This window comes from Tachyglossus aculeatus, chromosome 2 (genome assembly GCF_015852505.1).
Source record: "Tachyglossus aculeatus isolate mTacAcu1 chromosome 2, mTacAcu1.pri, whole genome shotgun sequence".
Taxonomy (NCBI): Eukaryota; Metazoa; Chordata; class Mammalia; order Monotremata; family Tachyglossidae; genus Tachyglossus; species Tachyglossus aculeatus.
The window spans coordinates 26,613,355-26,876,403 of record NC_052067.1 but is presented as its reverse complement, the minus strand read 5'-3'; the positions used below and the strand labels follow the sequence as shown (position 1 = coordinate 26,876,403).

Below are 263,049 nucleotides of genomic sequence, written 5' to 3'. Positions count from 1 at the left end.
GCCCTCCTTCCTCTTCTCTCATTCCCTTCTGCATTGCCCTGACTTGCTCCCTTTATTCACAGCACTTATGTACATATCCAAAATTTATTTATTTATATTGTCTGTCTTCCCCTCTAGATTGTAAGCTCTTTATGGGCAGGGAATGTAACTGGTCATTGTTATATTGTACTCTCCCAAGCATTTAGTACAGTGTTCTACAAACAGTAAGTGCTCAATAAATGATTGAACGAATGAATGTAGTTTTATCTCTATGGAAACAAAGGGAGGGGGCTTTCCCAGAACCCCAGCCAAAGCACATCCTTTCATTCCACAGCCCTCCCTGCTGACATCCTGGGGGTGCAGTCGCCACAGGATAGGCAGGTTGGGAGTGGGATGAGAGAATTAGGGAAGAACCAACAGGTAGCAACTGTTAATTGCGTGGCTCAGTGGAAAGAGCCCGGGTTTTGGAGTCAGAGATCATGGGTTTGAATCCCAGCTCCACTACATGTCTGCTGTGTGATCTTGGGCAAGTCACTTAACTTCTCTGAGCCTCAGTTACCTCGTCTGTAAATGGGGATTGACTGTGAGCCCCATGTGGGACAACCTGATCATGTTATATCCCCCCAGCACTTAGAACAGTGCTTTGCACATAGTTAGTGCTTAACAAATGCCATTATTATTATTATTATTATTATTATTAATTGGCTAGGGTCCCAGCCAATTAGGAGCCTACACAAGGATGCCATCTTTCAGGAGAAAGGGCCATCAACCCACTCTCAACTAGGGTTAAATTGAGGCAAAAAGTATCAAGCCATCAAGACCCTGGTAGCTAGTAAATAAAGCAGCTCATGCTTGAATGGCTACGTGGCTCAGTGGAAAGTGCCCGGGCTTTGGAGTCAGAGGCCATGGGTTCAAATCCCGGCTCTGCCACTTGTCAGCTGTGTGACTTTGGGCAAGTCACTTAACTTCTCTGTGCCTCGGTTACCTCATCTGTAAAATGGGGATTGACTGAGAGCCCCCTGTGGGACAACCTGATCGCCTTGTAACCTCCCCAGCACATAGAACAGTGCTTTGCACGTAGTAAGTGCTTAATAAATGTCATCATTATTATTATTATTACAAATCCTCACAAGATTTGATTTTTATATTGTTCAAACCGACATATAGTTTGTCTTGCGTAGTCACATTCCAACTGTCTGGATAACATCAGGAACTCATTATGGGAGTTGCAGGCCAGAATTCCCCCTTTTTGCTCACGGTTCATTTTATTTGAATGAAAACAAAATGTTTCAACCTTTGAGGGTATTAAGTAATTACATTTTTTTTTAAAACCGGATTTGAACCAGATTTTACGCTAATGTTGTACACTAATCAGACTCCATCATCAGATGCTATTTATAAAGCATTCAAACACCCATTAAGTGTGGTATTTGTTAGGCACTTACTATGTGTCAAGCACTATAGTAAACCCTTAGGTAAATAACAAGATAATCAGGGTGGACACAGTCCCTGCCTTATATGGGGTTTACAGCCAAAGTAGAAAGGTGTACAGATATTTAATCCCTATTTTATAAGTGAGAACACTGAGGCACAGCAAAGTTAACTGACTTGCCCAATGTCACATGACAGTCAAATGGCAAAGCAGGATTAGAACGCGGATCCTCTGACTCCCACGCCTGTGTTCTTCCAAGTGGGCCACTCTGCCTCCCTTGCTGTTATATACATTTCTGGAAAATTGGACCCCATTCAAGCAGTTGTTCACTTCCATTTATTCCCAACCCACTAGATGTCTTTTCTTCTCATTTTAAGCTAAAGCCACTGCTGGAGGAGAGGCAGCATTCTCTGACATCCTGGAATCGAGCTTGGCCTGGTCTGGCCCGAGATAAATCCCAGTACCATGGTCCATGAACCTGAGAAAACCCCATCTCAGTCTGGACGGGGAAGGGAGCCCATATGAGACTTGTAGCTTGTGAGCATGATTGTCAATCAATCAATCGTATTTATTGAGCGCTTACTGTGTACAGAGCACTGTACTAAGCGCTTGGGAAGTACAAGTTGGCAACATATAGAGACAGTCCCTACCCAACAGTGGGTTCACAGTCTAAAAAGGGGAGACAGAGAACAAAACCAAACATACTAACAAAATAAAATAGAATAGATATGTACAAGTAAAATAAATAGAGTAATAAATATGTACAAACATATATACAGGTGCTGTGGGGAAGGGAAGGAGGTAAGATGAGGGGGATGGAGAGGGGGGCGAGGGGGAGAGGGAAGGGGGAAGGAATTGTCCCTTTGATCTGCTGAACAGGCATGGTGGCATCAGAGCTACAGAGGGCTGGCTGCTAGCTTGGAGTTGTGATCTGAGACATCTTAAAACCTTGGGAGTCAAACTCTTCCTTGAAAATCCACCATATGCTACTATCACAATTCTCTCATTTTTCTCTGAGACCAGATGAAGAAAGACAGCATGCTTTTGTGTCCTCAGGTATACAATAGATCAGCACAGTCCATTTTCCTTTGCAGGAAAACATGGGGTAAATATAAAATCTATTTAAAAATTAAGTGAAAGATAATACTTCTGTTCTAATATGTATATATTGTAAAATCATAATATATTATGACCTCTGGGACTGAATCTGGCAGAATGGAAGTACTGTTTCAAATAAATTGAGGGACAGTGTGGTCCAGTGGAAAAAACACAGGTCCGGGGCTCTAATCCTGGCCCCGCCACTTGTCTGCTGTGTGACCCTGGGCAAGACACTTAACTTCTCTGAACTTCAGTTACCTCATCTGTAAGACAGGAATTAAAATCTGAGCCCCAAATGGGACATTGTGTTCAAACTGATTATCCTGTATTTACCCCAGTGCTTAGAACAGTGCCTGGGATATAGTAAGTTCTTAACAAATACCATTTAAAAAAGTTAGAGATTCCTACTTCAACATGTGGCTGTTGGAAAATTATGAACCACCGCTCAAACTTTATAAAATGCTTTCAGACATTTGTATAAATGATTTTTGCAACTCATGCATGACCTACCTTTTCCCAAACTGTCTTTGTATTTCACATTTTTTGGCAAATCAAGTTGTAGAGATGCTGAATGTACATATCTGTGATAATGTTTTTCCTCTTTTCAAATAATGAATAGATAGAATTCTGCTTCCATCTACAGTTATTTGGCAGTTGTTATTAACTGACTTTACCAGGCTTTGTCTATAATTGTGTGCGTGTGTTGTGTTTGTGTGTATATATATATATATATATATATATATATATGTGTATATATATATATATATATAAAACTATGACCATAAAATGAATATATATAATTTCCATAAATACTGTGACACTAGATAAGACTAAAAAATCTATAGTTGAGAATATATTCATTTTTTATTCCCTCTATTCCTGTCATGTAGGTCAAAATAAATTTATACTTCCATCAGTCTTCCTATAGCAACAAAATAACAAATCCATTCCATTCTCCACTTGCAAGTTTTTTGGTTGCTTTTTTTTTTTTCACTAGCATTTTCCTTCTCCTCTCAAGAGAAGTAATGTAAGTGAAGTTGCTGAAATTGTGTTCTCAATTCACTGGGAATAAATTTTCCCTTGACTTCCTTAGGCAAGTCTAAATACATTTTCATAGACTGTAATACAATTTGCACTAGATTGTAAAATTGTTGTGGGCAGGGAACGTGTCAACCAACTTTATTGTATTATACTCCCCCAAACGCTTAATACAGTGCTGTGCACACAGTAAGTGCTCAATAAATATCATAGATTGCTTAATTGAAGCACCAATCCAGATTATAATCTATAGTTGAAAAGGCAAATTTTGGTGGTTTTCCCTGCAGCAGTGAGGGGTAAAAACACCTGAAACTCAACATTACAAAAATAAATTACAGTCTGGAGTGATGGTACAGTCTGCTTATCTGCACTTGGCATTCGTGTGATCTAATTTTATTTATTTTGTTCCCATTCTATTTCCCTTTCATGTCTCCTAAAACCAGCATTTTCAGGTTCACTCTCATTTCTTGATGTAAAGTACTCATATTACAGCTTTAGCCTGAATAGACTGCAAAAGTAGTTAAAATAGTAGGTACTTGAATTTCCCCATCCCCACTGACAGCAGTGGCCTGTATTTACATGTTTGGGGAGGTGCAACAGAAGAGACACAAGACATGTTCCCTGCCCACAAGGAGTTTACATTTTAACAGGGAAGATTGACATTAAAAGGTTTACAATGCTAAGCAAATTTAATGTTCAATGAATTACATATTTATACAGTCACAAGAGGTGAGGGTAGGTATGACAATATTTAAGTGCTACAGGTGCTTAGGTTGATAGCTTTAGTTTTGGTAAATTTGTTGGGGAAGGTTTGTTTAGCAAGGTAGGATTTCAGACTTGAGGCCTGATGGATTTGTGGATAAAGGGAGTGTTGTTTGTCTTATTCTTCACCTAAAATGAGACATACATACCATGTACTAATTCCTGAAATGAGTACCCCATCAAGCTCTAAAGGAAATTAGACAGCATTTAGGAGGAGGAGGAGACTGCATGACGTAGTGGAAAAAGTCCAGGTTTGAAAACTGAAGATGAAAACAGAATGTTATCTATTCATTTTTTAAAGGTAGGAAAACTGTTATCAAGTCGTTTAACCTCTCTGGGCCCCACTTTCCTTTGGTCATCTATGAAGTAAGGACAAGATACCAGCTTCCCCTACCTCTTAGATTTGGGACAAGGACTGTTTTACAGATACCACTGTTAAGTAGATCCAGTGCAATTGAACAAAGCTGGGGCTTATTTCTGTTAGTTTCTTAAGGAGAAACATTTGTAGGAAAACTTTATGAATTTCTTAGCAAATAAGAAAGGATAGCTAGGAGGGGAGGAGGCAGCATTGATAAGCATTGATGTAGATTGATATAGCTGGCAAGCTGTTGTATACTTTTGCGGATTAAAGGGGATTTTGAACCCATCTTAAGGGCCCAACAATATGGACCTATGTGAAAGCCTAGGACATCCTGGTTTGCTAATGTACTTTTCAACCTATCACAATGGTTTTTGAATAAAATCTGGTGCTTAGTTATTTAAGGGCCAGATTTCTATTGTCTCCTGGTCAAATAAGCCTCCCTATTCTCTCAGCAGGAGGTAAATTATGGTCTCCAGCCCCTGATCTGTGTCCACCATTTAGCCCCTTATACAGTCTAATCCTTGGCTGGAGTGGAAGCCTGTAACTAGGGGTGCAGGGGCTATTTCATCTTCTGATTGCAGGCATTCCTTGGCAGCAGGCGGTCACATACACAGAGTTGAGATAGACTGTCCTTTTATCAGAGTATAATTTATTTTTATGAAGAACAAGTGACGGGACTCATTATAGACAGCTGGGGGTAAGAAAGGTGCAGTGAGTTCAACTCTTACTATTTCCTGCTGACTCAAAGAACCAAGGGGAATAAAGCATTTTTTTCCTCAAGAGAGCCCACAGCTTCTCATTAGGCCTCGACTTCAATGGTGCCTCTAAATGATAATCCTGTTAAGATCATTTGTAAAGAGGATGTAGGGAGTGCATGCTTTAACCTTTGAACAGAAATAGGTTTGGGGAGAAAGAATCAATGGCAAACATGCCTCGAGTAAAGTATGTCACAGTTCTGTCAAAATTAAAATATTTGTTTTAGTGCCTAGGGCTCTCTACTCGAACAGAATAAGGTGGCCATGCTTCACCTAGCTTGATAGAGTAACATTACTGATTTAGATAGGCTACATGCACTGATTTCCACCAAAACTGCACAGTGAGAAATCAAACAATGGTATTTCTTGAACACTTACTGTACAGAGCATTGTACCAAGCACTTTGGAGAGTACGATATAACAGAATTGGTAGACGTGTTCCTTGCCTTCAACAAGCTTACAGGCTAGAGGAAACATCACAATGTTAAAAATGATGGGAGAACTTGGGGACAGAGGAAGTGTACTTGAGTACTAGTAGGAACTGTTTTTCATATAGTGTAGGCTAGGATGACGAAACTGACATTTTCACCAGTACTCATAAAGGTGATTACTTCCCTTATGCCTAACCAATAAAGTTAGGAAAAATTTCCACTATATTTCATTTTGACATTCCAGTTATTAAAAGCATCCTGGTAAGAAGGAAGCTCCGATCTGCCAAGTGAAAGACATGTAATTGTTTCTCATTTACAGCCTAATGCATGCAGTTATATGATTTATAGTTATATTTTTGTCCAGGGCATTTCACTGAAATGTAGCAGGAAAAGCTAGAGGAATCATATTTGTTTAGCCCAGTAAAGAGAGGCCAAAGATTTGAAAATAGACTTCAAATATAGTCGATGTAATGGTAGTAGTATGCACAGCTCTTGTTAGGTGTTTGCATTTTGACTTTATTTTTACTTGGAAACTAGAACCATAGCCTATAAATAAGAAATGTTTCCAGCACACTATTGCCTGGAATGCTAATCCAGGTAAGCAGCAGGACTCTGTGGAAAGACAAGAGGAAAAAAGTTTCAAGGGATTTAGGCTAGCTGCCCAGCCATTACACCAACAGGACTTTGCTTCAGCTCCTGCTCAGTCTCAGGAAAGGTGAAGAGACATCAGCAACAGGGTGAGGCCTTCTCAACTCTTTCAGTGTCAGAAAGACTGCGGTTGGGGTTTCAGCTGTGACTGTTGCGGGTTTTTTTTTATTGTATTTGTTAAGCGCTATGTGTCAGGCCCTGTTTTAAGCACTGGGGTCGATAAAAATTAATTAGGTTGGACGCAGTCCCTGTTCCACATGGGAATCACAGTCTAAATCCCTATTGTACAGATGAGGGAACGGAGGCATAGAGAAATGAAATGACTTGCCCAAGGTCATGCAGCAGACAGGTGGCAGAATCGGGATTAGAACCCAATCCTTCTGACTCCCCAGGCCCATGCTAGGCTACATTGCTTCTCTTGGATTCTGGCTGAAAAGAGCCTGAACAGACCCTGTAGACATAAAGCCCTCTTGCTGCTAATATATTTGTCATGGTCCCTGTTTTTTATGTTGTTTTGGTTTTTTAATTGTTTTATCCTTCCTACATGTCTGTAGCTAGCACCCCTCTCCCCACTCACCCCTTCTCTTAGATTATGAGCCTCTTGAGAGCCAGGGCCTAATTATCAACTGTGGGTTTTTTCTATCAAAGACTTTTAAAAATCACATCTCCAAGAAGCCTTTCCTAACTAAGCCCTCATTTTCCCTACTCCCTCTTCCTTCTGTGTCACCTGTGCACTTGGATCAGCATCCTTTAAGCCCTTAATATTCACCCCACCCTCAGCTCCACAGCACTTACATACCTATCCTTAATTTAATGTCTGTTTTCCCCTCTAGACTATAAACTCCTTGTGGGGGGGGACATGTCTCCCAACTCTGTTCTGTCATACTCTCCCAAGCATTCGGTGCAGTGCTTTGCACACACAGTAAACCCTCAATAAATATAATTGATTAATTAGTACTTAGTACAATACTTTGCACACAGTCAGAGCATAATAAATAAGAAGCACCGTGGCTCAGTGGAAAGAGCATGGGCTTTGGAGTCAGAGGTCATGGGTTCGAATCCTGACTCCGCCACGTCTGCTGTGTGACCTTGGGCAAGTCACTTAACTTCTCTGAGCCTGTTACCTCATCTGTAAAATGGGGATTAAGACTGTGAGCCCCACGTGGGACAACCTGATCACTTTGTATCCCACCAGCGCTTAGAACAGTGCTTTGCACATAGTAAGCGCTTAACAAATGCCAACATTATTATTATTATTATTATTACTAGAACTTAGGAAGGAACCTTATATTTAGAAAGTCCAAAGGAATTTCCTTCAGGAGCATTTTAATAAAATGGATAAGCAGCTAACTTTAGGGACATTTTTTAGTACAGACATGACCAGAGACAGGGGCTTGGCTTAGATGAGCTGTTTATGTCCTTGTGCCGTCCTATGATTTTATGATTCCATAAATTATCCTAAAAAAACCCAAAATCCCCTGTGATGATTTTCTTAGGAAGCAAGGGAGATAAATTTTTAGATTATTAATCTTGATATGAATGGATGCCTTGTGTTGGAATTTGTGCACTGAGGGAATAGAGTGGAAAGATATTCACTGCAAGTGTCCAGCAAGGGCATTATTTCCAATGCCCTGTATTTATATTCTAATCATACAAGTGGAGGAAGATGTTACATCTGAGGGATAATTTGGTATTAACATAATGGGGGTGTGCAGGTTGTTCTTGCTCAGGGGTTTTATTTGCTTTGAGCCATCCAGTTGCTCCCAGAAACTCCTGATTAGCATAACCCCACACCGCAACTAGGGCTTCTGGATTAGAAATCACATTTTATGGTATTTATTAAGCGTTTACTATGTGCCAGGCACCGTACTAAGTGCTGGGGTAGATGCAACATAAGATCCCAGTCTTAATCCCCATTTTACAGATGAGTTGACTGAGGCACAAGGAAGTTGTGAGTTGTCCAAGGTCACACAGCAGACAAGTGGTGGAGCAGGATTGAAATTGAAATCCTTTGACTCCTTAGGACCATGCTCTTTCCACTAGGCCATGCTGCTTCTCTAACTTGGTTATTTTGGGATGATCAAATGAAGCCAAGGTGAGTCATCTTCCCCAAAGTATTATTTCAGTAGCAGGGTCTGAATGGGGAGACGGAGTGGCATAGCAGTGGTTAAAGATCAAAGCAGCGTGGCTTAGTGGAAGGAGCACAGGCTTGGGTGTCAGAGGTCATGGGTTCTAATCCTGGCTCTGCCACTCATCAGCTGTGTGACTTTGGGCAAGTCACTTAACTTCTCTGTGCCTGTTACCTCATCTGTAAAATGGGGATTAAGTCTGTGAGCCCCACATGGGACAACCTTGATTACCTTGTATCTACCCCAGTGCTTAGGACAGTGTTTGGCACATAGTAAGCACTTAACAAATACCATCATCATCATCATGAATCTACTAGAAGCAGCATACCCAGTGGAAAGAGCAAAGTCTGCGAGTCAGCCTCCCTGGGTTCTAATCCTGGCTCTGCCAACTGTGTGCTGTGTGACCTTGGGCAAATCACTTAACTTCTCTGTACCTCAGTTGCCTCATTTCCCTGCTGGGAACACCTGTTCTCCCTGCTATTTAAACTGAGCCCTGTGTGTGTCCTGATAACCTCATATCTTCCCCAGCATTTAGTGCTTGACATATAATAAGCACTTTAACAAATACCAATATTATTATTATTAATAGAGGTGGTTAGAAGGGGCACACTGGAAAGGCAGAAGAAGAGACAGCAGTGTGGCTCAGTGGAAACAGCATGGGCTTGGGAGCCAGAGGTCATGGGTTCTAATCCCGGATTTGCCACTTGTCAGCTGTGTGACTTTGGGCAAGTCACTTAACTTCTCTGAGCCTCTGTTACCTCATCTGTAAAATGGGGATTAAGACTGTGAGCCCCACCTGATCACATTGTATTCCCCCCCGACCCATCACTTAGAACAGTGCTTTGCACATAGTAAGTGCTTAACAGGTGCCATCATTATTGTTTTTCTCCCCCTTCTAGACTGTGAGCCCATTGTTGGGTAGGGACCATCTCTATATGTTGCTGACTTGTACTTCCCAAGCGCTTAGTACAGTGCTCCGCACACAGTAAGCTCTCAATAAATATGATTGAATGAATGAATGAATGGACTCATTGAGGCTGACTGAGACCTCCAAAAGAGCGATGGAATCCAGCTCAGTGGAGGAGCAGTATGGCTTAATGGAAAGAACATGAGCCTGGGAGTTAGAGGACCTGAGTTTTAATCCTGACTCTGCCACATGTCTCCTGTGTGACCTTGGGCAAGTCACTTCATTTTTCTGCAGCTCAGTGACCTCATCTGTAAAATGGGGATTCAGACCGTGAGCACCATGTAAGACATGGACTGTGTCTCATATCTACCCCAGGGCTTAGAAGAGTGTCTGGCACATAGTAAGGACTTAACAAATAACATCGGAAAATAAATGACCCGTGGGCAGCCCTGGCCCTTAGGGAACACAAGAATCATCACTACTAAATGGGAGGTCTACTTCTACTGCAGATTCAGGATCAAGCTCACCTGTGGGATGGGAACTATCTCTGTACCAACAGACAACTGATCCAGAATCTGTTACCTGCAGGAAGCTCTGTGGTACTTTGGCAATCAGTATCTGGAGCTTATAGAACTGTCAGCAGGAAATAGTTGACTACTCATTGAAGGAAACCCTTATAGAATCACTCAAAAGTCCTTTGAAGAATTGATTAAAGCTACTTTCTTTGGATTGAATGTGGTCTTTGATGAGAGCGTTGATCATGATGAGGCAAGGAGAGATTCATGGGGAATGAATCTTGGTGAATAAGGCTAGGTCAGTCAACAGTTATCAGCAGCAGTCAACAGATCCATGGTAGCTTAAGTCAAATGTATTTATTCATAAAGGGCTATTTGGAAAGAAACAGAAACCATTTTTTCTGCTGGTTGTAACTTAATTACTGAGGTTGCTATGTGAACAATCTCAGAAGGAAATCAGGCCATTTCCCACTTCTGTAGTGACCTTGCAAAGAACAGGTCCAAAGAACAGATTTGCTAACCTGTTTAAGCAGGTTATAAGAAACCTTGAAAGTCTCCCTTCTTCCCACTACCCCTGACCCCTCTGGATCAGTTAAATGTACAGTCTCCAAGAAGCCTGAGCTGTCTATGGAAAATTAGAGCTCTCTGCAACTTGGGGAAAATGACAAAATCCAGTCAGAATTGCAATGCAAATTTGGCTTCAATCACTCTACAGTGTAGGGTGATAGTCCTCCCATTTGGTGACTGTGCCATGATTCTTCAGGGCTTGGCTCAGAGTCTTTGCTCTGATTTGCAGAACTTCACTAGCTGTAAGCTCATTGTAAGCAGGGAATGTGTCAGTTTTATTGATATACTGTATTTTCCCAAGCACTTAGAACAAAGTTCTGCACATAGTAAGTGCTCTGTAAATACAATTGATTGATTGACTAGCCACTGGGCAGAGAAGAATCTCCTGAGAATCGCATAGCCTAAATAAATCTGAGGGAGCACCATAGGTACTTTCTTTTTTATCCTCATTTTACAGAAATATAGTGATTTGCAGTGTCCACGAGACTCCTGGATAGAGCAAAGGCCTGGGAGACAGAAGGACTTGGGTTCTAATCCCAGCTCTGCCAATTATCTGCTGTGTGACTTTGGGCAAGTCACTTCTCTGGGCCTCAGTTATCTCACCTGCAAAATAAAGACTATTACTGTGAGTCTCACGAGGAACATGGACTATGTCCCATAGGATTGGTTCCTATTTACCCCAGTGTCTAGTACAGTGCCTAGCACAGAGTAAGCGCTTAACAAATACCATAAGGAAAAAAGAGAGAGAGAGAGAATTTTTTAAAAGAGAATATCTGGTCACCCCATTCAATCCATAAAAATTTTAGGTTAAAATTGAAACAGTAATTCCTTTAGAATGTAAGCTCCTTCTGGGAAGGGTCCATGCCTTCCAACTCTATTGTATTATACCCTCCCAAATGCTTAGGACAGTGCTTGACACACAGTAAGTGCTCAAAAAATATGATTTTTCAACTAATCATGGGGTTCATTCATTGTCATATTTATTTAGCCCTTACTATGTGCAGGGCACCATACTAAACACTTGCGAGAGTACAATACTACAATAAACAGACATATTCCCTGCCCACAAGGTAACCATAAAGCTCAGAATGTTACCAGTTAATGAATGTCTCCTAGTGAGAAATAATGAACTTTGTTTTTGGGAGAGTACATTTTTCTCCTACAAGGGACTTGCAAATCTTTCATACCTACCTCCCAAATTAGATTCCCAACTCTGCTGTATTCTCCCAAGTGCTTAGTACAATGCTCTGTACACGATCAGCACTCAATAAATATCACTGATTGATGTACTGATTTACAAAGAATGGGAATAGGAAGAAAAACAAAGACTTAACTGGAAGTCCTATAGCTATACCATGGTGAAATAGATGGATTAAATTATTGAATGAACAAATAATATACATAAATGCTGAAGACAAATATGTCACACATAAATACATAAGTGCTAAGGATAGCTGTCACGTTGACATGACTAGGTGGTTGTGAATTAATCAGCGAAGGTTAGATTGTAGTCCACTAATTAGTAGATTCCTGGAAGGCAGGGTTCATTCTGCTAACTCTATTCTCCCAAGCCCATAGTGTTCTATACTCAGCAGGTCCATAATAAATACCATTGACTAATTTCTGAAGGAGTTAGATAGGATTTCAGGAAGCCTTCAGATCCACCGCTTAGTACAGTGCTTGGCACTTAATAAGTACTTAACAAATACCATCGTTATTATGTGGGGAAAGATGTGGCCTGGCAGATTTTTCATGATGGAGGAAGTTTCTGTTGTGGGCAAGGAATACATCTGTTTATAGTTATATTGTACTTTCCTAACCGTTTTTATACAGTGCTCTGCCCACAGTATGAGCTCAGTAAATACGATTGAAACAAATATGATTGAATGAAGAGTTAGAGAGCAAGGGAGGAGATTTGAGAGGTGGTTGAGTCTGGTGTAAAGAGAGCAGCTAGGTGTGGGAATAGCAAAAATTGCACTTTTTTCCTAAGTTTCAAGGGGCATGATAAACAAAGAGTGGTGAGCCCTTCTTGGCAGTGATTTACTAGGTTCAGAACAAGGTAGAGGTATTGTTGTAGTGGAAGGGCCTTAGGTGAATGGCATTGATGTCTTTGGGTTTTCTGGAAGAGCTTGGAGATTGCTTTGCAATTATGGGTGGGTTTTGCAGGCTGACAATCCCTGGAACCTGTGGACTAAGCCACCAGGTTTATTCTCCTTTCCTCCAGAACAAAAAACACATATATGAATCTCTATAGTGGTAGCACTTGTGTCTGTGCTTACTGGTTGCTTTCAATGCAGTTTTCAATTCCTTTTGTTTTAGAAAGTACAAAACTTCCTTTTCCTATTTCTTAATGGAGGCTAAAAAATAGATGCTATGTAAGACCTGCCCATAATGCCACAGGACCTTGGATTCTATAGCATCATGGGACATCGGACTTATTTCAAAGTGTTCCTCTTGGTGAGGAACTTGTGCATTTTCAACGCTTAATAAAGCAGAGCATTCTTGCAAAGCCTCTAAACCATCTAATAACCTTCTTCCTGAAGCAGAATATCTTAGCATAATTCATTCAAGAAAGACATCCAAGAAAAGACATACTATACCAGCCTGCCAGCATTTTTTTCTCGTGATCCCTTTCCTTCTATCCAGGGAAATCAAATGACTGAAGGTGCCATCATTCCCAGGAAGAAATTTCACTTGGGGAATCAAGCAAATGGCATTTTAAAGCACTTTTGATACCATAATATCACACTGGAACAGGAAAAACTATTTATGCATCAATTTCCATGTTGCTTAATTATTCTGGAATTTCAATGAGCCTAACAGTTTTCCTGGTTCCATCTAGCATTACTACACTCAGGTGTCCTCTCTCATGTGTTCACTCTGAGGAATGCTGGGGACGCATATCCCTCATTTTAAAATAGGGTACTTGCTCTCATCTGCGGACACCTAGGTCTGTTTTTGGGCGGCAGCCAGTCTACCTGTTCTCCTCAGGGACAACTTCCAACTACCTCAAGTTCACCCAAAGTGAGTGACAAGCATGTGAAAGAAAACACATCCCTCCCTCCAGGCTCGCATCTCCTCCTGCCTTCAGAACATCTCCATCTGGATGTCTGCCCACCACCTAAAACTCAACATGTCCAAGACTGAACTCCTTGTCTTCCCTACCAAACCCTGCCCTCTCTCTGACTTTCCACATCACTGTTGACGGTACTACCAACCTTCCCGTCTCACAAGCCCGCAACCTTGGTGTCATCCTCGACTCCGCTCTCTTGTTCACCCCTCACATCCAAGCCGTCACCAAAACCTGTCGGTCTCACCTCCGCAACATTGCCAAGATCCGCCCTTTCCTCTCCATCCAAACCGCTACCCTGCTCATTCAAGCTCTCATCCTATCCTGTTTGGATTACTGTATCAGCCTCCTCTCCGATCTCCCATCCTCCTGTCTCTCCCCCTTCAATCCATACTTCACGCCGCTGCCTGAATTGTCTTTGTCCAGAAACGCTCTGGGCATGTTACTCCCCTCCTCAAAAATCTCCAGGGGCTACCAACCAACCTACGCATCAGGCAGAAACTTCTCACCCTCGGATTCAAGGCCCTCCATCACCTCGCCCCCTCCTACCTCACCTCCCTTCTCTCCTTCTCCAGCCCAGCCCGCACCCTCCGCTCCTCCGCCGCTAATCTCCTCACCGTTAGGCCTCGTTCTTGCCTGTCCCGCCATCGACCCCCCGGCCCACGTCATCCCCCTGGCCTGGAATGCCCTCCCTCTCCACATCCACCAAGTTAGCTCTCCTCCTCCCTTCAAGGCCCTACTGAGAGCTCACCTCAATCAATCAATCGATCAATCAATTGTATTTATTGAGTGCTTACTGTGTGCAGAGCACTGTACTAATCGCTTGGGAAGTACAAGTTGGCAACATATAGAGATGGTCCCTACCCAACAGTGGGCTCACAGTCTAGAAGGGGGAGACAGAGAACAAAACAAAACATATTAACAGAATAAAATAAATAGAATAGATATGTACAAGTAAAATAAATAAATAAATAGAGTAATAAATATGTACAAACATGTATACATATATACAGGTGCTGTGGGGAAGGCCTCCTGAAGGAGGCCTTCCCAGACTGAGCCCTCTCCACCTCCCCCGCCTTACCTCCTTCCCTTCCCCACACCACCTGTATATATGTATATATGTTTGTACATATTTATTACTCTATTTATTTTACTTGTACATATTTATTCCACTTATTTTATTTTGTTAATATGTTTTGTTCTCTGTCTCCCCCTTCTAGACTGTGAGCCCACTGTTGGGTAGGGACCGTCTCTATATGTTGCCAACTTGTACTTCCCAAACATTTAGTACAGTACTCTGCACACAGTAAGCGCTCAATAAATACAATTGAATGAATGAATGAATGAATGAATGAAATTTGTACAGGCAGAAAAAGTCATGAGAAGCAACATGGCCTAGTAGAAGGAGCATGGGCCTGGGTACCAGAGGACCTGGGTTCTAATCCCAGCCCTGCTCTATGTGACCTTGGGCAAGTCACTTATCTTCTCGGTGCCTCAGTTTCCTCATCCTTAAAATGGGGTTTCAATACCAGTTCTCTCTCCTACTAAGACTGTGAGTGTCATGTGGGACAGGGACTGTCCAACATGAAAAACTTGCATCTACCCCAGTGTTAGAACAGGGCTTGATGCATAGTAAGTGCTTAACAAATTCAATTTTTAAAAATGGGCTCAAATGATTTTGGATAAAATCGTGGATAACCAACCCATAATGGGCTCCAGGGGAGCAAGTCCATGGGTTCCAGTTTCCTAAAGAGAACACATCCCAGAGACCGGGCCCCTGTAGGAGACACAAAAGCTAAAATGAAAACTGGGTGACTTCTCTTGATTATCTCTAAGGAGGTGTAATAAACATGTACCAACATGCTAGAAACATTGAAAAGTCTGTGAGGATTTCAGGGGTTGTTTGGAATTTCTCAGTCTCCCATTTCCTTCCTTATACTAGTCCTCACTGCCATCTCTCTGCCTCCTTCCCTTCTATATTCCCCCCTTCTCTGGCACCTCTTCTTGTGGTTGCTCTGAGAATAATAATAATAATAATAATAATGGCATTTATTAAGCGCTTACTATGTGCTAAGCACTGTTCTAAGCGCTGGGGAGGTTACGAGGTGATCAGGTTGTCCCACTGGGGGCTCACAGTCTTCATCCCCATTTTACAGATGAGGGAACTGAGGCCCAGAGAAGTGAAGTGACTTGCCCAAAGTCACACAGCTGACAATTGGCAGAGCTGGGGTTTGAACCCATGACCCCTGACTCCAAAGCCCGGGCTCTTTTCCACTGAGCCACGCTGCTTCTCTGAGAAATGTTCCATCCGTATGGAAATTCTGATGACCATTTTAGAATCATCTCCAGTCTTTCATATCATCAAGAGCATCCTCTACATGTTTTCAGGGAGGAAAGAAAGTATAAATAACCCTTGTAGTTGCTTAGTGCCTAAAACGTCTGAATGGAAATGAGCGTTGGATGAAATATCTGCCAGAGAGAGAGAGAGATCCTCAGGTGATGTTTGGATCTCTGTCTTCAATGCCATTAGAATAGAAAGTATAAAAGAAAAGTATAAAAGATCTAAGATGTGTGGCTGTTTGACTGGGTTGGTAGACTGTTGAGTGCAATCTATAGCCTTTACAAGGTGGCCCCATTAGGCAAGGAACTACCAGCCTTTCCCCTCTGACACCTGCCCAGAGTTTAACTTAGAATTAAGTTAAAAGTGAAGTGATCGTAGATATTTCAGTTGATAGAAAATCCTGAATGAACACTTGACTGCCAAGGTCCCCACACAAATTGAGCATAATATGATTGACTTTAAAGTTTCTTTCTCTGCTTTTAGAGTACCAAACCTGACTAGCAAGGTGGTAGGTTGCAGACTTCTGTTAATCATTCGGCTAGAGTACTGCTGCGTGAATGCACAATATGATACTTTGTGGTGTTCTGGGGTGGGGCATGGGAAGTAACTGAGATGTTCCATAATTGGCTCATTCAGAAAATACGTTTTTCAAAAAAAGCACAATTGTTAAGACAGCATTAGATCAAGGAATGTTCCAGAAGTGCTTCCAGTCAATACTTCCCTGAGTAAAAACTTTGGAGGAATATTTCACAATTTTTTTTTTGTCAGCTAAGCAAACAAACAATCCCATCAAGTTTCTCAGGAGCATCTGACCTTTAAGCACAAATCAAATAGTCCTTCTGTTATGGGCAGAGATGAAATAAAAAATTGAGTCTTAAAAACAATCCAGTGTTATTTAAATAAAATCACTGAGATAGGCTGTTTAGCTGCATTTGACCTTTCTGAAACTATGATGAATTGAGTTCAAGCATACTCTTCATTTCTTTTAGGAAGCTTGGTTAGGATTTTTTTTATTTGGTTTATTTTTTGACATAACATCTTAAGAGTTTTCTGAAGTCATTAGTCCTGGAAATTATTTTTAGTTGATAAAATTTGCATTGTTACTGTCCATTGCATTTATCCCAAACTACTGTCTTCTACTTTTATTCATCCTCATTTGTTTTACCTGCTCTTCCCTTTCTAGACTGTAAGCTCATTATGGGCAGGGAACATGTCTTCTAACTCTGTTGCATTGCACTCTCCAAATGCTTAGTAGAGTGCTCTGTACATAGTAAGTGCTCAATAAATATCATTCATTTATTCAATCATATTTATTGTGTGCTTACTGTGTGCGGAGCACTGTACTAAGTGCTTGGGAAGTACGAGTTGGCAACATATAGAGATGGTCCCAACCCAACAACGGGCCCACAGTCTAGAATTGATTGATATCCCAAAGCTAAGGCAAATGGTATCCTGCTTCATTGGGCGGGAGTAGATGATCTCTGAGTTCTTTCCCCTCTATTTTTCCTCATTTTCCCCAGTTTACCTTGTTAAACCACATCCTTAGATACTGTGTTAAAATCCCACCTCCTGAGTGAAGTCTTCCTTGAATAATCACCTGCCAATCTGGACACACCATCCTCTATAAACATTTAACACTTAAGCTCCTTGAGCATAGAAAACAAATCTTATATTTTTGTTGTATTTTCCCAAGAGTACATTTTAGTGTATTTTAGTTGTAACGATAACTAGCAGTCCTATGACTTTCTACTGATTCTTTGTATGTACTCTATGTTATGTGCGCTTGCTTTTCTCCATTAGCTTCTGGACTTCTCAAAAGAGAAGACTTGTCTCATTCATGGGGGAGTAGCGAGGTGTATGGGGAAGCAGGATGGTGTAGTAGATAAAGCGTGGGCCCCAGAGTCAGGTCGTGGGTTCTAACCCTGGCTCTGCCACTTGTCTGCTGTGTGGCCTTGGGCAAGTCACTTAACTTCTCTGTGCCTAAGTTACCTCACCTGTAAAATGGGGACTTACACTGTGAGCCCCATGCAGGACAGGGATTGTGTCCAACCCTATTTGTTCGTATCCACCCCAGTGCTTAGTACAGTGTGTGGCATATAGTAAGCACTTAACAAATACCACAATTATTGTGACTATTGTTATTATTCATCCTGTGTCATTTCCCCTCTGTGCTATACAAAGTAGGTATTCAGCAAAGACTGGCCTCACTCTTATGTGGTTGGGAACAAACTGGAATTTAGTAATAATAATAATAATCATGGTATTTGTTAAGCGCATACTATGTGCCAGACACTGTACTAACTGCTGGAGTGGATACATGCAAGTATGGTTGGACACAGTCCCTTCTCATTTGGGCCTCAAAGTCTCAATTCCCAATTTAAAGATGAGGTAACTGAGGCACAGAGAAGTGAAGGGACTTGCCCAAGGCCACATAGCAGACAAGGGGCAGATGTGGCATTAGAATCCATGACCTTCTGAATCCCAGGGACATGCTCTATCCACTATGCCTTGCTGTACTGTCCTGTATTTCACTGAATTTCACTGCCCTGGAGGAGTACTAGACTCATGCTGTAAGACCCTTGTAGACAGGATCTGTGTCTACCAACTACAGTGGTATGGTACTTTCCCATACACTTAGTACAGTGTTCTGTGCACAGAACACATCATCTCACATCATCAATGTATTCAAATATGTTCTTGAATCTTTAAAAATAGGTGATGAACAGTGTATTCATGGTTATCAAACTATGTGGTAATCAATGGTATTTGCTGAGTGTTTACTGTGTGCAGAGCACTAGAGTAAGTTCTTGGAAGAAAACAATATAACAACATTGGTAGACATGTTACCTGCCGTTTTCTTAAATTCCCTAAATTTCTTTGTTTCCTCCCAAGTTTTGCCTTTCAGATCTTCTTTCCTGTCTCTGAGGATTGCCAAGACACTGTTTTAGAATCTGGCATAACTATATAATAACAGCTGTATAATAATGGTGATGATAATAATAATCATTGTATTTGGTATTATATTAAGTACAGGGGTGATTCAAGATAATGGTGTCAGACAATGTCTCTGTCCCACATGGGACTCCCAGTCTAAGTAGAAGGGAAAACAAGTTTTGAGTCCCCATTTTACAGTTGGGGAAACCAGGACACAGGACAATTAAGTGGCTTGCCCAAGGTCCCCAGCAGGCAGGTGGCCTACTGGTCTTTTCAGTCTACTGACCCCATTCCCTCTCATCTCGTGAAATCTCTCGCTCCATCCTTTCTCCCCTCCTTAACTTCCATCTTCAACCACTCACTCTCCACTGGTTCCTTCCCCTCTGCCTTCAAACATGCCCATGTCTCTCCCATCCTAAAAAAACCCTCTCTTGACCCCACCTCACCTTCTAGTTATCGTCCCATATCCCTCCTACCATTCCTTTCCAAACTCCTTGAATGAGTTGTCTACACGCGCTGCCTAGAATTCCTCAACAACAACTCTCTCCTCGACCCCCTCCAGTCTGGCTTCCGTCCCCTTCATTCCACGGAAACTGCCCTCTCAAAGGTCACCAATGACCTCCTGCTTGCCAAATCCAACGGCTCATATTCTGTCCTAATCCTCCTCGACCTCTCAGCTGTCTTTGACACTGTGGACCACCCCCTTCTCCTCAACACGCTATCTGACCTTGGCTTCACAGACTCCGTCCTCTCCTGGTTCTCCTCTTATCTCTCCGGTCGTTCTTTCTCAGTCTCTTTTGCAGGCTCCTCCTCCCCCTCCCATCCTCTTACTGTGGGGGTTCCCCAAGGTTCAGTGCTTGGTCCCCTTCTGTTCTCAATCTACACTCACTCCCTTGGTGACCTCATTCGCTCCCACGGCTTCAACTATCATCTCTACGCTGATGACACCCAGATCTACATCTCTGCCCCTGCTCTCTCCCCCTCCCTCCAGGCTCGCATCTCCTCCTGCCTTCAGGACAGCTCCATCTGGATGTCCACCCGCCACCTAAAGCTCAACATGTCGAAGACTGAGCTCCTTGTCTTCCCTCCCAAACCTTGTCCTCTCCCTGACTTTCCCATCTCTGTTGACAGCACTACCATCCTTCCTGTCTCACAAGCCCGCAACCTTGGTGTCATCCTCGACTCCGCTCTCATTCACCCCTCACATCCAAGCCGTCACCAAAACCTGCCGGTCTCAGCTCCGCAACATTGCCAAGATCCGCCCTTTCCTCTCCATCCAAACTGCTACCCTGCTCATTCAAGCTCTCATCCTATCCCGTCTGGACTACTGCACTAGCCTTCTCTCTGATCTCCCATCCTCGTGTCTCTCTCCACTTCAATCCATACTTCATGCTGCTGCCCGGATTATCTTTGTCCAGAAACGCTCTGGGCATATTACTCCCCTCCTCAAAAATCTCCAGTGGCTACCAATCAATCTGCGCATCAGGCAGAAACTCCTCACCCTGGGCTTCAAGGCTCTCCATCACCTCGCCCCCTCCTACCTCACCTCCCTTCTCTCCTTCTACTGCCCAGCCCGCAACCTCCGCTCCTCTACCGCTAATCTCCTCACTGTACCTCGTTCTCGCCTGTCCCGCCGTCGACCCCCGGCCCACGTCATCCCCCAGGCCTGGAATGCCCTCCCTCTGCCCCTCCGCCAAGCTAGCTCTCTTCCTCCCTTCAAGGCCCTGCTGAGAGCTCACCTCCTCCAGGAGGCCTTCCCAGACTGAGCCCCTTCCTTCCTCTCCCCCTCGTCCCCCTCTCCATCCCCCCATCTTACCTCCTTCCCTTCCCCACAGCACCTGTATATATGTATATATGGTTGTACATATTTATTACTCTATTTATTTATTTATTTATTTATTTTACCTGTACATTTCTATCCTATTTATTTTATTTTGTTGGTATGTTTGGTTCTGTTCTCTGTCTCCCCCTTTTAGACTGTGAGCCCACTGTTGGGTAGGGACTGTCTCTATGTGTTGCCAATTTGTACTTCCCAAGCGCTTAGTACAGTGCTCTGCACATAGTAAGCGCTCAATAAATACGATTGATTGATTGATTTTCATACCTGTTTTCCATATTGGTATGAATTCTCATTCCCGGAATTCTCCGCATGCCCGCAATTTCTTTATTTAGGCCACAGTCTCATTGAACAGTAGAACATTGGGTACTAGACTACTTTAGCTGCAAAAAAGATTCTGCCTTTCAGGCCAGTGACACTCTGACCAGTATATTGTAGAACAATTATTGAGTTTGCCCTTTGCTCTCATGATTCATTTACATCAACTAAAGCAGACTAAACTCACATACACAGTGCTTATTAACCCCTATCCTTTTTAGTAATTCCAGACCTAATGGATTGTCTCTGCTCATCTGCAAGATATTTATGAAGGCTGTCTCAGTTGCTCTGACTCTATGACTAATGCACAAAGTATGGATAGGGAAGCACATTGAAGACCCCAATTTGCCCTCCTTAGCTCTGTCTGGCTTCCGGGGCCTTGTAGAGGACACAGAGGAAATGCCAGCTCCTAATCCCAAGCTTCCCTCCTCTTTTCTTCCTTTTTGGCAACAGTGAAGATGAGGAGGGAAGAGGAAGGAGAGGGAGTGTGTGTTTGAGGGAGGAAGGGGAATGTGTCTGTTTATTATAAGGTACTCTCTCAAATGCTTAGTACAGTGCTCTGTGCACAGTAAACTCACAATAAATGCAATTGAATGAATGAGTGGAAGACAAGGAAAGAGGAAAATGAAAGGGTTTAAAATCTCCAAGCATTCTGGAATGTCATCATCATCAATGCAATTTATTGAGTGCTTACTGTGGGCAGAGCACTGCACTGTTTGGGAGAGTTCAATACAACAAAATTGGTAGATGTGTTCCCTGCCCCCAGTGACCTTACAGTCTAGAGGGGGGGAAATATATCCCAGAAAAGAATGAGATAAGAATAACGGTGTTAAGTGCCTACACGTGCTGAGCACTGTACTAATCTCTGGGATAGGTGCAAGATAGGTCCCACATGGGGCTCACAGTCTCAGGAGGGAGAACAGGAATCTAGACCAAGGAGACTGAACTGGCTCCAACTCAGATTTGGTAGTTGATTCCTATACAGAAGGTCTGAGCACCTGCTCACCGATTTATCCAGGGCAATCCTAAATCTGGGACGTTGGTGTTGGCAAACCCTGGATGTGAAACTATTCACGCTCCATAAGGAGCAGAAATCTAAGTAGAAAGAAGCTTATTTCTATAATTTTAACCTGGGAGTATTTTCTAGAATTGTGAAAGTGAAAACTCCTGGAAGGAGGCAAGCTCAGCTGTAGTTTATCTAATTGGGGATCAGCTGTACCTCATCTAGTCAACAATCTAAGCAGAGGTTATAAATTCAGACTGATGGGATCTTCTGTTCTCTTTCTTCCTCCCTGGCTGATGTGAGTAAGGCTTCCTCCATACAGTGGATGGTGAGTACAGGCCAAACACATGTGCCTGGGTGCTTATTGAAGTTAATGTCATGATTGAAGAGCTTGTATAATTTATGAAGCATAACAATTTAGTTTTATTTTCATTTCTCATGTGTCTCCATCTTTGACAGTGGAATTTAGGCTTAATGCAAACCATGTCTGGGTGGTTTGAGCTACCACAATGTTTTCCCCGGGTTCTTCTGCCACTAGGCTTAACTGACCAACTTGGACCAAATGCCCCATGAATTATACTTTCAGTGCTATGTGGTATGGATTCTCAAGCTGAAAAGGTCCAAGCCTAACCCTCTCTAGACTGTAAGATCATTGTGAACAGGGAACGTGTTTACCAGCTCTGTTGTAGTGTACTCTCTCAAGTGCTTAGTACAGTGTTCTGCACATACAATCAATAAATAGAATTGACTGATGGATTGATAATCATTTATATGCTTTTCTGTAATTGTCCAGGACAGGTTCCAAAGTTCTGGGTTACCCCTGAATAAAGTAGCACATGTGATCAGGCTAACTGTAAATTAGCCTGTCTGAATGCTTTGTTCTGTTGTCTGTCTCCCCCTTCTAGACTGTGAGCCTGTTGTTGGGTAGTTACCATCTCTATATGTTGCCGACTTGTACTTCCCAAGCGCTTAGTACAGTGCTCTGCACACAGTAAGCGCTCAATAAATACGACTGAATGAATGAAGGGAACCGGGGGATGGGGAGAGACTGCTACTACTGCTCCTTTGAAATTCAATGTCTCCCCATAGAACAAGCATGAGGAGCAGTGAAGCCTAGTGGAAAGAGCCTGTATCTGGGAGCCAGAGGAACTGGGTTTTAATCCTGGTCCTGCCACTTGTCTGCTGGTTGACCTTGGGCAAGTCACTGTGCTTCAGTTTTCTCATCTGTGAAATGAGGATTCAATGCCTACTCTCCCTTCCCACTTAGACTGTGAGCCCCAGGAGGGACAGGAACTCTGTCTGACCTGATTAACTTGTATCCACCCCAGTGCTTAGAATGGTGCTGACACACAGTGCTTAATAAATGCCAGAATAACAATAATGATAATAGTAAAACAGCAAGCAATGCCTCTTTCCTATAAATGGTATTTTGGAAGTAGATTCCAGGAAGCCCTCTTTGACATGCGGGGCAGGTTGAGGGGAGATAGTCCCAGGATTAACGGAGTTAGAGCCTCAAACAAGGGAGAGGAAGTGAAGTGGGAGAACTCTGGAGTTTCAAGAATACTCACTCATGTCTGCAACCACAGCTCCTGTCCATTCAGTAGTAGCCGCATTTATTAAGTGCCTGCCATGTGTGCAGAGCACTGTAATGTGGATTTGGGGAGCATTCGAAGGAAGAACAGGACAAAGTCCCTGCCTTAGAGGAAATGACAATGTGGCCCAGGGACTATGTCTGATTCTCACTTGTCTAGTGTCCCCTAGCATTTAGTGCAGTGTTATGAACACAGTAAGTGCTAAATAAATTATATTGCTAGCATTACTACTCGAATCTCAGGGGAGGACAGTAGGCATAAATTGACAGATGCACCCAGGTTAACAATGAGAAAATTAATACATAAAAAATGTCTGGTTCTGAAAGTTTCCAGGAATTTAGGGTTGGGAAATGGCTCATTCTTGGATGGAGGTGGCCAAAATGAGTCCTTTAATTGATGTTGCTGGAGGTGACACTTGATGACTGGTAACGGTCGCAAGAGTGAAAGGGTAGATTGAGAGAATAGTTCAGGAGGTGCCAGAGCAGGTCAGTGGAGAAAATAAAAAAATCGATGAGCTTTTCCCAACAGCTGAACCAAAAAAAGTGCCTGCATTTCATCTTAGAGAGGAAATGGTTTTGCAGAGAGGAAATTAGAGAAGTCTCTCCTCTTTTTAATTTGCTAACTGTGGCTTCCATTTTCCATGATGCATTAGTTGCTGGAGTATATCAAGTGGGCTAGTTGGGTCCTATCTGGTGTAAATTAGATTGAATTTGTTTTCCTTCATTGAAATTATTTGGCCAATAGGATACCTATTCAGGTTGTATTTAAACTGAATAGTCCAATCTATCTTTTTAATACTGTGGTAACTCTTCTCGGACACATTTTTATGAGCTCAAGAGAAAGTGACGGAGTTTGATAAAGCTGCTGCTGGAGAGGGGCTTGGGGGCGGTGGGGTGGGTGTGGATGGGGATGAGTGAAGATTGGAGCCTGATTAGAGAAGAATGAAGTTTTTTTTTTATACAATGAAGTCAAGGTAATTCTAACAGTGACCCACTTAAGACACTGCTGCAGTGATTTCACTAAGCATGCCAGAGGGTCAAAGATCATAAATAAGCAAGCATTTTCACAAATTGCTCCTTTATGAGGAGCCAAAGGGCTGATGATGCAAAGCCTGTGAGCTGGGTTTAGCAATACAGGAACTTGAAGACCTGGAGTAACTTGAAATCAAGCCTTTTTCATTCGCTAAAGAAAATGTGATGGAAAGTGTTGGATGGCTAGAGGACCTGAAATAACATGAACTTGGGAACCACAGGACCTGTGCTCTAATCCTAGTTCTGCCACTGGCCTGTTGTATAACCTTGGGTGAGTCATTTTACTTCTCCGGGCCTCAGTTTCCTTATCTGCAAAATGGGGTTTCAACATCTGTTTCCTCTTACTACTTGGACTGTAATATAAAGGATAGACTTTGTCCCACATGATTATATCTGCCACAGCACTTACGATGTTGCTTGGCACATGGTAAATGCTTAATAAATACCACCATTAAGTCACTCAGGCACTCAGTTCCCCAATTAGTGTAACTGGGACAGAAACACTTGTTTTCCCTCACTTCGTGCGATTCCTGAGGCAATCTTCCTGAAAGCACTTGAAATTCTTGCAGTGACCCAGATGTTAACATCACTCTTCCTACCCCATTCTCTGTTTTTTGTAATCTTTTTTGCATTCAAACACAAATGCCAAGTGAGAGCCCAGGGGCAATACAGTTCATGGATACTCAATTTCAGTGCCTCTGTGAAATAGGCAGTGATGGAAAATGGCTGGAAAAAATGCAATAAAAAGACGGAAGGAACCCAGACCAGTTTCAACATCATTCCTGGGAACATGCAGTGTGAGTGAAGCCAGGGAAGGGGTTGGAGAGCCACAGTGGAGGTAAGGAGTTCCTCCTCATCAAACCATCTCTGAGGAAGCTTCTCACTGGCTTCACAGTCTGAGCAATGTGACCCCCTTGGACAGCGGCCCATTGTGATTTTCCCAGCATCCCAGTGGGCCAGTCCAGCTCTAGAAACATCTTCTCCCCAAACTCAAAATCAGATGAGAGAGCAGTAGGGGTAGAGGTCCCTAGTGGCCCATTCCAACCTAAAGGTATTGGTATGGGGATCCTCAGAACAGTCAAAGGCCAAATGTTCTAGGTACAGGTGGCTAATTATTAGTGATTGTCGTATTTGAGTGCTTACTATGTGCCAAGCACTGTATGAAGCGGTGCAGCTGCTGCTATTGCCACTGGTCATTTCTGCCATCTGCACCAGGGGCCAGCAGTGGAAGTGCCTGGAATTGGCCCTTTTGGGCATTTGGTGGGAATTTTCTGTAAAGTCAGATGGCATGATCCATTCAAGTGGCCTCTAAGAAGGACCAGTTTATCCGTGGTGGTGATGGCTCCAGCAGGAGCCCCATTGACTTTTGACATGCTGAAGAAGGGGTGGATGACTTCCTACTCCCCCTGCCCTTCATCTCGTCCCCCTTCATCTCCCCCTCTCCCTCCTCCTCCCCCACCTCTCCCCCTTCTCCTGCACTTCCCTTCCCCTTCCTCTCTTCCCCCTCCTCTCTTCCCCCTCCTTCCTCACTTCCCCTTCTTCCTCTCTTTCCCCCCTTCTCTCCCCTTTTTTCCCTCCCCTCCTTTCTCCTCCTTCCCTCTTCTCCCTCACTTCTTTCCTTTCTCCTTCTTTCCTCTCCCTTCCCTCCTTCCTCTAGCCTCCTCTCACTTCTCTCCCCTCTTCCTGCTCCCCCTTCCACCCCTCCCCATCTCCCTTTCCACCCTTCCTCTTTTCTATTCTTCCTCTCCTTCCTTCCTCCCCTCCTCCACCCCCATACTCTTTAATTCAAAAGGCTAGTCTATGGGTTTGAGAGGCAACCTGACCCAGCGGCTAGCATGCACAAATAGCATTCAGAAGACCTGCTTTCTATTCCATTTTGGTTTGGTTTATTCCAGCAATCACTGCCTGGGGGAGTTTGAAATGTATTTGCTGCAGGCAGATGCTTGATTTCTCCCCACTGCTCCCCGAGATAAGCAGGAGAAAGTGGCAAAGGCTAGGATGGGGCCTGGGATAAAGGTGGGCAGGACTCCTGGTGAATGTTTAATCTATTAGCCATTGCTGTTTGAAAAACACTTGAAAAGCTCCCTGCAGCATTTGTGAAGGTGGTGTAAGCTGTCCCTCCAAGCATCTGGTGAAGGCCTGGTTTATGTGGGAAGGGCATCTGTTCCTTCTTTGCCAGATCCAACCTGAGCTCATCGTGATTGTTGTTTTCTGTCAGACGGAAACCCTCCACTGCTGCTTTGTTGCAAGGGACAAGAGGGAGGGGAGGCAGAGAAGGGAGTGAAGTTGACGGAGCGAAGATCATCCCGTCCCTTCCCCCAACCTCTTTCCCCCTGGAATTGAGGATGCCACCATCCTGCTTGATTCCGCCAAGCAGCGACATCATTCTAGAAGAACAATAACAACAGTAAAAATAATGGTATTTGTTAAGAGCTTGTTATGTTCCAGCCACTGTACTATAAGCGCTGGGGTGAATGCAAGCTAATCAGGTTGGAAACAGTCCATGTCCCATGTGGGGCTCACAGTCTCAATCCCCATTTTACATATGATGTAACTGAGACACAGAGAAGTGAAGTGACTTGCCCAAGGTCACACAACAGATAAGTGGTGGTGCAGGAATTAGAACCCATGATCTTCTGATTCCCGGGCCCATACTCTATCCACTAGGCCATGGTGTTTCTCCTAAAACAAGGAACAGACCACCCAGGAGAGCAAGCCTAAAGCGATGTACAAGGCCCTCTTTTTTTAATGATACTTGTTAAGTGCTTCTATGTGCCAGACACTGTCCTAAGCACTGGGGTGGACACAAACTAATTAGGTTGGACACAGTCCATATCCCACATGGGGCTCAAAGCCTTAATCCCCATTTTACAGATGCGATAACTGAGCCACAGACAAGTGAAGTTACTTGCCTAAGGTCACACAGCACAGACAAGTGGTGGAGGCAGGATTAGAACCCAGGTCCTCTGACTTCCAGGCATGTGCTCTTTCCGCTAGGCCTCGCTGCTTCTCCGACTTGAGTTACTCTCCCTTCTCAGTGTCTGAGCAGGAGAGAGATGAGAAATCGGGCCTGGCTATGGGAACGGAATCTAGCAGTGTGGGACTAATGGCAACTGTTGTGCTGCTACTACCATAGCAGCAGCAGGGTAAGACCCAGAAGTAGCAGCAGCCCAGGCAGTATCACCCAGTTACCAGGTGTGTTGAGATTATGACAAGACTTTGTGATTTCACTGCCTTGCTAGGCTTCTCTTCTCACAATCTCTACCTCCCACCTTCCCATGCCTTTCCCTGACTTGAGGAACCATAGGAAACTGGCGACTGAAGTCTGAACCCTGCCTCTACTGTCCCAGAACTGGTGATCCCTTGGGTCCAAGGCAAAGGCCCTAACCCTGTCTTTCAATCGTAGCCTGAAGGGCTTCGGGCTGGCTTCAAGAATCGCTTGGCTAATGCACTTGCATGAGAGAGCTGAGGTTGCTCAATATTTAGTGAGAAATTTAGAAGACCAATTAGCATCCCAGGCAAAATGAATCAACATGATCTGAACAGGGCATTCCCTTTGCAATCATTTACTGGCTCTCCTGCCCTTGCTGGTGCTGTTCCCTCCATAATGAACCTCATTTGGGTTCTGTTTTCTGTACTTAGGCAACCATTTTTATCTGATGCTATTCATCTTTCAGGTGAGTCAGAATCTAATTTTGTGTTTCTGGTCTCAGCACACTGGGCTAAATATGGTTCTCAATTATCCTTGTGTGATGCCAGTGTTCAATTGGCAGTGGCCATACCCACTTGTTCATGTGCACATGAGTGTGCACACGTGCACGCACACACACACACACACACTCACACACACACACACACACACACACAGAGTCATCAATGGAAGACCCATCTATGAATACAAAGACAGAATTTGCCTTGAAGCAAACATACCAGTAATCACAGAACTGGGTCTGCTCTTTTTGTCCACTGGCTACTCAGAAAGTTCCCAAGTAGGAACCCATGGCCATCCATGCTCTTTGGAGGCTGGTGGAGAGACATAAAGAGATTGAGGAACTGTATTGTGATGAGCCTTAGAGAGGAATTGGTCCTGACCTAAAAAGAGTAAGGGGAGCTGCTCCAGCCAAGGACTGCTGTCCAGCTGGAGGGGCTGGGGAGAGCCCGAACATTCTCCTCTGATGATGTGAAAGAGGCCCATGAGATGAGCCTTTCTTCATTTCTTCCCCCCATTCCTCTCTCTTCCTCCTCTCTCTCCCCCCTCCTCTCTCTCCCTCCTCCCTTTTTCTCCCTCTCTCTCCCTTATTCTATTTCTCTCTCCCTCTTTCTCACTCTCTCTCCTTGCTTCATTATCTTTCAAACTTTGGAAGCCCTCAGTAGAGGGGAAGTATTTTATTAGATCATTAATAAGTCATTTAAAGACTTCAGTAGACTAATTGATGCTAGAGATTCTGATCAAAAGGCAGATTAAAAGGTGATGTAAAATGGTACCTAATTAACATCTTCAGGTTACTTTTAAGAATGCAAAGGCATTTGCAAATTCAGAAAGCTTTTCCCTGCACCTCCTCTGTTTCTTGAAGCTTGCTTTGTACTGCCTTCTGGTCTCATCACATCCAGGTCCCCCTCTTCTACAATCCAGCACTCTCCTTGCTCATGAGAGCAATTTATTCAGACATTTAATCGTATTAAGCACTTACTGCATGCAGAGCATTGTACTAAGCGCTTGGGAATGTACAGTACAACAATAAAGAGACACATTCCCTGCCCACAAGAAGCTCACAGTCGGTTGCGGGGGCAGACATCAACACAAATAAATTACAGATATGTACATAAGTGCAATAGGGCTGGGAGGGGGGAAGAACAAAGGGAACACATTGGGGCAACCCAGAAGGGAGTGGGAGAAGAGGAAAGGGGGAGCTTAGTCTGGGAAGGCCTCTGGGAGGAGATGTGCCTTCAATATGGTTTTGAAGTGGGGGAGAGTAATTGGCAGATCAGAGGAGGGAGGGCATGGCAGGACATGGGCCAGAGACTGGTGATGAGACAGGCCAGAACGAGGAACAGTGAGAAGGTTAGCATTAGAGGAGCAAAGTGTGCAGGTTGGGTTGCAGAAACAGAGTAGCGAGGTGAGGTAAGAAGAGGCAAGTTGGTGGAGTGCTTTAAAGCCAATTGTGAGGAGTTTTTGTTTGATGAGGAGGTGGATGGGTGACCACTGGAGTTTTCTGAAGAGTGGGGTGACATGTCTTGAACATTTTTGTAGAAAAATGATCCAGGGAGCAGTGGGAAGTATAGACTGGAGTGGGTAGAGACAAGAAGCTGGGAGGTCAGCAAGGAGGATGATGTTTACTGGAACTTAGGAAGGGAGCAATGAAATATTCAAATTGGTGAGGTTCACTTCCCCTTTGCTGCAAACATGGCAGGGTATTCCTATTAAAATGCAGCAGTAGAGGTTTCTGGCTGCAGGATGCTATTTTCGTGGCCTGGTGAGCCAGTGTGCCAACTAGTGACTAGCTTGATTTACCTGCTCAGGGAGGTACCTGGAAGTTGTTGTTGTTAATCATGCTTTTTAAGCACTTACTATGTGCCAGGCACAGTACTAAACATTGGAGTGGATTCAGAATAATCAGGTTGGACACAGCCCGTGTCCCATGTGGGGCTCAAAATCTTGTTCCCCATTTTACAGATGAGGTAACAGAGGCACAGAATAGTTAAATGATTTCTCCAGTTTCACACAGCAGATAAATGGCACAGCTGGGATTAGAACTCAGGTCCTTCTGACTTCGAGGCCTAAGTCAAAATGTTCCTAGAGTTCCCAACTCTAGCCAGTGCTGTGCCTCTTGTCTAGGGTCATTAAACTCACTGTCCACAGCTCACTCTATTCTTAAGGAATCAATCAACGGTATTTATTAAGCACTTATTGTGTGCAGTGCTCTGTGTTCTGAGCTCTTGGGGGAGTGCACTATAGCAGAGTTACGTGGATTGATGGAAATGGATGTCTGGCATATTGTGGTGCATCTTCCCAGGTAAACGCTGCTGAATAAGTTCTTGCAGCTGTGCTTTCCACACCAATGGGGTTGTCAGATGGGGTGGAAACAAAAGCCATACTTGCAGTATAGAGAGCTTTCATCTCTTGCTCCTCCCTTGTCTATGTGGCCTACATCAAACAAGATTAAATGACAGCCACATTTGTCCCTTCATAAAGTGACATTGGTCCGGAGATGGACAGAGTTTCCTTTTGTGTTTGAACGCTGTGCTGTGTTAACTTTAACTGAAACAGTTGTGAGCAGCAAAGTTGTCTGTTTATTGTTGTTCTCTCCCAAGTGCTTAGTACAGTGCTCTGCACACAGTAAGTACTCAACAAACATAATAATAATAACGGCATTTATTAAGCGCTTAGTATGTGCAAAGCACTGTTCTAAGCGCTGGGAAGGTTACAAGGTGATCAGGTTGTCCCACGGGGGGGATCACAGTCTTAATCTCCATTTTACAGATGAGGTAACAGGCACAGAGAAGTTAAGTGACTTGCCCAAAGTCACACAGCTGACAAGTGGCGGAGCTGGGATTTGAGCCTATGACCTCTGACTCCAAAGCCCGTGCTCTTTCCATTGAGCCACACTGCTTCTCTACTTTTGAATGTTTGATCCAGTTCTATTGTAGTTTGTGGGAGTTAATGCAGCTTCCAAAGGTACCTCACAGCCAGGCCACGTTTCCTCCCTCAGATGAAACCAGGGAAGGCAGTGGGGAGATTTATTGGAGCAATAACATGGGAAATCCCCTGTGACAGCAGGATACATTGGTCCGTGTCTGAATTTTGCCTACTGAGCCCAGTGTGAAATGACCGTCATCTGTAACCACATAGCGATCATTTGATTCCTCTGTCCCCTGACATGCTTTTCATCAAGAAGCAGAAAGTGATAGCTCTACCATGCTACCGGATGCTGGATCCTTCCTTGGCTTCTCCTCAAATAACTATTGTTGGGAAAGTGGGATGAAGGGTTTAGCCAGGAAGATCAATAATTCTAGGAAATAACTAAGTATCCAATGTACAGGGTGCTTGAGTGTTAAGCTCCAGGAAACTTTGATTTAACCTGTTTTTGTTGTTGTTCCGCCACACGGCTGACCAGCGCTGTATGACTACAGTAGAAGCCAATTATTCAAACTAACTGGGACTGAAGCTAGTTCAAATAGGGGATTGACTATGCACCATGGAGAGTAGATGGTCTTTTCTGTTTATTTACCCAAATGTCTTCACAAGTGTTCTAACTGGTTTTAGTTTAGCTGAGTGGATAATTCAGTTTAGAAAGCAGCCATTCGGAGAAATGCACTTTCTTCTTTCCATTCAACCGTATTTATTGAGTGCTTACTGTGTGCAGAGCACTGTATTAAGAACTTGGGAGAGTACGGGCCACGTTCCCTGCCCACAGGGAGCTTACAGTCCCAGAGGGCCGAACTCTCTCAAGATGGGATCTCTTCCCAAGACAGGTAGTTCAGAGTCTCTGGTCCGGACTTTTTCCCCCTGATCTGTGACTGGCAGAGGAGTGAAAGACTTCATTAAAATGCATTTTGGAGGTCATATACACCTAGATGGCTGAGTTATTTTGCTTTAGGAAGGATTTCAGATTAAATGATTAGGAACCTGTATTCACAGACCAAATGTCACAAAGAGCACTTTTCTATAGAATGCTAGATTGTCTCCTTTAGCTGATTTCTTCTTGGCTTCTCAATTACCATCCATAACTGAATGGCTATTGTTGGTGTCAGGAACGCAGGGCAGCAGAGAGAAATGCCTTTGTGAGAGCTAGCTCCTCATAGGGTGACAATTCTCTGGGTCCTTATTAAGAAAAGCACTTGAGACCTCTAATTGCTCCAGTTAGAGAGCGAGATAAAAATAGCCATTCTTTTCATTCAAAATGTCCAGCCTCTTACACTGTGAGGAAGCTTTCTGGGAAAAGAAACTGTTCATATGATCAGGTAGATTTTAGGTTTTTATCATCCAAAAGATATCAATTCATCTGTTCAGGTGGTTCTCATTTCTCTTGAGTATTTCATTCTGGAAAAAGACCAAAGTCCTTATCAGACCAGAATTTCAACTACTTTGGGTGCATGGGGAGGTCAGGGAGAGGGGAGAACATTGTTCTTTTAAAGTCCTTTATCCAGGTTGTGAAATTGCATCATCACCCTCATTTGCATTTCAATGAGAGTTGGCCCTGAAGCCAGTATATGGATGCTATTCCAGAGGGAATGAATCCACCCTCTCAATCCTGTGATGCAGCAGCAGCAGCATTCCAGCACAAATGGACCATGGTGAATGATGATGATGGTATTTGTTAAGTGCTTACAATGTGCCAGACACTGTTTTAAGCGCTGGGATAGATACAAGCTAATCAGGTTGGACAGAGTCCCTATCCCACATGAGGTTCACAATCTTAATCCCCATTTCACAGATGAGGTAACTGGGAGTAACCAGAGAAGTGAAGTGACTTGCCCGAGGTGTCACAGCAGACAAGTGGCGGAGTAGGAATTAGAACTCAAGTCCTTCTGACTCCCGGGCCTGTGCTCTACCCACCAGGACATCCTGCTTTCTGGAGAGATGAGCCCCATGATTTACGGGTTAGAGCATTCATTTGTTTGTTCAATTTTATTAAGCACTTACTGTGTACAGAGCACTGTACTAAATGCTTGAGAAAGTACAGTACAACAATAAGCAGTGAACAATAAACAGTCCACAATGAGTTCACAGTCTAGAGGCAGGGAGAGAGACAGTATTACTAATAAATAAAATTACAGTTATACACAAAAGTGCTGTGGGGCTGGAGGGGGCAGGAAGAGCAAAGGGAGCAAATCAGGGTGATGCAGAAGGGAGTGGGAGATGAGGAAAAGTGGGGCTTAGTCTGAGAAGACCTCTTGAAGGAGATATGCCTCCAATAAGGCTTTGAAGGTAGGGAGAGTAATTGCTGGATTTGGGGAGGGAGGGCATTCCAGGACAGAGGCAGGATGTGAGCCCGTTGTTGGGTAGGGACCGTCTCTATATGTTGCCAACTTGTACTTCCCAATCAATCAATTGTTCGTATTTATTGAGCGCTTACTGTGTGCAGAGCACTGTACTAAGCGCTTGGGAAGTACAAGTTGGCAATATATAGAGACAGTCCCTACCCAACAGTGGGCTCACAGGCACTTAGTACAGTGCTCTGCACACAGTAAGCGCTCAAATACGATTGATTGAATGAATGATGTGGGCCTGGGGTCAGGTGAGATTGAGGCACAGTGACAAGGTTAGCACTAGAGGAGTGAAGTATGTGGCCTGAGTTGTAGGAAAGACAATACAATGGAATTGGTTGACATGGTCCCTGCCTATAAGGAGCTTACAGTCTAGTGGGGAAGCAGCATGGCTCAGTGGAAAGAGCATGGGCTTTGGAGTCAGAGGTCATGGGTTCAATTCCCAGCTCCACCACTTTTGTCAGCTGTGTGACTTTGGGCAAGTCACTTAACTTCTCTGTGCCTGTTACCTCATCTGTAAAATGGGGATTAAGACTGTGAGCCCCACGTGGGATAACCTGATCACCTTGTAACATCCCCAGCACTTAGAACAGTGCTTTGCACATAGTGCTTAATCAATGCCATTATAATTAGTAGTATTATTTGTGCTGTTCCGTTGGCCTAGCCTGGGTTTTCCAGGTGGAATTTCATACTAAGATTCCAGAGTTCAGTCCATTTTGGAGGGTATTAGTTCCCATCAAGGCTTAATTTCAGTGCTGGTTGGAGAGTTGTATTCAGAGGTCAAGCTCAGTAGTCACTTGCCTGCCTCTGGTTAAAAGTCATCTGATTTGGCTTGTGGTTTGTATGCGATCCCTGCCCAAAAGCAGTTTACGGTCTATGGGGGGCAGGCAGACATTAAAATAAATTTCAGATAGGGGAAATAGTAGAGTATAAGTATAGTTACATAACTGCTGCAGGGCTGAAATGATTATCAAAGTGCTAAAGGGGTACACAGCCAAGGGTGTAGCTGACACGGTTGGGCTTTGGTGGGCAGGGAATATTGTCATATTGTACTCTCCCAAGTGCTTAATACAGTGCTCTGCCCTCAGTAAGCACTCATTAAATTCTATTGATTGATTGAGTTGTGATTTTAGGAAGGTTTTGAATGTGGGAGAGTGATGGACCGTCAGATATGAAGGGGGAGAGAGTTCCAGGTCCGAAGAAGAATGTGGGCAATGATGGCATTTATTGAGTACTTACTTTGGACCAAGCACTGTGCTACATACTGGGGTGGCTACAAGATAATCATCTCAGGTGCAGAATCTGTCCCACACAGGACTCAGTCTAAGAAGGAGGGAGAATGAGAAATGGAGGCCCAGAGAACTTAAGTGACTTGCTCAAGATGCTCTGCAAACAGTAAGTGCTCAATAAATATCGCTGATGGATTGATTAATTGATCAGCCCACGGGCAAGTGTCAGATCCAGGACTAGAACCTTAGTCTCCTGACTCTAAGTCCTTGTCCTAGAGTTCTGCTGGGGCCCTGCTGCTTCACATGGAAACTTTACCTGCTGGATGCATGGTCTGTGGGTTTGAGTTCAGCGACCTGGCTGTGGTGCAGGATTCTTCAATACTGATTGACAGGGGGTCAAAGTACTCTGATGCTGCATGAGTCCTCCTAGTCACTCACACCAGCCCCAAAGTCCTTACCTATCAATCAATCAGTGGCATTTATTGAGATATAATAATAATAGCATTTGTTAAGTGCTTACTATGTGCAAAGCACTGTTCTAAGCACTGGGGAGGTTACAAGGTGCTCAGGTTGTCCCACGGGGGGCTCACAGTCTTAATCCCCATTTTGCAGACGAGGTAACTGAGGCACAGAGAAGATGACTTGCCCAAAGTCACACAGCTGGCAATTGGCAGAGCGGAATTTGAACCCATGACCTCTGACTCCAAAGCCTGTGCTCTTTCCACTGAGCCACTTTGCTTCTCTATTGTATTTGTATGCAAAGCACTGTACTAAGAACTTGGGAGACTACAACAAAGTTGGTAGACGCGGTCGTCATGTCCACAATGAGTTTACAGTCTAGAGGTTGCCTAGGGGCTAATTTTACAGACCCATTCTTATACTCTACAATTTCCCCTATTTGTAGTTTAATATCTGTCTCCCTTTTGGACTGTAAGCTCCTTGTTGGCAGTTTTCACATCTACCAGTTCTCTCTCCCAAGCAGTTAGTACAGTGTTTGGCACAAAGTAAGCTCTCAATGAGCCCGGGTTCTAATCCTGGCTCCACCACTTGTCTGCTATGTGACCTTGGGCAAGTCACTTAAGTTTTCTGGGACTCAGTTATATCATTTGCAAAATGAGGATCAATACTGTGAGCCTCATGTAGGACATGGACTGTGTCTAACCTGAATAACTTGTATCTACTCCCCTGTTTAATACAGTACCTGGCACACAGTAAGTCCTTAACAAATACCATTAAAAAAATGCCATTAATTGATAGTGAAATTCCATCAGGCAATCTCTCCGTTCAAAGAAAGCGTGCCAGGGTGAACCTGCCAAACAGACCTTTAGATACACTAGTGGTTTTCAAGTCCAGGTTGAGGTAATTGTTGCCAAATCAGAGTCTCCACTGAAATTCATTGTCTCCGTTCAGTCAATGCTATTTGAGCACTTACTATGTGCAGAGCTCTGTACTAAGCTCTTGGGAGATTACAGCATAACAGAGCAGGTAGACACATTCCCTGTCCACAGTGAGCCTACAGTCTAGAGGGGAACCATTTGTCTATTACAATTTCAGAGTATTTTAATTCTCATGAATTTCATCAGTAGTCAAGCATTTTCCAGACTAGTGTTTACTGTTTTTTGAATTGTAGGTGTTTGGGGGGCTTTGCTTGAGAGGACCCCTGGGCTACCTACCCTAGACATTTGAAACCTATCCCCTGTCACAGCTAAGCAATAGGAGGTGAAAATCAAAGCAGGCACCACAAGATATGTATGATGTTGGGATTGTTAAATTATAAAATCCTGGTTCTTAACTTGAATTGAGGAAAAATCTATTATCTGTCTTCACACCAAAAAGAGCTTCACCCTTTGATACTCACCCCAGCCCCACAGCCCTTGTATACATATTGTTATACTCTACTATTTCCCCTATCTGAAATTTATATTAATGCCTTTTTCCCCTCTATAGACTGAAAGCTCCTCATGGGCAGGGATCATGTCTCTATTATACTGTACTCTTCCAAGTGCTTAGTACAGTGCTCTGCACACCGCATCTTCTCAAATACCATCGATTGGATGATCCTACTGTAACAGCAACCACATTTTGTTATTATTAAACACTGGTAGGGAGAAATGAATGACAAATGCTGCTCCTCTGGAACTCTGAGGGGCACTGGTGAGATGCCACCCCGTCTCCCCATCACCTCTTGCAGAAACTGCCGTTCTGTCCAACAGTGGCAGTTTACCTGACAACACTTCTAGACTGTGAGCCTGTTGTTGGGTAGGGGCCGTCTCTATATCTTGCCGACTTGTACTTCCCAAGTGCTTAGTACAGTGCTCTGCACACAGTAAGTGCTCAATAAATATGACTGACTGAATGAATGAACACTAAAACAAAGGGAAGCTTTCGCCCACTGGACTCAAGACTGGCCCGCTGGAATGGCCAGGAGCTTGTAAAATGCCCCTTTAAGCTATTGCGTACAACAGCTCTTAATAGCTTTCATTGTTGGTCCTTGTTTCCTAATATTTTATTTAATTCTTCCATTCTCGCATGCCCTTTTTGTGCCCGTTGTCATACCCCTTCCTTGCTCTTCTTAGTTTGAGGTCCAGTGCTAACCAGGGGCTGTATCTAATTTACTATTCAATCAATCATATTTGAACACGTACTTTGTGCAGAGCACTATACTAAGCGCTTGGAAGAATATAATTCAACAATAAACATTCACCTTCCCTGCCCACAGAGAGCTTACAGTCTCTGAAGTACTCTTACCTGGCACCCAGGACAGTGTCCTATCGAGTGAATGATGCACAAAACTTGTATTCCAGTTGTCCTTCAGCGATTTGGCATTACTGGACCCAAGTCTACAAAGCTAAAATGAAATAGGGGATTGTGGCAATTACCCAGTGACTTTGGGTCAAACATCAAGAACTTAATGGGCCCAGATCCAAGTGCATAGGTGACGAAGAAGGGAGAGGGATTAGGGGGAAAGAGGGATTAATCAGGGAAGGCCTCTTGGAGGAGGTGGGATTTTAATAAGACTTTGAAGGTGGGGAGAGTGGTGGTCTCTCTCCACTCTTTCAATAGCAATTGAAAATTGTCAATTCTAAAGAAGTTCTCTGGAGTAATAACATTCTGCTTTTTCACATATTGAAAAGTGCTCTCGACATCAGTTTGCACACAGTTGAGAAAACCTATCTCAACATTATCAAATGAAAAGGGTGGTTGTCTCGTGACCAGCGATTTGTGCAAACTAAGGTGACGGCCTAGTCTAAAACTTTTTCTAACCTCATTTTAAGTGCCTCTTCCCCTGAATCATGAATCACTAGATGGAAAATTGATGGAAACATTGAAGAACTATAGAAGTTATGCACAGATGAATTCCAGATGTAGGAAAAAGAAATGATAGGCACGTTTCAAGTACCCTTGAGAATTAATAAGCACTTTTGTAGAGTTCAGGAAATCATCTTCAGTGAATTATTGGAGTCTCTTTTAGGGTAAAACAATGCAGGCTAGCCGTGTGAAAACAATTTCCTGAAGTCTTGTGATTAAGTAGAGCGGGCCCTCAGCAAATTGATCTGGAGGACAAGTGAACAGCTTAGAGGTGTTAAATAATGGCTGAGTAGTTCACAGCCAAATCTCACTCGTGACTTAAAATACAGGAAAATATGTTTCTGATTTTTCTTTGCAAATACCGTAATTATTTGCATAAGTCCCCACTTCCCCATGTTATTTCAAAATGTCACCATTCCTTGATTAGTGAGACTGAGCTCTCAGCTGGAGTGAACTGGAGGGTGGAGGCCGTGGCCTGGGTAATTCTGGTAAAAATCAGGATGGTTGACGGGCTTCCGTAATCGGACTGGCATAGTACTAGCTGAAGCCAGTTGTCCACCAGCTTTAGGCGGTGGCAATCATCTTACCTCAGCTGAGAATTATTTGAATTTTATAACCTGTTATTGGTGTTGGAGCATCCCACCTTCATTATTGCCCTAAGAAATGCCCAATAACAAGCCAGGTCTTTGCAGACAAAGTCTAGTAGAGGACTGAGGCACTTCTGATGATTCAGACAGAAATCACCTAATATTTAAGGCTCACTTACCTGGACTCTGCTCATTTCCATGCTTTGCTTTGGCCCTGGAGGATTGCCACAGAAGAATGTGACCGAAAGGGATAAGGAAAAATCGAGAATTAAACCATGGGGCAGGGACCATCTCTATATGTTGCCAACCTGTACTTCCCAAGGGCTTAGTACAGTGCTCTGCACACAGTAAGTGCTCAATAAATATGATTGAATGAATGAATTCCAGTGGATTTTGGAAAATTATATAACCCTTCATTTTCTGTTGGTTGTGTGTCACCTAGCTCATTTAGTAAAGTGATTAGACTGAACAAACCATTCATTCATTCAATTGTATTTATTGAGCGCTTACTGTGTGAAGACTCAATTCTACATCATAATAATAATGGCATTTAATAATGGCATTTATTAAGCGCTTACTATGTGCAAAGCACTATTCTAAGCGCTGTGTAGATCCAAGTTCTGGACCCCAGACATTAGTTAAATAGTTTTTGCATCCCAGTTTCTTGATTTGTTGGTAAATGCAAATTTTGCTTTGAGGGTAAGCTGTCAGTTGATATTAAAATAGTTTTCTTTATTGTTCCACATATATTGAAGAATGGCCTGTGGAGGTTTCTAAGTTCAAATTAGCTCTGGCTTCTTCAGGTTTCTTCAGAAATGCCACCGGGTCCAGGTGCTTTGCCAGTTCACATGGCAAAGAGCACCAGTATAATATTCACTTATAGCATCTATGTAATGCTATTCATTCTCAGACCTTGTATAAATTCAAATAGTTATTATATTTCATCCTGGCATTGATGGCAGAACCAGTTTTAGCCTTGTTCTTCTTCCTGCTCCCACTATTAGTACTTTTTATCAGTCTCCCCTCATTAGAATATAAAGTAGTGCCTGAAACCTGTGTTTTGCTGCTATTGAATTCTTCCAAGAACTTTATGAAGTGGTCTGCATTCAATAGGTGGAAATAAATGCCATTGATTGATTGTTTTTTGGCAATATGAAACCTAATATTGCCACCAAAGTCTCCTACATATCCAAAAGACAAAGAAATAGGAAATGCACTCAAGAAGGCCAGCATGTCCTTTGGAAAATTGGCAGTTTTATGAGAATTGGACATTGTTTCATCCAACTGTCTAGTCCATGTTTGTTCACAAATAGCTAGGTTTTTGATGCGCCGAGGTGATTACTACATGCTTTTGTAGTTTGCCTTTTTGTGCCATGATCTTCGCAAAGCCTTAGCTCAAGGAGAGCAACTCCTCTCCTGATTGCCTCCTGCCTGTTAAATTGCCATCTGTTCTGGTGACCTTCCCAAAGTTCATTATTTAAATCGACTGCCGACAATGTATTTTACTTTGCCTTGAAGATGTTTATTCTTCCCTATCTGCTTTTGTCTCCTCCAGTCTAAGCCTCCCTCTAACGGAGATCCCTCCTTCTGTTTTAAAACATGGAATGGGGACAATCACGTTTTAGCCATCTCAATTTAAATGACCATATCAAACAGATGAATGGATTATTGGATTCACCACAGCGCATCATTATGCTAATCAGTATGTCTCATTTGCATAGCTCTGGTCTTCTCACAAGGTTCCTCTGCCCCTAGTCCATTTTCTGTATTGCAGTTTCATTTGTGAATCCAGGCAGGGAACATTAATAGTTTCTTTAAAAATTTAGCTTTTTCTGAACTATGAAATATCCCTGGATTAATTAAAATATTTTGACAAGTTTGTTCCATAATATGACTCATTGAAGGGCAAGATTTCATAAATGTTAAAATCCCTAAGAAAATGTAGCCTAGTGTGCTATTCAAAATATTTTAATGGGCCTTATTAGAAAAGGAATAACTAATAAAGATGTATAACACTTGACAAATGTCAAAAGCTCTAAGGTGAAATCTTGTTAAAAAATTTCTGGATCTATGTATATAGATGTTATAGTAGGTTCTCACATTAAAGTCCTAGTCATTGGCCCATAAAATGATATTTCTTACAAATTTATTCTGGTCCATTAGGGAAGGTTTCCAGATAATTGTTTCTGTCTCTAGAATTTTTTACTGAATAGTATCCATTCTGCGTACACTAGGGCTTGATTTTTTTCAGTACTTCAGTGGCTCCCTGGTAGCACTTAAACTACGGTTTCCATATTTCAGTTTGGAGCACTCCTTCAGAACGGTGGGATTTGTGTTACTCAAACACAGTGCAGTTGTGCATACTCTTCCAACCTGCCATTTTGTGCAAACAAGACAAGGCAATTTACCAAAGGGCAATTCCAGATTCCAAACACATCAGCCAGTTCCATTAAGTGCTTTACACTCAGCTAGTGTCAGACTAATTTCTAGCTTCTTTGTGCAGAATTCAATATTTGTATTTGCCTCAGGCCACATTGGTTGACTGGTATTTGGGGTTTTGGAGAATGTCAAGTCCTGGAACGCACTGCAGATTGCTGCCATCTTGTATCCCAGAATGTCCTGCGATGCCAGCTATATGTCAGAGACAATTTAATGGACCCAATCATGTTGTAAAATGGTTAGACCTACCTCAGGGAAATACTTTCAAATTTAGGGGTTTGAATGGTCAGGCCCTAAACTTTATAGCTCTCCCTGGACCAAGGTAGACTTCATGATTCCACCTGAGCTTTAATAGTAACTTAAAACACAGGCATAGATTTTTCTTCTTTCAAAGAAAGTTAACCAATATGTCAGTTTTCCACAAAACACAATTTAAAGCCAATAGACAGATCTGAAAAATCCATTCCCCAACTGAGACTTTGTTACCCCTACTCCCTACCTCTTCTGTGTTGTTCTTACACTTGGATTTGTGCCCTTTATTCATCCCACCCTCAACCCCACAGAGCTTATAAAATACCTGTAATTTATTTTAATGTCTGTCTCCCCCTCTAGACTGTAAGCACCTTGTGGGCTTGGAACCTGTTGTACTGAACTCTCAAGCACTTAGTACAATTCTCAGCTCATGGTAAGCACATAGTAAATACAATTGATTGGTATTTATTGAGAGTCTCCTAAATATAATGCACCACACTAAATGCATGATAGTAATTTTTTCCTGGCAAGTTATCAATCAATCAATCGTATTTATTGAGCGTTTACTGAGTGCAGAGCACTGTACTAAGCACTTGGGAAGTACAAGTTGGCAACATATAGAGACAGTCCCTACCCAACAGTGGGCTCACAGTCTAAAAGGGGGAAGTTATAAATTCTTGATATTAGAGGGTAGGAGAGGGACAGTGTCATTATGACAGCACTTGGGGCTAGCCAACAATATTTTAAGTGGCTACCATTTTGTTATCTGAATTTCCCAAATAATTCCCTTGGGTTTTGGCCTTCGTTGTTCCTGCATGGGGACCAGATCGAGGCTTGCTTTGGAGCTTTTGATCATGTAGTCAAAATTCTTTCACAACATCTCAGTGTTTTTTAGTATTGCATAATACATTTTGATCATTATTGTGGCTGAATTTTTGTTCTTCTGTCATTCCATACTAAGCAATTCTACAGTAAAATAATAGTTAGTAACAGTTGAGCAGAATTGTTGGGGAACAAGAGCCACTCTCATTTAGGACAGCTATAATTACTCATCACCATGGCGACCATAGATGAATCTGTACTCTCCCCTCTCCTCTCCCTTCTCCTTTTGTCTCTCATCTTTTTCTCTCTCTTTGAATGCTAAATATTTTTTTAAAAAATTACCATTACAACTGCTGTTCCCTCGAAATAGAAGGAATAATATTACACTATTAAATAAGCAAAGCTCTCGTTTAGCACCTTTGACTTGATGCCTAAATGAAGAAATGGAGAAGCAGTGTGGCTCAATGGAAAGAGCACGGGCTCGAGAGTCAGAAGTCATGGGATCAAATCCCAGCTCTGCCACTTGTCATTTGTGTGACCTTGGGCAAGTCACTTAACTTCTCTGAGCCTGTTACCTCATCTGTAAAATGGGGATTAAGACTGTGAGCCCCACGTGGGACAACATGATCACCTTGTATCCCCCCAGTGCTTAGAACAGTGCTTTGCACATAATAAGCACTAAAATATTATAATTATTATAAATGAAATTGGTACTGAATGTTAGGGTTATTCCATGAAAATTTGGATCAGAAACAGATTTTTCTGGTTCTTCTAAAAGTGAAATCTCTTGTACGCCGACTGTGCCAAAGAGAGGTTGTGACTGTCTTCATGGGGCAACTTTTTTTAAGAGAATTTTCTGTAGAAAAATTAATTTTGGACAGAATCTGCACAACCCAGGGATTTCACAACCCAAGCAAGATTGCTGGAGCCCTGTGGTAGCCTGCATGCTGGACTACCAGAATCTTGGGGTCTTTCTTACAGGAAGAGGAGGATTTCAGGCCAGAATCAAGAGTCCAGATAGGTTATCCACAAGGTGAGACAGGGAATCCCAAGGTTAATCAGAATCACCTGGTGCCAGATGTCAATCATGTGGCCACTCAGGTCAGTTGGAATTCATTCATTCATTAAATCATATGTGTGTAGAGCACTGTACTAAGCGCTTGGAAAATACAAATTGGCAACATATAGAGACGGTCCCTACCCAACAACAGGCTCACAGTCTAGAAGGGGGAGACAGACAACAAAACAAAACAAGTGGACTTCTGTCAATACCAACAGAATAGATAAATAGAATTATATGCACATCATTAATAAAATAGAGTAATAAATATGTACAAATATACACAAGACAATTCAAGTGTGAGTATGCAAGGTTTTCCACCTCTTTGCTAGATACTAAAAAAAATAATGATTATAGTACTTCTTAAGTGCTTACTATCTACCAAGCACACTTCTAAGTGCTGGGGTAAATACAAGTTAAGCAGGTTGTACACAGTCCCTATCCCACATTCATTCATTCAATTGTACTTGAGTGCTTACTGTGTGCAGAGCACTGTACTAAGTGCTTGGGAAGTACAAATCGGCAACATATAGAGACGGTCCCTACCCAACAACAGGCTCACAGTCTAGAATGGGGAGACAGACAACAAAACAAAACAAGTAGACAGGTGTCAATACCATCAGAATAAATAGAATTATAGCTATATACATACCATTAATAAAATCAATAGAATAATAAATATGTACAAATATGGGGCTCACACTCTTGAGCCCCATTTTATATATGAGGTAACCGAGGTCCAGAGAAGCTAAGTGATTGGCCCCAGGTCACACAGCAGATGTGAGGCAGAGCTGGGATTAGAACCCAGGTCCTTCTGACTCTCAGGCTTGTGCTGTACCCACTGAGCTGTGCTGCTTCGTGCCACTGGTGGACCGGGCTCCCAATATTGACTAGGGCTACATTGGATTCTGTTAGCCCCATGGCCGCATAAGTTAAATCTGTAAAAATTTTCTCAACCTGCTGTTAGATTTGCCATGTACTGACATGGCAGTGAGTCAGTGGATGCAGGATGAGAAAAAGCCCACCGCACTCTTTGAGGCATGTGCCTACCCCTGAAGCACATTGGGAATAACAGCACAGACCATCTCTTTGCTTTGGCTAGAGACATGGCTTCAGCATGCCAAGGCACTGCTGAGCTAGAAAGGCTCAGTAGATAAATGACTAATCCTTTTTTAACTCCAAGCTATTTGCCTAAATGATACCCAAAGGCTCCCAGGTTAATTATACATTGCCCCAGAAAAAAAAAATACTTCCGTCTACTGCATTATTGATCAGTTGCCTTTTAAAGGAAAATTATATTTGATCTAATTACAAAGGAGGGCAAGATGGCAATAATTTCAAAAATTAGGTTATCCATAAAGGAATGGAATGATGAACTATCTATAAAGGGGAGCAGCCATATAGCGAGTCTGCTGCTTTAGTTTGGAGCTTGGAAATATTGGGTAGTTTGTGGATTTTATTGCAGCAAGAAGAGCAGGAGGAGCTGTTTTAACGTTTTGGGGTGAGTTGTCAGCACACAGTTAAGTGAAGATTAGGCTAGCATCTGGATAATTTGGGTAAAATTCACCCTTTTAATTCAATTATATAGGTTATTCAGAAAAAAGGCATTCAATTATATGGATATGTCATTGTGATTGTGGCCATTTAGACCTAGTCTTTCTAGATGCTCAATTTGGTGTAGTAAAAAGTGGCAGTGGAACAGACATTCTGGTGCTTCAATTAGAGAGAGAGAGAGCTCCTTCTGAAACATCCAGACCTGGTCTGATGTCAGCAGGTTCCCCTTCGGACAGGTTTGGTTGAAATGAATCACAGAACTTGTTGCCTGGAAGCGTCTATCGATGTCGTTTCTAGCTAAGTGGGTTAACAAAGCCAGGAGAGACCCTGGTGTGTTCCAGAATGTGCAGGGAAGAGCATAAGGCCTCTGGCCTGAGCTTTCCCTGACCTGTTGGGAGGACTTCCAGATGTTTCACAAAGTCTGAAGGTAATATTAGCTTTCCCCCTGGGCTTCACAGCAGGCAGTGGAAGGATTTTTCTGTTGCTGCAGCCAAGGAGATGTCCTGCCTCCAGGACATCCCTACATGGGGATCAGCCATCTCAAACTCAATATGTCCCAAGCTGAAGTCCTCATCTTCTCAAATTCTCTTCATCTATGTTTCCCACCCTAGTTGACAACATGGCATTTCCTCCATCTCTGTCAACCCTCCCCCCTTCCATATCTGTTATCAAATCTTGTCCTTTCCTACCACTTGGCTACTGTGGCCTTGGTAAAGCCATTTAACATCTCTGTGCCTTTGGGAGAAGATGTTATTTGATGCAGAGGGGCATGGGAAGCCAGTTGAGGAATGGAGGGTGTGCAGCAGCAGACAGTACAGATTGATTGAGGGAAGAGGCTGTGAGCAAGGAGCAACAAAGGAAGCTGATATAATAATTTAACTTCCTTCATCATCATCGATATTGAACACTTGCTTCCAGAGTGGTAGCTGTTCGGTGGAGAGGAAGGGGCAGATTCAGGAAATGTTGTGTTGGAAGACACGACAGGATTTGACAGATTGAATTGGAGAGTTGAAAGACTGTGAGGAGTTGAGGAAGTCACCATGGTTGTAGGCTTCTAGAACAAGGAAGCTAATGGGGAAGGACAAGCAAGCATAAGACACAAAATAGATTCAATAACTTTGAAACATATACATTAGCCTTGTGGAAGTGATATTTGATGGTTTGACTAAAGGTAGCAGGGGCTTAGGGAATATGCTAGACTAAACTGTGTGAACAGGGAACCTGTCTTCTAACTCTTTGGTACTTTCCCAAACACTTAGTCCAGTGTTCCGCTCAGTAAATACCATTGATTGATGCTATCCATCTGTCCCACACTCTTCCTCCTCCCCCCATTATGCCCATCCTACCTCCATGGAGGAAGGAGAAGATAGGGAAAACATTTGGGAAAGTAGAGAAGTTGTGGTGGGTGTGGAACATTAGTGTCAGTGTACTCTAAGCTCATTGTGGGCAGGGAATGTGTTTGTTTATTGTTATATTATACTCTCCCAAACCTTAGTACAATGTCCTGCACACAGTAAGTGCTCTATAAAGATAATTGAAGGAATGAATGAATGACAGGGATGCTGGGCCCCAGAAAGCAGGAAAGCAGCTTTGTAGCATGGGATGTGGTGGCATTTAGTGGAAGGAACACAGACTTGGGAGTCAGAGGACCTAGGTTCTAATTTCCACAAGACTGAAAGCCTATTACAGAGTGAATATGTCCACTAACTCGATTATATTGCACCCTCCCAAGCACTTAGTACAGAGCCCTGCACACAGAGCTCAGTAAATATCATGAATGATGATGTTGATGATGATTAGTAGCATAAGAACTATTTTCACAAAAACCTGTTCCCTGGGCACATACTACTTTTACAAAGTAACAATGCCAGATAAGTGAAAAATTAGAAGTGTTTTAGATAAATCTGTTTCATTTTTCCCTATCTATAATCACTGGTCAAAATTGGGCAACATAAAGAAGGCCCAGTAAGAAGGGTGATTCCAGGATCACCAACATGCCAATCTTTAGACAGCCTCCAAACAAATATTCATCATTCCCAGAAACATTCATTCCCATTCCTGACAGTTACCTTTGTGTTGAAGCATGCTACTGTCCACAGCCTTCTAGATTAGTCAGTCCTCTCAAAACACTGGTCCGCATTGTCTCACAATTTCTTTGCAGCTTAGTTCCTTTTTTAGCAACAGAGAGCCAGATGTCCACATCCCTTCTTATTTGTAGCTGTCCCCTAGCCTCCCTCTAGTATTGAAGCAAAACCGCATCTCGGTAGGATTAGACCAGCTCACAGAACTAAGTAGTAGATCCCAATGCTTACTGAAAGAAGGGTAACTTTTAAGAAAACGTTTTAAGCCCTTCTAGTAGTGTTAAGGGGAGATTTTAAGGCTGCCTGAACAAGCTGTTGAAAACAAAGCTCTCTAATGTGAAGGGCCGCTCCCCACATGAACCACTCACATGGAGTGGACCGTTAGTACTTCTGGCTAAGAACCCTTTGCTCAGCTCTTTTCTTGCTGATCTATCACCTGGGAAACCAATTCACTCCGCACTTCAGTCCAGAGACATTAATGGCTGCAAGGCTCCTATTTTTTTCCCAGATGATTGAACCAGAGTCAGTGGATGTGTGTTCACAAGTGTTCAGGAAGGAATTTCAACACTGCAGTCCAGAGGATAAGACTGAGCTGAGTGAATATTTCACCCCCTCTTCCCTTCTCCATTCCTCAGTATGGACATATGTAAAATGGCTCAAGACTTGCTGCTCCCGGTTGTTTTAGTGGGAAATTAAGGTTCTGGAAGAAATCTATGAGTAGAAATAATTTGTCCTCTTCAAAAATAAGTGATTTCATACACAGAATAGAATTTTTAGGTGGTTTATCACCTAGAGATACAATGGTAAAATGACTTCTGTTAGGAGATGAATGTAGTAATTGTTTTGTTATTTTTTAATATTCAGGTTTGAGCTTTCATTCATTCAATTATACTTATTTGAGCACTTACTGAGTGCAGAGCACTGTACTAAGTGCTTGAAAAGTACTCTGTGCCTCAGTTACCTTATCTGTAAAATGGGGATTAAGATTGTGAGCCCCACATGAGACAACCCGATCACCTTGTATCCACCCCAGCACTTAGAACAGTGCTTTGTACAGAGTAAGTGCTTAACAAACACCATCATTATTATTATTACAATTCAGCAATAGATAGAGACAATCCCTACCCAACAACGAGCTCACAGTCTAAAAGTGGGGAGACAGACAACAAAATGAAACAAGTAGACAGGCATCAATAGCACCAAAATAAATTAATAGAATTATACATATATATACATCATTAATAAAATAAATAGAATAATAAATATGTACAAATATACACAAGTGCTGTAGGGCGGGGAAGGGAGAAGAGCAGAGGGAGGGAGTAGGGACAATGAGGAGGGGAGGAGTAGCAGAGGAAAAGGGGGGCTCAGTCAGGGAAGGCCTCCTGGAGGAGGTGAGCTTTCAGTAGGGTTTGAAGGGGGGCAATGAGCTAGTTTGGCGGATGTGAGGAGGGAGGACATTCCAGACCAAAGGTAGGACGTGGGCCAGGGGTCAACGGTGGGAAAGGCGAGAACAAGGCCCAGTGAGGAGGCTAGCAGCGGAGGAGCAGAGTATGTGGGCTGGCCAGTAGAAGGAGAGAAGGGAGTTGAGGTAGGAAGGGGCAAGGTGACGGAGAGCTTTGAAGCCAATAGTGAGGAGTTTTTGCTTCGTATGAAGGTTGATAGGCAACCACTGGAGATTTTTGAGGGGAGGGATGACATGTCCAGAGCATTTCTGTAGAAAGATAATCCAGGTAGCAGAGTAAAGAGCTTGTTAAGCATTGAAATGCTCTAAGGAAAGTACATCAGGAATCAGGGCAATTTCCTTAAAATCCAGGTGCTCATTATTCTCTTTACTTGAAATTTTCTCTCCTGTTTCTGGACCTAAATTGCTGTTAATTATTACTGATCCACCAGGAACAGCAGACAGGTAAATGGAAAGCTGGGTATTCCTCTGGGCCACATTAGCTATGGGAGAAGGCACCATCATCATGTAAAAAATACTTGGAATCAAAAAGCCACCCAACCTACTGGGTTATTCTAGCAGGTCCAGAGGAGAGTTGGTGTAAATCTCTCCCTCTCCCCCTCCCCCCCTTCCCCCCCCCCTTCCTATTCCTCCCATCTTAATGAAGCACAGGACATTTCATTCCCCAGAGGCCACTGCTTATTTGAAATAACTCAACAGAACTCCCTTGTCCAGCTCTCTCCAGACAGCCTAAGGGATGTGAAAAGCTAAAAGAACATGGGGGATTTCTAGTGTGTTTTGCTTACTTGTCTGAAGCGGTGGTGGAAAATCCTTCACCTTTCCTGATTTCTTCTCTTCTTTAACATCTTCTGGTAGCATCATTTTCATCCCCACCTCCTTCTTTGTCTCAGTTAAGGGCCTTTCTCAGGGAGGGTTCAGGGCCCGGGGTAATTAGCTCGGATTAGGGCCCCTCCAATTAAACATTGGGGTTTAGAAAGTTAGAATTCCACCCTGAATCTTCCAAGTCTGATGTTTTGGAAGCTGTTACTGCCTCCCTTAGCCCTTTTCTAAGTTTCGAGCTCCTTCCCTCAGGGGGTTAAGGGTCTCTAGGCAAGCGGAGCTTCGGAGAACTGCCACCATGTAGAGGGGTGGGAGCAGATGGGGCGGTCAAGGGGACAATCTCTCAGCTCCTCTTTTCCTTTGCCCCTTTTTCCCTTCTACCCCCACAACATGCAATGACAATGGGCTGGGAATGTGTCTGCTATATTGCTGTATTGTACTCTCCCAAGTGCTTAGTATAGTGCTCTGCATGCAGTAAGTGATCAGTAAATGTGATTGACTGAATGACTGACTCTCTGAAGTCCTCCAAGGGAGCAGTCTGGAGGTGTGTGGTGTCCCTTGGGGTGTAGAGCCTGGGGCAGCTGCCCCAGTTGGCCAGACCCTTGGTAAGTAATGATGTGGTTCCCCAGAATCTGAGTATAGAATCCACCCACAATTCTTTCGCCACTGGTTGGTACACTGACAGTGTTCTTCCTTCCCTACTCTCTTCCTCCTCGTCTCCATCCTCTTCCTCCTCTTATCTGTAAAGTGCATCTGTGATAATCAGAGGTATTGAGTGTTTTATTATGTGCAAAGTTGGTAGACATGTTCCCTGTGCACAAGAGCTTTACAGCCTTGATGAGACAGACATGAAAATTAGTTAGGAATATGTACATTAAGTGTTATGGGGCTGGGATTGGGGTGAATATCGAGTGCTTAAGCAACATGTGAAGCAGTGTGGCCTGGTGGAAAGAGCCCGAGTCTGAAAATCAGAGGACCTGAGTTCTAATCCCAGCTAAGGCATTTGTCAGCTATTTGTCTTAGGGCACATCTCTTAACTTCTCTGAGCCTCAATTTCCTCATTTGTAAAGTGGTGATTAAATCCTACTCCCTTGTACTGAGACTGTGAACCCGATGTGGGATGGGGACTGTGTCCAACCTGATAACTGTGTACCTACTACAGTGCTTAGAACAGTTCTTGGTACATAGAAAGCATTTAACTAATACCATTATTAGTATTATTATTACAAATCCAAGTGCGCAGGTTATGCAGAAGGGAGAGGGAGTAGGGGAAATAATGACTTGGGAAAGGCCTCTTGGAGAAGATGTGATTTTAATAAGGCCTTGAAGGTGCAGAGAATGGACTTCTGTCAGATATGATGAGCAAGGGAGTCCAGAGGCAGGATGTAGGTGACGGGTTAGCGGTGAGATAGATGAGTAATAATAATAATAATAATAATGATGGTATTTAAGTGCTTACTATGTGCAAAGCACTGTTCTAAGCCCTGGGGGGGACACAGGGTGATCAGGTTGTTCCACGTGGGGCTCACGATCTTAATCCCCATTTTGCAGAGGAGGTAACTGAGGCACAGAGAAGTTAAGTGACTTGCACACTCACACAGCCGATAAGCGGCAGAGCTGGGATTAGAACCCATGACCTCTGACTCCCAAGCCCGTGCTCTTTCCACTAAACCAGCGTAGGTTGGAATTAAAGGAGCAAGGTGTGTGGCTGGGTAGTAGTGGGAAAGCAGTGAGGTTAGGTAGGAGGAGGCAAAGTAATTGAGTGTTTTAAGTCTGATAAGAAGGAATTTTTTTTTTAATGTGGAGGTGAGTAGGCAACCAGTGGAGGTTTTTGAGGAGTGGAGAAACATGGGCTGAATTTATTTTTTTAATTTTTTAAATGATGAGGTAGCAGAGTGAAGTGTAGACTCTAGTGGGGAGAGACAGAAAACAGAGAGGTCAGTAAGGAGGCTGAGGCATTAGTCAAGGTGGGGCAAAGTAAGTGTTTGTGTCGAGGTAGTAGTAATTTGAATGGAAAGGAAAGGGTGGATTTTAGTGGTGTTGTGAGGGTAGAGCCAATACAATTTGGAGACAGTCTGAAATGTGGGTGGAATGAGAGAGATGAGTCTAGTATAATACCAAAGTTATGTTTGTGTGACAGGGCAGGTGGTGGTACTGTCTACAGTGATGAGAAAGCCAGGGGGACTAAGTGTTTGGGTGCGCTAACAAGGAGTTCTGTTTTGGACCTATTAAGTAAGAAGTGTCCATAGGACATCCAAGTACAGACGTCCTGAAGACAGGAGGAAATGTGTGACTGCGGAGGAGGAGCAAGGTCAAGACTGGAGAAGTAGATTTGGACTAGAGTTTGTAGCCTTGGAAGCGAATGCGTTCTCCAAGGGAGTGTGTGGAGATGGAGAATAGAAGGGGACCCAGAACTGAGCCTTCAGGAATAGTGTCTCAAAAGAGATGGAGTAGGAGTGGCCAGAGTGATAGGAGGAGAACCAGAAGAGAACAGTGTGAGTGAAGTCATAGTTAGATAATGTTTCAAAGAGAAGGGGGTCAATTGTCAGAGAATTGTCAGAGGCAACTGAGAGGTCAAGGAAGATTAGGATGAAATAGGAGCCATTGGATTTGTCCCAGAAGGAGCTCATTGGTGACCTTTGAAAGAGCAGTCTCCATGGAGTGAAGGGGTGCAGAAGCCAGAATGGAAGGTGTCAAGGATAGAATTGGAGGAGATGAATTGGAGGCAATGGATGTAAACAACTCAAGGATTATGGAGAGGAATGGTAGAAGGGAGATGGGGAGATAACTGGAGAGAGCCTTGGGGTCATGGGAGGGTTTTTCTAGGCTTGGGGATACAATAGTATATTTGAAAGCAGTGGGGAAGAAGCCATTGGAAAGTGAGTGGTTGAAGATGTGGGTTAGGGAGGGAATTAAGGAGGGAGCCGGTGTTTTTATATGGTGTGAAAGGATGGGGTCGGAGGTGCAGGTGGGAGGGGTGAGTGGCGATAAGCCCATAAATAAGGAGCGGGATGGAATATGAAGATCTGATAGCCCTGAAAGCATTCCTTTCCCCTAAGTATTGGAAGCACATGGGAAACTGAATTTACCAACTAAACTTCATGTTCAGGAGAACTCTCACTGTAATACCAGTCCATTCCAACTCCACAGGCAGAAGCACAAGATGTGTCTTCTGATAATGCTGCCTGCTGAACCCAAACAGCCTCGCTGTTGTTGAAAGGAGGATCATTCATTCATTCAATCGTATTTGAGCACTCACTGTGTGCAGCTCACTGTACTAAGCGCTTGGGAAGAACAAGTTGGCAACATATAAAGACGGTCCCTACCCAACAACGGGCTCACAGTCTAGAAGGGGGAGACAGACAATAAAACAAAACATGTTGACAGGTGTCAAGTCTTCAGAACAAATAGAATTAAAGCTAGATGCACATCATTAACAAAATAAATAGAATAGTAAATATGTACAAGTAAAATAGAGTAATAAATCTATATTAACATATATACAGGTGCTTTGGGGAGGGGAAGAAGGTACGGAGGAGGAGAGGAAAAAGAGGGCTTAGTCTGGGAAGGCCTCTTGGAGGAGGTGAGCTCTCAGTAGGGCTTTGAAGGGAGGAAGAGAGTTAGCTTGGCGGATGTGTGGAGGGAGGGCGTTCCAGGCCAGGGGAAGGACGTGGGCCGGGGATCGATGGCGGGACAGGCGAGAACGATCATTGACTCCTTATTAGCAATCTAGCCAAAATGCTTATGGCAGAACTGAATGTCCTCTGACTATGGGTCCTAATCAAAACATCAGCAGAAAGCTCTACTGAGGTCCCGTACCCGAAAAAAGCCCTTGGAATCCCTCCAAAGTGCTGACTGTGGATTGCAGGCAACTGCCACTGGAGGGTAGTGTAGGTGCTGTCTTTCTGGGGGACGGTTCTCGGGGAAATGTAGCCTCTACCACTGAAAAACACTGTGTACGTTTGATGGTCTGAGGCTGTCAGTGAGGAAGGGAGAATAGGAAAAACAAGAACCGGTAATGGATCTGAAGAGATTCATACCTTCTTTCATTTTTACTACTTCTCTTGTTGAAAATAAGTGTGCGGGAGACCAATCTGGTATGTGTTCTTAAAGACCCGAGTGGCCTATGAAAGACCCTGAGTCTTAATGGCCATTTGAAGGTAAGGGCTTCAAGCTAGCAAAATAAATGACTGAGAAAAACTGTTTGGGGCCCTGAGGTAAGGGAAGGTTTCTAATCCAGCCCTCGCTAAATTCCTCAGCGTTATGAAGCCAAAACTGGTGTCAAGAAGGCCCCTCTGAGAGATGTGGTGTGGCCACTAAATGCCCACCGTGTCTTCTTGTAGCAGCTGTGGGCCCTGTCTGTCCTCCATCCTTCCTGGTGAGCCTGCATTCGGCTGTTCTTGTTCTAACTTAAGGCACAGCTGACTCCCAGGGTAATTCTCTCAGGTTTCATTCATTCATTGTCGTATTTATTGAGAGATTACTGGGTGCAGAGCACTGTACTACGCACATGGGAAAGTACAATGCAACAATAAACAGACACATTCCCTGTCCATAACAATTTCTTAGCTTACAGTTTCCTGCAAAGACCTGCCTTTTCAGAGAAAGAAAGAGACCCACCGTTTGGCTGCAGGCTACGCCTCCCTGCTGAACCAACCTCATATCAAGAACACACACCCATTTCCTGTCCCCCAGGCAGCTTTTCCTGTGCTGCATGTCATATCCGATGTTTTCACGTAAATGCTTTGTCTCAGACACCTCCAAATACGCTGGAGACCTCCGGAGTTGTCTTTGGCAGGTGACAGCAAGCTGATGTTACTCCTTCGTTTCCATGGCAGCTCCTGTAGAACGGCCCAAGTGAGCTACTTTGTCTAGCTGACTTTCCTGGAGACTAGCTCAGCAGGGCCCGGCAGTTAGCCCTCAGCTGGTCCATGTGGAGCCCCCCGAATGTGTCTGTAACAGTCATTATTACCACTGAGCCCACATCTGCTGTTGATTATACAGAACAAAACAAGGAGCCAGATAACGTTTTGCCTGAAGGATTTGTAGAAATGGTAGGAAAATCTCACCAGGGTAAATCCTCCTCTTGTGGCCCTTGGACCAGTGGAATAATTTTCGGGTCTCCCAACATTTCTTAAGGAAAAGAACTGTAGATATTTCAAGGCAGGGGGCATTGAGGGAACACGTACCCATTTGTCCTATACAAGAGAATTGCCTTCTTGCAATGGCCCAAGTGAGGGAAAGTGTGATCTAGTGGCTACAGCCTGCGCCTAGGAGCCACAGGTCCTGGGTTCTAGTCCTGGCTCCAGCACTTGCCTCCTGTGTGACCTTGGGGAATTCACTTTTCTGTGCCTCAGTTTCCTCAATTGCAAAATGGGGATTCAATACCTGTTCTCCCTTCTTCTACAACCCATCTCTCACACTTTGCTCCTCTAGTGCTAACCTTATCACTGTGCCTCAACCTCGCCTATCTTGCCATCAGCCCCTATCTCATGTCCTCCCTCTGGCCTGGAATGCCCTCCCTCCTCAAATCCAACAGATAATCAATCTCCCCCCTTCAAAACCTTATTGAAGGCACATCTCCAAGAGGCTTCCCAGACTAAGCTCCACCTTTCCTCATCTCCCACTCTCTTCTGCATCACCCTTTGCTCTTCCCACCTCCCAGCCCCACAACACTTATGCACATAGCTGTAATTTTATTTATTTGTATTGATTTCTGTCTCCCCCCATCTAGACCGTAAGCTCATTGTGAGCAGGGAATATGTCTGTTTATTGTTGTATTTGTACTCTCCCAAGCGCTTAGTACAGTGCTGTTCACACAGTAAGCACTCAATAAATGCATGAATGAATGAATACTTAGACTATGAGCCCCATGTGGAACAGGGACTGTGTCTGACTTGATTAACTTGTATGCCCCTCAGTGCTTAGGACAGTGCTTGTTACTTAACAAATGCTTAACAAATACCATAAAAAACCCAAACCCACCCCAATGCTGCATGTATGCATGTTCATGAGTGGCATAAGCTGCTGCTTCTGTTTCCATGACACATGGTATCCATATGAGCTCATGCGGTTTGATGAGCATTCCTTAATTCCCTAACATTGTTCTGGCCAAAATTCAGAGTAAAAACTTGCATTCTAGAGGAGCTGAGTAAAGTTGGTCATGCTTCATTACCCAACCTCGGGGATTATCAAATGGGCCTTCCTGCTACCCTGTGTCTAGCATCCTGGTCCCCAACAGGGTGAGCTGGCTAGAAAGCCGACAAAGAATGGAGCCTTGAGGAACCCCCACTGTCAGAGGGTGGGGGCAGCTAGAAAGCTGACAGACCAACACTAGCTTTGTTGAACATCTGCTGCTGCATCTGTCAGAGATATTGACTGACTGCTGTAGGCCCAGGCTTTGAGTTTGGTTTTGCCTGTTCCTCCTTTCCCTCCCTATCATTTCTTTCTTCCCATCCTGTTTGCCCCTTCCCAATTTTCTCTCTTTGGAATTCCCTCCCTTTAGACTGTGAGCTCATTGTGAGCACTGTCAATGTTTATTGTTGTACTCTCCCAAGCATTTAGTACAGTGCTCTGCACACAGAAAGTGCATAATAAATACACTTGAATGAATGAATTATGTAGATATTTCCATTTGGAAGTTCTCTCTCTAGTTCCCTGAGCTTGTTGTGGGGAAGGTTAATAGGTAGAATGAACACATCATGGCCTTCATGTTTCCCAGGGTGGTGGATAATGGAGTCTCCCATCAAGAATGAGTGATAATGATAATAATAATAATAATAATGACATTTGTTAAGCACTTATTATGTGCAAAGCTGGGGGTGATACATGGTGATTAGGTTGTTCCATGTGGGGCTCACAGTTTTAATCCCCATTTTGCAGATGAGGTAACTGAGGCTCAGAGAAGTTAAGTGACTTGCCCAAGGACACACAGCAGACAGGTGGCAAGAGTTGAGATTCAAACTCATGACCTCTGACTCCCAAGCCTGGGCTCTTTCCACTGAGCTTAGTGATGAGCCTTAGTCCTGAGACGTCAGGCCTGAGAGCCTATGTGGAGGGAGTGATTATGGTGATCCTGATTTACGTCGTGTCACTTGTGCACTCTCTTGTCCTCACCAGTCGCATTTCCCCTTGGGCACTGGGTGATGAGGTGGGTAATAATAATAACAATGGCATTTGTTAAGCACTTACTATGTGCAAAGCATTGTTATAAGCGCTGGGGAGGATACAAAGTGATCAGGTTGTCCCACGGGGGGGCTCACAGTCCTAATCCCCATTTTACAGATGAGGTAACTGAGGCACAGGGATGTTAAGTGACTTGCCCAAGGTCACACAGCTGACAATTGGAGGAACCAGGATTTGAACCCATGACCAGGGTAGGGGCACAGCCCATTGCCAAGTGCCCATAAGGGCTCTGGCAAACAGGACTAATTGATTGCCAAGTGAGTGTGGCCTAGTGCAGCTGCTGTGCCAAAATTCCGTGCCCCAGCTTGCCACTCTCTTGGTAATCACCTCACAGAATGCCTGAGGCGATTCTTTAGCTCAAACCTTCCCCTTCTGATGCCACAGCCCAAGCAGCCATTCCCCAACTTGCCAAGTCAGAATTAGAACTTGGGTCTTCTGAGTTTCAGGGCTGTGCTCCTTCCACAGGGCCTTTGAGCAGCATGGCTGAGAGAGATGAAGCAGTGGTGTCTGAGTAGATGCCTCTGGGCTCTCTGTGGCAGGACCTGTGGAGGTGGAATGTGCTAATGTGTACCCAGGCATTATGAACCTTTTTCCATCCTGCCCTATGGGGGAGGTATATTTCTTGAGCTTTAGTGGTTAAAGGTCTTTCAGTGGAGTTTCAGGTACAAGCCAAGATACAAATTTCAGTGAATAAAACATAGATTATTGTCACAAACATCATCAATCATCATGATAAATGAAAAGGATCATGGTTAAAAACAACCAAATATCACAGCAATGTCAGGTGTCAATTTCTGGCATAAATTGGGCCATTGTCTGGGTTTCTGTCTCGAAGTAGTCTCTGTCTGAAAAGCCATTCTGCTCATAAAGCCAAAATTCTGTTACTGTGCTTTTAAGAGTGTTTTTTGGTGGGTTTTTTTTTCATATAGTATTTAAGTTCTTATTCTGTGCTAGGCACTGTACTGAGCCCTGGGGTAGATATGAGTTAATCAGGTTGGACGCAGTCCCTGTCCCACATAGGACTCACAGTCTTAATACCCATTTCACAGATGAGGTAACTGAGGCGCAGAGAAGTTGTGACTTGTCCAAGATCACATAGCAAACAAGTGGCAGAGTCAGAATTAGAACCCAGGTTCTTCTGACGCCTAGCCTCATGCTTTAACCAACTAATCATTATGATAGGTCTTTAAAGTTTTAATATGGTGATGAAGGTGGTGGTTATCAGCATAGCTCAGTGGAAAGAGCACAGGCTTGGGAGTCAGAGGTCATGGGTTCTAATCCCTGCTCGCCACTTGTCAATTGTGTGACTTTGGGCAAGTCACTTAACTTCTCTGTGCCTCAGCTACTTCATCTGTAAAATGGGGATTAAAAGTGTGAGCCCCATGTGGGACAACCTGATTACCTTGTACTCCCCCCCATCCCCCAGCACTTAGAACAGTGCTTGGCCAATAGTAAGCACTTAACAAATGCCATCAGTATTACTATTATTATTATTTTGTAAATGGTACAAACAGTGGCACAAATTAATCAATAATATTTATTGAATCCTAACCGTGTGCAGAGTACTATACTAAGTGCTTGGGAACGTACAACACGATAGAGTTGGTTGATGCAGTCCTACATATAAGGAGCTCACAGTGTTCGAGGGGAGACAGACTTTAAAATAAATTACAGATGGGGAAGTAGAGTTATAATGATATGTAGATAAGTGCTGTGGGGCTGGGGTGAGTATCAAAGTGCTTAAATGGTACACAGCCAAGTGCACAGTTGGTGGTGAGAGGAGGGAAAATAGGGGAAGTGAGGGTTTAGTCAGGGAAGACCTTTTGGAAGGAAATGTGACTTTAGTAAGGTTATGAAGATGGGGAGGGTGATGGTCTGCTGGATGTGGCAGGCCTGAGGGAGGATATGGACAAGAGGCCAGTGGTGGGTTAGATTAGATTGAGGTACAGAGGGTAGATTGGCTTAAGAAGAATGGAGCATGCAGATTGAGTTGTAATAGGAGTTCAGTGAGGTAAGATATAATGGGGCAAGGTGTGATAAGGTGTGGTGCAGCCGGAGGGATGCTGGTCAGCAAGGAGACTGTTGCAGTAGTATAATCAGGATATAATGATAATAATAATAGTGGTATTTGTTAGGTGCTTACTATGTGCCAGGCAAGATAAGATACAAGCTGATCAGATTGGACACAGTCCCTGCCCCACATAGGGTTCATAATCTCAATGCTCATTTTTCAGATGAGGGAACTGAGTCACAGAGAAGTGATTTACCCAAGTTCACACAGCAGGCACGTGGCAGAGCTGGGATTAGAACCCAGGTTCTTCTGATTCCCAGGTCCGTGATCTATCTGCTTGCTGTATGATCTTGGACAAGTCACTTCTCTGTGACTCAGTTATCTCATCTGTATAATGGGGATTAGGACTGTGAGCCCCATGGGGGACAGAGACTGAGTCCAACCTTCGAACAATGGTTGATACATTATACGTGCTTAATATCATCATCATTAGTGCTCTTCCCACTGAGCCATGCTGCTTCTCTAAGAACCCAGAAGTCATGGGTTCAAATTCCGGCTCCGCCAGTTGTCAGCTGTGTGACAGTGGAGGTTTTTGCACATAGTAAGGTTACGGGGTTCAGAAATGGGGAGGATGCTAGTATTGTCACACATGATGACAAAGTTATGTGGAGTAAACAATTTGTGAGGGAAGGTGAGGAGACTATTTTGCACCTACTCAGGACCAATGGGACATCTATGAAGAAATTTCCTGAAAGCAGGAGAAAATGCAATATTGCAGAGAAGGATAGAGGATGGGGCTGGATATTTAGGTTTGAGAGTCATTCCTGAAGAGATTCATTCAATCAGTTGTATTTATTGAGTACTTACTGTGTGCAAAGCACTGTACTAATCATTTGGGATGGGAGTTGGGAACAAATTCATTCATTCAATCATATTTATTGAGCACTTACTGTGTGCAGAGCACTGTACTAAGTGCTTGGGAAGTACAAGTTGGCAACATATAGAGATGGTCCCTACCTAACAATGGGCTCACGATCTAGAAGGGGGAGACAGAATGATGAGCTTTCCAAGGAAGTGAGACTCGAATGAGAATAGAATGGGACCCAGACATCAGCCTTGAAGGACACCACAGTTTGGGACTGGGCCTGGGAAGTGGAAAAACCTAGAATGTGAGCCTCAACTGGGATTGTGTTCAACCTGATAACCTTGAATCTACCCCGGTGCTTAGAAAAGTGCTTGGCACCAATATTATCACTTATATTTGTGATAACATAAAGAGACAAAAAGAGACAAAGAGATAGGCCAGAAAGGTAGAAGGAGAACCAAGAGAGAATGATATCAGAAAAACCAAGGGCAAATTGTGTTTCCAGGAATAGCGGGTGGGCCACAGTGTCAAAGTAGCTGAATGGTTGAGAAGGATAAGGCTGTTAGACTGGTGGCCTTGGAGAGAGAGGGGTCTTAGTGTGTAGTAAAAGGATCAGAGGTTGAGGGTCAAAGAAAGAGTTGGAGGAGGGCAAGTAAGGGCAGTGGGTACAAACAATGCTAATGAGGACTTTTATGTAGGCTATAATCCTTCCACAACTAGGATAGCAATGAGGGGAAGAAAGAAAGGGAAGGACACTACAGGGGCTGGAAAATACTTCTGGAAAATTAGGTGAAACTGGGTTAAAGGACCTAAGTCTCTTTTGAGTAGGGCAGCCCCTTAGTAATTTTGGAACTCTGAAGTGCTACTGCTTATAGACTGAATAATTGTGGCCATGCACAGCCAGAGAAGAAATAAGGCTAAGATGTGACTGATAAAATTTGCATGCATTACAAGAGAGATATAGCCTTTAAGGCACTGTTTGCATAGAAGGTTCACTCAAGCTAAATTAGTAATCGGTCTATTATTTGTGGACTTCGTGTTTTAAATTTGAACAAAATGATACATCTTGGCAGAACAAAATAATATTGACATCCTTGTAATAATCTCTAGGTTTTATTATTAGTCAGCTCTGGAGAGATCATTTCAAATCATCTTGCCAGTCATTGGATCAGTATACTGAAAAATATTTTAAAGTGTGAAACCACTATGTTGAAAAACACAATATGGCTCAAATTCAGAGGGCTCTAGCTGTCTTCATATGTTTTCTATTACATCCCCCAAATGTATTTTGACCGCTGTACTCTCAATTTATCTTTTCAAAATCACACCTGCAAATGAAGACTACTCTCATCATTCACAAAATGATCATTACCTCTAACACAGTTATATGAAAAAAGAATCTTCTCTTTATTGGATGCTTATCTTAGTTATTTTTATTTTGTATTTTGGCAATGTTTATATTTATATAGTAACTGTATTCATGAAAATAGATATCTATCAAACTTGGAAAGGAGTGATAGTTTCCCTTCTTGTTTTAACTGAAAAAAAATTGCTTAACAGGTGGTGAGTGATAAATGTTCAAAACACAGAAAAGTAGATTTGGTGGTGGGCAAGTCTGGAAAATTTCTGCCACAAAAGATAATTTTTCAAAAAGCTATGAGAAAGTAAACACAGGAGATTAAAAATGGGAGTCTAGATTACAGTGCCTGTTACCGTAACCAACTGCTGAAACCTGTAATGAAACTGTGTTTCTGATATATTTTTCATTGTCAAAGAACATTGTAAAAATTAACTAATGAATCATATAGTGCTCAGAGAAGCAGCGTGGCTTAATGGAAAGAGCACGGGCTTGGGAGTAAGAGGACATGGGTTCTAATCCCGGCTCTGCTACTTCTCAGCTGTGTGACCTGGGGCAAGCCATTTAACTTCTCTGTGCCTGTTACCTCATCTGTAAAATGGGGATTAAGCCCCACATGGGACAACATGACTTCCCTGTATCTACCCCAACGCTTAGAACAGTGCTTGGCACATAGTAAGCTCTTAGCAAATACCATCATTATTATTATTATTGTTATTATCCTGAGATATACATGGGCAAGTCTGTATCCCCATGCAACTTCCACCAAATTTTAAATGGCTTCGTATATGAAACCAGGGGAAACAACAGTTTTAGTTTTCAGATGGAGGTCTAGGTTAACTACATTACATTATGTGGCATTAAATGATGTACTCGACCCTCTGGATTCTTTCTAGGCCAAGATCAGAGGGAGGGATGAGGCAGGTTGGAGAGGGTGATTTCAAACCTGCAACAAACATAGAACTCAGTTTCCAGCCGCTGAACCTATGCTTGAACCAGAGACCACAACCTTCCCTAAAATGCCTGAGAAATACACTTCATTTTCATTTTATCTAATCCTAATGAGATGTGAAAGTTGAAGCCAAAATGAAGCAAATGGTTTGCCTGAAGAAACATTCAGCCTCCCCTTCTGGGAATTTGAGGTGATTTGAAAGGCTAGATGGTCTTCTTTCTTCTTAATGAAACATGAGAGGAAAGAGAAGAATGAGGTGTTTCCTGTGAAAGGACCATATTGCCCCTTTGAAATTGTGCCAAGTTTGAAAACAAGAAACTTTTCTAGTAGTGTGCCCTCTGCCCTTACTCAGTTTTGCTCTGATGCCACTCAAGTTTCAATGTTGAAGAATAGCAGGATAATCAAACTAGATTTTGTGGTTTGGCCAGGGAGTAATTAAACTGATGTCATAGCAGATGAGGAAACTGAGGCTCAGGGAGGTGGAGTGACTTACCCAAGGTCACACAGCTGACAGGTGGTGAAGCTGGGATTCGAACCCAGCTCTGATGTGTATATAGCTATAATTCTATTCCGATGGTTTTGACACCTGTCTACATGTTCTGTTTCATTGTCTGACACCCCCTTCTAGACTGTGAACCCATTGTTGGGTAGGGACCGTTCTCTATATGTTGCCGACTTGTGCTTCCCAAGTGCTTAGTACAGTGCTCAGCACACAGTACGTACTCAATAAATACAGTTGAATTAATGGCAACTCTGAACCTTAAACAGTGGTGACTATATTTACAGCTTTGATCTTTTCAACTCTACTTGTGTAGCTTCAGCTAAACACATTTGCTATGGCTATAGAGGTGATGGTCACTGGTACCTAAAGGTCTTTAATAAAGTGCTTAGGCCTATCTCTTTATTTTTTAAAATTCCCCTGATGAATTATTCACATAATTGCCTTTTATCTGTTTCCCAGATTGGCATATAATTTTTCTCGCGGGTGTATTGGGTAATGGCACTACCAGAGTAGGGGTTTTTCACATTCAATCACTCAATCATATGTACTTAATGAGCCTGTACCCTGTGCAGAACACTGTCTAAACTCTTGGGAGAGTGTATCAGAGGTGAAAAATCATGGTCCCTACCAGAATGAGGAAGAGCTAATAGTTTGCATCCTGAAACCAAAATGCACAACATCCCAACATTTTCAACCAAGTCTCTGCGCTCCTCCTAACACTAATTAATTTATGGAATATACAATCCTAACCTGAAATCAAAATTTGTAGAGCAAAATCCAAGACATAACATACAGTGGGAAATTGCCAAACACTTGGCAAAAATTCAAAAGCCTTCATCATTCCATAGTAGCATTAATAATTATTAATATTTATTTTAATATGTATTTATTAATAATTTATTCATATTAATAAATACAATATTTTGAGCAGCCAGTGGGTGCTATGCACAGTACTAAGATCTTGAGGAGTTCAAAGCAAAGAAGTGACACGTTCCCTGCCCACAAGGAACTTACACTCTAACTGAAAAGTTGAGCATAAAAACATATGAATAGAGGCACCAAAATAAGTAATTGACTATATGATTGAATAAGCACATGAGCAAAAATTCTTAGGATGGGTATAAGTAAGCATATACGTGCTAGAGAGAGCTGATGGGTTTATTCAACTTGGTATGCTGGGGATTGATTGGGGTGAAGCTTGTTAGATGAGGTGGGGTTTCATGAGACCACTGTCTCATATTCAAAACCCTCCGTGACTAATAATCTCTTAAACTCCCCATCCCATTTTCCCTCCCTTCTGTATCGCATCACTAAACACTTAGATAGTCTCCTTTCTTGCCAGAAATGTATTTTAATGTTGATCTCCCTGGATTGTAAAATCTTTGGGGGCAGAGATTATGTCTACTTTATGGTGCTTAGTACACTAAAGGGTGTAGTGAAGTGCACAGTCAGTGCTCAATAAACACCATAGATTGATGGATTGAATATGGGGAAGATTGTTGTATGCTGGATTTGGAGGGAGGGAGTGTCAACAGGGGGTGAACAGTGTGAATGAGGAGCCAGAGCCAAGGGAGATGAGTGAGGTGCAGTTGGATTAGTTTAGGTGGGATGAAGAGAGCAAGTTTGGGAGTAACAGGTGAAGACCACAGATATAAAGTGAGGTGAGTTGGAGATCTGCGAGGCAGACTGTGAGGAGTTTATGCTTGAAGTGTAGGGATGCAGGAAGTGAGTGGAGGGTTCTGAGGAGGGGCATGACGTTAGCTGAGCAATGGTTCAAGAAGACGATCCAGGCAGCAGCATGGTGTAGTGGAAAAAGCAGGGGCCTAGGAGTTAGAGGACTGGGGTTCTAATCCCAGTTCTGCCACTTGTCTGCTTTGTGAACTTGGACAATTTACTCTTCTGTAAAGTGGCGATTAAATACCCATTATGAAGGACAGGGACTCTCTCCAACCTGATTAACTTGTATCTACCCTAGTACTTAGCACACAGTAAGCACTGAAAAAACAAATGCCTAAATTATTATTATCAGTTCTTAATATGGGTTAGAGTGGGGAGAGGCTGTTGTGGAGGCTAGTGAGGAGGCTGATGCAATAGCTCAGCTCCACTATGACCAGAGCTTGTACCAGACAGAAGCTGTTAGGAGGAAGAAGAAGGTGAAGATCTGGAATTTGCTGAGCAGGAAGAACCAGTCATGTTTGGCAGGAGATTGAATGTGAGAGCTAAAAGAAAGTGAGGAGTTGGTTTCCATATCGAGGTTACAGGCTTCTGGGACAAGAATGACGGTAGGAAAATTAGGGGGAAAGATCAGTAGCTTTGCTTTAACACATATTGTTTGACGTCCCCCTGGGACATCCCCCCCTGGGACATCCAAGTGGAGAGATCCTGGTTGCAAAAGGAGTTGTGGAATTGCAGGGTAGATAATGGATCAGAACTGAGAGAGAGATTTGGGAGTCATTCATTGCCCAGAGCTGTTTACTAAAGTCAGGTGAACAAATGAGCTTCCTGAGACTGTGTGTGCAGAGCTGGAAGAGAAAGGGGCCCAGAACAGAGGCATATAGGACTCCTACAGGGAGGGGATGAGACAGGAGGGGATCCAGCTAAAGAAAATGAGAAGAAGGGGGGGTTGGTGGCCAGAGAGTATTTCAAGAAAGAGGAAGCCATCCATAGTGTCCGAATCTGCTGAGGGGTCAGGGAGAAACAAGATGGAATATAATCCTTTAGAGTTGGAGATAAGTAGGTCATTGGTGACTTAAAAGTTCAGTTTCTGTGGAATGAAGGCTGTGGTAGATCTAGTAAGCTTTTTGAAGGCAGGAAATGTATATACTAACTCTTCTGTCTCTTTCAAGTGCTTACAGTGCCCTGCATGCAGTAAACACTGAGTCAATACTGCTGACTGTTTTAAAAAAGGTCAATCCACAGGATTCTACTTCACATATGGCTGCCATGCTGCCTCCCATTTTTTGACAGCCCAGGGGTATAATCAGAGCCTATGTGCCATGTTTGTCTTCCTTTAATGTTTTATCACCTTGCTTTGTGCTTCCATCTAGAAAATAGAACTTGTCCTGCCATGCAAATGTATCTCTTTATTCATTAGTCTGTCAAAGTGTCTATAAATATTAGATTGTACTGAGGAGCAAATGCCCAATTTGGAGAATGAAAATGTTTTTCATCAGCTTCTTGCCACATGAACTGTGATAAATGCAATTATGTTCCAGGGATATGTTAAAAACAACCAGTTACTGCTACTTATCTGGCTGATGATTGAAAGAGTGTCACACAAATTGCCCAGCTGGATGGAATCAGAGCCAGAGTGGAAATTCCTATTATTATCATCCCTAAAAAATAAACCTACAAAGGCCATATGACTATAAGAAGCAGTGATGGCTGTCTGCTCCCTGACTCCAGAATAGAAGAGCTGGAACCCTAAATCTTAAATGATTTGACGACTTCATTTGTCACCAGAAATTTTCCCTTGGCTCAACCATAGAGCATATGTGCATGGGTATATGTGTGCATACATAAGGGTGTTTGTGTGCACAAATAATATATGTCCACATTTGCATCTGAATTTTGAAGTGTGGTTTATCCTGAAAACTGCACATTTCTCAAATATTCTGCTAAAGAACTGTCATATTCTGACATGGATAAACTGGGATTACTGAAGGAAACAAACCTGATGGAAAAATTAATTCCTATGAGAAGAGATCAGCAGAATCACCTCTGACAGAAGCCCCAAAGAAAACGTTCATTTCATAGTGAAGATGTCAATCAGACCCTCACCAAATCTAGCTGCTGCAGATGGAAGATTCTTCCCTAGGATAAATACATAGTAGTGATTCAACTTTTGGGGTGGTTAACCTCCGAAATGAAACCTTTAATCAGACTTTCAAAAAAGACCCTGAAAGGCTATTTTAAGGACAAAATAGATATACTTTCTCTGCAGGGGTCTTTCTGCCTTGATTTTTGTCTCATCTTTCTAGGCTAATGCCATCTGCTAGGCACTGGTATTGGCTGGTGATTTGTGCTGACTGTGATATCTTCTTTTATTGAGAAGATCTGTCCCCAGGGATTTCTGTCCATAGGCTGAGCTAAAATCCCCTTTAAAATTCCACTCTAGCAAGAAGGAAGATTTTTCTCTGAGAAGTATACATTAATTTTTGAATTTTGTACTAAGAATGTGTCTAAAAATGACAACCCTCTGGGTTCAGACAGGAAAGTCTTTGGTGTTATCAGCATGAATTACCACTGCATAATCAAGAAAAACAGGAAGGCAGATTTTTCCCTAAAACTAAAACACCCTTAAAAAAGAGGCACCAAACAGTCTGGCCTAAATCCTCATCTGTTGATTTATTTGTATATTCGACCACCTGTGGTCTAGTGAATGGTTTTTGTCTCTCCAAGAAGTGGCTTATTTCACGATTCCTGTAATTTCCATCTCATTATCAATCTTCTGCTTCAGCAACATTGTGTAATCAACTGCTTTTGCATATTCCACACTAATATAGCATAACCAGGCCTTCTGAAATAGTCACAATATTTGAGGTTACCTCCATCCCCTACTCAAAAAGTGTAAGGTGGTATCCAAGAGGAGGTTCCCCTGGACCCACAGTCATTGTGACAGAAGGGAGGAGGAGAATACCCTGCTGTCACCACTTCTTTGGCCGAAGCAATGGCCACTGCTGCCACTGCCGCCATCTCTTCCGCAGCCATATGGCCCCATTCTGGGGCCAGGCACGATAGGAATTTCTCATGCGGTTGACCACCTGTTTCTGGATTTCTGGGTATGCTGGAAATTCTCAAATGGACCACAGTAGCTGCAGTGAGAGTCAGAGTGACTTGCAAGCTCCTTGAGAAGCTTCAGCTTCTATCGTGCTGATCAAAAACTCAATCGTTTATTGAGCACCCACTGTGTGCAGAGCACTATACTATGGCTTGGGAGAATACAATATAAGGAAGACACGTTCCCTGCCAACAACAAGCTGGTATTTAAGCGCTTACATGCTAAGCTCCACACTAAGCACTGAGGTAGATACAAGATAATCAGGTCCCACTTGGGGCTCACAGTCAATGTAGAAGGGAGAAAAGGTATTAAATCCCCATTTTGCAGGTGGAGGAACTGAGGCACAGAGAAGCTACTTGACCAAAGTCACCCTGAGGACTTGTGGCAGAGTTGGAATTAGAACCCAGGTCTTCTGTCTCCCAGGCCCATGCTCTTTCCAGTAGACATGCTACCTTCCCCAGGTCCTTAGTAGCAGTGTGGCTCAGTGGAAAGAGCCTGGCCTTTGGAGTCAGAGGTCGTGGTTCAAATCTCAGCTCCGTCACTTATCAGCTGTGTGACTTTGGGCCAGTCACTTCACTTCTCTGAGCCTGTTACCTCATCTGAAAAATGGGGATGAAGACTGTGAGCCCCACGTAGGACAACCTGATCACCTTGTAACCTCCCCAATGCTTAGAACAGTGCTTTGCACATAGTAAAAACTTAATAAATGCCAGTAGTAGTAGTACAGTGATCTGCAAGCAGTAAGTGATTAATGAATGCCACTGATTAACTGGCAGGGCTCCTGCCACTTTTACCTAGGTAGTGGGGTATCAGAACCACTGGGGGTTCAGGTTTAACTGGCCCATCCTGGTCTGAGATGCCAGGAGTGTGTGTCACCACTGCCGTACTCAGAAGCAGCATGGAGTAGTGGAAAGAGCAGGGGCATGAGAGGCAGAGGAACTGGGTTCTAATCCAGCTCTGCCACTTGCTTGCTGTGTGATCTTGGGCAAGTTGCTATACTTATCTGTACCTCAGTTCCCTCATGTGCAAAAATAAGGATTCAATACCTAATCTCCCTCCTACTTAGGCAGAGAGCCACATGTGGAACTTGATTATCTTTTATCTATCCCAGCACTTAGTACAGTGTTAGGTACATAGTAAGTACTTAACAAATGCTACAGTTCTTACGTGTTCAGAAATTCAGGAATATTTAATAATACATATTCCAAATATTCCTAAATGGCTTTACTGGGGTCACAATGTTCCTACAGGAAAGAAAATTTGAGTGCCAACCAGACAATCTGAGTAAAACTCTTATCTCTTAGTACAGCATGTTATTTGTTGGAAAGCACTCTATTTACACAGAAGGGAATTTTCACCAGAACCCACTTATGACAAAGTTCTCAAAGCTGAAGGGCTCCAAAATGAAAATTTAGCAGTCTTGAAATATGGCCCAGTACCACAAACATTTGAGCTTCTACTCGAGGTTCTTAACATTTATTAAAGCTCAGAAAATCCTCTATGTTTATTCCCGATATCTCGGTCCAGTGACAGAAATGAACCCAAGCTGTGGGCTTATGCTGGACAGCCCCTTAGAAATAGGGAAATTGATTTAGCTGAAAAATGTCATAGCAGGGTTGGAAGTGAAATGGAAAGCCTCCACCTTACCTACTCTTTGGCAAGCTTTAGCACCGAAAGAACAAACACTTCCATGAGTTCAGGATGGCCGTGGTGTTGCCAAATTCCCTGGGCTAGGCAGAGTATCTGCCCCCATCCTCCCGCCTCCTACCCCCCCACCCGATATTGTAGCCTTGTTGATTCTCTGCCCTCCATATCTGGGTTTGTTCCTGTTGAGCCATCTTCATTTCTAAACTTTGAAAGTTCATCCTGGCCCTGTGTAACATTTTTCTGACTCCCTTCCCTTCTCAAAGGATTTGACTGTGTAACAGATACTAGTGAATGAGTAATCAAGGGCATCATATTACCCATGTGAATGGTTAGCCATCTTGAGATCTTGCCCAGATAGAGTCATAGGGTATCTGTTTAATGTTGGCCTGATTCAATTTTGGGCCCTTTTAATGAGCCAGAGGCTTTCAAGAGGTTTCTTTGGAATGGAATGGAAGGAAGAAATTGATAGTAAACTTGCACTTTTCTTCATAGGAGACTGTCCATGCCTGATAAATGAGGTATTACACACACACTAAGCCTTCTTTTCTCTCCTCGGAAAGAGTGGCAGGGCGGCAGGTTGGCTGGTCAGAAGCTTTTGGCACATAGGCAGGATTTTTAATAGTCCTCTAAATGTCCTTGCTGCATTAATACAGTAGGTAGCAGCCTGTGGCCCAATTTACAAAACCTCAGGGAATGAGTCTAATTCTGACCCCTTATCTTTTTTCACAGCCCTTAGTACAGTGCTTTTGCACACAGAAAGCACTTAATAAATACTATTACTACTGCTTCTGTCAGTGGTCCTCCATGCAGCCCCTTAGAGTTTCCCCTTGGGTAGGGAAACCAAGAGGTAGGGAAACCAAGTCATTCTGTGTCTGAGGAAGGGCTGAGTTGGTCTGTCAGGAGCTTCCCCATCTCAACCTTTCCCTCCTGTGCCCTGTGTTTATTTTAGCCACTCCCCCACCCATCTCCTCAACCCCACAAGGCCAGAGGCCCCCTGGACAACCAGCCTGTGGTAATCTTCAACTCGAATAGTCCCCCCACCCACACTTCCTCCAGGCCCTCCTTTGCTGTTTTTACCACCTTCATCTGTTTTTCACCCCAATTTTTTGGGTTAATTTTTTTTGAAGTCTTAAAGTTCTCTGTAGAGCACCACATATAGATTGAGGAGAGGGTGCAACTTGATAAATCCACTTCTGCCATGTACAGATAGAGGGGACAGAGTGTTTAGAAGCTGTGGGCCCCAGGTGGCAGCTAACTTGTTCACGGACCTAGCCCATTTCTTAACCAGACTTCATTCTACGCATCTTGTTGCCTTGCCCTGTCCTTCTTAGCAAGGTGATCACATGATCTCCTGGCTCAATCTCTATTTCTTGGGCCTGGACTCCATAACCAGCCCCAACAGCACCTAACTCCAGTCAGGAGCTGAGAGAGACAGTTTGAAGAGCTAATGATTCAAGACTCCAGTGCCTACTCTTGAAAGAAGCAAAGATCCACTGAATCTGACAACAGGCACCAAAGCAACTAGAAATGACAAGTATGGGACAGTTTAATGGGAGTTGATAATTAACCATCTGTAGCTACTGTAATCTAGTCAGAATTAAGTCCCAAATAAGAAATGCAGAGTGGAACATGGTAGTGGAGACCATTGGTGTAATTAACCTACTCAGTCTGAGGTGGGAAGTGGTGGAGGCAGGGAAAGTGTTCAATGCAAAGGATTCAGGGCCCCAGTGGGTTTTGAACCCTCTCCAGTGGGGTAGAGAGATCCAGCCCATGACCTAACCCTGGGTAAACTGTCAAGGCTGCTTTAGGAAGGTTTGCTAATCCTGCACAAGGTTTGAGGGAGTGCTCAGATTATGCAGAGAAGAGGGCCGCCACTAACCTTTGACGATTATGAATGTTGTCCTGTTATCAAATGCAAGCTGGCTTTATGCACACATGCTACTTTATTACTCTGCTTTTGATTTGGGTTTTGTGGTGGGGAGTCATAAACCAAGCTTTAAAGAGAAAGCTGCTGTCATTTTTGGATGCAATTAATTGGAATAACATTTGCTTTCAAGTGTTCAATATTCTGTACAGTGATCAGTTGTAAAGGTTCTGTTATATTTTCAGATAAGCCAGTCACCAGAGATTTCTGTAGCTTCCCTAGACTGATTCTGGCTAAATATAGGAAGGCTGGCAAAAGAGGGATAATTGTCTTGAATTTTAAATCCCCTCATCATAATGATTAAGTCCATTTTGGCCTCTTTGTGGGATAATTTTGGGACTAGCTACCCATGTCTGCTGGAGCACTCCTCAAAGCCTGAGTATTCTGTAAGAATAATTGATCATCTGAACTACTACAAGAAACTGAATCAGGTTACAGATCGCAAGCCATGAGCCTGGTTGACTGGAATTGTTGCCCAAGTGGAGCAAGGTTGTTTGGTTTAAGTACCTGACTAACGTGCAGTGGCTGGGTGCTGATGTCCTGCACTTTCCTACCTGGGTAGTTCTGGTGAGGAAACAGAATGTTGCTTTGCCCGGCAAAACACGGGACAGAGGTTTTGTCCTTATGAGCCTTTTTTAATTTTATAGTATCTTTTTAACACCTACTATGTTGCAGGCACTGTTCTAAGTCCCAAGGTAAATATAAGCTAATCAGGTTGGACACAGTTGGTGTCCCACATGGGGCTCTTAGTCTAAATCCCCATTTTACAGATGAGGTAACTAAGGTTCAGAGAAAGTTACACAGAAGATGATGCAGAGCTGGGATTAGAACCTAGGTCCTCCAAATCCCGGGCCCATGCTCCTTCCATGAGGCCTCATTGCTTCCCATAGACCTCTAAATGCGTCTTCTCTAGAATCAACCAAAGGAACCCGTGGGTCTCTGAACCACTTGAAATGAAATCAGCTTTTTCCTTTAGGAAATCAATGCTCAAATCCTCTTACTGAGGGTTTGCTGATAAGGCCTTGGAGGAAGGCAATCCAGCATTGAGCCAGTAAGAGGCCCCACAAGATGGATGTCCACCCAGCCCTGTGTCATCATTCAAGTGGAGACAGTTCAGCCTGGAAGACTGGATTTTGGGGTGTTTTTTTTTCTTTCCAAGAAGGAAGCACTGTGCATGTTACTGGGTATCTCCCTCCCTACTTTCCCTAGGATCACTGAACAGGTTTTGAGTGTGCATTTGGCTCATTCCCTGGAGGCTTTGTCTAATAAATGTGTCCAGCTGTAGTGTGTAGTAGCCAGTCTCTGATCAGTCTTGGATTGGCTCTCCCTTCCATAGACGATACCATTTACAAAAGAGGGGCAGGAGAGGAAAACCTAGTGGGAAATGGGATTTTCACTTTAACCAAGGAGATGTGGTCATAGGTCATTTTAGCAGCATTCAATATAATGGTACTTATTAGCCTTTCCACCTTGAAGAGGCAATAAATAGCCCCTTTGTGGGCCTGACCTTTAAATCATTCATTAAATTTAATGAGTCTTGATTGTAAACAGGAGAAAAATCACCAAGGCATATTTGTTAAGAGTCTCATTTAAAGAAAACACTTATTGAGATGAAGACATGCATTGACAAATATTAGGAGGGTATGCAGAATCTTTCTGAAAGTAGCGACCTCCTACCGACAAAATCTGTTTAATCAAAAAGTACATAAAAGACAAAGGCTCCTTCCTACCAGGTAAACATGATTTAATAAGCTGTAGATTTACATTAGGGGAGGCCCAGGGGAAATGGGTACTTGTGTGAATAATCGAATAAACCAGGGGATGGTGAAGATGTTGTGTTTTGAAGACCTAGCAGGGATCCAGTCCTGTACAAAACATAAGGGTGCTTAGTTTTCTCTGAGTTGGGTTTAAAATAACGACTTTGTTCCTGTCAATGTATCTGCATCATTAGTAATGAGAAGGATGTGTAGATGATTTGTGGGAAACAGTGTTGACTTGGTGGAAAGAACACAGGTCTGGGAATCAAGATTTGGTTTCTAATCCAGATTCTGCCTCTTACCTGCTGTGTGGCCTTGGGTAAATCATTTAACTTACTCCATGCTTATGTCCTCAGCCCTTCTATTTAGAATATGAGTTCCATGTGAGACAAACACCATGTCTGACCGTATTCTCTTGTATATCTACCCCAACACTTAATAGAGTTCTTGGCACCTAGCACTTAATAAACACCACAATTCTACTTATTATTATGGTCTTGAAAAATTTGCTGTTAGCTGGCATGAGGAGGAAGGATACCATCCTCATTGGTGTGTTTCTATTCAGTCAATTCGTTTTCAGTGCACTGGTCTTTTTTACATGGTTTTCTGGTGGCATCTTCTCTATCATGGATGGGCAATGGATGACTGCAATAGCAGAACGAGGGAACCTGTCTCTTCCAAAATAGAGCACGATGCAGTTTCAGAAGAAATAGGCTGAAGGTCCCTTCCACAATAGGCACTTATAAGGATTGTTATTTGCTGTGCCATTTGCCAGCGGCAACACATAATTCTTCTTTGGATTCTTTCTATCCAACTCAAAGTCCAGCTGCGCTTGTGGTGGGCAGACTTTTTTTTATACTGTGAGCCCACTGTTGGGTAGGGACTGTCTCTATATGTTGCCAATTTGTACTTCCCAAGCGCTTAGTACAGTGCTCTGCACATAGTAAGCGCTCAATAAATAAGATTGATGATGATGATGATGATGATGGTGGGCAGGCAGTCCGTTCTTTATTTCTGCAATCCTTGCTAGATTTTTAAGACCTGATTCTACCTCTATCTGTCTGTATCAAGGAGCAAGAGTTACTTGGCCAAACTTCATCCTGTTTTGTCATTCCTTGTGAATAATCATACTCTCTTCTGATCAAACGGTGGTAGTTATTGGGTACCTACTGCATGCTATGCACTGTAATAAACACTTAGCAGTGTCCAGTGGAGTAAAAGACAGGGTCCCCATCCACCAGGATTTTATAATCCAGTGGAGGAGACTGACAGACACAAGTTATTTTCAAATAGTGAGAGCAGGAGGTAAAAAAAAAAATGCTCCATGTCTGATATACAAGGATAAATAAAGTTGAAAACATGTAGACGTATTAAGGGTAGGAGGAGAACTCCCTGAGTTGATTGAGGCCTTCTACATCATTCATCTGGTATTCGGTCTCTGTGGATGAATAATTCTGAAATTGGGAATGGATGGGAGAGAAGGAAAACTCAAAAATAACTAACAGCCACTAGGGCTTCTCTTGTCCCCCCTGCATGAAGCATCATTCCCTAAGGGAAACAAGGTAGTGTAAAGTGGCCTTGATTACAATCCTGCAACTTCCTATTTTTCTTTTAAAGCCTATGTCTTTGTAGTTGAAAGATAGAATATGGGACAAAGGGAGAACAAAAGAGATCAGGGGGGAGCCAACATTCAGTAGATCTCTTCCTGCCCTTTGGAGTTAACAAGGGAACTTCAAAGCCACCATTCACTCTTTAGTCATGGACTTTTCCACTCAAAAGCAATTTATTTGCCAGTGGGGTTTGTCTTGTAGAAATAAATGGAGATGTGAGGCTGACCAGAGCCCCAGAAACCAAAACTCCACCCTGCTTCTCTGGAGAAGCAAACAAAAGTGGTACGGCCCTAGGCCTCAGTAGTTTTTTTTTCTCCTGTACCATGTGGGAGAGTAGTGCAGTCTCACTTCTAATTCAGTCTTTGCTTCCAGCTGAAGTGACTACTCCTCCTCTGAGGGTGATTATAGGGTTATGGTTGTTGCTCATCCACATCTGTAGGAAACAAAAACTCCTCACCATTGACTTTAAAAAACTCCATCACCTTGTGCTCTCATTCATTCATTCATTCATTCATTCATTCATTCATTCATTCCATCATTCATTCAATTGTCTTTATTGAGTGCTTACAGTGCAGTGCAGAGCACTGTACTAAATTCTTGGAAAATACAATTCAGCAATAAGGAGAGACAATCCCTGCCTACAATGGGCTTACAGTCTAGAGGATTTGTTGTGGTACTTGTTAAGCACTTATTATGTGCCAAGCACTGTTCTAAGCACTGGAATAGAGCCAAGTTAATCAGGTTGGACACAGTCCCTGTCCCACACGGGGCTCACAGTCTCAATTCCCATTTTACAGATGAGGTAACTGAGGCACAGAGAAGTGAAGTGACTTGCCCAATGTCGCAGAGCAGACAAGTGGCAGAGCTAACCTCACCTCACTTCTCTTCTTCTGCAACCCAGCCCGCACACTTCTTTCCTCTCATGTTAACCTCACTTTGCATCGATCTTGCCTGACCTGCCACTGATTCCTAGCCCACGTCCTACCTCTGGCCTGGAATGGCCTCCATCCACAAATCCAGCAGACAATTACTCTCCCTGGCTTCAAAGCCTTATTGAAGGCACATCTCCTCCAAGAAGCCTTCCCAGAATAAGCCCCCCCTTCCTCATATCCCACTCCCTTCTGCTTCACTCTGACCTGCTCCCTTTGCTCTCCTCTCCCAGCCCCACAGCACTTATATACATATTTGTAATTTTATTTATTTCTTTTGATGTCTGTCTTCCCCCAATTCTAGACTGTAAGCTCATTGTGGGCAGGGAATGTCACCGTTTTTTGTTGGGTTGTACTTTCTCAAGCACTTAGTACAGTGCTTTGTACACAGTAAGCACTCAATTAATACAATTAAATGGTTGAATGAATATGATAATGGATATCAGGGAGCCTCCCACCTCAGAACTGCCTCAGCCCAGAAGAGACAGCCTGTGCTTCACAAGGCTCACATTCTAAAAGGCAGGGAAAGCAAGAGCTCTTCTCCCCATTTTACAGATGAGGAAACTAAGGTACAGGCTTGCCCAAGGTCATCTACTAGGCCCATGAGAGTGCTGGGATTAGAAGCCAGGTCTCCTATCTTCCAGATCCATGCTGTACCATGCTTCTGAGATTCAATAAACACTGGTTTTTGCCTCATTTTCTTATCTGTAAAATGGAGGCAACAGCTTCTGTTCCTCCAAGCCCCACTGAGTTGTGGTGAGGATTTCTCTCCTTTTTCCTGTCCTCCTCCCCCACCCCCCACCCTGCCTCCTTCCCCTCCCCACAGCACCTGTATATATGTTTGCACAGATTTATCACTCTATTTTACTCGTACATATTTACTATTCTATTTATTTTGTTAATGATGTGCATTTAGCTTTAATTCTATTTGTTCTGATGACTTGACACCTGCCTATATGTTTTGTTTTGTTGTCTGTCTCCCCCTTCTAGACTGTGAGCCCATTGTTGGGTAGGGACCGTCTCTATATATTGTCAACCTGTACTTCCCAAGTGCTTAGTACAGTGCTCTGCACACAGTAAGCAATAAATGTGATTCAATGAATGAATGAATAAAAGGAGAGGAAATTTGCAAGCACGTTCAGGTGGCACTATATGAAGTTAAGATTGGGAGATCTTTGCAGGGGAAAACAAGCTATTAACAGTGATTTGAGTTATTCTCTTTCAGTAGGAAGTAAATTAGGATCCTGGGGAATAAAAGAGCCAGACAGCTGGTAGTCCATTTTGGGGTGAAGTGTAAAACCATGATCCTGACAACACCTTTCGAATGCTTTAACAAGCTTCTAAGACATGAGCATCTGCCTTAGGCTTTGGCCAGATTCCACCCAAGCTAATTATAACCGAGTCCATCTCAAAACCCCAGGAGCATTTATTTAGATAGAGTTCTTTGCCCGTTGTAACAAACTGGTCCACAGTTATACTGATACAATTGCTGTAGCAGCCATGATGACCCCTGAGCTGACTGCAGTGAAGCAGTTACTGACATGATCTCCTTGGAGGGCAGAAAGGATGGTCATTTGCATTTCTGCGGGGAACTCTGAAGTTTGCAAAAATCCTTCTGTAAATCTGTAGCTGACACCATCATAGTCAATAGTTCTGAACTCTCTTCCTGTTGGCTTTTCCCCTCACAAATTCTAGAAATTATGTATAGTTAAAGTCAATTGTGATCTTTTCTACAAAAGCACACATATGCTTCCTCTTCGTTTTAGTGATTTTAATCTGTCTTTAGCTCTAGCTTCAACCTCATATTCCAGTCCTTTTTTTGATAAGAATCCAAAGTGTATGTGCTATTTCAAATGCAGTATTTTTATATAGCTCTAAAATCATTTTCTTTGATTTGCATTCAATGATTCTATTTAAGCACACTTAGTATTTCACTTTAATTTTATACCCAATTAATGTTGAGTAAGAGTTTTTTAAAAACTAGCTGATTTTGTCCTTTTGTTGTAATACAGAATGGGATTCATGAAACTATGTGCCTCTTGCCTATTTTCTCTCTAATCTCATAATCTATTCATGGACTCAGTTACATAAACTACTTATCTGCACTATTTTACTAGCTGCCAGGATCTTTCTGAATCGTATTGCTCTCTGCCTTCCCATTTCACATCCTTCCCTATTTCCCTGCCTCCATTTCTCATCTCTTTGATTTGTGTCATCAGTAAATACCATCATCTTTTGCAAGTATTTTCTCTGGGTTGTCATGGTTCCTGACTAGCGTGGAAGGTTTTAAATCCAAGAGTGGACTACTTGGAGAGCCCTTGGGGAGAAAAATGAGAGGATAGGCAAATAGAGGAATAAATAATCTGTCTACTTATTTACAGATTCTTGCAAGTCACAGTGAATGGGGTTTTCAATGGAGATGGTATATATATATATATTTTTTTCCAAATTTACAATGCAGGTGTTACGTTCACAAATAGAATAGATTTACATGATAGTTCAGGTTTTTGAAATGATTGGTTCATTTGGGGAGTTGAACTTATTTATGGTCACTGCCCATTCAGAGGGGTTTCCAATTCAACTGGTTGTTGCAAAATGACTCCATAGTGAAGGATGGGGTCCACGAAGTGAGAAAAAGCAAGGTTTCTGCTGTGTAGAAAATGAATCTTCCAAGAGAGGCATCTCTGACACGAGTGTTATGTAAATTGGAGTAGAATTGAATGGTTAGGAAGACTGCTGAAATGCAACAGATGCAGATTGCCATCAGCCTAAGAGGGGATGTCTCTACCACAGTAAGTGGGGCCATGAAAAATTAATCCCAAAAGCCACCAAGGTTAGCAGGTATTGCAAATTAATGTAATGCAAAGTCCTTGAACAACAGCCCTAGCACTACACAATTGACCCGGCTTCCTGGCCATAACATAGTTCCTTTGGATTTCCCCTTCTCTTGCTAGCTTTTTTATGGTATTTGTTAAGCACTTATTATATGCCAGACTCTGTATTGAGCACTGGGGTAGATACAAGCTAATCAGGTTGGACACAGTTCAGGTCCCACATGGGGCTCACAGCCTTAATCTTCATTTTACAGAAGTTAAGTGGCTTCCCCAAGGTCACGCTGCAAACAAGTGGCAGAACTGGGTTTAGAACCCAGGTCCTTCTGACTCTCAGGCCTGTGCTTTATCCATTAGGCCATGGAACTCCCTCTCATCTCTTGCTCTGGGATCTTTCCCCTGAGCTCCAAACGTCTTTCAGAAACATTAAATCAAGGATTAGTTGCTAGAGGTGGTTAGAAGTGAATCAGGGAGAAAATTGTATCTTTACTTCGTTTAATGTTGAAGGTCACGTTGCACCTTTACTATTACCGATAATGCCCTAGTCAAAAAGGGTATTCCCTCTATCCAGCTATGATACCATGTTTCACTTTATCTTTCACATATTTACTTTAACCTCCTTGAGTGCACATACCCAGTTCAAATTACCATATAGAAGTTATCTCCTCACTCATCTCCCTGTCTCCGGTTTCTTTGTACTCCAGTCCATACTCTACTGCCCAGATCATTTTCTACAGAACCGTCCAGGCCAGATCTACCCTTTTAGATTGGTTCCCTATTCAACAGTGACCTCATTCTCACTGATGGGAATAATAATAATGATGGCATTTATTAAGCGCTTACTATGTGCAAAGCACTGTTCTAAGCGCTGGGGAGGTTACAAGGTGATCAGGTTGTCCCACGAGGGGCTCACAGTCTTCATCCTCATTTTACAGATGAGGGAACTGAGGCACAGAGTGTTCTCATTGATCATTAAAGTGGTATTGCATGCTCACAGGATTGTCTCCCTGACAGGAAAAACGATAAAGCCAACTGCCATCTTCAGTTGTGTTAGATGAGTGTCTAAGGAGTTTCTTTGGTGACAGGTAAAAGTTTGTTGGTGATGTCCCACTTAGCCTGGGATTTTATCAGTCTTGGTCTGGCATCCCACTTTTGGTCATGTATGTTTCTTTGTTTGCTCACTATATCACATGGCAGACTCTGTGGGCCTCTCCTTGTCACAATTAGGAAAGCTTCAAGATGCTGATCAGTCAATCAATGATATTTATTGAGTGCTTTTCATGTGCAGAGAACTGTGCTAAGCACTTGGGAGAGTACAACAGAGTTTGCAGTCATGTTCCCTGCCCACAGTGAGCTCACAGTCTAGAGTGGAGGTCATGGTTGATTTTTTAAAAAAATTGTTTTACTGCAGTTAGTTTCACCTAGGAATAATTTTCACTGGACCAGTATTGGAACAAAAACTGCTATCCTGCCATTCCAGCAGTGCACATTCTATGCAGAATCTTGCTGCTTTTATTCTTCAAGTAGTCATCATCTATTTTTTTTAATTATTCAGACAACCCATTCTGGCACCTAATCTATGCTGTCCTGACAGTGCCTCGAAGCAGATCCATAATTCTATCTCACTGTGAATCATTAAGTTTGCATGAAAAATTCAAACCACTGGGCCCTAAAACTTATGGTCTCAATATCTGAGGCAACAGATTATTATTTACCAGAATACAATATTGCTCTGTAGCATAAGCTTTTAATTGACTCTACAGAGCAGTCTATGAGAGTCTATCACTTGTGTTATCTACTTTGTGACCAGGTCTCAAATACAGAGGGCTTTGTAGTGAGTGCCTCAGGCAGCAATTTTGGGGGTTTTGCCTTCCTAGTCTATCATTTCTATCACCTAAGTGGATAGGAGAAAATTGGGAGGGAACCTATGCAACTTAATGAACAGGTTTGGAAGTAAGTCACCTGACTATAGTGGCTTTTTCCACTTACTTGATGAAAAGCTGTCTCTACCTATTGGTTGTGTAGGGTGAGTAGGGTCTGGGTGAGATGGATCATTGGGGAAGGAAGGATGAAGGATTTTGGAGATCATTTTCTTCTCTTACAGGCAGGGAGAAAACAAATGAAAAGGAGACACTTTTCTCATGCTCCTGAAAGTCTGAGTTGAAAGCAGAAATGAAGAGAAAACTGTTGTTATTAGCACATTCTTGCTTCAGGCTCCATCTCCTCTTCCAGCTCTGCAGGGCTCTGCAGAAGCAGAGGGTGAAGGAAGGCAGTGGTCTCTAGGACCCTCCCCATACTGGGCAAACCTCAGGGGCCTGGTTTCCTCAGGCTGGTAGCAGTCTGAAGACATGCAAGCTCATCCAGTCTGATTCCCAGCCCCAGAGTTTACTGCTACCCGCAAAGACTCGAGGCAAAATAGAAATTTTATTCTGAAAAATCCCTTTCAAGGAATATGCCTGTTCTAGGTTAATGGGGAACAGAATCTGCCTGGCACTGTTTACAGTGCAGTCCATTACAGTTCTCTTCTTCCAACGGAGCAGCTGCATTGATCATACCTTGACTATGTCTTAGAATGACTCGGCCTGCTCCCTTGGGACTTTCTAAAAACACTGGGGTCCGTCCATCTTTGCCTCGTGTTCATCTTTGAGTGTGAAAGGAAGGGATCCATGAAGATTAAGTAAAGATACTGAGATTTGAATAGAAGGAACTCAGCAGTTGAGATGGCTGAAGGGAGGGGATGTTTGTCAATGAAATGATTCACTATATGTAAGAAAAAGATGATGAGGAGTTCAATTTTTTTATGGTTTTTGTTAAGCACTTGCTATGAGCCAGGCACTGTACTAAACGCTGGGGTAGATAGAAGTTAATCAGTTTGAACACAGTCCCTGCCTCACACAGGCCTCACAGTATTAATCCCCATTTTACAGATGAGGTAACTGAGGCACAGAGAAGTTAAGTAACTGTCCAAGGTCACACAGCTGACAAATGGCAGGGCCAGGATTATAACCTTGGTCCTTCTGACTCCCAGCCCCCAGTACTATCCACTAGGTCATATGCTTCTCATTCCCTTGTTCAATGTATACTTGACAAGAGACAATGAAAGACTTTAAGAACTTAGAGAACATAATGGGAAATCAAAAAATTTTGAATTGACATAAAGCCAAGGCAGAGGGAAACCATCTGAAATGAGGAAATGGAAAGAGATCTATGGGGTGATGTTTCCAGATGTAGTCTGTGAAGTACTTTCATGCATAGGGAAGTTTTAGGAGGAGGCAACTACAACAAGAAAGTTAAATGGAAAGACTTCCAGGAATGGTGATCTGGGAGTTTAGGATCCCCAAAGGACATTTAGCATAATGTCAAAAAGTGAAAGACTACGTAAATATGCTCACTGGCCCCAGCAGGAGCACGGATGGCAGACTGAGAGTGGGACTATGGCAGCCACTAGCACTAGAATCAATTCCTTTGTGCAAATTCTGTGTCCAGAAGTCTGCGGACAGAGATTCCTCCCTCCACATGAGCTCTTAACTGAAAGATATAAAATAGTCTTTTTATTTTATGTGGATACAGAAGCTGTCTTTATTATGGTTACTAATCAAAACAGTATCTGATCCCTGAGAGCTAGTCCTTGTTCCAAGTGATTCAAGTTTATACAAACAGAAATTTAGTTATGATTCAAACAGAAAATATGCAAGGGAAACAGATGCAGTTCCAAGAACAACTGAACCTTGTGAATTTTTTTTCCCCCTGATATTTACAGACATTTCATTTGGGTGGTTTCCCAAGAGTATGCCTTCAGAGGGATGTTGCATGAATGAACTTTCTCTCTGGAGCCAGCTAGGGCTTACAGGTGGGCAGGCTTTGGAAGCAGCATTGCTGCAGAATGACAGCTCTGCAGTGTGGGATTGATGAGGAGAATTGGCAGCAGCAGGGTACCCAAGCAGCTGTTCCATGATGATTTGAAAGAGGCACGCAAGTGCATGTACACAGACACCCAGAGGTGGATTAAACAATTTAAAGACAAATGAAACTCAGCTTCAAACTCTGCAACATAGCAGTACACTGCAGGAAGGCAACACACAGATCAGTCTGATAGGCAGTCACCAGGAGAGGGGTTGGTTACCCTCTTGAGGAAAGGCTTTGGAAGTATCCAGAAATCCCAAGAGGCCAACTTGGAAATGGAACTCAAGCCCGTACTGCCCAAATGCATTAGCACAGCCTGGAAGTCTTTGAGCTAACAAGGCAGAAAGAGTGTCTCCCTCAGTAGAGTGCTATTTAAAAATGAAGAATAGCTACATACATAAGTAAAACATAGATATACTCAGAGAATGAACAAATTAGTCTAATATTTAAAAAACTTTATGCAGTAGATCAGGAATTCACAATCTTTGGAGCCATTTAGTCATTCGTATTTATTGAGAACATACTGTGTACAGAGCACAGTACTAAGCTATTGGGAGCTGGTAGATATTTTCTCTGCCCTCATAGAATTTACAGCCTAGTGGGGGAGACAGACACTAAAATAAAGTACTGAAAAGCCTATCCTCTCCAGCTGAAGAAATGTAATCAGAATTACAAAAATATCGGTTTGGTTATAATTTTTGAGTATGGGAGGTTCTACAGCATCCTGGATTGTGGAAAACTTGTGCGGTAATGTACTTCCACCTTGTACTTCCCAAGCACTTAATACAGTGTTCAGCACACAGTAACACTCAATAAATATGATTGAATGAATGAATAATAGTACAATTATTCAATAGGAGTTAATGAGTTAGGGGAATAAATGGTTTGAAGATATCACCATGACTTGACATTTTTCGATACAAATTCTTGCATTTTTGTTATGCCCATCTCTAGCAGAATGTTTAACTCCCTCGCCCTTCATTATTTTACTGTACTAAATATAAAGTGGCAAAACCACAGAGAAACATGAAGTAGTATATAGCACAGTACAGAAAGGCAGAAGCTTTGAAGTTTAAATACATGGCATCTACGCTGACACCTTACATAGGTATACAATTGCTTCTTCCAACACAAAGCATCACACACCAATTGTGAATCACATTATACCCCAAACGAGCTTGCCTGATGGAAAGTAAGTTCCACAATTGTTCCAAATTTAGTGATGGCTTGAATATGTGGGTTGAATGAGAGAGAGGAGTCAAGGATAACCCCAAAGTTATAGGCTTGGGTGACAGAAAGGTTGTCAAAGTTATGCAATCCAACAGCCACCACTAGCACTTGTTCATTTATACCCACCTTCAGGTGTATAGGCATGTGTATTCAATTGTATATTCAATTTTTTTTCTGTTTCTTCTATTTGTTAGTTTTATGTCTAACTTTAGAGTGTAAGTTCCTTGTAGGCAGGGATCAAGTCTTGTGCCTTTGTTGTGCTTTCTCAAGCCCTTATTGCAATGCACTGCACTCTGTGGGCACTCAATAAATGCCATTACTACTACTACTACCACTATTATTCAATGAAAACATTTTCCAAATTGGGGAAAAATAGGAGGCTGGGACGCTATGAGGAGGTGGGCATCTGCCCAATAATATGAGAGTGCTTATATAAAACGCGTGATGGGGTCAGAAGAAATGGTTGTGTGCATGTTTGTGGCCTCAGATATGTTGAGTACTCCAACCAACTTTTCCTTAACTTGGGGTTTTGCAAGAACACAACTTCCACATTAAATAAGAGCTTGATATACCCCGGTGATTCAAAGCAATGACAACACTGTCTCTTCTGTCAGGTAGATTAATAAACCACACCAATGAACAGTAAGTTCCTTTTGAGTAAATTTGCTAGCTTGGGGATTTAAGAATCAATTGATAGTATTTATTGAGTGCTTTCTGTGCTCAGAGCACAGTTTTGGTCATTTAAGAGTATACAATATATAAGAGTTGGTAGAAATGTTTACTGCCCATGAGGAGCTTGCAGTCTAGAGATGGAAACAGACTTTAAATTACAGATATATACATGAGGGCTAAGAGGCTGAGGGTTGGGTTAATAAAGGCTAAAAATCAAAGTGTAAGAGCAATACACAAGGGAGGGAAAGTTGGGGAAAGAACAACTTCGCCATCTGGATTCTGAAACACTGGATCTAATGACTGTAGAATTTACTACCATGAACAGTGGGGCAACTCTGTATTATATGGCTTAAATTCACATCAGCCTAAGGGCAAAGAGATAGCTTTAATGATCTACTCCAGGTTTGCACATGTTTGAGATATAGTACTTCGATGAGTCCCTGGAATTATCACTGTAAAACTACATTGATCGTCTTCCTCTCAGAATATCATCCCCATCATGGATGGAGAAATATTTCCAGTGTTTCATAAATAGTTCCACAGCCCACCATCTCGTTAGTCATACGATTAAAGGAAAAAAAAATCCACTGAAATAGTGTGATGTTGACAATTTGCACTTAAGGCAGAGTAAGCAAGTAAAACAGCAATGTCTTCATATTCATTGTTATAATTTGAAAACGGGACTCTGTGGGCAATGTGTACGAAGCAACTTAAACATTTTAGCTTGCTCTGCTTGTTCCGAGGATAAAGAATGCCAAAGAGCACATCCTGAGCCAGCTATAACATCAGTGTCTACCAGATGGTATGTGGATGGTGCTACAATTAGCACAGCACTCTAGCACTCTGAGTTCATCATATTCGTACGCTGGTCATTAAAAGACTCTTTATGTCTCCCAAATTCTGCTTCCTCTCCAATTCCCACGGGTGCAGCTGTTGTCATAACTTGCAGCCCAGTCTGAAGAATGCGAAGTTTGATATTCAAATAATTATGAAAATAGTAATAATGGCATTTAAGGGCTTATTACTTGCCAACCACTGGACTAAGCACTGGGACACTACCCTCTCATAGAGAAATCAAAGAGCTAGATTATCCCACAACCCACAGAGTGTGGGAAAAGCTATCCAAAGTGTTGGGCTGGAAGTGTGACTTAGGTTTTGCCATGTTTTCTGTATCAATAAGTCAGTCGATCAATCAATGGTGTTTATTGAGCACGTCCTGCGTGCAGAGCACTGAACTAAATCCTTGGGAAAGTGCTATACAACAGAGTTGGTAGGTGTGATCCCTACCCATTAGGAGCTTATTGTTGCAGCCCTTCTCTAAATAAAAGGACCACTAAAAAACATAGATGTACAATTGCTTGGATTCATGTATTCTTACCTTTCCCCCTGCCATTGAAGGACCCAAAGAATATTTTCTTTGTAGCAATCACAGAGCTTTAGATAAAGAAAAGGTTTGATCCTTGAAGCCCTCAACACTCAGCATTCATGAATCTAGCTGAGTTAACTTTGCACAAAGCAGGACATGATAACTAGCCATGTCCTATTGTACCAAGAAGCATGGATTAGTGAAAGCAGTATGGCTTAATGGATAGAGCACAGGCCTGAGAGTCAGAAGGACCTGGGTTCTAATCCCAGCTCTGCCACGTGTCTGCTGTGTGATCTTGGGCAAGTCACTTAATTTCTGAGGGCCTCACACACCTCATCTGTAAAATGGGGATTGAGTGTGAGCCCCATATGGGACAGGGACTGTGTCTAACCTGATTAACTTGTATCTACCCCAGTGCTTGGCATGTAGTGAGTGCTTAACAAGTACCATAACAATAATAATAATAATAATAACTATTATTATTATTAAGCTGACAGCTGTGCTGCACTAGGATGGGATCCTTGCTCTCCCCCTAACCTCGCCAGATGATCCTGCAACTTCAGGTCTGCATTTGAAAGGGAAGTCTTACGTCTGATGGCATTGGACTTGGAAAGTAAACAATCAATCTCCCTCCTTTGAATTGGGATGTCAATCTCGATTGACATTGTCTTATGGAGCAATATTAGAATTTCACAGAATGATAGGTTGGATCCTGGCTCATTGTTGATTATGACAAAGAAGCATTTTTTTCCAGTCTTCAATTATATAAGTAGAAATGATGAAACAACCAGGCCCAATGATCCCTGACATTGAAAATCAGTAGACAGATAGGGCTGTGTATTTCTTAGGTGCCTATCACTGAACACTTTTAGAGGATATACCACTGTCTTTATTTCCTCATGGTCTCTACTGAGTTTGCTAAGTCAGCTGTTTGCCATTCATAAAAGCCCTTGTTTTACAAGTCAATTAACATTTCCTATCCATTTTTTAGTTGATTAAAGAGCTCTAAGTAACTATAAACTTAATGAGAGCCATTAATTACTCCAATAAGATAGGTTAATGATCTTTCACCCTGGGTTAATACCTGAAATTTCAGGGTTTCAGAATCACAATACGCATTTTTAACCAGATATAATAATCCCTTTTTGTTTCTTTTCACTTAATGCAGGATTATCTTATTCTAACTATTGTGTGAGCCAATGATATCGATTCATGGCTACTTCAAAGATGGTGCACTCCACAGTAGAGACACTGAAAGAACTCAAGGCATTCTTTTCTCTTCATTAAAACTGGTTTATCAAACTGGTTTCCCAGCAGAATCTGCAGTGATGTTAAAGGTAGAATCACCTGGACTGAGGCCATTATAGCCATAGGTGAAGTATTTATAACTGACAAGTTAGCATATTATGCCTGACAGACACCAGCAATTTGATTCTTCACCTGTGCTCAGTGGTCTTTGGAGAATAACATTCACTGTCCTGAAAAATGTTTGCTAAATTCGCCACTTAGCCTGAGAAATGTGCCTCTTTGCAAACCTCACCGCTATCTAAATTGTTGAAAGCCAGGGGCTGCATTTTATCTAGGAGTACAAACTTAGATTTTAATTTTGAAGGCTTCTCCCCTCCTCATAGTAATGATCCAGAGTGCAGGCCGAGGCAGGAGCAGCCACATCTTGAGGTTGTTATGTCATTCCTACTGCTGACTCCAGAATTTAGAATAATTTATATGGGAAAGCATGGAGGGAGTAGGACATGTTTTACTTTAACAGCTCAGATGGTAATTCTGTTCAGTGAAGAGATTATAAATGTGGTCCTTTTAGGACTAGTAGTGTGGTGCCTATAGATATTAACAACTGACTCCAGCCCTTCTTGCTTTTAGCTCTGGTTTAATAAATATCCCTGGGATAGAGGTGCCTAGACATTTAAAGTGATATCACTACATCACACATGGCGTTTTGTTTTGTTGTCGAGGTAAAACACCCCTGCGTCTCCCAGTGTGATGATTAGATAAGCATGCCTTCCCACCTCTCCTTTCCTCCAATCCTCTCCTGCCAAAGAAATCCACAGAATCACAAGGCTAGAAGGTAATTATAAAAGGGTGGCCTTCTGCTAAAAGCAGCTCTGCACCTGAGCCATTTCAGAAAATGGTTGCTTATCCTGTTCCTAAATCTCTCTAAAGAAGAGAATATGAGTAAGCTGTGATTGAATCCTACCCGTGATGTGTTCTTGGGTCATGCCGATGGGTTTGTGCTTTTACTAGTGCCCTCCATTCCAGGAGTAATTCAAGGGCCTGACAGTCACCTGTGGTGGGTTGTGTCAGGTCAGGAGAGCATTTCTGGTATCTCATTAGCTGGCTATGACTGAGAAGCAATCCTGATTCTGGATCCAGTAGTCTGACAGAAAATCTTCAACGGGGGAAGAAAAACCATTGGAGTTTTTAAGGTTGCAGAAGGAAACTTCATCTTTCTGCTGCATCACAGCATCATTAATTTTTTTTTGCCACTCTTCTATCCCTGTACAGGATTTGTCATTTGGGAATCTTCAGGCTCCGGGAGAATAAGCCTCATGAACAAACCAAAGCCTCAGTACTGCTGAGAGCTGCAGATTAAAAAAAAAAAAAAAAATTAAATGGCATTTGTTCAGCACTATATGCCAGGCATTGTACTAAGTGCTGAGGTAGACACAAGCTAATCAGGTTGGACACAGCCCATGTCCCATATGGGGCTTACAGTATTAATCCCCATTTTATAGTTGAGGTAACTGAGGCTCAGAGGAGTTAAGTGACTTGCCCAAGGTCATATAGCAAACAAGTGGCAGAGCTGAGATTTAGAAATCATGTCCTCCTGACTCTCAGGCCTGTGCTCTATGCACTAGGCTACACTGCTTCTCACTAGGCTTTGCTGCTTCTCAGAACCCAAATACCCAAAATAGCCATCAGGCACTCTGGGGTCAGAGGGAGGATGGAGAACAGTTGCTCCCCAGGGTGGGGGGAGGGAGTGGTTGAGAGCAACAGTTAATAATAATAATAATAATAACAATGATGGCATTTATTAAGTGCTTACCATGTGCAAAGCACTGTTCTAAGCACTGGGGAGGTTACAAGTTGATCAGGTTATCTCACGGAGGGCTCACAGTCTTCATCCCCCTTTTATTCATTCATTCATTCAATCATATTTATTGAGCACTTACTGTGTGCAGAGCACTGTACTAAGCGCTTGGGAAACACAAGTTGGCGACATATAGAGATGGTCCCTACCCAAGGAACTGAGGCATAGAGAAGTAAAGTGACTTGCCCAAAGTCACACAGCTGACAGTTGGCAGAGCTGGGATTCAAACCCATGACCCTCGACTCCAAAGCCCGTGCTCTTTCCACTGAGCCACACTGCTTCTCCGGTTGATAGGAAAGGACAAAGCTGGGGGTGGGATTGGGTTCTGGGGCTGGACTGGGGGTGTGGTTGGGCTCATGGCTGGGGGTAGGACCAGGTGGTGCCACACTGCCTCTGAAAGGGCAGGAGCAATGGCATACTGCATCTTTTTACCTCTGTCACAGCAAGCTAGCGATAACACACGTCACCACTAGCCTCACCACAAATGAAGGAAAGCCCTCATGAGGCTCAGGAGCTGCGGTTTAGCCACCCCTGGCAATTGTTCCTCTTCCCATTATTCCTCACATTTGTCAAGTGCTTACTTTGTTCAGAGCACTGCGGAATGATGCAGGGATTTGGGGTCTGAAAAAATGTCTGGCCCCCATAGGCCTCACAGTCTAAAAGGTGGTGCAGAAGACAGTTTGCAAAGTGACCTATTTATCCAAGTGGCCTCTAACCCACCAAAACAACTGAACACTCCCAAGGAGCTCTGCAGCACCATCAAAACAGCTGGTCTGTGTATCCCTGCTCCTCCCAGTTGCTGAAACCCTTTGGTTGCTTTTAAAATCTTCTGCTCTGCCTTTTCTAGTTCATCATGCAACTCTGTTCATTGGCCTTTCAATGCCTGAATAGCTTTTTCTTTGTCCTCCAGATGGATATTCAGAAGTGTTTTGTTTTTAATGGTATTTATTGAGCATTTACTATGTGCAGAGCACTGAGCACTGTATTAAGCACTTGGGAGACTACAGTACAACAGAGCTGGCAGACGTGTTCCCTGCCCACTATGAGCTTAGAGTCTAGAGGGTGAGCTTCCTGTCTAGGATTCACAAACTTTCCCTTTAACCTGATCTTTTTCTCCTTCCTTTTTCACCTTCCTCCATTTTCTTGATTAAAGTAGCTTGAAAATGAACCCTGAGGTATCTTTTTTCCCCATATACATTTCTTTTGAACCTGGATTTACCAGTGTAGGGGGACTGTCCTGGGATGTCATTGACTTCAAAGCTTTCTGATGGATGTTAGTTTTAGTGGCTCAAATTTGGCATCAGTTTGATCAAAAGCCATTTCCTGCTCTTGTTCCTATTGGTTCTGACAGGCTAGTGTTACACTGTCTTCCATTTTAACAACTCATTTTGGGGAAGCCTAAGGTTATCTTCAGCTCATTGTAGCAATGGTTATGGTGCATAGCCACCTCCCTGGTCAAATGTCTGGTACTAGATCTCTCCAGAGATCTGAGTGGGCAGAGGTCCTGTGGACCAGCAATAGAGGATTGGGGAAGACCACAACACCAACAGGGAAAAACAAAAACAGCATCCGGCACTGTGGATGGTAAGTGCAAAAGCGAGGAAAGGGGAAACCTTTACATCCAAGTGTTTAGTACAGTGCTGTGTGTGCAATAAGTGCTCAATAAATGATTGCATATATGGCAGAAGAGATTCTCAGGAACCCATTCTTCTCATCAGCCACACCTGGAAATAATGAAAAAATACTCATTAAAAGTAGCATCATCTTTGAACCCACATCTATAATACATCTCTCTTTCTCCCCCCCCATATGTATTTATATACATATTTAAATTATATATAATGCATTATATAATGAAGGGTTAAAAAAATCTCAAGGATATGATTTTTCTTTGGCATAGCAATGGCTCTCCATTCAAATTTTCAGTACTATAACATTCAGATCCTGATTGCTGAAAAAGCATACAAATGTGTCTCGAAGTGAAGGTACTGAGAATTTCAATAGAAAATCACCAACTGAATCCCCTAGAGATGTAAAGGGCATGCATATTTCTGAAGAAGAATTGTTACAGTATGTATCTTGAAAAATGTGCCATTTTCCTTGTTAAGATGGATCAGTTTGAGTCATAACTGTTCGAATAACTAAAGGCAGTACCATCCGTGCCACCTCCTTGGTATATAAAGATGGTTTGGTAAACCTTTCGGCTGTTTCCAACTCTAATTGCTAGGAGGAAGAAGTTTCCCAAAATCAGCAATATGGAAAATGTGGGACTGGGAACCCCATTTATCAAAGCATAATAAGCAGGTCTCTCAGTCTAATGTTTTCCATGTTTCCATTTTACAAGCCTAGCACACACTGGTAAAAAAGCTTGTCTAAGTATTTAATAGACATTTAGGCACCATGGACAAAAGCAGTTCTATAAATATAAAGTGACTTGAAAAAGCTACAAGGAGGATATAAACAAATTGGAAAGTAAATTAAGTTGAGCAGTATTAGTGATTCAGGAAAGACATTTTCAGAGTTTTAATGGTGCTTTGCAAAAGCTCCACAAACACCCAGAGTTTTTCCTCTCTCTAGTTTGATGATTTACTTTGCTACCTCTTCTCCCTGACCTGGTCCCCTCCCTAAAGATATTTGACAATCTTGAGTTCAACTTGGTCTCCCTGATTTTAGCCTTTAAAGGTTTCCTACACTATAAGCTTGTTTTGGGCAGGGAATGTGTCTCTTTATTGTGGTATTGTACTTTCTCAAGTGTTTAGTAAAGTGCTTTGCACACAGTAAGCACTCCATATATAAGATTGAATGGCTAATATGCATCAGGCCTGTGAACCCTGAAATCCTTCATCTTTTCAGTGCTTTTTTTTGCGGGGGGGAAAATAATGATTTTGAACTCTGGGAAACCCTGAAGCCCAAGCTCTTTAAAAATTTGAATTCAAATCAGTGCTTTAGCCTTTTTAGAAATGGTTTTTGTTTACTCCAATGCTCACCTAAGTTAATCAATCATAGCCCACAGAAGATAAATAGTTCAGTCCAAATGGAAAGGTTCCACAGTTCAACACACTCATAATCCCACCTGAATACAAGGTTTATGAGTAACCTGACATACAAGCATCTTATCAATACTGAACTGAACAAAAGGCCTTTCCCCAGGTGTATAAAGATTCTTTCGACTTGAACCATGCAGAAGGTACCTCCCTCTTGATCATCAATGATGGTGCTAGCTCTTACCTCCCCTGCCAAATCTCTTCTTTATTCAGCAAGTGTTTGTTGTTTTTTCAATGATATTGGTTAACCATTCACTAAGTGCCAGGCACTGAACTAAGCACTGTGATAGATGCAAGCTGATCAGGTTAGACACAGTCCATGTCCCAAGTGGGGCTCACAGTGTTAATCCCTATTTTACAGATGAGGTAACTAAGGTACAGAGAAGTTAAATGACTTGCCCAAGCTCACACAGCAGACAAATGGTGGAGTCGGGATTAGAACCCAGGTCCTCTGACTCGCAGACCTGTGTTCTTTCTGCTAGGCCAGAGGCTTCTCAAAGTGTTTCATAGTGGGGGCCGGAGGATCCATTCACGCAAACATGTGATTGTGTGTGAATGTTTTATCCAGTGCTCTAAAGTGACGGTAATGATTCTTCCATGTGTTTACTCAAGCTCAGGTATTAAAAGGTGTCCTGTATTTCCTGAAAGGATGGAGTTTTGACACATGATGTCCAGGAATCACTGCCAGAATTAAAGATACATTAGATAAAAGGAGTAACCAAAGATCTAGTAACAGCGCTTCATAGGGGTACTAAAATGTAGTGTTAACTATAGTAAGATATATTGAGCTCCCACTTGGTTTGGTGCACTATACTACACACTTAGAAAGTACAATATAGCAAAATGACACTTCACAAAAGCAGTGTGGCCTAGTGGCGAGAACATGGACTTAGGAGTCTGAAGGATCTGGGTTCTAATCCTAGCTCTGCCACTTGTCTGCTGTGTGACCTTGGGCAAGTCACTTAACTTCTCTGCACCTCAGTTCCCTCATCTAAAATGGGGATTAAGACTATGAGCCCCATGCAGGACATGGACTGTGTCCAATCTGTTTAGCTTGTCTTTACACCTGTGCTTAGTACAGAGCCTGGCACATAGTAAGTGCTTACCAAAAAAAATACAAAACCCAAAGCAAACAAACAAAAAGCCATCCTTGCCCACTCTGACAGGTGAAGCAAACTTTAAGGGTATTAAAAATTAGAGTAGTCAAAATCAACCAACTGATATAAATATACATATATATGTATTATATATATACATGAGTCTACGAAGGGTGAAAATAAGGTCTTAGTGCTCAAGTTGGCGGAAGGGGATGATATGGCTCCGGGTGCTGAGAAATAAACTGGGGAAAGTTTGTTGTAGGAAAGGGGTTTTAGGATGGATTTCCAAGGTGGAGGAGCAGCATGAGTAAGGAGACTAAAGTGGGAGAGTCAAGAGCAAGTTTCAGCCAGAAGAGTGGCCTGGGAGGAGCAGAAGCAATGAGTTGGGGAATATAACTGGTGAAGAGAGCCGGTTGTATGGGGGAGGCCAGATTGTGGATAGCTTAAGCTGACTGTATTGAATTTAAAGGAGCAGTTTGCTTTATTTTGGCTTAACTGAAGGAGCAATGAAGCATTTGCAGTATTTAAAATGCTAATGAGGAAATGAAGAGGAATAGTTAGACTATTAATGGACTGTGCTTAAAAATTAGAGAAAAGGAGTGAGTCTCCATTCCCTAACTATATTTTGTATATTCAGCCAAATGTGAGACATGTTTTGCCTGGGTCAGGCCAAAAGTTAATGCAGTTTAGTGTCCTGCCTCTAACAGGATACTTCGAAATTCATTTATTCTTTCAGTCATATTTATTGAGCATTTACTGTGTACAGAGTACTGTACTAAGCGCTTGAGAAGTACAAGTTGGCAACATATAGAGACGGTCCCTACCCAACAACGGACTCACAGTCTAGAAGGGGGAGACAGACAACAAAACAAAACATGTGGACAGGTGTCAAGACGTCAGAACAAATAGAATTAAAGTAAATGCGCATCATTAACAAAGTAAATAGAATAGTAAATATGTACAAGTAAAATAGAGTAATAAAACTGTACAAACATACATACAGGTACTGTGGGAAGGGGAAGGAGGAGAGGATCGATAAGGTGATGGTTACCCTTCTCTTAGTACAGTGCTCTGCACACAGTAAGTGCTCCATAAATACAATTGAATGAATGAACAAATCATCATTATGGGTAGTGACAGGCCAGCTGTTATTCCTTAGTTTGTTCTTTTACCTACACTCTCAAGCTTCATTGGGTGACTGACCCCTATCATCACCCCCACCCAGAGGTGGTATAATGTCTGTGTGTTGAAGGGACGATGCTCCCACACCCCCAGAGGGAGTGAAGTAGGCCGGGACAGTCATTCATAAGCAGTTGAGTCTGACTCTCACTGGCACTTTGATGCCCACCGTGGCCAGAACCAAGCCTAGGCTGAGCAGGGACTAAGAACATCTGATCACAGGGCTGTGCCTGGTTACCTTGGGCACAAACATTCAGCTTTTAAAAAGTTGATTCCCAGAGCAACCAGACTTCATCAACTGGTAGGAAGTCATCCTTGTCCTTTGAACATGATAATGCCTCCAATTTATCTAGAGCCTCTAGTATTTTTTTTCCAAAGTACGTTCTCATTACTTTTCTCATTTAGACCTCCCGGAGGAAGAGATGGCATAATTGTCCCCATTTTACAGTTTTCAATCAATTATATTTATTGAGCACTTACTCTGTGCAGAGCACTGTACTAAGCGCTTGGGAGAGTATAATATAGCAATATAACAGAGATGGTAGACATGTTCCTTGCCCACAGTGAGTTTACAATCTAGAGGAAGACCTTACAGTTGAGGAAACTGAAGCCCAGAGATATCGCAACAGGCTAATTCAAAGCTGGAATTAGAACTCAGATCCTCTGATACCAGACCTTGGCCCTTTTCACTTTAGTCCCCTGCTAAAGCAATGCTTATGTAACTGTGAACTGGGGTTGAGCTCTCTCGAAAGAGCCCATTTCACTCCAGCCAGGCTGAAATTACTGATTACTTGTCACTCTTCCCTGAGAGCCCCAAAATAAAGTGGTCAGAGCTGGAAAGCTTTGGGGGTGGGCTTCATCTTCTGTATGAAGGGAAGTGTAATAAGAAACTGCATGAGTATTTCTTGGAGGAGATATTGAAGACTATTGTACAAGATTGATGATTTCGTTAGTGTTTTTTGACTTTTAGTTTCCAGATTGCTATTTAGGTGTAAAAGAAAGTCACACATGCCAATCATCTAGCAGAGAAAGAATAAATTAGAACATGAACAAAAGGTTTGGGTGTGCTTCGAGTTTTCTTGTGCCACAGAGCAACCAAGAGTCAGTTTTCTCCCTTTCCTGTGCCCTCTTTACAACATGCACAATTTGAAAGACTCACATGTTTTGCAGTAGCTCTTGGAGGACTGTTTCAGGAAGTTTTGAAGATGCTTTGTAGTCTTTTTGACTTGGAAGGGTTTCCCAGTAGATCAAAACTACATTCCAAAGCCAGGCTCCTTGTTGCTTCCTCTGTATGTTGAAACAGACTAGACTGAAGAAGATTGGACCTTCCATACAGCCCACACATTCCTGTTAGTGATGGAGGAACTCGACTCCGCTCCCACTACACTCCAGCTCAAATACTTAGTTCCTCTCAAGCCAATCTAACTCACTGTTCCTCCATTTTCACCTCTGTCACTGCCAGCCTCTGCTCACACCCTCCCTACCTGCCTGGAAACTCCAGCAGAGGTCTGCTGTCTTCATAATAATAATCTTCAAGGCCCTTTTGAAATCCCATTTCTCCAGATGGCCTTCCTTAATCGCTCTCATCTTCCACACGATTTTATCCTCTATTGCCTCTTCAGCACTTTCACATCATCTAAGCACCCTGCCTCTACAGCATTCATGTACCAATCAATCTTGAGTTATTACTGTGTGAGGAACACTTTATTAAGCATTTGGGAGATGCAGTAGAGTAGGAGCTTACAATCTAGCAGAGGAGATGGAAATTAAAGCACAGGTAGGGGAAGCCACAGGGTAAAAGGGTATGAATGCAAGTGCTGAAAAAGGCATAAGATGTAAAAAAAAAAAAAAAAAAAAAAAAAAAAAAAAAGTAGATGTGTGTGTGTGTATGTGAACCTAAATTTAGTAACCTTCCCCACACCCAAAGATGGTCATTAGAACATAAAATTAAGAAGGACAACATGCTATCTGGTTCTCTAGCAGGCAGAGTGTGGCTCCAACATGGTTGCAGTCCAAAGTGAATATCCAACCTTCTCTTTGGCTGGGAGATCTGGACCTAACAAAGATTTCACACCAGCCTTTTCAACTTAGTTTCACCTACAAATCAGAGGGGACAACTTTTCATATGGAATTTAGGGGCAAATAGGGCAAGGGCTTCTAGGGGACAAATTAACAAAGGCAGGAAAGAGATGCAAAAAGAGACTGATAGGGCAGCTCCCAGAGACAGTCTGGATGGGAAGCCAGAGAGACAGGACCATATCGATTCATTCAGTAGTTTCCTCCTCTTTCTAGAATTACTTTATCCATGGGAAAGGATGTGGAGAAGCATGAGCACGTGACAGTGTATTTGCCCATCACATATTCTTTTGATTTTCACTTGACGGGAGGACCTCATTCACAAGCAGAATAAACCTGGAGCTACTGGGAACAAAATTGCATCGGAGTACAGGTCACTGAACGCTGCAGTTGACAGATGCCATTCATGTGTCAGCGATCAGCTTAAAGACATTACCGTTGCTTTCCCCGCCAAGCCTAGTGTGATTATTCAGCAATCCTCTGTGTTCTTCAAACTGGTTGTGACAATTAAATCTTTCTGAATGCAGAATCCAGGTTGCTCGTAGGCCCCACTAGTAATCCTTTGCAACTTTCCCTCCCCACGTGGTCAAGTCAAAGAACCAACATGGTCTGGCACATCATGGGCCAAATGCTTAGCATAATGCTCTCCACACAGTAAGCACTTAATGGGATTGAATGAAATGTACCGTTTATTTTTCTATGAAAATCCTGGTTAGGACTCTTGCTTTTCTACTCTTCCGGAGCCTCTAAATTGGGAATCTGCACAGTGCTTTGCCTCAGCTACCTCCCTTCAGCTGGGTTCAATCAACACACTACTGAATTTCTGCTGCCAATCCCCTCTCTCCCCTTTGGAAGCACACTAGAAAAAAAGATCAGAGATTTGATTTCTTTGGGGTGTTCAGCTTCGACTAATATGGGATTGTTGGATTGAATACTAGTATATCAGATGATTAGAATACTCACTTTTCCAGTGTTGTGAGCCATCAAAATCATTCAGGATCATTTATAAACACTGATCAAAGCTGCAGCATATTTAACACCATTATTATCTTAAGCAGCATCTAGCTTTATTTCTATTTATTCTGATGACTTGACACTTGTCCACATGTTTTGTTTCATTATCTGTCTCCCCCTTTTAGACTGTGAGCCTGTTGTTGGGTAGGGACCGTCTTATGTTGCCAATTTGTACTTCCCAAATCCTTAGTACAGTGCTCTGCACACAGTAAGCGCTCAATAAATACGAATGAATGAATGAATGCCAACAGCCAAAAAGTGCCACCAATCAGGATTCTAGAGTCAGCCTTTACTAACTGTCATGGAATGGCCAATAGTTACGAAATGGTCACAGGTAATGGCTTTTAAGATGCCTACATAGCAATTAGTAGTCTGCCCAAGTGAACCCCTAGGGAAAGCAGAAAGTACCAAGAATTGACTGAATTTCGAACGTAATTTTGTCTTTTTGTGACCTAGTGGAAAAAACATGGGCCCAAGAGTCAGAGGACTGGGTTCTAATGATGGCTCTGTCACTTGTCTGTTGTTACACCTTGGGCACATCACCTAACTTCTCTGTGACCTAGTTGCCTCGTCTGTAAAATAAGAATTGAATCATATTCCCTTCTTTCTAGACTGTGAGCTCCTTGTGGGACAGGGACTGTGTCCAACCTGATAACTTTGTATCTGCCCCAGTGCTTAGAACATTGTTTGGCCCATAGTAAGCACTTAACAAATGCTATTATTATTATTAAGCCAATACCACCATGAGATTCATTAGAATTGAAAAAGATAGACTGATGTGTTAATCTGAATGTTCAAGAGGAGGTTCCAGAATGCTTTGCTATAATCTACAGTGTCAGAAACATGAGGTCTTTCAAAGATAGAAATAAGTAGGCATAGTTCACGAAGGCTTGAGAAAAATAGACTCTTCAAACAGAAGACTGGCCATCTTTTCCCCCAGGGGTTTGACAGAATAGAAATTTTCTCACTGTACCCTGGAACCAAATGGGGAAATGTAAAATACATTTATTTATACCAAAACATCTAGACATCACTCTGTTGCCTGTCAATTTCTTTTCAAGCCCTCCTGGTGCTTCCTGGAAGACTTCTGTTAGGAGGCAATTCTACTGCTAATTAGATAAGATATATTGTCTGGGTGTTTTGCTTCTTTCCTCACTTTTTACTATGTAGGAGGTTTGCATGGAAACAGGATCTTTAATGCTCACAAGCTTTTCTCCCTTCTGTTGCTTACTCCCCTTGTTGCTAGCTAGTCCTCTATAGAGCGATCTCCCCTTTTTTTTAACGGCATTTGGTTAAGCTTACTATGTGTGGGGCAATGAATTAAATGTTGTGGTAGATAAAAGATAATCAGATTGTGCACAGTAAATGCCCCTCTTGGGGCTCACAGCTTTGATCCCTGCAAAGCTCACAGCTTTACAGATAAAGAAACTTAGGCAAAGAGAAGTTAAGGGACTTGTCCAGGGTCACACTGCATGCAGGTGGAGGAGGCAGGATTAGAACCCACGTCCTCTGACTATATAAGGCTATGTTGCTTCCTCTACGTGTGATGTCCTAAAACAAGGGACAAGGGGCACTGTTATGGGAGCAAACCCCTTGAGAACAGGCATAGTTCCCCCAAGGGCTCAGTTGAGTGTTCTGTCTACAGAACACAGACACATTCTGTCTATTGAACGAGTCATCTACACCTGCTGCCTCGACTTCCTCAACGCCAACTCTCTCCTCGACCCCCTCCAATCTGGCTTCTGTCCCCTACATTCCACCGAAACCACCCTCTCAAAGATCACCAATGAGCTCCTGCTTGGCAAATCCAATGGCTCCTACTCTATCCTAATCCTCCTCGAGCTGCCTTCGACATTGTGGACCACCCCCTTCTCCTCAACACGCTATCCAACCTTGGCTTCACAGACTCTGTCCTCTCCTGGTTCTCCTCTTATCTCTCCAGCCGTTCATTCTCAGTCTTTTCTGCAGGCTCTTCTTCCCCCTCCCATCCCCTTACTGTAGGGGTTCCTCAAGGGTCAGTTCTTGGTCCCCTTCTGTTTTCTATCTACACTCACTCCCATGGTGAACTCATTCGCTCCCACAGCTTCAACTATCATCTCTACGCTGATGACACCCAAATCTACATCTCTGCCCCTGCTCTCTCTCCTCCCTCCAGGCTCGCGTCTCCTCCTGCCTTCAGGACATCTCCATCTGGATGTCTGCCCGCCACCTAAAACTCAATATGTCCAAGACTGAACTCTTTATCTTCCCTCCCAAACCCTGCCCTCTCCCTGACTTTCCCATCACTGTTGACACTACCATCCTTCCTGTCTCACAAGCCTGCAACCTTGGTGTCATCCTCGACTCCGCTCTTGTTCACCCCTCACATCTAATCTGTCACCAAAAACCGTCGGTCTCACCTCTGCAACATCGCCAAGATCTACCCTTTCTTCTCCATTCAAACCACTACCTTGCTGGTTCAATCTCTCATCCTATCCCAACTGGATTACTGCATCAGCCTCCTCTCTGATCTCCCATCCTCCTGTCTCTCCCCACTTCAATCTATACTTCATACTGCTGCCTGGATCATCTCTGTGCTGAAACGCTCTGGGCATGTTACTCCCCTCCTCAAAAATCTCCGGTTGCTACCAATCAGCCTACGCATCAGGCAAAAACTCCTCACTCTTGGCTTCAAGGCTCTCCATCACCTCGCCCCCTCTTACCTCACCTTGCTTCTTTCCTTCTACAGCCCAGCCCGCACCCTCCGCTCCTCTGCTGATAACCTCCTCACTGTGCCTCTTTCTCACCTGTCACACCGTCGACCCCCAGCCCACGTCCTCCCCCTGGCCTGGAATGCCCTCCCTGTGCACATCCGCCAAGCTAGCTCTCTTCCTCCTTTCAAAGCCCTACTGAGAGCTCACCTCCTTCAGGAGGCCTTCCCAGACTGAGCCCCCTCCTTCCTCTCCCCCATCCCCTCCGCCCTACCTCCTTCCCCTCCCCACAGCACCTGTATATACGTTTGTACAGATTTATTACTCTATTTTACTTGTATATATTTACTATTCCATTTTATTTTGTTACTGTGTTTTGTTTTGTTGTCTGTCTCCCCTTTCTAGACTGTGAGCCCACTGTTGGGTAGGGACCATCTCTGTGTGTTGCCAACTTGTACTTCCCAAGTGCTTAGTACAGTGCTCTGCACACAGTAAGCGCTCAATAAATACGATTGAATGAATGAATGAATGAATACTGCTGACACTCAAGTTCTATTGTTATTGATTCACCCAAGGACAGAGTGATGGGTGTCAAAGGGTTAGAGCCATAGGGAGAGTGGTGGGGAAGGGAAAGACAGACTTGGGGGTGAATCCAGAGAAAGGCGGTTCAAATTGAAAAAATAGCAACTTGCATTTGAAGTTGTACAAAAATCTGCCTTTCATCTATGAAAAGGGCATAAAGGGAAAGCTACTAAAATTAAAATTAAAACATGCCAATTTCTAAAACAGAATATCATCTGCCTGGCCCAACTCATGCTACTGCTCCTCTTCTCCCTTACCATCTCGTTGAACATTGCTTCTTTCCCATTCCTCAGTCTGGCTCACCTCAGTCTGCTGATTTCTCTCTCTTTCAAGCTTTTCTCCATTAACCCTACCATCAACCTCCCCCTACAAAGGGCAACTTTAGTTTCCTCCTGGCTGCCAAGCCCCCGCCACAAATGACAATGAGGAGGAGGTGGTAAGTGGGATTTGAAAGGACTCTGACCCTCACTATTTGTTCCACCTTATTACTTTATTCATTCATTCATTCACTTGTATTTACTGAGTGCTTACTGTGTGCAGAGCACTGTACTAAATGCATAGGAGAGTGTACTGCAACAATAAACAGATACATTCCCTGCTCATAACAAGCTTACAGTTTGGTGGGGGTGGGGGGGAGACAAGCGTTAATAGAAATAAGTAAATTACATATATACATAAATGCTAGGGACCTGGAAGGGGAGAAAAGAAAGGGAGCAAATCAGGGCAATGCAGAAGGGAGTGGGAGAAGTGGAAATAAGGACTTAGGGTAGGCCTCTTGGAGGAGATGTGCCTTCAATAAGGCTTTGAAGTGCGGGAGAGTAATTGTCTTTTTTTCTATGCAGACAGTGCTGGCCCTTAAGACTGAGTAATAAGAGCAATGTTTTGCTGAGGGTCAGTTTAGTATGCTGAGGACTGGCTCTTCCAGATGGAACATTCCTCCCCTGTTATGTGACCTATTCTGCACTGGTTCCATTATACCCAAAGCTCAACATCCCAGCATAGGCCACTTGTCCTTTGATCCAGTTCTAATCTTTCTTCTTTATTTCACCTCCCCATTTTAACCCAGTCCCTTACAGCTCAACACTTCCATTACTAAGCTTGACAGTAAGTAATGAAGCTTACACTTTCACCGACAGTGACAAGAAATTAAGGCATCTCTTAGTCTTTCAGGGCTCCCTACAGTTCTTAATGATCTATTTCTCTTCCAGTAGTTTAATTATTAGGAGTCATTGTAACTTTTGTCTTACTTACTCTGGAAAATTTATATAGTCTCCCTCCCACCGTACCTACGTTACTTAAATGAAGGCATAGTTTTTCCTCATTCTCAGTCCTGCATTAGCCACAAAGCATAGTAGCAGACTATTTCTCATTAGTTTCATTGCAGATGAAACGTACAATTAGAAAGTATTTTTTCAATATCTTGAGGAATGTGTAGAATCAACTCCGCAATTTCATGGACAACAGGTATTGTAAACTTACAGATATTACTATTGTTCAGTTCAGTGCTCTGTACAAAGGAAGGACTCAATAAATACCACTGATTGACTGATTCATCTCTAAGGTGATCTAGATGATATTTCTGCCTCAGACCTCCATCAATGAACCAAGATGCTTTTCAAAATATAATTGAACCCAACTGTTCCTTCATCAAAGTCTTTAAATTTCACAGCGAAGCTGCCATATTAAAATGATCTAAATTTGAAAATGAAAATACTGATTTGCATGTCTGGGGCAGACTCAAATTTTAAAAATAGGTTTGGAGGAACTTTAGAGGCGACGTTCCTATTTCTTGTCCATAAAGCTGAGAATTTTCAGTTCACTGAGTAAAGAATCTGGTCGGGGATGGAATTGAAGTTTTTAAGTTCTGAAGAAAAGGCAATTAGAGGCAATTTTCCCAAATCCCCAACAGCCCCGTGACCCATTAATGTGGCCTTTTATATGTTCAGTACTGTGAAGGCTAGCTAATGTTTGGGGCATTGAATTAGAGAGAGATGAAAATGTAAATTGGTGCTTAAAATGTCAACAATCCACAGGAGAGCAAGCAGGTTAGGGAATAGTGAAAGAGAAAGGTTTTAAAAAAAGTTAAGGCCACTCTACATTGGCCAGCCCTTAGCAACTGTTCAGAATCAGCCAGCTCCAGGCCCCTAGGCATCCCGGCTGTGTGGCTTTGGGCAAGTCACTTAACTTCTCTGGGCCTCAGTTACCTTATCTGTAAAATGGGGATTAAGACTGTGAGCCCCATGTGGGACAACCTGATGACCTTGTATCTACCCCTGTGCATAGAACAGTACCTGGCACATAGTAAGTGCTTAACAAATACCAAAATTATTATTATTACCAGAATTCACTAAATTATAAGGTCCTTGAGGCCAGGTATCTATTTTTTTTTTCCTAAAGGATATTTGTTAAAAACTTACTGTGTACCAGGCACTGTACTAAGAACTGGGGTAGGTACAAGCTAATCAGATTGGACACAGTGCTCTGCACACAGTAAGCACTCAATAAATACGATTGAATGAATGACTCACAGTCTTAATCCCCATTCTACACATGAAGTAAAGTTAAGGGACTTGCTCAGGGTCACACATCAGACAAGTGGTGGAACCTGGATTAAAACTCAGGTCCTTGTGACTCCCAGGCCTGTGCTCTCTTCACTAAAAAATTCTCTTTTATTGTACTCTCCCAAGCACTTAGTACAGTCCGCTGCAACATGATCAATAAGTACCACTGATTGCCCTACTGTTTGTGCAAAGAAATATCATTAGAATAATGTGATTCAGTCAATAACCTTAAAGAAAATAGCTAGTGGGCCCTACATGCTGAATAAATTATCTCTCTCTTTCCTAGATCTATATTAGAGTTATGACAATCCATCTGCAGCTGGAATCACATTCTAATTTTCTATTTATCAATTTGAAATTTCTACACTCATAATCAGGGTAATATTAATTACTCCTCTGGACTGTAAGCTTGTTGTGGGCAGGGAATGTATTTAGCAACTCTGTTGGATTATGCTCTCCCAGGTGCTCAGTACAGTGCTCTGCACACAGTAAGTGCTCTAATACCATTGACTGATTGATTGATCGGTCTGCAAGAGAACACCTCCTCCTGTTGGATTGTATTCTCCCGAGTGCTTGGCACAGTGCTCTGCACATTGTAGAGATGAGGAAACTGGGGCTCATAGAGGTTGAGTGACTGACCAAGGTCATACAGCAGACAAGTGGTAGATCTGAGGCTAAAACTAAGGTCTCCATGAGCTTTCCACTATTGCCTCTCCATAGTCACCTTTATCATTTTCTTATGTATTTAATTCTGCAAAATACCTTCTCATTTCTTGGAATCAATCATTACCATAAGAAATGATTCCTTGTTCAAGGAACAAATACTAAAATGTATCATTTGTTTGAAAGCCCGCTGAATTCTCAACCATTCTTGGATTGTGTTGCTGCATTAGGTTACTGATCGAGTACCTTCCAGGTCTCTTTATACAATAAGTATCAGTAAATGTCTCTTTTTTTAAGAGGCCGCTTGTATGTCTTTCTACAAATGCAAAAGCTGTCAGAATTTCCATCACAATCACCTTTACTGCTATTGAGTGACTATCATTTTCCTGGAAAGACTGGCTAAGAGGACACAGAGAATGCCACGTGGAAACGGTGCCAGATAATGGCATGCCTCAGCTCTGCAGGAGCCGGCATCTAAAAACCATCACTGCTTTCTCATCCTTTTAGGATTCCGAAAACACCTAGTGGCACTCCATACTGCCGCAGCATGAACTGCTGCTATTTAACGGAAAGATAATGTGCTCGGATTCCTCAGCTGAAAGGTTAAAGCGAATCATTCTAGTGCGGTGGTCTTGTCATAATTGAGAGTTAGCATGAGGTGCAGGTGAGCCACCACGTTTTACCTGTCTCCTCCTCAGCAACCAGGATGCCCCCTAAAAAATACTCTCACAATGAAGTAGCCACTGACTTAGATAACTGCTTCTGAACAAGGAAGGCAGACTATACGGGACAATAAGTGGTCTGTTTCATAGAAAGCCCCGCCAAAAGATACCATTGAATTTCCCCTAGTTGTCAGGTGGGTGGGCAAGAGGGGAGAGAACTTGAGAGTTAGGAGGATGGGGGATTGTCTCCTTAATTTAAAGTTTGTTTTTATTTCATTTTTGTTTCTATTTAATTGTTGGGATCAACAAGAGGTGGCAGTTCCTGAAAGGTTTATCTAGCTTGAACTCTGCAATGCCAGCCAATGTTAGGCGGTGTGTAGGGTTAAGCTGGCACCTTCACCTCCAACCAGAATTTTCTGATAAATATGATCTGTCAGAAACTTCTTACACTACACACATCCCACAAAAATCTCTACTTCTTTCTTCATCTCAGTTAGAAGACTCTTTGTGAATTATTCCTAGGTAAATATGACAGCATAACAACTGACAATCTTAGTGCAAGCACAGTGCAGTTGGACCTGTGGTCCCAAATTGGCCATATATATGTTTGTGTGTGTATGTGTGTGTGTGGATATATGTGTGTACATACACACACACATTTATATGCATACTGATCTAGACAGTTTACATAAACATATTGAGACTTGTTCCATTATGTAACCATCCTTCAAGTCAGGAATATATGTCCAATTCATATTCTTCTGGATATAGTTTGAAATTATTTCCTCTTGTTCTTTCTTCAGCGGGTAGCCTTCCTTCCTTTCTTTTAATGAGAGGAAACAGTATATGTCTGATTCCCTTCTTAAAATCTCTGAATTTTAATCAAATGATCACACTTCATTGAGTAATAAATGGTGGAGAAAAGGGTGATACATTGCAAGTGGATATGGCATGAATTTGGCAGCTAATTAGAGCGAAGAATACTGAGACTTTAACATTAACAGCAACAACAATAGCTGGTCTCCGCTCCTCTGCTGCTAATCTCCTCACTCTGCCTCATTCTCACCTGTCCCACCATCGACCGCTGGCCCACGTCCTCCCCCTGGCCTGGAATGCCCTCCCTCCCAACATCCGCCAAGCTAGCTCTCTTCCTCCCTTCAAGGCCCTACTGAGAGCTCACCTCCTCCAGGAGGCCTTCCCAGATTGAGCCCCCTCCTTCCTCTCCCCCTCCTCCCCCTCTCCATCCCCCCTGCCTTACCTCCTTCCCTTCCCCACAGCACCTGTATATATGTATATATGTTTGTACATATTTCTTACTCTATTTTACTTGTACATATCTGTTCTATTTATTTTATTTTGTTAATATGTTAATATGTTTTTGTTCTCTGTCTCCCTCTTCTAGACTGTGAGCCCACTGTTGGGTAGGGACCGTCTCTATATGTTGCCAACTTGTACTTCCCAAGTGCTTAGTACAGTGCTCTGCACACAGTAAGCGCTCAATAAATACGATTTGATTGATTGATTGGTCTCAATTATACCCTTGAAATACCAGGATAATATCAAGGCCTTATTCTTGTGCAGTCCATTCCCAAAGCACTGTTGAGGAAATTAGTGTGAATTCCAGGGAGAAATTAAGTTGATTATGGCATAGGCTCATACAGTACAGTAACCATGAGAGCCAAAATGTTAGCTCACATCCGTGATCCATCTGAAACATGTTTTCCGACATGTCTTCCTGATGCTAGCAGAGACATAGTGTCAGTGACTTGCTCTTCCCAGTTCTTTTACAGGGACTCACAATATTCAGAAATACAGTTGTCACAGCTGGGAATTAATCATTTTTCTTTGGGAGTAGCACATTCTAATGCCATATTAAAAATAATATGAGACATCTGACACCAAAAATGACCACAAAGCAGAGTGGTCTGAGAAGCAGCATGGCCTAGTGGAAAGAGCACGGGTTTGGGAATCAAAGCACCTGGGGTCTAATCCCAGCTCTGCCAGTTGCTTACTGTGTGACCTTGAGCGAGTCATTTAACTTATCTGTGCCTCAGTTTCCTCAACTGTAAAATGGGGGTTCCGTGCCTATTCCCCCTCCTACTTAAATTGTGAATCCCCTGTGGTACAGAGAGGGACTGTGTCAACCTGATTAATGTATCTCAATCCCAGTGATTAGAACGGGGCTTAACAAATACCATAATAAAATATGTAGGTTGGACTGTTTAACCATGAGATGAGTAGTAGCCTTTGCCCAGTTGAGTCTTACAAAGTCATTGCCTGATCTTTGCTTGATCACGCTACAACCCCACCTGACTTGGTTGTATCCCATTCTATGTGGATTGACTTCATAAAAGGCTTCTCACTCTTAGTGGTTTGAAAATTGATTCCACCAGCTGCTGGGAATAGTTTCCAAGGCTTAGACCGAAAAGCTGTATGTAAACTGGAAAAAAATGGTGTGTCATTAGCAAATTTAATTCCTCAAAGGTAAGTTTGCATTCCTTTTCCTTTTGTTCTTCTGATTCAGGCACCGATTCGAGGAGAGGTCTGTCTCTTTAACTGCATCTCCCAGAGAGGGTCCAATCTCTGTCCCGTTGCCGCAATTGCTTCATCAGGAAGAGAGCATGCTACAGTCCTCAAGTTGCTTGGCAGGTCAGTTTACCAATTAACATTTTGCAGATATGTATTTATGACCCAGAATCCCGGGCGCTCCCGCTCTGCTCTAAAAGGATGAAGGGAGAGACACGCTCCAGGGCACAATGAGAGCACCATCCCCATGGCAACCGAATCACAGGGACAGTTGCCGCCGGTGAAAAGCAAGATCCTTTTCCAGGCAACACAAAATATCGCTTCAGCAATCTAATGGTGTGAGGGGTTGAGGTGCCTCCCCCTCTGCCAATCTGTCCCCTTATCCCTGCTCCATAAGAAGGAATGTTGAGTGCCAGCGCAGAGCCATATGATGGCTGGAGCGGCCATCCAGCTTTCAGAGCCTTCGCACCCGCTGTCCTGAGCCAGGCTGACCCTGGCCCAGTACAAACTCTACAGTGATCACAGAGCAAAGAGGAAGGCTCTGAATGACTGAGTTTTGATCACCGCCTTCATCAGTGTAGCATTGGCCCCTCCAATTCTGCGTCTCCTAGTGACTTCCTCCAGATAATTCTTCCTGTGTTCTAAACGAGCAAGCCAACAAAGATGGGAAGTCAAACACTAACGTGAACCTTGATCATTTCACCGGTATAAGCAGTTGTTGGCCCTCCAGAAGGGAGAGGGGTCTTCTAGCGGTATTTTCATCTGTCGTACAGCCCTAGGGAGGAGCCGAACTTTGATCTTGGCTTTCACTTTGAGGTGGAGTGGCTTGGAGTCATAACAAAGTCCTGCTGTCTTAACTGGAGCTGTGAAATGCAGTGAAAGATAAGAAAAAAGAAATGTTCCATGTTGAATGTGTGGCAGACTGGGGCTAGTGGGTATGCAAGAAGAGGGGAAATGTCTAGAGAGTCATTTGGTTTAGGTGTGGCTGTCTGTACTGGGGTGGTGGTGGGGGGGGCGAGAGCTTTGAACCCAGAGCTTTGAACCTTGAGTAGACATGGATTCTATCAAATGGGTAATGATACTCCCATCCCTCCCCACCCCTCTGCAGCCTCTGATTCCTGAAGGCCAGGTTAGTCTCTCTTTGGCTACCATTTCCCATCATCCAACTTTATCCGGCACCTAGCCGGCCTCCAAAGCAGCAGCCTTTGTGCCTAAATATGCAGCAGTAGTAACCAAAGAGGCTGAAATAGGAAGTAAAGTAAAGGGAGTGGTCCTAACCCGGGGGAGGAGGGAGAATGGAGGAAAATAAGGAGAAAAATAAAGAAGCTTGGTACACTTAATGCATTTGGTCAGCTCATAATAGACTAAAAAAATGTATCCAGCATTTTCAGTATTCTATTAAGTGGAAAGTGCAGCAATTGTGATAGATCTTACTTCATTCCTTCCTTTAATTTTTATTCTTGCATCTTGCACCTTGGAGTCTCTTAAATGGGCTCAGAGAGTGGACTGGCCACCCATTCCTCTGCCAGCCCTTGCTTTAACTCTGCCAGTCAGCCACTGTGAGCATTAGAGAAGCAGCGTGGGTCAGTGGAAAGAGTCCGGGCTTTTGAGTGAGAGGTCATGGGTTCTAATCCCGGTTCCGCCGCTTGTCAGCTGTGTGACTTTGGGCAAGTCACTTAACTTCTCTGAGCCGCAGTTAACTCATCTGTAAAACGGGGATTAAAACTGTTGTCCTCATGTGGGACAACCTGATCACCTTGTATCTCCCCCAGCGCTTAGAACAGTGCTTTGCACGTAGTAAGCGCTTAACAAATACCATCATTATTATTGTTAGAGAATGCTAGAGGGTGTGATCTTTGGGTTGGCCTTGTTGGGCATCATGGCCAAAGCAGAGCTTTCTCCTGAATAACAAAGAAAAGGAAATATGATCACCTACTGGAACCCCAGAGTCTAATTTGTACTTTGTCTTTGATCCATCCAACTCATGAGCTGGTATTCTTACAGTTGTAAATGCCCTCCACCTGCTGACAAAAGACACAAGCAAAGAAAAAAATAAGGAGAAAGGGCTGTTAGCAGCCCAGTCTCTGTTTACCTATAAGTCCAGGTTAAGAAAAGCATAACTAAAGTGTCCCTTTAAAAAAAATTTGAGCTATATCCTTCGTTAACACATTTAAATTAACTATACAGAGAAGCAATATCTGAAAGCAATTACCTGGGAGTTTATTTTGAAAGCATCCTAGTTAAACCCTAATTAGTAGTCGGCTGACTGATAGTAGATTGACAATTAATTATTTTTCTTAAAGAATGTGCAACATAATTACAATTTCACATTGAGAAATTGGGTCTGAATCTTCAGTAGTTTACTCACAAAGTCATTCTAAAACATCACACCAAAACTGGAATACTGGGTGTATTCTAACCCTGGGATTTTTTGCAAGGCCCTAGAATGAAATAACCTTTAGCCTTTAAATTAAATTAACTATTGATCCAAATTATACTTTTCAACAAAGACCTTCATGTGCAGATGTTAAGAGCTGAAATACTTCAGTCCAGCATATTTAGCATAACACAACTCAGAAATTGTAGTTTGTTATTTGGAAATGGATTTTCTGAAATCTGGATAGCATGACCAACTTTTCTGTAAATAGTTTCAATGTAAATGGATATGTGGAGGTTTTTAAAGAATCTGAACATTTCCCTTTAGGGAGTTATCTCGACTGTGACTCTATGACACTCTTGCCTGCAGAACATAGAAAAGGGGGTTTTGTTCCAAGTTAGTAAAATTGCAAAACTCAGTAGATGAAATGAATAATGAAATAACTAAAATTATACTTAAAACTTATTTCAGTAGTCATGATCTGCGCTATAGTTTTAGTAATAACGATGGATGAGACACTTCTCTCTAAAATATTTTTGTGTTTTTAGTAGTCTCAAAACCGCAGAATGATGTATTCTGGCCACGTGGTATTAAAGCAGTAAAAATTCATTAGGATATACAAAGGCAAAGTGGAGTGAAGAATTGAACAAATGTCTAGATACTGTGAGCAAAAACTTTTAAAGTTGAATTTTCAAGGTTGCTTTGTTGTGGGCAGAGATGTGTCTGTCTGTTATTTTGTGTTCTCCCAAGCATTTAATACAGTGCTTTGCACACAGTAAGTGTTCAATCAATATGATTGAGTGAATGAATGAATGAATGCTTTGGCCAAACTACTTCTCTTTGAGGAAACTCAATCTAAGTTTTGCTTTCCAGTGGTTTATTTGTCTAGGGGCCAACCCACAGCCAAAGAGGATTTCTCCACACCTCCACTGGGAGTTGGGAGAGGTAGAAGTCAGGAAAGAGCCCAGGTCAGGGCAGACCAAGTCTGATTCCAACATTAAATCATCAATCGTATTTATTGAGTGCTTACTGTGTGCAGAGCACTGTACTAAGCGCTAGGGAAGTACAAGTTGGCAACATATAGAGGCAGTCCCTACCCAACAGTGGGCTCACAGTCTAAAACGGGGAGACAGAGAACAAAACCAAACATACTAACAAAATAAAATAAATAAATAAATAAATAAATTAAAGTCTCCCCTGCACTGGGTGTCAGGCTGTCAGCCAGTCCCTACCACGATCCTTTGCTTCCCAGACTCTCAACTCTGCTCCCCACCCCTTTAGCCCACTGAGCATATTTCTCTTGGCCTTCCGGGCCCAGGATCACCAGACCTTAGAGAAGCAGCATGGCTTAGTGGATAGAACATGGGCCTGGGAATCAGAAGGTCATGGGTTCTAATCCCGGCACTGCCACTTGTCAGCTGTGTGATCTTTGACAAGTCACTTCACTTCCCCTGTGCCTCAGTTCAACTGTGTTCAACTCGATTTGCTTGTATCCACCCCAGAGCTTAGTACAGTGCCTGGCATTATTATTATTATATCCTTAGGCTTCATGGTCTAGCAGGCCCAGGACTGGGAAAATGGGATCAAGAAAGGTTGAGGATAATAATAGTAATAATGGTATTTGTTAAATGTTTACTCTATGTTCTAAGAGCTGGGGTAGATACAAGGTAATCAGTTTGTCCCCCGTGGAGCTCACAGTCTTAATCCCCATTTTACAGATGAAGTAACTGATTCAGAGAGAAGTTAACTGACTTGCCCAGAGTCACACAGCTGATAGGTGGTGGAGCTGGGATTAGAACCCATGACCTCTGACTCCCAAGCCCGTGCTCTTTCCACTAAGCCATGCTGCTTAGTGGAAGGGGAGGACATCTGAACCAGTTCTTTATTAACAGCCCAGTCCCCCACCTTGAGTGTATGAGGATCAGCTGAATCAGGGCTGGAGGGGAAGAAGAACCCCCAACAGTGGCAGGTTGAGGGGGGAGTTCTGGTTGGGTGCAGTGAAAGTTTGGGAGGTCAGGAATCCTTCCCTGACCCCTGTGGGCCATCCTTGACCCAATGGCCTCTTCTAGATCTCTGCTTCTTCCTCTGAGTTGAGGATTCCCTGGATTGGAAGGAGGAATAGGTCATGGTTGGTGAAGGAAATGGGACAGGAGGTCCTCGGCTTTCGGTCCCTGTCCCCATCCACATTCTGTGGTTTCCACTGCCTGCTGTCCACCTCTCCAGCTGTCCAGAGCAGAAATAGAGGGAGAGTGCTGAGGAGGCAGGAGCTGGGAGCCAGGTGCAGAACAAGGGGATGGGGAGAGGAGCAGAGGAGTGGGGCCTTTGCCTATTGATTGCCCCCAGACCCAAGGCCACTAAACTAACTTCAGCTTACTTTTGCCCAAGAGACACACAGACAGAGCTTGTCAGAGAGCAGCTCAGGGTCCCCACTGGGCTGGCAACTCAATGGGATGATCAAATTGTCCTGCTTCCTTTGGCAAGAACCCAGAGAGTCCAAGGGCATAGGGTTAAAAAGAATGGAGTCTAGGTTGGGACATGGCAGAAGGTGGGGTGGCAAAAATATCCATCTTATTTTGGCTTCTGGTACAGAATCACAATAAAGCTTTGATGTCCGTTTCTCCATCTGTAGAGGACTGCTGCAACAGTGAATCCCACTCTTCTTATTTGGTGGAGTTGGGGCAGGGGGCATAGACCCAGTAATCTGAAGTGAGGAGTGAGAACCTTTGCTCTTAAGGAGACTGTTCTGGGGCCTGGGTCTGGGGAGGGGATCGTGCATAGGGTAAACTGGGTCACAACCAGAACAAGCCACTGTAACTGCCTCCCCATCCACCACTCTGCTGCAGGTACCTCCTCTGGAAGGGAGTAATTACCACTGCATCTTCCCTCGCTATTGTATCTTCTTGTAGCACTCTTTCATGGGAAGTGTTGGATTTACTTGAATGAACAGTGCGCTCTCTCTCTCTCTCTCTCTTTCTCTCTCTCTCTCTCTGTCTCTCTCTCTCTCTCTCTGTCTCTCTCTCCCTCACTTCAGGATGATCCCAAAAAAGTTTATTTGGATTCAAACACCTCCCTCCCTGCCCTCTTAATCCTTTGCAGTATTTTGACACATTTGATTGGAATGATTAAAGTCTTTCTTTCCCAATTTAGCATTAGATAATGGAAGATCTACTTACCCTAGATAGTGACAGATCTCTAGTTCGTTAGCATAAACCACTTTCACGCGGTGTGAAGGAGAACACTGCGTAAATGAAATATTTACATTTTCTATCCAAAAAATCTAATTCAAAATATTCTATTAGTGACACAGGTTTACATTGCGGTTGATATGGCTGTTGATTCTTATCACCGTCCTAAAATCCAGTCATATTATTGCCTTCTGTGGTTTGGATTTCTGGAACTCACGAATGCACCTTCATTATTTCCTAAGAGAAGATACATTTCTGGCCTCTTTGAGTCCTTGGAATTTCCCCCTTTTTGCTTCCCGGCCTTTCTTCCCCTTTTCCCAAGGAATCTCGCCCACTTTTGATGGCACAAGGCTTCATTATTCCAGAAATGTTACCAGGTTTACCTTTATCGCCCCCTGCTGGTCAGCTGATGAAGCATCGCCTGGCTGACGCGCATCCAAATGGGCCCAAAGAGAAGAAACAAAACTTTCCTTAATATATAAGCTGCCCCCTATATCACGGGGGGCATGGGACAACTGATGAGGTAATGTCAGACTAGCCTTTGCACTCCTTGGAAAGAGCTACTTAGAAAATATATTTTATGATCCTGCAGGAGTCCAACTTAGGTGGTGATATAAATGATCTGCCACAGTTGTACAGCAGCTTGGAGTTGATGTTTTGCCATCTCAATGCAGTCTTTATGTTCAATCTCGCTCCTTGGCTCTAGCTTGGTGATTTATATGTGCAATTAGGAATGAATTATGTATGTGATTAAGAAAGCCATCCAGGACCGAGACACTGAGGATGAGATCTCCCGGCATTTCACTGTTTACCTGGTCACTATGGGGAAAGCTGGTGGGGAGGCTGCCTGAATCCATCAGGGAGGGGGGCAGACCACAGCTGAGGAGGATCCGTTGGCACATTTCGCCACCATGAATATTCTCCATCAATTATGCAGAGGAGGATATAATAATTCACACCACTGCAGGATCAATCTTTCCCTATTGGCCTGGTATTTTTAGGGACTGGTTTTAAAAATTATGTCAGGCCAGCAAGGTGCTAAACTACTGCTATGCTAAAGAAATTACACAGGATATAGGTCTCTTAATGGTGCTAAAAATATTTGAGGGGTTAGCCAACTCATTTGAGGGTATTTGCTACTTGTTTTTTTTGTCAATGCGGAATGAAGGGACTGGAAGAGTTTAGGGTTTGTAGAGAAGCTATTTTTTTTCCGTGAGATTGAGTGTATGCAGGAGGACAAAAAATGCTGTGTACAGATTAGGATAATGTTGAATGATGACAAAGTTGCCATAACTGCCTCCACCACAAGCTCACCCCAACCCCTTTCCCCCTGATTTTTGAGGAGGAAATAAAAGATCACTTTTATAAACAGTGATATCAGCGAATGCTGGGATAGGAAGAAAAGAACTGTTGGAAAGAGACAGTCACAGATACATGAAACATGAACACATTCATTCATTCAATCGTATTTATTGAGAGCTTACTGTGTGCAGAGCACTATACTAAGTACTTGGGAAGTACAAGTTGGCAACATACAGAGACGGTCCCTACCCAACAGCGGGCTCACAGTCTAGAAGGGGGAGACAGAGAACAAAACAAAGCATATTGAGAAAATAAAATAAATAGAATAAATATGTACAAGTAAAATGAATAGAGTAATAAATATGTACAAACATATATCCATATATACAGGTGCTGTGGGGAGGGAAAGGAGGTAAGGCGGGGGGATGGAGAGGGGGAGGAGGAGGAGAGGAAGGAGGAGGCTCAGTCCGGGAAGGCCTCCTGGAGGAGATGAGCTCTCAGTAGGGCTTTGAAGGGAGGAAGAGAGCTAGCTTGGTGGATGTGCAGAGGGAGGGCATTCCAGGCTAGGGGGAGGATGTGGGCTGGGGGTTGATGGAGGGACAGGCGAGAACGAGGCACAGTGAGGAGGTTAGTGGCAGAGGAGTGGAGGGTGCAGGCTGGGCTGTAGAAGGAAAGAAGCAAGGTGAGGTAAGAGGGGCGAGGTGATGGAGAGCCTTGAAGCCGAGAGTGAGGAGTTTTTGCCTGATGCGTAGGTTGATTGGTAGCCACTGGAGATTTTTGAGAAGGGGAGTAACGTGCTCAGAGCGTTTCTGCACAAAGACGATCCAGGCAGCGGCATGAAGTATAGATAGAAGTGGGGAGAGACAGGAGGATGGGAGATCAGAGAGGAGGCTGATGCAGTAATCCAGTCGGGATAGGATGAGAGATTGAACAAGCAGGATAGCGGTCTGGATGGAGGGGAAAGGGCGGATCTTGGCGATGTTGTGGAGGTGAGACATGGAGAAGCTGTGTGGCCTAGAGGAAACAGCACAGGCCTGGGAGGAAGAGGACCTGGGTTCTAATCCAGGATCTGCCCATTGCTTGCTGTGTGGCCTTGGGCAAGTTGCTTAACTTCTCTGTGCCTCAGTTCCCTCCACTGTAAAATGAGGATTAAATACCTGTTCTTTCTCCTGCTTAGACTGAGGGCCCCATGCAGGACGGGGACTGTGTGCAACCTAATTAACTTGTACCTATCCCAGCTCTTAGAAAAGTGTTTAACACATATTAAGTGCTTAGCAGATACCATTTAAAAAGCGCAAGTGGCAGGACAGGAAGAGAAGAAGAGTCAGAATGGAAAAAGCCACAAATAAAGACTTGTGGGTGGGAGGGGTTGTGTGTCCTCTTCTAGAAAGGTATAGGGGAAACTGGTGGGGAGAAGTTAAGAGGGGAGGGTACAGTGATTTATTGAGTGCCTATTGAATACAGCAGTTGGGAGAGTGAAATAGAAATGAAAGACATCGTCTAAGGTACCCTCAAGTTTCTCTTCCTTCTTCCCTCCTATTCCCCTCCTTTTTTTCTTTTTCTCCTGTTCCCCTTATATGTAATTTTCCATTTAATAGCCCCACCCCTGCTTTTGGGTTGCAAATATTGTGCAAAATAGAAGGGCACTTATACAGTGCTCTGCACACAGTAAGCGCTCAATAAATATGATTGAATGAGTAAATACAGTATGTGTTGTGGAAAAACTTGAAATGCTAGCTGTCATTCAGAAGTGATATCAAGATTTCCATTACAATCTGGAAGCCAGGATCCAAAAATGCTCATCTTATTGCTCGGTACAATTCCTGCTACCGTTAATAATAGTTTGACCCATGTGGCGCCCAGCAAAAAATAGAATTTTTACTGAAAAATTCTTTTCACGGAGTATCTCTGATCTGCTCAGGATCAGTCTGTTCAGGCAGAGCATATCAGCAGATGATGAACGTTGAATGTTACTGGGCCCCATTCTTTCAGTGCCTCGTTACACTTTCAGGATCTGGACCTCTTTGGACAGAACAGAAGCCATACAAACCATTTAGAAGCAATTTAAGTGTGCTGCTGTTGCTGTTGCTGCCGTCTGTGCAATGCAGGGCCTGCAGAAGGGCTGGATTGGAAGTTCTGAGGAACCAGAGCAGGTCTGGACTGGGGACCCCTGGAGCAGCCAGAGGAGAAGTTTTTGGGAGTGTGAACTTTTACTGCACTAATTGGCTGGGAGCCATTCAATGCTCAGGTATAAGAGCGGCTCTTTGGCCCAGAGCTCATTAGAACAGCACAGCCAAAGGGAAAGCTAGAGCTCAATAAATGACATTGATTGACTGACCAGAACTTCCAGGCACAGCCGAGCAGCATGTGGCCAAGTGGAAGGAGCACAGGCCTGGGAGGAAGAGGACCTGGGTTCCAATCTTGGCTCCACCACTTGTCTACTGTGTTGCCTTGGAAAAGTCATTTAGCTTCTCCGTGCCTACATTTCCTCATCTGTAAAATGGGGTTTAAATATCTACTTGGACTGTGAGCCCCATGTGGAATAGGGACTGTATCTGACCTGATATTTTATCTATCCTTACGGCTTAGTACAAAAATGCTTAACAAATGGGATATCATCTGATATACATACACTGCCCGGAGCCCTCAATGATTTGGAAACCAATACAGACGCTCCTTTGCAGTTGTGTTTGGTCCTGCAACAATGTAGTCACTATGCAGTCCCCCTTAGCGGTCTGAAATTCAGTGCTCCTCCCAAAGTGCCTAACTTCCAGGACAGAACTTAAGGCACTGGAGGAACTATGTTCACTGTTAACCTTTCCAGGGTGACAACCATGTCACCCTGGAAAGAATGCAATTCTTCACTTGTTAGCTCACAATCACCCTGGTTAGAAAGCAATTCTTCTCTTGTTAGCTCACAATCAAAATGACCACCTCATTACATTGTTGAAAAACTTGGCTTTAATATTTAATCAGGGCTTTTAAGTCCCACCCTGAACCTTCAAGGGAAAAAAAAAGAGGAAGACTAGGCCTTCCAGTGTTCTCCTAAGTACTAGAGAATTGGATTCCTTTCCGGTGGAATGGTGGTTTGGCAGAGAGGCATTTGGTGAGCACCTTATAATTGTGGATGAAAAAGGACCCAGCTTTACTAGGCTGAGGCCCTTCAGATCCGCCCTGTTCCTCAGCCTGAGATTGTGTACTGTAAGCTCCAACTGTGTCCAATGCTCTGCTCTGCTCTGTGGTCTAATGGAAGGAGCACAGGCCTGGGAGGAAGAGGACCTGGGTTCTAATCTTGGCTCCACCACTCCCTCGGGGGTCGGTTTCTCAGTGTTCAATCACTACTTGCCCTGTAGCTGGGCCCCTTCTTTCCTGCTCAACCACAGGCTCCAGAGACCAAAGCCTTTTTCCTTCTTTGCTTGTAGATTCATTCATTCATTCAATCATATTTATTGAGCGCTTACTGTGTGCAGAGCACTGTACTAAGCGCTTGGGAAGTACAAGTTGGCAACATATAGAGACGGTCCCTACCCAACAATGGGCTACAGTCTAGATGAACTGTAGCACTGTAAAATAACAAATGGAAATCACATGACATGATGGGAGCTGTAGGACTCTTGTCAGGCACCATGCCTCACTTCAGCAGCAGAGTTGCTGCTTGAGAATTGAAGATTATAAAACTTCATTGGTGAACCTGCAAAATGACTAGTACTGCTGCTCCTACTTCAGTGTTATGGTTGTTACATTACTGGCACACTCTACTTGAGTAAGGCTCATTTATCACTAGGATTTTTTCTGGTGAGTGGCCCTAACCACTACCCCTAGGGACATGGCCACCCCGCCCCAGTTCAACAGTAGTCCTACTAGACTGTGAGCCCATTGTTGGGTAGGGATTGTCGCTATATGTTGCTGATTTGTACTTCCCAAGCGCTTAGTAGAGTGCTCTGCACACAGTAAGCACTCAATAAATGCGATTGAATGAATGAATGAATTGGGCACAAAGGAGCATACTGAGGTCAGTGAACATCTCCCAAGCGCTTAGTACAGTGTACAGTTTAACAAATGCCATCATCATCATCATCATCATCTGATTATTTTGAGGGGTATTTACTACATGCCAGGTGCTGTAGGGGGTAGATGGGCTAGGATAGGTAGATACCTGTATATATGTTTGTACATATTTATTACTCTATTTATTTTACTTGTACATATTTATTCTATTTATTTTATTTGGTTTATATGTTTTGTTTTGTTGTCTGTCTCCCCCTTCCAGACTGTGAGCCCGCTGTTGGGTAGGGACCGTCTCTTTATGTTGCTAACTTGTACTTCCCAAGCGCTTAGTACAGTACTCTGCACACAGTAAGCGCTCAATAAATACGATTGAATGAATTTTTTCATCAAAGCCATTTATTGGGTTGCCCTCGGCCCTAGATGTGAGTCTGTGCTGGGGACATTTAGGTCAACCAGATATGGAGCGGTGTGGCTTAGTGGATAAAGCATGGACTTGGATTCGTAAGGACCTGGATTCTAATCCTGGCTCTGTTACCTCATCTGTAAAATGGGAATTAAGACCATGAGCTCTATGTGGGATAAGGGACTGCATCCAACTCAGGTACCTTGTATCTACTCCAGTGCTTAGTACAGTGCCTGCCACATAGTAAGCACTTAACAAATACCATAATTGTTACTGTTGTTGGATCCTGCCCCCTAGGAGCTTACAATTTTAATGTTATCCCTACTATACTACAGACAGGAAACCCAGGACATTGAGAGGAAATGTCAGATTTATAATACTGAATTGCCTCCACGAAGTCTTCCTGGAAAGGAGACACGTATGGTGTTGATTTCTAGAAAAAAGTATTGTTAAGGGAAAGAAACCTTTCAAAATCTGAGAGTAAACAGCATTCAAACTATTGGCCTTTTCAGGGAGCCCTTATATAATTATTTAGGAATTGAAGGGTGAGAAGGGACATGTACATATTTACTATTTTATTTATTTTGTTAATGATGTACATATAGCTATAATTCTATTTGTTCTGACGATTTTGACACCTATCTACATGTTTTGTTTTGTAGTCTCCCCCTCCTAGACTGTGAGCCCGTTGTTGGGTAGGGACCATCTCTATATGTTGCCGACTTATACTTCCCAAGTGCTTAGTACAGTGCTCTGCACACAGGAAGCACTCAATACGATTAAATGAATGAATGACAGTGAGGCCAAAGGATGTGGTGGAGAGTGGAGCACATGAAGATGGTTGTTTCATGACTGTCTCACAACCACTGCTATTATTACTACTGCTTCTACTAATGATAATGATCACACATACTAACGCCCACAGGGGGTTTACAATCTATCTTATCACCATTTTATAGCTGAGGAATATGAGGTCCAGAGAGGTTAAGGGACTTGCGCAAGGTCACACAGCAGACAAGTGACCAAGCCGGAACTAGAACCCAGATCTTTCCATTAAGCTCCACTTATTGGTCCCTTCTCTACCTTGTCCATATCTTTCTTTCCTTTGTGTGGTCCCTTTTGTGAGCCTCTGTTCTTTCTCAGTGTCTGGCCCTCTGAAGTCTGTGCCCTTCCTACCTATTCTCTATCTCTTTCTCTTTCAGTGGAAAGAGCATGGGCTTTGGAGTCAGAGGTCATGGGTTCAAATCCTGGCTCCGCCGCTTGTCAGCTGTGTGACTTTGGGCAAGTCACTTAACTCCTCTGGGCCTCAGTTAACTCATCTGTAAAATGGGGATTAAGACTGTGAGCTCCCCGTGGGACACCTTGATCACCTTGTAACCTCCCCAGTGTTTAGAACAGTGCTTTGCACATAGAACGCTTAATAAATGCCATCATTATTATTATTTCTCTTCTCCTGTGTGCCCCTGTTTCACTTGCCTGTATCTGCTAAGCCTCTGCAGGTGTTTCATCTCTGTAGCTTTGCCCGTAGATCTGCTTCCGTCAAGGAACCAGTGTGGCCTAGTGGAAATAGCACAGATCCGGGAGTCAGAGGAGCTGGGTTCTAATCCCAGCTTCGCCATGCATCTGCTGTGTGAACTTGAGCAAATCACTTAACTTCTTTGTGCCTCAGTTTCCTGATCTGCAAAATGTGGATACCTGTTCTCCCCCCTATTTAAACTGTGAGCTGCAGTGCTCTGCACACAGTAAGTGCTCAATAAATACGATTGAATGAATGTGGGACCTGATTATCTTGAATCTACCCCAGTACTTAGTATGGTGCTTGGCACATAGTAAGCACTTAAGAAATATCACAATTATCATTACTATTACTTTCCTGTCCCTCGAAGCCTCTTCCATCTCCTTTCCCCACCAGCCTCTGTCTTGGATCTTTGATCTCACCTCTGGAAGCCCTCAGCCCTGGGCCACCTTGGATTCAAGAAGATCTGGGTAATATGGAATCTCGGAAGGATTTTGCTGTTCTTTAAATTGAAGGCTAAGGCAGGACACTGAAATGTGACTGACTTGTTTACGAGTTATCATAATTGAGGCTTTCAGAGGTCTGAGGCCACCACTGTGACAAATATGACTCTGCTAGCAGTCTACGATGGTCTGTCCCTGAAAAAGGCTTTGGAGTGTTTTTATTTGGGGAAAGGGAGTGGAGCGTAGTGAGGGGAGAGATTTGGGAGTTGTGGTGGGAAATAAAATGGCCTCTCAGGGCCTGCAGAGACAGGCTGCTCTTTCTTCCTTCTTTCTTCCTCCTCTCCCTGGCATATATGCCTGTCCCTGTGGTTCAGCTCTTTCGTCCTTCTCTCCTTCTCCTCTTCCCTCATCTCCCTGAATTATCTGCCTGTCCCCAAGGCTCCTAGGGAAATTATAGGGCTATAAGCGTGGTTGTGAAAAGAAATGGAGAAACCCAAGATTAAGTGGCCAGGTACACTTAGGACAGCCTGCCTTTATGCTAATTGGATGACTTCGTTTTCTTCAAAAGCACTGACTGGGACAAGGCAAGCAGGAGGCCACGTGTTGGAATGAGAAAATTTTTGGAGCATGCAAAATTGGAATGTATGACAGTCTCCAATCTCTTGAGGCTAATTAGGACTCAAACTTCAGCATTTTTCCTAATATCCAGCCAAAAATGATCAGTCTGCCTGATGCAGGCTGCTGTACATGCAACCAGATGAGTTTGTTCTGGAGAATCAACCCAGTTCCTAAATGTGTGTACTCCAGTACTGATTTCTCAGATCTAGAACATATTGCTTTTGAGTGAAGACCAAGTAAAAATGGGCCACGCTCTTCTTGCACTCTATCTTTCTACAAAAGATGCTGTGCCATCTCTTAGAAAAAGATTAAGATGGAGCAAGGCTTTAAGGTCTTTTCCTCGTCGACAGCAGATGTGTTCTCTCATTCATTCATTCAATCATATTTATTACGTGCTTACTGTGTGCAGACCACTGTACTAAGCACTTGAGAAAGTACAATGCAGCAATAAAGTGACAATCCCGGCCCACAACGAGCTCACATCCAGCTAGAGTTGCCTATGGCCGTCCAGCAAATTGCAATTGAAGATTTCTGATCTCTGAGGGGGAGATTTGGACTTCGTGTACCTTCCGGTTAGCCTGGAGCTTGGTTTAATTCTCCCAGATTTCAGGGATCTCCCTCATAGAGCATCCAAGGGCTGTAATCAGAGCTCTGAGGAGCCCAGTCCTGGAGGCATCTGCCAGTCTCCTAGCTCTCCCTGACTTCCAACTCTTTCCTCATCAGCAAATAGCCTGAAATTTGCAAAGAGGGAAAGAAAGAGTTGTCGGGACTCCGGCTCCCTGGGGTGAACAAGCTCTGTACCACATCAAGGAGGTGCCAACCATGACCCTAGCTCAGGTCCTAGACAGTTACTAAGTTGCCAGATCTGCCCCAGGCTGCTTGGAGTAACTGATTTCAAACTTGGGAGCTCAGTAGGTGACAGTGGAAAGGGATTCCCACTCCCAGAAACCTGGCTGTTGGGTAGGGAGCCAATCTGCACAAGGAGTCTCCAGACTCTGGTGAGGAGGTCTTTAATTCCTCAACTCTGGAAGGCAATGTTCTTTCTGGCAATGCCTGCTGGAAAGAGCTTTTTGAAATAAAATCTGAGATCAGGGAAGAGGCAGGGGATGTCGTGCTCTTAAAAGATGTATAAGTTTGACAATATAATTTGATTTCAGTGACAGTGTTTGCCCATTGGAAACAGGTCTGAAGGCAACAATGCCATTTTTCTAGAATCCAACAGAAAAAACAAAACAACTATAGTTCATATGCTTGTACTTGATTGGTAATGAAAAGGGAATCAGAGGGGTATAAATATATTTCAAATGTCAGGGAAAATCAAATGGAGTCTTATAAATCACCCAGAAAGGTAGGCAATAGTTCTCAGGTTTTCTTTTTTTAAAAACTTTACACACTGCATTATTCTCACTGCAGGTAGAATACGCTTAGACATTCCATTAAATGGGAATAATATTTCTAATGACTTGAACACCTAGAATCTGTTAAGGACTGATCACTCTCTGATAGGCCTTTTTTATGATTGAATGATTCTGTACTCTCAGTTTAGTAAACCAACATCTAGAGCGAGGTATGAATAACCTTGCCTTTTATATTAGACGATGACTTAGTAACTGCTGTCTGTGTGAGTGGGAGTGCCTGCTATGGGCTCTGCAAGGTCCCGCTGTCTATTCTACCCCGAAGACATTTGAAACCTGAACACCACTTGACAATTCCTCTACTGTCCGGGCTCTGCCTCTTGACCTTCATCAAATTCTCGGCTCCATGTTAGACGTTTGATCTGTACCCCCACAATGTGCTGTTGCTGTGGCTATTTTGCAACCGTCACTTTCTCTGCTGGGCTCCTGGGATTTTTTCAGCGGGTCTGAAAACCTATGACTGACCTGATTGACTTGGATCTACCCAGCGCTTGGAATAGTGCTGGACATATAGTAAGCACTCAACAAATGCATTATGAGGCCTAGTGGAAAGAGCATGGGCCTGAGAGTTAGAGGACCTGAGTTGTAAACCTGGATTATATGTGACTTTGGTCAAGTCACTTCACTTTTCTGTGCCTGTCACTTCATCTGTAAAATGGGGATTAAGACTGTGAGCCCAATGTGGGACATGGACTGTGTCCAACCTAATCATTTTGTATCTACCCCAGCGCTTAATGTAGTGCCCGGCACACAGTAAATACTCAACAAATACAATTTTTAAAAACGTCTGAGAAGACATTTTCTGTCTGTACCCTTCCCACTGTAGCTCATCATTCAGGAGCTCTCTGGGTGGCCAATCGTTATCCATCCTCTGCTCACATCCTGCCCGGCTATGCTGTGTGGTAGCCAGCATGACTGAATCATCATCACTAAGAACAATTATTTATTAAGCATGCTGTTTTGTGCATTGCCCTGTCTAAAGCATGAGGGAAGCTACAAGGCAATTATCTAAAATTCTTGCCCCCAGTGCATAAAGAAACATTCTAATGCAAAAAACCAGCAAAGAAACCGACAGGAGCATTGCAGATATTAAAACCAACAGATGAAAGGAGAAGCTGCTTCTTGGGGCTGAGGTGGTGTTCCCCTGACTCTGGATTTCAGGGCATTTAATGTATTGTCAACATGCTAGATTAAAGGTTCACTTCCATTCACTACCCTCAGCTGCTGGGTTGGGACTTGTTCTCCTGTGGTGTTCCAGGGAAGAAAAGAAAAAGGTCACAGTCAATAAGTTACAAGTTAATCAAGTTGGACACGGTCTCTGTCCCACATGGGGTTCCCACTCATAATCCCCATTTTACAGATGAGGTAACTGAGGCCCAGAGAAGTTAAGTAACTTGCCCAAGGTCACACAGCAGATATGCACCAGAGCTAGAGTTACAGCCTATTTCCTTCCAACTCCCTGGCCCATACTCTCTCCACTAAGCCATGCTGCTTAATGCAGGGAAAACCATGTTCCACCCAAATCAGATATCTGGCTGCCAGAGAGGCCAAAGGGGGACATTTTTTATTGACACCCGCACTGTTTAGGAGAAGATAAGGAGCCTAGATTGGACCATGCAGCCATGCCATTACTGAATACTTTATAATCTGGATTTTGTTCCGTCCCCCAATGTCCATATTTTTACTGCTTGTTCTACCTTCTAAATGTATTTGCATTTGCATCTCATAAGGATCTCTGAATTTCCCCAAGAGTTATGTTTTCATAGTATTTGTTAAGTGTTTAATATGTGCCAGGCACTGTATTAAGCACTGGTGTAGATACAAGCTAATCAGGTTGGACACAATCCCTGTCCCACATAGGGCTCACAATCACAATCCCCACTTTACAGCTGAGACAACTGAGGCACAGAGAAGTTAAGTGATTTGCCCAAGGTCACAATAGCAGACAAGTGGAATAGCTGAGATTAGAACACTGCTGGGGTGTTCTTGGTGGTTCTTGGTGGTCTGGTCTTTCAGACCCAAGATGCTTCGTGATTTTCAGTTCTTCTGGACTCAAGTGGAGTCAAAGTTGTGCTTCTCTGCATTTCAGACACGAGTCCAGTAATATGCCTCAACCCTTGTTGAGAACAGGAGCAGACAATAGAAATGCTAGCCAATTAGAATATGCAGAGTGATGGAAAATTATCCTGTCGTATTCGATGAGGTGTTGAAATGAATTCTTCCATTTTTTTCTAACCTCCTCACAAACTGAGTTCCCAGAGCAGGCAGATTTTAATGTCATTCATCATGGGCGAAACTCTCTGGGAATAATCATGTCAGCTCATCACTGTAGGTGAAGGGGTCACAAAAGGGATGAGATGATAGAAAAGGATGGGGTAATGTCATTTGCTGGCTAAAGGTAATCCAAGAAAGGATTTTTACATCTTTAAATATGGAAGATCAGCTAAGCACAGTAGTGAGAGTCTGTGAAATCTGTTCATTTTCTTGACATCACATCTCAAGGAAAGAATTTTTTGAGCAAGTAAGGTCCTGAAGTCTTCTGCTCATCCTTTCTGAATACAAGATGAACCTGGCCAGGTAAATCATCTTCTTTAAACTGCTGGGTTATTTTTACGATACCCTTCCCTTCCATCCAAATATTCCATGAAGTTTCCTTGCCATTTGACAATTTCCAACACAGTTGGAATTATAGATGTACATACAGACATTATTACAAAGCCATGCCTAAATTTGTCATATTCACTGCATATTTCCTACTTTGGATATTGACTATTGGTCTTGGCGGTTAGATTCCTACTGGCAACAGATATAAGGCTAAAGTAAAATTTCAGACGCCAACTGTGGATCTAATATACTATTCTGGATAGAAAGTAATGCTGTTGTAATTCATTTATGATGATCATTTATTATATTTGACACAAATGTGCCATTGGAAGAACATTAAATGTCTCCTATTTCCCTGGGTAGTTATAGGATATCTTTCATTCAACCGGCACATAAATTGTAATCCCCAGGCCTTGGGGAACTTCCTTTTGCTCGTAGAAGTTCAGACAGGAAACAAACTTTATTCAAAATAGGTTGGCCCACTCTGTCTTTCAGTTATTTCACTGAATTACTTAGTTATTCAGGACATTTAATTACTTAGGTATTAATATTAATGTCTTCTTCCCCTCTAGACTGCAAGCTCATTATAGGCAAGGAACGTATCTGCTAATTCTGTTGTACTGTACTCTCCCAAGTGCTTAGTACAGTGATCTGTACAAAGTAAAGGCTCAAGAAATGTGTTTTGATTCCCTAGGTTATGGAAAAAATAGAGCTGCCAGTGGGAGTGAGGTTCATGTTGACAGGTGTGATAAGTGCTCTTGTTGGGCACGAGGCACTCAGTCAGTCAGTGTATAGACCACTGTACTAAGCACTTGGGAGTGTACAATATTACAAACACATTCCTTGCCCACAGTTAGCTTACAGTCTAGAGCGGGAGACTGTAGGAGTGATTTTAGTGCTTAGGTAAGTTCAAGAAGTAGCCGCCCAGGGTGTCTTCTGAATGGGCTTGAGGACACACATTAATCGGGACTCTCAAAATGCTGCTAGAACCTCATTTAGTAGCCCATAGATAGAGCTTTTCACCCCTATCATTTCTCCTCTGTGTGCCCAATGGAGTGAACTTAAGAAGCCACATGGTCTAGTGGATGGAACATGGATCTGGGAATCAGAACCCAAGGGTTCTAATCCTGGCTCCATCACTTGATCTGATGGATGACCTTGGGCAAATCACTTAACTTCTCTGGGCCTCAATTTCCTCCTCGGTAAAATGGGGATTCAATAGCTGTTCTCCCTCCTAATTAGATTGTGAGTCCCATGTGGCCTTGTCCGACCTGATTATCTTGTATCTACCACAGTGCTTGGTATATAGTGTTCACCAAATACTATATTATCATTATTGACCTTTGTTATCGAAAAGTAGGGTGCAAAATTGGTTAACCAGTGTAAATCGGCGGCAGGGTTCGAGAACCCATAGTGGTGATGGAGATAGGAAAAATGACTCGGAGACATGAGTTCAGATACAGCAGGAAAGGCAGGAAGGTTGACTATCTGCCCGTTCACCTCCCGAGAGAGGTACGAGTGACAAGCAGCCCCGATCCCAGACGCTTCTTCCTCTTTTATTTGGTTCCCCATCCAAGCTACACAAAGGATTCCCGCGCACGTGCCTCACGTGAAACCTTGGCATTCCTAGATCCTGAGTTAAATTGCAACCCTTTGTCATGGTTTGGTTAGTGTCAAAATCCCTGTTATCAGGATGTTATCAGGAGATAACGGTCAGCACAGGATGGGGACATCCCAGACAGAGTGGAGCCACTTTGGTTAATGTAGCTTTGCACACACTGGAGTTCTTTTGGTCTGCACAAAATGGAGGGTTACTGTTGGTATACACAAGATGGAGTCAGTCATGCCAAGTCCGCTGGTGGACAACACCTTGATCCTTCCTACTTTTCATCCTTGCTTTCCTACTGCAACCCAGCCCACACACTGCTTCTCTACTGCAACCTACTCACTGTATCTCAATCTCATCTATCTCCCCTCCCACCTCTCGTCCATGTCCTAACTCTGGTCTGGAAAGCCCTCCCCTTCAACAGACTATCACTATCACCAACTTCAAAACCTTATTAAGGCACATCTTCTCCAAGACACCTTCCCCAGCTAGGCCCTCATTTCCTCTTCTCCCACTCCCTTCTGCATTGTTTTTATACTTGGATTTACACCCTTTATTCACCCCTCCCTCAGCCCCACAGCACTTATATATCCATAATTTATTTATATTAGTGTCTGTCTCCCCCTCTAGACTCTAAGCCTGTTGAGGGTAGGGAATGTGTCTACCAACTCTATTATATTGTACTCTCCCAAGAGCTCAGTACAGTGCTCAACACACAGTAAGTGCTAAATAAATTCCATTGATTTGATTGACTGGGGTTAAGACAGTGAGCCCCATGTGGGACATAGACTGTCTCCAACCTGATGTTCTTATATCTATTCCAGCACTTAGCATAGTAACTGGCACATAGGAATTGCTTAATAAATATCATAATTATCTTCTTTTTTGGAAGACCCTTACCAAAGTTCAGCTCATTACCACCTTGTCCTGGGCAGAAGAGGCTGAGAAATCAATCAATCAATGAGTCGTATTTATTGAGCGCTTACTGTGTGCAGAGCACTGTACTAAGTGCTTCAGAAGCACAAGTTGGCAACATATAGAGACAGTCCCCACCCAACAGTGGGCTCACAGTCTAAAAGGGAGAGACAGAGAACAAAACCAAACATACTAACAAAATACAATAAATAGAATAGATATGTACAAGTAAAATAAATAAATAGAATAATAAATATGTACAAACATATATACATATACACAGGTGCTGTGGGGAAGGGAAGGAGGTAAGATGAGGGGGATGGAGAGGGGGACAAAGGGGAGAGGAAGGAAGGGGCTCAGTCTGGGAAGGCCTCCTGGAGGAGGTGAGCTCTCAGTAGGGCCTTGAAGGGAGGAAGAGAGCTAGCTTGGTGGATGGGCAAAAGGAGGGCATTCCAGGCCCGGGGGATGACGTGGGCCGGGGCTCGATGGCGGGACAGGCGAGAACGAGGCACGGTGAGGAGATTAGCGGCAGAGGAGTGGAGGGTGCGGGGTGGGGTGTAGAAGGAGAGAAGGGAGGTGAGGTAGGAGGGGGCGAGGTGATGGAGAGCCTTGAAGCCGAGGGTGAGGAGTTTCTGCCTGATGCGCAGATTGATTGGTAGCCACTGGAGATTTTTGAGGAGGGGAGTAACATGCCCAGAGTGTTTCTGGACAAAGACAATCCGGTCAGCAGCATGAAGTATGGATGGAAGTGGAGAGAGACATGAGGATGGGAGATCAGAGAGAAGGCTGGTGCAGTAGTCCAGACGGGATAGGATGAGAGCTTGAACGAGCAGGGCAGCGGCTTGGTTGGAGAGGAAAGGGCGGATCTTGGCAATGTTGCGGAGCTGAGACCGGCAGGCTTTGGTGACGGCTTGGATGAGAGGGGTGAATGACAGAGCGGAGTCGAGGATGACACCAAGGTTGCGGGCTTGTGAGACGGGAAGGATGGTAGTGCCGTCAACAGAGATGGGAAAGTCAGGGAGAGGGCAGGGTTTGGGAGGGAAGACAAGGAGTTCAGTCTTGGACATGTTGAGTTTTAGGTGGCGGGCAGACATCCGGATGGAGATGTCCTGAAGGCAGGGGGAGATGTGAGCCTGGAGAGAGGGGGAGAGAGCAGGGGCAGAGATGTAGATCTGGGTGTCATCAGCGTAGAGATGATAGTTGAAGCCGTGGGAGCGAATGAGGTCACCAAGGGAGTGAGTGTAGAGAAATGAGTGAATAGCATTTATCATCCAATTAGGAAGTATAGAATTATAGCAGGACAAGGGCCTTGCCCATAAGGAGCTTACATTCTGGGGCCTGAGCTGTTAAGTTATAAGATTTGGATCCTAACATCTTCTCAGAGTGGGTTTGTAGCCCAAACTGTGCAGTTCTCCCTAAGCCACTGCCCATAGAGAATGAGCAGCAGAGTACAAGATAGATAGCCATGGTGATGGTTGTGAAGAACTACTTGTGGGTCCCAAGCAAGGGTGATTAATTTTATGTGACTCCATAGCTAGGGCCTTTCTTTGGGGCTCAGACTTTCTAACCTCATTTGCCAGCCATATTTCTACTACTAAAATCAAATCAATTATCAAGGAAGCTACCCTGGCAACTGCCTGGTGTCCTGTGGTTCCATGGCATGGCACTGACACTCTGCTGCAATCGACTTTGGCCATAAATGGACCTTGGATGTGCCATTTTCAATGTGTGGCCTGCCCACCTACTGTGCTATTGTACCCACTAACCCAGGGGGAACATGACTGGCAGGTCATGTGAGGAGAGTGGCGGAGAGTGTGAGGGACCAGGTCTTTCAGGCAGGTTCTCAGTCCCAAAGTCTTTGTGAATAGGACCAAGGCTCTAATGTTGTTCACAGTGAGGGACTCCATCAGGTTGTATTCCTGATCTATGATGTATAACTGAGGGAAGACAAGCCCCCCGCCCCAACCCGGGGTCTGGCAAGTCTTAGGTTGTGACAAATGCCACGGACACCTCCATTCCTGCTGTTCAGTGTGAGGATAGAGAAGGAGCATAATATAAGAGAAACTGATGGAGAAACAGAGATGTTTACCGTGGGGGTGGTCACAGATCTGGTCCCAGCTCTACCTCTTGATCTGATCTATATGTTGCCAACTTGTACTTCCCAAGCGCCCAGTACAGTGCTCTGCACACAGTAAGCACTCAATAAATACGATTGATTGATTGATTATTTTATTCTGTTAATATGTTTGGTTTTGTTGTCTGTCTCCCCCTTTTAGACTGTGAGCCCACTGTTGTGTAGGGATTGTCTCTGTATGTTGCCAACTTGTACTTCCCAAGCGCTTAGTACAGTGCTCTGCACACAGTAAGCACTCAATAAATACGATTGATTGATTGATTGATGGATGACCTCAGTAGTAAGTGGCCCCCCAAATTTTACCTGTTTTCAATATCTTCAATCCTTATACACTCCACTATCTGCTCCCACTTGGTGATTTCTCTCATGTGGTGCGATGGCTGATATAAGTCTCCTGGATTCACAATAGCCACTGCAACTTGGAGCAGCAAAGCAGCGTAGCTTAGTGGATAGAGCATGGGCCTGGAAATCAAAGGCCCTGGGTTCTAGTCCCAGCTCTGCCATTTGTCTGCTGGATGACCTTGGTCAAGTCTCTTAACTTCTCTGTTCCTCAGTTACCTCATCTGTAAAATGGGGATTAAGACTTTGAGCTCCATGTAGGACATGGACTCTGCCCAACCTGATTAGCTTGTATGTAGTTCAGTGCCTGGCATATAGTAAGCACTTAACAAATATCATAAAAAAAGGGAAAAAAAATGAACAAACATTTTTTCCTCAACCCCAAACTCAATCTGGTCCAGCTCAACTTTTGAAACCTCATGGAGTCATAGGGCTAGATATTCACCTTGGTTTTGAATTTCCTCTTTGCTTAAAGTTTTTTTTTTAATAAAAATATAACAGATTTCATTGCTTCACCTGCTCCCTCAACCGTGCTGCCTACAAAACTGTATTCAGAAAGGTTGCCATAAAAATAAATAGAATTTGTGTTGTCTATTCATTTTCATGGGTCTCAGCCTCTGACAATTGAGGTCCCAACTTTTTTCACCCTGAAAGAACTAAGCTGAAGATGTGAATGGCCTTACTTTTATTCAAATGAATGCAGCCCTTTTTCCCCATTTATTTTAGTGGCTGTGATCGTCAGGGCTCTCTCTTTGATTTTCTTATAATGAAAAGCACTGAGGAAAGAATGGCAACATTTTGTAAGAAAACTGTTTACTTGACAGAATCTGCTTGTTAAAACTATTTTAATCAAATTCCTAAATGCTCATAAAATCCAACAAGCCAACAGCAGTAACAAAGGTACTGTACGAGGGCCTGGACTCACATGTCAGGAACATGAACAAAATGAAGTGTGTCCATTCTTTTCCTCCCATACAGTCTCACTCGGGGCTGCCTGTAAACTGGGAATAGAATGCTTATGTTTTTAATGGGTGACAAAATAGCTCTCCAGAAGTAGGTGTCCTGCTTGGATGCTTTCTAGAGTCTTTTGCCTCCACTGTCACTTGAGACAATGAAATCTTTTCATACTGATGGGGCTCCTTAGATGGTAGAGGCCAACAGGAAAGATGACTTTAGTCCAGTGATCTTGGGAAGGCATTTATCATTGGCATTCAGAAGGATTTCACAGCTACTGCTGACCATAGGTCTAGTTTCCTCAGTACAGACAAGCTCTATGTTGACAGGATAGTTCATGTACCCTGAAAAGGTTTACTCGAGTCCAAAGATTGGACCCATACTCCTCTAAGGCACTGGGTTGCAGATGCATGTGCTGTTTGAAAATCAGAATCATCATTAACATTACTACTAATATTTATTAAGCACTTTTAATGCCGCAATAATAATGACAGTTGTGGCATTAAGTGCTTGCTATGAAATAATAATAATTATGGTATTAAGCACTTATAACCAATCACTGTATTAAGCACTGGGGTAATCGATCAATCAATCATATTAATTGAGCACTTAATAGTATTTACTGAGAGCTTACTGTGTGCAGAACACTGTTCTAAGCATTTGGGAGAGTACAACACAACAGAGGTGGTAGACTCATTCCCTGCCCACAACGAGCTTACAGTCTAGGGGTAGATATAAGATGATCAGATCGGACAGTCCCTGTCTCATATGAGGGCTGCAATTTAAAGCGGAGAGAGAACAGGTATTTAATCCTTATTTTATAGGTGGAAACTGAAGCACAGTGAGGTCAAGTGACTTACCCAAGGACACCCAGCAGGCAAGTAGTGGATCTGGGATCAGAACCCAGGTCTCCTGATTCCCAGCCCTGTGCTCTTCAAACCAGTCCTGGCTGTTTCTGCAAGTGGATTGTTTTGTAGCCCGTTCTGCAAACCCTGAGGTACTTAGATGAAAATAAACCAAGGCACAGTTCTGGTCTGTCAGAATTCATAGGCTAAGATGGTAGGGGAGAGAGACAGATACACAGAACGATAACAAAAGAATTGAAACAAGAAAAACAACTAAAAGTTCAACAGTACGATGTATCTCTAGTGTGCTCTGCATACAGTAAGCGCTCAATAAATATGATCGAATGAATGAATTAAATATGCAGGTTAAAGAGTGTTTGGAGAAAGCGATCTTTGGATACCTCACTGCTCCAGGCTGGCAGGGGTTGGAGACTCCTACTGGGAACCTGGAAAGTCAGTATAAAGTCACCAGTTTCTCTCCTGCCTAGGGGTGGTTTCAGTTCCCACTCTTCTCTTCCCAGTGAGGTCCAGCTTTCCCCTACCCCTTATTGCTCCTGGACCACTAGACTGTAAGCGCCCTGTGGGCTGGGATCATGTCTGTCATTTCTATTACATTGTACTCTACCAAGTGTTTAGTACAGTGCTCTGCATACAGAAAGTTCTCAGTAAATACTGTTGATTGACTGATTCAACCCCTCTCCCAAAGGCACTGTATGTGGGCTTTGGGAAAATAAGATTGCGGTGAATGCAATTAATAAGTATAGAATATCTTCTCTTCCAATTCAGTGAATTAGTAAAGCTAATTTAATAACTAATATGTTTTCTCTTTTAATTTGGTGAATTAGTAAGACAAATTTAGTAACAAAGCAGTTCTCTTCTGAAAACTTCGAATAATATATCAAGACCACAATTTAAAAAGTAGTTCTCCCTTTTTGTAAACTCTATTTTTCTGCTGATCAAACTGAACATTTGAGATAATTGGGCACATAAATAGAGTGAAGAAGCTGCCAGATTTCTAGATTACGAACTGCTTTGATGACACAAAAGGGCATTGCTAGTGAAGTTTCAACTAATTTAATGAGTATTTGAAAGATGCTGGTCCTGAATTCTGCTACCTAAACAGCACATTTCCCGATGATGCAAATGTTGACATAGCATTAGAAGACTGAATCAAAACAGAATATGGTCCCAGCATGGCTCCTAGATTCAGAACAAATAAAAGGTCAATAGAGCAATAAAAGTATCTGACCCGAGAGAGCTTGACCTGCCAAAGATGACAAATCTAACTTCCAGAGGAGTTCCAACAATGCCACCTCTGTGCCATACTTAATGTCAGAGAGCAAGACAGGATCCCAGACGGTTGCCTAGAATTGCCTGAAACACAATCAGTCCTCCAACAATGAAGCAGTGCTTGTCACATTGTACCTCTGCTCTTTGGGACATGTAATGAGAGTGGATGATAATGGGACACAGCTACTCTGTGGACAACGGAAATGGGAAAACTGTAAACAGGAAAGATGGGGAAAGGTTTTACAGATGAAATTAATCAATGGTATTTATTGAGTGTTTAATGTGTGTAGAGTACTAAGTGCTTGGAAAAACAGAGTTGGTAGACTTGCTCCCTGTCCATAAGGATCTTATAGTCTATAAAGGGAGAAACACCTTAAAATAAATTGCAGATAGGGGAAATGGCAGTGTATAAGAATATGTACAAAAGAACTGTGGGCTGAGAGTGAGTGCTTAAAGGAAACACAGTGAATAGACAACACAGAGGGAGGATGGGTGGGGAAATGGGGACTTAGGGCAGGAATTTGGGAGGAGATGTGATTTTAGGAGACCTTTAAAGGGTGGGGGAATTGGTGGTCTTTAAGATATGAAGAGGGAAGGAGTTCCAGGACAGAGAGAGGATGTGGAGTTGGTTTTGGGATAGATGAGATCAAAGTACAGAGAGTAGATTCATGTTAGAGAAGTGGGGTGAGTGGGTTGGTTATATTAGGAGATCAGCACGGTAAGTTAGGAGGGGGATATTCATTCATTCAATCGTATTTATTGAGTGCTCACTGTGTGCAGAGCACTGTACTAAGCACTTGGGAAGTACAAGTTGAAATCTGATTGAGAGCCTTAAAACTGATGGTAAGGAGTTTCTTTTGCAGTGGAGATGGGTGGACAACTAGTGGAGGTTTTTTTTAGGAGTGGGGAGATATGGCCCAAAAGATTTAGAAAAATGATCCGGGAAGAAGAGTGAAGGATGAGTTGGAGAGGAGAGAGACAGGAGGCAGGGAGATCACTGAGGAGGCCAATGAAGTAGTCAGGGTAGATTATGATTAGAACTTGGATCAGTGTGATAGCAGTTCAGATGGAGAGGAAAGTGTGGATTCCAGAGATGTTGGGAAGGTAGAAATGTAAAGATTTCATTATAGCATAAATGCGTGGGTTGAATGAGAGAGATGTCGAAGATAATGTCAAGATAAGGTCTTATCTATAGTGATGGGAAAGTCAGGGAGAGGACAGATAGGGTTTGGGTGGGAAGATGAGGAGTTCTGTTTTGGCTTTATTAAGTTTGAGGTGTCAGCAGGACATTCAAGTAGAGATGCCCTGAAGGTAGGAGGAAATGTGAGACTGCAGAGGAGAGAGGTCAGTGTAGATTTGAGACTCACCTCGTAGAGTTGGTAGTTAAAGCCATAGAAGTAAATGAGTTCTCCAAGGAAGTGGTTGTAGATGGAGAATAGAAGGGGACCCAGAACTGAGCCTGGAAAGACTCCCACAGGTAAACAGTGAGAGGCAGAGAAGAAGCCCTTGAAAGAGACTGAAAATATTTGGCCAGAGAAACAGAAGGAGAACCAGGAGAGGACAATGTCAGTGAAGTCAAAGTTGGGTAATGTTTCCAAGAGAAGCGAGTGTCGGCAGTGTCGAAGGCAGCTGAGAGTTGAGGAAGATTAGGATGGAGTAGAGGCCATTTGATTTGGCAAGAAGGAGACCATTGGTCACCTTTGAGAGGGCAGTTTCTGTGGAGTGAAGAGTGCAGAAGCCAGATTGGAGGGGGTGAAGTAGAGAATTGGAGGAGAGGAAGTGAAGACAGCGAGTGTAGACACTCGCTCGAGGAGTTTGGAGAGGAATGGTAGGAAGGAGATGCGGTGATAACTGGAGGGAGTTGTACTTTCAAGGGAGGGGTTTTTATTAGGAAAGGGGATACATGGGTATGCTTGAGAGCAGTGAGAAAAGAGCCATTGGAGAGCGAACAGGTGAAAACTATCATCATGGAGGGAAGAAGAGAGGTGTCAAATGTTTTAAGACGTTAAATCTAAAGGATGCCACTTAGAAGCCAGTGGCTTGATGTTCAGCAATTAGAAATAGGGTGTCTTATTAAAGCAGACGCTTTGGGACCACCACTAAACAAAGAGGAAGAAACACAAACAGTACCGGGCATTGTGGGTAACAAATGTAACCAGGCAGCTAGGGACCATCTTTACATGCAGTTGGTTTGGAGGGGATTGGCAAACACACCGTGGTCTTACCAGTCCCCCTTGCCCATGATAAACTGATCGTTGATGTGTGCATCATCTCTGAATCCCAAGGAGTGGTATAGAAATACCCGTAATATCACCTGTCTGCTATGGTGTAACACACTTCTTTCTGGAAACAAGTGAAAAAGATATTGAGAAGTGAAGTGGTCAGTCATTCGGTTTTATATCAAGCAATCCAATTCCAGTGATTCTTTAGTTGCTTTTCTCTTTGGCCAAAGTCCTTCATAAACGAGCTAGTGAAATATGCCAGTTGGCTGACACTGATTTTATGATTTCTGAATTGTATATCTGCATTATGGAGTTTAGAAGTTTTAAATCCCTCTCAGTGGTTGTTTCAGACATTTAGAACCTTGACTCTTAGGGACAAAGAGATTAAAGGAGACTGGCAGGTGTACAGGGCAGAAAAATCCTAAATATATCTTTAATCAGAGTATTTCCAATTTTCCACTTCATTCATGGGATGTTGAAAGAATCAGTTTGGCCTGGTGGATAGAGCGGGGGACTGGGAGTCAGAAAGACATGGGTTCTATTACCAGCTCTGCCAGTTGTCTGCTGTGTGACATTGGACAAGTCCCTTAACTTCTCTGTGCCTCAGTTACCTCCTCTGTTAAATGGGGATTAAGAATCTTAGCCCTATGTGTCCAAACTGATGAGCTTGTATCTACCTCAGTGCTTAGTTCAGTGCCTGGCACATAGCAAGTTCTTACAAATACAAAAAAAAAAAACCTCACTGGTTGAGATCTTTCATTTCATTGCTCTTTCCATTTAGAATTCTTGCATTTCTCTTTATGCTAAATGGGCAATTACCTGAGTACTACTGTTCCAGTTTCATAGTTTGAGCCTCATAAAAAGCACATTGCATTCAAGGCAATTTCTGGTGGGCTGAAATTTAAAATGTCATACGCTATAATAATAATGATGGCATTTATTAAGCGCTTACTATGTGCAAGGCACTGTTCTAAGTGCTGGGGAGGTTACAAGGTGATCAGGTTGTCCCACGGGGGGCTCACAGTCCTAATCCCCATTTTACAAATGAGGGAACTGAGGCACAGAGAAGTTAAGTGACTTGCCCAAAGTCACACAGCTGACAATTGCCGGAGATGGGATTTGAACCCATGACCTCTGACTCCCAAGCCCGTGTTCTTTCCACTGAGCCAGGCTGCTTCTATGATAGTTCGGCTTTAGCCATCACAGGATGTGGCTGGGAAAGCAGGGCAGCAGCCACCCACATCCTGGGGATGTCTAGTCTTGCTTCTTTCATTTAATCAATCGGTCAATCAGTGGTATTTATTGAGCACTTATTTTGTGCAGAGCACTGTTCTAAGTGCTTGGAAAATACCATGCAATAGAATTGGTAGACCCGTTCCCTGCCCACAGAGAGATTACAGTCTAGAGGGGGAGACAGACATTAATATAAATAAATTATAGACATGTACTTAAGTGCTGTGGGACTGATGGTGTAGTGATTAGCAAGTGCATTATAGAGGTAAAACTCCCAGAATCGATGGAAATTGAAAACTGTCCAAAGCAGCTAGGTGATCTGAAACTCCTGGTGATTGAAATTCTGTTTTTGTACTTGAATTTCCATATTTCTAGAGGGCAAAAAGCTCTGGGCTGTAGAGTATTTTTTAAAATAAAATTGGGCCTAGATATTGTCAACTCTCATCAGTTCTGTGTTTTTTCTCTTCGAACACTGGAAATGAGAATGAGCCTAGGAATCCCAAAGTTCTGGGTTTTCTGTGCTTCCACCTGTCAGAGAGGAATTCCTGGATCCTGTGGGGTGTGCTAATTACGCTCTAAGGGGGCCCTCCTTACGAGCAGGTATGCGTACAAATGGTGCAGGAAATTTAGGTGGAAGCATGAGATTTTTCCTGAATCTGCTTCTTGTCATTCACTAGCAGGGGTGAAAGAAAAAAATATTTCCTCATAGGAACTACTGTGGGGGGCTCAGCAAGAGGATATTGCCTAAGGAGTTGGGGCCCAGATACAAGGTCAGCCCACTACTGGGAGGTGCCCATATCAGCCCCCAGTGTAGAAAGGGAGCAGGGCCGAGCCACTCAACACCATGCACTGGACCATCTCTCACTGGTCACAAGGGCCACTGCCATGATAAAATCACTTTCATTCCAAAACCAAATTTCAGCCACTTCCGATTTCCTTCCACCCCTATTCACTTATTTTAGCAACCGCATCCCACTACATTGCTAAAATACTCTATGACCATCTCAATTTCCTCTTATCTGAGTAAAAGATAGCAAATTCTTAACCTAGGAGGATCACAGCTCTGGTTATACCCTTGAATCTCTACGGGTATTCTTATCCTTTGCCTGGCTATAGGGACTGAATTCCATTGGCACATTTAGCCAAATAATCTGGTTTTGTGGAAAGGGAGCTCATTGGCTGCCTCTGGTGTGTATTTTTGTGCACTAAATTTTAATTTCCCTCAATATTTTTTGTTGTCGAGAAGTTCAGAGGCTCTGGCAACAGGGAACATTATACAAATGAGATTAATAAATACATCTCACCCAGACTAGAAGGTATCCCAAGCTTCCTGCCAGTTTTCAGGATACTAGAGACCCATCGCAAGTCTAAGGAGAGTCAAGCTTCACCAATCAATATGTACCACTAGCCTACTATCTTTAGGCAGTAAGGCAGAGATGGAGCAACCCAAATGATTGAGCAATTCTCATTTGTCTGGCAGTTTGGGTTCACATGGGTTTTAGCAGTTTGGTACTTTAATTTTAAAAAACTGAAATCACATCCTGGCCTTTTATTCACCCACCGAGATCCAACTGCTATTTTTAAAAAGGACAAGAGCAACTGGGGAGATAATTCAGCAGCAAATATGCCACCAGAGCCCAAAGTGCCGAGACACCAAGGAATGATATTGAGTATTACAGTTTATTTCTCTCTTCCTCTCCCCACCGTGCTTCCTCAGTTCCAGCCAAAACAGTGTTCTGCCCTACGATGGGAAAGCGGGATGGAATCTGGTGGTTATATGGAAGTAGGAAAGAGAGAATATTGTGTCTCTTCTCAAATGCGAGGTAACGATGGCCTACACATGGGCTCCTCTCTTTCTTCCTAGGCAAGTATACATTGTTTCGCCTGCCCTTCCCTTGTCTCCCCTGAGATTTTGCAGAAACTGGCTAGAAAGCACAATCCCACAGACCTGTGGCTGCAGCATATAACTAGCAACGATAGCCAGTCTACGCCTGGGTTTTCCTACCGCTTTCCCTTTCAGCGTTCTGCTTCCTCAACAGGCCCTGCACCTGCTCCAAACCCTCTCTCCGGAGCCCAGCTCTACTGCTCTTCCCAGTTGCCCTGATGGCTTTATGCTGTTCTCAGGCCTATGTCCTTTTCTCTAGTACGCTTCCCCTCCTTTCCTTCATGTGGCCCACTATTCTCAGCCAATCTATACCTGGAATGAGTAGAGTGCTTGCCCTAGCACTCAGACAGAAAATTTCTACTTTGTAAATGTTTATAATATACAAAGATACTACCTCGATTTATTTAGCAGCTTTCTTCCAAAGAACTCAAAAATGCTTCCTCATCTATTATCTCATTTATTCTCCAATTATCCATGTTAAGTAGGTTGGATCATATGTAATCAACCCCACTTTACAGATGGAAAAACACAGAAAGACACAGAAAGTTCAAGTGCCTTGACTAAGGCCACACAGTTAGTGACAGAACAGACTTGGAGCAGAGATCATCTGACTCGAGGGTCTCTGGTATATCCTCAAGACACCACTGCTTCCTTTGATCTAGGTTTAAAGACCCCTGTTAGAAATTCTCAGAAAATGAATTCCATGACCCCTTAGCAAAATTCATGAGCTTGGTTTTCCCTGACTAGAGGATGATTGACAAAAAGCCAAGCACCATGTATCATTTTCCTCCCACACTTAAGCAAAAATCACGCCAAATATATTGATTGGGTTTTCTGCTCGAAGCTAAGGTTTGTCGCTCTTGCTAAATAACATGTAAATTTCAAATGAGCTTTTTGAAGTGACCCTGACCACAAAATCCATCCAGCATTGGAAAGGGAAGGCTGAATTCCACCCCTGCAGCCTAAATACAGGCTATGCAGCCGTCTACCCCTGCTGCCCACCTTTGGCTAAGGAACACTGGCCCAGGACCATTGGCGATCTGCCCCAGGGTGCCCATTTCACAACGCAGATGCTCCTCAGCATCAAGGCTGAGTCCCCCGCACCTTCCTGTGGTGAGTTTTGTGTTGCCAGCCGGCCCCCAGAGCTCAGGGGGCTGCTCCTCCTCAAAGCCTCCTCCAAACTTCCTCTGAGCTGCCAGAGACACCCACGCAGGGTGCCCATGCTGTTTTCCTTCTCTCCCTGCCAGCCCAGCGGTAGCACGCCCACTTCCTTCTGCATCGCCCTCATTTGCTCCCTTTATTCCTCCTCTCCCCACCTCAGTCCCTCAGTACTTATGTACATAACAGTAATTTATTTATTTGCATCAATGTCTGTCTCCCCCACTAGATAGTAAGCTCTTTGTGAGCAGGGAAAATGTCTACCAACTCTGTTATATTGTTTTATTATACTCTCCCAGGTGCTTAGTACAGTGCTCTGCACACAGTAAGTGCTCAGTAAATAGGATTGATTGATTGTTCATCAGAGCTGCACACTCCAGCACCAGGATCAGTGGACGTTTTGGGCAAGTTACTGTTTTTGTCTAAATAATATCTGTGATATTTGTTAAGCACATGCTATGTGCCAAGGTCTATGCCAAACACTGGAGTAATAATTATTATTATGGTGCTAAGCACTTATTTTCTGCCAGGCAGTATACTAAGCGCTGGGGTGTATACAAACAAATCGGATTGGACACTGTCCCTGTTTCATGTCAGACTCACGTGGAAGATAATCAGGTGGGACACCGTCCCTGTCCCACAAGCAGCTTGCAGTTTGATTAGAGGAGCAGCATGGCTCAGTGGAAAGAGCATGGGCTTTGGAGTCAGAAGTCATGGGTTCAAATCCCAGCTCCATCAATTGTCAGCTTTGTGACTTTGGGCAAGTCACTTCATTCATTCATTCATTCATTCATTCAATCGTATTTATTGAGTGCTTAATGTGTGCACAGCACTGTACTAAGTGATTGAGAAGTACAAGTTGGCAAGATATAATAATAATAATGGCATTTGTTAAGTGCTTACTATGTGCAAAGCACTGTTCTAAGCGCTGGGGGGGGATACAAGGTGATCAGGTTGTCCCATGTGGGGCTCACAGTCTTAATCCCCATTTTACAGATGAGGGAACTGAGGCTCAGAGAAGTTAAGTGACTTGCCCAAGGTCACACAGCAGACATGTGGCGGAGCAGGGATTCGAACCCATGACCTCCGACTCCAAAGCCTGTGCTATTTCCTCTGAGCCAAGCTGCTCGAGACTGTCCCTATGTAACAATGGGCTCACAGTCTAGAAGGAGGAGTCACTTAACTTCTCTGTGCCTCAGTTACCTCATCTGTAAAATGGGGATCAAGGCTGTGAGCCTCCTGTGGGACAACCTGATCACCTTGTAACCTTGTAACCTCCCCAGCACTTAGAGCAGTGCTTTGCACATAGTAAGCACTTAATAAATGCCATCATTATTGTTATTATTATTAGGAGGGAGACCAGGTATTGAACCCACATTTTACAGATGAGGAGATTGAAACACAGAGAAGTTAAGTGATTTGCTCAAAGTCACACAGTAGGCAAGTGGTAGAGCTGGAATTAGAACCCGGCTAGATTTTCTGCTTGGTCAGCTAGGTCACTGAAATTCATTCATTCATTCAATCAATCGTATTTATTGAGCGCTTACTGTGTGCAGAGCACTGTACTAAGTGCTTGGGAAGTACAAGTTGGCAACATATAGAGACGGTCCCTATCCAACAGCGGGCTCACAGTCTAGAAATGCTTAAGTTCCTGTAACTCCAGAGTGCTGGTTGCTCTTTCCTGCCAACCAAAGGGTAGAATCCAAGAGCGAGCCATAGCTTTCTGGCCTTATGTGACCCAGCCCCCTCCATCCCCTTACTCGCCCTCACAGTAGTCCAGGCGTCAACACTGACCTGTACTCTGGCAGGAGTAAGCAAGAGGTTAAGCTAGTGATCTTCTGTCTTTTCAGTCTTCTTATTCCTGAGTTTATCAAAAGTGGAATTTGAGAAGTCCTGTATCCTGTTTCCTCTTCACCCAGTGATAATACCTGCTTCATAGAGTTGACGGTTTTAAGTTTATATTCCTCGCTGGAGCTGTGCCTGGGATGCAGGCCCTGAGCCTAATGGTGTTTCCTCCCCACAATTCCTCCTCTCCCAGAGGCCCGTTTGGCTCTGGCTCAGCCCCAGAGTTAGTCTGTCGGTCAGTCAGTCGTATTTATCGAGTGCTTACTGTATGCAGAATGCTGTATTAAAAGCTTGGGAGAGTACAATATAACAACAGATTCATTCCCTGCCTACAATGAACTTACAATCCAGAGCACAGGGCAGGACCAGGACAGTGGATTCAGTCTCCTCTAGACTGTAAGCTCATCCTCTAGACTGTAAGCTCATTGTGGGCAGGGAATATGTCTGTTTATTGTTACATTGTAGTCTCCAAGCACTTAGTACAGTGCTTCTGCGAATAGGAAGCACTCAGTAAATACGATTGAATGAAATGGCTCTAGACTCAGAGGGCTGTGAGGTTGTACACTTTGAGCCTAACTGCAACCCTGAAGCTCTGCCTTGAAGAGATCTGAACCCTCCAGGTGGCTTGGCCCAGCTCCTGGGCCTCTAAAGCTGGGTGAAATAATAATAATAATTATGGTACTTGTAAAGTGCTTACTATGTGCCAAGCACTGTTCTAAGCTCTGAGATAGATAGAAATTAATTAGGTTAGATGCAGTCCCTGTCCCCCATGGGGCTCACATGCTTATCCCCATTTTACAGATGAGGTACTTGAGGCACAGAGAAGTTAAGTGACTTTCCCAAGGTCACCGAGCAGACTTGTGGTGGAGCCGGGATTAGGACCCAGGTCCTCTTGACGCCCAGGCCCTTGCTCTAACTCCTAAGCCCTCCAGGCTCTGCCTCACCTGGGCCTGCTCCACTGGAGCTGAAGTCTGGTCCTTAACCAAACTGGCCTCCAAAGGAATGAGGCCATAGGCATCACCACTTAGAACTGGGTTTCCTTCTGAAGAAAAATGAGCTCCCATCTTCCTTGAGAACATGTACGAGACCTGATTCTCCCATTTAACAACAGAAAGGTATTAACTGGGGCACAGAGGAGTCTGAACGTCTTTCATCTTCCCACTCCCACCCCTCCCAGTGTAATGCACCCAGCCAACTAGATGACGATACTGACCGTCTGTGCACTGACTGAGTCACTGACAAGCACGGGTCTGTCGAGCCCTGGCAAAGCCCGTACTGTTCGCTTTGCTTCTCTCCACCTCCCCAAGCCTCCCTGGAGAGAAGCAGCCAAATGGGAGAATCACCATGATTGTGTTTCTAGCAGGCTCTGGTCATATCCATTTTTTTGTGCCCAGCTCCCTTCCATCTGGACCTGGACAAGGACATCCCTTTGTCCCATTAGTGGTGGTGGGGGGGAGAATCCTCTCTGCTCAAGACCTGAAGATCCCAATTGGTGCTGACTGCTCAAAATACAGATTTCCTACAACACGGGCATTGAAAAATGACCTCCATTTCAAGCCATTTTGCTTGGAAGTCAAGTGTCCCTTTCCCCATTGTGGGTAAAAACCTGATTCTTAGGAGTGTTTTGAGGCACTGCAGAACACTATGGGATCAAGCACTTAGTACAGTGCTCTGCACCCAGTAAGCGCTCAATAAATACGATTGAATGAATGAATGAAATCCAGCCAGTTAGTATGTACCTCATTCAGCTCCTTTTTCTTCTCAACAATGAGAAATTGGGCATGGGGTCTTGTCTTGTCTTATGCCGTTGAGTCGTCTCTGACCCATAGAGTTGCCATGGACATGTCTCTCCCAGAACACCCCACCTTCATCCGCATTCGTTCTGGCAGTGTATCTGTAGAGTTTCCTTGGTCAAAATACGGAAGTGGTTTACTACTGCCTTCCCTCAGCTCTTTCCCATGCCGCTGCTGCCCAGCACTGGTGAGTTTTGACTTGTAGCAGATTGCCTTCCACTTGCTAGCCACTGCCCAAGCTAGGAATGGAATGGATATGCCTCAGCTTGACTCTCCCTCCCAATGTCGAGACTGGTAGGATACTGGAAACTCTCCAGGTGCAACACTGAGGGGGTGATGGGGTAAATAATAATGATGATAATAACAATAATTGTGGTACTTGTTTCATGCTTAATATGTGTCAATCACTGTTCTAATTGCTGCAGAGGATACAAGGTAGGTCAGACTCAGTACCTGTCCCACACAAGGCTCATAGTCTGAGTAGTGTTTTACAGGTAAGGTTGCTGAGGCACAGAGAATTTTAGTAACTAGCCCAAGGTCACACAAGAGGCATATGACAGAGACAGGATTAAAATCCATGTCCTCTGATTCAAGTCCCCTGATTTACCCAGGCTCACGCTCTTTCCATCAGGCCACGCTGTTCAAATCCACCCTAGGATTTCCCCTCTGCTCAGTGTCGAAGGAAAGATGGCTCTGAGATCACAAGCAAGCCTACCTGCCTTTTGCAGTGGGTACCACTGTCAATTTCCCCTGAAGAATTAATTATTTTAATTAATTAATTATTTCTCTTCTGATCCCTTCCTCTGTGAGGGGCATAGTTCCTCTCACCCTCCCAGAATTCTGTACCTTCCTAGTACAGAATTATGCTTCTTCAAATATGTTCCTTTTTCATTTTAGCTTTGCTGTCCATGGTCTTTTCATCAACTTGTGTTGCTTTAATTTTTCCAGGAAGCAGGTACCCAGGTAGCAATGCAGAGATATCATGTAAAGTTTCTCTTTTTCTTCCAGTCATTCTCTTAACTTACCTCAAAATGTGGTTGGTTAGGAGAGGGGACTTGGAAGACCTTATTTGACCTATGAACCTGGGTTGTATGGCAGAAAATTCAGTCAGCAATGAGCCTCAGTTTTTCCTTTCTTTTCTTTTTTGAACTCGGTTGATCCCAGATAAACTTTAGTCTGAATTATCGGGTTGCCTCTAATCCCTGCCTCCCGCAATCTGCTCTTATCTTGTCTTATGCTGTCTCTGACTCAGAGCCACGCCATGGACACATCTCTCCCAGAATCCCCCACCTCCGTCTGCAGTCGTTCTGGTAGTGTATCCATTGAGGTTTCTTGGTAAAAATAAGGAAGTGGTTTACCATTGCCTTCTGCATGGTAAACTTGAGTCTCTGCCCTTGACTGTCTTCCATGCTGCTGCTGCCCAGCACAAGTGAGTTTTGACTTGTAGCAGATTGCCTTCCACTCACTAGCCACTGCCCAAGCAAGGAATGGAATGGGTATTCCTCTGATTGACTCTCCCTCCCATAGTCGAAACTGGTAGAGTACTGGAAACTCTTCAGGTATGACCCAGAGGGGCAATCCACTCTACTTTTAGATAAACCTTCTAGAAAATTCAAGTCAAAGTCACTTGAATGATCTGGATTTTTTGGGCTGTGTAGGCATATCCCTGGTTGGAATTTAGAAATTTTTTCCTCCAGCTCTATACGGCTAGAAGCTCCCCACACCCCGACCTGGAATATGCCTTTTTTCATTTCTAGATTTTTTTCTGTTCGTCCTCAAATTCCCAAAGACAAAGTTGTACTTGAGGAATCTGGAGACCCTCTTCTTCTCTCCCCTTACCCTTCCCTCCACCAACCCACCCAAAGACACAAACACTCCTCATCTTGGCACTGCTTTCCCAGGAAAGGTCCGATGCTACAGCAGTGCTCAGCCTGGAAGTCTGGGATCTGCTCCTTGCTTTTCTGAGGCACACACGGTACCTGATCCTGCCGAGAAATCTCCCATCCGGTTCTGGGGATGAGGGTCTTGGGATTGGTAGTGGTCTTACTTGTGTGGGTGGCAATGGCCTATCAGGCAGAAGGCCCCTTTGCCTGCATGGGGCCTCGTGGGACTCTGACATGTCTTTGGCTGGTGCCACGCGGGTTCTCAGCAGTGTTTCTGTGTGGCATTACGCTAGGAGGTCCTTCATTTCCTGACATGTCAGAAGACAGAGGCTGAGGGGCCTGGTGGAATGTACCAACCCGAGATGGCTTTTGTTTCCTCTTAAGCTGTGTGTCATGTGTAGGAGCAAGATTCACTAGGTCCCTAAAGGCCTGCTTTGTGGTAGAGAGATCAAGACTTCCTATGAGCGTGCCTTAGGCTAGTGTTTCTTTGAGTTCCCACGGGATTTGCAGATTTTGTGGTCAGGGATCTACCAGTTTTATGAAGTAGCCTTGCAACTCATTCACATGGCTATGTAATTAATGATAATAATAATAATGAAAATACCTAGAATTTGTTGGTTTTATTTTTCCACTCTTACATAAACAATCTCATTTTATTCTCACAGTATCTCTGTGAGGTAGCAAGAGGCAGATGGTATCCCCATTTTACCAAAGAGGAAACTGAGGCGCAGAGACATGATCTGACTTGCCTGCAATGGAAAAGCTGAACTTGGAATGAGCATTAATTACTTATGATGTCCAAGTGCTTACTACATGTAAAGTACTGGGGTAGCTACAAGTCAATTAGGATGGACACAGTCCCTGTCCCTTATGGGTCTTCCAGTCCAAGTGAGAGGGAGAACAGGTATTTAATCCCTATTTTACAGATGAGGAAACTGAGGCACAGAGAAGTTAAATAACTTGCACTTCATGAATGGTAGCAATTGAAGCAGCTAAGCAAAAAAAAAAAGTTTCCTGTACAAGACATTCTATATCATAGTTCCACATAAGGTCCTCAGAAGAAAGAGAAACTCCTCTCTGGGTGCTATCCCAAATATAATTTTCAGCCTTTCCCCCATTCTTTTGCTTACCTGCTACCCCTCCAAAGTTTTAGGATCCTTTTTCACCCTATGAAGTTGCTCTCAAGTATTCCATTTACAAATATCTCCCTATTCACAAACATGGTCTTGGGTAGGATGGATTTTTTGGAGCATGTCCAAATGTTAACCAAAGGGGAAACCTCCACTTCTAATGACTCTGTAAATTGGTTTACCTAGCCTTCCTTTCTTCAGGAATTGATCTAAAAGTAACTGGACTTGAAAGTGAAGAATCATGTTTCAAAAATATCTCAGTATGAATCATCATAGGGGTTTTTGAGGGGGATGGAAACATGACCATATTTTCTAAATAGAGATGGTTATGTTGCACCAGATAAAACATGCTAGGATGCATTGTCAGATTCTAAATTGTTCATTCATGCTGTACTCTTTGTGCAAGGATAGTTCAGGAATTATATTAGCAGCTATCCATGAATGATTTCAGGAGACTTGATTTTCCAATTTGGTCCACATAAAATCTATTTAATGATATTGGATGATTACAGGCATCCCTAACAATTATTTTGCTCCATCAACTTTGTTACTTTGTCTCTGTACTTTGTATTTGAATGGATTAAACTACTGAATCAGGCAGAGGGATTTGAAAGTAGTCCCTCTTTAATTATTATGTATAACTCCAGGGAGTGTTTGGAAATGTTTCCTCTGTGTAATTTTAATAGGTTTTCTTATCTGCTAACAGACCTAAGTTCACTTGGTGTACAGGCAGAATAGCCTGGCTCCCTTTTCACTTTTCAGGTTTGTTTAAGTCTCCCATTTGGGCTACTTTGTTTGCACTGTGGTTTTGTCATTCAGTCCAGTTGCCAATCTGCCACCCCCTCCCTTACTTGATTAAGTTTTCCTCAAAAAGGTTTCATTCATTCATGTAATTGTGTTTACTGAGCACTTACTGTGTTTAGAGCACTATATTAAGTGCTTGGGAGAGTACAATATAACAATAAAAAGAAACATTCCCTGCCCGCAGTGACTTTTACAGTATAGAGGGGGAGACAGATATTAATATAAATAATAATTATTATTGATAATAATCATAATAATGGTATTTGTTAAGTGCTTACTACATGCCACACACTGTTCTAAGCACTGGGGTAGAGGGGTAGATACAAGGTAATCAGGTTGCCCCACGTGGGGCTCACAGTCTTAATGAGAAGCAGAGTTGCTTAGTGGAAAGAGCACAGGCTTGGGAGTCAGAGGTCATGGGTTCTAATCCTGGCTCTGCCACCTGTCAGCTGTGTGACTTTGGGCAAGTCACTTCACTTCTCTGGGCCTCAGTTACCTCATCTGTAAAATGGGGATTAAAACTGTGAGCCCCATGTGGGGACAGCCTGATTGCCTTGTATCTACCCCAGCGCTTAGAACAGTGGTTGGCACATAGTAAGCACTTAACAAATACCATCATCATCAATCCCCATTTTACAGATGCGGTAACTGAGGCATAGAGATGTTAAGTGATTTGCCCATGGTCACACAGCAGATAAGTGGCGGGGTTGGGATTAGAACCTATGCTCTCTGACTCCCAAGCCCATGCTCTATTTATTTTATTTTGTTAATATGTTTTGTTTTGTTGTCTGTCTCCCCCTTCTAGACTGTGAGCCTGCTGTTGGGTAGGGACCGTCTCTATATGTTGCCAACTTGTACTTCCCAATCACTTAGTACAGTGCTCTGCACACAGTAAGTGCTCAATAAATATGAATGAATGAATGCTCTTGCCGCTAGGCCATGCTACTTCCCTTCATAAATTACAGATATGTATATAAGTACTGTGGGGCTAAGAAGGAGGTTAAATAAAGGGAGCAAGTCAGGTTGACCAAGGAAGTGGGAGACGAGAAATGGAGGGTTTAGTCAGGGAAGGCCTCTCGGAAGAGATGTGCCTTAAGGCTTTGAAAGGGGGGAGAGTAATTGTCTGTTGGATATGAGGAGGGAAGACATTACAAGCCTGAGGCAGGATATGAGTGAAGCGTCGGTGGCGAGGTAGACAAGATTGAGGTACTGTGAGAAGGTTAGCATTAGAAGAGCAAAGTGTGCAGGCTGGGTTGTAGTGGGAATTGAAACATAGATTTAAACCAATACAGAAAACTGCTGGCATTCCTGACATTTAGCTTTAACTGAGGCTGAGTGTGTTGAATAAATCAAATTAAAATGGATCCTGCCATCTCTGTTCTGCCTGCTGTTCTGTTCATGCAGCACTGTTGCTAATTGGTGCAGCTCCAGGTCGTATTCATAGACCCCTCCAGCCACCTATTGCTTTCTCAAAGACTTCTGGGTCGTGCTGTTATATGTCCCCTCAGTTCTGCTACAACACGTGTTCTCACTAGAACATTGATAAGTGATCTAGGGAAGGTGTTTCTGACAATGCAAGCCTGTTTGGATATAGTGTGCCATGATATCGGATGAAAAGGTGAGTGTGTGTGCATCTGTATAGTGTTGGATACAGTGAGTATTTCAACACAAGTTTTTCTTAACCCAGAGTATTAAGACTGGGGGGATGGGGGAGGGCTAACTGATCACCAGGTGAAACTGCCAGGGAGAGTCATTCATTCATTCATTCAATAATACTTATTGAGCGCTTACTGTGTGCAGAGCACTGTACTAAGTGCTTGGGAAATACAAGTCAGCAACATAGAGAGACGGTCCTTACCCAACAATGGGCTCACGGTTTAGAAGCAGCGCGGCTCAGTGGAAAGAGCACGGGTTTTGGAGTCAGAGGTCATGGGTTCAAATCCCAGCTCCATCAATTGTCAGCTGTGTGACTTAGGGCAAGTCACTTAACTTCTCTGGGCCTCAGTTTCCTCATCTGTAAAATGGGGATTAAGACTGTGAGCCCCCCATGGAACAACCTGATCACTTTGTAACCTCCCCAGCGGTTAGAACAGTGCTTTGCACATAGTAAGTGCTTAATAAATGCAATTATTATTATTATAGAAGGGGGAGACAGGCAACAAAACATGTAGACAGGTGTCAAACTCGTCAGAATAACATGTCCATTTTGCTTCATATAAAATAGGAGCCGGCCACTTGATTGTGGAACCTCTCTGACTCAATATACAGTAATGTCATTTTAGCACTCATGTAGAATTGAATGGGTAGACAATTCTGAAATCCTTTGGTAAAATTAGGGTAGCTATCCTTGGTTTAGGAACCAATCCCCCATTCATAAACACTATCAGGAATGTCAGCTTTTCATTTCAAATGTAGCAGCACGGGAGGGAGGATTATAGGGGTGGAGCCAGGGAAAAATGAGACCCAAAGTCACTCCTGGGGTCTTAGAGGTGGTCATGTGCACAACATGTACAGGATCGTGGAAGTGGATAGGAGGACAAGGGAGCGGGAGAGGGTAGTAATTTTGGTATTTGTTAAGCGCTTAATATGTGCCAAGCACTGAGGGAGATAAAAGGTATCCCCACATGGGGCTCACAGTCTTAATCCCTATTTTCCAGATGAGGTAACTGAGGTCCAGTGAAGTGACTTGCCCAAAGTCACACAGCTGGTAAGAGGCAGAACTGGGATTAGAACCCATGACCTCTGACTCCTAAGCCCATGCTCTTTCCACTGAGCCATGCAGCTTCTCTAGGATAGGGAGAAACCCAAACTCACCCAGGTTAGAAGGAGACAAGCAAAAGCAGATGAGGCTTGATGGGGAACTCCTTCTCTGCTGAGTCCCTGGTCAGCAGGGGCATAACTCCTGTTCCCATTGAGGCTGGGGTAGGAGGGGGTCCTGGAAAACCCATTTCTGGCTAAGACAGAGGCTGGCCAGGACAGAACAGAGACAAGGCAAAGAGTGGCTCCTTCTTCCCGTGTCTCCACTGCTTGGGGAGCCTACTCCAGTGCTTAGAACAGTGCTTGGCACATAGTTAGTGCTTAACAAATGCCATTATTATTATTACTATCAGCCATTTATTTCATGGGCCAAGCTGCATGGCTATGATCATAGACTCAGTGCTGCTCAACTGATTTCACTGTTGGTGATCCGGTCCTGACATTTGTTGTTGAGAAATACAGGGAACATCATTGACACCACTATATGTATTTTAGGGAGATCATGTCTATAGTTTCAATTTTATTGATAAAGCATGTGTCATGTCAGGGGCAAGAGATTGTGGAAGTGGGGACAGTGGGTTTGAGGAGGGAGCTAAAACTAGGCCACAGTGGTATTGCTGGCAGCATTAGAAATGGAGAGGCCTTGTCAGATCCAGTTCTGTTGACCTATTTGATAGAGTAACAGTAGTAATAGTAATATTTATTAAATGCTTACTTTGCAGGGCACCTTTAACATTTGACACAAAGAATGGACTAGGTTTCTCTCAATGACTGAAAAAATGTGGCCATCGTGAAAAGTCTTTCAAGATGCAAATCAATCAATCAATGGTATTTATTGAGTACTTACTGTCTGCCAAGTTTACAGACTTGTGAGACAAGGAAGATGGTGATGGGACAGTCAGGGGGATGACAGGGTTTTGGTGGGAAAATGAGGAGCTCTTTTTTGAACATGTTACATTTGAGGAATTGAGGTGGGGTGGAACATTAAAGTAGGGATATCCTGAAGGCAGGAAGAAATGTGAGCCTTCAGATAAGAGATCAGAACTGGAGGGGTAGATATGGGAATCATCCATGTAGAGAAGGTGGTTGAAAACATGGAAGGAACTGAGTTCTCCAGGGAGTGGTTGTAGATGGAGAAGAGAGAATAGAAGGGGACCCAGATGTGAGTCTTGAGAGACTGTCACAGTTAGGGGGCAGGAGGCAGAGAAGGAGCTTGTGAAAAAGACTGAGAAGGGAATGGCCAGAAAGGAGGAAAACCAGGAGAGGACGGCATCAATGAAGCAAGGTTAGATCATTTTTCCAGGAGAAAGGGGTGATCCACAGTGTCAAAGCCCATGGAAAAGTTGAGTATGATTAAAATAGAGTAGAGGTCAGTGGATTTGGCAAGAAGGAGATCATTGGTGACCTTAGAGAGGGTAGTTTCCATGGAGTGAAGAGGCTGAAAGCCAGATTGGCAGGGGTTAAGCAGGCACTGGAAAAAAGGAAGTGAAGGTAGCAGGTGTAGACAACTCACTCAAGGAGATAGAGAAGAATAGTAGGAGGGAGATGGGGCAATAGAACTGGAGGGAGCAATAGGGTCAAGGTGGGCTTTTTTTAGGATAGGGAATTACTGGCATTATTAACAACAGTGGGGAAGAAGCCACTGGAGAGTGAACAGCTAAAGATGGTGCTCAGGAAGGGAAGAATAGAAGAGGGAAAGTGTTTTGGTAAGGCGTGAAGGGATGGGGGCCTGAGACATATGTGGAGGGGGTGAATTTTGGGAGGAGGCAGGAGATCTCTTGAGATACTGCTGGATAGGCAGGAGAGTCAGAGAGGGGACAGGAGGGAGGGACCAGAGAGGAACAGGGAAGATTTTAGGGAGATCATGTCTATAATTTCAATTTTATTGATAAAGCATTAGGGGCAAGAGATTATGGAAGTGGGGACAGTGGGTTTGAGGAGGGAGCTAAAACTAGGCCACAGTGGTATTGCTGGCAGCATTAGAAATGGAAAGGCCTTGTCAGGTCCAGTTCTGTTGACCTATTTGATAGAGTAACAGTAGTAACTAATATTTATTGAACACTTACTTTGCAGGGCACTGGGAAATTATACACGGGTATGACCTAGACGTGACCCTCTAGGGACTTGTAATCTAAGAATGTGGGGAGGAAAGACTAGTGACAGGCACATGAGATGAAATGTAAACACTAAAATGATATAAACGACAGGGACAAATATCCAAAATAAAAACGAGGGTATTGTGGCTAGGGGAACGGAGTGCTAGGCTCCTCATAACTCCGAGTCCAAGAGTCACAAACTACAGCCACGGTGCCCTATCACAGCCTTCCCAGCATTCTACAAACAAGGGGTCTGGAAGCTGCTCTCAGGGTGTGATTCCTTTTCTCTGGAAACTCTCTGCCCTCAACAGGCCGGTAGCATCATCAAGGGTCCATGAGTGACTGCACAAGAGCTCCTGTAGGCTGCAACTGTGCTTCGGAAACACACATAAGAAGACCAGCAGACTTTTTTAGAAAAGCATTTAGCAGAAAAGGCAAAGCATTATGGATTGACAGTTGATCAGAAGAAGATTCAGGTTAGGTACTAGCCTTTACCTGGCAAATACTAATCAAACCAAGAGTCAATATCAGCAACCCAGGGTTGAGTGCTGGCACTAAATTGGTCACACTTTGTCTAAGACAGACAAGGAGGTAGAAAACTGACTATTTTGGGCTTTGAGTAGATTACCAGCAGAATGTGGCCCCAGTATGGAATTGGCCCCAATATGGAATCAAGATTCAGACAAAACTGGAGATGAACAGGGCCATCGTAGTTTCCAAACTGGATTTACCCATGTTCAACTTCTTGAACAGTTCCTACTTCACCTACCTGTAAGAAGCAGTGTGGCCTACTGGAAAGAGCACAGGCCTGAGAGTCAGAGGACCTGGGTTCTGATCCTGACTCTACCTGCTGTGTGACCTTGGGCCAGTTACTTGACTTTTCAATGCCCCATGTCCCTCACCTGTAAAATGGGGATTCAGTACCTGTTCTCCCTCCTACTTAGACTATGAGCTGCGTGTGGGACCTGATTATCATCTATCTTTATTAAGTGCTTAGTACAGCACTTAATAAGCACATAACTAATACCATAAACAATCGTTACTTGTAATTAAGTGGCAAAACCAAATCACAAGCAGTGAAGTTCTAGAATACAAATCGCCAACGTCGAAGCAATGCCCATCACATCACACCTTATGAGGAGTATGGATTTCATTCAATCAGTTATTGAGCACTTACTGAGTGCAGAGCACTGTACTGTGGATGACAGATGCCCAAACAACAGCTGGAGCTGAGCCAAATTAGGGTAAGTGTAGAAAAGCGGCCCAGCAAAAGTATTTTAAAGACGCAATGAAGCGCAATTTGAAATGGTGTGACATAGCAGCGGATGGGCGGGGGTGGGACTGTCTGAGAAGACAGGTCAGCCAAGTGTGCAGAAATGGGATGATTATCTTAAAGCAGCCATTTCGGGAAGACCTTGGCCCACGAGGAAGGAAAGAAAACAGGACCAGAAACTCTGGGTAATAAATGAAATAGTGCATGCTCAAGATAGCTATGGAAGGGATTATCAGTCACGTTTACTGATAACATTTCATGGCCTGGAGTCATTTTGAACTTAAAGAGCAGTTTGGAAATATACCACCAGGAAAACAGATTTCATTATTTACTCAGCCCTTGGGGGCTCAGGAGGGCCTTTGCCTTTCGGGAGCATACTCTCTAGTTGCTTTATTTAACTTGCACTGATGATTCAGGAATCATGTAAACAGAACATCTATAAAACAAAATGCAGAAATCAGTCTTTTTATGAAATTTCTAGTAGTTGTCATTTGTATCTTGCTAAGAACTGTATTAAAAATAAACCCAGCATGGCCTAATGTATACAGCACAGGCCTGGGAGTCCGAAACCTGGGACCTGGGTTCTAATCCCAGCTCCATCATTCATCTGCTGTGTGACCTTGGACAAATCACTTAACTTCTCTGTGTCTGTTACCTCATCTGTAAAATGGGGATTTAGACTGTGCACCCCATGTTTGACTGTACTGTGTCCAAATTGATTAGTGTGTATTTACCCCTGTGCTTGGCAGTAAGTGTTTAACAAATGCCATAAACAATTAAAGCATCGTAGGGATAATGAGAGCATTTAATGCGTCTACCTGTGGTTTGGTGCTGGAATTGATCCAAAATAATTGGAGTGGAAGCAGTCCCTATCCTACATGGTGCTCACAATTTGAGAGATAGAAAAACCAGGTATTTTATCCCCATTTTTATAGATTAGGAAACCGTGGCACAGAGAGGTTGTGACTTGCCCAAGGTCACACAGCAGGCAAACAGTGGAGCCAGGATTAGCATCCAGATCTCCTGACTCCTATTCCTGTGCTCTTTCCACTAGGCCATGGTACCTCCCAAGTTGAAGGGGCCAGTCTAAAGCAGACCGCACACTCTGCTAAGACAGCCATATCACTTGTCAGCAAATGTGATGTAGCAAAAACAAAGAGGATCCATTCTTTCCCTGACACGATGTCACAGTTGGCCTGATCCTGAATCAATAGCTTTTATGTCATTATTAACTTCCTGGCATGATTTATCTGGGCAGTTCACCTGAAAACCAAAACTTTTTCCTTTTCCTTTGCAAGAGATCAGAGACATTAAAGGAAGAAGCAGCATGACTTAGTGGAAAGGGCATGGGCCTGGGATCCAAGGAACCTGGGTTCTAATCCTGGCTTTGTCACATGCCTGACAAGACATGTAGACAGGTGACAAAACCTCAGCTTGTTTCTCTCCTACAACAACCACCCAGGCTGCATACTTCTTTCCTCTAATGCTAACCTTCTCACTGTAACTCAATCTCCCCCCTTACTGCTGACCCCGACTGACAATTACTCTCCCCTTCAAAGCCTTATTGAATGCACATCTTCTCTAAGAGGCCTTCCCTAAGTCCCACTTTCCCCTTCTCCCACTCCCTTCTGCGACACCCTGACTTGCTCCCTTTATTCACTCCCCCCTCCCGGCCCAACAGCACTTATGCACATATCTGTAATTCATTAATTTATATTAATGTCTGCCTCCCCGTCTACACTATACGTTTGCTGTAGGCAGGAAATGTGTCTGTTTATTGTTATATTGTACTCTCTCAAGTGCTTAGTACACTGCTCTGTTGTAGGAGAGAAACAAGCTGAGGTTTTGTCATCTGTCTACATGTCTTGTCAACTGTCTACATGTTTTGTTTTGTTGTCTGTCTCCACCTTCTAGGCTGTAAGCCCAGTGTTGGGTAGGGACCGTCTCTATATGTTGCCGACTTGTACTTCCCAAGCGCTTAGTACAGTGCTCTGCACACTGTAAGCACTCAATAAATACGATTGAATGAATGAATGAATGCTCTGTGACCTTGGGCAAGTCAGTTAACTTTAATGTGCCTTGGTTACCTCATCTGTAAAATGGGAAGAACAGAAAATACCTGTTCTCTCTCCAACTTAGATTGTGAGCTCTGTGTTTGGGTAGGGATTGTGTCCAATCAGATGATTTGATATGTTCCCCAGCACTTAGAACAGTGCTTGACACCCAATAAGAGCTTAACAAATGCATTATAATTATTATTGTCTCATGTATTGTCCAGTCACCCTACACAGTAATGCTGGGGTGGCTTAATAAGTGTGGTATTCTTTCAGCACTTACTATAAGAATAATAGTTGTGGTACAATAAGCATTGGGGTAGCCATATAATTAGATCATATATGGTCCTTGTACCACATTACCACATGGGGATCATAGTGTAAGGGGGAGGGATAACCCCTATGGAATCCCCATTTTACAGATGAGGAAACTGAGGTACTGAGCAGTTACGTAATTTGCCCAAGTGAGCTCATAGTGGGTAGGGAATGTGTCTGTTAATTGTTAAAGTGCTTAGTAGAGCGCTTTGCACACAGTAAGCACTCAATAAATACAACTGAATGAATGAAGTGGCAGAGCTGGGATTAGGACCCAGGCCTTCTGGCTCCCAGTCCTGTGCTGTTTCTACTAGACCACATTGCTTCTTGTATTTCATTCTCATTATGAATAACACCTTCAACTTTTCAAAGTAAGGCAACCAGAAGCATCTGGCCCACAAATAGATTTTAAAAAACCCCAACAAAACAGCTTCAGCTGCAACACATAACCATTTAAAAAGACACCCAGGCTGACAACCCTACCCTCATCTCCTTAGCAGAGAAGCAGCGCGTGGTTCAGTGGAAAGGGCACGGGCTTCAGAGCCAGAGGTCATGAGTTCTAATCCTGGCTCTGCCACTTGTCAGCTGTGTGACTTTGGGCAAGTCACTTAATTTCCCTGGGCCTCAGTTACCTCATCTGTAAAATGAGGATGAAGACTGTGAGCCCCCTGTGGGACAATCTGATCACCTTGTATCCCCCCAGTGCTTAGAACAGTGCTTTGCACATAGTAAGTGCTTAACAAATGTCATTATTATTATTAGCAATCCTTTTGTTTAAGAAGTATTGACAGATAATGGCTTCATTATCCACTCGGAGCCAGAGGGGTCACTTCTGAATGATCATCAGTTTAAAACAGCAACTGAAATCCATCAATAAATCATATTTGTTGAGCACTTACTATGTGCAGACAATATATTAAGTGCTTGGCAGAGTATCTTAGAGAAGCAGCATGGCTCAGTGGAAAGAGCACAGGCTTGGGAATCAGAGGTCATTGGTTCAAATCCTGGCTCTGCCACTTGTCAGCTGTGTGACTTTGGGCAAGTCACTTCACTTCTCTGGGCCTCAGTTACCTCATCTGTAAAATGGGGATTAAGACTATGAGCCCCACGTGGGACAACCTGATCACCTTGTATCCACCCCCAGTGCTCAGAACAGTGCTTCACATGTAGTAAGCACTTAACAAATGCCATCATTATTATTATTATTATCTTCTAACGGAGTTGGTAGACACATTCCCTGTGCAGTTCTTGTGTAATAGACTGTGAGCAGAATTACTCAACTAACTGGCCCCTTTGTAGGAAACACTCAGCTGCAGCAAAGGGTGAGCGGATACGTTATGCTTTATATTTGCTAGAAAGTCTAGCCATGTTAGGCCCACAGGAATTCCTGCAAGTGCTATAACTGCAAGCTAGTTCTGTTTTGAGCACCACCTCTAACCAAAGACCCATAAAAATGGCAGTTTATTACTGTGTTGTGCTCTGTGTGTCTCTTGGAACATGCGTGTTTTTGGAAGCCAATCCAGAAAGTTTCTCTTGCCGTAAGGAAAATTCTAGTGAAAAGCCTCTGCAGAAATATTATTGTGCCGCGATGGAGCAATGGCCCATTTGGAATTCTCCTTGAACATCATTCCTTACATTGCAGAAACCAGCAGCAGGATGGCTTTCAGCCTTTCCCTGAGAGCCGAACCATCTGCAAACCACCCTCCTCCTCACCTGATTAACTGCCAGCAAGCAAAAAGAGAAGTTTTAGTAGACTCAGGTCTGGAAAGAGCCTGGGCCTGGGAGCCCGTTGTTGGATAGCGATTGTCTCTGTTGCTAAATTTTACTTTCCAAGCGCTTAGTACAGTCGTCTGCATGCACTAAACGCTCCATAAATATCATTGATTGAATGAATGAATGAATGAAGTCAGAGGCTGTAGGTTCTAATCCCGGTTCCATCACATGTCTATTGTGTGACCTTGGATAAGTCACTTAACTTCTCTGGGCCTCAACTACCTCATCAGTAAAATTCATTCATTCATTCAATCGTATTTATTGAGCGCTTACTGTGTGCAGAGCACTGTACTAAGCGCTTGGGAAGTACAAGTTGGCAACATATAGAGACGGTCCCTACCCAACAGTGGGCTCACAGTCTAGAAGACTTGCCCAAAGTCACACAGCAGACAATTGGTGGAGTCGGGATTTGAACCCATGACCTCTGACTCCAAAGCCCGAGCTCTTTCCACTGAGCCACGCTGGCAAGATATTCATTCTCCCTTTACCTTAGACTGTGAGCCCATGTTGGACAGGGACTGTGTCCGATCTCATAACCTTCATCTACCCCATTGCTTATTACAGTGGTTGTCAAAGGGTAAACACTTAAATGTCGCACCGACTGTTAATACTATTATTACTATTATTATTTCAGGCAATGGGCAATCCCAACAGGATGTCTTACTTAAAATGGGAATTAAAACTGTGAGCCCCAGGTGGGACAGGATCTGTGTCCAACTTGATCACCTTGTATCTATGCCAGTGCTTAGAATAGTGCTTGACACATAGTGAGTGCTTAACAAATACCACAGTTACTGTTGTTATTATTATTTTTATTATTAAGCAGTGTGAATTTGGTCTGACTAAGTGGAACTTGTTATTGCCTCATGACTCCGGTTCCCAGAGAGAGAAAGAGAGCAGTTTCCTTGCCAGAGGAACTCAAACACATTGCTTTTCTGTTTAATTTTGGATATAGCACGTATTCCCATCGACTTTGTGGCCTGCCTCCCACTTGTGATTTCTGTATTATACTACCCCTTTGTTTGACTGAGGCATAAATTATTTCCTTATAGACTTTAGGGATTTGGTTACCCTTGAATCAACCATCTTTTTTCAATCAATAGAATTTAATTGCAATTATTAGCTCCTCTGACTTCATCTCTTATCATCTTATCATGCTATCACCATCTGTACATACAGATCCCTACTTCAGAAGATTACCTATAGCTTGTACTACTGGGAAAAGATGTCACCTTGCTTCTCTCGTTTCATGTCTTGATTCTAGTGTTGGCTGTGCCCCTGGGATATTCGGAGGTGCATGAAAGTAGCTTGACATTGACTTCAGGCAAATCAAATCACACAAGGGAATAGCATGTGTCACTCACTTCATTCTTCAAATTGTGAAAGAACCCTGGCCCTACAACTATTTTTTCCTCTTTGGATCAGCGCTTACATTGACTGGACAATTTTCAGTAGGCCAGAGAGAGTTGCCCTCTCCACTAAAAATAGAATGATAGCAATTAACTTCACAAACATTTATGCACAAAGTGAAATTTCACTAAGGTCCTACTAATCTTCTATCAACAAACACTACTTTTCAGCCAGGTATCCTCTATTTGGTTCCTGAAAAGGACATAAATTGTGCTTCATCCTTCTTAAGGGGTTTCTATCACCACAAATCCTCTCATTTTCCACCCCCCTAAAAAAGACCAACAGAAAGGATTCAGCATCACAGTTTTGCTATCATTCTTGACAGGCTGTCATCATTTTATAAACAGATGAGAAGCAATATTAGCTACCGAAACATCAGCATTCCAATTGGAGTTTAAAAACGAGTTCTTAAACTCAGGGAAAATTTTCCTCAACTGAAGTGGGTGTATGCAGGGGAAAGTTAGACCTTTATCTAGCTTCCTTGCCAAATCCATGCATTGCCCCCTGGGGAAAGAGAAAATCTTAATCTAGAAGAACGGAACAAGACCCATAATTAGATGTAGAGCCAACTCTCAAGCCAGCTAACAAATGAGCTGTTCTGGCTTCCATAACGACCAAAGCCAAAGAAAAGAAAATGCTTGCAACAGCGAGCTCTATGTAATTCCAATTTTTGTAAAACAAGAATAATTAAGAAGTCCCAACTCAGAAACATATAATTACTAAGGGGGACTGAAACTTTGTCTATTAATCCATTTCTTCTTCTTTTGTTAAGGTTTTATTCATTTTTTTATGTCTATAACTTTCTAGATAGGAATCTTTTTATCTGTTAAATAGTAGTGCTAAGTAAATTAACAATCTTGGAACCATGGATAAACATCTTTTAGCTAACAGGGAAAGAAAAAAAAACCTGAATCCAAGTGTAACTGAACCCTAAGAAGGAAAAATACTATATGCAGTTAATTCAAATTTTCATATCGTTTATCCAATACAGGACCTGTGTTGTCCAGGCTTTTTGCCTCCTCTCCTTATTCTTCTCTGTCTTCCTGTCTTTTGAACATTACCCTCTGAACTGTAAGACCTTTGTGGGCAGGGAATGTGTCTACCAACTCTGTTATGCTGTACTCCCCCAAATACTTAGAACAGTGCTCTGCACACACAGTAAGCGCTAGACTGTGAGCCCGCTGTTGGGTAGGGACCGTCTCTATATGCTGCCAACTTATACTTCCCAAGCGCTTAGTACAGTGCTCTGCACACAGTAAGCGCTCAATAAATACGATTGAATGAATGAATAAATACCATTGATTAATTGGATTGCTTTCCTGCTTGCTAAGGTATCCACCAGGGGGATGAGCAGGGTGAGAGATGATGAAATCCAAAACTAACTTTGATGTTTTTTGGATGGAGAAGGTTGCCTAAATTCAGGTTTTTGGATTATCTGCAGATTTGAATTGTCCATGATTTACAGGGGTGACTGTAAATCTCAGACTATTGCCGTCATATTCAAATTCCTAACTAGTACTTGAACAGTGAAAAGGTGAGCATCATCTTAGAGCAGAAAAAAAATATTTGGTCACATGATTAATTCTGATCACCAGCCAATCAGACTAAATTAACATTTTTCTAATCTTGTTTCCATGCCAAAATCCAAAATCGGTCGGATTCATGGAAATCAAATAACGGTCACCTTTCAGGACCTTGGACTTCCGGACAAGGAAGCCAGCAGGAACTGTAGCGGCTTGGAAACCCCAAAATAAGAACCGAAGCATGGGGATTATTGAACCCAATCAATAAAAAAAGACAAGGTTAAATTCTGGAATAATTTGGGAAATGAGTGAAGGAATAGTATGTGAGTTCCTGAAAACGTGGTGCCCAAATTAAAAATAAGCACACTGAAAATATCATAGCATGATCTCATTAGGTCCCTGCCTCTCCTCTCCCAACCACCCCCCTTCCTCCTCCCACCTACCCTGTCTCTCCTCTTTCACTCCCTTCCCCGCCCCCTCCCCACGACCCCTCATTTCATTTAATCATATTTATTGAGCGCTTACTGTGTGCAGAGCACTGTACGAAGCGCTTGGGAAGTACAAGTTGGCAACATATAGAGACGGCCCCTACCCAACAGCCGGCTCACAGTCTAGAAGGGGGAGGCAGACAACACAACAAACATATTAACAAAATAAAATAAATACAATAAACATGTACAAGTAAAATAAATATCCTCTCGGGACCCAAGCAAATGGCAACATGGTATTTTACAGACCGGAACAATGAAATGGGGGTGCGAGAGACCTGGAATCGGAGTTAATCCACTTCTAACTAATTGCTCTGAGATGACCCACATTTTCTGCATAAATTGAGGAGAGAGCATTTCCTTTGCTCTGATGAATCTGGGAATTGTTCTGCACTACTGTGTTGTGTAGACCTGGCCCAAGAGACAAGATTAGAACTTGTAACATCATCTTCAGCTATTACTTATTGGCGATGTTTACGGGGCTTGGCATGGTGCTAGACACTACAGAAGTTTACAAAGGAGGAGAGGAGATGCCATCCCATCTCTCCAGCTGAGCCGTTTTGTCACTGGGTAGAATGGCAGCTGCTCCAGGTCTGAGGCTGTTAGGATGGCTCTCTGCAGCTGGAGGCCTCCCCTGACAGCGCCCTGACTTTGCCCCCCTCTCTCACCCTGCCACTTTTCTGGGCAAGAAGTCCGCTGGGCTGTGGAAGGGAAGGGAGTCTAGAGACTGATGCAGGTGCATGCTCTAGGGAAAGGAGTTGAACCATGGTTGCCCCAGCCTGAGCCCACCAAAGCCTTAATTGAGCCTGGCCCTCAGAGATTTTACTGTTTAAAGATCTTCCTGGAACTAACCCAGGACCAACTATTCTTAGGCCAGCTCTCCAATGACAAACTGAACTGGAAACCTGTGGCATCACTTTAGCTAGACTGTAAGCCCGTTGCGGGCAGGGATTGTCTCTATTGCTGAATTGTACTTTCCAAGCGTTAAGTACAGTGCTCTGCACACAGTAAGCACTCAATAAATAACGATTGATTGAATGAACAAATGAATGAATAGATCTATAGTCTAAAATTGAATTGAATTCCAACTGAAGTGTTTAGTTCTTTTTCTTGAATGATCTGGGACGTTGCCTTTGTCCTCCAATGCTGTGGGATGTTGCCTTTGTCCTCCGATGCTGTTCGTGGTGACTTGCTGACGATCTTCTCACAACTTTTCAAAGATCATTTTAAAAGACGAATCAGGCAGAGAGTAACTTTCTGTAACATAAATTTTAAAAGGTAGCGTATGTGAAAACTGGTGAATCGCAAGGCCCAGAGTCTGAGTCTTCTATTTACATGACAGGTGCATTCAGTAGACATACCAAAACTGCCGAGTTTCCCTTTAAAATGCCTCACGTTTAATCCAGAGGGATCACTGCAGTTGATGAAAAGGTCATTCGGGCTCTAGGGTCCTTCCAACAGGAGGCTCTTAGGCTATACTACTAATCAAATGGAGGTCAAACATAGCTCCCGTAATTTTACAGTGAGCACTAAGATGTCCGTATTAATCTTGAGCTTTGGTGAGCTGCTTGTGTCTTCTGAAGGTTGAGACTCTTCACCCCATTCTGCATTCTTCTGGTATGGTTGATGACATCAATTATCAGATATTTAGCAAACCTTGGTGATATGTTTTCGATGCCATTCTAGACCTGCTAGGACTGTCAACTCTGGGTGGAAGAGTCAGGCTAGGGGTGACTAGGCCTGGATGGGAATATAAATGAGATTCTAAATATTGCTCTGAAGCCACAAATGAAGCAACGTCCCTCAGCAGAGATACTCTTTGGGAACAGTCAGCCGATATGCCAAGTACTGTACTATGTGCCAAGCACCATACCATGTGCCAAGCACCGTACTAAAGAAACTGTTTAAAAACTCCTCTAGAATCAGAGTCTCATTCTAAACAAGTAAAACTTGGCTGACATGTAGCATAATTAATACAGATCCTCAAATTCTAAAGATTTGGGGGGGTACTCTGCCTTGAGGGGTTGGATTTATTTCCACAGACTGCCTGGCTATTTGATGCCCAGCTTCCAGGAGTTGTACTTTTTTTTTTGACAACTCCCTAGGTAGGAAAGGTTGTGCAGATTACAGGAGACCTGAGCAGGCAAAGTAAAATCCATTTTCAAGTTGGCATCAGAGAGACAAATGAGGTGGGAAAAGGCTGTAGGTAAAAAGAACCAATTGCTCATTTCTCCTACAAGCTAAGAAAAGTTGTCACCGATATCCCTTACAACTTTAACTGCTCCCGACCTACGCTCCCTAAAGAGGAAAGCAGGCTTTCTGCTACATGGTGAGCCTACCTGCTTTTGATGCTGCCATGTTATAATTAGTGACATGAAATAAAAATATCACTCAAGCCGTTAACTTCTTATTTCATCCCTACCTTTGTATTATTACTATGCTTTGTTAGACTTCCATACATGTTAAGTTTAAGCCATTTTTCCGCAGTTCAGGATGAACTTGAGGTTGAAGGAATGGTCAGAAGGTGGTCTGAGGGCGATGGGCAGTAACTAGTACCAGCAGCGGGCCAAAGACAAATACTTTGCTGTTGGTCAAGGATCAAGTCACGGCAGGGTAGGGATGGTTTGACTGACACTCCATCTCTGCCCCCCAGGACACGCCATTCCTTACACCTTTTCTTCTTTGTGTCTTCTTAAAGGCTAATATATGAAGTCAAAAATCCTGGAAAGGGGTAAGGAGTGGGAACAGACCCTTGCGGTGTGAAAATAGGGTGCCTTGGTTCTGGCCTCTTCTGTGCTCTCTGGAATAGCAGCATGACCTAGTGACAAGAACCCGGGCTTGGGAGTCAGAGGAGATGGGTTCTAATCTCGGCTCCGCCACTTGTCTGCTGTGTGACCTCGGGCAAACCACTTAAGTTCTCTGTGCTTCAGTTACCTCATCTATAAAATGGGGACTAAGATTGTGAGCCCCATGTGGGACAACCTGATTACCTTGTATATACCCCAGCGCTTAGAACAGTGCTTGGCACATAGTAAGCGCTTAACAAATACCTTAATTCTTATTATTAGGAAGCACTTAACAAGTGCCATATTTATGATGATGATTATCCACTTGGGGAGCCAAAAGAAGGCGCGTCCTGATGTTTTGTTACCTCCTCACACTGCCTCTCTTTCCCTATCAATAGCATCATCAATACTCTCCCCGCCAAACACACACACATACACACATTCATTCATTCAATCGCATTGATTGAGTGCTTACTGCGTGCAGAGCACCGTGCTAAGCGCTTGGAAAGTACAACTCAGCGACAAATAGAGACGATCCCTGCCCAACCACGGGCTAACAGTCTAGAAGCAGCAGCGTGGCTCAATGGAAAGAGCCCGGGCTTGGGAGTCAGAGGTCGTGGGTTCTAATCCCGGCTCTGCCACTTGTCTGCTGTGAGACCTTGGGCAAGTCACAGAACTTCACCGTGCCTCAGTTACCTCATCTGTAAAATGGGGGTTAAGACGGTGAGCCCCACGTGGGACAACCTGATTACCTTGTATCTACCCCAGAGCTTAGAACAGTGCTTGGCACATAGCGCTTAACAAATGCCATTATTATTATTATTATTATTACTATCATTATTAGAAGGGGGGGAGACAGACGTCAAAAGAAATAATCAGGCGTCAATAACCCTCTCCCTCTCTATCACCCCTTTTACCCATCCCTTGAAACCGGGAGAATTCAGGTGGAGCCTTCCCAGACTGAGCCCTTTTCCTCTCTTCCTCCCCCCCCCATCGCCCCCCTCCCTCCCTCTGCCCTTCCCCCACAGCACTTGTGTATATTTGTACATATTTATTACTCTATTTTATTAATGATGCGTGTATATAGCTATGATTCTATTTCTTCTGATGGTATTGACACCTGTCTACCTGTTTTGTTTTGTCGTTTGTTTCCCCCCTTCTAGACTGGGAGCCCGTTGTTGGGTAGGGACCGTCTCTATCTGTTGCCGATGTGTACTTAGCGCTTAGTACAGTGCTTTGCACACAGTAAGCGCTCAATAAATACAAATGAATGAATGAATGAATGAATGAAATCCGCGCTGTGGGGGAGGAATTCCGGTCCTGCCTTCCCTGATTCTAGTCCTATCCCAAAGCTCCTCACCGCCACACTGTCTGCCTTTGTCTCCTCCTCTCCCCTTCCTCCTCCTCTTCCTCCTCCTTCTCCTCTTCTTCCTCCTTCTCCTCCTCCCCCTCTTCCTCCTTCTCCTCTTTCCCCTCCTCCCCCTCTTCCTCCTTCTCCTCTTTCCCCTCCTCCTTCCCCCTCTTCTTCCTCCTCCTCTTCCCTCTTCTTCCTCCTCCCTCCTCCTCCTCTTCCCCTCCCCCTCCTCTCCCCCTCCTCCTTTTCCCCCTCCTCCTTCTCCTCCTCCTCCTCCCCCCTTCTTCCTCCTCCTCCTCCTTCTCCCCCCTCCACCTCTTCCCCCTCCTCCTTCTCCTCTTCCCCTCCTCCTTTTCCCCCTCCTCCTTCTCCTCTTTCCCCTCCTCCTTCCCCCTCTCCCCCTCTTCCTCCTCTTCCTCCTCCTCCTCCTTCCCCCTCTCCCCCTCTTCCTCCCCCACTTCCTCCTCCCCCTCCTCTTCCTCCTCCCCTTCCTCCTCCCCCTCTTCCTCTTCCCCTCCTCCTTTTTTCCCCCCTCTCCTCCTCCCCTTCCTCCTCCTCCCCCTCTTCCTCCCCTTCTCCTCCTCCTCTTCCTCCTTCTCCTCTTTCCCCCCTCCTTCCCCCTCTCCCCCCTTCCTCCTCCTCCCCCTCTTCCTCCTCCTTCTCCTCCTCCTCTTTCCCCCCTCCTTCCCCCTCTCCCCCTTCCTCCTCCTCCCCCTCTCCCCCTCTTCCTCCTCTTCCCCCTCCTCCTTCTCCTCTTTCCCCTCCTCCTCCCCCTCTTCCTCCTCCTCCTCTTCCCCCTCTTCCTCCTCCTCCTCTTCCCCCTCTTCCTCCTTCTCCTCTTTCCCCTCCTCCCCCTCTTCCTCCTTCTCCTCTTTCCCCTCCTCCTTCCCCCTCTCCCCCCTTCCCCCCCTCCCTCTTCCTCCTCCTCCCCCTCCTCCTCTTCCCCCTCCTCCTCTTCTCCTCCTCCTTCTCCTCTTCCCCTCCTCATCTTCTCCTCCTCCTCTTCCCCCTCCTCCTCCTCCTCTTCCCCCTCCTCCTCCTCTTCCCCCTCCTCCTTCTCCTCTTCCCCTCCTCCTTCTCCTCTTCCCCCTCGTCCCCCTCGTCCCCCTCCTCCTCCTCTTCCCCTCCTCCCTCCTCCTCTTCCCCTCCTCCCTCCACCTCTTCCCCTCCTCCTTCACCTCCTCCTCCTCCTCTTTTTCCTCTTCCTCCTCCTCTTCCTCCCTCCTTTTTCCTCGTCCTCTTTTTCCTCTTCCTCCTCCCTCCTCTTTTTCCTCTTCCTCCTCCTCCTCCTCTTTCTCCCTCCTCCTCTTTCCCCTCCTCCTTCTCCTCTTCCCCCTCCTCCTCTTTTTCCCTCCTCCCTCCTCTTCCCCCTCCCTCCTCTTCCTCCTACCTCCTCCTCCTCCTCTTCCCCCTCCTCCCTCCTTCTCCTCTTCCTCCCTCCTCTTCCCCTCCCCCCTCCTTCTCCTCTTCCCCCTCCTCCCTCCTTCTCCTCTTCCTCCCTCCTCTTCCCCCTCCCTTCTCCTCCTCCTCTTCCTCCATCTCCCTCCTCCTTCTCCTCTTCCTCCCCCCTCCCTCCTCTCCTCCCTCTTCCCCCCCCCGCCCTCCTCCTCCTCCTCCCCCTCGGCGGTCTTCCCCCGGTGTCGGTGTCCCCGGGGCGGCCCGCGGCGCGGCGCGGCGCGGCGGGTGCGGATGCCCCGGGGCTGGGCGCCCCCGCCGGGTCTCCCCCGCCCCCCGCCGGGTCTCCCCCGCCCCCCGCTCTCTCCGCCCGCCCCCCGCTCTCTCCGCCCCGCCCCCCTTTCCGCCCCGCCAGCATCCCGGGATGTCCGGGCCGGGCCGCCGGCGGGGCCGGGCGGCGGGCTGACCGAGGGGCCGGATCGCCGCCGCCGACAACCGCACCGCCGCCGGGCCCCCCCAGCCAGCGCGCGCGCGCACACACGCACCGCACACACACACACACACACGCACGCACACCCACCCGCACCCGCCCCGCCCCGCCCCGCCCCCGGCTGGCACCTGGCAGCCCCCGCCCGGAGCCATGGATGGGGCCGCGCCGCGCACGCCTGGCACCAGGTAAGGGGCCCGGGGGGGCCGCCGCAGGCCAACGCCGCCGCCGCCGCCGCCGCCGCCGCCGCCGCCGCCGCCGCCGCCTGTTGCTTTTCGCAGCCAGTCGGGCGTGTGGGCCGGGCGGACGGACGGACGGACGGACGGACGGTGCCCCTCCCTCGGGGCTGCCACCCTCCGGGCTGGCATCCCCCGCGGTGCCCGGCCAAGCGGGGCTCCCGCAACTCCGGCAACTTTGGCGGCGGCGGCGGGTGCTGCCCGCCCGCCCCGAGCCGGGGGTTGGGGTTCGCTCTGGCCCGCGGGAACCCAGCAGCTGGGGCAGGTAGGGTGGCATCACCCCCGGGGTGGGTACCCTCGACCTTCCCCCCCAAAAAGCTAACGGACCCACCCCCTCGGGGGGGCTGCGGGGCTGCGGACGAGGGCGGGTGGGCATGGGCGGCTGCCCTCCCTTCCGAGGGCTCACCTCCTCCAGGAGGCCTTCCCACACTGAGCCCCCTTTTTCCTCCCCCCTCTCCCCGGTGAGCCCACTGTTGGCAGAGACCGTCTCTAGATGTTGCCAACTTCCCAAGCGCTTAGCACAGTGCTCTGCACACAGTAAGCGCTCGATAAATACGATTGATTGATTGACTGATCCCCCCACACCTCCTTCCCCTCCCCACGACACCTGTATATGTATTTGTACAAATTGATTATTCTATTTTACTTGTACATCTTTACTATTTTGTTAATGATGTGCATCTAGCTTTAATTCTGTTTGTTCTGCCGATTTTGGGCACCCGTCTACACGTTTTGTCTTGTTGTCAGTCTCCCCCTTCTAGACTGTGAGCCCGTCTCTCTCTGTTGCCGACTTGTCCTTCCCGAGCGCCTAGTACAGTGCTCCGCACGCTGCAATCAATCAATCAATCAATCGTATTTATTGAGCGCTTACCATGTGCAGAGCACTGTACTAAGCGCTTGGGAAGTACAAATTGGCAACATACAGAGACAGTCCCTACCCAACAGTGGGCTCACAGTCTAAAAGACTAAAGTCTAAAAGACTGCAAGCGCTCAATAAATACGATTGATTGATTGATTGATTGATCCCCCCCGCCCTACCTCCTTCCCCTCCCCACAACACCTGCATATGTATTTGTACAGATTTATTACTCTATTTTACTTGTACATATTTACTAATCTATTTTGTTAATGATGTGCATCTAGCTTTAATTCTGTTTGTTCTGCCGATTTGAGGCACCCGTCTACACGTTTTGTCTTCTTGTCGCCCGTCTTTGCCTGTTGCCGATTTGTCCTTCCCGAGCGCTTAGTACAGTGTTCTGCACGCTGCAAGCGCTCAATAAATACGATTGAATGAATGAATGAAGGAATGAAGGAATGAAGGAAGGACCCGGCCGGGGGGGTGACTAGGGCCTCGTCCGTGGGGAAGTGTCTGGGGACTTGTCAGCGCTTAGTACAGTGCCCGGCGCACAGTAAGCGCTTAACAAATACTATAATAATCATCATCATCATCATTAATATTATTACTATTGTGTTAATATTATTGTTATATTATATTATTATGATATTATTATATATCATTATAATCATTATTATTGTCAAGGTGGGGAGCGGAAAATAAAGCCACGAAAATCGACAATTAGAGCCGGGGCTTGCAGGAGTCTCTCTGCTGGAAGAGGGAGGGAAAACCGCCTCCCTCTACTAGGCTTTAAAAAAGGAAAAATCCCACCCCAGTTTTCCGGGCCGGGGGGCTTTGGAAGGAAGGGGAAGGGATTTGGGAAGGGGGTGAAGGAAAGGGGCGAGACGCGATTTCCCCTCGTAGATTCCGGCCCCCAGGGAGCGCTCAGTAAATAGGATTGAATGAAGGATGGGGGGGGGGGGGGGGGGGGGGGGGCTAACCCCGTTTGGTAAGAGCGCCCGCCTCCGCACACCGGGGCAACCCTGCGGTTGGAGCATCCCAGCCCTCGGGCCGGGAGGTCCCCGACCTGCCGGGGAGAGGACGACGACGACGAGGAGGAGGAGGAAGGGGAGGAGGAGGAAGGGGAGGAGGAGGAGCCCGGGCCGGACGCCTTCCCAGCTGGGGCGGGGGGCGCAGGGAGGAGGACGGAGCGTTTAGCCCAGGGCCGGGCCGGGCCGGGATCCGGGCCAACGGGGAGCCCCGGGAAGGCGGGGGATCGGCCCAGCGGGGACGCCCGCTTCGGCCAGGGGGAGCGGAGCGGGAAGCGGCCTCCTCCTCCTCCCTCCTCCTCCTCCTTCTCCCTCCTCTTCCCTCCTCTTCCCTCCTCCTCCTCCTTCTTCTCCTCTTCCCCCTCCTCCCTCCTCCTCCTCCTCTTCCCCCTCCTCCCTCCTCCTCCTCCTCCTCCCCCCTCCTCCTCCCCCCTCCTCCTCCCTCCTCCTTTTTCTCCTTCTTCTCCTCCTCCCCCTCCTCTTCCTCCTCCCTCCTCCTCCTCTTCCTCCTCTTCCTCCTCCTCCTCCTCTTCCTCCTCCTCCCTCCTCCTCCTCCATCTCCTCCTCCCCCCTTCTCCTCCTCCTCTTCCTCCTCCTCCCCCTCCTCCTCCCCCCTCCTCCTCCCTCCTCCTCCCCCTCCTCTTCCTCCTCCCTCCTCCTCCTCTTCCTCCTCTTCCTCCTCCTCCTCCTCCTCTTCCTCCTCCTCCTCCATCTCCTCCTCCCCCATCTCCTCCTCCCCCTTCTCCTCCTCCTCTTCCTCCTCCTCCTCTTCCTCCTCCTCTTTCTCCTCCTCTTTCCTCCTCCTCCCTCCTCCTCCTCCATCTCCTCCTCCCCCCTTCTCCTCCTCCTCTTCCTCCTCTTCCTCCTCCTCTTCCTCCTCCTCCTCCCCCCTCCTCCTCCCTCCTCCTCCCCCTCCTTCTCCTCCTTCTTCTCCTCTTCCCCCTCCTCCCTCCTCCTCCTCCTCCCCCCCTCCTCCTCCCCCCCTCCTCCTCCCTCCTCCTCCTCCTTCTTCTCCTCCTCCCCCTCCTCTTCCTCCTCCCTCCTCCTCCTCTTCCTCCTCTTCCTCCTCCTCCTCCTCTTCCTCCTCCTCCCTCCTCCTCCTCCATCTCCTCCTCCCCCCTTCTCCTCCTCCTCTTCCTCCTCTTCCTCCTCCTCTTCCTCCTCCTCCTCCCCCCTCCTCCTCCCTCCTCCTCCCCCTCCTTCTCCTCCTTCTTCTCCTCTTCCCCCTCCTCCCTCCTCCTCCTCCCCCCCTCCTCCTCCCCCCTCCTCCTCCCTCCTCCTCCTCCTCCTTCTTCTCCTCCTCCCCCTCCTCTTCCTCCTCCCTCCTCCTCCTCCCCCCCTCCTCCTCCCCCCTCCTCCTCCCTCCTCCTCCTCCTCTTCCTCCTCCTCCTCCTCTTCCTCCTCCTCCCTCCTCCTCCTCCATCTCCTCCTCCCCCATTCTCCTCCTCCTCTTCCTCCTCTTCCTCCTCCTCTTCCTCCTCCTCCTCCCCCCTCCTCCTCCCTCCTCCTCCCCCTCCTTCTCCTCCTCCCCCTCCTCTTCCTCCTCCCTCCTCCTCCTCTTCCTCCTCTCCGCCTCCTCCTCCTCTTCCTCCTCCTCCTCCTCTTCCTCCTCCTCCCTCCTCCTCCTCCATCTCCTCCTCCCCCTTCTCCTCCTCCTCTTCCTCCTCCTCCTCCTCCCTCCTCCTCCCCTCTTCCCTCCTCCCCCCTCCCCCCTCCTCCTCCTCCTCCTCCTCTTCCTCCTCCTCCTCCCTCCTCCTGCCCTGCACTGCCCCCTACAGGGAACCCACATCTGCCCTGCAGCGCCCCCTGCCCCGAAGCGCCCCCTGCCCCGGAGCGCCCCCTGCCCCGGAGCGCCCCCTGCCCCGGAGCGCTCCCTGGCCCAGAGTGCCTCCTGCCTTGGAGCGGTCCCTGCCCTGGAGCACCCCCTGCCCCAGAGTGCCCCCTGGCCCGGAGCACCCCCTGGCCCGGGGTGCCTCCTGCCTTGGAACGCCCCCTGCCCTGGAGCGTCCCCTGCTCTGGAGCGTCCCCTGCCCTGCAGCACCCCATGCCCTGGAGCGTCCCCTGGTCCGGAGCGTCCCCTGGCCCGGAGTGCCCCCTGCCTTGGAGCGCCCCCTGCCCTGGAGCGTCCCCTGCTCTGGAGCGTCCCCTGCCCTGCAGCACCCCATGCCCTGGAGCGTCCCCTGGTCCGGAGCGTCCCCTGGCCCGGAGTGCCCCCTGCCTTGGAGTGCCCCCTGCCCCGGAGCGCCCCCTGCCCCGGAGCGCCCCCTGCCCCGGAGCGCCCCCTGCCCCGGAGCGCCCCCTGCCCTGGAGCGCCCCCTGCCCTGGAGTGTCCCCTGCCCCGGAGCGCCCCCTGCCCTGGAGTGTCCCCTGCCTTGGAGTGCCCCCTGCCTTGGAGTGCCCCCTGCCTTGGAGTGCCCCCTGCCTTGGAGCACCCCCTCCCCTGAAGTGTCCTCTGCCCCGGAGCGCCCCCTGCCCTGGAGTGTCCCCTGTCCCTGAGCGCCCCCTGGCCCAGAGTGCCTCCTGCCTTGGAGCACCCCCTGCCCTGGAGCGCCCCCTGCCCCGGAGCACCCCCTGCCTCGCAGCGCCCTCTGCCCTGGAGTGTCCCCGTCCTGGAGCGCCCCCTGCTCTGGAGCGCCCCCTGCTCTGGAGCGTCCTCTGCCACAGAGTGCTTATGGAGAAGCAGCATGGCTCAGTGGAAGGAGCATGGGCTTTGGAGTCAGAGGTCAGGGGTTCAAATCCCGGCTCCACCAGTTGTCAGCTGAGTGACTTTGGGCAAGTCACTTAACTTCTCTGTGCCTCAGTTACCTCATCTGTAAGATGGGGATTAAGACTGTGAGCCCCCCGTGGGACAACCTGATCACCTTGTAACCTCCCCAGCGCTTAGAACAGCGCTTTGCACATAGTAAGCGCTTAATAAATGCCATCATTATTATTATTATAGAGTGTCCCCTGTCCCGGAGCGCTCGCTGCCCTGGAGAGCCTGCTGCCCCGCAGCACCCTCTGCCCTGAAGCATCCCCTCCCCCGGACCACCCCTGCCCTGGAGCACTCTCTGCCCTGGAGAGCCCCTTGTCCCGGAGCGCCCTCTACTCTGGAGCCCCCCCCTGCCCTGGAGCATCCCCTGCCCTGGAGAACCCCCTGTCCTGAAGCATCCTCTGCCCTGGAGTGTCCCCTGCCCTGGAGAGCCCCCTGTCCTGAAGCATCCTCTGCCCTGGAGTGACCCCTGCCCTGTAGGGCCTCCCGCCCTGGGGCACCTCCTGTCCTGCCCTGGATCACTCACTGCCCCAGGGTCCCGGGGTCTCCCTGGAACACGCTCCCACCACCTCTGCACGCCTGCAGTCTCCACTCCCAAATCCTGGGAGGGGATGGCATGTGTGTATCTGGTTGGGAGATTTAGGGTGGGAGCAGGGAGATGAGGGAATCCCCTGCTCTTCATCCTGTTTCCCTGCCCCTTTCCACTACACTATAAAGCCCCAGAAAGCCCAGGCAATCAAACTGTTTCCAATTCTCAAAAATTACTCGGACGCCCCTCTGGACTGTAAGCTCCTTTGCTGTCAGGGAATGGGTCTACCAACTATCTTGTATTGTCCCAAGTGCTCAGTACAGTGCGCTGGACTCAATAAAAGCTCAATAAATACCATCGATTGATTGACGCTTGAGAGAATAGTAGGATTTGGGGCCTGAATTGTTCAGATCCTACTTAACAAATCTCCATTCGGCCCGACCTCATACCGATAAGTGTGAACGTTGTACTGGAATCATATTCTTGTTGCACTGTTGCAAACTTGTACTTCCCAAGTGCTTAGTACAGAGCTGTGCACACAGTAAGCGCTCAATAAATACGATTGAATGAATGAATGAATGAATTCTTGGTTAGGTTTGGAGATAGTGTGATATGTAAATAGATGGATCTATTCTTGTTCCTTCTATTTTTTAACTTATGCTATTATCCCATACAGGGTATGGAATAAGTCGGTATGTAGAACTATTCCCTCATGGTTATTTCCAGTCCCTAAAACATAGTGTAAAACAGTTTCTTCCAGTAAAGAAGTTTATTCAGGCTTTTCAGCTAATCCACGATAAATGGTTTCATTTGGATAACTGGAAACCGTTGGTTGACATAACACGTCAAAGAAAATGTACTCCTTACAAAATATTTGCAAAACGACATTATAAAAAGGATTAGGACAGAAGATCAGTAAAAATCGACTATGCGATGTCTGTATTGAAAACAACTAATTCGGCTTTAAATTCTCCAGTAATTTTTTTCTCATATTGAGAATGATTTTTCCTGAAATTTATGGCAGTGAAAAAGAGGTACAGAAAAACTAAATTGAGGAATTCAGAGTAGGCCAGTATTCATTTGAGCATAGAAAAGGGATTGACAGGGTTGGATCCCATTTAAAGATTTATCAACTGAAAGGACTGAGATTCATGTCAGGCCTTGCTAACGTGGCACCTCATCTTTCGTTTTGACTCAGTGATGTCTACGTGGGTTACATTTTGACATTCTAGCAGTTTGACTAAGGGGAAAGAATGTCGCTAAGTTAAAGTTTGAAAACACTAAAAAGAAACCCCGGACTACCACACTGTAGAAAAATCCTAGAAAAATTCCTAACTTCTGGGAAGAAGGAGAATCCAATTTAGGATTTTAAACCTTGCTTTGTCAGAAATATCAAGGGACCAGTTTCTACCAGCAGTGATTAGTGGTGATGTTGCTAATACTGCATTAAAGGGCCAGTGCTGTCCTCGTCCAGTGACTCTGCGTCAACAGAAAAGTCTCAGGGGAGGGATCATTGACATGGAATAGGTTAATCACCATTAAATCACATGTTATGGCCCAGAGGAAAGAGAAAGTAATGGCAGAAGAGGACTTTTTGTTTAAGATACAAAAGAACGTTGACATATTCGAACATATGTTAGGTTGGTCATTTAATCCAGAAGATATTCTAATGGAGTGCTATGCCTGGCCCCAAGCTATTGTAAATGCTAACTGGAAAGTCTCATTAAACCCTAAGCTGATTAAATCAATTCTTTTTAATATTCCTACTTGTTCAGTTAAAGTATGCAGGTGGCTTGGACGGATATTTTTGTGAATTAAAATAGAAAAATTAATATTATACCAGAAGTAAGATGTGGCATATCATACTGGAGCCCAAGGAAATTGATCCAAATAGCTAATTAAAGCATCCTTGTATCGCACCAATACAATTTGCATTCTTTTTCTAAATCTGACTAAACGCATATAGAAAGCCTACAGAATGAATGGCCTCTATTATCTGGTACACTTGTAGGCTTTTTTTTTTTTTATTCCAAGAGGTTTGATGGGATCACCTGGATTTCCCTCTTACCTTTGTTTCATGGCAAATGTGTGTCTTCTGTGATGAAGGCTGATATGAATGTGCAGCACACTTGTATATTTATCCAAAGCTAAAACATAAAGGTCAGTGAGATGTAATGAGAGTTTTTCCCTAGTGTTCTAATCTCAGCTCTGATTTAGAGTACCAGTAATTTTTCAGGCCAGCATAGAGGGAGGCTCACCATTTCAACAATGACTAAGGGATTTGATTTCCTTGTGATATATAAGGGAATTTATGGCATATCAATGAGAGAAGCGGACATGCTATGTAACATTTTGTCCGTTACAGACTGAATGATGATTGGTGGCATACTCTGATACGTGGCACTCCTGTCTACTGGTTTTGTTGTCTGTCTCCCCCTTCTAGACTGTGAGCCCATTGTTGGGTAGGGATTGTCTCTATCGGTTGCCGAATTGTACTGTCCTAGCGCTTAGTACAATGCCCTGCACACAGTAAGTGCTCAATAAATACGATTGAACGAATGAATATTTTGATCTAGAAGGAAGTTTGGATTTGTAAGATTGTATGAACTCATATAATGACCGTAGCTGAGTTTTAAGAACTTCTGGCCTCTGTGTTAAGCTTTTACATTGCTGCCCATTGGTGTTGCAGTTGCTCCATTGAATTCCAGTTTCAAGAAGAGTGTTTTTAGCGTTGCACGTTACAATACTAATTCTAAAAATGGGCGCAAGGAAAGATGTCTACTCAGAGAGAGCATGATTACCAAGAAATGGATGGTGAGAGCCAATGGGAATAGTTCAGTCTTCAGGGGTGTTTAGGGAAAGTAATAGATATACCTGGTCTACATCCAGGGATCTCCACTCTTATCCCTGCCCTTTCCCTTTGCTTCTATCCCTATCTCTGTCACTGTGCCTTTCAGGGCTCCTGCTCCCTCCAAAGGGAAACCCTGCCCCTTTCCCCAGGGATGAGCCTGCTACTCTTCTCTCCCCATTTTCTTGAGGCCTCCATGTCTTTCAACCCTTCTGCCATTCTGGTTCCTTTCCCTTCCCTCATGTCTTCCTTATTCCTTTCTCCCTTGCCCTTGCTCTGGCTCCTACTCCAATTCCTACCTGAGCTCTTGGGGTTATAGTCTATATCGAAACAACTTCTGCTTTCTATAGATTGATAACTGACCTACTGAGAGCTCACCTCCTCCAGGAGGCCTTCTCAGACTGAGCCCCCTTTTTCCTCTCCCCCTCCCCATCCCCCCTGTACCTCCTTCCCCTCCCCACAGCACCTGTATATATGTTTGTACAGATTTTTTACTCTACTCATTCTACTTGTACATATTTACTATTCTATTTTGTCAATGATGTGCAACTAGCTTTACTTCTATTTATTCTGATGACTTGACACCTGACCACATGTTTTGTTTTGTTGTCTGACTCCCCCTTCTAGACTGTGAGCCCGTTGTAGGGTAGGGACCCTCTATATGTGTTGCCAACTTGTACTTCCCAAGCGCTTAGTACAGTGCTCTGCACACAGTAAGCGCTCAATAAATACGATTGAATGAATGAATGAACTGAGAATAGAGGTTGAGGACGAGTCAATCTGACTCAAAGGTTGTGGAAGAAACAAGGGACAGGATGAGAAAGGAGCCAGATTAAAAAAAAAATCAAGACAATGGGAGAGATCATGGCTCGGGATGTCCCTCTGAGCTGTAAAGTAACAAAAGAGATGGGAAATTTAGGTGGGCAAGACAAAAACTAGAACCAGGAAATGAAAGTGGAGGCAGAATAGATTTGAGTTTGAATGAAGGAAGAGAATGAAAAAAGAACAGGGAAGGAAGGGGATGAGGTGGAAACAGAAATGATAAGAGAAGGGTAAAGAAAGGGAAGCCAAGGGAGACAGCATGGATAAACCATATCCCACCTTTGATTTCAGCCTCCTCCTCAACAAAATGTTGACCGGAGCTGCTAAGGACTGGGGCAGAGGGCTATATTTCACTTCCTTTCCCAGCCCAGCTGCTGCTGGTCAAGCTGATGAGCAATGTACTTGATAAAAGCTGGGAAGTGGAGAGCAAAGGCTCTCGCTGAGCCAGGAACTAGAGAACCAGTTCCTCAGTAAGTAAAAATTGGTAATAGGTTTCCCCTCCAGGCAGCTCATGCCTCTCTCTTCTTAAGGGAAAGATATCAGACTGCTCTTTATTTTGCTACTGGAGGTAAATCATGTGGCTTTCTGTTCCACCAAAAAAACCCCAACAGAAAACAACAACAACAAAAAAACCCCAAGCAGGTTAGATGTGCCAGTTAACAAGAATGCTTACATAACCACTAGCTTTTGACTTCTTAGGGGCAATATTTTATTAATCTTCCTCAGCACATAGGTAAACGAAGTATGTGCTGTAGAACGCGGCTATAATCAATCAGTGGCATTTGAGTGCTTACTGTGTGCACCGCACTGTACTAAGCGCTTGAGAGAGTACAGTATAATGGATACTGTACTGTCCGCCATGAGCTTACAGTCTATGGTGTTTAGGGAACCAAGAAATGAATGGTGTTATTGCTGAATCTTTGTGCCAAGGCGGCACCTGAAGCTATGACAGGATGTTCTAAGAGGTGATTTTTAGGGGGTTTTGTTATCTGTGGCATGATAGAATCATGAGCGGTGAGGGACCCTACAGGTCAGTTCCTGCATGAAATCATCCTAAACAGATCTATCTACTCAAGTGCTTTTCAGTCTCTTTTATCAGATAAACACATTTGGGAAATGGTTTTACCTGGCATGAGTTGAATGGGGAGAACAGACCAAGTCTGGCAAGTTGGTTGAATGTTACTGTGGAGGAGGGGGCTATCTCTTGGGCCTGGAAGTCAGAAGGTCATGGGTTCTAATCCCGGCTCCAGCACTTGTCTGCTGTGTGACCTTGGGCAAGCCACTTAACTTCTCTGGGCCTCAGTTACCTCATCTGTGAAATGGGGATTGAGACCGTGAGCCCCACCTGGGGCGGGGACTGTGTCCAAACCAATTTGCTTGTATCCACCCCAGTGCTTAGTACAGCATCTGGCACATAGTAAGTGCTTAACAAATACCATAATAATTATTATTATCATCTCCTAGGTGCCAATCCTCTCACCCACCCTGCCCTCCTCTCTGGGGCTGAGCATTCTGCCTTCCCGGTGGCTCACCGTGTGCTTAAAACAAATGCAGCAGGGGAGCACGCAATGTGTTAGTTGTGCCAGAATCCACCCCCACCAACCCAGCACTGAGTATAGTACTTAGTAGGGCCCCTGAGAGGTGTGAGTTCGAGGTTGTGCAACAGTCACGGGACGCCTAGGCACCACCCTGGCTGGAAGCCTTGGAAACTGCATCTCAGCCAAATCACCCAGGAGATGAATCAGTCTGCTGGACTAGTCTCACTCTCCTCACAGCGCACATGTATATTGGCTTTCTGTGAATTTCTCTTCAACATTTAGCCTTAGCTCTAGACAGTTGGGGGGGTCTTTTTTCTCCATCCAAAATTCTCTTAAGGAGCTCTGTGCCACACACTGATTGGAAAACGCTGATCTCTCTTTCTTTCCCTCTGTAGTCATCTCCTGGCTCTTTCTATTCCCGGTAGAAATTTGAACTAGCTGCTCATCCCTCTCCTGTACCTTTGATTCTAGCAAAAGAAGTGTTGCATGAAAATGTTGCAACAGAAGATATTGCAGGGTCTCTGTGTGTGGGCTTTGTGTTGGGTTGTCATTCCAGGACCTGGTGTAGAAGCTCCCTGGAAGGATGACAGAGCATTTAGGCATTGCTCTGAAATCCTCCCTTCTGTTTAATAATAACGATGATGGCATTTATTAAGTGCTTACTATGTGCAAAGCACTGTTTTAACTGCTGGGGAGGATACAAGGTGATCAGATTGTCCCACGTGGGGCTCACAGTCTTAATCCCCATTTTACAGATGAGGTAACTGAGGCTCAGAGAAGCTAAGTGACTTGCCCAAGGTCACACAGCCGACAGTTGGCGGAGCTGGAATCTGAACTCATGACCTGACTCCAAAGCCCGTGCTCTTTCCATTGAGCCATGCTGCTTTCTTTCCATTACAGGTTGGCATTGATCAAGAAAGCAGTCAGTCAGATACTAAAATAGTTGAATAAATCTTAGTTGATGTAAGATTTCCATTTGCACTCTGAGCAAAGGTGGACACATTTGTCCTGAGGCTTCCTGGGTGGTGGTGTCATGACATCTTGTCACGCCCCATGTGATCTGGAGCAGGCCGAATTTAGCCCCAGGCTCCCTGCTGCTGCTCCCCGAAAGCAGCACTGCCCCAGGACCAGCAGAAACCAGCTCTGCTACCACTCCGCCCTGAGCAGGGGTCCCCTGGCCAGCCTCCTGCTCCCCCCAATCCTGATGTGGGGCCCCATTCAGGCCAGAACGGTCTGTGGGATGGGGACTGAATGGAACTGGCCAGCACTGCTTTGCTAGGGCTGGCGGATGCCCTGTCCCCCGTCACCGGCTCAGGCTGTGCGACTCCTTTTGGGGCACAGGGTCCAAAGAGAGAGAGTCCTTGTTGCCTCTCTGCCCCCACCCCATCACCTGCTTTCCTCCACTCTTGTCTTGCCCAAAATCACTAGCACTAACTGAGCACCCGTTGAACGCAGAGCACTATACTAAATGGTTAGGAGGCTCCAAAAGATTTAGGAAGCACAATCCCTTCCCTCAAGGAGCTGACATACCAGCAGGTCAAAAGTGCCAGTGAACTAACATAACCACTGGTTACAGTCGGTAACACGTGGTTTTTGAACTTAGAAGCTTGGGCTGGGATTAGAAATGTGGTCCAGCCCACTATTAAATTTGACCATAAGAAATGTCATGTTCAGTCATTTGGGGAGGAGGGTGTGCTCTGAGAGAAAAACAGCAGACAGGCTGGACAGGCAGGCAGCAATCAGAAATGTGGGGGCTCCTTTTGAGCAAAGGACTGGGGAAAAATTAAAAATATCACCAGGCACTGTAAATACCAAATGCATCAGCACAGTAAAGGGCTAACTTTACGTGGGCACAGTGAGGAATGACTGCCAGTTGAGCATCAGGCTTTGCACACACTCACACTCACACTCACTCTCTGTCTCTCTGTCTCTGTCACTGTCTCTCTCTCTCTCTCCCCCTCTCTCCCCCCCTCTCCCTCCCTCTCCCCCCACATGCATGAGTATGTATATAGCCACTGTATTAGGGCACAATGGTCTTGACAATTTAATTTCATCCATAGGAGTAAGAGTGGCTCAAGAGAATCTCCTCCTCATGGCACACATGTAAAGTTCACCTGGAACCTTTTCTAACCTCTTTCCCAGTTGGGGAGAGCAGTCCCATGGTTCAGCACTAAGCTGAACCAAGGGACTGCCAAAGGGCTCTGCATTGCAGCCTCTTCATCGACTCAAAAGAGCAGTTTTGGGCCAGATCAACAAACAGCATGCCTTGCAATACAGTTGCAGGGGCAGTGGGTGCAGTCTTTGAATGTGGCGCAGAAAGCTTTTGAGAAATCTGCACCCCTCCCCATAACGCACACAGACTGACACACTCTCTCTCTCTCTCTCTCTCTCAAATTCATAAAATATACCAATCTGCTCTCCAAGATTCGGTGGCGGAGTAGTAGTAGACTAGAAAAGTGAATGAAATTGGCCTTTTTTTCTCCACTTGCAGATTTCGTTATTTGCATGTATATAGTATACATTATTTATATTCTATTGGAATCTGTGGCCTGCAGGAACTTGGTTAACTTGGGTTTGAGAAATGGTCGATTCTTTAGCTTGCATTTAAAGTTTTAGGATCTGACCTTCTACCTAACATTCATTCATTCATTCATTCAGTCCCCCTCCCCCCCCGCCTTACCTCCTTCCCCTCCCCACAGCACCTGTATATATGTTTGTACATATTTATTACTCGATTTTACTTGTACATATTTACTGTTCTATTTATTTTATTTTGTTAATATGTTTTGTTTTGTTGTCTGTCTCCCCCTTCTAAACTGTGATCCCGCTGTTGGGTAGGGGCCATCTCTAGATGTTGCCAACATGTAATTCCCAAGTGCTTAGTACAGTGCTCTGCACACAGGTGCTGTGGGGAGGGGAAGGAGAAGGCGGGGGGGATGGGGAGGGGAAGGAGGGGGAGAGGAAGGAGGGGGCTCAGTCTGGCAAGGCCTCCTATATGGAACCTGGGAGAGGATGATGTGATTAACTCTTCTAAATCGCTGTTCTGTCAGGTCGTGTTGCTGTTTATGGTTCTTATTAGATGAAGGAAACTCAGGAAATCCCTAGTCTTACTCTGTGCCTTTAGGCTTGTGAGAACTGAGCGAACATTTCCTCAAACTGCATTCATCTTTATTCATATATAGATGTAGGTTAGTTCTGAAAGTGTGGGTGTGGAATTTAAAGAGTCTACAGTGCTTAGGTAACATTTGATATTTCAGTTATGCAATGAAGAACCTGGATTGACAATGTAAAATAGTGGCATAAGTGTAGTTTTTGATAGTTTAAAATTTCAAAAAGTTATAGCCCGAGGTGGGGCTTCATGGTATGTTTGAGTGTTGGGACAAGAGGAAGAAAATATGGTTCTCTAACTAGGTGTTAGTTTCTTTGGTCTGACTGTAGAGGAGTTGTTCAAGCCATACACATCCTTCCTTTTCCTTTTGCTTTCTCTAGTCTCTTTTGCAGGCTCCCCCTCCCCCTCCCCCTCCCAGCCCCTTACTGTGGGGGTTCCCCAAGGTTCAGTTCTTGGTCCCCTTCTGTTCTCAATCTACACTCACTCCCTTGGTGACCTCATTCGCTCCCACGGCTTCAACTATCATCTCTAGGCTGATGACACCCAAATCTACATCTCTGCCCCTGCTCTCTCCCCCTCTCTCCAGGCTCGCATCTCCTCCTGCCTTCAGGACATCTCCATCTGGATGTCTGCCCGCCACCTAAAACTCAACATGTCCAAGACTGAACTCCTTGTCTTCCCTCCCAAACCCTGCCCTCTCCCTGACTTTCCCATCACTGTTGACGGCACTACCATCCTTCCCATCTCACAAGCCCGCAACCTTGGTGTCATCCTCGACTCCGCTCTCTCATTCACCCCTCACATCCAAGCCGTCACCAAAACCTGCCGGTTTCAGCTCCGCAACATTGCCAAGATCCGCCCTTTCCTCTCCATCCAAACCGCTACCCTGTTCGTTCAAGCTCTCATCCTATCCCGTCTGGACTACTGCATCAGCCTCCTCTCTGATCTCCCATCCTCGTGTCTCTCCCCACTTCAATCCATACTTCATGCTGCTGCCCGGATTGTCTTTGTCCAGAAACGCTCTGGGCATGTTACTCCCCTCCTCAAAAATCTCCAGTGGCTACCAGTAGATCTACGCATCAGGCAGAAACTCCTCACCCTCAGCTTCAAGGCTCTCCATCACTTCGCCCCCTCCTACCTCACCTCCCTTCTCTCCTTCTACAGCCCAGCCCGCACCCTCCGGTCCTCTGCCACTAATCTCCTCACCGTGCCTTGCTCTCGCCTGTCCCGCCGTCGACCCCCGACCTACGTCATCCCTCTGGCCTGAAATGCCCTCCCTCTGCCCATCCGCCAAGCTAGCTCTCTTCCTCCCTTCAAGTCCCTACTGAGAGCTCACCTCCTCCAGGAGGCCTTCCCAGACTGAGCCCCCTCATTCCTCTCCCCCTCGTCCCCCTCTCCATCCCCGCCATCTTACCTCCTTCCCTTCCCCACAGCACCTGTATATATGTACATATGTTTGTCCATATTTATTACTCTATTTTACTTGTACATATCTATTCTATTTATTTTATTTTGTTAATATGTTTGATTTTGTTCTCTGTCTCCCCCTTCTAGACTGTGAGCCCACTGTTGGGTAGGGACTGTCTCTATATGTTGCCAACTTGTACTTCCCAAGCGCTTAGTACAGTGCTCTGCACACAGTAAGCGCTCAATAAATACGATTGATTGATTGAAAAGGTCAAATTTTCTAAACAAATAACTGATTTACACTCAAGTGACCCAAAGAAGCATCTTCACTGTTCTTAAAATCCCATACATACCCTTTTCATAATGGGAAACCAGCTCATTTCTAGCAAAACAAATGGCATCGAGATGAAGATGTCCATAGTCCACCTCAAAACTTGGGTTGTGCACACACTTCTCCAGGAAATCATGGGATTTCCTTGCTGTCATCTTTTATTTCTGCCTCTTCCTTGATTCAGTCTCTGTAGTCTGTGCATAGCCTGGGCAGGAGAGGGAAGGAGTGGAGGAGAAGGTGACTCAGCATTTCCCACTTGATCCCAGTACCAGGGGGCTGCCCAGCAACTCCTGAGGATGGGATGGAAAAGCCTGAAATGCTAGTGTTGCCAAGTGGTTAGAGCATAGGCCTGGGAATCAGAAGGACCTGCGTTCTAATCGCAGCTCCACCACTTGTCTGCTCTGTGACTTTGGGCAAGCTCAGGTAGGAGTTGGAGTAGGAGCCAGAGCAAGGGAGAGGGGAATAAGGAAGATGTGAGGGAAGGGAAAGGAACCAAAATGGCAGAAGGGTTGAAGGACATAATAATAATAATGATAATTATGGCATTTGTTAAGTGCTAACTATTTGCCAGACACTATACTAAGTGGAGTTGATACCAGCAAATCGGGTTAAACACAGTCCCCGTCCCACGTGGGGTTCACAGTCTCAATCCCCATTTTCCAGATGAGGGAAAGGAGGCCCAGGGAAGTGAAGTGCCTTGCTCAAGGACACACAGCAGACAAGTGGTGGAGGCAGAATTAGAACTCATGACCTTCTGACTCCCAGGCCAGTGTTCTTTCCACTAAACCGTGTCGCTTCCTTTAACTCCCTCCCCTTCCATAAACAACAGACCACCACTCTCTCCACCTTTAAAGTATTATTAAGGACACATTTCTAAGAGGCCTTCCCCGATTAATCCCTCTTTTCCCCGGCTCACTCTCCATTCTGCGTCATCTATGCACCTGGATCTGTGACCTTTGGACATTGATATTTGTCCACCCCCCAACCTCACGGCACTTGTATACATATTTTTAAATTACATATTTAAATGACATATATATCAGTGAATGCTGGGGTAGGAAGAAAAGAATTTCAGAAAGAGATAGTCACAGACACATGAAACATGAACACATAGAGAAGCAGCACGGCCTAGTGGAAAGAGCATGGGCCTGGGTGTAAGAGGACCTGAGTTCTAGTACTAGCTCTGCCAAATGTTTGCTGTGTGACCCTGGGCAAGTCACTTAACTTCTCTGTGCCTCAGTTTCCTCAACTATAAAATGGGGATTTAATACCTGTTTTCTCTCCTATTTAGACTGTGAGTCCTTTGCGGGACAGGAACTGTGTCTGACAAGTAACTTTTACCTGCTCCAGCACTTAGAACATTTATTCAGTCATATTTCTTAAGCACTTACTGTGTGCAGAGCACTGTATTAAGTGCTTGGGAAAGTACATTATAACAATAAGCAGGCACATTCCCTGCCCTCATATTTCTGAAGATTGCCAAACCTGGCTAACCTGATCTGGATTGGCCTAGGACCATGGCAGGCTTGATGACCCTCAGTTGGTGGATAGATTAATTTGATGGGGTGGAGGACTTTTTAGCTCGTGCTGATGAATGTAAGCTTGGTTGGCATAGTTGATGCACCCCATGTAGGATGTCTCATCTTTATGATGTACTTACACAAAAACCTAATCAAAAACCAAGAGAATGCTCATCATTCCCTTGTGCTGACACAATGATGGAACTAAGTTATTGTCCCTGAATAATGGTACAGGAATCATTCCAAAGAGTCATTTTCGATAATACCATGTTGGCATTGCACTGAATCTACTTTAGCTAATACAAGAAGACAGATGTATTGAGTAGAGTTCATGCAAAAGCACATAAGTTAGACAGTTCACCCATCCCAAAAGGGGTAAATAAGGCCATTTATTGTATGCCCACCCAAACTTCAGTCAAGCTCCGTTGGAAGGATTTCCTGGCATCCAGAATCTTTCCTTCAGGCCTGTGTTTCAGGAAACCTTTTGAGATTCTCTTGATAATTACATTCTGCCTGCAGTACTTGAATCTACCCCATGGTTTCTGCTAGAGTTGATGTTCTTCACTGTCTGATTTTCCTGCTGTTGCTGGGCCTGGATTAGGTTTTTTTATTTAATTGGCAGGGTTTTGGAGGAGGAAGAAACTCTCGGCAATATAAAGTTGATTCACAAGCACGTTGCTTTTTTGCATGGACCTTCTCATGGGCTGTGATGTCCATCAGTATTAAGGGAACAATGTGATAAGAATTAAATCCGTAGTGGTATGTAATGAGTTTGGCTTTTTTAAAATTTGGAGTCCTATTGATGGTTTTGGATAAGTACAAAATATGCGCAGAGTGCTCAGCTCTGAGGCAATGGCAGTTCCCTCTAGTTCTCATTTGTTGTATTTCTTTGGAGACAACAAAGCTTATGATGAGAAGTGATGAAATGAAGCAGAGCTGAGAAGGAGATGCAGCATACATCACTCCCTTATAGAAGGCAGGAATGTTTTTTTTTTTAAACCTACCTACCCTTGTGAAACATTTTCCAACATTCTTATTTTTAACATTTTCAGGGTTTATTCAAGATATGCTTTTGGCCAGAGCTTGATTTTAATTGGGGTGAGAAAGGGAAATCACAATCCATTATTCGTGTTGCTTTATGAGCAATAAAAAGGGGCCAAATGGTGGAGACTGAATCTTTCAGGCACTGATTTTTCAAGTACTGATCTTTCAGGTCACCCCACCATTTTCTTTCTAACCGGATGAGCGCACACTTGTAGAAAATGAAACCCACCCTGGAATTTTGGCAAAGTCATCCTGCTAGCAGTTCCAAAGATGAAAGGCTTAGGTTTTAAGCCTTAGGTTAGTAGATGGAAGAGAATATAGTCCATCACGTGGGCCCTGTCTGCCCTTTTTTATGGTATTTGTTAAGCACTTACTGAGCCTCAAGCACTTTTCTAAGCGCTAAAATAGATACAGGCTCGTCAGGTTGGACACAGTCCCTGTCCCCCACATAGAGCTTGCAGTCTGAATTGGAGGGAGAGAGGAGGATTTAATCCCCAGTTTACAGATGAGGTAAAATAGGCACAGAGAAGTTGTGACTTGCCCAAGGTCACATGGCAGGCAAGTGGCAGAGGCAGGATTAGAACCCAGTGCCTCCGACTCCCAGGCTCATGCTCTTTCCACTAGCTCTTCTTTTACAATGGAGGGGGAAGTCCTTTAATCTTAAGAATGGAATTATTAAATATGAAACTAGGTTAACCATTTTTGAAGCCTAACTCAAGGGAAAGACCACATGAACAATTTGATTCTTGACCTGCGGCTGCATAGAACTAAAGCCAACAACATCCATATCTTCAAACTGAAGGGACGTCCCTCTAGATGTCTCAGGGAAAGGAAAGAAGCTGGTGAAAATCACTTCTTCATGATATAATGACTGATTAGGTCTCTCTTTTTGCTAATTGCAAAGAAAGTTGCTCTATCTAGTTCCTCCTACCCAACGCTCTGTTGTTCCTACAGATTTCAAAGCCCTGTCTCCCAGAACTCCTCTAATTTTCCCAGATCTTCCTCATTCCCTTCATGCACCCCCACCTTATTTTATGTCTTTTTTTTGTCACTTTTATTTATTTTCCTGCAACTCCAACGCAACACTGCTGCTCCCATTGGAGCACTAGCCTTTTCCACAGCTGACCATCCCCAACTCTGGGACTGTGAAGTTGAGAGCGGGGGCTAGTTGTGGGAAGGGCAGAAATTAGAGGAGGAGGAGGATGACAGAGAAAAGAGGAGAGCCTTAATCCTTATTGCTAGCAACTCTCCCCTCTTCTTCTTCCTTCTTATCCTCTTCCTCTGCCATCTCCTATTCTCTCTCCCCAAGCTCTCCCTGTCCTACCCTGATCCCCTGATTATTGGTACCCAATGGCAGAGACTGCCAGCTGTGGGAGGGGTGCAGTGAGATGGAAGCAGAGAAGCAGCATGGCTCAGTGGAAAGAGCACAGGCTTTGGAGTCAGAGGTCATGGATTCAAACCCCGGCTCTGCCAACTGTCAGCTGTGTGACTTTGGGCAAGTCACTTAACGTCTCTGCGCCTCAGTTACCTCATCTGTAAAATGGGGATTGAGACTGTGAGCCCCCCGTGGGACAACCTGATCACCTTGTAACCTCCCCTGCACTTAGAACAGTGCTTTGCACATAGTAAGCACTTAATAAATGCCGTCATCATTATTATTATTATTATTACTATGGACGCGGCAGCAGCAGCTAAGTCCATTGAATTGTAGTGGTAGAAATAAGACTTTACCAAAATAGGTAGAGGGTACATGGAGATAATAAAATAATAATAATGATAATAATAATAATAATGGTATTTGTTAAGCACTTACTGTGCCAGGCACTATTCTAAGCCCTGGGATAGATACAAGACAATTGGGTTGGACACAGTCCCTGTACCACATAGTACTCACAGTCTTAATCCCCATTTTACAGATGAGGGAATCGAGGCACAGAGAAGTTAAATGACTTGCCCAGGGTCACACAGAAAACAAGTGGCAGAGCCAGAACTAGAACCCATGACCTTCTGCTCCCAGGCCTGTGCTCTCTCCACTAGGCTATACTGCTTCTCGGGGAGACTGGGAAGGAAGGGGCCAAGTTTGGTGTGTGTGTGTTCCTTCAATCATATTTATTCAATTTTGTTTATTGAGCACTTACTGTATGCAAAGGACTGTACTAAGATACTTGGGAGAGAACAATATAACAGACAAATTCCCTGTCCACCACGAGTTTACAGTCTAGTGTTGCGAGCCAAGAAAATGTCACAGAATGCTAGGGAAGTGGGCAGGGCTGGCTAAAGGTAGATTGACAGGAAACTGGTCATGTGTATGACCTGTGAGGGTAGGAGCAGCAAATTAGCTCCTCTGGCATGCAACTGTTGTTGTGGCTCCGATGGAGCCAAACAGAAAGGAAATGGAATTGGGCAAGATGCGACAGGAAGAAAGGGAGAAGAAATGGCAGAAATAGAACTGAGGAAGAAAAAGGCCAAAGAAATCTAGGCAAGAGGACAGTGGTTATGGCAGGGAAAAATAAAGTTATTCCAGCTCAGTGGAAAGATTGAACTGTGAACTCTGTCTGATTTAGCAGAATCATCATTCAGAAGGTATTTCATCCCCAAACCACTGTGATAGAATTCTGAATTCATTTTTTAATGAGGAAGCAACAGTCTCTGCTCCACTCAGAGCAATCATTCTGACAAGCAGTAGTATTTATTGAGTGCCTGCTGAGTGCAAAACACTATATTAAATCGTTGTAAGCAGAAGCTTACCGTCTGAAGGGAGAAGCAGACATACAAAGCAATTTACAAATATTGGAAGCAAAGGTAAGTCTCATATGACTGTCTCCAATTTGACAATCTTGTTTCTAATCCAGCGTTTAGTACAGTGCTTGACACATAGTACGTGCTTAACAAATACAACAATTATTATTATTAGAAATGAGGATAAAATAGGTAGCATAGCAAATAGCCCAGGATCAAGATTTAAACAAATGTAAAATTGAATATATGGCTATAAATGGGAAGAGACTGAATATAAATATTGGGATTTGGAAGGGAGTTTAATGTTCTCAGAATGTTCCGTTTCAGAAAGATCCCTGCTGATGTAAGTGCCAATATGCCAAGGGTGGGGGATAAGTAAAAATGAACAGGAGAAATTGTTAAAGAACCCACAAAAAAAGAAAATTGGAAAAGCCCTTTTAATGATGTTAAGATTCCTTGAATTTCTAGCTGAGATTACCTAAATTCTGGTTTGTCTGTTTTTAGGCCACTAAATCACATCTCTGCCTATGGCCCAAGTCAAAGTAATGGATTTTATTCAAAGTTGTATCACTGCTCAAATCATCTTCCCTAGCAGTGGTATTTCTGAGAGTCAGAGAATAAATCATTGGCCTCCGAATTGTGGTTAAATGATTTATATGGCCCCAGAGTCTGTTTTGATTAGGATTCAGATCTATGGCGATTTTGTTTTCTAAGTGAAAACCATCATCTGGCTTTCTGTCCACATAAGCATTCCCTGTTAAGGCCTTCTTTTTGTGATGGGAGCTGCATGGGAAGAGCCCTCCTGAAGATCTACAGAGAAACTCACAAAAATGAACCCTATAGGGCACAGACAGAAATTAGGAAGGGCCTTCATCAGTGTGAGATATCAACGACTGGAACAGAGCTTTCTGTTTGGGCCTGGGATTCCATTGTGTGAGCAGAGCTGGGTGAGGATTGCTTCCTACCAAGCCCCCGTCACTGGGGTCTTGAAGCCCCCCTCCCACTGCCTTCCCCCGGCCAGCCATCATCCTGGATCCCACCTCAGGAGTGCAGGATAAGTGGTGTTATTCTGTTGTTATTACCGTGTGCATTCGTGGCCTACCACATGGTTTCCTTACCCAGATGTCCTTGGGCCAAAATGTTTATCCTCCCCTGAACTACATCTACTACCGGTTTTGTAAATCTATCCAACGGCATATATAATAATAATAATTATGATGACATTTATTAAGCGCTTACTATGTGCAAAGCACTGTTCTAAGCGCTGGGGAGGTTAAAAGGTGATCAGGTTGTCCCATGGGGGCTCACAGTCTTAATCCCCATTTTACAGATGAGGGAACTGGGGCACAGAGAAGTTAAGTGACTCGTCCAAAGTCACACAGCTGACAATTGACAGAGCTGGGATTTGAACCCATGACCTCTGACTCCAAAGCCCGTGCTCTTTCCACAGAGCCACGCTGCTTCATAATATATATATTACCCACAATATGTATTACCCACACTCACATGCACACCTCCCCTCCCGTCCACTCCCCCACCCGCCCCTACCACATACACCCATTATGACAATTTGTACAGAAAGAATACAGTTCTCATTGCTGGTGATTCCAGATGGGTCTTTATAAAAATAATGATATTTGTTAAGCACTAACTACATGTCAAGCATTATTCTAAGCACTGGGCCAGATACAAGCTAATCGGGTTGGATACAGTCTTTATCCATATCTCACTGGTTTAAACATTTTTAGCAAGCTTGGCCCAAGGGATGAGTAGGCGGCAATTACTTCCTTACTGTCCCTGGTGTTCTGGATCAAGACCATACTGGACTGAGCAAATACAGGACTTAGACCCTACCCTAGGGATGTATCCTGACTTGGCAGTCTTGTACTATGATGGTGCTTCAGGAGCAGGAAGGTTTAGTCACAACTGTCCCTTTTGAGATAGCTGCATTTCAGCTGAGAGAGAGAGAGAGAGAGTCCTCAAAAGGAGGTGACTAAGAGGACCATGCATTTTAGGGTGAAAAAGCATAAACATCTTATCTTTTCAAGTTCCTTTCAGCTCAAATCGATCCTTTTTCTTCCCCCGAGAAAGAACTCCTCTTGGCAGATTAATTCCTCAGGCCAACCTCAACCACTTGAAATTCATCCTCATTTGCTATAATTCTGCCCTCTTTTCCTCTCAGCAACAACATCTTTTCCCTCATCGATTCCTATACCCATTGTCCTCACCAAATATTCCAGAACTTTAATTTTCATTATCCCCACTCTCACTCCTGATGTCCTAATGGCCTTGCCAACTATTATATTGACTAAATTGAAATCATTAGGTGTGAGATCCCCCCAAATCTCTCTAGCCCCTATCAGCCCCTACATCAACTTTTCTAATCCTTTCCAGCTATCTCTAAAGAGGATATTGTCCACTTGCTTTCCAAATCTGCCCCTCCCTCAAGCCTTGACACCATTTCTTCTAACTTTCTAAAAACACTTTCACTCTCTTTTCTTCCTTCTCTAACTGCCATATCCAGTCACCCAATCTCCGATGGCTTCTTTCCCTTTGTCTTCAAATACCCCCATGTCTTTCCTAATATGTACCCCTTCTATGTGCCTCACTGCATCATGCAGACATCATCACATCTCTCTGCTCCTGTTCTTGTCCAAACTCCTTGAATATTCCTGTTCTTGACCTGTGGTAATTCAGTTTCCACCACCTTCACTCCACTGTGCCCTCTCTAAAGACATCAGTGACTTCTTTCTTGCCAAATATTATACAGCCTAGAAGAAGGAACACGGACCTGAGAGTTAGAGACATGGGTTCTAGTCCCAGCTTAATGATTTACCTGCCTACTGAATGACAAATCACTTGGGCAAATCACTAAACCTCTCTGTGCATCAATTTCCTCATGTGTAAACTGGGAATAACTACACCAGAACTTAATACAGTGCTTAACACATAAGTTCTTAATAAATACCATTATTATTAATATTATCATTACTATTACCCTGTCCTAATCCTCCTCTACTCTTGGCTTCCTTTGGTACTATGGACCACCACCTACTGGAAACACTAACTAACCTTGGTTTTTCTGACAGTTCTCTCCTAGTTCTTCTCTCATCTCCCTGGTGGATCCTTCTCAGTCTCCTTTGCCATTTCTTCTGCCTCCCACCCTCTAATTGTGGATGTTCCTTAAGACACTGTTTTGGGTCCCTCTTCTCTTCTCAAATTACACCTGCTTCCTTGGGAGCTCATCTGCTTACTCAGCTTCAACAGCCACCTCTATGCTGATGACTTCGTTTGATTTTGCCAGCCCTGACCTCTCTCTTTCTCAGAAATTTCACATTTCCTCCTGCCTCCAGGACATATCTTCACAGCTGTCCTGACAGCTCCTAAGCTTAAATTGCCCCAAACTGAACTCCTCACCTTCCTTCCTCAATCCTTTCCTCCATCCAACTTCCCCCATCTAATTGACCCCACCACCATCCTCCCTAACTCATGGGCCTATAATGTTGATTTTTGATGTTGATAATGTTGATAATGTCCTTGATTTTTCCATATCTTTCAGTCCTCATATTCAGTTTGTTACCAAATCCTGTCAGTTCTTCCAACACAATGATTCCAGTAACCACCCCTTTCTCTCCATTCAAATGACCATCCCTGTGGCTCAGGCACTTGAGAAGCAGCGTGGCTCAGTGGAAAGAGCATGGGCTTTGGAGTCAGATGTCATGGGTTCAAATCCCCGCTCTGCCAATTGTCAGCTGTGTGACTTGGGGCAAGTCACTTAACTTCTCTGTGCCTCAGTTACCTCATCTGTAAAATGGGGATTAAGACTGTGAGCCCCACGTGGGACAACCTGATCACCTTGTAACTTCCCCAGCACTTAGAACAGTGCTTTGCACATAGTAAGCGCTTAATAAATGTCATTATTATTATTATTATTATTATTGCTACTGGCTTGACTACTGCATCAGTCTCTTCTCATCCCTTTTTACCTCCAGTCTCTCCCCACTCCAGCCCATGCATCACTCCGCTAACTGGATCATTTTTCTAAACCATCATTCTGCATACATCTCCCCATTTCCCCCAAATCCATTCCTCTCTGCACAAGCAGAAGCTCCTCACAGTTGATATTAAGGTATTCAGTCAGCAATCTTCCTCCTATTTAGTCGCTTATCTCCTTCTTGCATTCTTCATTCCTTTCAAGCCAACTACTTCTATTTCTTTGGTCTGGAACTTCTTCACTGATATATCTGACAGACCACAGCTCTCCCCATCTTTAAATTCCTTCTGAAATCACATATCCTCCCGCAGGCTTTCCCCATTTAAAATCTCCTACCGTATATCCTCCCAGCCCCTCTGTGCCTCCAGAGCACTTAATGACTCAATCAGTGGTAATTATTGAGCACTTTGTGAAGAGCACTGTATCAAAGTGCCTGTAGTATTTATGTACATATCTATTCTATTACTGCCTCCTATCTTTATTCCCCAGCTACATTATCAACTCCTTTAGGGTAGTCATCATGGTTACAAATTGTATCGCACTCTCCCAAGTGTTCAGCATAATAATCTGCGCACAGTTGATCAATCAATCAATGATATTTATTGAGCACGTACTATATACAGAGCACTATACTGAGCGCTTGGGGGAGCATAATACAGCAGACACATACCCAGCCCATAATGAAATTGCAGTCTAGATGTGTAATAAATACTATTGGTTGATTGATTGAAATGCAGTTTAGAGTTTATTCCAGAAACAAATAATCTTCTCCTGACATTTCCAGCAAGCAGCCAATTTGGATATCTTTGTAATGTTTCAGTTCCTTCTGTTAGCTCTATTCCACCAATTACACTTGGATCAAGATATTCTCCCTTCTTAAAATCCAGAATTTAATAGCATAGTATTATTTGTTATATTATGAAAATAAATATGGCCATGCTGCAAGGCTAGATTTTGTTTTTTTACATTACAGATTTTGTTTTGGCAGGTTTTTGGTAGTCAAATTTGGGGGCCGAATTCAGAAAGTTCTTCTTTAGCATGTGTTTTCAATCTCCTTTTTTGCACAGAACAATGTCAACCATTGGTATTTATTGAGCGCTTCCTGGGTGCAGAGTACTGATCTAAATGTTTGGGAGAATACAGAGTGATAGAGTTGATAGCCACATTCCCTGCCAAAAGAAACTTGCAGCCTAGAGGTGCTTACAGTCTAGAGGAGCTCAATGGCAGAATCAGGGATGGGTCTTCTGACAAGGCATGTTTGTCCATTAGAGTTCCACATGATGATAGGAAAATGGTTGGGTTCATGTGCTATGCTGGACATGGGGCAAGTACTACAATGGCAATTTTCCTTTCCTTAATTTACCTGTTTAGGAGATTGTATCAGGAAGGAAAGCTAATGTATTCTAACGGGAGGCTTCTAAAATAAAATCGTATTATAAAATAAGCTTTGAAATGAAGAAGCCTGAAGTCACAGGCCAGGTTTCTCCATTTTTCTGCCCATGGCAAAGACAATTAGTAGAGAAGGAAGAGCGCTTCATGCTCAACTCCCTAGAAAACCCTTCAGTGGGCTCTGAGCTTAGGAAGGGGAAGATGGTAATAGTAATGGAATTATGAGTTACGTTCTGTTTACCAAAGGGGCACTATAAGAGAAGATGTAAAATCCACAGATCTAAAACATGAAACAGCCAAGTCCGGTGCAGCTCAAACTTTGTTCCTTCCCTACCTTCCATAGAAGAACTCTTCAATAATAATAGTGGTATTTCTTAAAAGCTTCCTATGTGGCAAGCACTGTATGAACTATTGGAGTAAATACAAAAAATCAGATTGGGTATAGTCCCCGTCCCACAAGGGGATCACAGACTAAGAAAGCTATAACTACGAGAAATATTCATTACCTGCTTTAAATTTATTCACATAAATTGCCTCCACTGTTTAATTACCCCTTCACCTGATTTTTGAGGAGGAAATGAAAGATTATTTTTGCACACCAAACTGGGAAAAGGAGAATGGTAAGAAAGAGGTAAAGACATGGATACAGGCCCGTGTGCAGGGGGATTTCTTCTTTGAAGCATGTGCCCATGCAGTGGGATGGGAAGGAAAGAAGGGTCAAAATATCAAAATATAGCCTCATAGCAAATGATGGGGAGTTTCTGTTTTTGGAAAGGGCCACTCCAGAGTAGAAAGAGGAATAGGGAGAGGGCCTTTCCATGATTCAGTGAGTGCTTTATTGTGTGCAGCACCTGGGAGAATGTAATGCAAGTGAGCTACTCAATCTCAAGTGCCCTCTTATCTCCTTTCCCCCTTTTCATTTTTCTTTTCTCCTACTCTCCTTATTGCTATACTTAATCCCCCATCTAATCCTCCCTCCAGTGTTTTGGGGTTGTGAAACTCAGGCACAAAGATGGGGCAATTTTGCAAGTAAATACGGTATAAGAAGTTACATCAAACACTTAGTACAGTCCTCTGCTCAATAAATACACTTGAATGAATATGTTACAAACCAAACATTAAGAACCCACAAAATACTGTTTTCTTAGATTTATTGTATGTTCAGACCACAATTTTTGACCCGTGTAAAGTCCCCTCTCTAACCCACCCCAGGATTCCAAATCAACACAATGTGTAGTTTGCCAGAGTGCATTTTTTTGATCTACTTCATTCACAAGTCCATGTAGAAAATTTCTAATTAATACTCTGTAACTCATCCGTGAGCTCTCATTCGTTTTTATTGGTAGTGCTCCTATTGGGAGGGGCTATGGAGTAGGTGCACATGGGGACTCCAGGCTGCCCTTGACTCAGACATTTTAAATTATGACCAACATCCCTATAACACAGAACATCCCTAAATTTACACCCTGTTTCAGCTTCACAGGATTTGACTTTACAACACTAGCCTTCTGTCTGGCACAAGCTCTGGGGTGTGGGCAGCAGGGGTGGAGCTCAGAAGAGCGGTGGAGAAAGAGGGAAACAATTTTCAAAGCTGTTTTGAGGGTGAAAGGGGATGAAAACTTTAAAGACAGTGTATATTGATGTAGATGGGCTTTATTTCAAAGGCGATCCTCTTGATTGTCCGGGAGGGTGCCAGCTGCCCATCCATGTTTGGACTCATTTTCCCTCCTCATTTCCTCCTCCTTAAATGCACATAAAATCCTTATATCCCTCCATGCATGGGAGATAGGCTCAATGTTTTCAAGAGGAAAGTGATTTCTAGACACAAAACGATTTGTTCTTAACAGAGCGATGTAAGTATCTGTACACTATTCTGGCCATTTGAGTTACTGCTGGTAAATTCCAGGAGAGGTACTGCAGTTAACTCTTGCTATCCAGGCTTGTGGAATGACAGGCTATCAGGGAAATCCTAAGCACCAGGCATCGGGAATGACCCAGGCCCTGAGAGAGTCTGGAGACTGACTGAGGGTCCGGGGTCACCGCTGAGTTACACTGAGATGTGCAAACATGCTAACCTTCTCCACAGACCAATTTGTTGTTTCCACATCATTTTTCAGATCTTTAATGATATTAATATAATCAACCATCTTATTGTTTCACACAGACATAGAGCTTCCTTTTCCACACCAGAATCAAACAGATTTGTTAGGTTGTTTTCCTTATGTTTTCATTCTGAAGAAGGCCCTGGACATTTAAAAATTTCTGAGCTAGGGAAGTTTAGACTTATGAATTACCTTTCAAGCTTTTCTTCCCTGAGGTCTGATTGCGTGGCCTTGATTGTCATTAATTTTGGAGTTACCTAGATCTGAATTGGCAAACATATTCCACTTCAGGTTATGTTGCAGGTGAATCTGCCTCTGCTTCAGTAAACCTTACTCAGTAAATAATGGGAATTTGGAGGGAGGGGAGAGGGAGAGAGGGAAGGGGGGTAGGGGGAGAGAAAGAGAGAGAGATGGTGGTTTCAAGGAGGTTTCATTGCTATTGAGGCTCTGCTACTTTTTACAAAAGATTGCTGATAAATGTTGACTAAATGAGAATGATCATTAATTATTGCATTGAGGCTGCTCTTGTCAAAATCAATTTCTACTAGAGCAAACTTTCTGTTTTACCAGTTCACTGTATTTAGGTATCTGCAACAGTCCACTTTCTCATTAGTGAAGCAACATGGCCTGTGGATATTCCACGAGGCTGGGAGTGAGAAAGAACTGGGCTGTTATCCTGTTTCTGCCACTTGTCTGCTGAGTGACCTTGGGCAAGTCACTTCATTTCTCTTTACTTCAGTTATCTCATCTACAGGTGGGGGTTAAGACTGTGAGCCCCATGTGGGACAAGGACTGGGTCCAACCTGCTTAGTTTGTATCTACCCCAGCGCTTAGTACAGCGCCAGGCACATAGTAAGCACTTAACAAATACCATTAAAAAAATTAGCGTCATTTAGCCGGGTGTTTCTATCTGCAGTCGTACGGACCCTTCTAGACCGTGAGCCGGTTATTGGGTAGGGACCATCTCTACATGTTGCCGACTTGTACTTCCCAAGCGCTTAGTACAGTGCTCTGCACACAGTAAGTGCTCAATAAATATGATTGAATGAATGAATGAATGGCATCAAGGACAATTCTGAATGGTATCTAGAGCACGGAAGGCCCAATATCTTTGCCGTTTGTCATTCAGCTGTTCATCTGGCAAGCAGATGAGCATCGAAATCCCCCATCTGTATTCAGTTACTACCTCAGCAGTCTCGCTGAAGACCTGTGGTGGAATTATTTGCAAGCTCGTTTGCTCATTTAAGCGTGGATATGAGTTTGAAAAAACCCAGTGGAAAATCAGTTTGATAGCTTTTTATCCTCACACTGTTTCCAAGTGAAAAACAAGGATTTTTAAAAATATAAGTAGCAATTCTCCATCTGGGTAGCTGCGAGCAGAGAATTGAACAATTACTGGGATTATTGGTGAATTTAGAGTAGAAGCTTCTTAAATACCTTTGCTGTGTACTGGCTAACAGGAAATTGTGTTAAATGTAGTCTAATTATTCTGGGTTTTTTTCCCTTCCTTTCCTCTGTGTGGGTTTTTTTAGAAAAGGATATCCACAGAGCTCAAAACAACTTAAGTCACCTCCAGTTGCCATCTGCTTTTTTGATTTAATGTTACTTCTAAATCCAAAGTGTCTGCTTGGCACTAGGCAATATTCACCCTAAGCTTTTATTTTTGTACAATAGCTACTGGATGATCAAAAAACACTTAAATTGTTTGTTGTTCATTCCTTCTAAATCACCCAAAAACCCCCAAAATTCTCTCTTGTCTCCATCTGGTATGTTGTTTAAATCTATATTTTCCAAGCAGGATCTAAAACAATTGGTCAACAGCGTCCAGGAGAAGCAGCCCTGCTATAGTTGGGGATGTATGGCTCTGTTATAAAATCAGCTCAGAATATTTTTACCTTGAAATTTGTCTAAGGGGTGGTAATGGTCTCAGTAACTATCCCTAATGCCTATTGTTTCGAACAATATCAAAAGAGTTACTCAATTGAAAGCCTATGGAAAAATCCATAAAATGAATTAGAGCTGGTACTCTATATGAGATACACCCTCTATGAAGCTCCATAAACACTATAATAGCGACATTATTTCAGAAAAACAGCTTGATTAGCACATAATAATGGTGTGATATAAGTTTCAAATCTGTTTAAGAATATCCCATCATAGTCTCTTAATCAGTTGGATAGTAGAGTGATTTCTCTATAGTGTTTAGCAGCAGTCTGACCTACAAGATTCAATAGATTCGCTGATTCATTAATTACTGCCCAATTCTGCCAGCCTCCAAGCCTGAGTTAGGCAGTGCCAGGTGTTCTCTCCTTAGTTCCGGCCTCACTGTCACAGTCCCATAAATCTTCAGAGTTGACCACCCATTCTGTTGCTTCAACTGGTCTCTCCAGGTGCCCTTTGCTTCTCATCTATCCTGGCCTGGCCACTCAGATTCATCCCTACCCTGAGATCCCATGTACTCCTGCAAATGGATGTTTTTTTCCCAACTGAACTGATTTGGTAGAAAATCCTGTTCCAATCATGGTTCCTTAGGGGAAAAGGTTAGATCCCTCCAGCATTGTCTAGTAGAAAGAGCACAGGCTGGGAGTCAGAGGATGTGGGTTCTAATTTTGGCTCCAACATATTTGCTGTGTGACCTTGGGCAGGTCACTTAACTTCTCTGTGCCTCAGTTACCTCATCTGGAAAATGGGGGTTAAGACTGTGAGCCCCATGTGGGACAGGGCTGTGTCTGACCTGATTACCTTGCATCTACTCCAGTACTTAGAACAGTGCTTGGCACAGAGTAATTATTATTATAATCATTATTATTAGTGACTGTAGTGCTTGGGTTGGGTAGACACCGAAAAGTGAGAGGAGAGAGCCGCACACACAATCTCACACTCATACACCCATCCGTTGTAAGTTGACTTCAAACCCCGCTTTTCCTCAGCTTCCACTCCCTTCCGTGTTGCCTCGACTCACTCCCTTTGCTCTTCTCCCCCTCCCTCCGCCCCACAGCACTCATGTATATATGTACATATCTATAATTCTGTTTATACTGATGCCTGTTTACTTGTTTTGATGTCTGTCTCCCTCCTTCTAAACTGTAAGCCCGGTGTGGGTTGGGATTGTCTCTCTTTAATGCTGAATTGTACTTTCCAAGCATTTAGTACAGTGCTCTGCAAACAGTAAGCGCTCAATAAATACAATTGACTGAATGAATGAACTTGTGAGCGCAACAACCACCTGATTGACCGAGACCACCTCAAGCCTTCCCCAGGTCTCCCAGTAATAATAATAATAATAAAAATAATGGTATTTGTTAAGTGCTTCCTATGTGCCAGGCACTGAACTAAGTGCTGGGGTAGATTAGGGCAAATAGGGTAGGACACAGTCCCTGTCCATTGTGGGGCTCACAGTCTCAATCCCCGTTTCACAGATGAGATAACTTAGGCACAGAGAAATGAAGTGACTTGCTCAAGGCCATACAGCAGACAAGTGGCAGATCTGGGATTAGAACCCATGACCTTCTAAATCCCGGGCCCTTGCTCTATCCACAATACTATGCTGCTTCCTCTAACCTTCCCTAGCCCTCATGCCCCTTCTGAGCTTCGGCATTCATGCCCAGAGAAACCCAGAGGCATGCAAAGAGAAGCTGGGACCTGAACGCTGCTTCCATTCCTAACTTGGGCCTGGGCAGCAAATGGAAAGGAGACAACGTGCTTTGATGTCACTTCAGAGCCCACTTGTTTCTGTGGCAACTTCTGAGGCTTCATCACTCAGCTCTGCTCTGCCAGACTTCCTTTCCCTTTCATTCATTCATTCATTCATTCAATCGTATTTATTGAGCGCTTACTATGTGCAGAGCACTGTACTAAGCGCTTGGGAAGTACAAGTTGGCAACATATAGAGACGGTCCCTTCCCAACAGCGGGCTCACAGTCATTCATTCAATCGTATTTATTGAGCACCTACTGTGTGCAGAGCACTGTACTAAGGGCTTGGAAAATACAATTCAGCAATAGAGACAATCCCTGCCCACACGGGGTTTATAATCTGGAACGGGGAGAGACAGATATCAAAACAAGTAAAGAGGCATCAGAAGAATTATAGATATGTACATAAATACACAAGTGCTGTGGGGTGGGGGGAAGCAAAGGGTTCGAGTCAGGGTGACGTGGAGGGAAGGGGAAGCTGAGGAAAAGGGGGGCTTAGTCTTTTCTTTTCATATTTTCTTCCTCCCTGTCAAACTCACCTTTCGCATCTCTCCTTTTCCCACCCCTGCCTGTTGGCTTTCTTTTGAGCCATCTCATCCGTGTGGAACTACAAGCTCCTTCCACTCTCCTCTGACTGGTAACTGGTGAAAGAAATAGCCACCAGAAAACACTTTTCGACTCCCTCTGTTTGTCTGCTTCCCTTTCCTTTCAAACATCTCTTGTCTAGCTCTCTGGTTTGCCAGTCTAACCGTCAGAACTATATCCATTTTTGTGTTTTTCAAAGGAAGCGGGTGCATTTTGATCCACAATAGAGGCCTCTTAATGAGAATCTGGCTCCTGTGAATGCTCAAGACTTTTCAAGCCTAGCTGCGGAGCGAGTTCAGGAATTTTGGCAACATGCAGAGTGCCAGCTTTGTTATTGGCATTATTTTAAAAATATATTTTCAAAATATTCTTATCAGAGGACTAGCTGGAAGAGGATCAAGTATACTCAATAAAGTTGTGGATAATAATAATAATAATAATGATATTTGTTAAGTGCTTTCTGTGTGCCAGGCACTGTTCTAAGCACTTGAGTAGATACAAGATAATCAGATTGTGCCACGTGGGGCTCACAGGCTTCACCCCCATTTTACAGATGAGGGATCTGAGGCACAGAGAAGTTATGTGGCTTGCCCAAGGTCACACAGCTGACAAGTGGCAGAGGTGGGATTAGAACCCACGTCCTCCAACTCCTGGGCCCGGGCTTTTTCCACTGAGCTAGGCTGCTTCTGATGCCAAGGGAAGAGTGGCCAGTGGGATCTAGTCTAAATGGAGAAGCAGACTGGTCTAGTAGAAATACCCTGGGCCTGGGAGTTAGAAGACCTGGGTTCTAATGCTGGCTCTGCCACTTAATAATAATAATAATAATAATAATAATAATAATAATAATAATAATGGCATTTGTTAAGTGCTTACTATGTGCAAAGCACTGTTCTAAGCACTGAGGAGGATACAAGGTGATCAGGTTGTCCCACGTGGGGCTCACAGACTTAATCCCCATTTTACAGATGAGGAACTGAGGCCCAGAGAAGTTAAGTGACTTGTCCAAAGTCACACAGTTGACAAGTGGTAGAGCTGGGATTATAACCCATGACCTTTGACTCCCAAGCCTGGGCTCTTTCCACTGAGCCATGCTGCTCCTCTAACCAGCATTTGCCTGCTGTGTGATCTTTGGCAAGTCACTTAACTTCTCTGTACCTCCATTACCTCACTGTAAAATGGGGATTTAGACCGTAAGCCCCAATGTGGGACATAGATTGTGTCCAATCTGATTATCTTGTATTTACCCCAGCACTTTGTAACAGGCCTGGCACATAGTAAGTGCTTAACAAATACCAATAAAAAAACAAACTAATAAAAAAACAATGCTTACAGTTGGAGCGGTGGACATTCCGGTGGGACAAGCACTGGGAGAGGCCTGCAGAAAAGGCAGAACCCAAACTGTATGGTGTGGTGAGCACAAGCAGAGATGTACCTGGGAGATGAAGAGTTTGGTTTTTTCAGTAGGAAAGCTATTTCTGGGTGGGGAAGCCCTTTTGATGGTTGCGCAAGTGTGCATCTTCTAAAGTGTGCATCTTCTAATGCCATAGAGCTAACAGGAATAATTTACCTGACAGAGTTGACTCACTTTCCCAACGAGTTGAGTCTCTTCCAAGAATCAATAGTACTTAGTGAATGCTTGCTTTGTGCAGAGCACTCTACTAAGGGCCTGGGGAAGTACAATAGAGTTGGTAGCCATGATCTCTGCCCTTAAGGAACTTACAATTTAGTGGAGGACACAAACGTTAAAATAAATTACAAAGAGGGGAAGCAGGATCAGGATCTGAACCTAGGTAGCTTTAGTACTGGAACTAGGCTTCATCAGGAGACTTAAGGTTGTCGGTTTAGGGCTGAAATGACCACATTTTTCAGATAATAAGGTGAGCTTTGTGGACCATTTTTAGCCCTCCAAATGACTATCAGAAGGACAGACTTGAGTGGAATTACCCTGCCTGTAATACAAGCATCTGGGCCATTTCCTTCCCTGACCTGATGCCATCTCCCTTCTCAGATCCTTCACTGGTCCGAGTGGTTTCCTGCTCTTCACTGGAACTTTTTATATCTCGGAGGTTTCCTGCTGTCGGTGCCTCCTTTCACCTTTAAGGCTTTGTGCCACTCTGTACTTCAAAGCTGCACAGACAGATGCCAAAAAAAGAGAGGAGCAAAAGCCAGAAGTTCCAAATACTGCATCATTTGTCAAACTGTGTGGTGTGTGTGAATGGGGAAGGAGGACCGTGATTTAGAGGGATCATGATTTGTCATGTAGTATGACATTTTCATTCTGAAGTATGGTGTTCTATGGGCCTTTTTTTTAATGGTATTTGTTAAGCACTTAGTATGTGCCAGGCCCTGTACTAAGAACTGGGATAGATACAAGAGAATCACGTTGAACACAGTCCTTGTCACAAATGGGGTTCACAGTCTAAGTTGGAGGGAGGAGGATTTAATTCCCATTTTACATTCATGCATTCATTCATTCATTCGTATTTATTGAGCACTTACTGTGTGCAAATCACTGCATTAAGCGCTTGGGAGAGTACAGTATAACAACAGACACATTCCTGCCCACAAAGAGCTCACAGTCTAGAGGGAGAGACAGATATCAATATAAATAAATAAATTACAGATATATACAAATGTGCTGGAGGATGGGAGGAAGGATGAAAGAAGGAACAAGTAAGAGCGGTGCATAAGGGAGTGGAAGAAGAGGAGAGGAGGGCTTAGGGAAGACTTCTAGGAGGAGATGTACCTTTACAGATGAGGTAACTGAGGAACAGAGAAGTTGTGAGTTGCCGAAGGTCACACAGTAGTCAAGAGGCAGAGCCAGAATTAGAATCCAGGACCTCTGACTCCCGGGCCCATGCTCTTCCCACTAGGCCATGCTGCTTCTCACTGTAAATCTGAGGTCTTCCTGGTTCTGGAACTAATTAACACAATTCTGGGACACCTAACGACTAAGCATTTGAAGCAATCTTAGCTCAACTTGTTTTATTAGAGCAGGTATCCACTTCGGGGTTCTCTGTTTTAGAGAAATGGTAAAGATAGGAAAATACTAACTCTAGTTGTTGAGTTGTCCTGCAGTTGGAAGTTGTAGCTGCCGATGGTGAGACCCCATTCAAGGGCAGGAGTGTCTTGAGAGACACTTAATGGCACCAGGATTTTTCAGTCTGGAGAAGTGAAAGCTCAGGGAAGAGAAATGGCTCTTTCTAAGTTTGTGAAACAGATGGTAAGCAGCTGTTCCCCATTTCCATTGAGGTTAGACTAAAGGTGGTGGGCTTAAATGACAGCAGGAGAACGTTAGTTTAGCCATAATTTGTAGGCTTACAGATAAATGGCAAAAAATGGATCCAATCCCAACTTTTTCATGAGTTTTTCTCAGGAATAAAATATTTGGGCCAGAGAAATGGTTAGCAGTAACAAAACTGGTCTCCAGCTGCTACAAGACAGCAAGTTGCGTACCTTTGGATGGGGAGAGAGGAGAGAGAAGGGAATGTGGGTCACACCCCCTTCCCTAATTGACTCCCATCTGTTCCCATGGTCCATATTCTTACCATCTTTTCCAGATGGAACTAGCATCTGTTTTTGTGCAAAAATCCTACTGTGTAATCTAAGGACAGAGAGCCTAGACCTAAGAGGACAAGGTAGGGGTGGAAATGGTGGCAGTGATCTTGGCATGGCATTCATCAAACGACTCTCATTAGCCAGTCCCCAAATTCCTGTCATCAGTGGAAGTCTAGTGGCCAAAACATTTCTTTTCATATTTATCAGTGTCACTGAAGTGATTCATTTGATGGCAGTCCAAGCCAGTAGTCTAAATAAATCCAGTAGGATCCTGTGGCTCTTATTTTTCAACTGTTTTTTGAAAGTAGTACTTTTACAAAGCTTGATTAGCTTTCGGTCACTTCCATTGCTTTCAGTTATTCTGAAGGGCTGTGGAAGTATGCTAATTGACATATCTCCCGGAGAGAAACTTCTTGATGGTAAAAAGCATTATCCGATAGTTCCAGAGATGATTGAGGAGATTACGTGGGCTGGTTTTTCTGGAGATCTGGGATCAGAGGTACAAGTGTCAGTTTGGCTTAGGAATACTAGCCAGAGGCTCCCTGGGTTTCTTGAGCCCCTCTTCCCCTGGTTTCTCTTGTGATAAGAAGAGCCTTTCTCTCCTTAAAATGTGGGGTTACTCGACTTCTGAATTATTTGTGCCGGGCCAAATGGAAAGTCCACTTAGCTGCCCGTGATTCTTGTCATTTGGAGTGTAAGGGAAAAGTTAGAATTTAGTCTCAGAAGCCCATATAGGCAAAACGCTTAGACTATTTGGAAGAAGTACAGTGTAAGGATTGCCAGGCACAGTGTTTGAGTGTGAATACTGGAGAGATGAAATAACACTGTTCTCTCGATGGGGAAATTAAGGGAGGGAAGAAAGTCAGACTTTGCAAGGTCAGTCATATTTGTGAGGTGTTGAGGACACTCATAGCAACCAGAAAATCAAGGTGCCCAGAGCCAGCATTGTGAGTCATTATTCTCTGTTTAGATAGTAATTTTTTCTTTAAGAACACAAAGAACACATTTATTTTGGCATTTCATTATCATCTTGTTCAGGTAGAGTAGCCTAGGGTAGATATTTAATATCCTCATTTTTATTTAGGAAACCTTAGGCAATTTGTGACTTTCCTAAGGTCCTACTTAAGGAACAGTGATTTTTTATCATGTGCATACATATTATTCAAACATATACATATATGTATATATGTATATATGTATATATATATATATATATATCCATCTTCTGGGTTTGGAGATGATGCCCAAGACCCTGTATGTGGGGTTCAGGCAACATTCAGGCCTGAAAAGTGGGACATGACTGGCTAGCCTTCCACACCTGTGTATTTAATCATCCCTGATTATGTTGTATTGACTTCCTGTAGAGTGCTAGTGCCATTTTCAAGTCCACCTCTTGATACCTCGACCATCTTCTTAAAGCATCTACTCTAACTGCTATGCACGAGGATAGTCTGCCCACTTTTGTGGTCTCCCAGCTACTCTTTGTAATGCCACATTACATGAAATGGACTGTATGGCAGAATCTTGGTAACAACCCTACTCATTTTCGGTGACCTTATTAGTTTGCTTTGGTGGTGGGGGTGGACTCCAGGGGGTTTGTCTCCTCCCCTTACCGCCCCCATGCAGCAGCCGGCCTCACTGGTGGGACACAGCGTGGCTCAATGGAAAGAGCCCGGGCTTTGGAGTCAGAGGTCGTGGGTTCTAATCCTGGCTCCGCCACTTGTCAGCTGTGTGACTTTGGGCAAGTTACTTAACTTCTCCGGGCCTCCATTCCCTCGTCTGTAAAATGGGGATTAAGACTGTGAGCCCAATGTGGGACAACCTGATCACCTTGTATTTCCCCCCAGCGCTTAGAACAGTGCTTAGCACATAGTAAGTGCTTAATAAATGCTATATAAAAAAGTCTAGCTCCCATGGGGTCAAGGAACCTCCCACACCTTTCATTCTGAGCTTCACCTTGTTGCATGGCAGGTACAATCTGCCACTGTAGCATTTTCTAATACCTCCAATTCCCTGTTATAAAACGGCAAGACTGTTATGTTCCTTGACTGGAACAGAAATTACTGACTTCACCCTAAGGAACTAATAATGCTTATGTAGTGGTGGCCAAACTTAGTATGTGGCCAGTTCGATTCTCCCAACAAAATAATTACCTGAATGTACATTCGCTCACCGAGATGACCCTATTGATGGAGAAATCCAGTCGATAAATCTGTGTGTGGCTGAAAAGACCTAGGGCCTGATTGAATTCAACTATGCACCATACACAGGTAAAGAATCTTCTTTCCACCATAGAATGACCACTACTGTCTTGATTCCATTGGGCTGAATGTGGGCTAGTAAAACAGGGGAAGTCACATCTGAATGAAAGAAAATCATGGATTAACCCTTGTTGATTAAAATGTTCTTTGTTAATGAAGTACAGTGTAATTCTTTGAAAGACAAGTTAAGCATATTCTGGATCTGTCCTCTTTGAAGAAAGCAAATTGTTAATTTAGCAAATAAATTTGGTCTCCCAGTTGTCATTCTAAAAAAAAACAAACAACAAACAAACAAAAAAAAAGATTTCACAGTTCACTGTTCTTCCTTGCCAGGAAGTTGAATCTTAGTCTCAAGTCATTAAGGTAAACCTCTCTGAATAATGCATTAGTAGGGTGTAGGTGAGCTTTTGGATTTGTGATAAAACAGAACGTGCCACAGAATGATTAGTAGAGCTTTTTTTTTTTTGCTGTCATCTGATTGAAAGATCAAAATCATTTTAATTCTTAGTTCCATTGAATTTTAATTTTAACTATTTCTATAGGCTTGAAGTACTTTTCCATTCCTACTCCCTTTTGATATTCAGTTATTTAATGTTACAGAATTTGCCCACATGTGATTGATATCTCCATCTGGATATCTGCCCACCATCTAAAACTCAATATGTCCAAGACTGAACTCCTTATCTTCCCTCCCAAACCCTGTCCTCTACCTGACTTTCCTGTCACTGTAGACGGCACTACCATCCGTCCCGTCTCACAAGCCCGCAACCTTGGTGTCATCCTTGACTCCGCTCTCTCATTCACTCGACACATCCAATCTGTCACCAAAACCTGCCAGTCTCACCTCCACAACATCGCCAAAGTCTGCCCTTTCCTCTCCATCCAAACCGCTACCTTGCTGGTTCAAACTCTCATCCTATCCCAACTGGATTACTGCATCAGCCTTCTCTCTGATCTCCCATACTCCTGTCTCTCCCCACTTCAGTCTATACTTCGCTCTGCTGCCCGGATTATCTTTGTACAGAAACGCCCTGGGCATGTCACTTCCCTCCTCAAAAATCTCCAGTGGTTGCCTGTCAACATACGAATCAAGCAAAAACTCCTCACTCTCGGCTTCAAGGCTCTCCATCACCTCGCCTCCTCCTACCTCCCCTTCCTGCTTTCCTTCTACAGCCCAGCCCACACCCTCCGCTCCTTTGCCGCTAACTTCCTCACTGTACCTCGTTCTCACCTTTTCCACCATTGACCCCCGGCCCACGTTCTTCCCCTGGCCTGGAATGCCCTCCCTCCACACATCTGCCAAGCTAGCTCTCTTCCTCCCTTCAAAGCCCTACTGAGAGCTCACCTCCTCCAGGAGGCCTTCCCAGACTGAGCCCCCTTTTTCCTCTCCTCCTCCCCATCCCCCCTGCCCTACATCCCTCCCCTCCACACAGCACTTGTATATATTTGTAGAGATTTATCACTCTATTTTACTTGTACATATTTACTATTCTATTTATTTTGTTAATGATGTGCATATAGCTATAATTCTATTTGTTCTGACGATTTTGACACCTGTCTACATGTTTTGTTTTGTTGTCCGTCTCCCCCTTCTAGACTGTGAGCCCATTGTTGGGTAGGAACCATCTCTATATGTTGCCGACTTGTACTTCCCAAGCACTTAGTACAGCACTCTGCACACAGTAATTGCTCAATAAATACGATTGAATGAATGAATGAATGAATTGAGTTTGGCATAGAATGATTTATGGCCAAACTTCCTAGGCTATTTTCATGATTACCCTTATTTTCCTGTGTGTGTTCTCCCATATATCTCTAACTCCATACTACTTGATCTTGGTAATGCTATAATTCTTGGGAAATGGGATTTCTCCTTCAAGATTCTACCTTGCTTTTCTAGGATATGGAGCTTATTTGCTGTTTATATCTTAAGAGAATGACTGAGGAAAAAAACAATGTTTTCGTGGAATTAATCCAAATCATCCAGTTGTGAAGGCTGACAAGGAAAAGGGGAACATTGCTTTCAAAAGCAGGGAGGAATAGAATCGATATCCTGAGATGTGGGAAGACTGAAGAAGGTGCAGAGAGAGAAGGCAGTGATAATTAAAGGGATTCGATTCTGTATTTACCCTGGAACACGTTCGCTGTATTCATGAGCTTTCTTCGTCTGACTGACAAATTGAAGGAAAAACAAGTTGAATGTTCATTTATACAGGGTCAAGTATGCATGAGTCTGATTTACCTTAAGACTTCTAAAATAGGGTGACAGGAAACACCTTTCAGATGCTGATTAACATCAAGATGTTCTTTTTCTTAAAAAGTCTATTGGTGGCAGAAGAAAAGCAGACAAACTCAACCCAGATTGTTTTCAGACTCTGCAAAAATACAATATTTTGTATCCTTGTTAGCTTGTCAGAAACTATCTGAAGTAAGTTGGCCTTGATATTCTTTAGAAACTAAGTTGTTTTGGATTGAAAGAGGCTTTTAGAATGGTTAAATGGGTCAGATGGTTCAGTTTAAACTTTTTTAAAGACATATAAAATGAAAGCAATCTCACCTTACCAATAAATCTTATTTTCCCCATGTCCAGCATGACAGAAATGGGAATTTACTATTTGTTAATCCTATGCATATAGTTTGCCCCAGATTCATTCCCTGTGTAAGGTAAGCATCAGAAGGCACAAGAGAGAAGCTGAGGCCATTGTGTTGGGAGTTGGGTTCCTGTGAACTTGTTACAGGCAGGGACTGTGTCTGCTAATTTTGTTGTACTGTACTCTCCCAAGCACTTAGTACAGTGTTCTGCACATAGTAAACTCTCAATAAATACCACTGATTCTCACAAGGTTCAGATTAAATGTTCTCTTATGGTAAAGAGATCTGAACCTTTCCACTTTCCTGCTGGCACCTTACCCATCATCAACATCAATAACATTTATTGAGCACTTAGTGAAGAGCACTGTACTGAGCACTTGGGAGAGTACAATACAACAGAGTTGGTAGACACATTCCTTGCCCACAATGAGCTTACGTGGAGCAGCTAGGTCTCTGGATCTGCCTACACACAATCTTCTCACTGGCACAGAGCCACTATAATTCCCCCTAATCTCAATTATCCAGGAGCCGACTAACCAGTTTGGGAATTATCCAGATCCTTGTTTGCCCTTCTCCTTCTGATGCTGGCTTCTTGACTTCTTCACTGTTTATTAACATTCCAAATGGAGAATGAAGAGTAAAAAGAAAGGAAACTGAATTGAGTCAATTTTAATCACTAGTATCAAGTTTGAAGAATGAAGGCTGTTGAAACTAATGACCACAATGAGGAGTGGGTAGTCAAGACTTTGTCTTCATACTAGCCCTGATTAAATTGAATTCATAAATTGGCTGCATTTGGAGGAAAGCGAGCAGGAATCTTGTATTGAAACACTTTCCAATCTTGGGGCTAGTTCTCTTGGGTATTTGGGATTTCTCTTTATCTCCTCAAAATAACTCAGTTTATAGAGCACCTGAACTCTAGTGATCAGTCAATAAACACAGAGGCAGAGACTGACAGAGATTGTAGTCCAGACAAAGGGGAGGCAAAAAGCCTTGGGTTCCATTCTTGTTCCAATAGTTCCTCCCTGTGATTCACTTTTCCCTAGCTCTAAAATAGCCGTAGTAACTTTCACCCCTCAACCCTTGATCACAGGTCTTACTGAGGGAGTAATCCAAATTTGCAAAAAATTTGCTGGTCTCAAAAAAGAAGGCTATCAGTATGCTTGCCTTCCTTTCCACTACTGGCAGCAATCAGTATCATCTTTGGACTGTTCGTCAGGATATGAGCACTGAATTTTCTTGCTCTCAAACATAAAGTAAAAAGCTTAGAAGAACGTGACCTGATGATCTAAAGGAGTGGAAAATAGTTTGTCCTCCCTCCTTTCTTCCCAAAAGAAAAATGGAGAAGTGGAGGACATTTGGTTTGAGGTTTCCAGTTCCTGGCCAGCTGGAAAGGGAAATTCCTATGAGCATTCCAAATCCTCCAAAAACATGTGGGGTGGGAAATCTCTCATTACCAGCCATCCTGTGGGCAGGCCTCCAGTTCTGCTGCAAATCTCCCCATGGCAGCAGTGTGTTCTTATGGTGAAAGTCGTGGAGGGAGGGAGGTCAGCTGGAACACGATGGGGCCAGGTTCTAGGCCTCTGGGATCTGCATTCATGGATTGCCACCGAGCTCAGGAAGCAGGGAGGGAGGGGAATGTGGTGATGGGGAAATTCCATACGTCCTATCCACTTCATGTCATTTGTCTCACCTTTAGGGCAAAGGCATCACCATGGGTACCATCTCCCTGATAAACTGAAAACTCCTTGAGGTCAGGGATCATGTCTACTAACTTCATTGTTTTCTCCCAAACAATCAATAAGTCAATCGATGGTATTTATTGAACACTTACTGTGAGCAGAACACTGTATTAAACGGTTGGGAGAGTGAAATACAATGGAATTACTGGACACAATCCCTGACCACGAAGAGCTTACAGTGTGGTGGGAGAGACATACATAAAAACTAAATTACAGATAGGGCAAGCAGAAGAGTGTAAGAATTCTTGTAGCCATCATCTACCTCCCCCCTGGTCCCACCTCCAACTTGTTTAACCGTTTTGACCCCTTTCTCACCTTCCTTCTCTCCTTTTCCATGCCCACTCTGATCCTCGGAGACTTCAACATCCATATGGATATACCCGGTGTCTCCTCTGTTTGCCCTTCTTCTATCTCTCCTTGACTCCTCCAATCTCCTCCTCCACCCCACCTCATCCACCACCAACTTGGTCACAGCCTCGACCTCATCATCTCTTACCGCTGCACTATCTCCACCCTCACCAACTCTGAAATCCCTCTCTCTGATCATAACCTTCTCACCTGCCTCCTCTCTCACACTCCTTCCCCCTGTAAATCTATATTACTCCCCCACAGAGACCTCCATTCTCTTGACATCATCCTGCTCTCTCAGTGCATTACACCCCACCTTGCCTCCATATCCTCTCTACCCACTCTTGATGACCAGATTACTGCTCTCAACTCCACCCTCTCTACTCAACTCTCTCACTTCCCTTTCCCTTTGTCGCTCTTGCACCACTAACCCACAGCCTTGGATCACTGCCACTGTCCACCTCCTTCACTGTTATGCTCAAGCTGCTGAATGCTGCTGGCAAAAGCCTAAACACCAAGCCAACCTTGTACACTTCAAATTTATCCTTTCCTGCCTTAACTCTGCCCTCTCCTTTGCCAGGCAAAACTATTTTTCTTTCCTTATTGACACCCATGCCCATCACCCCTGTCAACTGTTCCAGACATTTAACTCCTTCCTCAGGCTTCCTGTTCCCCCCACTCCTCCATCCCTCACCCCGAACGATCTGGCCACCTACTTCATTAGGAAAATTGGTACCATCAGATTTGATGGTACCATAGTCACCCCTCCCCCTTGCATCCCTCCCGCTCTCAACCCTCTCTACTTTCCCATCCTTCCCCGCAGTATCTTCAGATGAGATTTCCTCCCTCCTCTCAAGTGGCACCCCTTCCACCTGTGCCTTGGACCCCATTCCATCTCATCTTATAAAACCTCTCAGCTCTCCCCCTCGTCCCCCTCTCCATCCCCCCATCTTACCTCCTTCCCTTCCCCACAGCACCTGTATATATGTATATATGGTTGTACATATTTATTACTCTATTTATTTATTTATTTATTTATTTTACTTGTACATTTCTATCCTATTTATTTTATTTTGTTGGTATGTTTGGTTCTGTTCTCTGTCTCCCCCTTTTAGACTGTGAGCCCACTGTTGGGTAGGGACTGTCTCTATGTGTTGCCAATTTGTACTTCCCAAGCGCTTAGTACAGTGCTCTGCACATAGTAAGCGCTCAATAAATACGATTGATTGATTGATTCCCTCCTCCCCTCCTTAACTTCCATCTTCAACAGCTCCCTCTCCAATGGTGACTTCTCCTCTGCCTTCCAACATGCCAATGTCTCTCCCATCCTAAAAAAACCCTCTCTTGACCCCATTGCCCCTTCCAGGTATTGCCCTATCTCCCTCCTACCCTTCCTTTCCAAACTCCTAGAACGAGTCACCTACACTCGCTGCCTCAAATTCTTCAACTCCAACTCTCTCTTAGACCACCTCCAATCTGGCTTCCATCCCCTCCGCTCCACCAAAACTGCCCTCTCAAAGGTCACCAATGACCTCTTTCTTGCCAAATCCAATGGCTCCTACTCTATCCTAATCCTCCTCGACCTCTCAGCTGCCTTCGACATTGTGAACCATCCCCTTCTCCTCAACACGTTATCCAGCCTTGGCTTCACAGACTCCGTTTTCTCCTGATTCCCCTCTTATCTCTCTGGCCGTGCATTCTCAGTCTCCTTCGTGGGCTTCTCCTCCCCCTCCCATCCCCTTGCTGTAGGGGTTCCTCAAGGGTCAGTTCTTGGTCCCCTCTGTTCTCCATCTATACTCACTCCCTTGGTGAACTCATTAGCTCCCATGGCTTAAACTATCATCTCTACACAGATGACACCCAAATCTACATCTCCTCCCCTGTTCTCTCTCCCTCCCTCCAGGCTCATATCTCCTCTTGCCTTCAGGACATTTCCACCTGGATGTCCACCTGCCACCTAAAGCTCGACATGTCCAAGACTGAGCTCCTTATCTTCCCTCCCAAACTTTGTCCTCTCCCTGACTTTCCCATCACGGTGGATGGCACTACCATCCTTCCTGTCTCACAAGCCCGCAACCTTGGTGTTATCCTCGACTCCGCTCTCTCATTCACCCCACACATCCAATCTGTTACCAAAACCTGCCGGTCTCACCTTTACAACATTGCCAAGATCTGCCCTTTCCTTTCCATCCAAATTGCTATCTTGTTGTTTCAGTCTCTCATCCTATCCCGACTGGATTACTGCATCGGCCTCCTTTCTGATCTCACATCCTCCTGTCTCTCCCTGCTTCAGTCCATTCTGCACTCTGCTGCCCAGATTATCTTTGTACAGAAATGCTCTGGGCATGTCACTCCCCTCCTCAAAAATCTCCAGTGGTTGCCTATCAACTTTCGCATGAAGAAAAACTCCTCACTATCGGCTTCAAAGCTCTCCATCACCTTGTCCCCTCCTACCTCACCTCCCTTCTCTCCTTCTCTAGCCCAGCCCACACACTCTGCTCCTCTGCCGCCACTAACCTCCTCACTGGGCCTCGTTCTCGCCTGTCCAACTGTCGACCCCTTGCCCATGTCCTACCTCTGGCATGGAATGCCCTCCCTCCACACATCTGCCAAACTAGTTCTCTTCCTCCCTTCAAAGCCCTACTGGGAGCTCACCTCCTCCAGGAGGCTTTCCCAAACTGAGCCCACCCTTTCCTCTCCTCCTTCTCCCCTCCCATTGCCCCCACTCCCTCCCTCTGCCCTACCCCTTTCCCCTCCCCAAAGCACTTGTGTATATTTGTACATATTTGTTACCCTACTTATTTTATTAATGATGTGTGTATAGCTATAATTCTATTTATTCTGATGGTTTTGACACCTGTCTACTTGTTTTGTTTTGTTGTCTGTCTCCCCCTTCTAGGCTGTAAGCCCGTTGTTGGGTAGGGACCGTCCCTATATGTTGCCGATTTGTACTTCCGAAGCGCTTAGTACAGTGCTGTGCACATAGTAAGTGCTCAATAAGTACGATTGAATGAATGAATATGTTCACAAGTGCTGGGTGCTGGAATGGAGTAAGTATCGAAGTGCTTAGGATGTACCAACCCAAGTGTTTAGGTGAGCCCCACGTGGGATAACCTGATCACCTTGTATCCTCCCCAGCACTTAGAACAGTGCTTTGCACATAGTAAGCACTTAATAAATGACATTATTATTATTATTATTAAGGGTGAAGGAATAAGTGTTTAATACAATGCTCTGCACACAAAAAGTGTTCAACAGATACCATCAATTGATCCTCCCTTATGTCCCTTACAGTCTCTGCCCTTTCCTAAAAGGGTGGGCAGGAGAGTGATACTTAACTTTGTCTGCTGTGCATCCTTGGGAAAATGACTTAACATCCCTGTGCCTGTTACCAACTCTTTAAAATGGGGATTAAGATTGTGAGTCCCATGTGGACATAGACCTGGACTGTGGCCAACCTAATCATCTAGTATCTACCCTATTGTTTAGTACAGTGTCTGGCACATGCTATTAAAAAATTTTTAAGAAGCAACTTTTCAGGAATTCCAACTCTTTCCCAACCTCACAGCAACTACTGCTTTTTTTCCATAAATGTCAGGAGGAGAGGAGTTTAATCACATAGGAAAAAAAGGATAACCATAGAGATGAAAAATTAATGAATTTCTTTTCCTAAGCACATGTACTAGAAAATTGTAATTGAATTGCCTAGGATGAGAATTTGTCCCAGTTCCAGCCATTTTTTTGACCATCAGGAATGGTGTTAAGTGACAGAGTGTCTACAACACCATAACTACCTACAGTTCTGTGACTGATGTTTCAGTCTTTTCATTTGGAAAAAAAGAAAATCTGATTATCATTAAAGGCAAAATGCTTATCCTAAGAAGTTTTTAGTGGTGCATTATATTATTGTTCTCAAACCAAGGGGGCTCAAGAGTCAAATCCCTTTAACTCAATCATCAAATCTGATGCTTCAGAATGGAAAGATGCATTTAAAAAGCAAACTTTATCCCAAAATTTAAGATTATTGAAAACAATGTAACCATTGTTATGTATGCTTTCACTACCAATACAATGAAACATTAAAAATGTTCCCTCATCAATCACTAAAAGACAGCCATCACTTACACAGAAGCCCACACTGCTTTCTTCTTTATTTTCATCATTACCACCATTGTTCTCTTTCTTCCTATACCACCCACCTTTATGCCCCCGGAAAGATTTGCACTCAGGTCCTCAGATACACTCATGCATGTGCACGCGCGCGCACACACACACACACACACACACACACACACACACACACACACACACAGCAGCGTGGCCTAGTGGATAGAGCATGGTCTTGGGGGTCAAAAGGACCTGGGTTCTAATCCTGGCTCTGCCACTTGTCAGACGATCAGTAAATAGTGCTAAAAGGTATAAACAGTGCTAAACACTACAAATATGAAATGTGTAGAAAAGAGTCTTTGTGTGTGCTCAGAGTGTTAGGACTGTTTATTACACATCAACTTTTGCTACCATCTCAGCGCGCATGTGTAAAATTAACTGTCAATGGGGCCATTTTAAATACGATTGTCAACTATATACATGTAATAGTAGTAGTGGTGGTAATGGCATTTCTTGAGCAACCACCGCATGCATGCACTGTACTAAGTGCCTTTAAGTACAAAATAAAGTGACACATTTTCTCCGTGTGGCTATCAAATCTAGGGTATTGTAATAGTAATAGTATTTATTAAATGCTTACTGTGTGTTCTCCCAAATTCTCTGCACACATTAAGCATTCAATAATTCCACTGTGATACAAGGAGCTTGTATCTCAGAGTACCAAAGCAGACAAGTGTACCAATTTGCGTTGGTTATGGTATTCACTAAGTGCTAAATATGCTCTAGGGGCTGGGACAAGTACAAAATAATCCGACTATAATACAGAGTGAGGCAGCAATGCATTCCAGGACGGCATGGTTGATAATCATATCTTGCCGCCTGATGTTGAGTTTGGCTCAAGGTGGCACTCTAAGTTGGATATGTCTTCTATAATAGGTGCAGGTAACATGATCATTTAGGAGGTTGGAGACCACAACAGCCTTAAAGGCTGGAACACAGTCAGCTCACCAGTATTGATGCTTTCCTCATAGAAATACAGCTTTCTACCATGCAGCTCATGTCTCCCCACTCCTCAAAAATCTCCAGTGGCTGCCTGCCCACCTCACATCAAACAGAAACCATCGGCTTTAAGGCACTCAATCAACTTCTCCCTCTCATACCGTACCTCACCGATTTCCTACTACAATCCAGCCCACACACTTGGCTCCTCTAACACCAACCTACTCACTCTTCTTCAATTTTATCTCTCTTGTCCTCAATCTCTTGCCCCTGGTCCTCCCTCTGGCCTCCCCTCTTATATCTGGCAGAACACCAATCTCCCCCCTTCAAAGTCCTCCTAAAATCACACCTCCTTCAAGAAACCTTCCCCAACTAAGCCCTCATTTCCCTTAACTACACACTTCTCTGCATCACCTAAGTAATCAGATTTGCAACCCTCAAGCACTTGATATTCCCCTCATTTCCAGCCCCACAGCGCCTATGTATATAATCCTTAAACCTCGCCATTTCCTCTATTTGTAATCTATTTTAATGTCTGCCCCCCTCCCTAGACTGTAAGCTCCTCCTGAGCAGGGATCATGTCTACCAAAAAATACTGTATTGTGCTCTGTACACAGCAAGCAGTCGATAAATATCATTGATTGATTGATTGGACAGACAGTGAGAAGTCTTGACAGAACAGTTATAGTATGGTGAACCTAAAGGGGACATAAGTAAATCAGGAAGGTGGAATTAGTCGTTTAAAGATTTTAGTGAAGCTCAGTCTCAACGTGAAGTAGCAGTGAACTGCTGGGAGACTATTTGAGCAGAAAGACCAGCCTGGTGGGCAGCAACTGGAAGAGGAGGTGCTCTTCTTGACCAAGACATTTTGAAGAACAGGATTCTTTTTGTGAAGAACACTTTTGAAGAACAGGATCCAAGAGGCAGGCTCAAAAACAAGAGGCAGACCCTGTAGGGGCAAAAGCATTAACCAGCAAGGATCTATCCACAAGTGTAAACAATTGTGTGGCAGACATCAGCCTCTCATTAGGCCTTTCAGCCACACCTGCACACCTAGATAGGTTCTTACCCCTCAGTGATGTCAAAACAGAAACAGTCATTTCCCCAACAGCTGAACTGGGGGAGGTAAATCCCTCTCAAATAGTCCTGCTACCTGGCTGCTGAGAATGGGCCATGCCACCATATGCCTTTGCCCCAGTGATTCTAAAATCTACACGGGGCCCAGTTCTGGGTTAAAGGAACATTTTTTCTCCTCAGAGAGTGGTGAATGGTTCTTTGGATTTTCAGTTATCTGCACCTTGGCACCCTTCCATTACAGCCTGTAATTGAAAGCGAATATAATTGCCTAGGTCATGATTTTAAGACAACTCTTTGTTTTCTGAAACTAAAAAGAGAAAGAAAACCTCATCTTGGTTTCAGAGCAGTTCGATCATTTTTATTGTAATGTTTCTGTTCTTTGTCAAATAGTCAAAGTAGGACAAAATACTCTTCTTTGAATATGGGGTTTGATATTATGCAGTATGATTTTTTTAAATCTTTTTAGCTTTCTATTTTAAAAGCCAGTTTGCTATTCAGCACAGTTTCAACTGACATTGAAATCCCATGCATAATGATGGCTGTTTACTGAAGTGGGACAGCACAAGTATACTTTGATAGGTTAATTCTGTGTTTTTCCCGATGGCATTTCTGTAGAAATCAGTTGACTTCCAGTGCCTTGAGCTTTCTCGCTATGGAGTGACGGTTCTGTTCTGGAGTTGGAGCTTATTCTAGAGTGGCTGGCCACCTGGAGATTTTCCTGGCAGAAAAGGAAAAATTGCTCCCCAATTAGTCTTATCATTTCTAATGGGTCCATGGGGGTTCCTATTGAGAATTAGATCAGGAAGCAATTTTATAAGGCTCCTAGCAGTGCATGTATTGTGTCAGTGTTACCTACATACAGATTACGCTAACGGGGAGCTTTTTAAAAGCCAACGTAATTAGGGTCCTCCTGGGCTTACGATGTGTTTAATGTGCTTGGAACCACTGCGGAAGGGTGCTTATATGATTTGGATTTTAAAGTACACGCTGTTTTCACCTCATCCCAGTCCCACTCGAGTTTGTCATCTCCCCCACTCTTTTCCAGGCTGACTCAGCCTTCTGTTTCTCTGAACACAAAGAGCAAAAGTCCAACTCCAGGATGTCGCCACCAGTCCAATTCATTAAATCCTCTGGTAGATCCCACGGAGTTGAGTGGGAAAGGTGTTTGTGGATCTGGGGAAACTCTGGCCCTGCAGGCAAGCCTGAGGCATGAGCACTTGTGATTTAGAAACCAGCCTTCAGCTTAACTACCACCCACCCATCACAGTTCAAATTTATAACTTCACTGAGGTATTATTAGATTAATGCCAGTAATAGCTTTTATTTTCAGCTGGCTGCTGAAGACAATTACTGCCCGTAGTGTCCCATAGTTAGCTGAGTGTTGCGTTTGCCACTGTGGGAGGTGTTCCCCAATTAGCAGAAGGCACAGCATTTCTGCAAATGAGGTGCAGACTCCGTTCTCTGCTATGAGCAGAACTGAGGTGGAGGTGCTTCAGCAGAATATTTATATAACCAGCCAATTAAGAAAATCATCAGTAGGTACTGGGCATCACATGCCGAGCCGATTAAGTGTCGTTTGCCATATTGTTGCAAAATGCCTCTCATATTTTTATGGAAGAAGCATGTGACTTTGGTTGCTAGGAAGGGAAGGAGGGAGGATTCCCTATATTTCATGGGAGCTCTAGCTAACACCAGAAGATACCATGGAATTTCCATTTTAACAGAGGTCAATTGATGCTATATTGGAAACCAGTGTCCCAGAGAATTTTGGGGTGGGTTTTGGGTTGTTGTTTTTATAAGAGACTTATTTTTCTAATGGTCCAGACCAGATTTTTTAAAAAATCAACTTGGATGGGGGAGAGTTGGAAAGGGGGAAGAAATGAATAGCCACTGAATTCATCGGGATTTCCATGTGCTTGGGGATAATGCGTTGGAAGTGAAAGATGCAGTGCCTGCCCCAAAGTTTTCAATCTAAGAGCAAAAGAAAATGGTTGCAAACCACCAAATATATAGTAAATAAAAATGTAAAGAATGGATACAGATGGTAAAAAAAAAAAAAGGCTCACCAACAACGGACGAATGAAATAGAACACAAAACAGACGGATGTATAAGTACTAAGATTGGCATGACCAAGCTGGTGAGGGGGTTAGCTGGGTAATGCTTCAGGAGGCTGACTTTTTAAGCGTGTTTTGAAGGTGGGGTGGATTTGGTGGGGGAGGGATCTATCTCCATGCATGTGGAAGAGTAGCTGGCAAGACACACAGACCAAAACTGCTTGGGAGGAATGAAGAGCCTGAGGTAGGGTGCAGTGCGAGAAGAGACTAGAGAGGCAAGCAGTCAGCTATACCTCTAACTCCACAAGAACTTCCCTACAGTTGGAATCTGATTATACTAGTTTGATTACTGCTGTCATATCAAATAATGTTTCCGTGAAGAACCTCACTGAGTAGATTTGTCCTGAATTGTTTTTAATACACTTAGGCGTGGACCTCTGCCAAGTATATCACTAACAAAGTAAAGCCCAAGAATGATTGTTTCTTAGACAGCTTTGTTTACTGTAGAGATATCTGGAGGAGGAAACAGCCTGCAGCAAAGTCATTACTTTTCTTCTTCCGCTGATCTGACACCTTAATTGGGCAAGCTTTTCTCTTTGATCCCTCCATCCCAGCCACAATCCCTCGAAAATGCTCTCAGTTTAGACTCTGCTTTCTCAGCTTTCCTTTTCCCAATATCCACACCCACTGTTCCAGCCCCCTATGCTGAAGCCCCCTCACCATACTAACCCACGACTGCGTGTCCTCACCCACAGGGAGTAAAACAAGCTTGCAGCTGCATTAGCCCCATTTCCTGTCCTGTTGTTCTCTCCTATTTAATAATAATAATAATAATAATAATAATAATAATAATAATAATGGTACTTGTTAAGCACTTACTATGTGCCAAGCACTGTTCTAAGTCCTGGGGTAGATGTAAGTTAATCAGGCTGGACATGGTCCCAGACTCACAAAGGACTCTCACTCTTAATCAACTTGTACTTCCCAAGCGCTTAGTACAGTGCTCTGCACACAGTAAGCGCTCAATAAATATGATTGATTGACTGATTGATTAATCCTCATTTTACAGATGAGGTAACTGAGGCCCAGAGAAGTGAAGTGACTTGCCCAAGGTCACACAGCAGATATGTGAAGCGGCATGGCTTAATGAAAAGAGCAAGGGCTTGGGAATCAGAGGATGTGGGTTCTAATCCCAGCTTCACCACTTGTCTGTTGTGTGACCTTGGGCAAGCCACTTACCTCATCTTTAAAATGGGGATTAAGATGTGAGCCCCACGTGGGACAACCTGATTAGCTTGTATCTATCCCGGTGCTTAGAACAGTGCGTGGCACATAGTAAGCGCTTAACAAATATCATCATCACCATCATCATCGTGTGGCAGAGCTGGGATTAGAACCCAGGTCCTTCTGACTCCCAAGTCCTTGCTCTCTCCGCTAAACCACTCTGCTTCTCTTCCACTGCCTGCAGTGATGGGACAGCTGCTCTGGGGCACGCAGTGGGCTCTCTGGGTGCCCTCCTTGCCAGCTGCCTTGCCGTGGCCACCTCCCCTTTGTCTCTTGCAAGCCCAGAGTGGACTGCTAAGGAAAACCTGGTCCTCACTTAGCAGTTTGGAACCATTTCCTCAAGGGCCAGCTGTTTATGGCCAATCGGGAAGATTTCTCATTCTTGGTTTTCGGTTTCTCTCCAGGGTCCACTACCTGGTGAAGGTTGCCTCTGTGAGCTCGTTCAATTCCTGCATCAGTTGCCGCGTCGGTCTTGTGATTGGTGCCACTGAACAGTTCCCTTGGGCGTGTCTCTTCTTTGAAGAGGCAACTGCCTTAGTCCTATGTTGGGGGTTTTAATGGGAAATGGCTGTGCCAGTCAATCGGTCATTTTTATTGAGTGTCTGTTGCCTGCAGAGCACTGCTTTAGGTGCACTGGAAAGGATATGATTCCTGTCCTCAAGAGTTTGCAATTTAGCGGAGGTGGCAGGCACGAAAGTAATTGACAGATAGGAGGGAGTTAGTGCTTAAGTAATCTTGTGGGTCAGGTTGATATGTACAGCACTGCTACAGGTGGTGGTGCCTATATCAGTGTAGTTGGCACAGAAGAGCTGGGATATAAACTGGTGGAAGGATAAATCAGTTGGGGAAGGTTTCCTGGAAGAGGTGTGATTCCAGAAGAGCTTTGAAGATGGGGATACCTGTGGTCAGGATGATACAAAGACGGGACTGGGGGGAGTCCCAGGCAGGAGGAAGGACATGAGCAAGGGATTGGAGGTGGGAGAGATGAAAGCGAGGCACAGTGAATAGTTTGTGTGAGGGAAATGAACCGTCAGAGCTGGGGTATCAATCAATCAACAGTATTTACTGCGCACTTACTGTGTGCAGAACACTGTACTAAGTGCTTGGGAAAGTACAACGCTATAACAGATCTATTTCTTGCCCACAATGAGTTTACAGTCTAGAGGAAGGGGCAGATTCTAGAAATATTGTGAAGGAAAAACTGGGTCACTTGGATCAAGGTTTTCTGATTTAATTTATAGACATGGCTGCTTGGAGCCAGGCTGAGCTTCAAGTGGAAAATTCATTTTTTGATCTAGACTCCAAAAGTTAAGCAAACTTATTTCCCAACCAAACTCACATGAGCAGCATTGCCATCAATCAATGGTCACCATTGGCTTTAAAACACTTAATCACCTTGCCCCCTCCTATCTCACCTTGCTACTTTCTTACTACAACCCAGCCTGCATTCCTCTAATGCTAACCTTGTCACTGTACCTCGATCTCATCTATCTTGCCACCAACTCTCGCCCACATCCTACCTCTGGCCTGAACACCCTCCTTCCTCATATCAAACAAATAATTGCTCTTCCCCACTTCAAAACCTTATTGAAGGCACATCTCCTCCAAGAAGCCTTCCCTGACTAAACCCTCCTCTCCTCTCTTCCACTATCTACTTTGTTACTCTTACTTGCTCCTTCATTCATCCTCCCTTCTATCCCCACAGCTCATACATATGTATCTGTATATATCTGTAATATATTTCTTTCTTTATTAATTTATATTGATGTCTGTCTCCCCCTCTAGACTTTTAGCTGATTGTGGGCAGGAATGTGTTTCTTGTTATAGTGTACTCTCCCAAGTGCTTAGTACAGTGCTTTGCACACTGTAAGCATGCAATAAATATGATTGAATGAATGAATGAATTTATTGAGTGCTCTGTAGAGTTTCCCCTGAAGCCACGTACCATCAGGCCATGCACAGAATAGCAGCAAAAAGTCTCAGGTAGCTAATACTCCTTTTAGCTACTATTACTCTTACGTTTGTATTTGCACCCCTTATTCACCCCTCCCTCATCCCCACAGCACTTATGTACCTATCTGTAATTTATTAATTTATACTAATGTCTCTCTTCTGTGCTAGACTCTAAACATTTTTTTTTCCTTCAGTGATATTTGTTAAGCACTTATTATGTGCCAGGCACCGTTCTAAGTGCTGGGGTAGATACAAGCTAATCAATTTGGACACAGATCATGTCCCATGTGGGGCTCATAGTCTTAGTCCCCACTTAAGGGATGAGGTAATTGAGGCATAAAGAAGTTGTGACTTGCCCAAGGTCACCGAGCAGACAAGTGGCAGAGCCACGATTACAACCCAGGTCCTTCTTACTCCTAGGCCCGCGTTCTATCCATTACACCAGGCTGCTTTATTGTTGGCGGGGAATGTGTCTACCAACTCTATTATATTGTTCTCTGACTTGTTTCACTATCCGTCTCCCCCCTTCTAGACTGTGAGCCCATTGTTGGGTAGGGATTGTCTCTGTTGCTGAATTGCACTTTCCAAGCTCTTAGTACAGTGCGCTGTACACAGTAAGTGCTCAATAAATACAACTGAATTAATGAATAAATAGTCATATTTAGTAGACACTGCATGCAGAGCACTGTACTAAAGCACTGGAAGAGAAGACACAGACACAGTCCCTGGCCCTCAGGGGGGTGTTTAGACTAAGCAGCAAGTAAAATCAAGGGAACATCACAGGATGTACTAGGTCAATTATTCGGATTTTTTTAAGTTGATCGTAGAGTAATTTAAATACAGGCAGTCCTCAGTCTAAAGGCACAATGTTCAGGATCCAATTGTGACATAGGTAGGAAATGATTGTAATGTAAGAACAATGTTTTATATGAGGAACTTGGTAAATCTAGAGCATTGACCTTGGTTCAGGGACCAAAATTATGCAGAACTACCTTGTGAATTTATATTACTTAATAAAGGAGTCAGTGAAGTTCTTTACAAGGGAAGCCAACCTTTACATTTTCGTAAGTAAAATGGACGTTCTCACCATCAGATTGTCCTCCCCTTTAAGATCTTTTTAGTGGTATTTGTTAGGTGCTTACTATGTGCCAGGCACTGTACTAAGTGCCTAAATACGATTGTGTGCTTGATTATTAACGGGCTAAGGAGAACGTTTCCTCTAGGTGCTAGTCATTTTCTTATGGACGTTAGACCATGTACTTGCACTTGTTTTATTAGGCTGTCATTGTTCAATTGTGGCTGCTGTTCTTAGAAACCAGGCATGTGAGTCAGGTACTAATGAGGCTGATTTCACCCACTGTGTAGGGGGAGAGTGACTGGCAAGGCATAATCCTGAGGGTGAGCTGTTGCAGTTTGAGAGGCTCAGCTCACTTCCAGGGACTCCGTGTCCAACAGTCATGATGGGGAGGAGAGAAAGCTGACAACGCTGCAGGCGGCTCCCAACCTACAAGGAATTCTTTATGTAGAGCAGGCTACTGTCACCCTTGGTTGTAGACTTAAGGGAGGGGATGGAGGCGAGTTGTTTTGCCCTCTGCAGCTTCCTAAGATGTGTTGGCTTCACCCCAAAATGTGGAGCCTATTACTCCAGCTCAATATTAGTCTTTTCCATTCCTCTCAGACCGTGAGCCCCTTGGGGGCCCAGGAACTCCGTCTCCATCTCCTCTATGTAATTCTTTCCCAAGTGGTTAGCTCGGTGCTTTCCTTCCCACAGCTGCTTAACGAATACTATAATTACTACTCCTACCTCCTCCATTTCCTGCTCTGATGGCCGTAACTATATAGCAGTGACTTGTGTTGATTCAGAGCTTTTCGAGGAGCACAAGGTTAGGGTAATCAGATGTCCGGTTTGGTCTCAGAACTGTGATGTGGTGAGCGAGTTCAGGAGCCAGGGCCTCACCCTAGGCAACCCCGGGTTTCACAGGCGGGGTGCTCGTGCATGCTGGCTGTCTCACGTGAATTGCAGAGCCCTGGAACCTCTTTCATGGCTCCCCACACTTCACAGGCCCAAGCTGGGCTGGAAACCAGCGGACTCCAGGGTCCATACAGCAAGTCTGAGGTGAACTGGACAGAGGGGAAAGGGGTTGATTTCCCAGGTGGGCTGCAGTTGAGCAGGACCTGGGGGTTGCTCACAGGGTGCACAGTGTGAGCCCGTTGTTGGGTAGGGACCATCTCTATATGTTGCCAACTTGTACTTCCCAAGTGCTTAGTACAGTGCTCTGCACACAGTAAGTGCTCAATAAATATGATTGAATGAATGAACACCAGAAAGCTGGCAGACTTGGCCAGAGCAAGTGATCAATCCATCAGTGGTATCTATTGAGCTCGTACTGTGTGCAGAACACTGTACTAAGCACTTGGGAGAGTGCAATATAACAGAGCCAGTGGACATGTTCCCTGCCCACAGGGAGCTCACAGTCTGCTAGAACACATGATTGCTTTAGTTCCGACATTCTAAACTCAAGGTCTTCCAGAGTTCTCGATGTGGAAATGCTTGTGTCAGGACCCAGCTCAGCACCTGCATTTAGCATTCACGGGTCAACGCTCATTTCCCTAGATCGGGTTTGCTGGTAACATCTTTGCGATGGTGAATGATGTCCCATTTTGTGAAGAGAATCCCATTTTCCTTGCAGGAGCCAAAACTGTCCCTTCTCCTGCTTCACATTTAGTAAAGGAGATTACTGTGTTAGCACTGTAAATTTGTTTCTTTGGCAGTATCAATGTCTAGTTTGTGTCCAATTTATGGAGCTAATAATAATAATAATGGCATTTATTAAGCACTTACTATGTGCAAAGCACTGTTCTAAGCATTGAAATCCAGTTCTCCCATTTTCACCTGTATTTCTATTGGATTGTTTTCTCTATGGGATTCTTCTTTTTTAATTTTTCATTTCTTGGGCTCTTGGTTGATTTTCTTTGTGAGCTTTACATCAAAGACATATCACCTTGCTTCCCCAACCATTGCCAAATGAACAACATCAGCATTCATTACTATTTATCTCACATTAAGCATGTAGTACAGTGCTCTGCACACAGGAATTGTTCAGTAAATAACATTGACATATCATTCCTCATGCTGGACAAGCGGCTGGCAGCTAACTCCAAGGGTATTGTAAAACCTTCGCTTCCCTCATTATCATCCTCTTTGAATTTTTCATCTATACACCCATCTTTCTGTCAATACAACTGCTATTCTTGACCTAGTCCCTTGAGCCTGAATGTTTATATCCTCTTCTCTGGTTTGCCTGTCTGTAAACTTCAGCTGTGCAATTGCCATAAGGCTTTTCCCTATTGGCTTTCATGTGGAGCTAAAGCAACAGGCAATTTCCAAACTCAATTTCCTGTTGTAAAGTTTATTCTAATATAGTTCGTTAGTGTTAAATACTAAATTAACTTTCATTTCCTTTCCTAAACCCCTCAACATTTAAGAGGTCTAATCTTATTTATCTTCCCTAACCAGAGTATTCTCCATTGGCTGGTTTACCAGGAAACAGGAATAATAATGTGGATCTTTTAAAATCCGTGGATAATATGAAAGAAATCAATTTCATCAGTAATTTCAGGTGTTTTCCTCTTGGTCCTATTAACCGTAGGTCTTAGGGGTGCTAGAAAATAGCAGGATGGATTGATTTGAGTTTCCTCTTTCTTCATTTCCCCAACCGACCCTGTAGTGGAGGTTGAGCACCGAAATGATGAAAAGGAGCAATAAAAGAGTTAGATAATCCAGGAGGTGAATAATTACTTCCAGATGATTGAGTATTGATGACCTGAGTCACCTGATTCACTGATGCCAGTGTTCCTTTTGCAAATATGAAGTTCAGGTGGATAAAAATTTCACTTTTTCTGAGAGGGACACGTTCTCATACCCAAGCTCTGCAGGGTGCTCTTGGAAACTGCCTCCATATCATATTTCATTTTTGTTAATGGAGGCTTGGCCTAAGTCCCAATAGATCAATCAATAACATTTATTGAGTGCTTAGTGTGAGCACAGCACTGTACAAAGTACTCGGGAAAGTAAAATACATTAGAGTTGGTAGCTGCTATCCCTGACCTCAAGAAGCTTATAGTGAAGGAGAGGCAGATATTACAATGAATTAGAGATGGGGGAAATAGTAGAGTATAAGTGCTGTGGGGTTGAGGAGAAAATGCAAGTGCTTCTCCTACCTATTATACCTATTACCCACTATCTTTCTAGTGAATTCCCGTCTCTCTTTCATCATATTTTGGTGGTCTGAAAATCCCTGGGCAAGGATTTTGCCAAAATCTAAGGCCTATATAGCACATAGGATCCTGATGATTCTCAGAAAATATCAAGTACAAATAAATTGTGATGAGGTCCTTTCCTCTTTTCATTGCTAAAGTTCCAAGGACAATTTCCACAGAGAAGACGTGCTAGCCTTCATGCAATAATGATGTTATTTATTACACATTCACTATATGCCAAGCACTGCCCTATGCGTGAAGATAGATACAAGTTAGCCAGGTCAAATTCAGCCCTTGCACCATACAAGGCTCACAGTCTTAGAGCCTGTGCACTCCCCAAATCATTTTTCATTAATTAGATTCTGTCTCCATGGACTCCCCATGGGTAAGAAAATCTCTGTTTCGGCTGAAATCAGAATTTGCCCCAGAGGCAGCCCAGAAAACTCACTGGTGGCTTGGCGGTGGTTGCCTCCAGCTCTCTCCTCATCATTTTGTCCTTCCTACCGCCGGTCATATCTGTAGCCACAGCAAGAGCCTCCACAGGGAAGGTGACAGCAGCTGGGAAAGGGCAGGCAGTTCCGGGGAGCCCAGATCATCACCCTCTCTTGCCATCTTTATTCTCCACCACAGTGACCAGTGCTTTTGACCACATCCCGATCCAGATGTTAGACCTCAAGAGGGACTGCATTTAAGAAAGGGGTGCGAGGGGGAAAGGAGACCCAGAGAGAGAAAAATGAATGAGGCTGGGTGATGTTGAGTTTGGACACTTGGCAATCTCTTTACCACAGCTGCTTTCTCAGCCAGAGATGCTGCTTCCAAAACCTCAGCATTGGCATCGTTAGGTTTGTTGGGGTTTTTTTAATGGAAACTAGATGTGGGTCAGTGTTAGGCTGCCAAATACCAAGTCAGCTGTACTTGAGCATATCTATTCCAAGGAGAAAAGCGAAGAAGGGCTTTTTACAGGATCTGGAGCTAAACTTCAAATGCGTAAGAAAAGTTTTATTTGGTTTGTTATCGACAAGAGCCATGTCCCTAGGCGGCTGTTAATTTTTCCGGATGGCTCCCGGGGGAAAGCCAAGTTTGACCTGGAGGTTTGCGCTTGCTTCTCTGCAGCACTTCCAAGGAGAGCAGAGTGTGCCGAGACTGGGAGGAGATGAGGCTAATTATCAAATTTTCTTTTGTCTCAAACATTGCATTATTTTGGAGTGGCTGGGTTTCAGAGGAGGAAGGAAAAGCCAGAGATGTTTATAGCGTGAACTCAGTTGCACTGACTAAAAGTGCTGACTCACTTGCCTCACAAGGTAATTAAAAGAGACGTTAATCTCTAATACGGGGCAGCCCATTCTGATTCCCCCAATCTGAATTCAATTTCATTTGAAATTGTTCAGAAGGGTCTTGGCTAAGTGCTTTATGATAAAGCAGGAACTTTATGATGATCAGACATAATAAACCCTTTTAATGGGACTAGTCTGAGGGCCTGTTAAATGACACGGAGCAGTTACACAGCAAGGGAAGGTGGGAAGCCAAAGAGGATGGGGTAGTGGAGTGTTGGCAGGGAACATGGCTACAAACTCTGTTGTATTCTCCCAGGTGCTTAGTACAGTGCTCTTCACACAGTAAGACTCACAAATACTATTATTAATAATAATGATGATGATGATGGGAGGTCAGAAAGAGCGAGCCTAGGGGAGCGTGGGGTAGGAAAGGCAGTGGATGCTGAGGGAGGGCTCAACTTCTCCTGCCCTCTCCCTCCTCAGGCTCCTTTAGGTCATAGCTCCTCTTTCCCCAGACCTTTGGCCACTAGTGCCTCAGAGGCACTTGACTTGTCAGAAATTCCCAGCACAGATGCACAATCCTGAAGGGTGTGGGCAGGGGAAATGTGGAATTACCAAATCCCGCAGCACCAGGATGAGGGGTGACACCTTGAAGCTTGAGAGTAATAACATAATAGGTATTGTGGTATTTGTTAAGCGCTCACTAAGTGTCAAGGACTGTCTAAGTGCTGTGGTAGATACAAGATGATCAGGTCAGACTCAGTCCTTGTGCCACGTTGGTCTTGCAGCGTAAGTGTAAGGGAGAGCAGGTACCGTGGCAGAGTCAGGATAGGAATCCAGGCCCTTCAACTCCCAGAACCATGGTCTTTTCACTAGGCAATGCTGCTTCTCAAAAGACACACTTGTTCACCAAGTGAAATATGAGCATTTAGTGAGTGCTTCAGGTATGCTGAGTTCTGTACTGCAGTTCAGTAGAATTGTTAGACATGATCCCTGCCTACAAGGAGCGTACAGTCTGGAGGGCATTAAAAAAAATTGCAGACACGGGAAGCAGCAGAGATTGAGATGTACGTAAGGGCTGGGGTTGGGGTGCAAATCAGGGTGCTTAAGGCATAAGGGGGAACAGGAAGGAGAAATGGTCCGGAAAGGCACCCTAGAGGAGGTGGGATTTTAGGTTGGCTTTGAAGGACGGGAGAGTGGTGATCTGTGGAATCTAAAGGGGATGGAAGTTCCAGACCAGAGGGAAGGAATGGGCAAGGTGGGGGTGGTGAGCCAACCAAGAACTGAATACAGTGAGTAATTTGTCATTAGAGGATCAAAGTATGTGGGCTGCGTTGCAGTAGGAGAATAGCAGGGTCAATTAGGGAGAGAGATAAAGCCAAGGATAAGGAGTTTGTTGATATGAAGATGGATGAGCAGGCATTGGAAGTTTTTGAGGGGTGAGGAGGTGTGGGCTGAGGCTTTTTTTTTTTAAGAAAAAATTATCTGGGCAGCAGAACAAAGTGTCGTCTGGAGTGGGAAGAAATTGGGGACAGTCAGCAGGAAAGGATAAGTCCTTGGACCAACGTGGTAGTTGTTTGGCTAGAGAAAAAGGGATGAAGTCTAGAGGTGTTATGAACTGACAGGATCTGGTGACAGATGAAATTGTGGATTGAATGAGGGAAATGAGCTGAGTGTGATGCCAAGGTTATGAGCTCGTAAAATAGGCAGAATGGTGGTGATCTCTACAGTAATTGGAAAACTGGTGTGAGGACAGGATTTGGGTGGGAAGAGGATAAGTTCTGTTTTGGGATGTAGAGGGGGAAGGTTAGGATGGATGCCAAGGAGACAAACAATACCCACTTCTTCCAAGCATCATAGTCAGTAGCAGCAGCAGCAGCAACTGTATTTATGGAATGCCTGTGGTGGGCAAACAAAGCACTGTGTTAGGTTCCTGGGAACATGCAATAGAAATAAAAGGCATGGTGCCTCTTTTTGAAAAGTTTACAGTTTAATGGAGCAGAAACAAATAGTAACATCTACAATTGGTGAAAAAACAAGAGCATGACTATAAATGTCCTAAACAAAAGTAGGCAAGTAAATAAGTAAACAAATGTCAACGTGAGTGCTAAGGTGTCTGAAGGGTTGACTTGATCCATAAAGTGAGAGATTAGGCAGGGACTGCCTCTTGCAAAGGTGACTTTCACCAAATCCTGTCAATTCTACCTTTAAAACATTGTTAAAATCTGCCCTGTCCTCTCCATCCAAACTGGTACATTGACTCAAACAAAAGCTCTAGTGGTTGACCAACTGGTTGACCAACTGCCTCTGCATAAAAGGGGACTGCCTTACCATTGTCTTGAAAGCAGGCAATAAGCTTGCCCCTTCCTATTTTATCGCCCTGATTTCCTATTACAATACACAAAGCTCACTTCACTCCTCTAACACTAATTTACTCACCCTTCCTCGATCTTGTGCCAAGTCCTCATTCAAGTCCTGCCTCTGGTCTGGAACTCTCTCCCTCTTCATATCTGACAGACCATCAGTGGCCCACCTTCAAAGTCTTATTAAATTTTCATCTCCTCCAAGAGGCCTTCCCCAACTAAGCCTTTATTTCCCCTACTCCTGATCCCATTTTGCTTCATCTTCACACCTGGATTTACACCTTTATTCACCCCATCCTCAGCCCTACAGCACTTATGTATATGTCTGTAATTTATTTTAATGTCTATGTCCCCGTCGCCCCTCAGGGGACATGTCTACCAACTCTGTTATATTGTATTCTCCAAAGTCTTAGTACAGTGCTTTGCAAACAATAAGTGCTCAAACAACAACAACAACAACAATTGATTGATGAAGAAGTGGAGGGCTTGGTTTCACTATGGATTTGAAAGGGTCCGGGGTTCTGTGCAGGGGGAAAAGTGTGGGCCATGGGGTCAGATTTGGAGAATTGGGAACGAAGAACAGTTAGAAGGCTTACTTGGGAGGAGAGAAAGAGCTGTGAGCTGTGGTGTAACATGAGAAATGAACAGTGCCCTTCACCTAGTAGGCACTCAGTAAATACCGCTGACTGATTGACGTGTCAGAGGGAAACAGCTGGTAGAGGGCCTCAAACCCAGTGGTTAGTATTATTTTTTTCAAGAGAAGAAATTCTAAATTTTTGAAAAGAGAAGGGATGCTTTTATAAGATTACACATGCAGCTTAATTGTAGAATGGACTGAAAATAACAATAATAATGATATTTGTTAAGCAGTCAGTATGTGTCGAGGACTGTTCTAAGCGCTGGGGAAGGTACAAACTTAATCAGATTGGACACAGTCTCTGTCCCACATGGGGCTCACAGCCTTAATCCCCATTTTACAGATGAGGTAACTGAGGTACAGAGAAGTTAAGTGTCTTGCCCAGGTCACACTACTGACAAGTGGCAGAGCTGGGATTTGAACCCAGTTCCTTCTAACTCCCAGGCCTGTGCTCTACCCACTGGGCCATGCTGCTTTCCCTAAGCAAGAAAAGGGGAGGGGCTTAAGGGTGAGCACTAATAAGGAAACTGTTGTAGTATTCCACCTGGGAGATGATGAAGGCTTGGACCAACGTGGTGGTAGTAAAAATGGAGTAGAATCAGGAAATGGAGACAGTCAGAATGTCAGAGATAAATAAAAGATGACCCCTGGGTCCTTGTGTTTCTCAGTCCTTTGGGGTGGGGAGGGAGTGCCCTCGACAGGGATGGGAATGTTGGGAAAAGGAGAAGGTTCAAGATGAAATTAGTTTTGACATTGAGTTTAAAGTGCTGGCAGCCACCCGGTGGAGATGTCCTGGAGGCTTGGGATATACAAGATTGTAGATCTGGTGATGGGACAGGACTGAAGATGAAGATTTGGGAATTATATACCTGAAGGTGATAGCTGAAGCCAGATAAACACATCAATTCCATGAGAAGCAGTGTGGCCTAGTGAATAGAGCAGTCTGGGAGTCAGAAGGACCTGAGTTCTAATCCCAGCTCTGCCATATGGCTGCAGTGTGACCTTGGGCAAGTCTTTTCACTTTTGTGTGCCTCAGTTACCTCATCTGTAAAATGGAGATTGAGTCTGTGAGCCCCACATGGGACAGGGACTATGTCCAACCCAATTTGCTTATTTCTACCCCAGCGCTTATTACAGTGCCTATAAATACACAACAATTGTATAATATATGATATATAATAATAAACAATGAAATGAGGAAAAAGAGTCCACAAAAGAAGCTGATTGAGTAATCAGAGAAATAGGAAGGTAAGCAAGAGCATACTGTTTCCATAAAACCAAGGTCACAGCGTTTCTAGAAGGACGAATGGCCTGCCATGTCCAAGGCCATGGCTCCTGGGAAGTAAAAGAAGATTAGGACAGATTTTGCTGTAAGGTCACTGGGCATCTGGGTGAGTCCAGTTTCCATGGAGGGAAGAGGATGGAACCTAAGTATCAGAGCACCAACAGAGGAAGTGATAGCAGATCTAATCAATGTTTTCCTCTAAATACATTTTTTTTTCTAGAAGATCAGTCTTGTGGATCTAAGAGTTCAGACCTTAGAAGAAGGAAACTTTTAACAGGTGAATAACTGGATTTTGGAAGTGGGGACAGGGCTAAAATGAGATACTTGGATTTTTTTGTTTCATTTTTTGGTTCTAGATTCTATTCAACCATGCTAATGGAGAAAGGATTACATGGATAATCAACAAGCCACTCTTCCTGAGAAGACCTGGGACAGAGTGCACTTCACGAACTAGAACCCTATTGCCAGTGTAGAGTCTGGTCTTTCTTTGCCCAGAGGCTAGCTGTTGCTTTGTTGTTTTAGATGGGGTTCAAGTCTTTTAACAAAGTACCTCTTTTACTCTTTATTGCCCGATTTTTTAATTATACACATGGAGCACCTTGATTTTGTACTTGTCACGGTGAAGTACAAGGTATTGTTAAGAGCTTACCTAGAGCCTCTTCCCAACTCCCTCACTTCTGTCTGCTGTCTCTTATCAAAACCTTACAGGATGAGCATCATATGGATATGAAATTAGATAATGAAATCTGTAAGTTCAGAAAAATAGATATGGTCTAATCCTGACATTTCAGGTAATAATAATAATGGCATGTGTTAAGCACTTACTATGTGCAAAGCACTGTTCTAAGCTCTGGGGAGGATACAAGATGATCAGGTTGTCCCAAGTGGGGTTCACAGTCTTAATCCCCATTTTACAGATGAGGGAACTGAGGCATAGAGAAGTTAAGTGACTTACCCAAAGTCACACAGCTGTCAAGTGGCGGAGCGGGAATTTGAACCCATGACCTCTGACTCCCAAGCCTGTGCTCTTTCCACTGAGCCACGCTGCTTCTCTGTTAATAATTACAGAAATCTATTAAATGCTGTGGAAGATATGAGAGAAGGAGGTTGGGCTCGCAATCTAAGAGATAGGGAGAGCAGATGAAGAAACTGAGGCACAGAAAGGTCATAAAAATAATAAAAATTATCATAATAATGGTATTTGTTAAGCACTTACTATGTACTAGGGCACTGTACTAAGCTCTCGGGTGGATATAAGCAAATCAGGTAGGACACAGTCCCTGTCCCACATGGGGATCACAGTCTTAATCTCCATTTTACTGATGAGGTAACTGAGGCACAGAGAAGTGATTTGCCCAAGGCCATACCGCAGATAAGTGGTGGAGACAGTATTAGAACCCATGATCTTCTCACTCCCAGGCCCATGCTCTATCCAGTACGCCATGCTGCTGTGATTTGCCTGAGGTCACAGCAGTTCAGTGCCAGAGCTGGAAGTAAAAACAGATTTCCTGATGCCCAGTTCCATGCTCCTTCCCCTAGGTCATACTGGTTCTAGTGACTACTGGCTCAGAAGCATGGAAAGGGAGTCTGGAGACTCAGGTTCTAATCCCAACTAGCCTGCTGTGTGACCTTAGGCAAACTGCTTAACATCTCTGGGCCTCATTTTCCTTTTCTGTAAAAGGATGGTAACATATCAGCAATCCCTTCCTCTTACAGTGTGGAACAAGGTTTATCTCTAATCTGTTTAACATATATCTACCCCAGACCATAGCCCAGTGTTTGGTCCAGATTAACCACCTAATACGTGTCAATAAAATAATAACAAACTTTTCCTTCCCCCTTAGAAATGCAAACACTAAAATAAGTCCATCAACACACTAAGTGCTGTTGAACACCAGTGGGCACAACCTTCTTTATTGGACAGTTATCCCTTATCCTCATTATGTCAGCCTGCTCCCTCATGGCTCTTCTTCTAGGGATTCTGTGCAAAATGTCAAACTGGGCAGCACCCTCAAACAAGAAAATGAGAATTGGATTGCAATTTTAGATCTAACCACATATTTGCCTCGGGAAGTCTGTTTCCCCATTTCTGATTCTCTGTTTCTGTAGAGTTCATCAGCTAGACCCTTTAAAAGCACTGTTGCTAAATTTGGCTCTTTCAGAACAGTTCAGATGAAATCACCCTTAGCGTTTCAAATGGAACAGATTGATTTCTCGCAGTTCAGCCAGCACCCAGGACTCCCTCCAGTTCGAAAGCTAAGATCGGCTCCTTGTGCCATTTTCAGAGTGCTAAGAGATGGGATACTTGATCCCTTTAAATGATCCTTTTAGTCAGACTTGCTTCTTATAGTTCTCAGTTCGTTCCTTCCCTCCATCAGGGAGTTCAGGGGAGGCTGAGCATTGGAAGCCTGTAGAGTGTTCATAAACTGGAATGAGCCAACATTTTTGTTCCTAAAATATCAGATTTCTTGCTCAAGGAACCGGATCCTTATTTAGAGACTGACCTTCATCCTGCCGTAGTATCCTCAGCCCAGGTGATCATGGCTCCATTTGGGTCTTCTAAGAGTGCATTTTCTTGGTGAGACACCGGTGTGGAAGCACCATGGCCTAGTGGAAAGAGCACAAAACTGGGAGTCAGGATTGCTGGGTTCTAATCCTGGTTCCATGACTTGCCCACTGTGAGAGCCTAGGCAAGTCTCAACTTCGCTATGCTTTGATTTTTCTCACCTGTAAAATGGAGATTAAATTCCTGTTCTCCCTCCCTCCTAGACTACAAACCCTAAGTAGGACAGGGACTCTGATTGCATTGTATCAATTCTGGTGCTTAGCACAACACGTTCTTGGCACACAGTAAGGATTTAACCAACACCACGATTATTACCAAGCAGTTAGTAAACAACACTGACTATCTTGTCATGCATGAAAGCATAGCTAAAACAAAAAAAACAAAACCCTAAACCTCTCCATCAGTCAATTTCCTGTACTACGCAAGTTAAGGTTGTACTTTGCCTGGCTGATTTGTTTGTCCCAGTAGCAAATTAATTTATGAATGTGTGTTCTACCTGCTTGCCTGCTTGTGTATGTCCCATTTTGGAAAACCCCAGTTACTGAAAGAGAGAGAAAGAGAGTTTGTGAGTGTGTCTGTGTGTGTGCACATGCATGCGTGTGTGAGGTGTGTGGGTTGTTCTAACCAACATAGTTTTCGAGCTACGAAGTTTGGCTCTGGAGTTAAGTTCCTGACCTTCATTGCTGGTACTTCCATTCCACTGGATGATGTAAGGTATGTCTTGAGAGCAGGGCTAATGAAACTACTTGGACCAACTCTGTCTCTTGGTTTGGGGCCTGGTGTCACTGCCTTTTAGAAGGTTGAAGCCCACCTGAGCTCTATAGCCTCATTTTCCCCCAAACTTGATTAATCCCCCCTACATCCATCCTGGTCTTCCCTCTAGATTCAATTTTCTACTTTACCTTCCTGTGCACTTCTTAGCTAGCCATCATTTTTTTAAGGCAAGGCCAGAGCTAATAAAAATGATATTCTATCATTTCATAAAGTATCTAGCATTGAAATGTCATATGGACTTTAACAAGGAGCATTGAGCAAATGGTAATTTTGTGATAGGGAAAAATGGAGCGTTTTTATTTTCAAACATATTTCTAATCCCTTACGTCTTCAAATGTAGTTCATTTAATGCTTTCAGAGGGCAGTTTCATAGTGTTTTAGAGCTTGCTACTGTATTTCCAAGAGTGCTTGAAGTTCTCTTTTTTATGCATATCATAATGTGCAATATATTACAGTTTTAAAAATGCACTCAGCACCTTAAAAGGCCATAAGCGTATAATAAAAAAGAGCAATTTAGAAAAGGAAACATAATACAGAAGGTGGATATTTTCTTAAACAGCTTCAAATGCATTTTTAACATTTTAAATAATATAAAACTTGCAAAGGTTAGTGTTATCATTTTTCTGTATTTAGTGCTTACACAGGAGCATGACCTGTGCCTCAAAATGTTTCTTTTCAGATTTTTTTTTCCAGGGAGGAGGTGGTTGGGATTAATGTATTTTAACCCACTGGAGGGATTTTTGAGGCATCAAAAACTATTCTTGTTGAGGAAATAGAAAAGTGGGATTCTTACACATTAGTCATTTCAAAATCATAGGTGGACTTCTTTTCCTTCAAAATTCAGGACATAGTTTTAAAATGGGCAACTCAGTTGAGTTGCTATATAGGAGTTGCTGGGGCTGGTGACCTTCAGAGTTTGGACAGGAAATTCTTTGTTGTTTTCCATCCAGAGGCCATGCCACCCTCAGGGCTCAATGGCTGCGGCCTGGGAAGTGAGGCAAACGCTAAGCGTGAAAAGAAGGAAGGGGAATCAGAACATTGACTCTCTGGCACTGGCTGTTTAGCGTCAAGGACCTTGAAGCTGTGACTCAGAGGCTTCGTAGGAAGCCTCACATGAAGAGCTCAGGCATTTCGGGGGCTCACCTGCTCACAGCCCCGCTGCCCATCTGCATGTGGCCTCTCCCTGATGGCCCCCAGAACCCCAATAGGTCCGTGTGGCCAGATGTTCGTTCCCCAGTTCCTCGGCAGCAACCTAGTCAAGATGAATAGTGAAGGCACTCAGGATGACAGAACTGAATCCATTTAAAACTGATTACAGTAAATAAATGACATGAAATGCATTTCAATAAAATCTGTCTTCTGTGATAGATGAGAGTCTTTCAACCACTTCAAGTGTGGAAGCGACAGTGGAGGGGAGGAGGGAGAAGCAGCCAATCACCCCCTCCCCTTGGACGTCATATTAGGCTGTGTGAGGAACACACATACAACTAATGAAACAACATCAAAGTGAAGTCCATTTGAACCCCCCAAGCATAGTGTTCCTCCAGAGGGACCCCTGACTGGCTTGTCTGGTCCCCAGAGCCTTTGCACCACCCCCTCCCAGATCCCCTCTGCTTCCTCCTTGGACTGGGATCATTTACATCCATCCTGCCGCCGATGCTCCCGGAACGGTGCACCCTGAGGAAGCGTCCACACTCACTTACCAGCCAACATTAGCCTTGGCAGCAACTGCCAGAGAATATTTCTGCAGCCTGACCTACCATGTAGCATTGGCAGAAGGTTGGGTGCACCCCATCCCTCACTGACTCTGGACTTTTACCAGACAAGTGCAACTACGGTTATTTTTAGGGGACTGAAAGCAAAGCATCATCTCTCCTGATATTTACTCTCTCCAAATGTTTTCTGCTTGTCTGACATCAAATATGAGCCCTCGCCTTCTTCCAACACCCAATTTGTTAAGGGACCATGTGTTTCACACTCCTTAAGCTGGACCACGATGCGCTCTCCCTAGCTTTGGACTATGCCTCCTTCTAACTGCCTTCCTGAGAGTGTAGGGTTTTTCTAACACTCTAACTCTACCCTCTCCTGTGTCTTCTGGTTTCACCTCTGCCAGTCACATCTTTTTCTGGGTGTCACTTTTCCTTACTGTGTTTTCTGGCACCTTCTCTCTATCATTCTCCCCACCTTTTTCTTTTCTCTCCTGGAGACTAGAATCCCTCACACTATGCAATGCAGATTCTTAGTAAACGGTGAAAGGGTGGGAAACCTTCACTGCAAATGGAAAGAGATGCTGATGGCTCCGTTAAGATAGAAGTCTTTCTTCAACATTATGTGGTATTTAAGACGCACATCCTCAATTCTGCTGTTGCTAATCTCCTTTTTCAATGATTAACAACACAGTTCATTCTGTTTTCAGTTTACATTAATCTTTTCTTCTTTGGAGTTTGGTAACATGTAGAGCCCCTGTCTTCTACATTTATCCATGCATAATCTTTAGAAGAGATGAGAAACCTGCAGAATTGCAAGTATTTTAAAAGGGGAAGGAGTTTCAGAGGAACAATGGATGCAGTACAGACATAGTTATTAATAATAATAATAAAAGTATTTTTAAAGCATTAAGAGCTTGGGTAGATGCAGTGCAATTCCTTGCTCACTGATGACTATATACGTTGGGGGGAAGGGAAGGAGGACCTCTCACTGGACTTCTGGAGGAGGTTTCCTTGTGCAGGGCAGCCTCTTCAAAAAGCTGACTGGGGCTGCTGGTTGCTTAGCAGATTAAAACAAGACCCACAGCTCTGTCCTAAGGGCCTGGGACCATGGTTGTCCCAGCCCCAGGCAGACAGAACTCTCTGGGCCTCATACCCAGGTAGAACAGGGATTGGGTCTGACCTAATTATCTTGTATCAATCAGTGGTATTTATTGAGGGCTTACTGTGTGCAGAGCACTGTACTAAGAGCTTGGGACAGTACAATATAACAGAGTTGGTACATACATTCCCTGTCCACAACAAGCTTACATCTACACCAGCAATTAGTATCCATACTTGGCATATAGTAAGTGCTTTCAAATACCATTATCATCATTCCTCCCTGGACAATGTAGCCACCCCTGAGCTCAGAGGTGGACTGCTTAAAGGAACAGAATTACTTTCCCTTCCAGGGGTTCTGACCCCCAGCGCCCAGACCAAGCCTATGTGTTATTGATTCCGGCAACAGATTGCTTTTCCTTAACAGTCAGTCAATTGTATTTATAACTGTGTGCAGAGCACTGTACTAAGCACTTTGGAGAGTACAATATAACAATACACAGATACACTCCCTGCCCACAACGAACTTACTGTCTAGAGAGAGTCCCAGGAAACCATCCAGATCACACATTCCTAAAACCAACTTGGCTGAAGGCTGTATTGAGCACCGGGTTGGGTTTGCTGGTGCTCTTAAGAAACAGAATGGCTTAGTGAAAAGAGCATGGGCTGGGGAGTTGGAGGTCATGAGTTCTAATCCTGGCTCCACCACTTAGCTGCATGATTTGGGGCAATTCACTTAACTTCTCTGTGCCTCAGTTACATCATCTGTAAAATGGGGATTAAGACTGTGAGCCTCACGTGGGACATCCTGATTACCTTCTTTCTACCCCAGTGCTTAGAACAGTGCTTGGCACATAGTAAGCACTTAACAAGTGCCATCATTAATAGGAATGCTAACCTCATAGATTCTGGCTTTGGAAAGCTACCTAGGCATGGCCCCCCTTCCAGGGTCCTGTCAATCCACTAATGTCTCAGTCATCCCAGGTTTCTTGAAGACCACTGTAGTCCATCGGCCCCCTGCAATAACTTTGTGGTTAGGGTGTGCCTAGGAAACCATGCTGTACAAGTAGTTCATTGGCAAATACATTTCAACTACCTTGTCAAAAATCTTAGCATAATTGTGGACACAGTCAATCAAGGAAAATCCTGTCCTTGCCCCTGTGCTGAAAACGGACCAGGCCTCCCACTAGGAAGCCCAGAAGACTGATATTGTGCTGCATGAGCGGCATCGAAGGTACAGCCCTGGGGGCAAGGGTATGGCTGCTGACTGAATCCACTGGTATTCAAATTTGACTGTATTTTCTGGAAATTTATGTGCTGCTATCCCTCAATTCAGCCCAGAGCCATTAGTTTCAGTTGTGACTTGGCCTGAGAAAGTCTCCAGGTAAGCTCACTGTTCCTGTTTCAAATGGAAATGAAAAAGGAACACACACACACCTCTTAGCCAGGAGTCTCAGTACCTTCAGAGTGTTGCTAGAGAGTTAATAGCCAATGTGTTTGCCATAGAATCGCTTACAGGGATCTCTTTCTAATTTTGTTGACACTAAGCTCTTTCATTTTATGGGATGATGATGTCAAGGACTGGGGAGTGTACCACTAGGAATTTCAGAATCACTCCTGGATGTTAATTTTCAGAGCTGTGCTCAGCGTTCAGCTTGGCAGTGACAAACCTAATTGCTTTCTGGGAGCTTTGCTATTATTTAAAATGCTTCAGCCGTAGCAAATCCTCCTGCCCATGACTCAGAACTTCAGTCAGCTGTGAAGGAGGTAAGACCTCCGCCCAGCTTTCTTTTGGGCCATGGGCTGCTCAGAGACTAACGCCTTTGCGTGACCTGCATTGAAAACCGTGCCAGTCAGATTACCTCTTACTAGCTGCGGAGTGCCACCTCTGTTATTGGACTGTAAGCTACTCCTAGGTTCACAGCTATAAATGCTCTGCAGCTCACTGATTTCCTCCCCGCAGTTTCCCAAATACACAGTTATCCGTATGAATGCAGCCAGGCTTTAGATCCTGCCACCCCTGCTCAGCATTTACGCATGTTAGAGATAAGGGTGGGAATCCAATATCCTGTCTTACATGCCAAGGATCTAACCAAGATATCATCTACAATGAGGTTTTTATGCAAATACAGTAGGAACCCTTTTGCTAGAAGGTAGATGAAATATTTTCCTAGCTGAATATTTGGAAATGTGCCCCGTTGTTCAACGCTCTAAGAGAAAGGAGAATCAGTTTGTCCTCCTAGAAAGACCCTGGACTTGGGAGTCAGCGGTCCTGGGTTCTAATCCCAGCTCCACCACTTGTCTGCTGTCAGACCTGGGACACGTTACTTAACTTCTTTGTGCCTCAGTTATCTCATCTAAAAACTGGGGATTAAGACTGTGAGCCCCATGTGGGACATGGAGTGTTTCCAGTATGATTAGCTTGTATCTACCCAAGCCAGTGCTTAGTACAGTTCCTGGCACATAGTAAGCACTTAACAAATGCTATTTAAAAAAAAAAAGCAGAGCACAGGGATGCAGGCATGTAGGTAAAGCCCTTTTTCCTCTTATTATTCTCCGTACATGCCAAATTCCCTTCCTAGCATGGGCTTGGGAGTCAGAGGTCATGGGTTCAAATCCCTGCTGCACCAATTGTCAGCTATGTGACCTTGGGCAAGTCACTTAGCTTCTCTGTGCTTCAGTTACTTCATCTGTAAAATGGGGATGAAGACTGTGAGCCCCACATGGGACAACCTGATCACCTTGTATCCTCCCCAGGGCTTAGAACAATGCTTTGCACATAGTAAGCACTTAACAAATGCCATTATTGTTGTTACTATTATTATTCCCTCCTCCTAGAACTTCCCCCAGGATTCCAAATAGAGCTCTCTCAACCTATACGAGTAAACCATTTCAGGTGGAAACCTCTGCCATGAAAGCAGAGCTGGCGAGAGCTGAGGATGTGGAGAGGTTACCTGATCCATCAAACACTTTAATAAAACAAGTGGTGGGTAAGGGTGGCAGGTACAAAACTCCCTGGTGAATTCCAACAGGGTCAAGACTAACGCTAGACTCCTAGCCTCTCCACACACATCAAGAAGGAATTCTTGCCACTTACTTTTCCTCCTCTCCCTCTTGTGAGCTGCATTCGTTTGTACCTATTCCTTTGTATTTTATTCTCCCAAAAGCTGAGTACAGTGCTCTGCACAATATAAGCAAGCGATAAAATGTCACTGATTGATTTTCCAGTGAGACTGGTGTGGACTTTTTAATTGTCTGTCTCCCCCTTCTAGACTGTGAACCCGTTGTTGGGTCTCTGTATGTTGCTGACTTGTACTTCCCAAGCACTTACTACAGTGCTTTGCACACAGTAAGCGCTCAGTAAATACGATGGAATAAATGAATGATTGCTAAAATAAAGTTTAGTAAAATGTTTCAGAAAAAGAGAACTTAATTAAGCACACAGTTTTTATCCCCATGTAATGGCTGTGAAACCTAAGCACAGTTTGAAACTGGAGTGGATATCGCTGACAGTCCCCTTGCTGACATTCTCTACCTCCTCTTTTTTTCCCTCTCAGGGAACTAGACATATTCCCTATCCGACACAATCATCACTGCAGTCATCTTCCACTTTGACAGGATCCAGCTCTACCACAACTGGAGACGGTCATGTAGATTTTCTCACTATCCAAGGAATCTCACCATGCTCTCCCTGCCGTGATGTTCCTTTTCAGTGGTCTCTCTCATATACCATTTATAGTCATGCAACTTGCAGCATTTGTGAGCTCTATGTGGGACAGGGACTGTGGCAAACTGATTATCTAGTATCTGCCTCAGTGCTTAGTACTGTGATTGACCCACAGTAACAGATATCACAATTATTATTGAGTGGCTAATCAGGAGGCAGAGCAATGATCAACCTGAAACTGTTGGAAATTCATTGCTTTTATCATAACGGGACACCGCCTAGCATTCATTCATTCAATTGTATTTAATATTGAGTGCACATTGTGTGCAAAGCACTATACTAAGCACTTGGGAGAGTGTAATACAACAACAGACAGACATATTCCTGCCCACAGTGAACTTGTAGTGTAGATGGGGACAGACATTAATATGAATAAATTGATAAATAAATTACAGATATATACAGATAATAAATGAATATATTGCAGATATATATACAGCAGTATTGTGGACCTGCATTTCTCAGTCTTGTGGATTTGTGGTATGGGGCTAAACCAGGGGCATACTTTAGAAATGAGAAGGGGAATTATTTTCGAACACTACAGCAATAAGATCTAGCAATTAAAGTCCTTAAAGGCAAAGTGTGAGAAGTGTGAAGTAAACAAGAGAACCCAGCAAAGTACCTAAATAGATTATGCTAATTGCCCCCAGCAATATTTAGTTGTGAAAGTTGGAAGCCTTCATTCAATAAAAATGTTTCTCCGGAAATATTCTCAGTAGGACACTCATTCATAAAACATTACAGAGTATTTCTGTCTGAGGTCATTAACCACAAAACTATCAGCATTGCACTCTAGCAATGGCAATTAATAATACTAAGACATATTGATGTATGTCCTATTTTAGGAAGAAAAAAAGTAATTAAATTTTATGGTTGTTGTTTTAAAGCCGTAATCTCCCTCCTACTTAGACTGTGAGCCCCATGTGGGGAAGAGGCTGTGTTTGATCTGATTAACGTATCTCTCTTCCAGTGCATAGAACAGTGTTTGAAACATAGTAAGTGCTTAACAAATGCCATAATAATATTTATGCTATATCGTGACATATAAAATTGTGTTAATAATATGATAGTAATCATATTTACTATTGCAATTAGTGGATGTACTGTAGTGGGGAAGGAGGAGACCAGAGTCAGCTCTTTTCTGTTGTGCAGCATTCCAACCAGAGAGTTGTCATTTATTGACGATCCTCTGGCTCCCCTTGGGATTTCTATGGGAGACTCCCATTACTCCGATAATTCCCGTTAGTGCTGGAAGAAATGACCTGCAAGACTGTCCCCTGAGCCTTCGGGGGTGGTCGACCCTTGAGAGCACTTTTAATTGCCACACTCCTCCCTTCTCCAAGTCGACTGAGGTGTCTGCATATCTTTTTCTCTAGGTGCCGCACAAAGACGCCACTGAGCAACGGAGAAGCAAACGTACTCGTCCCTGGCTTTTAACCTCCAAGAGAAGGAGACAACGCTCTGGCTGAGCTGGATCCTTTCCCACCTTGGAGTAAATGAGGAATGGGAGTGTGATTATGCTGACATCCCAGCATGCATTTGGTAGACCTGTGGTTAACTCGCTCCCTCTCCATGTGTCTGCTCTTACAAAGCTTTGTCCTCATGATACTGTGCTTTCATTCTGCCAGTATGTGCCCCAAAGGCTGCCTTTGTTCTTCCTCTGGAGGTTTAAACGTCACCTGTAGCAATGCGAACCTCAAGGAAATCCCTAGAGACCTTCCTCCGGAGACCGTCTTACTCTACTTAGACTCCAATCAGATAACTTCGATCCCCAATGAAATTTTTAAGGACCTGCACCAGTTGCGAGTTCTCAACTTGTCCAAAAATGGCATCGAGTTCATAGATGAGCACGCCTTCAAGGGGGTGGCGGAAACCCTGCAGACCCTGGACTTATCAGACAACCGCATTCAGAGCGTGCACAAGAACGCTTTCACTAACTTGAAAGCCAGGGCCCGGATCGCCAACAATCCCTGGCACTGTGACTGCACGCTGCAGCAGGTGCTGAGGAGCCTGGCCTCCAACCACGAGACAGCCAACAACGTCATCTGCAAGACGTCCGTGCTCGATGAACACGCCGGCAGACCCTTCCTCAACGCCGCCAACGACGCCGACCTCTGCAATCTCCCGAAAAAGACCACTGACTACGCCATGCTGGTCACCATGTTTGGCTGGTTCACCATGGTGATCTCCTACGTGGTCTATTACGTGCGGCAAAATCAGGAGGACGCCAGAAGGCACCTTGAATACTTGAAATCCCTGCCAAGCAGGCAAAAGAAAGCAGATGAAGCCGATGACATTAGCACTGTGGTATAGTAGCCGAGATGACTGACTGAGGTGGAAATTAGTTTGGGAATGGCATTAGAACTAGCGATTTACTTCCAACATCCATTGTTAACAGTGAAGACTTTGTATTTCAGTTTAATTGAATTATGCCACTGGTGAACTACTAAAACCAAACCAAACAAAAAACCCGATCGATTTTAACTTGGGAGATATACAGCATAATTGTTCCTCTGGTGGTATTCTAAAGTAAGCTACTATGTAAACGTTAGCTAGACTCATTCCACTATTTAATAATGAAATTTATTTTTTTAATTTAAAACCAAATAAAAGCTTAACTTTGAATCATGTAAAACAGAGTCATTTCTTGGTCAGAAATGAAGGGGATGGATTCCACTGCCTTGTTACGCACACAGCGAGAACAGTCTCGTAATGAAAAGTGCATTAATACAACTTGGTGAATTCCCTGGAGCTGTTGTATCTGGATTTGTCAGTTATAGACCTAAGAGAATCATGCCAAGAGCTGAGAGTTTGTATGCCTTGTGGCAATTACTGTCAAAAAGAAGCCTCGGGGTGGCAGGGAGTCAGGAAGAAGGCAACTCTCAACCTAACAAATTTTGACTTCGATCAAATGCTATGTGGTACTATGCCCATAATAATAAAAAAATTGTGGTATTTTTAAGCACTTACTAATTGCCAAGCATTGTACTAAGCCCTGGGGTAGAAACAAGATTATTAGGTCTCACAGTCCAAGTAGGAGGGAGAACAGGTATAGAATCCCTATTTTGCAAACAAGAGAGATGAGGCATAGAGAAGTTAAGCGACTTTCCCAAGGTTACCCAGTAGGTAAGTGGCAAAATCAGGATTAGGACCCAGGTCCTCTGATTCCCAGGCCTGTGCTCTTTCCACTGGGCCATGCTGCTTATTTTATGGCTGATGGGAGCAATCCTAGCTCTCATTGCCCTGATGTTATCATGAGGCATTTTTACAGGAACTTGAAACTACGCCTGGCCAGAAAGAATCATGAGAGAGGGTAATGGAACCCAACGACTTAAGATACTGGAAAGGAGAAAAATCAGTAGCATTACTCAATTGCAAAAAATGGTTTATGTTTATGGATCACATCTATTTTAGGAAAGGGCACAGATCAGGGAATACTTTCTTTGCAGTTTTGCTCCACCCCAGAAAACCTGCCAAATGCCCAGCTATAGACTCACCCTAATGAAACTCACTTCCCGACAGCTGAAAAATGATGAGAATTAATACAGGCTTAACCTTGAGTCATGCTGTCAGTGCAATCGACACTTGCCAGAATATGGGAAACATTCATTGATTTCAGGAGAATCAATTTTGAATTCACCCCTCACATGTGAAAAGGGCTACTATTGTTAAAATGACTTTCGCCATATCCTGTGCACAACAAGCCAAGTAAAGGTTGCTTCAATTTTTCAAAAACTCACTGGATCCTTTGCCATTTGTTGCCAGAAATAGGGACCTAATGGAATAGCATCATGATTTGTCTTTTGAAGTTCTATAGTTTTATAATTGGTGCCATTTCCTATTTGTAACGAAGTGAGAAAATGTGTGACATTCAAAGGCCGACTGGTCCATTTCTATTCCTAGGCCACCTGGTAGCTTATAATTTTTTAATGTACCTTTTCAAATTCCAGTTTTATCATCTTTGTTTTCTTTTCTGACTAGAGGCAAACTTCCAATTTGGAGAGTAGCTATTTTTAGGATCTGCCTATTATCTCGTTACCTGAGGCCCAACCAACTTGACACTCCAGGCATTTTTCTAAGTGAGCGTGTAAGTTACAAAGTGGCTTTCCCAGTTTGTTCACCCGTGGACTGACATTGCTCTTAAAGAACATATTTAAGAAAGTGACAAGCAAGCAAATTGGGGTTACATAATGAAAGATTTAAACTTCAAATTCACTTTGCCAAATCCAAATTTGCTAATGTTTCCTTTGTTCCAAAGGGCTACAGGGTGAACCCAACCTGTATTCTGAATCCTTTTCCAATTCCACCCTGCATTTCTGGCTTATGTATCTTAAAGAAAAATACAGAAGAGGTAGGAGTTGATAGCTTTGTTGTGAAACTCTATTGCTTTTGCTAATACTTAGGAAGAGGAAAATTTATTCAAATTCATGCAGCAGTGGACCCTATTTTCCAGCATGGCTTTCTTCTTCATCACTGGCCGAAGTCACAAAGTCAAAGGTTAAATGAAAAGGTAATCATGATTCTCATTTACAACCTCTGTGTCTGAAAATCCTCCATTTCAAACTGATTTCAGATCATGGATTCCTTTTAATGATCTGAGAGAGGGGAGCCTCTGGGAAGTACAATAGTTAGTGGATCTGATCCCTATCCATGATGGAGCTTACCATCCCAAAGCTCCTGGATTCCATCGAGGACTTTGCTGCTCCTGTTCCCTTGGTTGGCTCTCTGGCTATTTCCATGGCTTGTGACCCCAGAGGCCCAGACCCAGATGGGATTGGGACAATGCAGGTGGAAGGGGTGAGGGAGAAGCCCCTTCAGCAGCCCCTCCTCCACCTGTGACCTTCTCTACCACCCACCTTCTCCTTCTCCACTGCCACTGCCTTAGAAGCAACAGTTACAGTGAAGACCTGATGGACTCCAGCAGCACTGGATAAATTTACTTACAGTTCATTAGTTAAATGAATATAGACTAGAGGGGAGGGATCTAGGGAAACCAGGGAGATAAGGGTGGAGGAGGGCATTCCTGCCCCTGGCCTGGAATGCCCTCCCTCTGCACATCTGTCAAGCTAGCTCTCTTCCTCCCTTCAAAGCCCTACTGAGAGCTCACCTCCTCCAGGAGGCCTTCCCAGACTGAGCCCTCTCCTTCCTCTTCCCCTACTCCCCCTCCCCATCCCCCCGCCTTACCTGCTTCCCCTCCCCACAGCACCTCTATATATGTATATATGTTTGTACATATTTATTACTCTATTTTACTTGTACATATTTATTCTATTTATTTTATTAGGTTTATATGTTTTGTTTTGTTGTCTGTCTTCCCCTTCTAGACTGTGAGCCCGCTGTTGGGTAGGGACCGTCTCTATATATTGCAAACTTGTACTTCCCAAGTGCTTAGTACCGTGCTCTGCATACAGTAAGTGCTCAATAAATACGATTGAATGAATGAATGAGGAAACAGGAAAGCCAAGGATAGGGAACCAGAAAGCACTGGGCTAAGGAGCCAGGAAGAAGGGAGGGGGAAGAGTTACCTCCCAGGGTGAATTTTCAAAGACAAAACTCAACTGACAATCTCAAGAGAAGGGAATTTCTACCAGGTTGATGTGGAACTAAAAGGAAAGATAATGATATAATAATATAGTACTTGTTAAGCGCTTACTATATGCCAAGCCCTGTTCTAAGCACTTGGATAGGTGCAAGTTAATCAGGTTGGACACAGTCCCTGTCCTACATGGGTTCACACTCTTAATCCCCATTTCAGATGAGGTAACTAAGGCCCAGAGAAGTTAAGTGATTTGCCCAAGATCACACAGAAGAAGCTAAAAGCCAGGAACCAGGATCCCAGGTACTGAGAAACCAGCTCTACAGTAATGGAATTAGCAAAATGTGATTTATCCATAAACTGTCTGTGATGCCACTAGTACATTTTGTCTCATGCTTTTCCTGACAAGACTGAAGGTGCAAGTTGTTCCAGGTATCTGGTAGGCAAGAAAAATTTAAACTCTTTTATTCTTTCATTCAAAATGACTACTTACCCCAGATCAATTGTGCCTTCTACCTTTGTTTAACAATGCTTTACATTCTGTACTCTATTTCAAAGAAAACAACCTGCAAAATAATCTCCACTGTGAGTGAGCTGAGTGGGTACAAAACTGCAAGAAAAACCTTCCCTCTAATTTGATTTTGTGAAAGGAAAGGGTCAGGGTGATGAGAGGTTCTGCTTTGTCCTGGCAAGTTAAGAAGACTTTCTATTTAGTCAGTCAGACAGTTTTTAAAACAGCAGTTATTCAGCTGATCTAGCCATTGGCCTAAAGACAAATATGCCATTTGTTGAGCTAATGACATTGACTGTTCAATAGATTTTTTTAAAATGAAAAGACATGAGTGGGATGATATTAATTTATACTTGTTTTGTTCAGCTGAAATCTCCCCGATTTCTTTGGAAAGCATATATATTTTTTTTAAATCCCTGCCAGCTCTCAAGATCTTTAGTCACTTCACACAGAATGTGTTTACCAACTCTGTTATACTGTACTTTCCCAAGCACTTAGTATGGTGTTCTGTACACAGTTGTAAAGAAGGGCTCAGACAAGGCTAGTGAAGAAAAGTACTAGCAATGAGTTGTATAATATGCCTAATCAAATTCATTCCCTGAGCAATTTACCATTTACAACCTGATCTACACCCAAATTTATCAATGATTGTCATCATAAGGAAAACGTGATGAGTTGGATAAGGATAAAGGATGGAGAAACACCCTTTTGACAACTGTACTCTGCACTACCCTGCTTCAGAACATCCAGTTCTTCCATAACCCGTGTTTCACTATGTGTCGGACAGAGCACTATTAGGGAGTTAGGAAACCTTATTCTGACAATGCACAAGTATCTGGATAGAAGGTGATGTGACGTCAGACGAAATCATTGTGTTCAGCATGAATTCTCCTTAATGTGGGACTCGTTAGGAATGTAACCCCCATTTTAAAGAATTGCATACATTGCTATTTTACCCCTTCATTTGTGGATATACGAGATGGCCACAAATAATACATAACATATACAGTATGTAATATACCCACAAATATTACATCATATAATTTTTTTATATTAATGTTTGCCTCCCCTCTCTAAACTGTATGCTCATTATGGGCAGGGGACGTGTCTACCAGCTCCCTTGTATTGTACTCCTCCAAGCTCTTTGTACAGTGCTCTGCACACAGTAAGTGCTCGGTAAATACCATTGATTGGGCTCAGCTTCATAGCTGCAAAAGGGATGCTTGCCCTTTATAACCCAAAGCTAGGTACTTAATATAAGGGATGTTAGAAATGAAGGATTTCTTTGAGTGGGATGTAGAGACAAATCTAAGGAATTATGAAAGCCAACAGTTTCCAGGAAACTCTGAACATTTGAAGAAAGACTGAACATAAAGAATTTCACGTCAAACACATGCCAGTCTTTCAGACTGTAAGCTCCTTGAGCTCAGGGAACATGTCGACTAACTTTGTTGTATTTTACTCTCCCAAGCACTTTGTACAGTCCAATGAATCCAACATATTTGTGCTTACTGTGTGCAGCACACTGTACTAAGCACTTGGGAGAGTACAATACGCAATATAATGAGACTCTAAGCTCGTTATGGGCAATAAACATGTCTACCAACTCTGTTGTATCATACTCTACCAAGCGCTTAGTGCACTGCTCGACAGATAGTAAATGTTCAATAAATACCAATGATGGTGATCTGCACCCAGTAAGCACTCATTAAATCAGATTGAATGATTGCTCAAAGTCCTTAGCCAATAGGAGCTCTTCTCCTTAGTTGAGTTCTGAATTTCATTCTTTCTATTTCAGTTCAAACTCCACTTTGTCACCTAAAGTAGCATTTCTCTAAAAAGTGAATATGAAAAGGGATATTTCTGCTTATTGAGTCTCTCTCAGATCCTTTCCCATTGCATTTGTGCTATGTGTCTGTGTCTAATGATTATTGTTTCTCTGACTGCCAGTGCTGCCTGGGATTTAAGCTCAGTCCTTCCTTTTTTCTTCCCCTTCTTTTCCACCTTCTACCACTTCCCTCACCCTGAATAATTTAGAGCTAGCCGGCAGTTCTGCTTGATGATGCGGGGAGTGGGAGAGGCTCTGATGCAGCTCTTGGGACTCCACTACCACCCCATGAGACGACTACTGCCATCTCTCAATCCATCGAGTTGGTACTTTGGGCAAGTCACTTCACTTCTCTGTGCTTCAGTTACCTCATCTGTAAAATATGGGTTAAGACTGTGAGCCCCAATAGGGACAACCTAATCCCCCCAGCACTTAGAACAGTGCTTTGCACATAGTAAGCACTTAAATGTCATTATTATTATTATTATTATTATTATTATTATTATTACCCCCAAAAGACACAGGAAGCATCCGGGACTTAGCTATCAGATCCGGCACCTGAAGAGGAGGCTGCTGGGGCTTGGAGGAATGTCAGTGCATCTCAAAATTGTTAAGTTCCAGACCCAAAGATTCCCCAGATACTTGCTCTGGTAATAAACAGCCGGTAGTTGCTTTGCTAAAAGTTTCATCACTAATAATACTTGTGGTATTTGTAAAGCACTTACTGTGTCAAGCACTTCTCTAAGAATTGGGGTAGGTTCAAGATAATTGGGGTTGACCCGATCGCTGTGACACAGTGGGTTCACAGTCTAAATAGGAGGGAGAACAGGTTTTGAAACCCCCCTGTACAGATTAGTAAACAGAGAAGCTATGTGACTTGCCCAAGTTTGCACAGCAGGCATGGGACAGGGCAGGGATTAACACCCAGGTCTCCTGAGTTCCAGGTTTGTGCTATTTCCTTTAGACAATGCTGCTTCTCTCTTTTTTATGGTATTTAAACCCTTACTAAGTGCCAGGCCCTGTACTAAGCGCTGGGGTAGCTACAAGCTAATCAGGTCGGACACCGTCCACGTCCCACATGGGATTCACAGTCTCAATCCCCATTTACAGATGAGGGGACTGAAGCACAGAGAAGTGAAGTGACTTGCTCAAGGTCACATAGCCAAATGGCGAAGTCAGGATTAGAACCCAGGACCTCTGGACTTCTAGGCCCGTGTTATATCCACACTGATTCTCTATTGCATAACACTGCAATGATAGTTGTTCAACAGAATCTCCAAGTAGATCTAAGAATACCCAACCACCCATCCCTGACTTGGTCCTGCTTCCTAAGGAGACTGAGCACTACCCTTCTTCTAGAACCACTGCTACACCTCTCTTCTCTGGTCTTCTCTGCTCACACCATCCCTGGGTCCTTCCCTATTAGAAATCTGGCCAGAGATTTTTTTTTCCCCACTTTCCTAGCCCCTTCCTCTCTTCCCACTTCTCTGCTCCCCTGTAACAAGCTAGGCTCCAGGTGAGGGCAAGAGGTGAGTGATTAACAGTCCCCACAAAAGACTCTGGGAGGGTTCTGCTGGAAAGTCTGTGGGCCATTCCATTCATTCAGTCACATTAATTGAGTGCTTACTGTGTGCAGAGCACTATACTAAGCACTTGGGAGAGTACAATATAACAATAAACAGATATATTCCTTGCCCACAATGAGCTTACAGTCTAGAGTGGAGGAAGACATTAATATAAATAAATACATTACAGATCTGTACATAAGTGCTGTGGGGCTGGGAGCAGGGATGAATAGAGGGAGCAAGTCAGGGCGATGCAGAGGGAATGGGAGAGAAGGGAATGGGAAAAAAGGAAACGGGGGCTTAGTCAGGGAAGGCCTCTTGGAGGAGATGTGCCTTCAATAAGGCTATGAAGTGGGGGAGAATAATTGTCGGATTTGAGGAGGGAGAGCATTCCAGGACAGAGAGAGGACATGGGGGAGGGGTTGGCGGCGAGATAGATGAGATAAAGGTACAGGGAGAAGGTTAGCATTAGAGGAGCAAAGTGTGCAGGGTGTATTGTAATAGGAGAGTAGTGATATGAGGTAGGAAAGGGCAAGGTGATTGAGTGTTTTAAAGCCAAGACTGCTGTGTGACCTTGGCAAGTCACCCAACTTCTCCTGGCCTCGGTTACCTAATCTGCATACATTCCTCCATATACATATACATTCCTCCATATATATATGTGCAGGATCAGGCTTCTTTACAAATCTGGGTTTAATGACTGAGTTTGAGCAGAGTGTCTGGGGACTGATAGGGGCAATAGGACAAAGAAACGGAAGTCCCTCTGTGCCAAGCCTACTCTTGCTTCCCCAGGAAACCCATCAGTCAAGGGTATTTCCTGAGCATTTACTATGTGCCGAACACTGTACTAAGTGCTTGGGAGAGTACAGTACAAAAGAATTAGCAGACATTCCCTGCCCGTAATGGGCTTACAGTCTAGAGGGGGAGACAGATGTTAATATAAATAATTTATAGTATACAATTTAAAGATATGTACATAAGTGCTGTGAGGTTGAGTGGGGACAAACATCAAATGCCTAAGGGTCACAGATCCAACTGCATAGACAGCACAGAAGGGAGAGCGAGCCAGGAAAAAGGGGGCTTAATCGGGGAAGGACTCTTGGAGGAAATGTGACCTTCAATTAATTCCAAATGTTCCATGCCCCTGTGTTCTGGTTATCAGTTTTCAGTCCTTTGAAATCCTGGCACTTGCCTCCTGCCCCTCTCCTTCCACAGTTCTGCGGGTCTGTGGGTTACACCATTGCACAAACGATCCTGACATTTTCTGGAAGAAGCAGGTTTACATTTATGAAGAGCCACAGTGACCGACTGAGCTAAACATGTGTCACCTGTACAGCTGGGCTCATCTTTGGAAGGGACAGTGGTTCACAGACATTCTACTTCTTTTAAAGCCATTTCTGACTGAGTGGCAGAAAAAAAAAAACACACTGTGCATTTCCTAAGTGTGGCCTTGAGGACAGAGTACAGACCTGGGAATCAAATGGATCTGAGTCTAGCCCTGACTCTGCCACTTGTCTGCTGTGTGACCTTGGGCCAGTCATTTTACTTCTCTGGGCCTCAGTTACCTCAGCTATAAAATGGGGATTGAGACTGTGAGCCCCATGTGGGACACAGACAGTGTTCAATCCAATTTGCTTGCAGCCACCCAGCACTTAGTATAGTGTCTGGCACATAGTAAGTGCTTAACAAATATCACATTTATTACTATTATTATTATTATTATATTCAGCAGGAGGGTAAGAGACAGGGCCATTAGGTTTGGGGGAGATTGAGTTATGGAGGGTAGTCAATCAATCATATTTATTGAGTCCTTACTGTTTTTGAGGAGCACTTGGAGGGTACAATATAAATAGAGTTGGTAGGCCTGTTCTCTGTCTACAAGGAGCTTTCTGTCTAAAGTGGGTAAGGGTCTAGGACTAGGTCTGTGAGATTGGGTCCAACAGCTAAAAGTGATTTTGAAGGGAGGAATCTTTTCTTCCAGCCCTTAGTAGGGCAAAAAGGAAACCTTTCTTAGTGCAAATGACAAACAAAATTACATGAACGTTAGACAGGAAGACAAGCAAACCTGAACATGTGACTCTACATGTAAACCCGAGGCAGGGAAACAAGAAAATCACTTCCTTACCTCAAGGCCTAGTTTATAACCCAATGGGACACATGAGCAAAATAGGGAGAAAATATAGCACTTAGAAGAGTGGGAGGAAAAGTGCTTAGAGCTGAGTGAGCTGTGCACATTTTAAGTGAAAACTGCCAGTGAATATGACATTCAGAAAAATATGCTTTTCATTTGTAAAATCCATTGGGCAAATCTGTAATCAATACTGAAAGACTTCTCTTTCTTGTGCCATTAGGTTTGTTTCTGATAGAGGAGGAATGATTACGAGCATGAATTGCACAGTCAATTTTTAGCTTGTACTCGTAAACACAATATATGACTTATGACCATCCGCTCAGCACAGATGGCAATTTGGGGTAAACATGCTTGCCTGAGTTAGATATGGGATTGTTAATACAGATGAAAACCTCAAGGAACCCATAATCAAAGTGAACTGGAGCTTGTTAAATGCACTTGTGAAATGATAACTGATCAGAATGAAGACTTGGGTACGAGAAGAAATGGAAATTCCTGCCTACACTCAAATCCTCACTCTTTAAGTGGTCCTATAATGTTGAAATGCATCAATTAGTATGGACAATGACAGAGTAGTTAACTGATTTTGTTTTGATCTCCCAAGCGAGCCACTGAAAAATAACTTCAGCAGCGCAGATTTCCTTCCAACTTTTTTTAAAAATGATATTTGTTAAGCGCTTACTGTTTTCCAGGCACTTTCATTCAGTCATATTTACTGAGCACTTACTGTGTGCAGAGCACTGTACTAAGCACTTAGGAAGTACAAGTTGGCGACACATAGAGACAGTACCTACCCAACAACGGGCTCACAGTCTAGAAGGGGGAGACAGACAACAAAATAAAACATGTGGTTAGGTGTCAAGTCATCAGAATAAACAGAAGTAAAGCTAATTGCACATCATTGACAAAATAAATGGAATAGTAAATATGTACAAGTAGAATAGATAGAGTAAAAAATGTACAAACATATACAGATGCTGTGGGGAGGGGAAGGAGGTAGGGAAGGGGGGATGGGGGGGAGAGGAAAAGAAAAAAGGGGGTCAGTCTGAGAAGGCCTCCTGGAGGAGGTGAGCTCTCAGTAGGAGCTCAGTTATCAATCTATAGAAAGCAGAGACGTTGTTTCGATATAGACTATCACCCCAAGAGCTCAGGTAGGAATTGGAGTAGGAGCCAGAGCAAGGGCAAGGGAGAAGGGAATAAGGAAAACATGAGGGAAGGGAAAGGAACCAGAATGGCAGAAGGTTGAAAAACATAGAGGCCTCAAGAAAATGGGGAGAGAAGAGTAGCAGGCCAGTCCCTGGGGAAAGGGGTGGGTTTCCCTTTGGAGGGATTTGTACTAAGTTCTGGAGTAGATACAAGTAATCAGGTTGGATACAGTCCAAGTCCCACATGGGGCTCTCAGTCTTAATCCCCATTTTACAGATGAGGAAACAGACAAGGAGAAGCTAAGTGACTTGACCAAGGTCACACAGCAGATGAGTGGTGGAGTGGGGATAGAATCCAGGTCCTTCTGCCTATGCTCTATCCATTAGAAGCAGCGTGGCTCAGTGGAAAGAGCACAGGCTTGGGAGTCAGGGGTCATGGGTTCTAATCCTGTCTCCCCCACGTCTGTTGTGTGACCTTGAGCAAGTCACTTAACTTCTCTGAGACTCAGTTACCTCATCTGTAAAATGGGGATTAAGACTGTGAGCCCCACGTGGGACAATGTGATCACCTTATATCCCCCCAGCACTTACAACAGTGCTTTGCACATAGTAAGCACTTAAATGCCATTATTATCATCATCATCATTATTATTATTATTATTAGGTCCCATTGCACTTCCTTAGATATTACTCATTGCCCCACCTCCCCCAGGGAATACAAGCATCAGCCTCTCCTTTTTTACAGAGGGGAACACTGGACTAGTTCTCTCTCAGAAATCTGGCTCTAATGCATTAGTAATGCAGTACAGATAAAGTCGAAAAGAATAGTGTCCTCAGAGGAAAAAAGTTTCTCCAAAAACTCTGTCTGGCCAAATGGGGCATCCATTACCTATGGACGTACAGCACATCACAAAACCCCTGAATGATGATCTTGCTCAGCGAGAGTTGTAGATTGTCATAGACTGTAAGCTTCCGCTAGACCGTAAACTCATCGTGGGCAGGGAATGTGTCTGTTTACTGCCATATTGTACTCTCCCAAATGCTTAGTACAGTCCTCTGCACACAGTAAGCCCTCAATAAATGTGACTGAATAATTAAATGAGGAAATGAATTTGTTACAGGCTCTGGGTGCATCGCTAGGACGGTCCACAAGGGTTTCTACCAAAAAATCTGCTCTTGCTTCTTTCTTCCCCAGGATCTTTTTCAGAAATGATTTGAGCAACTTAAACCAGTAATGGCTTGAGAAAGATTGGCAGAGTCAGAACCAACTACTCTGTCTTTAGCTAACAAAAGCTGCAAATGGGTAAAAAGGCTCTGACTAAAGGTGAGTGACCAATGCAGTGGCTGCCCACTGTGGGGAGTAATCTATCATGGAAAAGAGGAGGTAGACAAAGAATGTCTATAGGCCAAGGAAGCACTCCTTTACAAACTGAATATCCTCCATTCTTTATTTCCATTTTTTAAAGTGGCATTTGTTAAATGCTTACTCTGTATCAAACACTGTTCTAAGTGCTGGATATCTGCCCGCCATCTAAAACTCAATATGTCCAAGACAGAACTCCTTATCTTCCCTCCCAAACCCTGCCCTCTCCCTGACTTTCCCATCACTGTAGATGACACTACCGTCCTTCCCGTCTCACAAGCCCGCAACCTTGGTGACATCCTCGACTTCGCTCTCTCGTTCACCCCACACATCCAATCCATCACCAAAACCTGCTAGTCTCACCTCCACAACATTGCCAAGATCCGCCCTTTCCTCTCCATCCAAACCACTACCTTGCTGGTTCAAAATCTCTCATCCTGTCCCGACTGGATTAATGCATCAGCCTCCTCCTCTCTGATCTCCCATCCTCCTGTCTCTCCCCACTTCAGTCTATATTTCACTCTGCTGCCTAGATCATCTTTGTGCAGAAACACTCTGGACATGGTACTCCCCTCCTCAAAAATCTCCAGTGGCTGCCTGTCAACCTACGAATCAAGCAAAAACCCCTCACTCTCGGCTTCAAGGCTCTCCATCACCTCGCCCCCTCCTACCTCACCTCCCTCCCTCCTACCTCACCTCCCTTCTCTCCTTCTCCAGCCCAGCCCACACCCTCCGCTCCTCTGCCGCTAACCTCCTCACTGTACCTCGTTCTCGCCTGCCCCGCTGTCGACCCCCAGCCCACGTCCCTTCCCTGGCCTGGAATGCCCTTACTCCACGCATCCGCCAAGCTAGCTCTCTTCCTCCCTTCAAAACCCTACTGGGAGCTCACCTCCTCCAGGAGGCCTTCCCAGACTGAGTCCCTTTTTCCTCTCCTCCTCCCCATCCCCCCCCGCCCTACCTCCTTCCCCTCCCCACAGCACTTGTATATATATTTGTACAGATTTATTACTCTATTTTACTTGTACATATTTACTATTCTATTTATTTTGTTAATGATTTGCATATAGCTTTAATTCTATTTGTTCTGACGATTTTGACACCTATCTACATGTTTTTGTTTTGTTGTCTGTCTCCCCCTCCTAGACTGTGAGCTCGTTGTTGGGTAGAGACCATCTCTATATGTTGCAGACTTGTACTTCCCAAATGCTTAGTACAGCGCTCTGCACACAATAAGCACTCAACAAATATGATTGAATGAATGAATGAATGAATGCTGGGGTAGTTAATTATGTTGGACACAGTCCCTGTCCCTCCTGGGGCTCATGATCTAGGTAGGAGGGAGAACAGGAGAACTGAGGTACAGAGAAGTTCAGTGACTTGCCCAAGCTCTCAAAGCAAGCAACTGGAAGAGCCGGGGTTAGAATCCAGGTCCTCTGACTCTCAGACCTGTGCTCTTTCCACTAGACCATGCTGCTTCTCTGGGTTTTGAACCTCTAGGGAGACAAGGGACTGTGTTTCATGTCATTATCTTTTATCTACCCTTGCACTCAGTACAGTGCCCGACACATAGTATGTACTTAAATACCACAATTCCTAGCTGCTGAAAGGACACTGTAACTATCCAGCACTCTCAAAGGATGCATAGTGATGTAGAGGAAATGTATTGAAAATGTTTTCTCTGAAACCTTTGTATCTACTTGAGAAAACTTTTCTGTTCACTATGGATTCCGTAACAAACTTCAGTCCTATCCACCAACCTTGCTTTTTCAGATCTAAGCACTGAATGCAACTCCTGAGTCCCAATACTTTAGACAAACAGATACCATTGAAGCCAAACAGTTTGTGCTGTGGGCTTTGACATTAAGCAAGAAAAATAAATCAAGATAAAAGAAACCATTCCCAGGCTCAGCAGGTTGAGCTGCCTAATCCCCCTGCAAATCCTCATGTTAGGAACAGATTTGCAAAATCTAATTTACCTTAAAAGAAATCTTCCATAAATGCTTTCTCATTGCAGCATGGTGAATCGCTGCCATATTCTGAAAACTGTTTCATTTCACCAATGGGCTATGTTATGCATTAGACATTGTCTTCTCTTGTAAAAGTAGCTTGAGGAGGGCAAGTGTGGAGCAGATGGAATATACCACCATCCTCCCCATCTCATAAGCCCGTAACCTTGGCATTATCCTCAACTCATCTCTCACACAAACCGTACAATCAAGCTGTCACCAAATCCTGCTGGTTCTACCTTCACGACATCTCTCAAATCTGCCCTTTCCTCCCCATCCAAACTGCTACTACACTGATCCAAGCACTTGCCCTATCCTCCTCAATTACTGCACTGGTCTTCTCACCAACATCCCTGATTCCCGTCTCTCCCTCGACAATCTGTACTTTGCTTTGCGGTTCGGATTATTTTTCTAAAAAAAATGTTTGGTCTATGTCTCCCTACTCCTCAAGAACCTCCAGTGGTTGTCAGTTCACCACATCACACAGAAACTCCTTACCATTGGCTTTAAGGCACTCAATCAACTCTCCCTCTCCTAGATTACCTTGCTGATCTGCTACAGCCCAGCCACCACACTTCAGTCAGCTTCCTGTGCCTCAATCTCATCTACGTCACCACTGACCTACCTCCCCCTCTAGACTGTAAAGTGATCATGGGCAGGGAACATGTCTACAACTCTGTTGTAGTCTCCAAAGGGTTTATAGTACTTGCTTTGGGCAGGGAATGTGTCTGTTTATTGTTCTAATGCACTCTCTCAAACACTTAGTACAGTGCTTTGCACACAGTAAGCGCTCAATAAATCTCAGTGACTGATACCTGTGACTACTTGGGAAAACAGAGCAAGAAGCTACTTTTCTTGCACCTGAAGCTGACCTGGAAAACAGAATGGGATTCCCCATTTGAGCCCCCTAATTGTGGAACCCATGAGCTAAATTTGCTTACCACAGTAGCAGCCATGACTGTGTCCAGTGCAACACAATGGAGATAATCAAAGCAACAAGGACAACCCAAGACCTATGGCTGAGGGCACAGTCTCCCAAGAAACAAAACAGTGACTTTCATTACCTCACCAGAGTTCAGAAGTTTCATTCACATAATGATTAAAATAACTTTAATTGGGTTGGAGCCTCTAATGCCATTCAGTTACATGAGGATTTGGAGACTTTTTTTTTTTTTTGCAATTAGTGGTTTTATGCCAAGTACACGTGGAATATGACCTAGTGGTTTTCTTTCCTAAGTTATCTGGTAAAATTAGTTCCACTCTTTTTTAAAATGGTATTTATTAAGGATTTACGATGTGCCAGGCATGGTACTAAGTGCTGGATTAGATCCAAGCTAATCAGGTTGACACAGTCCATGTCCCACATGGGTCTTACAGTCTTAATCCCCAATATACAGATGAAGAACTTAAGGTACAGAGAAGTTAAGTGACTTGTCCAAAGTCACACAGCAGACCAGTGTCAGAGCTGGCATTAAGAACCCAGGTCCTTCTGACTCTCAAGCCCATGCTTTATCCTTCAGGGCCACTCTGCTTCTCAGGCTCTTCACTATTTAAATTCAGATTAAGTTCCAGTTATTTGTGCTGCTCAAAGAAATGAGCTTCCATGACGTGATTTTCTTTACAGGGGTTTGGTACAAAGAAAAAAGTAAAGTTCAAGGGAAGAAATATTTCTAATTTTCCCAAGACAAAAAGATGCTAATTTTGGAAAATTTCCTTTGGGGCCAATTAATTTCTACATTAAGCCACGCAAATGAATGTATTTAAAATCAGTGTTACTGGAGGAAAATTATATATATGAAAAATTAATCAGAGGTAAGACCAGGTAGTTAAATAGAAGATTGCCAAACCTGAAAATATTTTATTACAGTTTAAAAGCTTTGCAGTACTCCATTCAAATCAGGCCTGCACGTGGCTTGGTGGAAGGAGCACGGGCTTGGGAGTCAGAGGTCATGGGTTCAAATCCCGGCTCCGCCACTTGTCAGCTGTGTGACTTTGGGCAAATCACTCAACTTCTCTGTTCCTCAGTTACCTCATCTGTAAAATGGGGATTAAGACTGTAAGCCCCACGTGGGACAACCTGATCACCTTGTATCCTCCCCAGTGCTTAGAACAGTGCTTTGTCAAAATAAGCACTTAACAAATGCCATCATTATTATTATTATCATTATTATTATTATTATTGACATAGATTGTAGCAGAGATTCCCACAGTGCTCCCTGTTCATGGAAACCAGCTGCCACTGGTCTTCGTGGGGAACGGGGCCCTTTTCAGCCACTCGCAGGGGAATTTTGTACCAAAGTCTGTCCATGGGATACTTAAATTGAAAATGGCATCTTTATTGTCATCTATCTAGTCCCAAAGAGCACTGAACAATTGCCTCTTGGCTCAAAGCCTCATTTCCATGTTACCTGTGCATTGAAACAAGAGTGCTGCTGAGGAGAAAGTGTATTTTAGAAGCAGAAGGTCATTGAGATGCCAGTATTGCAGGGTTATAGTGTCACTCTGGTATCCCATGGAGTTCAATGCATGTTCTTTCCCAACCAATATTTTAGCCTTGGAAAATTATGTGTTAATCTTTTCATTATAAAGGTGGCTTTGGGGCTGGATTTTCATTTTCTTCTAAAGGACAGATTTAAAGTCAGTTCTGATGAAACATTATTTCCACTTTTCCCATCAGGGATTCACAATTCTTTTGGACAAAGTGTTGCCTCCGGCATTTGGGATCATAGCAGTAGATTTGCCATGAATTTGATCTGCGCTGTAAGGTTTATAGAATATATCATTTCAGCCACTGGAAATGCATCACTAACCATTCTAAGAGCTAACTCCTCATTCTGAACGGTGTGGTGCACCCCACATTGTGGCTGAAGATGGCTTTACCTTGGGGCCTAGCAGGAGTAGCTCAGGGACAAAAAGAAGGCAAGATGGGTCTACGGGAAAGTGAGCAGTGGGCCGAAAAGAAATGCAAGAAATCGTCCCTCTGCTCTAGTCCCTTTCGGTCGGCTTCCATGGGGCTTGGGTTAAGGGCTGGGGAGAGGGTGAAGTAGAGGCTGTATGTGGTTTACTAGGCTGATGCTCGTGGGCTCTCTCTACCCAGGGAGGCTGGAGGAGTGTGGTATGGTGATGAATGATTCTGGGAAAGAAATGAATGATACTGGGAAGGGAAGAAATGAATGATACTGGGAAATGGGAAAATATAAAGACCACAGCATATTTGGTGGGCTGGATGACATTTTTACAGGCTCATTAATATGTGCGAATAAAACTAGTTATTCCTAAAACAGTGCTCTTTACTGTTTGGAGCAATCATCTTTTCTGTATGTAGATTCATGTATGAGATGTTCACTGATTTTCAGACTGGGAGACCTTTCTAATTAGAACATGAGAAGCAGCATGGCCTAGAGAAAAGCAATTCAGCCTAGTGGAAAGAACACCAGTCTGGGAGTCAGAGGACCTGGGTTCTAATCCTGGCTCCACCACTTGTCTGCTGTGTGACCTTGGGCAAGTCACTTGACTTCCCCCTCTAGAATGAAAGTTCACTGTAGACAAGAAACGTGTCTACCAACTCTGTTACCTTATACTCTCTCTAGCACTTAGTACAGTGTCCTGCATTGAATGACTAATTCTCTGTGCCTCAGTTACCTCATCTGCAAAATGGGGATTCAATACCTGTTCTCCCTCCTACTTAGACTGTGAGCCACAAGTGGGACCTGATTATCTTGTATCTACCCCAACACTTAGTTCAAATCTTTGACACATTGTAAGTTGTTAACAAATACTGCAATTATTATTATCATTTTTATTATTAGTAACTTCCTCCTTCTGTAAGGCCCAGGAAAGTAAACAAGGTATTTCCCATGCTTTGAAAGTTGGTCACGTCTCTTAGGCAAGTTTATCTCCTGACAAGAATGCACGCAGTATATATGCTGCCTGCTGCTCAAAACTTTTCAATTTCTTTTGGAAATGAGAGGAAGCTGGTATCTGGCCTGAAGCCTTTTATTTTTATCTGGTTTTCATCTGTGCAGTTTCCAGAAGGCAACTAGGCCACAAGGTGATTTCATCACTTTAAAAGTTTGAGGAGTACAAAGATTGATCAAGTTCCTTTTAAGAGAAAATAAATTCCTTCTAGAAATAACCCATTCCCAAGAACTGACTGAATGTCTTTTAGAAAGCTCGCTCAAATTGAATTGTGAAAACAGTGTTCTAAAACCACGGATCAATTTAAGATTGTGACTGCACTGGAAATTAGCAGTCATTCATGGAAGGATCTCTCCACAAGTCAGATGCCTATCTATCTATACACGTATATGCGTGTGTGTGTGTGTGTGTGTGTGTGTGTGTGTGTGTATATATATATATATATATATACATATATATATATATCAACCTTGCAAGCAAGAATAGACTACTACCAACCCCCCCAAATTCTTCACCAGCCCCCCCGCCCTCACCCAGCAACACATAGAAGTAATGAGACCTAGCAGAAAGAACATGGGCTTAGGAGTTAGAGGACCTTGGTTCTAATCCTGACTCTGCCAACTGCTTGCTATGTGACCTTGGATAAGTCACTTAACTTCTCTGTGCCTTCATCTTATAAAACATAGATAAAATACCTGATCTCCCGTCCCCTTAGACTGTGAGTTCCAAGCGGGACAGGAACTCTGCCCAATTTGCTTGTACTGTATCTTGGTACATATCATTATTATTAACAATAATAATAATAATAATTACATAATGATTGTGAACTAGCATGGCTAAACTGATGTAAAAGACATTACAGTCCCCTGAACCATAAAAGACAATGAGAATACCACCTCCAGGCTCAAGGAATTTTCCAAAAAGAAAGTCTAGTCTGAATTACCAAATAGTGTTAGTGATGGAAATGGAAGTGAGAGACTGGCATAGAAAGCCCAAGAAAGAGTCTCATTCTCTCTGCTTTAAAAGGAAATGTCGGGTGAATCACATCAGTGCAACTGCTCAGCTTGAGATCAATAATCCTTATTTGAAGATGAGCACACGGATGATGCAGCACCGGAAAAATCAGAACCTTAACTTTGCACTTCAGGAAAAGGAGGCTAGAGCTGCTGCTGCTGCAACCAGGAAACTTCAGTCCTACACAGCAGTTCCCTTACAGGCCGGCATTTTTGTGACATCAGGATGTCCACAGTCAAGAAGCAGCATGGCCTAGTGGAAAGATCCCGGGCCTGGGAATCTGAGGACCTGGGTTCTAATTTTGGCTCTGCCACTTGCCTGCTGGGTGACCTTGGGACAGTAACTTGACTTCTCTGAGCCTCAGTTTCCTCATCTGTAAAAAGGGGGTTCAAATTACTCTTCTCCCTCCAACTCAGAGTGCATGCCCCTTGATGAAAAGAGACTGTGTCCAATATGCTTCTACTGTATCTACACCAGTGCTTAGTACAGTGCTTTGGCACTGGCTTTGGCATAGCATAAGTGCTTAAGAAATCCCACGGTTATTATTATCCCAAAGGAGAAGGTGACACTTAGTCACAAAGGGAAAGAAAAGCCAAACCCTACTATTGAGTGCAAGCCTACTTCACTCCAACAAGGGCCTGGTTTCCCTAATATTTTAACTAGACTGTGAGCCCGTTGTTGGGTAGGGACCATCTCTATATGTTGCCAACTTGTACTTCCCAAGCGCTTAGTACAGTGCTCTGCACACAGTAAGCACCTAATGAATACGATTGAATGAATGAATGAATAAAGATTTCACCCTGGAGTCCCAAACACCAGCCCATCTGACTCTTTTGCATGTTGTTGACCCGTTGCTGACCCAAGAACAGAGGATGATTTCATGTAATCTCAGCTCCATTCACCTCTTTCATGTCACTGGACACCTTTGTTTAGATCTGCTTGGGCTTCCTGAACTCCCGGGAGATCTTTGCACTCCTACCCTAAATATAAGCTGAACATTTCTGAATGCTGCCTGTTAGAACTGTTCTATTTCGGGATCAATTACCGACTTGCCACAAGCAAACTTAACACCTGCTTTTTTATTTCCATCTCAGGGCCTTTGAAAGCTCCTGTTACTGTTAGTTTTTATTTTCTTCTGCTTTCCTCTTCTTGTGATGTACTTTGATTTAATCATTCATTCACTCAATTGTGTTTACTGGGTTTTCCCCATCTGCAATCTCGCATTTCCTCTTGTCTGCAAGACACCTCCATTTGGATGTCCAGTCAGTAGCTCAAAATGTCAACTATGGACCTTTTAATCTTCCCTCTCAAATTCTCTTCTCCATTTAATTTTCTCATCACAGTTGAAACCACCACCATCCTCCCTGGTGCTGATAATAATGATGATTATAATAATAATGATAGCAATAATAATACTGATACTTGTTAAGCATTTACTATGTGTCAGGTACTGTACTAAGCACTGGGGTAGATACAAGATAATCAGGTTGGATAAAGTCTGGATCCCATATGGGACTCACCATCTAAGTAAGAGGGAGAACAGGAACTGAATCCCCATTTTACAAATGAGGAAACTGAGACTTGGAGAAGTTAAGTGACTTGCCCAAGGTTACATGGCAGACAAGTATCAAAACCAAGGTTAGAACCCAGGACCACTATCTCCCACACCCATTCTATTTTCACTAGGCTACATTGCTTCCCTTTGGAATTCAGCCACCTTGGCATTATCTTTGATTCCTTTCAAGTCTCACATTTATCTGTTGATAATCCCGTCGGTTTCTCCTCCACATTTCCTGGGCCTGCCCCTTTCTCCCCATCCAAATATCCACCTCATTGGTCCTAGCATTTGTCAGATCTTGGTTTAGCTACTGTACAAGCCTCCTCACTATCCTCTCCAGCCTCGTTCTCGTTCTTCATTCTGACGCCCTAATCACCATAGAATAGCACTGTACCCGCATCGCTCTAGTGGTTACCCATTCACCTTTGTTTTATGTAGATACCTTGGACTACTGACTTTTAGGCATTCCATCAGCACCCTTGTCGCACTACACCCCAGCTCGCACCTCCATTCCTCCCAAGCTCACCTTCTAACTGTGCTTCCTTCTTGACTCTCCCTACTCCAGCCTCTTACTGGTGCTTGGCACATC

At 44.0% G+C, this 263,049-nt stretch overlaps 1 protein-coding gene and 2 non-coding genes across 5 annotated transcripts; 1 reads left to right on the top strand and 2 right to left on the bottom strand.

Annotated features, from left to right (window-relative positions):
- Positions 1-106,072: 106,072 nt before the first annotated feature.
- LRRC3B (leucine rich repeat containing 3B) lies at positions 106,073-242,486 on the top strand. Of its 3 annotated transcripts, none has more exons than XM_038771432.1 (2): positions 106,073-106,197; positions 241,262-242,486. In XM_038771432.1, exon 2 carries the CDS (start codon positions 241,419-241,421, stop codon positions 242,196-242,198), a length of 780 nt encoding a protein of 259 aa, XP_038627360.1. In that variant the 5' UTR covers positions 106,073-106,197; positions 241,262-241,418; the 3' UTR covers positions 242,199-242,486. The 3 variants fall into 3 exon arrangements, with proteins under 3 accessions (XP_038627360.1, XP_038627365.1, XP_038627370.1); XM_038771437.1 differs by lacking the exon at positions 106,073-106,197 and adding an exon at positions 165,805-165,880; XM_038771442.1 differs by lacking the exon at positions 106,073-106,197 and adding an exon at positions 166,137-166,193.
- LOC119924559 lies at positions 142,362-142,499 on the bottom strand. Its single transcript, XR_005449266.1, has one exon. It is a non-coding gene; the product is annotated as a small nucleolar RNA SNORA7 (small nucleolar RNA).
- Positions 143,604-143,741, bottom strand: LOC119924497. The gene has a single exon (XR_005449208.1). It is a non-coding gene; the product is annotated as a small nucleolar RNA SNORA7 (small nucleolar RNA).
- Positions 242,487-263,049: the final 20,563 nt, after the last annotated feature.

Excerpts from the sequence above, each read along its gene's own strand:
- LRRC3B (XM_038771432.1), top strand. The coding sequence starts at position 241,419 with ATGCATTTGGTAGACCTGTGGTTAACTCGCTCCCTCTCCATGTGTCTG.